The sequence below is a fragment of the Zootoca vivipara genome, chromosome 12 (genome assembly GCF_963506605.1).
Source record: "Zootoca vivipara chromosome 12, rZooViv1.1, whole genome shotgun sequence".
Taxonomy (NCBI): Eukaryota; Metazoa; Chordata; class Lepidosauria; order Squamata; family Lacertidae; genus Zootoca; species Zootoca vivipara.
In genome coordinates, this window is record NC_083287.1 from 55,814,136 (window position 1) to 56,100,863 (window position 286,728).

The window sequence follows — 286,728 nt, forward strand, 5'->3', positions numbered from 1 at the left end:
TCCCAGCAAAACTACTGGGCTCTACTGGGGTGGGGGGAGGCCCGCTTTCCCACTCCATCCCACCACCCCAGGCAGCAAAGGCCTAACACCCCCCCCCACTTCTCCTCTCCCCCAACCAGCTCCGGACTCCGAATCAACTTCTCGATCCGGATCGTGCCATCTCCCCCCCCCCCAGGCCCCCTTGCCCTCCATCCCTCCCCCTCTCCCGGCTCACCTGGGCAGGGGCCCATTCGGCCATGGCCCTCGGCTACTGGGGGGGCTGTGGGCGGGAGAAGGGCCCGATCGGGGCTCCAGGGCCGGGCTGGGGGGTCCCGGGGTGGGCGCGGGAGGGGAGCAGCCGGAGGATCGGGCGCAGGAGGCGGGCGGGCGCGCGGCTGGGCTGCTCACATCCGAGGGAAACATACAAGGCGCAATTGTAGCGATTTGGGGGGAAGGAAAAAAAGCAACACTCGCAACGGGGGCCTGGCCGGGAAGCGCGCCCCCTGCAGGGCCGAGGCGGAGCCGCTTCTCGCCCGCTTCTCCCGCCCCACAATTTATCCTGCCTACGTAAACGACTTGGGATTTACAAAAGGAGAAAGGCGTCCCCGAGCCTCGGAGGGACACGCGTCACGCCTTCGTTCACAGGTTACGCTCGCCCTGCCGCGCGGGAAAGACGCCGCCTTTACAAATCGCGGACGTGGCCGGTTCACACGTGCACCGGGTTGGGGTTGGGTTGTTGCTTTTTGCCTCCTCCCCCTCGCGCCCTCGTGGATTGGAAGCGCGCAGCCGGCGCGGCTAGGGGAAAACGGTCCCGCAGACACGTGTCTTTCGCCGGGGGGTTGTACATCGTGCGCGGGTTGCTCCAAGCTTCCAGGAATGGAGGGGAAAAGGGATTGCAACTACCTGCAGTTTCCCCCCCAAACTTGGTTCTCCAGCTGCAGTTGGACTACAATTCCCATCATCCCTGACCACTGGTCCTACTAGCTAAGGATGATGGGAGTTGTAGTCCAACTGCAGCTGGCGACCCAAGTTTGGGAAACACTTTCCTGGCGGCAACATTGACCTATTTTACTATATTAAAATGATATTTTAAAAGATGCTTAACTGTGTCCCCACCCCACCCCTTTCTCTTATTTTAAGGATATTTTTGTAATCACTGATGGGTTTCTTTTGAAGTTAATTAGTTAATAAATAAACAAACCCACACTCTCCTGCTTTTTGTCAACGACGCAGCTGGCTAAACCAGTGTTCCCCAACTTGGTGCCCTCCAAGGTACTGGGACTCAAACTCCCAATCGACTCCCCCAGCCAGACAGGCGATTGGGATTACGATTCCCACCAGCACCCAGCCAGCTGATGGGAGTTGTAGAGCAAAAAAACTGAGAGCAACACTTTCTAGTGTAGACACATTTGGCTTCAAGCGATCAAGCCAGATTATGATGCTTGGATATCAAGTGATGTACGATATCTCCCTTGTTCGCCAGCAAAGGCAAATTTCCAGAATTTGACACCCCAAATCAAGCCCTCCCCAACCCATGTGCTTAATTTTCTCTCTCGGTGCTTAAAAGTGCTTTGACTTTGGCCAGATTTTCCAACCGTGAGAAAGGTCTGATGGTAGATACTCAGTGTAGGAAAAACATTGCTATCTAAAGCATCTGAATGTGTTTTGCAGGGGTTGGGAAAAAGAAGGATTCATAAAGTCCAAGGTTGTGTTTTCAAAACAGAGGGCAGATGATGTAGAAAGAGAAGCAAAAGAAATCATGGGCTCATAAAACGGAAGCGTTGGAAGGGACCCCAAAGGTCATCTAGCCCAACCCCTTGCAATGCAGGAATCACAGCTGAAGAATCCCTGACAGGTGGCCATCCAAACTCCGTCCAAAAACTTCCAGCGAGAGTCCACCATCTTCTGAGTGGGTCCGTTCCCTTGTCAATCAGCCATCGCTGCCATAAAATTTTTCCTGGAACAATGGCCAAATTTCATGTTTTGGTGGGGGAAGAGGGGTTTTTATACATCTGAATTTTGACACGTAAGAAATAAAATCCCACCAAAGAGTATAGAAGTGTTCTGGGTTTCCCTTACCCTTAGAAATGTGAAATCTCTGCAGCAGTCAGCGCTCAAATGGGCCAAATAATTTCTTCTTGCAACCAGAAGCCATGTAATAAATTCCTTAGATCGGACAATTACTATTTGATTGTCCCACTTGTTCAAATTGGCAAATTATGCTCCTAGGTGTGTTTGCTTAGATTTTTGATTTTTTTTTTTAAGCCTGTACTTTTGATTTGACACTATTTTTTAAAAAAAAAATGGGCATCATCTGGCCCACGTACAAAATGGTGCCCTGATGCAGGAAACAGCTTGGCAAAACTCATAGGGGGCAAAGAGCGCGACGTCTCTCTGATTGAAATGAAATCAGAAGGCTGGGTTCTCAAGAACCAACAGGGACACAATTGAATAAATAGACACCTTTTTCACCGTTCAAAATATTTCCTGACCAGCGTTCACCATGAGCAATCCTGCGGAGCAATAAACACAGCTGAAACGATAACATCTATCGGTACAATAGAACAGGGGCGTAGGAAGCAGGAAATAAAAGTTTAAAAATTCATCAGTTATGGACATTGTCTTGCAACTGGCATCCTGCGATCTCCTGAGCGAAGACTCTTGTTTTCAGTTGGTGTCAAAGTAAGACAAGAACAAGTGCCAACTCGACCTCAAGAGTACTGTAGAGATAATTCCTTGACTGGGCTGTCAACTCAGAGAAGACCCAGCTCACTGTGTAATGCAAACCCCACAACATTCCTCAGATGTGAATAGGGACATTTCTCATTCCCCCCACAACTGATCCTCTTCGACCCCTCAAACACCGACTCCACCAACCTGAAAAAACTCCTTTATTCCAGTTTTATTTTATTCTTTGGTAGATTAACAAAAAGGGGGGGAAATACACACCAATAAATAACTTTTTACAAAGGGGCAAGATTAGATGTGGACACAAAGTTTTTTTTGTTTTGTTTTTTTAAATCAATAATCCTTGCGCTCCACCCTGCTCCTCCTTTCTTCCCACTCAGGGCGGTCATGCCCTCTGCCTGGTTCTCGGAGCCAGTCGTCAAGTGGGTCTCAGTGGCTGCCCAAGGGAGAGGCGACGGGATGTTCCCTTACTGGACAAGCACTGGTTCATCACCCCCCCCAAGCTCTACAGTGGCAGCACGGGTGGAAGAAATGGGGACCTTCTGGGATCAAATCAGATTTTCCAGAAAATTGAGACACTTGGAGGGTATGGATACAGCAGCCTGCCAGAAAGACCCCAATGCACTAGAAGGCAGATACCTGGTGGGGAGAACCCTCCTTTTCATATCTTTGTCCAAAGTTGGGTAGCCAGCACAGGCACCATGATTTGGGCCGGACAATATATAGTCTGGAGGGGGCTGGGGAATGCATGTGATTATTATATATTTATTTGGAGCAGGGTCTTCAGCCAAAAAGGCCCTAGTACAGATACAAAAAAAACCCCAACAAACAAGAATGTCCCTACCCACAGGCTTGCAATTTTTTAAAGAAGCCACACGACACACAAGGGGAACAGGACAAGGAGGTAGATTCAGGTAGGTAGCCATGTTGGTCTGACACAGTCGAAATATATATATATATAATAGTTCAGTAGCACCTTGGAGACTAAGTTTGTCCTTGGTATAAGCTTTCGTGTGCATGCACACTTTTTCATCTAAACAGTTGTCCCTATAATGACCGGCTGGCACAGTTCAAGGCAGGAGGTGTCTGGTGAAGGTGGGCCTTTAGCAAAGCTCTACCTCTCCTGCGAATCAGAACCAGTAAAGGCAGTGAACGTCCTGTGTGAGTGTCCAGAGGCGGCTGCAGGCTGGACGATGGTCAACGGAGGTCTATTCCTGGCAAGACAGAAGTACTATTTCCTGGGTGATGTTGTAAGAATTTTGAGGTCATATATATAATAAATGTTCATAAATGTACCAAGCAAACAGTACAGGAAGTCAGGCCTGAAAACCATTTTGATTCTCCCTAAACGACCAAATGTTTCTCTGCAAGGAGAGAAGGGGGGTGAAGGAACTTTCTCATTGTCTCAAGAATTAAAGTGATTTCCATCTCAAAGGAATGGCCGGGCTACCCAGGAAAAGGCAAACTAAGGACTTTGTTAAATTAATAAATTACATAGTAAACAGGACAGGATTTCATGCTAATGCCTCCTCACACCCAACCGCTTACCAACAATACTTGCATTTACATCTTGTCAAATTCAGGGACATCTCTGTAATCAAGCCATCTCCAGAATAATCAGGGTGCCATTTCCAGAAGATTCACAGATAAAGCTCACAAGTACTCTTGTTTACTTAAAATGTTAATCTCCCCTTCCCACTTTTTTTCTGCTCCATCCACTTACATGTACAGCCAAAGGTATATAAGGGAAAATGTTCTCTTGTTCAGGGTTCCTCTTGCCATCTCTGCATTGGGGGGGAACCTCTGTTATAACAGAACTCTATTTTTTTAAATAAAGATCATGCTTTGCTTTACAAGTTATGGGTTTTGGTCTTTGTCGTTTTATCCCGACCAAAAGGAGCCTAGGTCTATCTGCTCCTTAGAGGATTTCAGTCCTCCTTATGAGGCTGATCTCCCTTTAAGGAAACTTATTAATTTTTATATCAGTGACCTCCACCCCATCCCACCTGAAATGCACCCGCCATATTTGAAACACACACACCCTTTCACACCCAGAGTCACACAGAAAGACAGGATGAGAGACATGCAGACAGAAGGACAAACAAGCGCACCAGCTTCAGTCCATGAATATCCACGCAGCTTCTGTCAATGGGCTGCCAAAAGTGAATTTCAACCAGCTTGCATCCTTGATCAGTGCCTGGAGGATCTGTGCATCGTTGGTTGTCAAGTATTTATATGTGGATTTATTTTTCGGTTGTTCTTCCTTATTAATATTCTGCTCCCCAAACTCTGCAGCTTTCTCTTGTTTGTTGTTCCCCTGAGCAAACTTCAGACTCTTTCTCACTCACAAATTTCATTGAAATAAATAAATCAGTACACATGGCAACATCCTACAGCAGAGCTTTCCAAACTTTTCATGTTGGTGACACACTTTTCAGACTTGCATCATTTCACGACACAGTGATTCGGTTTTACTAGCAAACCAGAGGTTAAACTAACCCCTTTCTAGCCCCGGGAGGAATGTGGGGAACATACACACAACACACAACCCAAACAATAATGTATCGCAACACAATTTGGCAAGCTCTCTGTCCTACAGCTTAGCAGAACGCTTTTGAGTACCTGGGCGCGGAAAATCGACAAATTATAACACATTATTACAATACGCAATACAAATTGTAACAATTTTGTTTCAAAGCTTGTGTGGGGTTTTGTGTGTTTGTATGTGCTGGAACGGTTGCAAATCATGTTGATGTTTCATTTTATTAGTTGCATTTAAAAAACAATTATTATTACTATTACATGTAGGTAGCCGTGTTGGTCTGAGTCAAAACAAAATAAAACAATTCCTTCAGTAGCACCTTAAAGACCAACTAAGTTTTTATTTTGGTATGAGCTTTCATGTGCATGCACACTTCATCAGATACACTGAAACAGAAATTATTATTATTATTATTGAATTTATTTACCACCCTATGCCCGGGGTCACTTTAATAATGACAATATTTACCTTTTGAATAAATTGTTTTGAATAATTAATTAATTGAATAAATTAATTTTAATACATGATGAACTGCAATCTTTATTATTTTAATGAAACCTAGCAAACAAATACATCGGTGCCCTCTGAGCACCTGCCCACCCAGCCCAAACCTCCCAGGCTCCAAGATTTGCAAAGCAACCATGTTGTTTTGGGAACCCTCCCCTTCCTTTCCGAAGAAAGAGGCGGAAGTTTTCTGCTGGTCTGATCTCACATCCGGGTGTCCCGTTTTTTGTCAAGAGAGAGCGCTCTCCGTGTAACGGCGGCGACAGCGCCACCTGCGGGCGGGAGGGCAGAACAGCACCAAAGCAGCACAACTCCCTGCGGGCAGCGAGCCGATTGCGCCCGCCCGCCCGCGCACCTTCTTCGCCCCGCCCCGGGAGGAGAGCCGCAGAGCTGCTCCGGGCCGGGAATGCTTAAGGGTTACGCATGCGCACGCAGGCCGCGTCCGCCGCTGCTTATTCATCTGGTGGCCGTGTCGCCCGCGCGCCGTTCTTTTCTGAGGGATGGCTGGGCAGCGCCACCTGCCGGCAGGAGCGAGGAGAGCACAGGCTCTGACCACTGCAACCCACGCCAAGTTCTGGGATTTAGCAGAGCAGAGCGTAAAATAAAATAAAATAAAATACACGGTGGAGGAGCTAAGCGGTTTTTTTTGCAGCTCTTGCACGGTTGCAATTCCGGAGGAAAGGCATTCCGCTGCTGCAAAGCCCCGGTTGCAGGTCCCAGCCCTTTCCTGCCTGCAAGATTTGGAAGGAGAGAGGGAGAGAAAGCAAGGGAGATGCAATTCTCCCCGGGCAGGCAGCACTGGGAGATAGCAGGAGCAGGAAAAAGAGCTTGGCGAGATGCAAACTCTTGCAAAGGCAGAGTCAGGACTAGAAAAGCGCTATTGAAAGCTCTTCTGCTGCCTACAGCCACACCACCCTGAAAGCACCCGATCTCGGAAGTTAAGCAGGGTCGGGCCTGGTTAGTACTTGGATGGGATTACGCCTGGGAATACTGGGTGCGGTAGGCATTTTTTGCATTGCCCCTTTTGCAACTCAGACCGAGGAATCCCCTCCTCTTTATCAAACTTCACGGGCTTTAAGGCACATTTGATGCAGAAGTGGCTGGGAAATGCTCTCTCTTCCGTGTCACAATTTCCCCTGAAATTGCAGCCAGTGACACGCCACGACCCCAAGGGGAAATTCATGCGTGTGAAAAATCTGCACCAAATCTCCCTTTTAAGGTGTCAGAACAGTCTTTGGGTTTTGGAAAAAAGAGATGGTTTCTGAGCTCTGAGATGGGAAAGTCGAAGAAGTGACAATCAATGGGAGCAAAAGCAAGAATCCCACCATATATTCCAGGTGGTCTCCCATCCAGGCCTGATCCTGCTTAACTTCCAAAATTAGATGGCACCCAATGACATAACTCTAGATGCAGCCACTGTTTATAGGCTCACGGAATTGTCAAGTGGGAAGGGACCCCATGGGTCATCTAGTCCAACCTCCTACAATGCAGGAATCACCGCTAAAGAATCCCTGTTTAAAAAACCTCCAAGGAAGGAGAGGCCACCACCTTGCAAGGGAGTCCAGTGTCAAACTGCTCTTGCCGCCAGGAAGTTTTTCCTGATGTTTAGTCGCAGCCACCTTTCCTGCAATTAGAATCCATTGGTTCGGGTGCAGCAGAAAACAACCTTGCTCCCTCTTCCATGTGACAACTTGTTCTTCCTGCCTAAGTGCAGAATCTTACCTTTGCTATTTGTCAGTTTGGGCCCAGTTCTCCAATCTGTTAAGGTCAAAACAAAACAAAACTAAACAATTCCTTCCAGTAGCACCTGAGATACCAACTAAGTTTGTCATTGGTATGAGCTTTCGTGTGCAAGCACACTTCTTCAGATAAGGTCATTTTGAATTCCGATTCTGTCTTCTGCGGCATTCGCTGCCCCTCCCAGTTTGCAAATTTCATGAGCATCCCCTCAGTCACTTCCTTTGTCCAAGTCATTTATAAAGACACTAGCTGGCCCTGCACGTGTTGCTGTGCGTTAGTCTGTGAAATGGAGGGTAATAGCCCCTCTTCAGATCCCCCTGAGCCTCAGAGTCCCCCTGAGTTGAGGCGAGATACTGTGGAGAGGGCAGGTTTCATCCCTGTGTCTCCCCCCTCCCTGTTCTGACCCATTACGTATCCCTGCTCCCTATTGCCCTCCCCCCCCCGCATCCCCTCCAGGCAGGCCCCTACCTCCACTTGGCAACATTGGTTATTTGGTGGGGGCCTAGGGGTCTGATAATGGCCGCCTTGGTGGTTTCAGTTGCTTGGTTGATGATGTTATTTGGTTTGTGGGTGTGGCTTAGATTTCACAGGAAGGGAGGGGGTGGAGGAGGGTATTACGCCACTTGAGGGCGCTGTTTGACTTGGTGGAAAACCAGGTCTATACCTGCCCAGGTGTGTGATTTGAGGGATTTTTGTCCCCAGCAACGCTCTGGGAGTGGCCTGGATTGTTGTGTCAAAATTTCAGGACAATCGGTCAAGCGGTTACGGAGAAAAGTGGAAAACGCAGTTTCACGATTTTTACATTTTTATATATATAGATTGGGCCCACAACAGAACCCTGTGGCAGCACCCCACTTGTCACTTCCCCCCAGGATGATGAGGAACAATTTATGAATAGACTTCGGGCTTGGTCAGCCAACTCACTACAAACACCACCTAACAGTTATCTCACCCAGCCCACATTTTACTACCTTCCATGGGTGTAGCCAGACGGGGGCAATGTCCTGTCTATGGGGTATTATTCTTACCTGCAATTTCCCAAGAAAAGCTCAACAACTTTGAATGCCCCCCACCCTAACAAAATTCTGGCGATGCTCATGTCGCCTTTGCTACAAGAATATGTCATGGGGGGCTTTTGTCAAAAGACTTCCTGAAATCAAGATACACTAAACCAGGCACCCCCCCCAACCTTTGGCCCTCCAGATGTTTTGGACTACAATTCCCATCTTCCCCGACCACTGGTCCTGTTAGCTAGGAATCATGGTAGTTGTAGGCCAAAACATCTGGAGGGCCGCAGTTTGGGGATGCCTGCACTAAACAGTATGTCCACAGCATCCCCCTGATCCACCAAGCTTGTAACTCCATTAAAAAAGGGGGGGAATGAGATTCATCTGGCATGATTTGTTATCTGCGATTGCTCAGTCTGTAGAGCATGACTCTTAATCTCAGGTTCATGGGTTTGCCTTGGGCAAAAGATTTCTGCATTTCAGGACTAGATGACTATTGTGGTCCCTTCCAACTCTACAAGTCTATGATTTCCAAGACACGCAGATAGATACCCTGCCCTGCATTTGCAGAAAAGGAAACTTGAACGTGGCTTTTAAGGGGGCGGGTTAGCACCCCAGGGCTCTAGGGGGCGCTCGACGCTGTCCGGGGCAGTACCCTCTCCTGATTGTTCGTTGGCATTGCCGCTGGGAGGGGGCGTGTCTCTCCCTCCCCTTCTGGGATCTTCAGTCCTGCAGCGACACCTGCAGGCAGAACATGTTCACTACCCCCTCGGGTTCCAAATTCCGGGCGGCGTTGCAGGCAACTGCGCTGCAGCGTTGGCCAACCGGGCTCCCTCCAGATGCTTGCAAAGAGTGGACTGCAGTGTGAAGTGCGTCCTGCACACGGATGCGTGTCCGTGCCGTGCAACACCCTGGTTGTTGTTTTAAATGCAAGCGGATTTTGCATCTGGATTTTGGGGGGTAGATTTTGCATATGGATTTTGGGGGGTAGTTTTTGCAGCCGTGCGCTGCTGCCAGCTTTTTAGATCTCCGCACCATGCGCACACAAAGGACCCAGCTTTTATTTATTTGCACGTGGGAAAGCAGCGCAGCCTCCTCGCTCCCTGCTCAGGCGACGCTCCATAGATGGTGCTGTCGCCTCTTCCTCTACTTTCCCGCAGCCTCGACTCTCTCTTTTTCCTCGCCTTCCTGCCTCCCAGCAAACATCTCCAAGCTTCCCGGTTCCCTTTGCACCCATCCATCCATCCATCCATCCATCCTGTGCACTGCTGCTCCTCTGCAAGGATACACACACACCCCTTTCCCCACCCAGCGCCCAGCAAAGGCTCAGCACCATGGCTGAATGGCTCCCTCCTGCCCAGGTGAGGCTGGTTCTGCAGGGATGGGATGGTGCGCTCTTGCTGGGGGTGGGCGATAGCTGAGCTGCCCCTGGGAGAAGGGGTTTTTTGGGGGGGGGAATGATTCAGAATATCGCACTACCAGCGTGCAATTGGGGGGGGGGCTACAGAAAAAGGCAGCGACGTTTCAGGCGTCCCAGGCACCTGGCTAAGACTGCTCCGTTTGGAGACGCCTTTGCAACCCTGAATGCTTCCCGGATATTTTGCATTGTTGTTACTAATTTAGCACATAGCTTAGATGAAAGCAATAAAACACAATTTTTTTGGGGGGGGGTAGTGACTCACATTTTGATGGACAGTAGATAAAAATAATATAGCTGACTAGTGGACTAGTGTGTACTTTGCCGAAGGAATATGAACATAGAAAAGGAGCTAAAAAGAAGGAAAAACAGAGATTCAAATCACACAATTTTCACATGCTCCATATATCTGCAGAGGCTGCTGTCAAGGGAGTTGGTGGCGGCAGCTTTTCTCTGTTAGTATATTCAATAAGGTATCTCCAAGCTGTCCCAAATTTTGAGTCCTGGCTTAGTCCCACCAGATGAGTCTTACATGTGGGCTGTAAGCTTTCCCAGATGTTTCACATTCTTGCTTCCATTTGATTTTATCAGATAACGTAGAGAGTGCATATATTGCTTTGAGACCTAAAAAACGGGATACAGTGCAGTTTTTTCACAAACAGGTAAAAGCATATCTGGGTAGGACTGGGAACTTCCCCTGCCTGAAACCTGGGCAGCTGCTGCCAGTCAGTGCAGACACTACTGAGGCAGAAGGACCAACTGCATAAGGCAGTTTCCTGTGTTCCTATTGGCTACGTTGCCTGAGGCTGGTGGGAGCTGGTCCAGTGGCATCCAGAGGCCACCAGGGTGAGGGCAGCTGTTAGCCAGAGGTGCGAATGACAGGTTAGGGATGCAGAGGAAACATCAGAGCAGCCTGCAGGAACGCCCCTTCTAGTCCAGCAGCCTGTTCTTCCTGTGGCCGGCCAGATGCCTTTTTTTGGGAAACCCGCAAGCAGGATCTGAGCACAAGAGCAGCTCTCCCCTCCTGTGGTTTCCTATAACTGGCATTCAGAAGCATCTTGGACTCCAGCTGTGGCGGCAGGGCAGAGCCACCATGGCGAGTGGCTGTCAATAGCCCTCTCCTCTGTGAATTTGTCGAATCCTCTTTTAAAGAGACAAAACCATCTCTCTGCCTTGTTGGTTTCTACAGCCACAGCAGGCGCTGTAACTCTCCAACGGTTTGATTTCACCCTCTTCCAAAACAGACCGATGCCCATCGGTTTTTATTACGTATGTTGTGTTTCCATCCTGTATTTCTATGCTGCAGGGGCGTACCCAGGATCAAAACTGGGGGGAAGGGGCGGGGCCAAGGGGCAGGGCCAAGGCACGGGAGGGAAGGGAGGAAGCGCACACGGCGGGGGAGGAGCCAGAGCGCGATGGGTGCCGGGTGAGGGGGCCGCCGGCGGCAACAGCAGGAGCTGCTGAGTTCAATGGGACTTGCTCCCAGGGAACAGCGCACAAGAGGGCAAGCTTCTTAGCGCCCGCTCCGCCAAGCGGCACTAATGTGGTGGTCTTTTAAGGTGCCCCGCATGCCCAGAAGCACTCCTTTTTTTCTTTTCCCCTCCTCTGAACGCAGTTCAGCAGCAGGATCGGTGGCAGTGGGATCCTGCATTCAGAGTAGAATGAATGAATGAATAAATAATTAAATAATGCTTGTTTTGGGAACAGACTTCAAGGTGGAGTTCAGAAGTCCCGGCTGCTCCTGTCATGGATGCCACCTTCCCCAAAGAGGCACAGCTGCAGACGGCCACAATTTCTCTGTGGACGGTGGTCGGAGCTGTCCAGGCAGTGGAGAGGACGGTGGAGGCTCAGGCCCTGAGGCTCCTCAGCCTGGAGCAGAGGTCCAAGACAGCAGAGAAGAGATTTGGGGACTGCGAGAAGGCTGTGGCCGAGCTGGGGAGTCAGCTGGACAGTCGCTGGTCAGCCCTGGAGACTCTCCTGCAGGAGTACGGACAGCTGCAGAAGAGGCTGGAGACCATGGAGGACCTCCTGAAGAATGGGAGCTCAGAAGGACGTGCTCAGGAACCTCCGTCTGATTCCAAAGCAGGTATCAAATTTTAAATTGAGAATGACTTTCTGTGTATGGTTCACCTCTGTTCTTTCCAGAGCATCTCAGGGGAAATCCCTGTTCCCCTTTTGGGATCATAGAATCATAGAGTTGGAAGAGACCACAAGGGCCATCCAGTCCAACCCCCTGCCAAGCAGGAAACACCATCAAAGCATTCTTGACATATGCCTGTCAAGCCTCTGCTTAAAGACCTCCAAAGAAGGAGACTCCACCACACTCCTTGGTAGCAAATTCCACTGCCGAACAGCTCTTACTGTCAGGAAGTTCTTCCTAATGTTTAGGTGGAATCTTCCTTCTTGTAGTTTGAATCCATTGCTCCGTGTCCGCTTCTCTGGAGCATCAGAAAACAACCTTTCTCCCTCCTCCATATGACATCCTTTTATATATTTGAACATGGCTATCATATCACCCCTTAACCTTCTCTTCTCCAGGCTAAACATACCCAGCTCCCTAAGCTGTTCCTCATAAGGCATCATTTCCAGGCCTTTGACCATTTTGGTTGCCCTCCTCTGGACACGTTCCAGCTTGTCAGTATCCTTCTTGAACTGTGGTGCCCAGAACTGGTCACAGTACTCCAGGTGAGGTCTGACCAGAACAGAATACAGTGGATCTTCGCAAAAACTCCTGTAAGCAACCCTAAACTTTGAGTTAGTGCACCGAGCAGCCCTTGCCTGCCAACCAAGGCTACCCAGCGCAAAAAAGTGCTTTTGAGCGGTCCCTGGTTCTTGCTTGCACTGCGTTTTTGTTTTACTGTTGGGAGAAACGGAGATGACCAATATTTGCAACGCCATGCACTGAATGCATGGTGGAGCCGGCTCTCCTGTGCGCTTGGAAAAACCCGTTTGTTTTGCCCAGGAGGGAACAAGCAGGCTGCATTTTGAGATTTCAGATAAACCAGGAATACATAGGAAAGGTCAAGCTTCTCTCTCTCTCTCTCTCTCATCTCCCAGAAACAGCACCTTCTATTTCCAGGACGGATATTATTTCGTGGATTAAGCAGGAGGAGGAATTGTGTACCAAGGAGGGCAATGGCAAGGACCAGGACGGAGCCCTTTGCCAAAGTACCTGCAACTGTGAGTATGTTGAAAGCACCACAACAGCCATTCTCCCATGTCATCACAAGAGGCGTGTTCCGTTTTTAGGTTACCTGTATTGAGGTTTTGTTTCCTGGCTGCTGCGTAGCTCTCTCTCTCCACATATATTTATCTCGTAGAATTGTAGTGTTGGAAGGGACCCCGGCGGTCATCTAGTCCAACCCCCTGCAATGCAGCAACTTGCAGCTTCGAACCTGCAACCTTGGCGTTTGTCGGCACCATGCTCTAGCCGACTGAGGAAGGTGTCTCCATGTTGTGCATTAATGTGAAAATGTCTAGACCAAGTAAGGCGTCTTAGCTGAGATTCAGTACAGCCAAAGGAAAACTGGCTTTATGGGATACTCCATAAGTGGGTCTGAGAGCACAGGCATCCCATAGATATCCTATTTTTCCTCTAACTCTCCCACCTTGCCCAAAATGTCCATCCGAGAGAGACTGCTATAGGGACCACACAATACTCACTTTCCGCATCTGTAAAAAACTCAGATCTTTTAGTGTGGCAGCACCTAGACTTTGGAACTCCCTTGCCACTTGATCTCAGGCAGGCCCCTCTGGGAAGGGACTCTGCTATGTTTATGTTCCATAGAGCAGTTCTTCAGCCCGGGCTTCCCAGATGTCCTTGGACTGCAACTCCCAGGATTCTTGCTAACTTGTTCATAGACTAATCTAGAGATAGGTGTGAGCAGGGAGGTTTGCTCATGAGGCTAAATCGCCCAGCGTTATTAAAGAGATTAAGAAAGGACCTCTCCGAACTGAATGAATGGGCGGTAAAATAATAATAATTTCTGTGAAATGCCCTCCTTTCAGATACCAAGGAGATAAAAGAATTATACAACTTTTAGAAGACATCTGGAGGCAGCCCTCTATCGGGACGTTTTTAATGCTTGATGTGTTTATTATGTTTTTAGATAGGCTGTAAGCTGCCCAGAGTGGCTTGGGAAACAAAGCCAGATGGGTGGGATAATAATAATAATAATAATACAAAATGATTACAGTCGTACCTTGGAAGTCGAACGGAATCTGTTCCGGAAGTCCGTTCCAAAACATTTGAAAATCAAAGCGTGGCTTCCGATTGGCTGCAGGAAGCCGCGGAAGCCCCGCCGGACGTTCGGCTTCCAAAAATAGTTTGCAAACCAGAACACTCACTTCCGGGTTTGCGGCGTTCAGGAGCCAAAATGTTTGGGAAGCCGTTTGACTTCCAAGGTACGAGTGTACACAAAATACATAGTAAAACAAAAAATGTCCAATAATAACCCCCCTTCCATGAACATATGAAAAAGGCCACGTTTCTCAGCCAATTCAAAATAAAGAATTCTAAATTAATGCATTTTTCCCCCAGCAAAAATGATTAATTTCACACATACACTCATAGAGCCTCAACTGGCAGGAATGAGACCTTGGGGTCATAGCAGATGCCTGGTGGAGATGTTGCCCCCATGTTCGGCAGCTGAAGAAAATTCCTTCCCCGTGTGAAGGGATTGTGATTGAAACAACCCAAATTTGCATTTTGTGTGCATGTTTAATTTTACTTCCGTTGGATTGCCTTTCTTAATTTCTTTCTGCATTCTTGTATGTTATCGTGCTGTGTGTTCTTCCTTAACTAAATAAATTGAAAGGAATTGAAAACAGAACTGTGATATCACAATACCGATCTCGCCTCTGCTGCTCGGCTCCCCAACAGATTATACGGTTTCTGGACTGGATACTTTACCGAGCGACGGAGAAGGAGCCAACCCCTGCGAGTCGCTGCAGGGGGGCAACTTGGAAGCAGAAACTCACAAGGGCTCTACTTCAGACAACACAGGTGAGCGATGAGATTTCGGGGGGCGCACCTGAGATTCAAAGCAGCTCATGCAGCAGAAATGTAAGAGGGGGGGAGCATTGGTGCTCAGGCCAGGAATCCAGCACCTCTGGCAAATACCTTCCACCTTCCACACTCCAGGAAGTTTCAAGCAATTTACAAAAAAAACGTTTTGAGAACTACTGACCTGGGTGGGGCATTTCAGCCCCGTTTCAAGGCCGAACCATCGCAGCATTTTAATGTATATTGCGATGGCTCAAAGAAATCTTCCTGTTGCCTGTGGGCAGCCTTGTAACTGTATATTTGCATTGTATGGTGCATAATTTAAACATCAGATGTAAAAAAAGAAGGAAGCATCATGGACGTTTGGATTTCTTAGTTTGTGAAATCATTCAAAGTGTTGGTGCTGACCTTGAAAGCCCTAAACGGCCTCGGCCCTGTAGACCTGAAGGAGCGTCTCTACCCCCATCGTTCTGCCTGGATACTGAGGTCCAGCTCCGAGGGCCTTCTGGCGGTTCCCTCACTGTGAGAAATGAAGCTACAGGGAACCAGGCAGAGGGCCTTCTCAGTGGTGATGCCCGCCCTGTGGAACGCCCTCCCTTCATATGTTAAGGAGATAAACTACCTGACTTTTAGAAGACATCTGAAGGCAGCCCTGTTTAGGGAAGTTTTTAATGTTTGATGTCTTATCCTGTTTTTAATATTTTGTTGGAAGCTGCCCAGAGTGGCTGGGGAATAAATAAATTATTATTATTATTATTATTATTATTATTATTATTATTATTATTATTTACTGCAGTGCAGGGAGTTGGACTAGATGGCTGCTGGGGTTCCTTCCAACCCTACAATTCTGTTAAACTGGTGCCTTCTGGGGGGGGGGTTGGGGCTTTAGGGTGTCGGAACATGCCTGGGGGCACACGCAGCCCCCGGATCAAGACAAACCTCTCCGGACGTCTTCCTTATGAAGTGCAGACTGGGGCGTTCATGAATCTTCGGTCCCGGTGCGCACCAGCGACACATATCCAGAGATATGTGCACACTCACACAGCAGAGTATAGCAACAACAATGTGGAGCTTAGGTGTGGCATTCTAAGTAATTTATTAAGCAATATTATAGAATCATAGAGTTGGAAGAGACCACAAGGGCCATTCAATCCAACCCCCTGCCAAGCAGGAAACACCATCAAAGCATTCTTGACATATGCCTGTCAATCCTCTGCTTAAAGACCTCCAAAGAAGGAGACTCTACCACACTTCTTGGCAGCAAATTCCACTGTCGAACAGCTCTTACTGTCAGGAAGTTCTTCCTAATGTTTAGGTGGAATCTTCTTTCTTGTAGCTTGAATCCATTGCTCCGTGTCCGCTTCTCTGGAGCAGCAGAAAACAACCTTTCTCCCTCCTCTATATGACATCCTTTTATATATTTGAACATGGCTATCATATCACCCCTTAACCTTCTCTTCTCCAGGCTAAACATACCCAGCTCCCTAAGCCGTCCCTCATAAGGCATCGTTTCCAGGCCTTTGACCATTTTGCTTGCCCTCCTCTGGACACGTTCCAGCTTGTGTATATACAGGACAAAGCAATCATGGCGTCCTCTCACATCATCTTCTTCTTCAAGAGAGAAAAAGTACAAAAGTACAACATAGCGGAAGAGATAAGACTGACTTCCGTTCTCACACTTTCCAAGCCTGGAAAGTAAACACGGAAGTGTGATGTACATACCTGCCAAGTTGCTGTCAGAGAAATAAGGGACCGGGATGGAAATAGCAGACCGGAAGTAGCGCTACCGCCATTTTGGAACTGGGTGGAGCATGCTCAGAAGTGACTTTTGATGCTGCTTTGCCCAGTTCCAAAATGGCCGGCGTGCCAGAAGTCGCGCCAGAATAAACCAGGAAAAAACAAAAAAATCCGTTTTTTCAGCTAGGAACAGCTGGAAAAACGTGGATTTCCCGGGGAAAACGGGAGACTTGGCAGCTATGGTGATGTAACAATCACATATCCAGCAACGGGAGAATGAAAATGCTGACATAAGGGAGGGGTAGTACCACTGGTGGGGGACACAGCCATTGTGCTCCTTCTGGGGTAGTTTGCTCTCCTTTGGTGTCGTCCCCCCCCCGCACTCAGCTCTCACCTGGGGCTTCTAGAAGATGTCAGCATGCGACAGCGTAAACAACTTGGGAAATGACTTCAAATGTCTGGCTAAACCAGGTGAGGGGAGCCGATGGGTCTCAAGCCCTCGGTGAGTTAAGGGCTTACCCTGCATGCGAAGATGGGCTCCGGAATCCGGCGGATGGAGCGGACGAGACCAGGGTTGGGCCCAGTGGTCAAGAAGGCAGTAACCTGGCAGCTCAATGCGGAGGACTGCTTATTGATCTATTTGATCAGGGCAGAGCAATGGGGTAAGTTGGCATTCAAAGCAACTTAAATCTCCCCTTCCCCCTCCCTCTCGACAGGGTCACCGGCTTCCAGGTCGGATGCAGTTACGTGGGTCAAACAGGAGGAGCCTCCCACTGGGAGGGATGGAGGAAACGGCCCTCAAAGTGCTTGTAATGGTGAGTAGGAGACTTAAGCAGGGGCAGGGCAGCAAGGCCAAATACAGTAGCTACAAACCGCCAGCACATTTGCAATGCTAAGCAGAGTCCGGCATGGTTTCGAATTGGATGGAGAACCGTCTATTGAGATTCCTGTAATACACGGGGTTGGACTAGGTGACTCAGGGATCCTTACAATTCTGCAATTCCACTCATGCCTGGATGGGGTAACTGTGCCCCTGAAGGACCAGGTGCGCAGCCTGGGAGTCATTTTGGACTCACAGCTGTCCATGGAGGCACAGGTCAATTCTGTGTCCAGGGCAGCTGTCTATCAGCTCCATCTGGTACGCAGGCTGAGACCCTCCCTGCCTGCAGACTGTCTCACCAGAGTGGTGCATGCTCTGGTTATCTCCCGCTTGGACTACTGCAATGCGCTTTACGTGGGGCTACCTTTGAAGGTGACCCGGAAACTACAACTAATCCAGAATGCGGCAGCTAGACTGGTGACTGGGAGAGGCTGCTGGGACCACATAAGACCGGTCCTGAAAGACCTACATTGGCTCCCAGTACGTTTCCGAGCAAAATTCAAAGTGTTGGTGTTGACCTTTAAAGCCCTAAACGGCCTCAGTCCTGTATACCCGAAGGAGCGTCTCCACCTCCATCGCTCTGCCCGGACACTGAGGTCCAGCATCGAGGGCCTTCTGGCGGTTCCCTCGCTGCGAGAAGCCAAGTTACAGGGAACCAGGCAGAGGGCCTTCTCGGTAGTGGCACCCGCCCTGTGGAACGCCCTCCCATCAGATGTCAAAGAGAAAAACAACTTAACAGACTTCTAGAAAACATCTGAAGGCAGCCCTGTTTAGGGAAGCTTTTAATGTTTAATAGATTATTGTATTTTAATATTCTGTTGGAAGCCGCTCAGAGTGGGTGGGGAAGCCCAGCCAGGTGGGTGGGGTATAAATAATCAATTATTACTATTATTATGTTTATTATTTATTTATTTATATTTCAGTGTTTAATATGCTAAAAACCTTTCAATATGATTGCTACACCAAACCCTTTCCTCTCTCTCCCTTGCCACACAGCTAACGACAGAGCCCAGCCGCACCCGGAGGAAGGGCAGGGCCAGGAAGACCCCGCCAACCCGCCCCTCCTGCTCTTCTTCCCCGGGGGCTCGGTGGCGCCCATTTTCAACGGCGCCATCGGCGAGAGCTGCCCCCTCCCCGGCCTTCGCGGCGCCCGCAGCGGGAGGCACCCGGGCTCTCCCTCGGCCAGGGGGACCCCGGAAGCGGCGATGGAGCGTCCGCACCGCTGCCCGGACTGCGGCAAGACCTTCAGCCTGCTGCTGAGCCTCCAGATGCACCAAATGAACCACCAAATGAAACGGAAGCAGTACGAGTGCTCCTTCTGCGGGACGGCCTTCAGCTGCCCCTCGGAGCTGCTGCGGCACCGGATGATCCACACGGGCGAGAGGCCCTACCGGTGCTCGGTGTGCGGGAAGGGCTTCGTGCGCAAGCAGCACCTCGTCCCCCACCTGCGCCTGCACACCGGGGAGAGGCCCTACCACTGCGCCGAGTGCGGCAAGGACTTCATCTGCAAGCACCACCTGCAGGAGCACCAACGCACCCACACCGGGGAGCGGCCCTACGCCTGCGCCCAGTGCGGCAAGAGGTTCCGGAGGAAAAAGTCCCTGAAGGACCACTGGAGGGTTCACAGCGCCGAGGAGCAGCAGCAGGGACTGGCGGGCTCTGCCCGGGTGCCTGAGGGCACGGAGGTGGACGTCCGAGTGGAACATTAATTGGGCGGTGTCTGTGCTGGCTCAGATGTAGCTCAGTGCACAAGGCGCACAGTTCAGCGGCGTGTCTGTTTCTTTATTCAGGAAAACGGCAATGCGTCCCATCATGCGGTTGCTGGGAATGAAGGTCTCTGCCCTCTGCTTCCCACTCCCCAAGTCCCTTCCTCCCAGCCGGATGTTTTCCAAGCAGCCTACACCAGAGGGAAGGGGGGGGGGAATCTGAGCCCTTTGTTCTGCTACATACAGGTGAAACTCGGGAAATTAGAATATCGTCGAAAAGTGCATTTATTTCAGTAATGCAACTTATTCTTCTTTATTCTTCTTTTAATTTTTACAAATGCTTTCTCTCGGAAATTCCACAGTAATAAAACAAATAGTTGCAATAATACAATAATAAACAAAAATAAACATCGCTATTACATTTCATTAATTACATTCCATTTATAATTGACCCACCTAACGACAAATAATTACAACAAATAAAGGCTTGACATATCTTGCTTTGCATGTCATGCATCTATCTCATATATTGGTTTCACCTTTTAAGTTGCATTACTGAAATAAATGCACTTTTCGACGATATTCTAATTTTCCGAGTTTCACCTGTACATAGCCGTCCATGTCCTTGGAGACAAAGACAGGGAGCTTAGTACAGCAAGAGCGGCAAGCTTCTGGGATGCTTTTGCCCCCTCTTCCTCTGCTTCATCATCCAAGTCTGAACTGCTTTCTGCACCTGGCACATCTTGCTCGCTAAAGCCTGTTGCTGCTTCTGCCTCCAACCATTCCTCCCCTCCTTCCCCCTCTGACCTGTCCTATGTGCCCCTCCGCCACTCCCTGGGCTCTGACCCTTCCTCCTCTGAGGCCTCCCTGGTTGGTGTGTAGCCCACTTCTTGCCATCCTGCCAGTCCCTGACAAGACGGATGGTTGGGTGGGTGGGTGGCTCCTTCTTCCCAGAGTCTCTTTGGCATGGCCAAATGGCTCTGCAGCTTCCAAGCCTGGATGCAGATGTGCCTGTTAGCTCCATTCATTCTAGCCTTCTCCAGCGGTTCTGGACTACAACTCCCATCCGTAGGGGGTGCTGATGGGAATTGTTGTCTGAAACCACTGGAGAACCCCCGAGTTGGGGGAAGACCCTCTTATGCTGTTCAAGAGCCCCTTGAGTACGGCTACCCACCCTTATGAGCACCTCCACCAAACCCTTGGCCTCTGCTTGCCCCCCCCCCCCCGCAGTTCATTGCTTCCCTCCCTTGGCATATAAACATTTTCTCTTTCTCCCAGTGTTGCCTCTCTTGTCCGTCTGTCCAGTTCAGGTGCGCTGTTCTTTTCCGCATAACGGGTTTGCAATCCTTCCAGGATTTTTGCAGCAGCTTGTTTTTTAAGTTTATAAGCGTGTGGGGCAGGACCTGCTTGGTGCTCTGGTTTTTGTATGCAGTTTGAGGTGCTCCCTAAATAATAAACTACCCCTGGCTGCAAGTGTTGAGTTTTCTCCAGAGACAGTCTGTCACTTGCTTGAAACAAGTTCCGTTTTCTGCTTGCCTTGCAGCTTAAATACGTTCAAAGACACTGGCGTGTGCTTCGACTTACTGAGTCTTGGTAAGATACTGACGAAGGTGGAGCACTTAGCACAGAAAACTAGCACTTGGAATGAGGCAGAATAGCTCTCCAAACTTTTTATATTCCTTATGCAAAATACACCTAGCGTGTACCTTTAAAACTATTTGTATGGTGCCTTTAACCAACCCAAAGCTCAGTCTGGTGCTTATTGCAGGAGGGGGAGTTAGGCTCATCACACCAACCCAATTTTTTTGCAGCATCCTTGCAGAATTTTAACAAGGAGAATGAATTTTAACAGGGAGAAATGTAAAGTACTACACTTGGGCAAAAAAAAAATGAAAGGCACAAATACAGGATGGGAGACACCTGGCTTGAGAGCAGTACATGTGAAAAGGATCTAGGAGTCTTGGTAGACCACAGACTTGACATGAGTCAGCAGTGTGATGCAGCAGCTAAAAAAGCCAATGCAATTCTGGGCTGCATCAATAGGAGTATAGCATCTAGATCTAGGGAAGTAATAGTACCACTGTATTCTGCTCTGGTCAGACCTCACCTGGAGTACTGTGTCAAGTTCTGGGCACTGCAGTTCAAGAAGGATACTGACAAGCTGGAACGTGTCCAGAAGAGGGCAACCAAAATGGTCAAAGGCCGGGAAACGATGCCTTATGAGGAACGGCTTAGGGAGCTGGGTGTGTTTAGCCTGGAGAAGAGAAGGTTAAGGGGGGATATGATAGCCATGTTCAAATATATGAAAGGATGTCATATGGAGGAGGGAGAAAGATTGTTTTCTGCTGCTCCAGAGAAGCGGACACGGAGCAATGGATTCAAACTTCAAGAAAGAAGATCACCTAAACATTAGGAAGAACTTCCTGACAGTAAGAGCAGTTCGGCAGTGGAATTTGCTACCAAGGAGTGTGGTGGAGTCTCCTTCTTTGGAGGTCTTTAAGCAGAGGCTTGACAGGCATATGTCAAGAATGCTTTGATGGTGTTTCCTGCTCAGCAGGGGGTTGGACTGGATGGCCCTTGTGGTCTCTTCCAACTCTACAATTCTATGAATTGGAAGGGACCCCCAAGGGTCATCTAGTCTAACCTACTACAATATGGCATATGGCTATCCAGCCTGTTTAAAAACAGAGTCCATCACCTTCTGAGGGAGTCTGTTCCACTCTTACTGTCACAGTGCCCTTAATGCAAAAATGCAGCTTGTATTCCCCACCTGCTCACATTTAATATGGATTTTCCTTTATTGGGCACGATCCAATTGGGGGGGGGGCGGGACGGCGACGACAAACAAACCCTTTGCAATATTGACCCCCACATTTGGAAGGATCACCCCTAGTTCAAGACACTGTATTCCAGTCACCCCTTAACACGCCCAGCTCCGAGAAAGCCTCTCCGAGTATCCACAACCTCTTTCTCCCTTCCTGAACGCGTCTGGTCCCCCTTCCCGTGTCTTGTTTCGGCCACCTGCTGACCAACACCAAGTAGCTTCTCCTCCGTATTACTCTGTGGGTTTCTAAAAGTAAACAGTGGGACAACTTTACAGGAGCCTTGGCGAATCTGACACCACCCAGATGTTCTGGATGTCATCTCCCACAAGACTCGGCCTGCAATCCAAGATATCTGGAAGACACCAGGTTGGCTAAGGTGGTTCATGTGGTGTTTTTTTTTTGGGGGGGGGGGTTGTGGCATCAAGAGTGGAGGCCCTCAACCTCTGCAGGAAACAGGCCAGAGCCTTAGATCCCCCCTCTCTTAAGAGGCCACCGGCATTATTAATTCCTTATTCCGTTAGCTGGAACCCGGGATTATCCTTTCTGTGCGCAAATTCATTTTAACATCGGGGAGATTAGCAGCATGTAAATGCAGCCGATTTCAAGGGCTTTTCCTTTCTGTGGAATAGACGCATGTATTTTTTTTGGGGGGGGGCGAGGGAGCGTCACAGGAAGCTCAGAGGCAATGTTTTAAACTCCCTGCCATTTGCTGCGTTTTGAAATCCGTAGAGCACTCTGCTTTCATAGAATCGTAGAGTTGGAAGGGACCCGAGGGTCATCTAGTCCCACCCCCTGCAATGCAGGAATCTCGGCCGAAGCATCCATGACAGGTGGCCATCCAACCTCTGCTTAGAAACCTCCAAGGAAGGAGAGTCCACCACCTGCCGAGGGAACTATGGAACTCACCGCCACAGGAGACAGTGATGGCCACCACCTGCCAAGGGAACTATGGAACTCACCGCCACAGGAGACAGTGGTGGCCACCACCTGCCAAGGGAACTATGGAACTCACCGCCACAGGAGACAGTGATGGCCACCAACCCAGAATTATAGAACGGCAGTTGGAAAGCACCCTGAGGGGCATTTAGTCCAATCCCCTGCAAAGTGGGAATCTCGGCTAAAGCATCCATTTGGCGGGGAGGGAGGGAGGGAGGCGAGAGAAGAGCTATAGTTCAGTGGGAGAGCACCTCCTTTGCAGGTTCAAACCCAACTGCATCCCCAGGCAGGTAGGACTCGGGAGAGATGTTCTGCCTGAAGCCCTGTAGACTTGTTATCGGGTCAGTTTAGGCACCGCTGAACTAGATGAGCTAACAGCCACACTCTTGTCTCAAGACAGCTTCCTACGACAGAGAGAGAACCCAGAGCCACAAAAAACGAATTCAGACTAAAGCTGGCAGCCAAGGTTGAACATCTAGAAGCTTTATTTAAACCCTTTACAATAGGTAAGAATCACAACATCAAATCCGGAAACAGCTGCTTTTAAAAACGGAGACAGTCAGTAACTATTACAAGTCTGAGGACAGGAGAGGAAGGTAAACAGGTAGAAGCAAACGGGTTTTAAGAACCTGCCGTCGTGAGAGCAGGGCCCTCTGAGCTCCCACCCGGACAGGCTTGTCCAACCACCTCTCTCCTGCGTTCCAGGCGCCATCGCACCCATGCATTTTCTTAACACACCCCTTCCCTCCCTCCCTCGCCCCAGCACCACCCAGCTAGGCTATTGTGGGAACACCTGCGTAATTCTACCTCGCTGCACAGCCACGGCCAGGAGTGGCGCTCCCTTCTGGTTGCAAAGCTGCACTGGGAGAAGTTGTGCGAGATGGCTCTGGCGATTGGCCTTCACCAAGCAGGCGCCCCAGCAACAACTCCCAGCAGTCCACAAGCCAGCCTGGAGGGCACCAGATTGGCGAAGGTTGTCCTACGGCTACAGCAATGATTTTTGCACACGCGCGCGCACACACACAAGGCAGGCATTTTCGCCGAGGCTGCCCCAATCTCTCTGCCTCCCTTCATGAGGCCAATGCTTGTTCCCACTCAACCGAGATGGGCAAATCACCCGCTGCAATGGCACAGATAACCGGCTCCCTACCCGCTTCCATCTACCCTCTTGCCCTTTCTATACTGTCGCTGATGTAGACTGAGAATCGCCAAAGCTTGGGGAGAGGAAGGGGTGTTTCTTAATCTGGATGGTGCTCGTAAGGGGCTGCAGGGGAGGCAAGCTCGATTAATCTCCCGATCTTGTTCAGAGGCGGGAGATGCCTCCTGGAGCGATGGCACCTGCTCTCTTGAGTTCCTCCAAGCCCTCGTAGGAAACAGGCCAACAGGCGATAAAAGTATGAGAATCTTTACAAGCAAAGTGGAGAGATGAGACCAGTTCATGGCGTTTTACTCGCTTTAACCACTCGGCGTTGAGCTGCAGCCCCACCCTGCCCAAGTACAGCCACAAAGGAATCAGTACTTTTCATTTCCTAGAGCCTCCTTGGCGTATCTAAAGACCCCGGCATGCCAAAACTTCAGCCAGCGTTCTTCGTCCCTCTGGACCAGCCCTAACTACAGTTGGGCGTGGGCGTGGCTTTCCTGAGCCTGTCTGCCCCAAGACGGAAGGGAATCAGAAATGCCAGACGAATCAGAAAGGCCGCTTGCAAGCTACTCTGTCATACAGTAGCCCAAGTGGCAAAAAGTACATTCAGGGTAAAGACAGGTGTTCGTTTTAAGAGCGAGGGAGGCATATTGATGGTGCCCCCACTGCTCTGCAAATCAAAACAGTTTCTTTTTCCAGAGATGAACTCAGGGGTGGGGTGGGTCTGCGGGTTTTCCAAGTGGCTCTGCGTGAAAGAGCTGGGGAGGGGGAGGATAGACACCCACTTGTGCAGAGCACCTACTGGCTAGCTGCCGCAACATCAACAACCACTTCCACCCCGTCGTCATGTAGTTTTGCAACTGTTTTGAGAATGCTTGTAGATCATATTTTGGAGGAGGTAAGGCAAAGGATGGAAATTAACATGAGCATGCTGCTTTTAATAATAATAATAATAATAATAATAATAATAATAATAATAATAATAGTGGTGATGAGGCTGGCTTGATGTGCAAGGCTAGAGCAAGAAACAGATGGATGCTGAATGGGTGAAGGGCCCACTCTGACAGCTCTTAAAAGCCTACAGCTGTCTTTACCCTCAAGTCGTCTGCAAGGAAGGCGAAGAATTGCCCTGGGCTGGCAGAGAGGCCTCTTGATCCAGACTCACCTCTGCTTGGCAGCAGATAACCCAAATCCTGCTCTGTTTTGTGCGTACCACTGATATGTGACACTATGGCGCTATGGCGCTGAAACCCACTTCTGTGGCCACATTTCTGCCCAAGAGGATGCAGCCGCAAGCACATCACCCAAGATGGCAGGACCCACCCCCCATGCCAGCTGAAAGGCAACAAGCCCCTCGCCTCCGAGCATCTATGCCACACTGCTGGCCTTTCTTCACCAGCGTGTTCCACCCTGACCATTATCACAAGTGCAAAGGCTTCAAAACAAGGTGTTCCCTGGGCTAAGAGTGCCCCCCCCGGATGCCTCTTCCGAAGAGCAGAACCTCTCCTAATCCCCTGGGGACCAGCTGATGGCCAACTCAACCAGCCGCCTCCTAATCCACCACCGGACCAGCTGGCTAATCTCCTGGCTTCCTTCGGGAGGGCTTGGCTCGCTGCCCAAGCGAAGCGGCTGTCTTCGAGCTCCGCGAAGAGAAGCTTCCCTGATCATCAAGCAATTCCCTAAAAGCAAAGTGCACTTTCAAAACAGCAACTGCGCTTCCCTTCCCCTCGGTCCAACCAGGGCACCCTCACACAGAAAACGTGTTGTTGCAGAGCAGGCTCAGGCTGAGGGGAGCTGGGAGCTGGGAGCCAAACAAAACCTAGAGCGCCACGGGCTCCCCATCCCCAGTGGGGATGAGTCTGGGGTCACTGTTTAGTGTGCACTGGCCAGGCCTGTGGGCCTCACCATTGAAAGGAAAGCATGATCAATAACACACCCGATATTCTATGGCAACGGCATGGTGCAAGGGAAGAGGGACAGTCACGGAGAAGCTATCCCGCGAAGCTTCATCTTCTTTCTGAGGAACCCCAAGGAAGGCAAGAGGGAAAACCACCCCCTAAAAGGACGCCGCAAAACTACAATTCACCTCCATGTTAAAAAACCGCATACCCAAGTTGCATTCTTATATCCAACCAGTGCCACTGTTTGCTCCACCATCCAAGCTCAACTCAGCCTCATTTTCCAGGAAAGATGCCCAACTTGGACGACCTTGCCCAACAACACAAATCTTCCAAGGTTCTGCAGAACTCTGATCCCCGAAGAAAAGAACACAAACCTACGGTTTCTGTAAACCACAGGTGGAAAAGCGGTGCCCTCCAACTGCAGATGGACTCCAACTCCCACCGACCCTGCCCAGGCTGCATGGCCAATGGGAAAGGACGATGGGAGTTGGAGTCAAAGATCTGGAGGACCGTGGGGTTCTCAGCCTGGATGTCAACCGCCCAAAGCTCAAATAGGGATGAGTCACACAGCTACATGTGCACGGGTGTGTCTTGCTGCCTCCCCCTTCCTCAAGTCTGCCAAAATGGATCGCCTGGATCTTCCACCCTAAGCCAAACGCTGCCCTGCAAGCCATCCAGCTCACGAGGGAGGCTTGTTGTGATGTGCAGAGCTGCTGTTTCCACCTGCTGCCCTGGGAAGAAAAACCTAACCATGACATCCAAGGGCCTCCTTGCCTCCTAGGCAGAAAAACTGGGTGGCAGCTCCCTCTACAACACTAGCTAGCACGAGGCCACGATCCACGAGAGCGTTCTCCCAATGGGGATTCCGCAGGAGAATGTCCCGTCCCAATGGATTGTGGCCTCATGGTTCAGGTGCATCTTCCACTCTTACTGGTACCCAAATATCTATGGCCACATCTTTCAGCTGCACTGAAACCCGACGGTCGAACAGAGCCAAGATCTAAGCCAGGTTTCCAAACACAACCCTGGGAGGAAGGGCAGTTCATTTATTGCTTATGCTTCGTAGCCTAACAGCCACCGCCTCTAATACTTCTCATGATCCGTTTTGTAAAAAATACCTACCTACCCCCCCTCTATGAAATCTGCTCCTGCCCCTCCAAAACAAGAGGGAGGAAAAGGAGACCAGCGCTGGGCTACAGAAGCCCTTTCTGCCCCCCACCCTGCCCCGCCCCAGAATTGCAATATTTACAAGCTACTTTCAAATCTAAAATTGCATTGTTGTAAAAATCCTTATTAGAAACCAAAGCTGGGGGACTAAGAAAAACTTCCCCGTAGCAATCGTCTTTAAGCGTCTCTCTGGGTCTAAGGCTAAAAACACAGGCACGACACGTGTTAAGTGAGCGTGTTCTGCGGAAACGAGTGTGCGCACACCGCAGAATTGGGCGCAACCGGAACCTGCACATGTTCTCAAGACAGGCGGGTACTAATATCGACCACCCCAAAGTGATTCGGTTCAGGAACAAAGAAGGAATCAACAACCTTTTACAAGACACTTTTTTTTTTTTGCGCTATCACGGAAGATAAAGTGCAATGTTATTTGACTTCCCAACTGAGAGTCCTCAAGCAACAGATTGTAGGAGAAACACATCTGGGCATCGTTGCAAACAGGATAAGGACCCTCCAGCAAACAAAAGTCAATTGCTCCTCAACTTGGGGGTCAGAGGAAAGGGAAGCCAAGACAACGGGGCTTCCTGCCAAAGTATCTGAGCCCCCAAACACTTTTATGCAAAAGAAGCTGGGAGTCTCAGCCTCTTTTCATTCTTTTTTAAAAGCATGTGCCCCACAAGCTTCGTGCGGCAGGAGGTCGATGAGGCAACTGCTTGCCTTTCTATGGAAGCCCAGGAAGCTCCCATTTTGGAGCACACAGGCTGTCCTTATTGCTTCAAGAGACACGTTTCCCTGTCGGACAAGGGGGTCGCCCAAGCAAGCGCTCCCCTTCTGCCATCACCGCCCCCTTGGCCTGGCAGGGGGAGGTGAGCGGAGTGGAAAAACCAAAGCTGGTGTTTAGAGTTGGGCAAGAGACCGGGAGATGTCAACAGCCGCAGGGCAGGGATGTAGATCAGAGAGAAGGGAGCCATGCATGGCAGGTGGAACTGGAGATCTCTAAGGGTTGGAACACAAAAACGCACGCACACAAGCGGACTTGCTCCGCTAGGAAGATGCTGCCTCCCAGGGTTGCTGCTAAAGCAGTGCAAGGCAGCATATTGCTCCTGAGGTGAGCAGTTCCACTGTTTATAGGCCCCTCCGACCTAGGAAAAAGCCTCCCTGGAGGAGCTAGGAATCCAAACACACAAAATCTAACCCAGGGGAACCAGCTTGATGAGACGTTCACCTACGCAAACCTCGCCAGGGCAAGTGGGGAGGTACCACTGGGCTTTTGCAAAGCTACCCCTCCCATTTGAAGGAGGCTTTCCACGGGGCCTGACCCTCAAAGCAGAGAAGATTTGGGGGGTGTCTCCTATTACAGCCCCGTTTTCAGCTTCCACCTCCTGCATTGCCTGCTTGAAACAAAAGGTTGGAGTTGCCAAGACAAGGTCTCTTGGGGAAATGCCAGGACAGGAAGGAGGAGGAGGAGGACGAGGAGGTACCGGGGTGGCGGATGGGAATGTGCGAGGAAGCTGCACAGCAACGTGTAACAACGTGGGTGGGTGGGGCTTCCTGAGATCTGGAGGGCGGGAGAGCCGGTGGGCAAGTGCAGCAAGCTTTGCAACAGGCTGGCGCAGAGCCGGATTCGCGACAGACTTGGAAACAGCGCGGCTGAGATGGAGGGTGGGCAAGATGGATCACACGCACACATACATGTATCTCTGTACACAGACAGGCCCCTTTCTAGGTGCAAAATTTGCAACTTCCTCCTTAAAAGGTTCCTAGTATTCCAAGGAGGGGAAGGAAGATGCGACTCGTGAGATTTTAGCATACCGTTTTGATGCAAAAAAGGGGGAAGAAAAAAAAGCCCCGCTAAGGTTTTAAAAAGCCATTTTATTAGAAACCATGCAACCTTTAATATTTATATATATATTTATAGATATATATATATATAAAAACAACAACCACAAGTGCAATATGTCTTTTGTGTGTGGATGCAGACCCTGGTTTTGCTGTGTTGCTGAAAAGCACACTGTGGCCAGAGATGAAGGGGGAGAGAGCTGTGCTATCTTCGCCCCAACCCCTCCTTCCCACAGCCATCGTCCCTTGCCTGTTTCCCAGCAGAAGTCTGCCTACAAAACATTCCCCCCCCCCTCCCAAATACTTGTTCCCTCCGCTTTGGGTTCCCCCTTTCTTTCAGATTTTAAATCAGAATTCCCCCACGACTCTCACAACACACAATTTTCAAAGTTTTATTTACATTTCATTTTAGTGTCATTTGCAATGCAATGCAAAAAAACAAACCCCAAAGGAGCTCAACCTCTTGTTACCAACACCCCAGTCCTGTCCAACCCATACCCACCCCTAGAAGAAGAAGAAAGGGGCTTCTTCTTTCAAAGGAGAGCAATCTCTGCCTCTTTCTCTTCTTGGCACCTTCCGCTCACCTAGCCAGCCCCATGCAGACCCTGCGTCTCGTCAAACCCTCAACACTTTCCCATGACCCTCTTGGTATTTGGGGGGGGGGAGCGGCGCGGCCAAGCAGTCTGCCCACATCGCCCCTCCCCAACTCTGCCAGGATGCCTCACTGCCAGTGGCGAACTTCCTTATGAATCCCGGACTCCATCCCTCCAAGGTACACAGATCCTGGAGCCAAACCCATCGTGCCTTGAGGATTAAATCCTGCAAATATATTCCCCCGCTCTTTCTCCAGAGTGGGCAGCGGAGGATCGGGGCGCCCCCCCCCATGGGAACTAGATCCTATTGAGATGCGTGCAGCAGACCCTCAAAACAGCCGGGGCTTCTCTCTGCAGCAGTCAGTTAAAAAGGACCTCCATCCATGGCTTTTTTTGGGAGGGGAGCTGCGAACACCATCCCCCCCCCCAAGAACCTCCTCTCAATGCATCCTCAAGAACTTTTAACCAATGTGGCTTAATGCCTTTTTTTTTTTTGCTCCATCATTTCAAAGGTTTTTCTTTTTTTCTTTTTAAACACACACAAAAAATAAACACCACACACAAATGAAGAAAGAAAAATAAAAAAACGAAAGAAAAATAACACAGTTAAAATGGCTGGATATGTCGATAAGAAGCCAGCAGCACTGCAGCAGCGGTTAACGTGGTTTTTTTTTTTAATTCTCCTATGGCAAAGGGGGGGGGAAGGGTAACAGCGACAGAAATCAGCAAACACTTTATTGTACTTTTTTAAACACAATGAGGAGGAGGAGGAGGAGGGTTGGGGGCTGGGGGGAGAAGAAGGTTAAGGAGTTAAAAGAGTTCCAAAAGAGAGTGAAGTTATCATGTGTGAGAATAATAATATATAGACCAGCATTAAATAGTAGGCAGCGCGAAATGACGCAGGGCAAGGGGGCAGGGAGGGGGAAATGGGTTGCTGGAGGGGGAAAGAGGACAGCAAAGCTCCCGCCTGGGTCTCGGGCTCTGCCACGAGTGGGGCAGACCAGCATTCCCTCCCTAGTCCCCACACAGCAAGCCAAGAAGGACGGGACGAAACCAAAACAACTCCAACGCACACTCGGACACCCCCGGGGCGCCCATTTCTGCACCCAGAGAGACCGACCAACCACCAGAGGCCACGGAGGCTCTCGGGGGCAGGCCTGGCACACTCCAGAGAGGTCCCCCGCCGAGGGGCAGGGAGGCCAGCCCACCTTTCCAGGGCCAAAACAAAGCCAGGCTCCGGGTCAAGGGAGACGAGCTTCTCGCGAGCGGGAGGAGGACAGGAGGAGAGCGGGAAGGGGACAGAGTCACAAGCCTTGCTGAGGAAGAGCGGCCGCCATCTCTTCCGCGAGGGGAGCCTGCCGTGGCGTCGGCGGCAGCAGCAGCGTCGGCGGTGGCGGCGGCGGTGGCAGCGGCTGCAGAGAGGTGGAGGCGGCCGAGGCCAGGCTTTCGCTGACCGAGGTGCTGCGCCGTGGGGAGGTGCCGCCGGAGAAGACAGGGGGGTGGTTGGAGGCTGTGGGGTCCGCTCCGTGGTCCGTGCGGGCCTTGGCCTTCTCACGGAACATCAGCTTGTGGGACTCAATCTGCAGCGACACAAGGGGGAGCGGGGGGAAGACGGCATTGGGGGTGGGGAGGGAGGAAAAGGGGGCGGAAGGAAGGCGACACCAGAATGTCATCGTTAGATGCCTGGAAAATAAAAGGGCAGGTGGCTTCATTAACATGGCAGCCCGTCGGACGTTTCCTCTCCCCTTCCCTCCCGCTTCAGAAGTCGGTAACAGGGACGTGGGGGGGTGGGGGGGTTAAGCCACCCAGCCCCTCTGCACTCTGCCTCTCCTACTAGGGAGGAGGGCAATGACTTCTCCTGCCTTCGAGAAGGTTCCTTAGGGAAAGCTGCCTGGTGTCCCACCCCCAACTTCTGCCTCCCTGTCTCATCACCCCTCACCTCCCGCCTGCCCCCCATCACTGCAAAGCACCTTTGGGGAGGCACAGAAGAAGGCCTGGCACTTACTTGTTTCTTGTATGTGAGTGTCGAAGCACTGAATTTCCCTTTGTTCGCCGCCGCCGCCGCCACCCTGGGCGGGCGTGGGCAGCCCTACGCCATTCTCCTGCGTGGGGGGGCTGCCACCTGGCGGGGGGGCGGTCACAGCTCCGTTCTGCGGGGCTGCCTCCTCGCCCCCCTCGGTCTACAATGAAACAATGGGGTGGGGGAGGACAATGAGGCGTCAATACAAGGATGGGAATGGGATGCGGCGAGATGAAGGTGGAGGAGGCACACGCTAGCAGAGAGACGGACAGGCGGGAGGGGCTTCTTTTAAGTGGTTGCCCGCATCCCCTACACAGGTAAAATGTGTATGAGCCTCACCAGGGAGGGAACAAAGGCAACCGAGCCTCAACAGCCCTGAATCACTGCACCCTCCTCGCCTTGCTGGCCTCCTTCCCATTGCCGCTGTCACCTCCTCCTTTCTTCGATCCACACACAAGACGCTCACTGAAATCTGTACGTGATTTCAGGATCCTAATCCTTACTTTTTTGGACTGTCCCTGCATGTGAAGGTAGGCTCCAGCGGACTGATCGGACAAGACCCAGAGTGGGTCCGGCGGTCAAGAAGGCGGTTTCTGCACATGCAGTAGAGGGAAGTGAGGGGCAGACGGGGCTCGTCCACCTGGGAAGGAAGCCCATCTGGGAGAAGGAAAACTCTGATCCTAAACTTCCACTGCCTTAAAGGATAACTTCAGGAGAAGAAAAGGCTAAACCCTACATCTGGAGTCCCTAGGATGGCTGGATGGTTCCGTGTACGCCTCCTTCTGGCAACTCCTGAAGCCAAGCTGGTGCCAAATGTCTTGCTCTGCTTTCCTTTGGACCCCATTAGTGAGACCAAGAGGGGAGGTCTTATCATCTGGGCAGCCCAGGACCTCCAGACACACTACCCAGGCTTGCACCCCGGGGAGGTCACTTTGGTCTTGCTAATGCAGCGGTTTGGCTTCACCCCTGGAGGCACGCTCCATTGCCTCTCAAGACAAGATAGATGCTAACAACAAAAAAGTCCAGTTTTCCACCCCTTCTCCGGCCTGCCTCGTCTCCACACCAATCTCACCTTGCTCCACTCAGCCTGCTCTCTCTCTCTCTCTCCCACCCCCCACACTGGGTCTCTTCTCGCATTCCCATTTCTGCACCTTCTGCTCAAGGGTGACTTGAGCGGGCATGTGGGGAATGGTGACATTCCTCAGAAAACTGCCGCACAGTGCAAGAGATGGGACCCAGGGCCTCTTGCAACACTGTGGACTCAGCTACATTGCTCAGGAAACAGCGTTTTGAATGCGTTATAAACATGCAAGACCAGATGGTGCTGGAGAGCAATAATAATAATAATAATAGATCTAAGCGATTTTCCATAGTGTTTCCCCCCCTTTTGTTAGAACAATTTAATTTCTGACTTATTTATAGTGTGTGTCCCCCCCCAGGTGCATAGATCCACCAGGGTGCAACACTCTTAGGTAACATGGAGGGTGTGGGGGAGTTCAAAGTCACGACAAGATCAGGGGGTTCCAGGGAGCTTGTTTCCCATCATGCACTGCTGCCATATGCAGAGCCAAGATGGCTGTGATGGGCCCTCCTTCTACCTGTGTGTTGGGTACAGTTGTCAGGCTGCCTTCCTCTCCCCGCAACTTCGACCCAGATCCCTCCTCAAGAGTCGCAACGTTCCACCACAGCTCTGCCCTTGACGCACCTTTGACTTCACCTCCTCTTTCTCCCACCTGAACTGCTATTTGGCAACGCCCCTTCTGCCAATGCCCCAAGCCAGGCTGTGGAAGGGATTGTGAACACCCCCTTCTGGAGATGCACAGAAGGGACCCCACTTGGCCCAGTCGAGGACCCAACCAAGATATTTCACCGCCCACATGGACTACTCCACACAGGCTGAGAGGGGCACCCCAGGATCATGGAAGCTGCTAACGTGAGCCTAGCGTGCAACATGGAGGTTGGCTAAGGAAGCCTGCTAAGTCCTCCATCTTCATCCCAGGTGGACTACAACTCCTATCACCCCTGGCCAAGCTGGCTGCGGGTAATGGAGCCAATGTAGTTCAACATCTGGGGGCCCAAGGCTGAAGGACTCACCCCTGATGGGAGAAGAAGAAGAAGAAGAAGAAGAAGAAGAAGAAGAAGAAGAAGAAGAAGAAGAAGAAGAAGAAGAAGAAGAAGAAGAAGAAGAAGAAGAAGAAGAAGAAGAAGAAGAGGAGTAGTAGTAGTTTGGATTTGATATCCCACTTTATCACTACCCGAAGGAGTCTCAAAGCGGCTAACATTCTCCTTTCCATTCCTCCCCCACAACAAACACTCTGTGAGATGAGTGGGGCTGAGAGACTTCAGAGAAGTGTGACTAGCCCAAGGTCACCCAGCAGCTGCATGTGGAGGAGTAGAGAAGCGAACCCGGTTCCCCAGATTAGGAGTCTACCGCTCTTAACCACTACACCACACTGGCTCTCAAGAGCTGTGCTTCTGTTTATGCGCACAATGTACATGCGTGCACCAGGGAAGAAGGGAGTGGGTGTGCTCTCCACGCCACAGGAGTTGGTTGGTACCATAGGTGCCACGTATTATACAGGTGCCACGTAATACCCATAATGCATTTCTAAGAACTTCATCTTTCAGTGTGGCAGCACCTATACTCTGGAACTCCCCGCCTCTTGATGTCAGGCAGCTGCTTTCACTGTATGCTTTCCGGCGCCTGATAAAAACCCCATTCTTTAAAGGCAAGCCTGTCCAGATGCTTAGAAAGCTGATGCGAGTTTTAATATGTTGTTTGTTATTGTAAATGTTTCAAAAGTCTTAAAATTATTGCCGTGTGAATTCTTCTTCTTCTTTTTGTGAACCGCTGAGAGGCTGTTGCTGCTGTTTTTTAACAAGCGAATTTTATGAAACAAATGAATAGCCTCCGAAACGTATGAAGCCCTAAAAGGGGTGGGTGGGTGGAATGTCCTGGAGGGTCCGTTCAGCACCCTCCATCGGGTGGCACCGTGGAAATGAATGTGAGGTTGGCAGTGTGAGGATGGCAGGACGGACGGGTGGCCACACACAGGAGGGGGGACCACGGGGCGGGGGGGGTGGGGGACAAGGAGGGACCCATGCCTGGGTGCCGCCTGAAGCATACCTTCACGGTGCCCCCAGCCGGGATGTGGCCCACGTTGTCCAGAGAGCCCACTTTGGCCTGGGCTTTCTCCTTGAAGTTCAGCTTCTGGTTTTCAATCTTGACGTCTCCGCCCCCTGGAGCAAGGAAGGGAGAGTGTTACTCAAGGGAAGTTGGGCTGCTGCCAGGAGCCCGGCAGTTAAAAACACCCCACAGCTTGCTTCTTCTTGTACGAGAGCTGTAATGTTTTAACCAATTAAGGGGGGGGAAACACAAGTCCATCAAGAACACACACACACTTCTGCACATTTGAAAAGGTGCTTCCAGAAAGAGAAGAGGAAGGATGAGGTGCTCACCTGAGCCCAGGGCAACCGCCTCCCCCCCCATCCTCCCGCAGCCATTCCCCCCCCCCTCTCACCTGGCTTATGCTTGATGTTTGCCTTTGAGCCGCACTTTGAGGACACTTTGGACAAGTCAATCTTCTTGCTCAGGATCTGCACCTGCAGGACAGGTGGGGAGGAAAGAAGAAGGAAGGTCCTCAGGAACAAGGAACGCCAGGCCTGCTCTGTCAGCTCAGCAGAAGAGATCTCCACAGCTCGGCTGGTCCAGCACCCTCTCCCCCCTCCGCCCGGACTGGCCTGTTGGTTATGGGTGCAAGGCATGAGCCGCCGCTGCTGCTGCTGCTGTTCCGGGGACTCGCGAGGGGGTGGGGCAGAAGGTGATCATGCAGCAAAAGGGCGGGGTGTGTGTTCTCAAAGCCCCATCCCAAAAGCCGGCATTTTTTAAAAAAAAGTTAGTATACTGTGCCAAACCAGAGGCCGGTGAACGGGCAAAGAAGACAGCATCAGGCATTACACATTGCACCGGTCGGTGCTGGACTAATAATACTAATTAATGGTGCTAATTCACCTTAATACTGGTGCTGAGTGCACTAAAACCTCCAGAGCTCTCCCTCAGCTTTACTGAGATGCCGGCTTGCAATGCATAGTTTCTCATTTGGGGAGGGGGGTGGCTGGAGGGAGCACTGATAATAATTATAATATTATTTCCGTTTTTATCTGTCCGGTTTTTCCCTGTGGGTGCCCAGGGCGGGCGGCCGCCCTGCCTTGCAAGAAAGAAATCTTGGGCAAAGGAGTTCAAAATGTGCATGTGTGTCCAGAATGTATTACGCAAAGTCAGGTAAATTTGCATAATTCATCCCAACTTTTCAAAGCACTTGGGGAGGGAGGGAGAGGGGAGGAGACCATGTCCAGGGTGGGTGGAATGATGGAGGGGAAGGAGGGAGCATGTTTCAGGTTGCCTCTTGGAACAGAGGCAATAAGGGCGGGGTGGGGGGGTATGGTACAGGGCACGGAAGACCTTGCCCACTCCCCTTTTAGTACCTGCCTCTTTAGGTGCTCCTGGCATCCTTAAACATGGAGAGCCAATGGTGGTGTAACGGTTAAGACTGTCAGACTAGGACCTGGGAAAGCCCAGGCTTCTTATCCCACCTTCCAACTTGGCCCTGAAGCTCCCTGGGTCACCTTGGGCCACTCACCGCTTCTCAGCCTAACCTACCTTGCAGGGTTGTCGTGGGGATTCAATAGGGAGAAGCATGTATGCCGGCTTGAGATCTTTGGCAATTACTCTCCCCCGGCAACTGTGAGGAATAGGACTACTGCAATGTGCTCTATGTGGGGCTACCTTTGAAGGTGACCCGGAAACTACAACTAATCCAGAATGCAGCAGCTGGACTGGTGACTGGGAGTGGCCGCCGAGACCACATAACAGCGCTCCTGAAAGACCTCCATTGGCTCCCAGTTCGTTTCCGAGCACAATTCAAAGTGTTGGCGCTGACCTTTAAAGCCCTAAACAGCCTCGGTCCAGTATCCCTGAAGGAGCGTCTCCACCCCCATCGTCCTGTCAGATGCCAAGGAGATAAACAACTATCTGACTTTTAGAAAACATCTGAAGGCAGCCCTGTTTTTAATCTGAAGGCAGGCGTTTTTAATGTTTGATGTTTTGTTGTATTTTTAATATTTTCTTGGAAGCTGCCCAGAGTGGCTGGGGAAACCCAGCCAGATGGGCGGGATATAAATAATAAATTATTATTATTATTATTATTAAAATATGTGGACTGTACAACAAAGCCTTGGGATGAACAAAAAGGTCACAGCCAATGGCAACATTTTCTTTTTGTGACATGGCTAACTTTTTGTGGGGCGGGTAAAGGAAGAGGGGGTTTCTGGTTCATATAGTAAGCTGGGTGCTTTTTTTTTTTTGGAGGGGGTGGGGTTTGCTTTGTGAAACCATAAAACCCCAAAGCTATTCATATTCTACCATCGCCTCCTGTGGAAGTGAGTTCCGTAGTTTAACTGCCACAGGCTTGAGAGGCTCAGGAGCGACTACGGAAAACTCTGGGGTCCTGCGTTGGTGGGGCGGAGGCAGGGAATAATGCGCTGGTGGCTGGTCTCTGTGTCTCAGGGCACAGAAGGTATCACGAACCCAACAGGTGGAAAAGCCCGTCCCGTCCAAGGCCGAGTTGGCCAGCTGTGGTGGTTCTACTCACATGGGTACTGCCCTGGCTGGGCCTGGGGGCGGTGGCCGACTGGGAGTGGACGCCCGAAGACGGCCTTTGGGCATTTGGAACCTGAAAACAATATTGAGCACTTTACTCTCCGGACTAAGAGGATGGACAGCTTCGATTTTTGTGGATTGAGGAGATGGAGAATGGAAGTGGGCGACAGCGTGGGAAGGAAGGAAGGAAGGAAGGAAGGAAGGAAGGAAGGAAGGAAGGAAGGAAGGAAGGAAGGAAGGAATTAAAGGTGCCACGAGACAGAGAGACAGAGAGAGAGACAGAGAGAGAGAGAGAGACAGGCCAGAGCGGGCACAGTTCTTTCTTCTCAGAAGTTCTAGACAAGCCAGAGAAATAAGTTGGATTTGAAAAGGGACAGCTTTAGCAAATAAGGCTGGGAGCTCAGGTGTGATCCCTGCAGCTTTTTTTTGGTTCTGGAGTGATTTTTATTCACAGGGGGAAGAGGAACAGAAGCTACAGATAAAACCCAGTAACGGAAGAGGTAATAGCTGCAAAATCAACATAGGAAAAGGAGATGCAAGGAAGGTCATTTTCTAGACCTGCAAAGAGAGTCTAAATGCTTCTAGATTCAGGTAGAGTCAGAAATAGACTTGAAAGAGAAGTTGCTGAATTACAACTTATTACTAAATGGAAAACTATGGAGAGACCTGGTCTGAATAGAGATATTGGATTCTTGCCTCATTACACATGCTAAAGCTATTTTCGGTCATCTGCATACTTGCTTTTTCCTGTAGGACTAATTCAGTCATTAACAATCGTCAACAGATTTACCATACCCATTGAGTCAATCACCCATCTCCTACTACCCTCCTGAGAAAAAACCCACCTTCCCACTATACAGAAGGGTCTGGTGACTTCTGTTTCAGTGTATTTAAAGAGGTGTGCATGCACACAAAAGCTTATACCCAGAGCAAACTTAGTTGGTCTCTAAGGTGCTACTGGACAATTTTTAAAATTTTTTAAATTTATTTCTAAATGCTTTTGTTGCAACTGCCTGCCCCCTGGGATTACGGCTAGGGTACCGTCCTATGCCAGCCTTCTCCAACCTGCCCCCCCCCACCGTTGATTTGGACTAGCATCAGCATCGCATGGGAGTTGTAGTTCAATCGCCTGGAGGGAGCCAGGTTGAGTGAGGCTGTTCTGTGGGAACATGAGGTTCAAAGCACCAAGAATGCAGTGAAACCTGATTAGGGAAGGGGGGGGCAAGGCAGATGCAGCAGCCAGAAAAAAGGTTTGCATGGAAAAAGCAAATGTTACTTGCCCCCGACGCACTGATTCCACCCCCGCAAAATCATTTCCCCAGACAAAAATAAAATAAAATTGCAATTATCCACAGAAGAGTGCGATTCGACACATTTTTGGCTTTCAGAGGAAACCTAACCCATCCAAGGAGGATCAGCCGAGTCCATAGCAATTGCAGGCTTGTCTCAAATGACCCAAATCGCCCACGGAAGGCCAGAGAAAACATACCAGAGGAAGATGAGCTAATAATGTCCCCATGCAACAGGGGCGTTCGCCACCCCATGCCTAAGGTACGATTCTGCGTACTTATTTTGGATGGGGCGAAAGCAGAGGGACAGGGTAGACTTCAGTCTCAGGGGGGAGTGCCACAGTCCCCCTCGAACTGCCCCTACATGGAAGCCCCCATGTTATAATTTCTGAGAGAAGCTCTGTTCCTCAGGCCGCCTGAAGGCGACAGGGAAAAGATTTGTGTCTCTGACAACCAGCTGGTGTTTCAACACACACAGCGGCTTGTTAACACTGGGGGGTGCTGACTGGGCACACGAGTGCATGCAGAGTGCTATGCGTAGTATCGTTTCCCTTCCCTACCTACAAAGACACCGAGGGGTCTGGGATACACAAAGCTGTCTCTGTCTGCACTGCTGAAGGCCTTTCTCAAGCGTTCAAAGAAAGAAGCACACAAAAGGGATCTTGTCAGACATGCAGGTACGTTCCCAAGGCCTGCGATTAAAGCTTTGGTGGGTTAATTGCACCGCCCAACAGATTAAGGCTCCGTCCTCCTTCCCGAAGTGCCAGCGCGGAACGTCTTGTCACAAGTCGGTGTCACGGCACTTGGGGAGGGGGCGCTGCGAAGAGCACCCCTGGAGATTTGCCTTCTGCAGAACAAGTGACACGTGGAAAGCAGCGATCTGACAGCTTGCAAAGTATCAAGGAGCAGTGGGGCTTCCTAAGCATTGAGAGGAGTGTGATGGGAGAGCACCTAAAATAAATGAATGGGATGCACACACACTAAAGAGACGGGCTCTCTCCAAGACCACCCCCCATACACACAGTCCGTCCGCCCCCCCAAAATGTGTTCCAACTGCAGGATACTACACTGGGCACAGCACTCTTCTGTCTCCCGAGAAGCTCGGCTTTCGTTTTGAGAATGGTGCAAATTCTGATTTTACAAAAGTGCTTGCAAGTGTGTGGGGCTGTCAGAACCGCTAGAGAGAGACCGGCAGCGCGGAGGTCTCCTGGATAAGGCAAACCCAGAATCAAGCAAAACAGAAAAACACAGGATGAGGAATGCAAAATATGAAAAATTGTAAAAAAATCTGCACGATTTGTACAAGTTGCAGAATGTCAGCTTTTCATGGCACAGAATAAAATTCCGGCTTCCAGTTTGTATATATTGTTCAGCTCAGAATGACCTTGTTGTTGGTGGCACCTGTCTGTCTCGAGAGACAATGGAGTGCGTCTCCAGAGGTGAAGTCAAACCATTTGTTTAGCAGCACAGAAGTGACCTTCCCAGAGCACAAGGAGGTCTTGGGCTATCCCGGCAACGAGATCCCCTCTCGGCCTCACTGGTGTGGTCCAAAGGAAAGCAGAAGAATGGCCTAGTGTGGCTCAATTCCTACTTGTGGGAGGGGGGGTGTCCTGATCTGTGTCTGAGCTGTACCAATGGAAGACCAGAGGGGCAAAAGCGAGGTCATGTGACCGGCCGGGTCCCTCAAATTACAATTCGCCTCCCAAAGCGCCATTGCTCACCAGTGAATGCCTGCTTCTTACTGGGTTGCCTGCTCCTTCGACAGCAACCCTTTGAAGCTGCAACGGCCCCATAACTTCTGTGGTTTCCCTCCTGGAGGCTGAGGGAAGCTTCTGGCAGAATGCTTCCAATGGGGGTTCCTGCTCCTTTGTGGTGTTGGTGGAGGGGGAGGTTACACACGCACACAAACACACACACACACAGAGGACGGTCCAAAGCAGCACGAGAGAAAAGGAGTTAGTAGAGAGACGGGCGCCTGGAACCCTGCAATACTTACATTCCCACCTCCAGGGACATGCTTAATATTGTCCTTGGACCCACACTTGGACTGGACGTGGCTGTAGTTGGCTTTCTTGGAGACTATCTGGACCTGGAACGTCACAGAGATGGAGACACAAGGGAAGAGGGCTGGTTAGAACTCTCTCGAGGGAGCGGGACACTCTTGACGCCACATCAGAGGGGTGGGCAGACAGAGGACTCGTGTTAGAACCTGAACCCAGCTCCGAGGATTAAGCGTGAACAAACTTAAGACGGGGGGGGGAAGGGGTGGGAGGAAGAGGAAGCAAGCAGACGGCGACAAGGGAGCGAAGCAGACAGTGGTAAGTAGCGGCAAGAGCAGAGTGGCAGGCCCCTCTCTGCATGAGTGCAGAAGAGACTGCCAGGAAGCCTGGCCTTTATGAATGCGCCCTTGGGGGGAGGAGGAAGACTCTTTAATTGAGCCAAAGGGTAAATCCAGGTTAACTGGGGAGCAGGGAGTACAGGGCCGACATTTTGATGGCAAGGATGCTGTGTGGATGTAAGGGGGCGAAAAAAGCCTTGTGTGCATGAGGACAAAAAACACACCTATCTGGATGCTCCCCGTATTGGGGTGGGTTACATTGAGTCTGGTATGGTCCACTTTTCAACATGATAGACTGACGTGTTTTATATTTGCAAAGGAAGAACACAGAATTTGGGTTGCCATTGACATAGTTAAGGCTGCCACTGATCTGTGCTGCATGGCCTTTATAGTCTTGCTTCGGTAGAAGTGATTTAGCTGCGATTCCTCTGCATTGGGTGGCACTGGGCTGGATGACTTTTGGGGGTCCCTTCCAACTTTACGATTCTATGATTCCATGAAGTGCCTTATTGGTTCAGGCCAAGGTGTCTGCCCCGCCCATCATTCTGTGCAAGGATTCCAGTGACCAGCAGGCACTCGGGGGTCCCATAGCCTTCCCTCTGCCTGCCTCTGCACTGCATAATGCAAACGGATGCAAAAAACCCTGAAAAGCATCTCATCTCAGTTGGCATTATCGAGTACCTTGCAAGGACCAGGGCACATCAACCAGAGGTGCCTAGAGGAGAAGGCTTTGTATCATCTAGTGTCTATGTATTTGTTGATTGCAGGTGTGTCCAGAATCTTAACAGGGTATTGGGGAGGGCTGTGTGATTTCCCTGGACTTCTACTTTGCTTTCTGGAATAAATGAGATGTCTGGTGAAGAACAGAGGAGGAGCAGTTCTGGATCAGGTCAAAGGGGACGCGTCTCATCCAGCACTCTGTTCTCAGTGGCCAAACAGATGCCCCAGTGGGAAGCCTGAGAAGAACCAACAGCTCTCTCCCCATCTATGATTCCTGCATTGCATGGGGTCCCTTCCAACTCTACTTACAATTCTATTCCATGATGCCCAGATCTAGGCTAGTAGTCTCTGATCAGCCTTACCTCCATGCCTAATCCTCTTTTAAAGGCATTTAAGTGGGCACCTGCTGCCCCTTCTGCGACAGTGAGTTCCATAGTTTAAAGATGTGCTGTGTGAGGTAGTACTTTCTTTCGTCTCCCCTCACTTTTCCCACCTTCTGGGTGCCGCCCCTCATGGTCCTTCAAACAGGCCTGATGAGCTGTATGCCGGCAGCCCCTGTTAAAACCTCTCTGGTCTTTGGCTGAAATGTGTCTAAGGGGTTAACACTAGGCCTGTCTGTATTAAAGACCTGCTTTGTTGGGTTTCCTTTTCCATGCCCTTTCATTGTTTGTGCCTCAAGAGAAACAACAAAGAGTCCTTTGGTCTGGCCAAAAAAGGCTTATGACACAATGAAATTGGTTAGTCTTTAAAGTGCCACAGAACTGCTGTTCTTACTGCAGCCAACAAAGACCGTTATCCCCCTGGGCGTCATATGCAGAGAGGTGACCTATATCAAAGGCTTGTATTTCCAGAATTTTTCAACATTCTGGCCCTCTAAAAAGGGCAGGCAACTCAACTCACCTTGTGGTTTGTACTTCCAAGGGAAGCACTCTGGTTAACACCCAGCTAATCTTTTTCTATGGGGAATCACTAAGGGTACAGAAGAATGGATGCATTGCAACTGTAAATGCAGAATAGCACACATGAACTACATGAAACACGAATACCACTTCCTGCATAGGCTTTCCAGCTAAGAAAATGTTGAATGCAATGCACCCCAACATGAAACTACAGCTGGGCTGAATGGAGATGCGCTATTAGCTTGTGTGTGTGTGTGTGTGTGTGTGTGTGTCTGTCTGTCTGTCTGTCTAATCCAGGGTTTCCCAAACTTGGGGTCTCCAGCTGTTTTTGGACAACAATTCCCATCTTCCTTCCCAATTATTCTCACAGCAACCCTGTGAAGCAGGTGAGGCTGAGAGGCAGTGACTGGCCCAAGATCACCCAGTGAGCTTCAGGGCCCAGTGGGGATTTGAACCCTGGTCTCCCCGATCCTAGTAGTCTGATGCTCTAACCACTACGCCACACTGGCTCTCTATGTTCTACCTTCACTGCCTCTGAACACCAGTTCCTCGGAACGGCAGGGGGTGGGAGTGCTGTTGCTGCGCTCAGATGCTGCTTGTGTGCCTCTTGCAGGCATCTGGCTGGCCTCTGTGAGAACAGGACGCTGGATTGGATGGGCCACAGGCCTGGTGTCTTATGTTGTAGCCCTGGTGGGTGCCAGGTTGGCAAAGGCAGAGGCACACATTTTACAAGCATAAGCAGGAGCTTTTTACAAGATGGCAGCTGTGCAGTCCTGGTTTTGGAGAGGAACCCACCTGGGCTGCTTCTCCCAGAACAGTCACCCCCTCCCCTTTATCCTTCTGAGCCAAAGGCGCCTTGGCTTCCAAAAAAATCTTTCCCTGAGCCTGGCAGCTGCTTGCCCTTTCGAAACCAAGTGCTCCAGCTCTGTCGGAAGCAGAGAGAGCAGAGTCTTCCTGCTGGCAGAGGCCAGCCTTGGGGAGCTAGAGAGAGGCATCGCCACGTCCTGACAAATCACCCAAGTCCGACTTAATTGGGGTCAGGTTTGATGCCAGCCAGCCGGGGGCATTGTCCGTGTCCTGGACAAGCTGAAACACGTCCCAGAGGCCATTAAGAAGCTGGACAAAAAGGGCTGTGTTGGAAAGCCCAACCTGAGTGGACAAAAGCACAGAGGAACGTGCAGGCCCTGGTGGTGCCAAGCCAGAGCTGGTCACCCTGTTTATTATGCCCTTCTCCTGAGGCTAGTGGGTGCTGGAAACTCCAAGGCACCTGGCAGTCCAAGGTTTCCCGAGTGTGCTTTGGGGTGCATCTGGCTACAGCTGGTTTGCCAGCAGTGGTTTTCTACGCCAATGTGCCTTGTGTGTCAAAATAAACACATGTAAACTCCCACCAGCGGCGGCAAGCATAGCCAATGGGTAAGGAAGTTGGGAGCTGCAGTCACAGAATCAGGGAATCGTAGAGCTGGAAGGGGACCCCCAAGGGTCATCTAGTCCAACCCCCTGCAATGTAGGAATCTCAGCCAAAACATCCATGACAGATGGCCACCTAATCTCTGCTTACAAACCTCCAAGGAAGGAGAGAGGGAGACTGTTCCACGGTTGAACAGCTCTTACTGTCAGAAAGTTCTTCCTGATGTTGAGTTGGAATCTCCTTTCTTGTTGCTTGAAGAAATTGGATCATAGACTCATAGAGTTGGAAAGGACCCTATCATCTAGTTCAACCCCCCTGCAATGTAGGAATTGCAGCTCAAGAATCCCAGTCCAACAACACCTGGAAGGTCAGAGGTCAAACACCCCCCCCCCCCCCGGTGCATATAGAGAGATTGTGCATAAGCTATTTAGAAATATCATCCACCATGGAATCGGCAAATGTGGGAAGCTGGAAAGTCCTTGCAGCATTTGGAGCGAGATTTCTCTCCAAAATATTCTTGCTTTCCAACGCTGGGGATTTGACTAACCAGAGGACATCAGAAGCCTCTCCCCGGGAGATGTGTCTCCCTAGGTTCAGCAGAACTAAATCCCTGAGGCTCAGAGCCCTGCTTCTCTTTGAGGCGGCCAGCGTGTGCCTGGCCTGTTATCACTTGATACTGCAGGCGGGGACTCGAATCAGGGAGTGTTCCTCCACGCGAAGACATCCCCTCCACACAGAAAGCTAGCGGTCCAGGGGAAGGCGTAACCTGCAACTGCTTTCTTGTGGTGTGGAGGTGCATTCTGCGGTGATGGTTCCTCACTCATAAACATAAATTTGCCTCCCTAGTAAGAGGTGTTATCCTACAGCAAGCTACTACTACTAATGTGCATTAGATACCGTTCTCAGGCTCGTCACGGAGAGGACGCAGCAAGGAGCTGAAAGTTCTCAGGGATGGAGGGGGTGGCCATTTCTTGGGAACCTGCGGGTGCTGGTGGGAAGCGGCCCACCCTCCTTTCTCAGTCGGAAGGCCGAGCCAAGCAATTCCCCCCTCCATTGCAACCTTGAGGGTGGTCTCCGAGCACCCCCCTGCCATTAGAAACACATGGGGCTGGGACCTCAGCCTGTCCTTCACCAGTCCCCATTGGTCCCCCTTCCTACTTCCATCCAGTCCAGGGGCTCTCCAAGCTTCCTCCTCCATGTTGCCCTTGTAGGACTCGGCAGGGAGGAACAAGACTCTGTTAGCTCTGCCTGCCATTATCTCTGGCGCCACCTACTGTTGGCCTCCCAGACCCAACGAGCACCAGCCACCAGTGGGGTTGGTGCTCCGTGTCAAGACACATTCAGGAAGGTATTTGCGGGATGGCTCTCCGCGAAATCCACTGGCAGGAGGGTGGGATGTACAACAAGGAAGCTGCGTGCAAAGGAAAGGGGGATGGGAATCCGGGAAGAAGAGAGCGTCAATGGCAAGAGCGGGCAGACAGGAAACAAAGACGTGTAGAGAGCTAAGAGAGAAGGGAAAGTGACCCAAAACATGGGATGGGAGGGGGTGGAGCAGGAAATGAAAAGTGCAGCGTAGCAGAAGAGCTGCCGCTTGCCTCTCCCGAGTGATAGAAGTCTGAAATGGAACTCACTTTCCCATTGGGCTGCTTTGGGGCGCCCTCTTTTGAAACAGCCGTTTTAGTGAGGGCCGTTTTAGATACTGCATTGAGTTCGGGCTTTCGGGCAGCCCCGGCGGACTCTGCCTTTCTTTCTACTTTTGCCTAAATGGAGACAAATGGAGGGTGACTTTTTGCATCATGAAAGGAAAAAAATATATAACGAAACGAAAAGCAATGATGGGGGGGGGGGAAGGGCGGCTGGATGTCTAAAACAACATTCATGGGGATCCGACAGGCCAGGGAGGGACCCGCACACAGGTGGGAGGTGGTGGTCTGACAGGGCGGGAGAGGGGGAGAAGCTCAGGGCAATGGCTCAGGAAAGTAGCCTCCTTGCCTGGAGCTGGGAGACCTGGGTGGAAGCCCCCACACCTGAAATGCTAGCCAAGGTGTGTGTGTGTGTGTGTGTCTCCCTTTTGCAACTTAGGGACCCTTTCCCTGCTGTCCACGATGGTCATAGCAGCACCTGTGTGATGCTCCAGCCTGGAGAGAGTCTTCAAGAGCTGGCGCAGAATGGCACAAACTGGGATGGAGGTCACTGGGGAGTCTGGTAAATGGCTCTTCACCCCAAATTCTGGTCTGGGGCAAAATGTGGCAGTTGCTCAGTCAGGGGCAATGCAAATCTCAACTTCTAATCTAAGGATGTTGGACAGCTCTTCCAAGCTATGGGTCTCCCAAGACGGAACGCCTGTTTTTACTATCCACCAATATCCAATATCCAAAGTCTCTTGACCCAGACACCTCCACCCTGAAAACAGTCCCTGGTTGAAAGTTAGAATTAATTTCTGAAGAAGCCCATAAAACCACTTGTCTTCTGGGGTTCCCACTTTTTTTTAAAAAAAACAACACCGGGTAGTTGTTGTCATTGGGTAAGATTCCTGTGCCACTGTGAGCCTCTGGGGGGCCCTTTTATCCCCCAAATGTATTCTTGCAGTCAAAGCTGGGTTCTGTTAAGGCCGATTGCTTCAAGACCACCCTAGGGAACGACAAGACAATGGTGCAGATGGCACTGAGCAAGTTGAGGCCTGGAAACACAGGTCAGAGACTCAGCAGCCACTGCAGGAAACCAAAGCTCCCTGCTGGTGTCTGATGCTGGCGGACGTCTAAAGAACAGGCGCTGCTTTCCTGCTCTTTGAAGTAAAGGTACCTAAAGACAAGGCAACCTGCTCCATCACAAATTCTCCTAATGCATCACAAATAGAGGGAAGACTCAGGAAGGAGCAGCCAACTGGGAGAGAACAATTAGGCTGTGAACATGGATTCCATTAAAAGACACCTCTTGACTGTGGAAGCTCTAGAGTCAAAGGGGTGCCAGGATTCAAGGGTCTCCCCTCTGACCCTGGCTCCCAGCAGCAGCAAAAGCAGCTCAAGGCAGTCTTGCTCCCTCCTTTCTTCCCACTGGTCTTTCTTGTGGGACATGTCAAAATACTGTTTTGTTTCAGCTTCTCTTAAATGTGGCTAAGGGCTGGTTTGCACCAGCTTTAGGAAGGGCCAACAAAGGGGAATGTCGTCGTAACTCAGAGGTGGAGCATCTGCTTTGCATTCAGAACATCCCGGGTTCAGTGCCCAATGGAATCTCCAGGTATGTCTGGGAATGTCCCTGCCTAAAAACTTGCAGAGCTGATGCCAGCCAGCATAGTGAGTTGGGTGGACCAATGGCCTGGCTCAATTGCTGTTGTTGGCGCCCATCTGTCTCAAGAGACAATGAAGTGCGCCTCCAGGGGTGAAGTCAAACCGCTGTTAGCAGCACCAAAGCGACCAAGGCTGGGCAGTGTGTCTGGAGGTCCTGGGCTGGCTAAACAACAAGATCACCCTCTTAGCCTCACTGACGTGGTCCAAAGGAAAGCAGAGCAATGTATCCGGCACCAGGTGGGCTGATTTGTGTAGGGTTTACTCCTTAGCCCATTTCTTCTTCCAAACATATCCTACAAAGCAGTGGAGGTTTAGGATCAGAGTTTTCCTCCTCTTAGATGAGCTACCTTCCCAGGCAGACGAGCTCCACCTCCCCTTATGTCTCCATATAAGGCAGCTTTCTATGTATTTCTACATAGGCAAACCTCACGTTAATTTGTGTGCGCTGACCTCAAGTGGATGTTCTGTCTGAGGCTTCATAATGCTGGCCCTGATCCCCAGGAAGTACAGGACATTTCAACTACTGGAGAATCTTGCTGACAAGCCTTGGGTCATGCACGTATCAATGAAGCTCTGAAGGGAACTAGGGACTCTTTGGACACTGATACGGCCATTACCATTTCCTTCGGCACTGCTGAAGATGATGCAATTTCTGATCCTGGTTTGGAAGGGAGTTGAGAGCCAAGGACAGCCAACTCTCCCCCATGGGTGGGACCCAAAATCTCTTTTAGGGGTGCTGACGTTTCCATCCTTGCAGATGGGGCACACAAATCGCCCCGTCACTTTTCCACAGGGATAGATCTAAAGCCCCAATAATTCAACCCGTCTCTTCAACGTGTTAGCAGATTTAAGGCTGGGGAGAGTCCGTGGGTTGTTACTCAAGGGAAAGTGAATGCATTAATAAGCCCTTGGTTGCCCCAAGTAAACATTGGGTTTGAGGCCCAGCCAACCAGGGCAACAGAAGAACCCCAGCAGATTTAAGGCCCTGATTCCGCCCCCGCAAGAGGGATCTCAAAAAATTAATCCAAACAGAAAACTGTTCCACTGGTCTTTCATGCTGTCCATGAGAAACGGAGAGCAAGCAGAGGCTCAATAATTTGAGATGTGTTTGGCCACACAAAGATGACACCTCTACAGAGGGACCAATCTCTCACCCTGAAAATTTGGGGATTAGCCAAACCTGCAGAACACAGCAGTGGCCAAAAGGGGGCTCTGTAAGAGAGCCACATCAAAAAGCTCTTTGCCCATCCTACAAGCACTCTTCTGGCTGGACCATGCAGACAGGCTCAAATCCTTTCCTCCAAAAGTGACACACACACACACACACACACACACACACACACACACACACACGGCGGTCTGAGCTCTGCGTTTCCAGATCCAAAGCACCCGCTTCTCTGCTGCAAAAAGAACTAAGGCTGGCAGCTACAGCAAGTGTGAGGGGCTTGAGGACAGCAGCAGCTCCTTCTACAAGAAGGACTGTGGCTCTCTGGAGGTTTGCTGGACTACAACTCCCACGATCCTTAGCCATTCACCATGCTGGCTAAGGCTACTGGGAGTTGTAGTCTAGCAGGACCTGGAAAGCCACTGTTTCCCCACACTGTGCTAGGGTAGCACTCTGGATTTCAACTCCCATCCACCCCAGCCAGCATGGCCAACAGAAAGGGATCATGGGAGTTGTGATCCATCATCGTTGGGAAGAGTGTCATGTGAGCACAGGCAACCAATCGCCCAGAGAGATATGGGGCAGGGGGACTTACCCGTCCTCCGCCAGGCTGGTGCTTGATGTTGTCTGTGGAGCCGATCTTGGAGCGGACGTTCTTCAGGTCGGGGGCCGACACGCTACTGGTGGGGGGCCGGGGAGGCTTGGCAACGGGGCTGGTTTTTGGTGCGGCTTTGAGCGTGGACGCCTTCTTGGGCTCGGCGGCAGAGCTCCCGGTCCCCGAGAGCCTGGGTGTGGCTGGCTTGGGCCGGCTAGCAGCTGCTCCGGGTAGGCCGGGGGCAGCAGCGGTCGGGGTGGTGGCGCTGCTTTTGGCAGCGGTGGAGCCCGGGGCGCTCTTTGGACGGCTGAGGTCGGCTGCCAAAGGAGGAACACAAGGAGAAAAAAGAAGAAGAAGAAGAAGAAGAAGAAGAAGAAGAAGAAGAAGAAGAAGAAGAAGAAGAAGAAGAAGAAGAAGAAGAGAGGGCCGTCAGCAGGGGAAGCTGCAGAGCCACCCCCAAAAGCCCCATGTGGCCACCCAAAGAAGCAAGCAGGAAGCGAAGCAGGGAGAGCGGGTTACCTGATGGTGATTTTGCGATGGTCTTCTTGGCATCGGCAGGTTTTGCGTCTGTCTTGATGGCTGCACAACACACAAAGACAGCAGCCGAGCTGAACTTCTGCTCTGCCGGGCTCAGTCCATGGCAGGGCCTTGCTGGTGCCACAGCTAAGCGGGCTACCACCGCCAGTCAGGATTCCTAACGCCCTACTCTTCTCTCATGCCAGCGTGGTGTACTGGTTAGTGTGCTGGACTAGGGAGACCCAGGTTCAAATCCCCGCTCAGCTAAGGGAACTCACTGCATGACCTTGGGCCAATCACGCTGTCTCAGCCTAACCTACCTCTCTGGGTTGTTTTGAGGCTTAAAAATGGGGAGAACTGCATGCCACCTTGAGCTCCTTGGAGGAAAAGTGGGGGCATAAATGCAATAATATAAATAAATACTGAGGCCCTGTCTCCCCCACCACCCACATCATCTTGCCTCCTGGATCCTAAATGTGTACCGTCTACATAGCCATTTTGGGATGTAAGCAGCACATAAATGATTAAATGAATCAATAAAAAAAGCAAAGAAAGAGAGAATGTGCAATTGAAGCAGGCAACACAAATGCTAGGGGTGATACACAAACTATGTCATGTTCAGAGGAGACCTGATGAAATAAATGGATTTGTTACTTAAATCTATTTATTTCAATGGGTCTAACCTAGCCATTTTAAAATGCAATTCCTAGCGTTGTCACTGTTTTCCATCTCTTCTAAGCCCAAAATAGCCTCCAAGGCAGTTGGCCATTCTCTCCCTCTCCCTGATCTGAAGAGACACATTGCTCTTAAGAATTTCAACTTGCAGTGCGCTATGCTCCACACAAGGCAGGGGAAACTCATATATATTCAATGTCAGGATAGATCGAAACTGACTTGCTGGATTGGACAAAGGTCCTCCTGAGCCTAGGACTCAGGCAGTGGCCAGCCACTGGGAAACTCGTAAGACGAAAAAGAAATCCTCGACTGTGATGACCCAGTGCAAACACTGCAAGAATTGCTTGTTTTTCCTTGTTATGCTCACCGTGGGAAACGACAAGAAGTTCTGCATAGTGCTATTTATCAGGCAAACCAAACACAGAGCACGGTTGGTTTATGAGATTCAGTCTAATATGTCTCCACTGGTAGATTTAGAAATTTAAGCTTGAAGCAGTATACAGCCCAGAGCATACACAAGTTGGGCCAGCTAACAGCGAGGTCCTGTTCCTCAGTCCCTGGGGTTCACATTTAACACAAAAATACGTTAGAAGCTGCCTTAGATGGAGTCAAACATAGCAGCCTGCTGGATCAGGCCAATGGCCCTTCTAGTCCAGCATCTTGTTTTCCCAGTAGCCAACTTGATGCCTCTTTTGGGAAACCAGCAAGTAAGATTCAGGCACAAGGGACATTATTCTGCCTTAGGGTTTCCAGCAATTGGCATTCAGAAGCATTGTGGCCGCCAACTGTAGCCATCAATTTCCTTCACCTGCATGGATTTGTCTCATCCTCTCTTAAAGCCATCTAGTTTGGTGGTCATCACTGACTCCTGTGGGAGGGAGTTCCACAGTTTAACAATGAACCACATGGAGAAGTCCTTTCTTGCTGGGTCCATCTAGCTTGGCAATGTCTGCTACACTCACCAGCTGTGTCTCTCCAGGGTTTCAGAAAAGGGACACTTCCAGACCTACCTGAAGATGCGGCTGGGTACTGAACCCGGAACCTTTTGCATGCAAAGCAGAGGCTCTATCCACTCATCTACATGTCCCTATGTTGCCGAATTAGCAAAGCCGGAATGCAAGAGCGTGCAGCTTCCAAAACCAACATCCCTTTTCCTGGCAAGCTTGGGGCAGAGCAATACTCACTGGAGGGCCTCTTGGGTGGGGAAGTGGCTGTGTTCCGTGCACTCAGAGCATTCGTACTTGCTAGTGCCGTCGACGGCCTGGGGGTGGCTGGGCTTTTTGCGGCCGGCCGAGGAGCCGTAGCGGACGGGGGCTTCAAAGGGGAGGTCCGCTTATCGGGGCTCTTTGCGTCTGTCCCCTGGAAAGAAAGAAACAAAAAGGACCCAAGTCAAACAGAGCTTTCCCCCATTAAGACAACCTCTCATCCATCTGAGATGCCCATTCAGATTTTCCCTGGAAAAGGGCTGCATGCCTAACAGCACTACCTTCAGCTTTGCAACCTTGGGTGGGCTTCATGGAAAGAGATCTATAGCGAGTCGCAAAGTCTGCAGCTTTTCCCTGCAAGGGTCTCCCCACTCTTCCCATGACATGTGGGAAGATCATCAAAAGTCTGTCTTTTCAGGAGGAAATCAGAGCTTGGCTTAAATCAAGATATCCTGATCTAACGGGGCGGGGAGAACAGAATCGGTGGGCAGGCACATTCTGTATCAGCAGCCAATTGAAATGTCCCCAAATACTGAGCAAACTTGCAAGCTATTCTCCCATAAGCTGCATGTTCAGCAAAGGGATGGGCAAAGTTTGCTTGAGGCTAAGGCCATAAGGTCTCCATTTAGTGACCATCGTAAAGGTGGAGTGTGGAAGGAGATAGCAGACTTAGCTGGATCAGGCTCTCCTAAGGGCTATGTAGGTTTCAGGCTCAAAGGAACTACAACAACAAGTAACAACTGATACGGTAACCCCAACCCCATTTTTGAAAACATTTATCCTAAATCTATCTCCAACCTAAAGCAAAACACAACAGATTAAAGGTAAAGGTAAAGGTACCCCTGACCATTAGGTCCAGTCGTGCACGACTCTGGGGTTGCGGCACTCATCTCGCACTATAGGCCGAGGGAGCCGACGTTTGTCCGCAGACAGCTTCCAGGTCATGTGGCCAGCATGACAAAGCTGCTTCTGGCGAACCAGAGCAGTGCACAGAAACGCCGTTTACCTTCCCACTGTAGCGGTACCTATTTATCTACTTGTACCTGACGTGCTTTCGAACCGCTAGGAGGGCAGGAGCTGGGAACAAGCAACGGGAGCTCACCCCGTCGCGGGGATTAGAACCACCGACCTTCTGAATGGGAAGCCCTAGGCTCTGTAGTTTAACCCACAGCGTCACCTGCGTCCCATACACAACAGATTATCTGTGGTCAAATGAGTGATTTGACCTAGGTTTGGAATGCTGGCCAAATGGACAACCAAATGTTGCCTGCTTAGTATTTGACAGTGGTCAGGTCAAGGAGGCCTTTGCTTGTGTGTAAGGGGCAGAGAACTGAGGGATCACGAGGGTTTTGCCCCTGCAATGGGCAGGGGTGATGCCAACACTTTCCCCTACTTAGCAGGAGTCTGGACCATTTATATGTGTGTTGGCTTGCAAGGGTCTGAAGGTTTGAAGTTTCACCAGCTCTCTCCCCAGAATCTCCAGGGGCAGAAGTAAAATCTAAGACTGGAGGGGTGAGAAAGAAAACTCGGTTGTGCGGTGTGGCAGGGACAGGCTAATTTCTGCTCACGGAGGGCCTACACAGGAGCCGGTCCTTTACTAGACACTTGACCACTTCTATCTTTTATTGTGGCAGGACCTACACTTTGGAACACCCTGCCTATTGATATCAGTGCAGACAAGATTAACCAGGCATGTAGAATGTTGACGTATATTTTTAGTTTATCGATGATTTCATTTGTGGGATGTTTTAAATTCTTCTTGATGTTTCTACTGCTTTGTCTTTTTTGAGGATTGTTTCGGCAGTTTCCCTTTTACACAAGCAAGTGGTGTAAAAATATTATGCAATAAAATAAGTAAAGCGCTGCCTTTAATTAATTTATTTCTTAGTTCCCTGGCTCTTTTCCGCTCACTGGAATCACTCATGCTCCCCCTTCCTTTCCCTGGTCATCTGCCAAGAGGAAGCTCTTTTAATTACAGGCAGAAAAAGAAAATTGCTCCACAGGCTTAGATGGCGTTTGTCCGAGACCATCTGGGACTTCTGGGCAATGATCAATTTATCTATGAACAACTGATGCAGCAAAGAAACATTGGGGATTTTTGGTGGGGGGAACAGAAAGAGGAACCATTTCCCAAAAAGTGTGGGTCCTGGAAGACCTTAGAAGGGGGAGCGATGTTTATTTGTTTGACAGGTTTCCTTTCCCTGCACAAAACTTTAGAGTCGATTCTGACTGCTGAGCAGCAATTTAGAACCAGTGACATATTTTGGGATTAAACAACCCTTTCCTGGCAGAGATCCAGAGTGTTCTCCTATGCTTGCTGCCCTCTCTGGTTTCCAGGCACACTAAGTCAATTATAAAAAAGTGTCAGGATTTTGATGAGTGAGGCCTGGTAACTATGGGAACCGGGAACCGCAAGCTAAGGTTACTTTCACCTAAAGGGCCGCATTTCCATTAAAATATAAGCTCCGACGGCTCCTGCTCAGGGACAGCTCATCCCTTCATTTCAGCTTCTAACAGGGCTACAGAACCACCCACCCTCCCTCACCCAGAGAATGGAGGGGAGGCAGGGAGGGACCAGAAGCAGCTGGCAGGGCCAGCCCTGTGATGAGGTAGAGTGATGCAGCTGCCTCAGGCGGCAGATCCTGAGGGGCCACAAGGGGCCAGAGCTGTGAGTGCTCTGCATTCCCTACACTAGCCTGCTGCCGTCAAGTGCAGTGGAAGATGCATTCCTGTGATCAGTATTGGGGTAAGATGCTGGTCCAACTGGCTCCTCTAAGGGCCTTGGGGAAGGGCGCCATCTTGTCGTCCGCCTCAGGCAGCAAAATGTCTTGAGCCGGCCCTGGCAGCTGGCACCCACTGGGACTAGTAGGGCGGAAGGAAGGGAGCTCAACTGTAGGTGGCGCCAGAGGCACCGAATTCTAGTTTTGTCCTCATCCTCTTCCCTCCTGAGCTGTACAAGAGCAATGCAGAGGCTAACGAACCCCCCCCCCCTATTAACACGCAAACCCTCTCTGTGCAGAAAAGCAAAGGAGACCTGAATAGCTCCGTTGGTTAGAGCGTGATGCTGATAACGCCAAGGCTGCGGGTTCGATCCCCCTATGGGACAGCTGCATATTCCTGCATTGCAGGGTCCCTTCCAACTCTACGATTCTATGATCTTCCCTGACACGCTAGCTTTCTTCCTGGGTGGATTTTGGACCACCACTGAACGGGAGGACAAAGCAATGGCAATTTATCCAGGGACAGAGCAGGAAGATGCCAACAGCCTAGATGTGCTCAACAGGACAACCTGGCTCCAAGGCCACAAACCTCCCCCCTTGCACACAAGTGACTTACCTTCGGCTTGGGCTCTTTAGGAGTTAAGGAGGAGGGTCGTGCGGTGCTTGTTGCCAGGCGTTTAGGGGTGGTGGCTGCGGTGGGGCTGGTGGCTTTTTTATTTTGGCCTGGCATAGTGGTGGACGCCGGCCGCTTGGCAGGGGCAGGGGCAGCAGTGGGGGTGCCCTTGGTTTTCGCTGCTGCTGCTGCTGCTGCAGGCTTTGTTGCTGAAGTGGAGGCTGAAGGCTTGGTGTCAAAACACACACACAAAGAACACACACACAGGCAAAAAAATGGACGTAACAAAAAGAAAAGAAGCGCATGGTAAACAAAACGTCAGAGCAGCAAAAATGGGAGCAAAGAAACAAGTCGAAAAGAAAAGATGGCAGCATTCGATTCTCTGAGCCTAAGGAAAGAGCAGCCATGGGGAGGAGGGCTAAATGTTGCACTATATAGGGAAAGGAGACTGCTCAGTGGAAGGGCATCTGCCTGGCATGCAGAAGGTCCAGGTTCAGTCCCCAACAGAATCTCCACAAAGGCCCTGGAGAGCAGCTGCCAGTCAGTGCAGACAGTACAGAGCGAGGTGGGCCAGTGATCCATCTCGGAATTAAGGCAACTTCTTAGGTTCCTGTTTAGCGCACAATCCATGCTGGACTTTGCGGAGCCAACCTCTCTCTAAGAATCAGCCCCCCGAATGAGATCTTTGGTAGAGTCAAATATTACAACAGCCTTGTAACTACATCCAGAAAAGAACATGGTCGCCCCTGTGTCTGCACAGGCCTCTTAGTAAACTGAGAAACAGGGGTGAACTGTCAAGGGGCAGCAGAGAAGAGCCATCTCTCTTCAGCTGTATCTTAGGAGTAGAGTATCTTCTTTGCATGCAGGTTCAAATCCTGCTGGAATCTCCCGGTAGGGTTGGGAAAGGCTCATGTCTGAAATCCTGGAGAGCTGCTACCAGTCAGTCTAGACAACAGTGAGCTTGGGGGACCGGTGGTCTGACTCGGTATAAGGCAGATCCCCATATTATGGGTCCCAGGATCTGTTCCCAGCTTAGCCGGAGAAGAGAGTCAGGTGGCAGGTGAGAAGAACGACCCTTTCTCAGCTGCTGCCAATCAAACTATATACTGGGTGACATGGCCTGGTTGGACACAATGGTGGGAGGAACCAGCTGGGGGAACCCCCAGGGGAAGAAGGCTCAGAGCCCAGGGATTATTGGTGGGATGACAGTGTGGTCAGAGGGAGAAGATGGAGAAGAGGTGTTGGAAGCTGAAGAGGTACAAGGCTTAGTGAGCTGGGAAAGTCTGTGGCAGAGAGAAGTGTGAGTTTGCATTTCTTAGTGCAGAAAGTATTGATCTGATGTGTAGAGGTCTTTCCTATTCTACTTAATTCGAGAGGGTTCCGGAAGCTTCTCTGTGTGAAACAAACAAACAGGAGGTTCTTGATGTTTGGGTTATTCCTTCAGAGAAGCTGAGTACACCTGGCTTAAACTGGTTATAGTTACAGGTAGGTATCCGTGTTGGTCTGACGTAGTCGAAACAAAATAAAAAAAAAATCCTTCCAGCAGCACCTTAAAAACCACGAAAGCTCATACCAAAATAAAAAACTTAGTTGGTCTTTAAGGTGCTGCTGGAAGGAATTTTTTAAATTTGTTTAAACTGGTTATGTTATCTCTTCTGTCAAGGTCATGCTGACTATAATAATAAGGCCAGGAGGATGCAACTGGATTTCTGATGGACAGGGCCAATCCTGAATGTATTGGATTTGTGACCATTGGGCTCATTTGCCTTCAGTAGCAATAAAGCTCTGCTGGATGAAGTATTCATTGCCTCTGGTCAATTTTTTTGAGAATCTTGCAACGTGTTTAAGTTTTTACTCTGCTAACTATATGCTGAGTTCTGCTCTGGATCAATATGGAGTAGAATTCCATGAAAAGAAGTCCAGAATCAGAGGCAGAAGCTGAAGCAGGAGAGGAGGGAGGCCAGGAGGCATCCGGGCTGGTGAAGAAGCACAGATGTCTCCCCCTCCTGCTGCGACAAGCTCCTCTCTCCCCTTGTCTCCCTGAACCAGAAGAGGGCTGAAACCAGTGGAGAAGTGGCAGGCTGCATGCAGGCACAGTCTCCGACTGCTTGGAAAAAGCCCTGGAGATGAGGGGACTTAAGACAGCTGAGGCGGAGACTTTCAGTCTCGGCAACTATTTCATTGGGGCAAGACCTACAGAGGAAGAGTTGTTGCTGTGCTCATTAGGCCTGACACACCTGTGCAGTTTCTGGTCCCCCCCCCCTAATAATGTGTTAACACCACTGGCTCTCTGTGATTTACTGCTGGCTGGCTTGCTCCTGACCTAATTTCCAGAAAGGGCAACCTGTTCACATCGGGATAGCTGTCAGAACGCAGGGAGCTGCTTTATACAGAATTGGACCACTGGTTCATCTTGCTTAGGCACCCCCAAACTTCGGCCCTCCAGATGTTTTGGACTACAATTCCCATCTCCCCTGACCACTGGTCCTGTTAGCTAGGGATCATGGGAGTTGTAGGCCAAAACATCTGGAGGGCCGCAGTTTGGGGATGCCTGATCCTGCTCAGTACTGCCAGCGTCAGGGATGGAGGAACTGTGGCCGTCCGTGTGATGCTGGACTCCAGCTCCCATCATTCCTGAAAGGGAGTTGGAGTCCAACCACACCTGGAGGTTTCCTCATCCCTGGTCTACCTTCACTGGCATAGGGAAAAGATGGAGTGAACAGTTCAGCTGTTCTTCATTTCCAACTTGACGCAACACAATTCACTCCAGGCCTACTTACGTCTGAGGACTCCTTCAAGCAAGCAGAACAGGGCTGGGTACAGAGCAGACATTGGGAAGAAAACTGCTCAAGAACTGCTCAGCATTTGTTCCAGGACTGCTCTCACAGCCACCACGATTGGGTTAGAAATGAGGAGCTTAGGGATGGTGTTAACAGCCTTGTGTGCCATCAAACTGGGCTTGGTAGCCAGCTACTTTTCTTGGGAGCCCATCGGCTCAGAGTACAGAACTTATCGTTGGCTTAAGAAGTAGAAGGGGGAAAGCAGGGTGCCGAGAACCAAAACCCCCAGCGCTGGAAGCACAACACGGTTGACCCTCACCTTGGCTTTCTTCTCGGGGCTCGGTGGAAGCTCCTTGCTTGGAGGGGCCGCGATGTCGTTCGCTGTCGCGACCTCGGCGGCTGGTTTTATCTCTTCTGGTTTTGCTGACCAAAGCAAAGAAGGGAAAAGGGAAATTAATTAAAAAATGCACTCGGATTCCATGCATCAACAACAGGCCTTAGGCAGAGTCTGTATGACAGCACAAAAGGAAGAGAGGTGGAGGTTGGACAGAGCTCAAAGAACGCAGCTGAAGGGACAGGTATCGGTGCCTCTTTCACTACCGCAGGGTGCTGCAAAGCCTTCCCATCACACTGGGAGTGAACTTCTACACGCTGGTTAGAGGGATTTGCCATTTTTAGGCAGCAAACTTTGCTTTGCTAAGCTTAATCTGGAAATGGTGGTGCGCACGGCACGTAGATCTGTTTCCACCACCACCCCAAACCCCCATTTTCAGCCCATTAAGTGCAAACATCAGCCTGCCTTGACAACATGCTATGAGCTCAGTTTCTACTTTCCCCATGTTCATTGTGTGTGATGTTACTGTGCAACCCATTTTGAGTGGATACATACCAGCCAAGAAGCCACCCTAAAATATTTCTACTTCCCTATCTAAAAGGGATGCTATCCTGAAAAACTATCAAGAAACAGTAATCAACCTTTTAACTGGTGCTAAGATTATGTTGCCGGGATGCGGGTGGCGCTGTGGATTAAACCACAGAGCCTAGGGCTTGCCAATCAGAAGGTCGGCGGTTCGAATCCCAGCGACGGAGTGAGCTCCCGTTGCTCGGTCCCAGCTCCTGCCAACCTAGCAGTTCGAAAGCATGTCAAAGTGCAAGTAGATAGATAGGTACCGCTCCGGTGGGAAGGTAAACGGCGTTTCCGTGTGCTGCTCTGGTTCACCAGAAGTGGCTTTGTCATGCTGGCCACATGACCTGGAAGCTGTACGCCGGCTCCCTCGGCCAATAAACCGAGATGAGCGCCGCAACCCCAGAGTTGGTAACGACTGGACGTAATGATCAGGGGTCCCTTTACCTTTAAGATTATGCTAGCTAAAATTTGGGGAGGGGGGAGTATAGCTCCTACCATACGCAAATGGATTGGGTTGGGGGAATTGGTTGATAGTAACTGTGATTAAATGAACTTATTAAATCCAGACTAGCAGATTTTTTGAGAAATATGTATATACGGGTAATATTTTGGAATAACAACTTTAATGATGATATTCAGTAGTATGCTGCATTTCTTTATGGATATTCTTTAGTTTACCGTAATGAAATCTAAAGAAATAAGATTAAAAAAGCAGAAGCCACGGCTGCTGTAGGGTTTTTTGGAATGCCTCTTGTACTATGCCTACGCGGGGTTTCAAAAGTCGTCAGAAGCGCCATGATCTAGCCATGCCCATCTTCCAAGCCCCGATAAACATTGAGCTAAATGGCTTTTAATATTTGCATTCATTCAGAACACATTCGAAAATGTCAAGCTTTCACACTGCCATGCACCGAGGCTGAACACATTGGCACTCATTAACTCCCTTTCCATTGCTTGGTTCTAACCGCAACTGGCGTGCGGATGCAGAGAATTTGCTTGCACTTGCAGACCACAGGAGATCATTAGCAAGGGGTCTGGACTGAACCAGCAGCTCTGCTCTTACAAAGCGCATCTCAGCAATCCCAGGAGCCAGCAACACCGGCTAGGAGACTTCAAGGAAGGCGGCGCCGGGTGGTAACCAGGAAGAGAAGGATTTTGGAGGTATGCAACTGCTAGAAGTTAAATGCAGTTGAGGGGAAACGCAACAGGGGAGGGACAATGGATCTTCCTCCTGCCACATGCCCACTACAAAGAGGAGGGGAGTACAGGAACTGCTCCTGAAGCACAGCAAGTTCTTAATATCACAATACGGATCGCAGGAAGCAGCCTTATGCCCAGGACTACGTGATGTGGAAAAATGCTTCATCCTGCACAGGATGAAAAGCAGTCGCCAACACAGTATGCTCCCATCGACTCCAGCCAGCACCACCAATAATCAAGGATGATGGGAGCTGCATCCCATCATGCTGGCGTTCCTCTACATATTTTAAAGTCTAACTGGGGAAGAAGAGGATCCCTCTGAACATCCACCAGCCCACATGTCATGCTCCTTCAGAAGCATGGAGGTCTTTAAGCAGAGGCTTGACAGCCATCTGTCAAGAATGCTTTGATGGTGTTTCCTGCTTGGCAGGGGGTTGGACTGGATGGCCCTTGTGCTCTCTTCCAACTCTATGATTCTATGAAGCATCACTGCCTCCGACTGTGGAGGCATAGCAGAAGCATTGTGGTGAATAGCCCCTGAATAATAGAATCATAGAGTTGGAAGAGACCACAAGGGCCATCCAGTCCAACCCCCTGCCGAGCAGGAAACACCATCAAAGCATTCTTGACATATGCCTGTCAAGCCTCTGCTTAAAGACCTCCAAAGAAGGAGACTCCACCACACTCCTTGGTAGCAAATTCCACTGCCGAACAGCTCTTACTGTCAGGAAGTTCTTTCTTCCTAATGTTTAGGTGGAATCTTCTTTCCTGTTGTTTGAATCCATTGCTCCGTATCCGCTTCTCTGGAGCAGCAGAAAACAATCTTTCTCCCTCCTCTATATGACATCATTTCATATTTTTGAACATGGCTATCATATCACCCCTTAACCCTGAAAGTCCTCTCTTCCCACAAGTGTGTCAAATCCTCTTTTAAAGCCCTCTAAATTGGTTTGCGTCACTACCTCTTCTTCCGGGAGCGAATCCCATGGTTTTTAACAATGAGGTGTGTGGAGGAGGACCTCTGTAAGTCTGTCCTGAATCTCCCAGCAATGTTTGAATTTGGAAAGCGCTCAGTTGGCTGACTGCGACCGGGGGCTGGGGGGTGGGAAGGAGAGCACATTTCCCTCGGAGGAACACCCAAAACCCTTTGGCACGTGAGTTGGCAATATTGAAGCAGAAGGGAGCTGCTCTGCTGCAACGCAGGTTTCTTTCTGGGCCGAGAAGGTAATGCCCCAAAGAGCCCATGCCAAAGAAGCCGTGCACCTGGCGCTACCTGAGAGGGGCAGAAGGGAGCTGGCGTTGTAGCCACTTGGGCAATGCCAGGAGGCTTCAGACTTCCGTTCAATTCTCAGCGCTGGGAATGGCTAACTGAAATTCCTGCATTGTGGGGGGCTGGTCTAGATGACCCTCGGGACCCCTTCCAACTCAACAATCCTGTGATTCTATGGTTTTGGTGCAAGGAGTGGGCTGGGATGCCTTCAGAATCCTATGCTGGGGTGTGTGAGAGGGCATGGCTTTTTTTATTGGGTTGTTTCTTGACTCACTTCCCACAACAACCCTTATGGACCCACCTTGCTCCCCTCCCTCCAAATAACGTAGCCTAGTGGTTAGAGTGCAGGACTAGGATCTGGGAGAGTCCAGCGTTCAAATTGCCACTGGGTGACCTTGGGTGGGGGCCAGTCACTGTCTTCTGTCAAATTCACCCACCTCGCAGGGTGAGGAGAAAATGGAGAGGAAGAGAATCCTGTCCGCCACCTCGAGCTCCTCAGAGGAGAAAAAAAAGGTGGGATATAAATGCAAATTGAAAAATACTTAAATAAACAAACCAGCCTTGCGTAAACAGAGAGACCAGGGGCGGGAAATGAGGGGTGCGGTTGGGGTGTTTGTGTGTGTTGCTAGAAATGAACTTCATTCCCTGCCCCTAAACCAAGTTATTAATGTGTTTCAGAATTTTCATCCGCCACAGGCAGAAGCACATATAATTCAGTTTGTCACACGGCTGGATTTCACACCATGGAAAAAGAAACCTGCTGCGGGACTCAGCACCCCAGGGGCTCTGGCAGGATTAAATTAGCAGCCAGTTCACCGAGGCTTTTTGATGGCTCAGGGCTGTGTCTGCTGCCTTTTTAGGGACAGTCCATCTCCCCAAGTTCAAGGACACACAGACACGTCTTTAAACTCGCAGCCGCAGAGACCAGAAGTCACCTTTATGCAATAACTATTGATCTGCATTCCGACCCATTCAGCAGCCTCCATCTTGCCAGTTCTGTGTACGGTATGTCGCCGCAAAACTGCTTATCCAAGCACAGAACGGGAGCTCCGTGTGGCTCCTATTCGAGATGGCAATTTATTTATGATGTGCTTATCCTACCCTTCCTGTATGGCATGGAGAAAGAGGGTAGAGACAGTTTCTCTCTGGATGGATAAGAACTTCTTCACGCAGCACAGAGCTGAGCTGCAGAACTCGCAGTGGTGGCCTTCAACGTGGATGGCTTTAAAAGAGGATTAGACAAATTCATGGAGAAGGACCTGGGATAGCTCAGGCGGTAGAGCATGAGACTCTTCAACTCAGGGTTGTGAGTTCGAGCTTTGCACTCCCCTCCTCCCCGTCCGTTCGTCCGGTTAATTAACCACCCACCATGCTCATCAGCAAACATTTGCTTTCATTCAGCATTTAATTACGAGGCTATCCTCTCTGTAATGCTGCACGGAGCACCAGTGCATGAACATTTTGCCTTCCTCCTCCCCCTCCCCTCAGCCCGGGAATACCTCAGGGGGTAGGGGGGTGCGGGAGCTGCCAACTCTTAATCAGGTCTGTTCATTAGTTCATAAAGGCTGATGGGGGAGACCTTTCTGGCCGATGGAGCAGAAAGGAAGCCCGGATCCCCCTCCACAAATGGGTATTGCGAGGACATCTCGCACGTGGAGGGATGCAGCCCCTCCACCCAGTAATTTGTCTCGACTCATCGGCTCAGCTGCCCTGGCAGAGAACACGCCCCCCCCCAAAAAATTGCTCTATTCTGGGGTCTTCAAGGAGCCAGAGCCACATTAACTTGAGAATGATTCAACTCATCTTTCTAATGATCTTGCTAATCCACCTATTGATCCAAAAAGAAATCTTCACTTGGGGGCCAGGGAGTGCCTATGCCAGCCACTTTTGAAAGTTCAATTTGTTTGGGGTTGTTGTTTTTTTAAAAAATTGTATTGTATTTATCTGAAGTTTGATCTGTCGAGAGTGCACAAGTTAGGAAGGACTGTGCTTTTTCACCAACGGTCTTGTGCATGTTGTTGCCCCCTCGTAGAGGTCGCTTGTCTCATGTATAAAGAAGCATGTTTAAAAGGTCTGGGAAGAAGCCTGTAGGCGAGCTCAGTCAGTAAAGCGTGAGACTTTTAATCTCAAGATTCGGGGTTTGACCCTCACAGTGGGCAAAAATATTCCTGCATTGCAGGGGGTTGGACTAAATGACCCTTGTTGCTCCTCCCACCTCTATAATTCTATGATTCTATTCGACTAATTTTTACTCAGTGTGTCTGCTATGAGTAAAAGTAACCCAAGGTCTGTTCTAGCACCAAACCGGTGCAAGGAACAGGCAGCCTGGACCAGTTCAATTATAGAACTGTAGAGTCTAAAGGGTCATCCAGTCCAACCCCCTGCAATCCGAGGAAATATGCCCTATGTAGCTCTCAGGCCTGGCCGGCTGCCTTCATTTTGTCGAAACCAGAGCCAAAATCTGCTTACAGATTCTCATGCGAGGCAAGACTCAGCAGCCCTTTAGGGCTGTCCATGTCTCCCGCCCCTCAAAGCACAGTATCCACAAAGATTTCTCAAGGGCAAAGTCCCAATGACCACTTCAGGGGACCACTTCAGAATGGCATCGGAAACAGGGAAGTCAAGAACGTGCCTTGGAAGCGACACTCAAGTGCTGAGCACACTGGCTATTTCTCTAGTACAGCTCTAGGACCCTTCGCCAACATCAGATGATGTTGGACTACAAATCCCATCAGCCTCAGACAGCACAGTAGGGGGGGTGGGAATTGCACTCCATCGACAGAGAACCTGTGTGGTGCAACTGGACTAGGACCTGGGAGACCAGGGTTTGAATCCCCACTCAGCCACAAAGCTCTCACTGAGCGACCTTGGGCCAGTCGCTAGCGTACCTCGCTGGGTTGCTGTGAGGATTAAACAAGGACGGGGAGAACCATGTATGAAACCGTGAGCTCCATGGAGAAAAAGGTGGGATTGCTATGCAACAAATAAATAAAAATTTAACACATGGAGGGCCCAAGGTTGGCGAAGACTCTGATGAAGAACCGGCTATCTCCTACAAAAAGGATTCATGCCAAAATGCGTTAAGTGTCGAAGGACGTACCCCCAAGTAGCAAATCCCATTCAATTACAGAGCTTTAAATCTGGGTGCTGCAGCTGTGTTGCTGCCAGGCACATCCTTGGCACTCTGACAGCTTGACAACTTCAGCCAAGACACCCTCGGGTACCTGGCTGCGAGCAACGGGGAGGGGAAAGGCATGCGGGTCGCCAACATCCAGCATGAATAGCGTCCAGCAACCAAAGAGATCGGACGGACCTTCTGTAGATGCCCATCACTGGACGACAACACCCCCCCCACCGCCCCTGCTATGCAGTGGTTGCTGGGAGTTTGAGTCCAGGAAGAGCTGTTCAACAGTGGAAAGGACACCCTCGGGAGGTAGTGGACTCTCCTTCCTTGGAGGTTTTATGACCACCTGTCATGGACACTTTAGCTGAGATTCCTGCATTGCAGGGGGTTGGGCTAGATGACCCCTGGGATCCCTTCCAACTCTGCAATTCTATGATTCTATGATCATTTAGAGGGCACCATGTTGGCTTTCCCCTGACGTCAGGGTCACATTTTCTTCTGGGCAACCTTCCACATGCTAGCGATCAGCAGGGCCCAAGCCAAAAAACGAGGCAGAATATTGAATACAAACTTTGTCGTAGAATTGTGCAGGTGGAATGTACTCCAGGGGTCATTTAGTCCAATGCAAGAGTCACAGCCCGAGAATCCCCGACAACCTCTGCTTTAAAACCTCCAAAGAAGGAGAGTCCACCACCTTCCGCTTTCTCTACACATGCTCAGGTCCCCTTGGTTCTATCCTCCATCCAGGTAAGCAGGAAAACATTGTCAGAGTTCAAGAACACATTCCAGCCAGGCATAAAACACTCAAGGAGGGCGCAAAACAGGGATGGCTAAAGAATGGCGGAGTTGGGAGCGCGATGGCTGGGAAGAGTCCCGGTGGCCATGGAAGAGAGGCTGGTGGGGTGCATTTGGCGCCCAAGGCTGAGGGTCCCCACCCCTGATGCAGAAGCACAAATTAATTTAAGAGAAAGCCTTTTGTGCAGCATTACAAGGGAAGACCTAAGTGGCTGGCTGTCGGATATGAAAGTGAAGCTCTTGCGTGAGAGGAAAGAGGTGCCCTCATGTCACACTAGAAAGGGAAGGCAGGTATGAAACACATAAACAGACCATCACAGTCAGAGGAGTCTATGTTTAATTGATTATATAACTCCACGCAAACCATTTTTATATAAAGCCAAAATATCTCAGGCACTTATTTAAACATGTACTGAGGATGGCTTTGGGGATTTCTGCACAGTGAGAGATCATGTGTTATCTGCAGACCGGCCCAACAAATTCAGGATAGGTATTTGAGTATATGATATGATTTGGGTGTTTCCTCACCACTCAAACTAGAAGGCTAAGCCAATTTAGGGGAAGGTGAGGAGACAAAATGATGTGATTCAAAGAGGAAGCAAGTTTTAAGAACCAGAGATGCAAGGAGACACTTTGGACCAGCACCATGAATCCAGAATAAATATGTAGATATGATATGATTTGGATTCCCCCCCCCTCAAAAAAAAACGAGAGGGGTGGTCCAATCTGGGACCAGTGAGGATCCGTGGCAATGTGCTGCAAACGTTTAAGAGGAAGGAAGTTCTAAAAAGCCAGAGACGCAAGAAGAAATTCCAGTGCTTCCATAAACACCAAATGCTTGCAAAGTCTGAATCTCCAAATTCTGAGAAACTGGGCCAACGAAGGCATTGGGTCACCACAATCTGAAGCTGATCATTCGTTGAACTGGCAGCAGAAAAGCTCCCTGCTGGGTTCCAAGCCCTCTGGCCAGTAGGTAATACCAGAAAATTTAATAAAAATTGACTGCTTCCCACATTTAACTCCAGCTCTGCTAATCTGAAAACGGGGCTGTTTTGCATTAGTACCCGGGGGGGAGGGGGGGACACTCTAAGAGCAAGACACGCTTGGCAAATGCACACCATGATCAACTCCCGCCTGGAAACCAATGTCCCCACTGTGGAAGGACGTGTGGATCCAGAATTGGCCTCCACAGTCACTTATGGACTCACTGTTTAAACCGTGTTTATGGAAGACAATCTTACTCGGCTACGAGGGATCACCAAAGAAGAAGAAGAAGAGGTAGAAAGGTTTCGCCCCCCTTGCCTCCCTCCCCAACACACACTGGGGTTTTCTTCTTCTTGCCTTATAGACTAAGGTTGATTTTAAACCTGACCCTTCACAGCGAGGCAAGACATTTGCAATCCAATTAACACAGCTTCTGTTTCTGCTAGCAGCTTTCCTCTGGCTCAAAAGCTGCCTGCCCTGCTACATTCTTCACATTTAAAGTTCCTACTGTAAACACCCGAGGTCTGAAGAAGAGTCCTGTGTAATCCAAAAGCTCACACTTTCAGCCTCCTAAAATGTATGGTTAGTCCATGAAACGCTGCCAGGCTGTTCGAAGGCAAAGCCTCGCTTGAGCTACGTTTGTGGTAGTGTACAGCATTAATTCTTCAGCAGCTGGTGACTCCACCAAGACGAGAGACCGTCTTATCCTTTATATACACCCAGTGGGTCACTGTGGTCTGTGGGAGAGCTTCTGCCTTCTCCAAGACCCAAAAATATCACAAGCCCAGCTCCACAGTAACTTGGGAGCAGGGCTTTTGAGTGTGGCTGCCCCTGTTCTGTCGAGATACACCAGACACCCACTATCTGCACCGAAGTTTTACTCCCCCCCCCCAATGAACTGAATGACTAGGTGTCTAACCACTGTTAACCATTGTTAAATTTAACCTGCTTTTATTTTTTGCGTGGTTTTAAACTTTTTTAAAGCGGCTTTTATTGCATTACCATTACTTAAACAAATTGCATTCATTGTTCAGACGAATTTATTGTAGTTTATATGTTATAGTCCCATGGACTGCAAGAAGATCAAACCTATCCATTCTTAAGGAAATCAGCCCTGAGTGCTCACTGGAAGGACAGATCGTGAAGCTGAGGCTCCAATACTTTGGCCACCTCATGAGAAGAGAAGAATCCTTGGAAAAGACTCTGATGTTGGGAAAGATTGAGGGCACTAGGAGATGGGGACGACAGAGGACGAAATGGTTGGACAGTGTTCTCGAAGCTACGAACATGAGTTTGACCAAACTGCGGGAGGCAGTGGAAGACAGGAGTGCCTGGCGTGCTTTGGTCCATGGGGTCATGAAGAGTCGGACACGACTAAACGACTAAACAACAACAACACAACAACATGTTACAGTATTTGATATTATAGTGTTTGCAATGTTTCCCTCTCCCCGATGCTGTTGTGATTCTTGTGAGCTGCTCACAAGATAAAAGGAAGCCCTTCTTCTTGCAGCACATAGTTAAAACTGCGGAACTCCCTTCCACAGGAGACGGTGCTGGCCGCCAATTTGGATGGCTTTAGAAAAGGATTAGACCAGGCTTCCTCAAACTCGACACTCCAGATGTTTTGAGACTACAATTCCCATCACCCCTGACCACTGGTCCTGCTAGCTAGGGATCATGGGAGTTGTAGGCCCAAAACATCTGGAGGGCCGAGGTTGAGGAAACCTGGATTAGACCAATTCATGGAGAAGAGGGCTATCGATGGCTACTAGCCAGGACAGCTATGCTGTGCCTCCATGGTCAGAGGCAGCCATGCTTCTGAAAGCCAGTTGCTGGAAACCACAGGAGGGGAAAGTGTTGTTTTGCTCAGATCCTGCTTGCTGGTTTCCCAAAGGCATTTGGTTGGCCATTGTGATACTGGATTAGATGAGTCCTTGGCCTGATCCAGCAGGTTCTTCTTATGTTCTTAGTGTACATCACCTTGAGATATGTGTGGAAGCCAATGAACAAATAAATAAAAACTAGCAATGCCAAGACCTGGAGTAACTTTTGAGCTACTACCACTCTGGCATTAGGAGAGAAAGGCCCTCAGACTTGGAAGAGTGTCTCAGACTGGATGTTCTAACGCTTGCCTCTCGTTTCTGTGCTGACCCATCCACAAGGAGCATCTCAGTTGCTTAGCCGGGCTTAAATCCTGTCCTCCTACTCACTCTGTTCATCCTCTAGGTGCGCACAGAAGGGACCTGGGATTCACCTTCTTGCTCCAGGTTCCTTCCACCTGCCCGGGCACCAGCTCAACCACTTTTGGCTCGTCCCCATCTGCCATGGAAAAGGGCAGGAAAGCCATGCTCGAAAACAGGTGCTTGTGAATGGGCCCCAGCTCTGCTCAAGCTGCCTAAGCCGGACCAAACCCATCCTTCATTGAAATAGCTCCATAATTCTCATAATGGATTTTCTGCCGATGACGCTAATCCTTTAGAGGGCAACGGATTAAGCTGTGCGGGGTGGGGAAGGGGCATCTTTATTCTTTCAAACAGAACGATGAGAGGCACAAAAAGGGGGGTGGGTGGGGGAGAAAAGGAAGCCATTCAGAAGGGAGAGGGAAGCAAAGGCTGCGTCAGCAAAGGAATTTGCTTAACCTGGAATGGTGCGCATAGACCAGCTGCCAGGCATCACTGCCCAGAGGCCTTGGAAGCAGCAAAAGCTCTGGAGGCTGCAACAGGCAAGGACGTTTAGATGCAAAAAGGAATCCACTTTGACTCTCCACATCCCCGCCCCCCCCCCAAGACCCACTCTCAACAACAGTCTTAAGAGGAACTGCACTCTTTTTTGCTTGACCCAAATAAAGAAACGCCAAGCGCTTTATATAAAGCAGCAAAGATGCCAGACAGATTCACGTCCCTCCTCCGGATTCTGTGCATTCTGCCTGGCTGCCTTTGGCTGGGTTTGCGCACCTTATGCAACTGGCAGGGGCAGCGGGTGGGAGGAGTGACTCTAACGCCTTACCGGGGAGCTGAGATGGAAATGTCACCCCATGCTCCTGGGAGTGAGAGGCCCGCAGCAGCAGACTGTCACTAGGACCGGAGAACGAAGCTGTCAGGTAGCAGCACAAGAGGACAACCTGCCCCACACTCCCAGCCCTACACCGGAAGAGCTGCTGTGGCCCCTCCTATGGGGTGATGGATCAGAGGGAAGACCTGAACCACACATGATCCTTGCCCTGCTTCCCCTCCACCTCTATGTGGGGCTGTTTTTGAAGGTGACTCAGAAACTACAACCAGTCCAGAATGCAGTTGCCAGGCTGGGGACTGGCAGAAGCCGCCAGGAAAACATAAAACTGGTCCTAAAAGATCTACACTGGCTCCCAGTACATTTCCGAGCACAATTCAAAATGCTGGTGCTGACCTTAAGAGCCCTAAATGGCCTTGGCCCTGTAGACCTGAAGAAGCGTCTCCACCCCCATCGTTCAGCCCGGACACTGAGGTCTGGCTCTGAGGGCCTTCTGGCGGTTCCCTCCCTGCGAGAAGTGAGGATACAGGGAACCAGGCGGAGGGCCTTCTCGGTGGTGGCGCCCGCCCTGTGGAACGCCCTCCCATCAGACATCAAGGAAATAAACAACTACCTGACTTTTAGAAGACATCTGAAGGCAGCTCTGTTTAGGGAAGTTTTTAATGTTTGATATATTAAGAAGATATATACAAGAAAGAAGATTCCACCTAAACATTAGGAAGATCTTCCTGACAGTAAGAGCTGTTCGGCAGTGGAATTTGCTCCCAAGGAGTGTGGTGGAGTCTCCTTCTTTGGAGGTCTTTAAGCAGAGGCTTGACAGGCATATGTCAAGAATGCTTTGATGGTGTTTCCTGCTCGGCATCCAGTCCATCCAGTCCAACCCCCTGCCGAGCAGGAAACACCATCAAAGCATTCTTGACATATGGCTGTCAAGCCTCTGCTTAAAGACCTCCAAAGAAGGAGACTCCACCACACTCCTTGGTAGCAAATTCCACTGCCGAACAGCTCTTACTGTCAGGAAGTTCTTCCTAATGTTGAGGTGGAATCTTCTTTCTTGTAGTTTGAATCCATTGCTCCGTGTCCGCTTCTCTGGAGCAGCAGAAAACAACCTTTCTCCCTCCTCTATATGACATCCTTTTATATATTTGAACATGGCTATCATATCACCCCTTAACCTTCTCTTCTCCAGGCTTCTTTTTGACCACACAACTCTGTGCTAGTTGCCTGCTTCCAAACTTGGGTGCTACAAAAAGTGCTTTCACTTTTCCGAAACAGTTTGAAATCCAGGGTGCTTCCAGATAACGTGCTTCTTTCACAGAACTGCAGAGTTCGACAGGACCCGCAAGGTTCATCTAGTCGACCCCCCCCCCCCGACAGATGGCTGCCCCAAGCTCTGCTGGAAAACCTCCAAGGAAGGAGAGCCCATTGCCTTCTGAGGTCATCTGTTCCACTGCCAAACAGCTCTTACTGTCAGAAAATTCTGCCCAATGTTTTGACTCCACTGGTTTGGGTTCTACCCTCTCTTTGAGGGAGATCAGTGTTCCTCATGCAGGGCTTTTTGGTAGCATCTACTCCAGGGGTCAGCAAACTTTTTCAGGGGGCCGGTTCACTGTCCCTCAGACCTTGTGGGGGGCCAGACTATATTTTGAAAAAAATATATGAATGAATTCCTATGCCCCACAAATGCATTTTAAATAAAAGGACACATTCTACTAATGTAAAAACATGCTGATTCCCGGACCGTCCGCGGGCCGGATTTAGAAGGCAATTGGGCCACATCTGGCCCCCGGGCCTTAGTTTGGGGACCCCTGATCTACTCTGTGCCTTTGGCATCAACATGCCAGCCCATATTCTCTCTCCCCACTGTCTAGATTTACACTTTCTGGGGAGCATCTGGTAAATTAAACAAGCCTGTTGCCAATGACCCATTTCTGATATGTGATGAACTGGTTTGCAATATTAAAGTCTCCTTATCTGGAAGCAAAGCTACTGTCCTTATTTGTCTGTGTTTAAGGGGATTTTGAATGGGTACATAGAACAGCATTTAAATATTTCCAGTTACTAGAAGGACGCCCGGGGGAAGTTGGGGGGGAGGATTCTTAGCATTAAGTCCATCCGGCCTTCTATTCATTCGCTTGTTGCTCAGCAGCTTGTTAGCAGAAGCCCCTGAAAGCTGCTCCTAATGAGCTCCAAATACAGCAGGTTCCTTCGTCAGGGTGCTCAGGAGGGGCTGCCTCTGTGCCACAGCAAGGCAGACTGAGACTGAACAAAAGCAATTCCTAGCAGCCAAGAACACATACGCTGATCTGCTGGAAGTTCTTGCTCATAATGCCATGCAGAGCTAGCTCAGGGATCACTTGGTGGGACTCTTAATCTCAGGGTTGTGGGTTTGAGCCCCACATTGGCAAAAGATTCCTGCATTGCTGGGGGTTGGACTAGATGATCTTGGTTGCTCTTGTGCTCGAATCCTGCTTGTGGGTTTCCCATAATGGGCATCTGGTTGGCCACTGAGAGAACAGGATGCTGGACCACATGGGCCATGGGCCTGATCCAGCAGGCTCTTCTTATGTTCTTAAGATGGGGGTGGTAGCAACACTAGCTTAAGATGCCCTGAAGGAGTGTCCCCCATCGTTCAGCCCAGACACGGAGGTCCAGCTCCGAGGGCCTTCTGGCGGTTCCCTCCCTGTGAGAAGTGAGGTTACAGGGAACCAGGCAGAGGGCGTTCTCGCCCGCCCTGTGGAATGCCCTCCCATCAGATGTCAAGGAGATATAAAACTTTTAGAAGACACCTGTACAGGCAGCCCTGTACAGGGAAGTTTTTAATGTTTGATGTTATATTATGTTATATCATGCTTTTGCATATGATACAAGCCACCCAGAGAGATGGGTGGGGGCATTATTATTATTATTATTATTATTATTAAAAAGTTGGGCCGATTTAGGAGCATAGGTCTACAAGACCTATCAACAATATGTGGAGCTGTCCTTGGTCCTGGGTCCAGAAGCTGATTGGAGTGGCTAGGATGCTGATGAGGTCAAATCACTGAGAACATGCAATATCATTGTTAAAACATATGCACTGGCTACCCATCTGCTACCTGAACAACCTTGGTCCAGTGTAACACAGAGATTGCCTGAACCCTTATAACCCAGCTTGAGCACAGAAGAAACCTGTAAGAGCATTGTTGGTTGTCTGCTGGTGAGGCTCATCTACATGAAACCGGGCCTCCAGTCTTGCACAGTGCTCTACCAACAGACAAGCAGAAATGTTTGCTGAAAAAGTTTCTACGCCACCAGGCTTTTGCAGACAATTACAGGAAAAAATATTTGGGTTACTGTTGGCCAGTGATCTCTGATTTGGTGTGTGTGTGTGTGTGTGTGTGTGTGTGTGTGTAGATTGATCAACTGATAGATTGATCAATAAATATACTAGCAGCTAAAGATTCCCTGATATATGTTCATCCAAGCTCTGTTTAAAAACCTCCAATGAAGGATTGTTCACTACTTTCCAAAGCAGTCTGCTCCAGTGTCAAACAGTGCAATTCATAAAATCATTTATCCTTTTTATGAAGTTGTGGTACAAGTATTATAAATAACCAAGTGCTATTAGGCAGGTGTGGTGGCAGTCTCCTTCTATCCAAATACCAAGCACTGGAGGCAAACAGGGGAGTGTGGCACTCTCATGCCATTCTCTGAGCTTCCAGGAATCAGCTGGCTGCCCGCCTTGCTCTTGGAAGCAGGATACTGGGCTAGACACTTACTAATAAGCTGCCATGTAAAAGAACCTGGACTGTGACCGAGGAAGTCCATCTGCAGCTCCTTCTGCCCCTCCTGTCTGCAAGGAAGAGCCTAGAACCAGGACTACGCCATTGACAGCCAGGGACAGAAGACTCTGCCATACGGACCCTCCCCGTGTATCCTTGTCATACTTATACAGGCACAAACGGAATCAAAATATTGCAGCGTATCCTCCCTCCAAAAAGAACCCTTCCAGCTGGGCGTTCCACAATTCTCTCTCCCTCACCCCTTTCCCACATTACCATTTTCCTTTTCCCAACTGACACTGAAAAGAAGTGTCAGAGGATGAACAGGGAGCAGAATGGTTAGATGCTGAACAAGCAGCAGGCTTGAGAGAGAGGGAGGAAGAAAAGGCAGAAAGCCCTGCAGATTCAGGACAGGCAGCTGAGGAAGAGATGGGGCTGAGGCTGCAACAGATTCCCAATTCCCTGCCGGCCCTACTGTATTCTGCTCCCTTCTTCTCTTGTCTCCAAGGGCATGGAGGGCTTTGCATGTAGCAGAGAGCAGAGAGAGTGCAGGGCCCCCTTCTGTGACAGAGTTTAAGACTGCTGGGAAAACATCTGGATGGGGAGGGGACTTAGGGGGAAGTGGGAGGCACAGATAATCAGCTCTGGCAACTGCTTTACTGGGGCCAGTCTTGCCCAAAGGTTTCTCTGTTTGTATTCTGTTTCCCTGAATAAAGAATCAACTTTACTGCTCATCTCTGTGTCTCTCCATGCTGACCTGCAGCTGAACCAGCCTTGACAATATTGTTTCTGGCAAGTGGCCACCCAGGTTTCGCTGGAAAGCCTTATAAAGTCCTGGTGTTCAAAGATAGACTGCCTCTGAGCCCAGAGGTTCTGTTTAGTTCTCCCAGCGAACAGCTGTTACAAGTCCTAAACTTCTGTGGGTGAGCATAAACCTCTGTGTCATGCTTTGTAGGGGGGCTCTTTCCGGGGCAGGGCTTTCTTCACCCCAGAAACAAACCACTAACAGGGGGGGGGGCAGACATTACAAAACGTAAAAATATTCCCAATATCCCCTATCCTTACTGGTGAAATAAATTCCATTCATCGTAACAACGAACATACACAGCCGTTGTATCCTTTGCATTGCAAACTACAGCGACCCCAACAAATAATGCAGATTTTAAAGGTTTATTTATTGGGCGGGGGGGGGGAGAATAAAGTGCACAATGGCGCTTGCTTTCAGGTTGCGATCTCCTGCCTGCAAAAGCCGAATTCATAGGCCCTAATCTGCTCAAAAGCTTAACATTTTCTATGCTGAAAGACGCAGAGGCAACAGGAGATTAGGAGCCACAGCCCATTCTGGACACCTACACAGCCGCAGGCAGGGTATGGGATAACCACACACCCTGGAGAAGCAAACGGGTTGAAAGAAATTTAGGAGCGGCACTAAGCTGCCCTCGCTTGTTACTGGAGGTGGGGCAAAATAAGGCTTATGAACAACCCGCCAATTTTGCACAGCAGGTAGGAAAGGTATTATTACGCGTGGAATAGGTCAAAATCCTTTTGCATTGTGGGCTCGGATAAAACAGTACAAAGCACCCACGAGATTAAGCTACAGAGTCCGTTCCCACACGAGGCTACGATGGGCACCAGTTTGGACAGCTTGAAAAGAGAATTCAACAAATTCGCAGGAGGAGAAGAAAGCTACCAATGGCCCACGGTGTTCTGCCTCCAGCGATGGAGGAATTTTGCTTCCGAATGCAATGCCAGCTGCTGGGAATGGCAAGTGGGAGGGGGTTGCTGTTGCCCTCGGGTCCCGCCTGGGAGTTCCGCACGGGCACATCTGGTTGGCCACTGTGAGAACAGGATGCTGGCCAGAGCCACTGCAGAGTGGCTGGGGGAACCCGGCCAGATGGGCGGGGTATAAATAATAAATTGTTGTTGTTGTTGTTGTTGTTGTTGTTGTTGTTGTTGTTGTTGTTATTATTATTATTATGGCAAGTTGCAAAGGCCCAGTGATCAGCCTATGCCTGGGCTGAGCCACTTCAGATGCAGGGAGGGAACTCCTGCAACTGCCATTGCTTGCCTTCTGTGGAAATCTCCCCAGATGCAATCTGAAGTGGCACAAACCAGGCATATCTCGACACACACACACATACACACTGCCAATGTTTCCCCCCCTCTTTTAGACTGTGAACCTGTAGGCGGGGGCTGTCTTTTAAAATATATTCTGATTTATATCAGGAAGAATTCAGCATAGCACTATGGCAATCACTGGATCAGTGCAAGCGTTTCAGCTTGCCAGAAGGAACAATCTCCTCTCTCTTCCCCTCCATGGGGGGTTCTGGGGGTTCTCCTGACTCATCTGCCAAGCCAAATTTGGGGGGGGGCGGTGGGAGAAAGTGCTTTTGCACTAAAGGAAGCCTTTCTGCAGGTTTCCACTTGCAGAGTTTGGTGGTTTAATGGCTGTTAATCAATGCATTGATTTTATGACATCATTTTACAATACAGTGATGCTTCGCAAGACGAAATTAATTCGTTCCGCGAGTCGCTTTGTCTTGCGATAATTTCATCTTGCAAAGCGCGGTTTGCTGCGGCAAAAAAACAAAAACCTGCAAAAATTCGTGTTGCGAGTCACCAAAAACATCGCAAAACGCTTTCGTCTTGGGAGTTTTTCGTTGCACGAGGCATTCGTCTTGCGAGGTACCACTGTACTAAATTATTTTGGTAGTTTACTAAAGTTATTAGTCCCCCAAATTTGGGGAAGGGCCACAGCTCAGTGGCACAGTATCTGCTTTGTGCAGAGAAGTTCCCAGGTTCAATCCACGACATCTCTGGGTAGGGCGGAGAGAGAGACCCCTGCCTGCACCCTGGGATGGTGTTGCCAGTCAGTGTAGGTCAGTGTTTCCCAACCTGGTGTCTCCAGCTGTTTTCAGACTACAATTCCCATCATCCCTGACTACTGGTCTTGCTAGCTAGGGATGATGGAAGTTGTAGTCCAAAAACAGCTGGAGTCCCAAGGTTGGGAAACACTGGTGTAGGTAATACTAAGGTAGATGGAGCAAAGGTCAGACTTGGTATAAGCAGCTTCCTAGGTTCCTATCATCACGACTTACATAGGCAAATAACCTTGTCCCCTGTAAATAATGCTGTATAAATATTAATCACGATCGCTCTGATGTCTCCAAACCCAGGCACCTGTGATAATCTCTTAAGCAGCTCAATGCACACATTACGTAAGCATAGCTCAATAAGAGATTTTCAGTGACATTTGTGAAAACAAAACATCCTAAATTGAGGATTGGGGGGGGGGGGTAGTTCCACAGAGCACACTGCCCAACCATTCATAAGTTTATACCAGCTTATACCATTAGTTTATACCAGCCCTTGAGGCATTTTTTGACGGCCCTTGGCAACTTTTGGCACCCCAGCCCTTGCACTGCCTTCCCAAAGTCAGGTAAAGACGGCACTGGACTTTGAGGAGGAGGTGTGAGGCCCAGACAGGGTTCTAGAGTCCTCCCGTCTTCTTCCCAAAGCCTAGTTAGCTCTTTCCCAGCTTTGGGGAGGGGATGGGAGAGGTCTAGGACCCTGCCAGAGCCTCTCGCCTCCTACCCAAAGCCCAGCACATCCTCCCCAGTCTTTGGGAAGGCAGCATGAGGGATGGGTGTGTGAGTGCCAAATTTTAGTGTCAAATCAGGCTCCGTGCTGATGTATGGGTGGTATGAAAAGTTGGACCGCCCAGGTTTATACAGTTACGAATGGCGAAGCCATTGCCAGCAGCTTCAAGGGCTGCAAACTGGAGGAGATGTCCTTGAGTCAGAGCCATTCCCCATTTTGATGCCAATGGATCGCATTAAGAGCAGGTCGAGTGGGACCCTAACCTGCCCTGAAGGTCATTCTTGTAAGAGGGGAGGTGTTTTTAAAATGTACATGGCAGATGTAAAATTGTCCAGAGTCCCCTACAAATCTTTCTATCACCCAGTCTGAGATTCGAAGCTTTTAACTGTTAAGCAATGGAGGAAGGGTTTCTTAACCTTGGGCCTACAGCTGTTTTTGGACCACAACTCCCATCATGGCTAGCTAGCAGGAACGGTGGTCACGGATGATGGGAGTTGTAGTCCCAAAAGAGCCGGAGGCCCAAGAGTGAGAAACACTGGGTTAATGGACCTGAAAACCAGCTCAATAGGGTTTGCTATATTTCAAAAAGTAAAAATCAGCTTTTTAAATTAAAAACACACACAAAAACATGGTGTTTTGATCGACTTGCCTAAGATCCAGGACAAAGCGCTGCCTTTTGTTAATTCCCCCCCCCCCATGTCAATTCTGCCTCTGAATGGTGGCCCTAAATTCTGGGGGCAGGAAGCACACTGTGACCATCATGCTTTCAGTTATTTCTCGGGCAAATTACTGTTCCAGTGTCTTGCTGTGGTAGGAATGCAAAGAATCTGAAGGATCTTCTTTGCCCACCTTGGATGCCCCCCTCTCACTGTTGTGGATGGTGACAATCCAGAGTCCCTGTCCTTAGCAAGTTATATGTTTATTATTGATTAAAACAAACTTTGCAGGCTGGTGAAGTGCTTTGTGCCTTCATCTTGTATTTTTATGTTGTGAACTGCCCTGAGATTTATGGATGAAGGGCACTATACAAACAAGCCACACAGAACGGTACTATTTCTATTTGTACAAATGAGGAACAAGGGCAAAGAGGCAAAAATGAGCCCAAGTACTCCACATCCACCCTAATAATAATAATAATAATAATAATAATAATAATAATAATGCCCAAGAACAAGAGGCTGGTAGGAACGTAGACTTTACTCTCAGGGATCCTTCCATCATTTCCAGTCCAGCCATAGTCAAACAAGTGACCCTGGGGGAGGCGGCTCATGACTCTCATTCATCTCCAATAATTATCCTTACAAGCTGTACAAACAGCCCCAAGGGTCATAAGAACGCAAGATGGGGCTGCTGGATCATGCCCTCAGTCCAGCCAGTCCAGCATCCTGTTCTCGCACTAGCCAAAATGATGCCTGTGGAAAACCAGCAAGCAGGATTCGAACCTAAGAGCCCTCTCCCCTCTCGGTGGCTTACAGTGGTATTCAGAAGCTTTGCAGCTTCCGATTGTGGAGGCAGGGCAGAGCCATCCCGGCTAGTGGTAGCCATCAATAGCGCATGAATTTGTCTGATCCTCTTCTAAAGCCATTCAAATTGGGCGCCATCACTGTGTCCTGCAGAAGCGAGTTCCACAGTTTAGCTATGTGGGTGTAGTTTTCCTTTCCTGTGATGTGCTTGGTGGTGGTTCTAGAGATCTGGAATGGGGAAGGGGCAACGAAGAATGGGGAGGGGGTGTCCAGCGAAGATTCCCACAGAATGCAAGTGGCACTGTACTACCCATAAACCGAGCAGTTCTTCCTAATGGTTGGAGGTGGCATGCACCCTAACACAAGAGAACAATATCCACTGGGTGTCACCAGAAGAGCGAAATAAAGGTCAAATATATATATATATCTCTACAGTCCTGGCCGTCAAAATAAGCACACACCCCAAGCTTCGCTTACGGGAGTCTATCACATTGAAGGTTATCGGGAGGTTAGCGTAATTGAATTTGCTGCCTAGACGCTCCTTTGTTCTCAGCACATGGCCGATAGCTTGCTTTGGAAAGGCAAGACCCTCTTTTCTGCACTTTATTAGCTTCTCTTTGAATATCGAGGGCCAAAGACCCTCCTCACTGGAGGTGCAATAGCCTGAAGCACCTTTTGGCCCAATTAAGTATCAGTGAGTGTATTTATTTGTGTGTATGTATATCAATCTATCTATATATCTATACTGTAGTATACAGTACTCCCCTTTGGTGAGGATTTGGCAACTATCAGCTTCCAATGGATCAATGTGGATTTGATTGGGGCTGGTTTTGCTTTCCCACTTAATTGGCTCATCTTGTTCTTGCCCCCCCCCCCCCAAACCCCCTGCTAGAACCTGGGTGCAGAGTTTGTTGCAGCTGAGAAACAATAGGAGCAGTCGCCAAGAGAGGCAAGGAAAAAGATTTTTAAGGGGTGGGAATGTTCGTATCGGCGGGGGTAGGAGCAATACCATACAGCTGAAGGGGTGGGGTGAAGACAGGAGGCATTTTAGTAAAAGTTCCCCCCAAAGCCATTCCTTGTTCAGAAATTCAAGCGACCTGATCATTCGTATCAGGGCAAGAGATTGAACTGGAACCCCAGTCTCTGTGAAGCTGCAGTTCAAACTGGCTAAGAAGCAACCCTTAATATTTGCAATCTTACGGATTTAACAAGCTAGGTAAGGCACACACACACACTGCTGCTCATTAGTAATTATTTTGTGCAATTCTTTTAACTTTTTATTCTCTCCCACTGCTATCTCAACCGGCGTTTGGAGATGCTTGATACTGAGGTTTCAGTAGAAACCTGCCACCACAGTCCCCATGACTTCCAAGCAAGCAGCAGCTACACAGAAAGGCAGATCTGCTGGAATCAGAGAGAGAAAGAAGAGAGAGAGAGAGAGAGAGAGAGAGAGAGAGAGAGAGAGAGAGAGAGAGAGAGAGAGAGAGATTCTCTCCTCTTTTCACACCACAAAAGATTGCCTGTGCTTGTCCCAATTTTCCCTCAGCTCAGACCAGCAGACTGACCTCAAAGCATTGTGCCGGCACACTAAGAAATAAAACAAGCCCCTATTGAGAGAAAGGCGGGGTGGGAGGAGAGAGAGAAGCACGGCTGTCCCTGGCGAGCTGAAAGGCTTTTCACCCCCATTAAAGGGGCAGGTGCTTCTACATGGGACAGGGTCTGTGCCAATACTTGGAGCCACAAAAGGGACGAATTGATTGTCCCCTTCTTGGTGCGCTCCCCCTTCCAGGAAAGAGAAGCCGACATCCCTAAAAGGAGGACCCAAATTTGTGCCACATCCCTCCTTGCAGTTTTGTGGACATGCAGGACCTTGGCTGACTTTCACCCTACAACTAAGCAGCCTGATCCCACAAAATCACCAGGCATCTTTAAAAGCAGGGCATAGTTAATCCCATTATTTTATTCATGCATCTTATGTTTTATTTTCCCTGGCACCTGCAAGCAATCTGTTCTATCGGCGGCCAACGGAACTGCCCCCTCCCCTCTTCTCCCCAGTCACCCCAGATTTTCCACACACCCCCTTCCCATTGTTCTGCCTGCTACGCAGCAAGCTGTGTCCATCTCAGGAGAGGCTGGCGGAGTGGTCCGCTCCCCTACCCACAATCTGTCAAGTCGCTTTCCTTCATCTCTAGTCTGCCTGCTTCCCAGAGGGGGGGAAAGAAAATTTAGCAACATACCGTCACGTGGCCCATCGCCTTGCTGGGGAGACGGAGCACTCAGCACACCGCTGACCTCGATTTCTCTACTCCCCGGCACGGAAGCAGCTCGGCTCGGCTCCATCTCCTGGATCCTGCCGCTTCTCGGGGAGCCGAGGCAACTGGGCTCATTGACAACATGGCTCTTCTCGGCCTTTGCTGCTGCTGCTGCTGCCGCCTCCTCCTCCACCCTGCCTCCCTTGCCATGGCCGCCTATCTCGGGGATTTGCTCCAGTTTGCTGTGGTACAGCCCGGGGCTGACCAGCTCCCTCTTGACGGCGCTGTCGCTGGCGTCCCACTCCTCTCGCTTCCTGGCAGATGGCTCCTCCATGGGGAGGGACGGGTGCTCCTGGTTCACAATGAGGCTGGGAGGCTCAGCATTGTTCTGCGCGGAGCCCAGGCTGCGGGCAGATGTTTGCTCTTCCGAGACAGTGGCCGACCTTTTCATTGGCGCGCTCGGCTTTCGGGTCATGGGGCTTGTGTTTTGGGAGAGGCTGCCACTAGGCGACACCAGGCTGCCGAGGAGGTCCTCCCGAGCCAGGGGCTCAGGGTATTTGTCCGCCAGGTTCAGGGCTGGGGGGACGGACAGGTGGGAGCTCTCCGACATGGCACGCCGCATGGCCTTCCTCTGGTGGGCCCCTCGGTTGAGGAAGCCGCAATCGCTGTCAGAGCCCTGCTTCTCCCCCACCTCTGTGGAAAACCTCTCGTCTTCCATGTCGTGGAGGTTGTTGAAGCAGCTGCTCCTGAAGTCGTCCTGGGCCAGTTCGACGGTGGTGGTCGGGGGTCCCAGCTTGGGTAGGGCAGGGGAAGGTGCAAACCTGCTCTGCACATAGCTGTCGTTGACCACGCCAATCATGCTGTAGGCAGGGGGCCCCTCTGTCTTCCTGGTCGCCTCTGGGCAACCTAAATTGCTGGTCAGGACGGGGCTGAAACTGGGATTCCACACGCTGGTCTCCGGCTCGCCTGCGTATTTCTTGGGGTCACTCCCGGGCTGACCCTGGTGGCATTTGGCTTCTGCCACCTTCTTACCTGCTGCCTTCTCCTGGTCGGTGATGGCTTCGTGCTGCCCCATCCTGGCAGGTGACCTTGTGGACTCTGCCTGCCCAGAGTGGGAGCCTGCGGCACCGACGCCCCCCAAGCCCCCTTCTGCGGGAGGGAACGCTTCCGAGATGAGAGCCCAGCTCTCAAGGTGACCCAGGGGGGCCATCGGGCATTTCTTGCCTTGCAGAGTCTCCGTTTCGCCTCTTTTGTCCTTCGGGGCTGCCTTGAGCTCTTTGTCCAGTTTCCCCTCGAAGAAACACAGCTTGTCCTCGTCGGTGAAGCCCTGGCTGCTCTTGACCAGCCCATCCTTCAGCTGCCCGCCAGAGTTTACGTTCAGTCCGATCTCATTCAGCTTGCCCTCTGTCCTCTGCCACGCAAACTCGGTCTTCCCGAAGTCCTTCTGCGCCTCCATGCAGTGGAAGCCTTCCGAAATTCCCTCTGTGCTCTTGCCTTTGCACAGCTGGCTGTATTCAGAGAGGGGTGCGGAGGGCTGGTTGGAGAGAGACATTTTCGCCTGCTCCTCTCGCTTCTCGTCTCCTGAGCTGTAACACCACCCAGCAAGTGAGCCGGGCTTGCAGGCAGCCTGATGTGGTGACGACACACCATGCCCCCCTGTGCTCGTAGATAAAAAAAATAAAAAAATAACCCCCTCTGTCCCCAAGGGAACACAGCTTACTCAAATGTAGCTTTTTAAGCAAGACCCTTTTCTTTTTTAACGTTACAGGGCACATGGGTTTTCAGCCATCTCCTGAACATAAAACGGAAATCTAATTTGCAGCTGCACTTCGAAGTGCCTATTGAGATACTTCGTTGCCGTCGCTTTAAAGCAGCACAATGAGAAAGCCAGAGGGGGTGAAATTTGTCCGCTCCTTTATCCAAGCTTCGATAGTCGAGGGAGACAAAACACAATCGAAAGCAAACGTTCCAGAGCAATGTGTTGTTGTTGTTTTTTTTAAAAAAGGTAAGATATCTGGCGAAAGTGTTTGAGGAAACAGACATCTCCTTCCAGATATGCAAAAGCATTTGCTGACTCACAATAAAGCCATCAGTTGGAACGGCATAAAACCATCACAGAGGTTCTTTTCGCTAGACCAAATGAAAGTCGTGCCCGTCATGAGATGTGTCCAAAAAGCACACTCGCCAAGAGAGGCTTGAGGTGCTCAGTTCCATTGTCTTGAATCTGCGACACAAACAGGTATGCTGAGTGTTTGCAAACAGCAAAATGTCCACTTCCTTTGAGGGAGAGGAGAAGCAGTAGCTCAGTGGTAGAGAACAGGAGCTGCGTTCAGAAGGTCCTGGGTTCAAGGAACAGGTAGGTGGTGATGTGGAAAGACCTTGCTTTCCCCGAGATCTTGGGAGAGCCAGGCAGAGTAGACCAACCTCCCCTAAACTTGGTTCACCCTCGAGATGTTTCAGATTACAACAGCCATGCAGGCTGAGGCTGATGATCCAAAAGATCTGGAGGGCACCAGGTTGGGGAAGGCTGGAGTAGACAACACCTGCCTGGATGGGCCAGCAGCCTGACCTGGCCTAAGGCAGCTGCCCTGCTCTCCATTCACAAATAGATCAAGCCGCACCAGTCGACAAATGGCCCTCGTCTCACCCTGTTCGTTTCAATGGAGTCTGCCCAGGAGACCACCTGAAAGAGTGGCTGGTGTATCAGCCAAGGAAGCATCTGCTTTGCACACAGAAAGCCGCAGGTTCAATCCCTGGCATCTCCAGGTCGGGCTAGGAGGGGCCTCCTACCTGAAACCCCAGAGAACTATTACTACCGGTCTGCGTAGACAATATTGAGCAAGATGGACCAATGGTACGTATAAGGCCGCTTCCTGTGTTGACATGGTTTTACGAGGACAAGAGCTTCCAGCGTTGCATGCTGCCATCTCTTATAAGCTCACGCCACAACCATTTCCAAGTTGCCACAAGACCCTGGGCTTTGATGCGAAGGCCCTTTTGCTTGCAGAAACGGCCGATGCCGGTTCTGCCCACCCCTCCCATCTGCATCCATGTCAAACGGCACCCGTTCAGCAATTCCCCCAATCCTCTGGAGCCGCGTTGTGGGCAGGCAAGACAGGCTTCTATAGGAATTGCATGTGTGGAATTGCATGTGTGGTTCCTGCGATCAAAGCCACACCCTTCCCTGCTGTATCAGTCCAAACGTGGCTGCCGGAAAACCTGCCGTCGTTCCAACCGCTAACACTTCTATTTAGCAGCTTTGGAGCTCACTCGTTAAACCATTTTCACTGGTACATCAGCTCTCTGAGTCGCAGGTCTTTTCTGCAGAAGGGAAAAGCACTCTGCACCTATCATGTTATGCACAAAGGCCAAACAACGTAGGTCAGTGTGCAGTACTTATGCAGCAGAGCAATGCCGACGTTGTGAGTTGTGAGCACCTCATCTGGAGTACCATGTCTTTGAGAGCCAATGTGGTGTACCGGTAAGAGTGTCAGACTAGGACTTGGGAGACCAGGGTTTGAATCCCCGCTCAGCCACAATGCTGACCTACTTTGCAGGATTGATGTGGGGATTAAACAAGGAAGGGAGAACCATGTACGAAGCTGCCTTGAGCTCTATGAGGTGGGATATAAATGCAATTTTTTAAAAATAGCCATCAAGGCTCCTGCTGTGGCCACTCGCTTGCCTGCCAACAAGGATGAGCAACTGTTTTGGGGGGACTGCAACACACCTGGACTGAACGAGACCCTCCTTTCAGCCGGGAGAGCAGCCCCTGCAAGCAAAGCTCATCATCGCAGGCGAGGCGGCGTGCAGCAGTGACAGCTCCCACTTATTAACTCGCTAGGAGTATTTTTAGACTCTGAGCTCCAGCACGCCCCCTGAATTTATCCTGCTGCACACAAAAATAATTTTTTTTAAAAAAAAAACAGCCTCCCTGATCTAAACGTTTGCTACGTTGCATTTAAGTGCCGGGTGGAAGTCGTGTTGGAACTATGAATAAAGTAGGGCAAAGTCATATTCGCCTTTGTTTCCTGACACTCCCCAATTACCGCCCACCCAGCTCCGCTGATTGCAAAGAGACGAGAGCTCGTGCATGCGATCTTGCATCTCACACACACCCAGACAAGGCTTAAAAACTGGCTGTCACCAGTCAGGCTCCCCTAGCCAATGGCAGAGCTGCTGTGATGTCACGGAATGTTCACAACCGTTCCAACATCTCGGTGAGAAATAGGATGGAACTATATAGCATCGGGAAATGGAAAGGAAGGCTTTGTTTGTTTGGGGGTGGGGGGAAATCAGAGAGAGCAGAGAGGGCAGATAGAGCTGTGCAATGCTGTCAGAAAAGGGTGGGGGGGCATACAGAAACATCAAAGCAGGACATACCATGGGAGGGGAGAAGATGCAATGAGAAGCCTTTATCCTCTGCCCTAGAGCTTTAATCTTTTCCGATATTTCAACTAGCACTTTGGAAATTTGACTAAATACGGGTAGCGGCAGCTATCACATGTTGCAGAAAGGCAACTTTCATGTTTGAAGGAGGATTTCTTTTCTCTATATATATGATAAACACTACCACCAGCACTGGAGCATTGATTATACCTTTACCTCTTTCTGCTCCTCCCTTGCTCCCTGTTCCGCTCTTCCGAAGGCTCAACTGAGATGCAGCTGCCAGCCTGCTTTCCAAGACCTCTGCCTCTTCCCCACCTCCTTGCATGCATAACTGCTATGGAATTTGCTGGCACAAGATGTAGCAGTGGCCAGAGGCTTGGATGGGTTTAAAAGGGGACTACAGGGGGGGGGAGCGGGGAATAGGCTTAGCGGTTAGCTATGACACCTAGATGGTCCCTCTAGTTTCAGAGGCAGTATACCTTTGACTATAGCTGTTTCGAGATGAGTGGCCCTTGCTTGTGCTACCTAGCTACTGCCTCTCTGTTGCAAGCTGCAAGCAGAATTGCAACAGAGACTTTGCACACTCTAGGAGCCTGGTGTCGTCGTCGTCGTCGTCCCCCCAGTGTACACCCCCCATGTTCTACCCACACAAGGGTCTACAGGTGTGGAAGGTCCAATTCACACAAGCAGCTATTTGAAGCTCAGGTTCGACTCACTATAACCTTTGTGGTGGACGCCATTTTACGGCTCCTCTTAGCAAAGGTTAATACATCTTTTAATCAGTGCTAAAACTCATTTCTAGCTATGAAATCCAAGTGTAATAGCACCATGACGCTATAATGCTATGTGAATTTGTATTAATAAAGAGTGCTAAAACCCCTCTCCAATCATCACCATTAACCACAACAATATAGTTTATAACGCTAAATATGGAACTGTAATACTATGATACCATGGGTGATATTCCACGTGAGTTGGACAAGGTTCAGAAATGAGTGAGCAAAAGGTCGGAGCATTTGGGCTTTTTAAGCCGAGAGAAAAGGCAAGAGGTAACATTATTCAAGTGCATAAAATCATTATGGCACAAAGAGATTGGACAGAGAAAAAAATTTCACCCTCTCTCAAAACACTTGAACTCATGGGCATCCAATGAAGCTGAATGTTGGAAGATCCAGGACAGAATAAAAGAAAGCCCTCCTTCACGCAGCACATGGTTAAACTATGGAACTCCCTGCCACAAGAGGCAGTGCCGGCCACCAACCTAGAGAACTCTAAAAGAGGGCTATCGATGGCTACTAGTCATGATGGCGGTGGTCTGCCTTCCCAGTTTGAGGCACCAATGCGTCTAAATACCAGTTGCTGGAAACTACAGGAGGGGAGGGGTGCCCCTGTGCACGGATCCTGTTTGCAGGTTCTCCACAGGCACCTATTCTAGTTGGCCACTGTGGGAATAGCATGTTGGAACAGATGAGCCATTGGCCTGATCCAGCAGGCTCCTATGTTCATAACTGCAGGCACAGATACACACCCCTCCCTCCCAATGAGTTCCCAGGCTCAGAAAAAGTAACACACCCTCACCCAGTTGTGAATTTTAGAGCAAACTCTCAAGGTGAACCATTGTTTGGTTTTGCTCAAGATACATGGTGTGCGTGACAACAGAGCATGCACACAACCCAACAGCACGCCAGAGCTAATTGCTGCATCAGCACACCAGGACTCAAGTCCCAAGCTGCCAGCTCCCACCTACAGCAACCTTTCTATTTTCAATTTGCTCCTCAAGCTAGTACTTATCCTGTTCAATGCCTTTTTTTAAAAGAAGAAGAAAATCCAACCAAACTGTTTCAGGCGAGGACCCCTTTGCACTGGTTTCCAAGGCAACGGGCACCTTCCGGGGTAATGAAGTGCCCCCCTGATATCCCCTCCCAGAGTCATGTGCAATTGCTAATTAAGTGTTGTCGCCAACCAGAGTCAACCATCGGACCAACTGGGTCAGCTGAAGTTGTGCATGCTGGGGAGAAGAATATGCCAGAGTTTCGGTGGGGGGATTCTACATCAAGAGGTTTCTTACCTCGCTCACACGCACATGGGTGGATTAAACAGAAAGAAACAGGGAAGCCGACCCTGTTCCAGCAAACTTCAAACACATAAAGATAGGGACCCACGGGCTTGCTCCCCTTGTTCCGTTTCATTAGGCATCAGATAAACCAGGGAAAGGCAGAGACTGGTTCTTCTAATGCAGGGGTCCCCAGACTACGGCCCCCGGGCCGGATGCGGCCCAATTAGCCGCCCAATCCGGCCCGCGCCGACCCCCACCGCCCGCTGCCGCCGCCCGCTCTTACGGCGCGCGGTGCGGCGGCGATCTTCAAAATCGGCAAATAATCGCCGAAAATTTTTTGTGCGCATGCGCATGGGCCTCTCCCGACCCGGAAGAGGTCATTTCCGATGCACTTCCGGGTCGGGGGAGGCCCATACGCATGCGCACAAGCGATTTTTGGCGATTTTTCCCCCGACCGTGTGCGTGTGCACATGCGCACACTCCCCCGCCCTCCGGCCCGCTGCGCGCACACTCCCCTGCTCTCCGGCCCGCCGCGCGGTCGGCGCGGCGGGCACCGGCCCGAAGCCCGGTAAGTCTGGGGGCCCCTGTTCTAATGGTTCACCGGGAGATTTAACAGATCCACACCCAGCTCTTAAAGTGATGTGCGGAACCATCTCAGCAGACCTTGGTCTAGCTTCTGCCCAACCCAAACTAAACCAGTAGGGAAGAAGACTATGCCAAAACTTGTCATTTGTGTGATAATTTATTTTAAGCAGGGAACACCTGTGTGTGTGTTTATGTGTGTGTGCAGCTAAAGGTTCAAGTGGTACAGCCTAAAATTCTACCACTCCTTTGCTGTGCAGTGTTTGACTAACTGACCAGGACCATGCAGTCGTCATTTGACTCTTCTCCATGTGCCTCCTCCATGAGAGGTCCACAGGGTGGCAACGAGGGAACGGGCCCTTTTCTGCAGTGGCTCCCTGTTTGTGAGATGCTCTCCCCATCGAGACTCGCCTGATGCCTTCACTACATAGCTTTAGGCACCAAGAGAAAACATCCCTCTTTTCCAAAGCCTTTGGCTGATTAAACAATATAGCCTTTTAAATGTATTTGTGTTATTGTGTTGTTTTAACTACTGTACTTATTTTGTACTTCTATTCTGTATTTTTATATTGTGAACGGCCCTGAGATCTCCGGATGAAGGGCAGTATATAAATTTAATAAATAATAATAAATAATAATTAAATACAATTCCACCACCCCACGCTACACAGGAAGCTCCGAGGTCCCAATCCACTGCAAAGCTGATGGGTGGCTGTGAAAAGGCACTGTCTTTCCACCTAAGCCGCCCCTCACAGGGTTGGCAACCAGTGCTTTAAACCAGCCTGCAAGCCCAAAACTGAAACAATGGGCTCGGTATTTTCGGGTGACGGGTACATAATTCTAACCTCCTCGTGGTACCAAAATAAGCACTCTCGCTACATGCAAGAAAGCTGTGCCTTGGCAACAGCAGTGATGGGCAGAAGAGGCAATGAGCCGTAGAAAGACAAGGAGCTGCCCCACCTTGCAGAGTTTTCTAGTCTCTGCCACCAGAGCTGTAATAGCACACAGCTGGAGGCAGTTCTGCATGGGGGAAGAGGCACCAAGGGGATTATCAGAATGCAAACTCACAAGCCTCTCCATCTTTAAGGAGGAATGGGTCCCCACACCTCAAATGAGCAGCAACACAGAATAATTTGAAAGCAAACAGCCTTCCAACTTTCCACCGCGATACATTTTGACTGAGAGACAATCCTTGCAAAGTATTTTTAGTCAAGAGTCGTGTGCCAAGACAACCAACATCTGCTGTCAAAAATAAAACAAAGTAGGAGCACAGCAGCTGAACTCTGTGAATAGGAGAAACCCAAATGTTGCATTTATTTACGTGGTTTTAATTCCTTTCGGGGTGGGGTGAGACTAGTCCACAAGCGCCGCTCGAGTCCACCTGAACAAAGAATTTTAAACATGTATTTCCACTCTTTACGTGGTTTTCCACCCACCCCAAATAAACTAGCCAGGTCTACGTTAGGCTTAGCTTTAGCAATACTGCAAGATGCTCTATACATGCCCCATAGCTGGAGGGAGCTCTTGGAAGAGGGAGAGATCAGGACAGACTTTATAATTCCAATGAACCCAAAGCTCTGGACTGCTCACGAAGCCCTGTTGCCTCTTCAGCTTCCAACACCTCCTCTTCCCAGTCTTCTCCTTCTGACCACCCATTGTAGTCCCATCACCAACCCCCGGGCTCTGAGCTTTCTTCCCTTGGGGGTTCCCTAGTTGGTGCCTCTCACCACTCCTCTGCATTCGACCAGTCCATGACAGGCTGCTTCCTGTGCTCCTATCTTAAAGGAAGTCAAGGTGACAAGCCTCTTGGTTTGCAAGCACCCCAGGCCTTTGTTGACAATGAGAATAGGGTTGTTCTTGCCTGGTGGCTGAGTGCTCTTCCCTCATCCCTGCCTAACGTCCAGTTTGCAATAGATTCAGGGATCTGCCGTTGTCAGAGGCAAAATAACAGGCTGGAAACTGCCCCTGTGGCTTGCTAGAGCAACAGAGATCTGTAGCAGGAACCAAAGCTGCTCCTCAGTCCCTCTCACACGCTCAGGACACCATGAAGACAGGATTACGAGTTCCTTTGGAATTGGCGACTGGCAATTAGGGCTGACAAAATTCACTCTAGGGAGCTGTCCAGTTGCTAAACATCTTCCACCCTCCTTTTGCAGTCAACACTGGGGGCAGTGGGCCTTCCGGCCTCGCCAGAGGGCTGCTAGCACCCCTCAAGTCCTCTTGTCAATCCCACGCTGACAGCGCCGACATTCTAACTGCAATGTCACCCTCCCCACCAGCCAGCCTGCTTTCAATTTGGGGTACATGCCTCGGGGGAAGAGAGGAGAGGGACAGCTCCTCCTGCCATTAAGGCAAGCTTCAATCCTTCCCAGCTCTGCAGCAAGTGAACAGGGCCCACGTAGGCAAGTTGACTCACACAGAGGGGATCCTGCAAAACAGGTGGGTGTCTTAAGGCATGCTGTGCGGCTTGCAGTCCAATTACCTGCGGACGTTCATTCGTTTAGGGCCAACCTTTCTGTTTGTCAACGGCTCCCAAGGTTTGCCCTTTTGAAATATGGCCGTGTGCAAGGAACACACACACACAAAGGAAAAGGCTTCCAGCAATTCTATTTTCCTTTTTTAAAAGAAGGCACCACCTCTATAAACACCCTCCATTTTCTACCCCCATGCAAGAAACACGCCCCGCCCCCCCGCACTCTAGAGGCATAAATTCATGCAAGGAACAGCACTTCCACCAAAATAGAAGTACTTTATGTGTTATGCAACCGTCATTAAATATACAAAACCTCTCAGGAACCACAGCAAAACATTAAGGCCAGCATGGCTCAATCTTATACTAAGTTTTTTTTAAAAAAAAGCTTTTCCATGCAAGCAGATGTTATGATATTCCGTCAAACAGCATTAACACTTCTTGCTTAGTGACAACAGGAGACCAGTGTTTGTTAGGGAAAGCCGATCGTTCTCATGTTCATTCAGCACTCATGGGGAAATCTACCCTTCTGATGGAGATCTGAAGCTATCTGATAATCTAACAAGGTCTGCGGTAAAGCCATGTGGACACGTAAAGGTGGGGAGGGGCTGTTGCTCAGAGACGGAGTACACACTTTCCACAGAGGAAGTCTGAAGTTCAAACCCAGTTAAAGAACTCCAGGTTGCAGGATTCAATGCAGGTGCTGGCTGGAGATGCCTTTTCAAGGTGGATCAAAATGGGTGGTTGAAAATAACTAAAACTGGAACTTAAAAAACCCACTAAGCTTGTCTTCAGAATAATAGCTTGTATGATATTAAAGCAAGCTGCATAATGCATAAAAGTGATCTATTGAGCAGTGCATTCAGAAACATGTTCTAAAATAATTGTTAAATACACATATATACAAAGCACCCCACTACTGCATGGAAAATAAAGGTGGGTTAGCAGTTGGGAGCTGCACCAAAATTTAGGAAACATATGAAGTACTATCATGAGAAACTTGATTTAAATCCTAACTGCTTGCTGATTTAAACCATTGCTTCAGATTTCCTTGATTGAACTGATACAACTTACTATTTTGTTACGTTTTATTTTTTGCCGTTTATCCCATTTGTTCACGCCTGAGAAACAGGAACCAAACGCCACTCTGCTTGCCCATTAGCAATAATGGGTGTGTGAGAGGCAGACTGGACATTTAAATATATGCAGGGGATTTCATTTCCATTGCAAGACCAGACCGTTTCCTCAACTCAAGATGTACTGCTTTCTTTTCAGAGGGGCACTCTGCACATTCATGAATTACTCATGCCCCCCTCCCAACATTCAGGGGCCTTGGAAACAGCTTCCCACAGCTGTGTTGCACACAGTTGAGAAATGACGTTTGTCGTGGGCTGACCACGTGAGCCAACCATCATATGACCATCTCCATGCCAGCGAGGGGGACATTCAAGACCAGCATAAAGTTATTAAATGGACTAGTTTTCAAAAGAGGGTGAGGAATCATTACTAATAGTCTGTCAGGCTTCAACCTGCGAGCATTGGGGGGGGGGATGAGACTTGAGAAATGAATGCACCAAGACCTGAACCTCAGGTAAGGGGAAACCTCCAAGCAATGTGGTGTCAAGAAGCTATTTTGCTAGACGACGCAATGCTTTTTCAACATTAGTGAGGAGGAGTACAAAAATACTGAAGCGAGAACAAGCACATAAAGATAAGCTTAGGGAGCTTGGTTTATACATTTGTCAGTTCTTCAAAAAATTTTGGCCATTAGCACCCTGGTGAAAACAGGCAAGCAGACTCAAAACAGGCTCTTAACGGGAACAGCCAAGACACAAGTCATGCCAGGTGCATCGGACGCAGGATTAACAGTTAGGTGCTCATGCCAAGGAGCAAGTTCTCACACACAAGCTGTAGTATATGCATTAGCTTCCGACGAGCCACAGTTGCAAAGACACACCTTTCTCTTGCCTTTGTAGATTTGGGCCGTCCGCTTTCACCAGCCTTCTCTTCCCTTGCTCTTGCACAGCCGCGACTCTCGATGGCGGCGGCGGGAGAGGAAGCCCTCTTGACTTTGTGGGTCTCATGTAGCCTTTCATTTGCTCGCTGGCTCGGGCTCTCCTCTCCTCTTTCTTCATCGCTCTCACTCCTTGGTCACCACCGTCAGCCACCGCCTGCGGGATCAGCTCGCCGGCTTCAGAGCCAGAACTCTGTGTGCCCTTTGGTTCGGCTGCCTGGCTTTGCAGATGTGCCTCTTCCTCTTTGCTGGCCACCTTCGCTGGGAGGCTGATCTCTGGCTCCTTCACATCATCCAGCTTCAGAGGTTTGAATGGGTCTTTTGGTTTAGGAGCAGAAGCAGCTTCCTCCCCATCAACATCCTCTGGGACCTTATCTGCCCCTGCCTTACTTCCTAAACTATCCGGACGTTCAGCTCCTTGGCTTTTTACATCTGGCTCTTCGCTGCCACCAATGAGTGCAGTTGTCAGTGCCTGGAGTGGTTCTGCTTCTCTCTTGTTCTCCCAAAGAGGTGGCAATTCCCCAGAAGGGGTGCTGGTTTCTTTTCCGACAGATCCATTACTTTCCATCCCAGCAACCGGCAGGGCAGTCTCCTTGGGCACCTCTTCTGCTGACAGTTCCGAGTGGCCAAGTCCAGAGCCTTGTGTTTTCTCCACCAAGCTTTCCCTTCCATCTTCATCCAGGATGGAGCTGATCGCCTTGTCCTTTCCTGCTGTTAGTTCCTGCTTGGCATGGGGTCTCTTGCTTTTCTTCCGTTTCTCCCTCGTTTCGTCGCCCGCTTTCAGCAAAAGGGAAGCCTCTATCGCGGCCTCATGGCCTCCCAACTTGGCCACGTTCTCCTTCGGCTCATGCTGATCCTCCCGGTCGCTTTTACCGGCATCCTTCAGCATTTCGGAAAGAAAAAGCTGCTCCTTGCTCAGCTCGCTCATGAACTTGCCTGGGTCTTCTAGAAAGGGGCACCCCAGCCCTGGGCTTTTGGAAGGGGCTTCATCAATCCCACCAGAACTGGGGGGAGCAAAGGGGCCAAACAAGCTCATCCTGTTCTCTTCCCAGTGTATCTGATGCCCTGGGGGAAGGCTTTTGATATTCCTGTTCTCGTCTACAAACTCCATTTCCTCCACGCCTCGGAGGAACCCAGCCAATTTGGGATGCTGCCCTTGGTTTGTGGGATCCACCTTTGCTTGCAAGGTGGGTTGGTCAGGGCCACTCGCTGCCTTCTTGCTTTTCCTGTCATTGCCCCTCTTTGCAGCTTTTGCAGCAGGGTCTGGCTTACTGGCAGGAGCAGACCCGCCACCGCTTCCCTCCTTGCTGCTTCGAGGAGAAGGGGGCTCTTTCTGTTCATCTTCTCTTTGGTCCCCCAAAAGTGTGCCTGCCTCCCCTTTGCCTTCCCCCCAAAGAAAGGGACATTCCAAACTCAGCTCGTCTCTTCTATTCTTGGCCGCGTCTGGTCCTCTGGATGTTTTGCCCACCTCAGGATCTTGCCCTGCATCCCTTGACTCCTTCAAGGGACGGTCTTTCTCTTTGGCTTTACTTGGGGATGGAGCCTCCTCTGTTTTAGCCACCTCCCCGTGTTCAGCAGCTAGCCTGACAGGTTCAGGCTTTGCTTCCCAGGCTTGGACACAAACCTGGTGGCTCTGCCCTCCTACATCCCCTTTCCTCGGTTCTTCTGCTGCAGGCTCCGCAAAGGGATGGGGGGATTTTGGCAATTCTGTCCTGTCTCTAGGCTCTAGACTGGCTCCCTGACCTTTCTCTGTGTCTTTAGAGAAGAGTTCCTTCCTTGCGGTGCTTGTTTTTGGATCAGAAGCGACCGGCTGCTCAAAGCCACTTTTCTTCGGTGTTGTATCCAAACTCCCCTCCTCCTCCTTTCTCTCAGATTTCCCCACCGGTTTTGCAGCAGGAACCTGCGCTTCACTGCTCTCTGGCTGTTCAAGCAGAGGGGCGCCATCCTTGCCCGCAGCGCCTGATTCTTTGGTGGTACCGTCAGCCTTCTCAGAAGCCTTGCTCAAGTCAGAGGCCGTCTCCGGCAGAAATGGCTGCTCTGGCGGAGTCTTCCCGGACTTTTTGCTCCTCCCATCGCTGGTCCTCTTTTTGGGCTTGCTCCCCGGCAGGGCTGAAGTGGGGCTCTCCAAAATGGCGAAGCTGGGCCCTTTGCTCTCACCAGGCACGGGGGCTCCCTTGGCTTCAGGAGGACCTGCCATGGCTGGCGTCTCCAAGATGAAAGGGTATGCCGAGGAAGGGAAATCGACCCATTCGCTTCTGCCGGTTGGAGCCCCTTGCATCTTCTCCATCAAGGAGGTCGCAGCAGGAGCTTGGAGCTCTGCTGTATCTGCAGCAGAAGCTTCCGTCAGTTGGCTTGCAGCTAAGAGGTCGGCTCCTTTGCTGGAATCGTTCTTTTCTTTACTCTGATCAGCTCTGCTTGCTTCAGTAGGCGAGGGGCCAGTACCACTCTCTGCCGCTGGAGGAAACGATGCCCCCAGTGAGCTTCTCTTCATGGCTTTCCTGCTCTTCCCCTCACTGCTCCTCTTTGGTTTCTCTTGCAACACCGCAGGTGCAAGAGCTGCTTTGCTGTCCGCTGAGCTGGAGAAGCCAGCTGCCTCGGGGCTTCTGGCTGCCATGCTGCTTTCAGGAGGGGTCACAGCTTCCTCTGCCCCTGGCACTTTGCCCACATCGGCCCGGTCCTCCAATAGGGAGAGCCGCGGCGCCGGAGGATTCTTAACTCGCTTGCTTCTGCCATCGCTGCCCCTCTTCTTAGCCTGTGCCCCCGTCGGCTGTTCTGATGTGCCGGAGCTGGCTCCCTTGCCCATCTCAGTGGAAGGTGCTTGAGCACAGCCAGGTGTCTTGGTGGGAGCGAAGGGCTTGCCCAGATCAGTCTTGCTTTCCAAGGAAAAGGGGGTTTCTGCCGAACCAAAATCAAGAGCGGCACTTTTTGCAGGGCTGCTCCCCTGTGCATCGCCTGGAGAACACTCCCTGAGGGGGCTTGACTCTGGCACAACAGGAAATTTATCCTTGCTCTTATCAGGAGAACTCATTTCTGTGGCTGGCTCCATGGCCTTTGCTTCAGCGGGAGATTTGGCAGCTCCTTCGCCAGGACCTCTGCCCTTCCTACCCTTCTCCTCCTTCTTGGGCTCCTCCACCAGCACCTCCTGCAAAGGAGCCAGGCCCTCTGGGGCGACCTTCTCACCTGCAGATGCTGGTTTCGTAAGCAGGACTTCAACTTCCTTGCTCACTGCAGGTTTGGCCTCCAAAGTGGGCACAATGGGGACCGAGTCCTTGTGAGTTGAGCCTTCCTCCAATGTCCTGCTTCTCCCAAAGGGTGTCATTTCCACAGGACTGGCCTGTGGCCAGGTGGGGCTGCCTGGCTGATTCTCCTGGACACAGCGCTTCAGCTGCTCCTCAGTAGGCTCCCTGCTTTTAGATGGCGATTTCAAGCTGCCATCCCTCATCTCTTCCACTTGGCCAAATCCTCTTGATGTTGCATCCAACGCAACATTATCAGCCTGAAGGGCCAGCTCTCGCTTTGCAGAAACCGGGGCAAGGCTGTCCAGAATTTGGCCCTCTCTTTCAAGCGCTGAAGGATCCTTCCCGGTGACTTCCGCAGGGGCTCTTGAGACCTCTTTAGCGCTCTTCCGGGGCTCAGGAAAGGGGACCTCGGGCTTTTGGAGTTCAGGAGCACACAGGGGAGCTTGCGGCCTTTCGGAGCTGTCCTCCCACATCTCTGCCCCCCTTGGCTGCTGGACCCTCTTCTGCTTCTGCTTTTTCTTCTTCTTCTTCAGTGCCGCGGAAGCTTCCAGGTCCCAACTCTCCTTCGCGCCCTCTGCAAACTCAAACGCCTGGCCGGCTGCCTTCCTGTAAGGAGCTCTGCTCCGGGGGGACGTCCCAGCAACAAAGCCACTGCACTCTGTCACCGAAAAGGGGTCGCCTCCTTGGTTGTGGCTCCTGGGTGCAGCTGGGAGACCTACAAGAAGCTCCTCCGGGGCATCCGCCGCAGGCAGCCAGGCAGGTTTCGCTCTGCCAACCCTGCGGTGGTGGTCGCTGGGTTTGTTAGCGTGTCTTCCTTGGGCAGGAAGCGCACCTGGAATACAGGAAGGTTGCTCGAGTACCAGAGGGATTACTCACCAAAAGCGGCTTTCAGCCAGGCTCCCAGTGCCTACAGTCAACGCTAGTATTGACTCCCACTTTAGTGCAGTTTTGCAGGCAAGGTAAGGGGTTGTGGGGTACCGATCTCCCCTACTTTTTACATTTCTCTCCGCCAAACGTTATCTCATAACGTGGACAAAGTCTCTAGAAGTGTCATCGCTTCTACATTACAGGGAAATGTGAGAATTGCTTTTGTGCTTAGAGATCCCATAAGGCCTTCCTAGGATGGATTTTAGGGCCTACCTTCCCTCTTTTTCTGGGGTGTGGGGAAGGCCAGGTGCACGCAGGCAAGAGCTCTGGAAACAGGGAACTCTCCCAGCAGGAAACAAGCTCTGTTGACAAGTTGGGGGCATGACAGCATGGAGGCACATGGCTAGAAGGAGAAGGCAGGGACAGCTCAGTGATGAGAAAGAGTGTCATTTGCTGTGGCTGGAGAACACAGGGTGTTTTTCTTGCTCACAGCAGAGCCCGCAAAGCCAACTTTGCACTGCTGGGGCCCCAAGTCACCCCCAGTTGGGCAGTGGGAGGGCAGACTTTAAGGGAAAAGAACCCCACACCCCAAAAAGCAACAGACCAGCATTGTTATGAGGTCCGTGACCAAAATGGTTCTCCTAAATGTCAGATCAGAAATGAGACTTATATGGTAACCAGAAGGGGACAATGTTGCATAGAAGACTCAGCAATGGGGGAGAGTTGCCTGTATTTAACCTAGCTCCCAGTATGGGGGTGGAAGGGGGGGATGGAGATTCCCAGTTTTGGGACTGGGGAGCAAGTAGAAATAAGAAACAAGAAATAAAGCTGAGGCCATTTCCTAACCACACAGGAGAAGGAAGAGGTTTGCCTCTTTGGCTGCAAAGGGATAGGCAATTTGCGACACACAGAGAGAAAGATAAGGGTATGGTGGAGATGGAAAACAAGAACTGGAGGCGGAGCTCAGCTGCTCCTCTGCTGCTGCCACTGCCTACCTGCAGGTTCCAGGGAGGCCTTTCCCTGAGGCAGCTCCGCAGGGTGGTCAGGGCGAGGTTCAGGTGCTTCCTTTGGCTTGGCCACTTCCACAAGAGCAGCCAAGGGCTCCTTAGCGTCTGCTTTGCACTCTCCTGGGGGTACCGGTTCTTTCGATTCTGCTAGAAATAAAAGCATAAAAGGCATCAGTGTTTGTTTTTTTAAAGCAAGAAGACAAGACTGGCACGTGCTAGGATAGTTGTATACAAACACAGACTTGCCATGGACAAATTGAATGATATCTGGAATTCATTTTTTTATAAATATTGTATCAGTTTGCTTGGTTAAGGACAATAACTCTTCCCCCCCCCCCCTCTTTGGGTAATGGTACACGATATCTTCGTTGTTGTTCTGTTTTGCTTACTACATGGGTACACTTTCTTGTTTCTTCTTTTTTTGTGTGTCTTATCTTACTCTATGCACTTGCAATTTTGTACCTTTTATTTCTCAATAAGGAATATAAAATAAATAAATAAGAAACAAATGAGTGGTCAAGACAGGATAGCCATCTCCAACTATCTAAAGGGCTGCCACGTGGAAGGTGGAGCTAACTTGATTTCTGCTGCTCCAGAGGAGAGAGGCTCCGGCTAAACTTTAGGAAGAACTTTCCGGCTGTAAGAGCCGTTTGACAGCGGAAGAGACTTTGTCTGAAGGTGGTGGGCTCTCCTTCGCTGGAGGTTTTCAGACAGAGGTTAGGTGGCCATCTGCCAGGGATTCTTTAGCTGTGACACCTGCTTTGCAGGGGGTTGGACTAGTTGATGCCTGAGGGTGCCAAACCTACCATTCAATGATTCCATGAGAGTCACACACACCCCCGCCCCCACCAGCTTGCTCCCATGACCAAAAACACATTCTCTAGGTACAGGTCAAAACCAGCTGCCCAAGAGTGCAGAGGACAGATAAAGATGTCAGCCTCACCAAGATCCTGGGCTGAGTGATATATAGACCATTGGCCTGCCCGATGCAGCCACCAGGACAGTATTGCCTGTTTCAAGAGCTCTGCCTGCCAATATCCTCAGTGTGCAGCTCTCCATCCACCCACCCTGTTTCTTCCAAACTTCCCAATCCCCAGATCAGCCCCCACCTCTATTGCACTAGGGGGGGGGCACCGCTGGTGGGCCTCCCTGCTGCTGCCTCCCTGCCATGAGAGAATCAGGCTCAATCTCCTGATAGGAGGAGGGTGTGGCTTCAATTGGCGCTGGCAGAAGGAAGGAAAGCGGCTTTCCCCGTAGGGAGTGACATCTTTTCCCCACATCTTTCTTACCTGCAGGCTCCGGATGAGGCGCCACAGGTGAAACTGACAGCGGCTGCTTGTTCTCCTCCAGCTTCTCGGTAGGCTTGCTGGGGGGCTGTTTGTCCTTCTCCCCAAGCTTCTCCAGAGCAGGGAAGGTCTCCCAGGGCTGGAGGGGTGAAGAAGGCGTCTTAGCCCCTTCTTGGCTCGCAGCGGGCTGGTTGGGAGACATCTTGCTCTCTTCCGGTTTCTTCTCTAAGTGCTGGCTGGGAGAAGCTTTGGGCTCTTCTGCTTTCGGGGCTGGAGCAGCTTTACTCGCCCCCTCCTGCACATGCTGGTCCTTGTCGACCTTCTCTGTGTGCTGGGCGGGAGGAGCCTTTGGCTCTTCAACTTTCGGGCTTGGGGGCTGCCTCTCCTTTTCCTCCATGGGGAGGATGAGAGAGGGCTTGGTTTCCTCCATTTTCTGGGCGGGAGGCTTGGTTGCCTCCTCCTTTTCTCCCCACTGGCTGAAGAAAGGCTGGCTGTCGTCCACTTTCTGGCTGGGAGGAGTCTTTCTTGTGAGCTCCTCTGCCTTCTGGCTGGGAGACTGGCTGGTCTCTTCCTTCTCCTTGTGCTGGATGAGGGAAGGCCAGCTCTCCTCCTGTTTCCCCAGCACAGGAAAACTGCCAGTACCTGGAGCGGTTGTAGTGTCCGCGGCCTTTGCTTTCTGTTCCTTCGCCACTTCAGCTTCTGGAGAGCCTATACATAGCAAAAGAAGGAAGATGTGCCTTTTTTCATCTGCACTACCCAACTGCCAATGATTCCCCTCTAGGATCAGTGATTCCCTGTCCACTAGCCTGTCCTCAACCAACACCTCTCCAAAAGAAGCAAGTGGCCGTATGGCAGGTGCTGGGGACATATGGACAGTGACCATCCCATTCCTGCCCTGCCTGTGAGCTTCCTCCCAGGGTGTGGGGAGACCAATTGTCCTACATGGTGCTGCACTACCTAGGAAGGAGCAGATCTGTAGCTTGGGGGTGCTCCTGTATTTGTCATGTTTGGCTCAGGTGGCCTCAGTGGTTGGAGTACCTTTTTCTAGCTCTGTCTGTTTCATCGGCTTTTGGACAGGAAGGACTGCATTGCAAGGGGCTGGACCAGATTTTTACTTTATTCACTATATTTATATGCTGCCCTCCATCAAAAGATCTCAGGGCAGTTCACAAGGGAAAAACGAGATGACCCTTCCAACTCTACAATTCTATGACTTGGCCATTGCAATCCATGAGCTGGGGACTTCTGTGCTAGATTACTGCACAATGCAATACCTGGGGCTGCCCCTGAAGACAACTCGCAAACTTTAACTGGTCCAAAACGAAGAGTTGCTCTTGTACTCGAATCCTGCTAGCTGGTTTCCCACAGGTATCTGTTGGGCCACTGGCCTGATCCAGCAGGATCTTCTTATGTTTTTACGGTCAAAGGCCTAAATTAAATACCTGAAACCACCCCACCCCCCCACCCCTAAAGAACCTCCCAGGTGTCAAGATCAGCAAAGGGACTCCTCTTCGTGGTTCCAGCACCCTCAAAAGCGTGCGGAGCGGGGCAGACCTTAGGGTGGGGGATGTCTCACCCACAGAGGTACGGTCTTCGTCCTATGCTGAAGACACACTTCTTTACCCCAGCATTTGACACATTAGAGCATGACAACAACGGTTGTGCTCTGCCTCCACAGTTGGAGGCTGCAAATGCTTCTGAATACCAGTTACTGGAAACCGCAGGAGACAGAGCTCTTGTGCGCAGATTCTGCTTCTGCTCAGATTCCCATTGGGGCACCTGGTTGGCCACTGTGAGAACAGGATGCTGGTCTAGATGGGCCATTGGATGCCATGGACTGGCTGGACACAGAGGAATGGCAGGTGGTACCAGCTGGGGAACCCCCAAGGGAAGAAGCCTCAGAGCCTGGGGATTGGTAGTGACATGACAAGGAGTGGTCAGAGGGAACAGAGGGAGGAGGAGGTGTTGGAAGCCAAACAGGGTTTAGTGAGCAGGGAGAGGCTATGGCAGAGAGAAATCCAGACTCAGAGGCAGAAGCGGAAGCTGGAGAGCAGGGAAGCTAAAAGGCAGAGATGAGGTAGGCTGGTGAGGAAGCCAGGGGTTCTCCTTTCTCCTGCTGTGACCAGCTCCCCTCTCCCCTGGTCTGCCAGAACCAAAAGAGGCATGAAGAGAGCGGAGCAAAGACAAACAAGATGAAACAGCCTCAGATTGCTTGGGAAGGACTGGGTGGGGTGGGGTGGAGGAGACTTAGGGAGTGGTGGGAAGGCAGGAACCTTCAGTCCTCGCAACTGCCTCAATGGGGCAAGAGGAAGACTTGCTGTGCTGACTAGGCCTGAGCTTCTATTTTTTTGAATAAAGAGTTAACTTCACTGACACCTTGTGAGTTATTGCTGATCTGCACAGGGCTCCTATGTTCTTACTAGATTTATATTTTAGGACCCACCCTATTCTTGTTGTTGTGATTTGGTTTGAACTGTTTTCAACGCATTTTCAATTGCTGCAGCCCTCCCTGGGACCTCAGGGTAATGGCTGGGCAGTAATCAAAATATGCTGGGGGAAGCCTGCTCTAGAGAGGACTCCAAATGGCAGCTTTATTTGGAACTCTAGCATGTTGGAATACTGCTGGCTGAGGTCTGCTGCGTTTGCAGGAAATCTGGTGCCATCTTTCCAACTGTGGGAGCTCCAGCAGAGTACGAGGTCATGGAAGAGCAAAGCAGGACAGGATGCGGGCATCAGGAGGGCCATTGATGGGGATGATGGTGTGAGACAGAGAAGGAGGGGGTGAAGGTTTGGGGACAAAGGGGGCAGGGGGAGAAGTGTCTACCCCAGACCCATTTCTTGTGGGTTCCTGCTTGCGGGACCAATTGGCACTTGACTGAAGAGCGTTTCCTGTGCAAATCCAGAACCCACCTCATTTTCAAGCAGCAGTATTGCAAGCAAGCCAAGAAACAAATGCATGCTTTGACATCTTGAGAGCAAGCTCACCTGCCAAGAATTCTTTAAGAGGAAGAGATTTCTGGTCAAATGATGGTTCAAACCCCATCAGCTCTTCCACTGCAGGGGCAGGTCCAGGACCTCCGATCGCAGGAGAAGCTGGAAAAGAAAAGGAAAGAAACAACTTAAGTGGAAGATTTAAAGGTGTGTGTTCTTCCTGCTGCCGATGCCACCATTTGGAAACAGATGGGCAAATGGCCCAGAAAGAAAGGGGGGGTCATCTTTGCTGCCTTTGGGATGGCAGGGTGAGTTCGGAGCAAGTTCAGAGCCAAATCAGTAACCGGTTGCCCCACCACACAGAAGTCAGGAGTACAAATAAATTACATGACAATAATTATATTATATTTATTTATAACTTGCCTCATCCCAAGACTGTGAAGCTCAATTATAAATCATCCCAAATGTCGTGAGTTGGGGAAGAAAGCCTGACACCCCTTGCCCAAGAAACTCCATAGCCCCAGGGGGCAAGAACCACAACCCATGTTTTTCCTCTGCTCGGTTCACAGGTTGCTTGGGGTGAACAGGACACCAGAAATGCCACTTTGGGGTGGGGCAGTCCTGTCCCCACCTCACTCAGCCTATCCATCCCACACTGCCACAGCTGGTCCATGAAGCAGCTCTGGGAATGATGCACTGGAGCCTATCGCTGCAAGCAATCATCCAGCAAGGGTAGTATCCAGATCTCAAACGCGAGCCAGCTTTCCACGGAGCTCTTCCTTCTCACCTGCTGGCGTGGACTGCTTTGACTCTGGTGGATTGGGCTCTGTGACGTCTACCAGACCTGTGTCGGAGCATCCTGGAAAGTTCGTCAGGATCTTGCCGGGTGCTGGGCACAAAGAGAGGGTGGGGGTGGGGGTAGGGGTAAGCTTTTCACACAGAAACTGAGCTGGAGCCACCAGCCAGTCTGAACGGCTTTTGGGCAGGCGCTCTGCGTGACACGACAGCAAATAGGCAGCATCCACATAGCATGTAGTTGAGAGAAAGCCTTGAATGGGGGGGTCATTCAAAGTGCTAAGGTGCACGGGGCAAGTGTAGATGCCACAGACCTGCCCCCCTCCCCAGGTAAAAGCTTTTTTCACCAGATTCTCTCCATTCATCTCTCTTTCCTGCTCATCGCCCTTTCAAGAGGACCTGACCTGCTTCCACCTGTGGAGCAAGAAGACGAAGGGAGTTGGGGGGCACCAGAATGGGTAGGTCATGCATCTCTCTCTGCCTCCAGCTTCAGCCAGGATGCATGAAGACAGGGGTGGGGAGGCAGGACCTAGAAGGGAGTGGGAATGGCAGAACCTCCAAAGCTGGGAAGCAAAGGATTCTGGGAACCGTCTCGTGATGTTTTGCTGCTCTTTCCCCACTTTGTGCCACCAAAACTCTGCCTTCCTCTCTGAGAATCAAGGTGTTGTTTGGAAACAGCAGGTGTGTCCATGCCAATGCCTGACTGAAGAGCCACAAAAGAACACACACCTCCTCTCTGGAGATGCTTCTGCCTTTTTTACCTGGCGGCTCAAAGAAAGGTGTTCCTTGTCCCTCTGCTAAGTGCTGAGGCCTCAACCAGAAATCTTCAGGAAGTCCCGTCTCTCCTGCAGGTGCTACGGGAAACAATGAGCAGATACACAGGCTCTCGTGAAAGCCCACCCAAAAGGTGGCTTCACGACAGGTTACCTTTGCAGACCCCAAGTCAAACTGCCCCAGGTTTTTTGTTTCACCGGAAGAGAGGGGGAGTTAAGAGGACCACCAGCAGATCTTCTAGGTGGTATTTACTGAGCAGCTGTGGCTAACTCGGGATTGCTCCAATTCGCACCGGGGCTCACCTGGAACACCCACACAGGTCAGCTACACAGCTGGCAGCCCCAGAGCCTACTGCAGACCTGGGTGCTGTCTTGTGGCAGCCACGTATTAGCCCTTGAGTGCAGATGTGCTCCTGCTTTTCTCTTCTTCCTAAAATGCAGCTTGCAGTCCCATCCATACTCGCCTCACATCCTAGTTTACTAGCTGCAGCTTCCCTCTCTTCCCCCCACCCCCATTCGACCCCAGGACTGCTGTTGTTCCTGGCAGAGGCAACAGATCAGCATGGGCTCACCTGCTTCATTCTGGTTCATCAGAGACTCTGCCCTGGAATCGAGGAAGGCCATGGGGTCAAAAATGTTTGCAGGAGGATGTTGGGGTCCCAGAGGGGGCTGCTCAGGCACCCCTGCAACTCCGTAAGGTGCTGTAAAAAACAAGGCAGGTTTTTTGCACCACCAGCTCCCACATTTTCCCTGCCACCCACAATGTGGGAGGGGGTGTTCACGCTTAGACTGAACCAAGATGAGGCTGATTCGGTCTCTCAAGTGGGAAGCAATGCATTTTCACCAACTAACAAACCAATACAAACCTTGCAGGAAATGAAGCCCCGGTAGCTAATTGAGTCAGGATTTCCTTTCCAGGTAGCATTTTGCACTGAGAAAAACACACTTCCAGATGAGGAAGAAAATGTTCATTTCCTCTTGCTGCTACCAGCACTCCCAAGTCCTAATCTTGAGCTTATTACTTTCCTGATGTTTTGTGACAGGAGGAGGAAGGAAAACTATGAAGTGCCTTTTTAATAGATTTCCCCAACCTTGCGTCCCGAAATGATTTGGACCCCGTCATCCCCAGCTAGCATCCGGGGGTTTCTCTAAAACCAGGGGTGGAGAGACTTGGTGGCAGCACAATCACAGCATCTGCCTGGTAACTGCTTGCCAGCTCCAGTTTACAAAGCCTCTGGTCCTGCAGCAGTCGCCTGCACCTAAGGGACCACCTGGCACCCCAGTCCTAAGCCTTGCAAAACTGAACAAGCAGAGCATCATGAGACAGGTGGGTGCGGCAATGGCAACCAGTGGAAGAAGCAGAGGGGGTGAAAGAGGATTAATAAAGTGGGGAGGTAGCAACAAGGCCCCATCACACCCAATAGTAGAGTGCCTTTTGGGAGTGCCTTTTGGGAAGGGGAGTTTCCATTTGGCCCAGGCTTCATCTTACCCTTGTGGTGCAGACTTCAGAGGCGGCCTGCCCACCAGTCAGGGTGGATAAAAATCAATGATTTTTTTAAAAAAATCAAAAAAATCGGATTTTTTTGATTTAAATCGGATTTTTTTGATTTAAATCGATTTTTTTGATTTAAATTGGATTTTTTAAAATAAAATGCTTTTTGAGGAAAATATATTACCATCCAAAGGTTATTCCATCATGAAATAAAGATTAGTTTTTTAATTATGTAGAATAAGGTTGTATATGTTTAATTTTTTTGGTAAATAAATTCCATTAATCCATTCACAATGTCATGCTCTTCCAGAGGTTTTTGTAAGATTATTGGGCATTTTCTAACCCTAACCCTAACCCTACAAGATATTATCACAGATGCTTGGTTTACTTTTGCAGTTCTCAAAACTGAATTTGACTCAACAGAGATCACATGCCTCTTCTTCACAGCAAAAATGTTATAACATGAACAGAGTTGAGAAAAAGACCTTAATCCTATTGTTCTACAAACCTATGAATACAGAAACAACCCCTTCAGTGCTAAGTTTCAAGAAGTTCAGTGAATAGAATAGAAACAATATTTTTCTGATTGTTTGGAGTGGACAGTATTTAAGTTTTTCATGTGTAGGCTGGGCTGACAGTCTTAAGTTTCTTAAAATATATTATTTTGTTTAGCCAAATTAGTTAAAAACATGGATGTTTGTTTAAGCAAATAACATATGCTGTAATGTTATTGTTTCAGTTGAATAAATTTATTTAAATTGTTATTATTAAGGTAATGATTATTTTTAAGTTGTCCAAATATGAATAACCCATTAAACTGGGGATAAAAAACTAATATGAAAAGTTGTTATTCTAAAAATCTTCATCTACTTGCATATTAAAGTTATACCAGGAATAATTAGTCTTTATGTAGAAAACTATGATTTAAATCAAGCCTTACTGACTAGTGATTTAAATCGTGATTTAAATCGTGATTTAAATCAGATTGATTTAAATCAAATCCACCCTGCCACCAGTCTTAGGCCAACATTCAGCAAGGCTGTACAGTAATATCAATGCGGACTGGCCTTTGGCCTCGGATATATTCTACTGGGGGTCAGAGCAAGCAGAGGGGAGGGAAGCAGAAAGTGAGGAAGGAGGACAGGTTAAACAACTTCCCAGAGAAGCAGGAGGGCTACACAGAAGCCCCAAATGTTGCACTTCTGATGCCATTCAATTCTGGCTGCAGAGGATTGGGATTTTTTTTAGTTTCCACCAGCCACAGGGAGAAAGGAGGGCTGGGAGACTGGCGGATCAACAGGAGCAAAACGTTGGTGAAGTGGTGGTATTCAATTCCCTCACCGCCACCCTGGATAATGGGACACTTTGCGCAGGAATTAAAGTTTTCAAATCAACATGGTCTTCTTCACACTTACAAGATTTCCTCCAGACACCAAAACGCCAGTCTATAATTTCAAAAAAAGATCTAAGGGAGGCATGAAGGAGCCCAGCCTCACGACCGACGGCATGCAGATTTTTCAAGACCCACTGGCAGATTAGAAGTCTACTGAGAAAACAGATTATGTCCCTCAGTGCTCTCCATAATTAACACGAGTTTCAAAGCACACTGGAGGAGGAGGAGGAGGAGGAGGAGGAAAGATGTCAGCCATGCAGAAGAATTCCTTAGTGGCACTTGAAGCGGGGAGAGTTACGCAACCGGCAAGCACGGCGGAGAGAATTGTACCATGGACTTCTTGCGAAGCTCCCAAATACTCCCCGAAAGGTGGCACATTCGTCATTTCCTGGGGAAGCAGCAGAAGGTCGGACAGGACGTCTTCGCGGTGCATCTTAAAAGGCTCTATGGGACAATCAGCAGATAGTTGGTGTCTTTCTCCAGGGTCTCGAGCCGTGGCCCAGTTCAGGACAGCTTCCACCTTGACTCAGCAGCCCAGGACACCCCCCATGCCCCTTGCTTCTGCCACCTGCAGTGCCAGCCCTGCCTGCTGTGCAACAGACATGTCAATCGGCGAGAGAGGGGTGCAGGGGGCCATGGCAATGGGGTGCAAAGGAGCTGAGACTAGCTGAGCCTCATCTGGCTTACAGGCTACCTACTGAGAACAGGGTCCAAGGGGATGGAGGGCTTAGGAAGATGAATATCCCTCTCTCCCCCACCACCATAAAAAAACCCAACCCTTGGAAAAATGTGTCTAAGGGCTTGCTATAGGGAAATTTTGGCCACTCAGCAGTCAAAAAGGAGACTGAGCTTGAGCTTCAGTTCTGTGCTAGGCAGGAAGCACGGCACTTTTTAATGATGAGCCAAAGCCAGACAAGTAGCTCAGTTGACAGAGCATGAGGCTCTTAATCTCAGGGTCATGGGTTCGAGCCCCACATTGGGCAAAAGATTCCTGCATTGCACAGGGTTGGACTAGATGACCCTCGTGGTCCCCTCCAACTTTGTGATTCTATGATTCCACATCTATCAAGGGAACAAGAAGTGTGCTCTGTAAAGTCCAGCAGATGTCGAATTCTAGGCTCACTGCTGTGGGATCTTCAACCGAGCTAACTTTGTTCCAGGTATAGCTTTAAGATGCTACTGTCACTAAACTTTGCGTCAGGGACGTGAGGCACTCAAAATGTTGCTGGACCACAATTATCACATGGCACAGGGCAAACCACAGTCAAACCCGTTTCCCTGCCTCTACTTGTATGATGATAAGCAAGACTCATCAATACCCACCCCAGACACCCACTTCAGGGCAGGACTGGGAGGCAGCCAACCTAAATCATGGTTTTACTGCACATTTTGAACCCTAACCAGGGCCTCTTGACATGAGAAAAGAAATAAAATGCATCTCTGTGCAGTTAAAGACATAATAACTGGGCTTGCAAGGTGTATAATATTTTGTTTTATTTAAAAAATGCCTCAGGTGTACCTGCTCAAATTGTTGAGGCATCTTACTGGAAGTGAAAATGGACTTTCAGTCGATGGGTACCTGCTCAGACACAACAAGCCCAAAGCCTAGGTGCAGAAGGGACAGGTTTGCATGTGTGTCGGGTGATCCCAATGGCCTGCCACTTCCACACAGTATTCAAACCCAGCGACCACCTACAATCCATCTTGTTAGCTTGTGCCAGGAATCCTATTACACCCTTGACTGGACAGAGGCAGCCAAGCAAGAGAGGAGCCTCGGTGACCTCTTTGCAGGCAAAGCGGCTTTTCCAAAACGAGCCTCTACCTGGCAGCTGGGCGGCATTACAGGAAGCGGAAGCTTCTAAGAGAGGCAGGGCAAAGAGAGCCTTCCACGTTTCACTGGAAACAAAGATGTAGGTTTTCCCAGACCAACACTGAGATACTGCAGAACTAAGGCAGGTGGGGATGTTGGACGAGAGGTTTCAAGCATGATCCAGTCTTATCCTTCCTTGTCCCTGGGGCAGCCATGACTTGCGTGTGCAAAAAGAAGCTGCATCGATGCTAATTCGTCCATTCCTCTCTCCTTCAGTGCCAGCTCTTTAATCAATTGGTTTTAGTGCATGGATAGCTCAGTTGGTTAGAGCATGGTGCTGATAATGCCAAGGTTGCCGGTTCAATCCCCGTACGGGACAGCTGCATATTTCTGCATTGCAGGGGATTGGAGTGGATGATCCTCAGGGTCCCTTCCATTTGCAAAACAGAGAAACTGTCCCAGGCACCAAACACACACCCCACAGACATGAACACAAAATGCCCACTCTATTTATCATCTACAACAGTATTGTTCTTTCAAGCCTGATTTCAGCTAGGAGTGAGGACCCTTTGAGTACATGTGCACCCATGGGTGCTGCGTTGGCAAATGAACTGAAAGCACGCCAAGAGCCTCACTCATCCTGCTAGGTGTTCCATGTTCCTGAAACTCTTAATAAGCACCTTCAACATGTAAACACGTTGGAGGATGGAAGGAGCTCAAGTATTATTCCAAAAACATCCCCTGTGACAACAGTCCCTACGGTGTCCTCAGAAACCAGCAAGTCCAAATTCCACACTTGCTAAAAAATTATGAAATTTCAGCAAGCCTACTCACTTAGAGGTTGTTAGGTTTTTCTATTTGAGTGGGTTTATACGTTTCCCCATATGTATATGTTACTGTGATTAACAAAAGGGTGTTGTTGTTTTTTAATGTGGCAAAACGTGTAGGTTTCTGCTTTCATCAGCTGCTTTGATAAAGAAGAAGTGATGCTGTTTCCAAGGTAAAAAGAAAGGAAGATGAATATAAATAAGACAGCGTCGTTTCATTTCTACCAGAGCAGCTGATGAAGGCAGAAGCCTAAATGTTGTGTCACATGAGAGAGAGAAAAGCCCTCTGCTTTATCAATCACAGTAACATACATATTCTTTTAGTGATTATCCAAATCCTAAAGGGGGATCCATAATAGGTTTGTGTGGTATGCTGTTTGATGCAGGGGTGGGTGGGTGTGTAGATCCCTGCTGGTCAAGCCAAAGACCCATCTAATCTAGGATCCAGCTCTCACAGTGGCCATGAGAAGCCTGAAATATCATTCTGTGTGTAAATATAAAATCTCTCAGCTCCTACAGCCAGTGATACTGAATCACACCCAAAAGTCAGACTGTGTAGGCTTCAGTAGAGCATATTCTTGCACATCAGCTACCAACTTCTACCCAAAAGCCTATTTTCACATGTCAGAATAATGGCTACTGAGCCCTCATTGCAATATATTATAGGGTTTTCCAAAGGGCCCCCCCTCATTTCCCCATTTTTCAGGATTGATGGCCTATTTGAGGCAGCTTTAAAAACAGCACAGATAGGAGATATATCAGTTTAACTGATGCAATTTGTATGCCCTCCACACTAATCTCTCTGCCCCAGCCTTGTAGGCCAGCACCCAAGAGCCATTCCAAGCCAACCCCTGTGTGAAATTGAATTTTGAAGGATTTGAGGAGTCCAGAGAGCACCTGCTCATGCAGGCAGCCGCACAAAGAAGATGCAAAGTGCTTCAGCACAGAGGGAGCCCCGTCAGCCTGGAATATCAGGTTGGTGGGGAGCGGCAGAGAACAACCAGACCAATTGTTTCATGCTCCAGAACACACAAATTATCACTGTGGCATTAAGCGCCGCACACAGAGCTAAATCATGCAAACGCTCCCACAGCAGACAAGGAAGCTTTACTATCCATGACAGCTACGCAGCTCCAGGTGACTTATTAATGGAATTAAACTTACTGAGCAGAGGTATGAGAAGGGAGCCCCATGTCGCTGCCTGAGGGTGATGGACACCTGAGCAAAGGATGCCTCTCCGCTGACCCATTTTGCAGATATGACCCTGCAGCATGCCCACTTTCCCATCTCTGCTTGTCCAAAGCTAGGACGTGGGAATGGGGTTTCCATTTTAGGATCCTTACACACACATTCCCACCACGGAGAAGGTCTCGGCATTGGGGAATGGGAGGGATGGTCTGTTCCCTGTCCCTGCAGCCTGGGGTACTGGCAGCTGAAAACATTTAAAGAGCCAGGACAGCAGATGGGATCGGAACGTTACTCGGGTGAGCTTTTCTGCATGCCAGCTTTTAGAACTTGGTTGGATACAAGCAACAAGAATAAGAGGCTTACAGACAGAGGAAACAACATGAATCTACTTTCAGAATATTGTAAGGGTTCTTTGGGCAAGGGGCAGTCAGGAGAAGATGTTGGAAGTGAATGCTCAGGACAGTAATATAAAGCACGGCACATGGTTAAACAGTGGAACTCCCTCCCATAGGAGGCAGTGATGGCCACCAACCTGTTTGCCTTTAAAGAAGATTAGGCAAATTCAAGGAGGACCAATGATGGCAGCTGTGTTCTACCTCCACTGTGAGAGCCATCATTCCTCTGAATATCAGTTTTTGGACACCACAAGGGGAGAGAGTGCTCTGGTGCTTGACTCCTGCTTACTGGCTTCCCATATGCAGCTGTTTGGCCACTGTGAGAACAGGATGCTGCACTAGATGGGCCACTGACCTGTTCTGGCAGGCTCGTCTCATGTACCTAGCTCCACAGGTATGTTCACGGGGTCTAAACTGGTTGTGACCACACCCAAAGAAACAGATCTTTGAGTCACGTTGGAGTATGCACTGAAAAAGTTACAGAATCATAGCATAGAATCATAGAATTGTAGAGCTGGAAGGGACCCTCAACAGTCATCTAGTCCAACCGCCTGCAATGTAGGAATCTCAGTTAAGGCACTCAGGACCAAAAAAATATTGGCTGTCTGTGTGTGAGCCTCTGTGGAATCATGGTTGAAGTGTTTTTCCGTTTCTCTCATACAGCAGATAGTCAACCTATGGAATGTTCTGAGCACATGCAAGCCACCCCTGACAACCCCACCAGCAGAAAGATGCTTTAGGCCAAGGATAGTCCATGCGGTGCCTCCAAATGTCATTGGAATCCACTTCCCATCAGCCCCAGTCAGCATGGCCAAAGAAGAGGGATGATGGGAGCTGTAGTCCAATGACATCTATAGGTCACCACATTGGCTAGCCCCTCGTTTAGGCAATGAAGCAGAAGCAGGCATTGTTCCTGGAATGGTGTTCAGGTTTGAAATTTCAGGCGGATTTCAATAAAAACACAGGCTTTCGTGCTTCTGTTCTCAGCGAAGCTGCAGCTGCGGCTACTTCTTACCTGTCACATCCATGGGCTTAAATGCTGGCTGTGGCTCAAAGCAATGGGCCCTGTCATCCATTGTCCACGAGTCATTGCGGTCCAGAAACTCCTTGTAGGACATCTTTTCATCCATGATCTTTCCTGGGGACACTGGGAAGAGAAAAAGGAAAGCATCGATGATAACCAGCAAGTCAAGCCGAGCCCTTGGTTGTGCTAGAGAAGAACTTCCGTTGGACCTACAACCTACAGCCCACTAAACTAAGGACAATTTTCACAATGGAGAGAAGCAAGCAGTGGTCATCCCCCTTCTCTCAAGCAAATCCATGTCTCCAGTCAATCCTCCGCCGTACAACGACCTATGGGCGAACCTTTTCCAAGTCAAGCCAAGTAGTGCCTTAGCATTCCAAAGTTTCTTTTACAAGTTCCCAGAAGTATTACAGTAGTGATTTCCTTCTCCTGCCCACCTGCTCATTCCTCATCGGTATAGAATCACACAATTGTAGACTTGGAAGGGACTCCAAGGGTCATCCAGTCCAACCCCCTGCAATGTAGGAATTACAGCTGAAGAATCCCAGATAGCCATCGAACCTCTGCTTAAAATTTTCCAAGGAAGGAGAGCCCACCACCTTTTGAGGGAGTCTGCTCCCCTTTCAAACGGTGCATAGTATCAGCAACTTCTTCCTAATGTTGAGTTGAAATCTCCTTTCTTGTCATTTGAATCCATTGGTTCAGCCCTAGCCTTAGGAGCAGGAGAGAACAAGCCTGTTCCATCTTCCACATGACAGCCCTTCAGATATCTGAAAATGGCTCTAATACCTCCTCCCTGTCTCCTCTTTTCCAGGCTAAACATCTCCAACTCCCTCAGCCATTCCCCACAAGGCTTGGTTGCCAGCCCTTGATGATCCTGGTCACCCTCCTCTGCATATGTTACAGCTTGTCAATTTGCTTCTTAAACTGGGGTGCCCACAACTGGACTGAGGACTCCAGGTGGGATCTGATCAAGGCAGAATCGAGCAGTACCACGACTTCCCTCGATCCTGACGCTATACTTCTGTTGATGCAGCCTAGACTAGCAAACATGTTTAAATAATTGTTTATATAATCACTGCCATAAACACAGACATGTTCACTGTCAGTTGCTTCTGTGTGTACAAATCTCTACACAGATAAACACCTTTCCCCCACCTGCCTACTGACCTGCGCACAGCCCCTCAGTCCTACCTTGGTGAACAATTTGCAATACTAGCTGGTCTTAATATTGTGCTGTCACACAGAACCAGCAGCTTTCTCAGCTGTCCTCCATCACCCCAAGTCGATGCATCATTTGCAACTTAACCCTCATTTCCCTTTTACTCTCCTCCCCGTCACCAGACAAGAGGGTTTCGTGCCAAAGGCCATGTTATCGCAAGCGCCTCAATGCACGGTAGCAGGTAACCTCTGGCCACAGACACTCTCCCTGTGCACTTCAGTGATAGCTACGACCAATGACAGAATGAGCCACAAGGCTTACTCATGTAAATAAGTCCAAGAGAAGCGAACAAAGAGGATTGTGTTCGAGTAAAAAGCTGGTATGTAAAATGCTCCACCATTGGCAACCGTTTGCATTGGGTTTGTTTGTTTCTTAAACTTCTGGGAGGGCTGCAGCTGCTTGACTTCATGAGAAGCAGGAAGTCAGAAGCCGTCAGCCATCCCTTTATACCCAAATGAGCTGCATTGTTTCCACTGGATCCCCGTTGGAGCGACACAGGGGGTTGCTACCCGTGCAGTGCTCTGCAGAGAGAGCCAACACCAACATCCTGTGTTTCAGGGTCACATCGCTGGGTGCTAACATGTGCCTCGAAAGCAGCAAAACCTTTTCAGATAGCTATTCTCAGAAAATAAGGCAGACTGCTTATTGCATCTGCATCTCACACTTCTTTTTCAAAACTGACTTTTATTGCAGCTTTGTTAAAGAAGAAAGGAAGTTAACGAAAAGGAGATTTAAAAAATAATCAGCTTGCATTCACAAAATGATAAACATCCAACCAATGTTGGTGTCCATGCAAAGTATGTTCAAATATAGCAAGGGAATTGTGATCTGCAGACCACTGCACAATAGATATTTATTTATCCTTCCATACTCAAAGTAGAAGTCTCTTAGCGACCACACACTTCTTCCAAAGGACAAATGTATCCGAATGAAAATATTTGATCAGGAAGGGAAAATAAAGCACATTTAACATGATTTAAATTGGGGAATACATTTTCACAGAATGATAAAGCATTTGTGCATATTTTCTTACAAGATTTCCACCCCACCCCTTGTACACCAAACCTTATTATTTTTAAAGAAAGTGGTGACTCTCTCTTCCAGTCTGCACCCCAAGGATCATTTATGGTTACCATGCTACAGTTAAGAACCACAGGAACTGGCGCAGATAAGCATCCTCTTAGATCAAGCACTTAGCTTTTTCCAGTTCTAGATTGTCCACAATACTGGTGGGTCTTACTAATTTATCTCTGCCCCCTTCTCTCAAAATTTTAGCTCCCTCAGTGATGATGCTACATGAAAGATGTTGTTGCCATCATTTTCTTCTCGCGTAGTGGTACCCTGTTTACCGAATTGCAAGTTCTTAATACCGGTGCGTAAGCATTCTCACCCTCCCAGAAAGGCTCTTTCATTCGGTGTTTTGCAATGTGTCTATTTGTTTAACATATCCATGATTATACAGCTGATTAATTTTTTAAATCCCTTAAGCGCCCCAAAGCCCTTCTAGCACTTGCCATGCACAGGCCCCAAACTTGGCAAAGGGCAGAGTGGCTTCCTTCCAAGGCCTCCTGCCTATTGCACAGCTAGGGGGGAGGGTGACGTGGTTGACTATGGCAAGGAGCGCACAGCCCAAAGATTTAAGGCTGCCCCATGCGCTGCACCGGGAAGATCAGGTTGCACAGGAAGGGCAGTGTGGGAATCAGTAATCCATGTGTCGTGCATGCTGTTAAAAATCTAATCCATAGTGGGTGAGAAACTCCTCTGAAGCTAGCAAGGTGGAAAGAAGGAATGCCAAGTCAGACCAATGGTTCACCTAGCTAAGTAATGTCCACACTAGCAGCTCTCCAGAGCTTCAAAGAGGAAGCTATCTCCAGCCCTACCTTCTGCATGCGAACAAATATGCCACCACTGAGCTATGACCCTCCCAAAGCAGAATCTCAGAGCAGTGTTCTCGTGAAACAAGCAAGGAATCATCAAGGGCACGAAGACCCAAAGAGCTTGGCGCACAGGCCAAACGGAGCCCTCACTTGCTGCAACTTGGATCATGTCATACAAAGGAAAGAATTTCTCTGAGATGTTGGAAGATGGGCTTTCCTCCAGGGTGAAGAAGCATCCCTAGGAGCCAAAGCTACTGAAGCCTTTGTCTTTAAACAGTGGGAGGGGAAATGTCCCTGGAAACACAAGGCATTCTGGGAACAGGGGGGAAATGGCAGGGAGAGAAGTACCACAGGAACTCTTGTTATGAGCTGCTAAATATAAAACAGCTTCTCTCCAATGCTCTGCAGGCCTCTGGATTCAAAGGTGGATTTATAACCCTTTTTTAGCAAAAGCAAAAGCACCAGGGGAGGAAGAGACAGACAGCAGCGACGATGCCAACTCGTTTCTGCAGACTGATATTGCTAAGCAAACCCAAGGCCAACTAAGTGCTACCTGATCTCATGCTGCAATTTTAGCTGATCCAACTGTGCTGTGTCACATTTAGTTGGTGCAAGTGCTCCTCTCTGCATCACTTTTACACTTCTCTTCCTTTTGAGCAAGCTTCGTGATGCTATGCCTAAGGGAGATTCACAACAGCAGGCTTCATAAACTTGCCTGCGGCCCCAAAATGACTCATTTGGACAGAAAGCAGGAGCTGCTGCAAGATCCAAGGAACCTGCAGCCTTGTGCCTAAGCAACAGAGCACCCTTTTCAGTGGGGCTGACGCTAGAGAATCTGCTGGTGCCCTCCTTAGCTTGCACTTCTCTTCAATCACCGCTTCCAGTTACTTGTTGGTACTATCCTGCCAACCACCATCTATACACAAGAGGGAAGCATCAGCAGAATTGGGGGAAACCCAAAGTTTGCTGATATTAAATAAGAAAAACGAGGGACCCTAAAACAGGTTGGAAACCCAGAATTGCTAAATAACGGTATGCTCACGAGACATGAAATGCATTTAATAAATTTGCTGCAGGTCCCACTTCTTTGTGCCTACTACAGGGAACGGTCTTCTCACCCTGGTTCTCTTGCTTACCAGCATGTACCAAATTCTGCATGCTAACAATCAGGAGATAGTTTTATAAGATTGGTGTTGGGCAGGGGGAGAGAAAGAGCACATGACAACAGAAGAAGAGCACAGCAGGATCAGGCCAGCAGCCCATCTAATTCAACATTCTGGTCCCTGAGGGAAAGCTCACAAGCAGGAGCTGAGTGCACAATTCCCAGGTACCGGGTAAATGTTTGAGCTTAAATTGATTCTTATCAACATGTTTTAGATGTGTTGGTTGCTGGCAGTTCCTGTTCAAGCAGCTTCTGTCCTTGGGAAAATTGTTAAGTCTATCCCTGTAGAGCAGAACTAATAGCTCAAAAGCTTCTTGTATTATGGGTTTTCCCAGTAGTGATGTATGGAAGTGAGAGCTGGACCATAAAGAAGGCTGATTGCCGAAGAATGGATGCTTTTGAATTTTGGTGCTGGAGGAGACTCTTGAGAGTCCCATGGACTGCAAGAAGATCAAACCTATCCATTCTGAAGGAAATCAGCCCCGAGTGCTCACTGGAAGGACAGATCCTGAAGCCGAGGCTCCAATACTTTGGCTACCTCATGAGAAGAGAAGACTCCCTGGAAAAGACCCTGATGTTGGGAAAGATGGAGGGCACAAGGAGAAGGGGACGACAGAGGATGAGATGGTTGGACAGGGTTCTCGAAGCTACGAACATGAGTTTGACCAAACTGCGGGAGGCAGCGCAAGACAGGAGTGCCTGGCGTGCTCTGGTCCATGGGGTCACGAAGAGTCGGACACGACTAAACGACTAAACAACAACAACATTTATGACTTTGTGAGTATGAGTTCCACCCGCCCGCTGGGGCTGATGGGAGTTGTAGTCCAAAACAGAGGCACCAGATTGGAAGAGAAGCTGACTTAAAGGCTTCATTCCTCAGAGACATCAAGACCTAAAAGCAAAAGGCTAGAAAGCTCTTTCTGAGCTTCAGAGGCTTCCAAGCTGCTTCTCTGCACCAGGTCAATCCCATCTGCATGACTGCACGCAGGCAAGGAAGATGGAGAGCACCTTCTTCTGCAGCTAAGGCCATTTAAACAGCCAAACAGAAGGTGAAGGAGAAGATTTGGTCAAGGACTTTTAAACCATTGAATTCATTAAAGCAAAAATAGTAATCATAACCAGGTATATTTGTAGTAAGTACAACCACCTCCCCCCAGGTTAGCTAACTGTTATGGGGGGGGGGACATTAAAAAAGGACTTTTAACAATGCGAGGTCAGGTTTTTATGAATGTGAGTAAGGCACTGCAACATTCTTCACCATGGAGGGCTATTGATAGCTACTAGCCATGATGGCTGTGCACTGCCTCCACAGTCAGAGGCAGCAATGCTTCTAAATACCAGTTGCCGGAAACCACAGGAGGGGAGAGGACCCTTGTGTTCAAATCCTGCTTGCGGGTTTCCCATAATAGGCATCTGGTTGTCCAAGGTGAGAACAGGATGCTGGACTAGATGTGTCATTGGCCTGATCCAGGAGGGTTCTCCATACGTTCTTATGATCACGGAGACCTGGATTCAAATCACTGCTCAGACCTAGAGGTCACTGAGTAACACCAGGCCAGTTACCTGCTCTGTCTAATCTCCCTCCCAGGACAAAGCCGGACGCCTCTTGGATGCAAGAGTCCTCGGAGGAAATGCACGACGCAGAAGTAAATCAATAAAATACAATCAGGGAATAAATTCAACAAACAGAGGCAGAATGCAACCAAGCCAAGCAACATGCCATACAACAAATACAGGCTAAAAATGCAGTTGCTGCTTTGCCCCTAAGCCATTAGCCAGCTGTGAAACTGTGGAGCACACACAGCTCTTACAGGCCGAAGAGAGAAAGCCAGCCACAGGATGCTGACCAACCGCCCAGCTTCTCTCAGGGGAGGAAGTTTGGTTTGGCTGGGGCAAAGACCACAGATGTGGCTCATGGCCAGGCCTGGCTGTGTGAGCTGCTGGCAGTTACTGGGACGGAGACCGCAGAGGTCCAATGGGTGAGAACAAGAGCAGGGAAGAGGAAGGCAGGATCTCTTGTACCCCACTGGAAATCTGCCCTATGCAGTCTAATGAAGCTGTGGCTTCAAAGGAAAAGAAGGAATAGCCTGAGATTAAACATTATAGGTGATCTGCTATTGCCTGCCTAACATCCTGGAGAGAAGAGGAGCAATCGAGTCCCAGTCACATTTCGCCTTAACATGTTTCCCCTGCCCCTTCCGCCTCTCTGCAGGACACCTTATTATAGAATCATAGAATTATAGAGTTGGAAGGAACCTCGAGAGCCATCTAGTCCAACCCCCTACAATGCAGGAATCTTTCGCCCAACATGGGGCTCAAACCCATGACCCTGCCCACCTTCTGCCCACAGAAGCACAGAATTGTGCTTGCTAAATGTGTGCCATTCAAAAGCAATCGACGGAAAAAGCGTCCTCTCGGTTCCAGCACAAAGGCTCCTGCAACTATCTGTTTGCTCTGTGCTGAGCGCTGGCAATCACGGAGACGAGAGCGCTTAAAATAGCAAACCCCCCGCAGCCCTTACAGTCGGGTTTGTTTAATGCTGAGATTATAGCCCGTTTCTCTGCCTATATCCGCACACGCACAAGTGCCGCTGACCTAGTTTCGTCTTCCCAAGTCCCACCGGCAAAGAGCTGCAAATTCACATGCTGCACGAGCAGCGGCGGCGGCGAGAAACAGATCTCCCCAATCCGTCATGCACTGCTCAGGCAAGGCCATTAATTCCAGAGGGCATCCAAATAAAATGAAATGAAAGACATCAAAGCTCGGCGGTTATTTGCATAAGGAGAGAAGAGTCTTGGGGACTTGCAGCTCCGAGACTTAGCAACTTAAAGCCAGGAAACCTCCATTTAAGTGTGTGTGTGTGTGTGTGTGTGTGTGTGTCACCCCCAATGACCAACTAGCTGTTTTTCCAGCTGCTAATTCAAGACTTGGGAGGTGGGGCATGGGAGGGAGAAGATGGCACAAGAGGAGAATATTAATCTTCAGCAGAAGAAAACTGTGAAGATCCATCAGTCCTCGTTCAATAAAGTTTACATTACATGAAGGACTGATTTCAAAAGGTTGGTTCACACTCTCGAAACTGGGAGATGCCCTCTTTTTCTATATTCAAAATAATAACATGAAGGTAAAGCTGAGGAACACTTTTTTAAGAGTAAACATCAACATCCAAAAGTACAGAAGAGTATTTTTTTATTTTTTTTAAAAAAGGTTCCAAAAGAATTCTAAAATGGCATAACTAGTCAGTGTGCTCATTATGCTCAACAGGTATTGAGAAAAATGTATGTTCACTATATTCAATAAATATATTGCTTTCACTAGCATCCAGATGAATATGTCTTAAATACTCATCATTCCAGCAGCTGCTATGATAAAAAAAACTGTTCACTGTTTTTGTGCAACTACAGAAAATCCTACAGCTCTGAATGCAACACCTCCCTTCCTCTTTCAGCTAGACAGTAGCTGCATTGTCATAAATTCACCAAAATTAGCCAAGCTATGCTCTCCTTTGTTCGATATTTGTATCAGAATATGGTTTGACACCTTGCCGACAAAGGTCCGTATAGTTAAAGCTATGGTTTTCCCAGTAGTGATGTATGGAAGTGAGAGCTGGACCGTGAAGAAGGCTGATCACCAAAGAATGGATGCTTTTGAATTATGGTGCTGGAGGAGACTCTTGAGAGTCCCACGGACTGCAAGAAGATCAAACCTATCCATTCTGAAGGAAATCAGCCCCGAGTGCTTACTGGAAGGACAGATCCTGAAGCTGAGGCTCCAATACTTTGGCCACCTCATGAGAAGACTCCCTGGAAAAGACCCTGATGTTGGGAAAGGTGGAGGGCACAAGGAGAAGGGGACGACAGAGGACGAGATGTTTGGACAGTGTTCTTGAAGCTACAAACATGAGTTTGACCAAACTGTGGGAGGCAGTGGAAGACAGGAGTGCCTGGCGTGCTCTGGTCCATGGGGTCACGAAGAGTCGGATACGGCTAAACAGCAACAACAAATGGTTTGACAGCAGCATCACAAATGCTGTACGAAATGTCAAATGTTCTCAGTCACCCAAGCTCCACGGATATGATGCTCCGATTCTGAGAGAATATTTCAATGCTCTACCAGTCGACAAAGACAGGAGAAGAACAAGTAGGTCAAGTCTATTGGTGAGGTAGACTCTTTAAACCTTGACCAATTCGGAGCAGTTGATGCATCTTTCCACTTTTATCAATATCCCAGCCTCTCCACTACATCAAAGGCTGCCAGTCACAATGGCTATGTTACAACTCCACTGGTGGAGGCAGCATGCCTCTGAATGCCAGATCAGGAAGTGGGGAGGCTGCTGTTGCATACCGGTCCTGCCTGTGGCCTTCCCATTGGTTAGCCAAGGCAAGAACAGTATGCTGGACTAGACTAGCCATTGGCCAGATCCAACAGGCCCTTCTTATCATGACCAGAAGTTCTTCTGCTTCCTCCTATGACCATCCTGTCTCCCTTGCTGCCCCAAGTCTTGTACTGAGGCACAGCTACACAGTGTCTGGCCTCCTGAAATCCCTACCCACCAACTGCAGTCTTCTCCAACCTGGCTCCCTCCAGACGATTTGGGCTATCACTACGCCACAGAACTGATAGAATTATAGTCCAAAATGTCTGGAGAGCACCAGGTTGGAGAAGGCTGCCCTACTGAAACCAAGCCTAAATAGACTGGGATGAAATTTGCCCATATTGCTCCCATCTTACTCTTGCCTCTCCACCTCTCTCCTCCTTTTGTCATCTACTTTCTGGATAGCTCAGTTGGTTGCAGCATGGTGCCGATAACGGCAAGGCTGCAGGTTCAATCCCTGTATGAGACAGCTGCATATTCTTGCATTGCAGGGCTAAGGACTAGATGATCCTTAGATCCCCTTCCAAGTCTATGATTCTAATATTAAGATTCTAAGCCTTTCCAGAGAAGGCTTTCCAGATGATCCTTAGATCCCCTTCCAAGTCTATGATTCTAAGATTAAGATTCTAAGCCTTTCCAGAGAAGGACCTGTGTCTATTTCTTGTTACATTCCAATGAAGCACCGCATACCATGACGGTGCATTACTGAAAAATAGAAAATATCTCATCTCCTAGAGAGTTTCAAGAAAAGGTTGGACAGCTTCTGTGAGCCAGGCTTCTCACACTTCTCCAGATATATTTTTAGAACTTGAAAATTGAAAGCAAGGCCAAAAAAAGCCCAGGATACAGAGTCTCTGCCACCCCCCATTCTCACCACCTTTCCTTAATTGATGCTAAGCAGACATGACGTTTCTCGAGTTGTCAGAAGACTTTCATGGACAAGGCAGCTCTGCCTACATGAAAAATGGCCGTGGTTGTGCTGGAGGGTGTCTGCCAAGCCTGGGCCAGAGAGTCTTCAATTTTGCAGTTTTTGAAAGGGCAGGGTTTATGCAGCACTGGGTATTTGACCTTGGGACACTGTTGTGCATCAGAAGCAGAGCTGTGGCCTCTTGAAGAGCAGTGAACGGGCCGTGACCCTGTGAAGGCGGAATATGGGGTCTGGAAATCCAACATGGAGGACGCCAGGTAGGCAAAGACAGAAATGCAGCGCCAGGAAAGCCTCAAGACTCACTTCACCAACCACTGACCAATCTGTGACTACCACTTAGAACAGTGTTTCCCAACCTTGTGCCTCCAGATGTTTTGGGACTACAACTCCCATCATCCCTAGCTAGCAAGACCAGTGGTCAGGAATTATGGGAATTGTAGTCCGAAAACATCTGGACGCACAAGGTTGGGAAACACTGACTTAGAATAATAGTGCTTCATAGAATTGGAAGGGACCCAAGGGTCATCTAGTCCAACCTCCTGGAATGCAGGAATCTCAGCTAACACATCCATGGCAGATGGCCAGCCAACCTCTCCTTAAAAACCTCCAAGGAAGAAGAGTCCACCACTTTCCCAAGAGTTTCACTGTCGAACACTGTCAGAAAGTTTTTTTGTATGTTTATTTGGAATCTGCTTTCTTGTAACTTGAAGCCATTGCCTCGAGTCCTACCCTCCATAGCAGGAGAAAACAAGCTTGCTCCATCTCCCATGTGACATCTCTTTAGATATTTGAAGATGGCTCTCATATCTCCTCAGTCTCCTCTTTTCCAGACTAAACTTACCCAGCTCCTTCAAGCCTTCCTCGTAAGGCTTATTTTTCAGACCCTTGATCATCTTGGTTGCCCTCCTCTGCGCACCTTCCAGCTGCTCAACATCCTTCTTAAATTGTGGTTATTGTAGTAAATTAACTCCTCCTTCTTCCACCTCTTAGGTTAGCCCAGTATACATGATACCCAGCCAGAAAACTGCCCTCTTTCAATCTGTTGGCTGTCTGCCCCCAGCAGCAGACCCCAGACTCCACAAAAGCTGTCCAGTGTGGGGATTTCTGTATATCAGCCACTTAGCCCTGCACTTCAGTTGCACTCCAAATGCGACCGGCCACCCTCGAGTCTTCATCCAGTGAGATGCTCCCCAGAACTTTGTTTACTTTCCCCGCATGTGTTGCCCACTTCATCCATCTGATGAAGCTGGAGGTTGCCAGGTTCTTCTTAATGTGTGGCAAGGTAAAGAGCTCAATACTACCGGTACATATTCCCCACTGAGACAACCAAACTGAAGGCTCATCAGCCCTGCATCAGCAAATGCTCCCTTCACTAAGAGCCAGCAGACTCTGGAACTCCCTCCCTAGGGAAGCAAGACTTCTCCTTATTGTTCTTTGCCAGCAAGTGAAGGGTGTTTCATTCCAACAGGCTTTTGGGGAAAGGGCTTTAAAATAGTGCTGTGCTGTTTTCACGATCTGTATTTTAATAGCTCTTGTTTCTATATTAAATAGCTTAAAAGGTAAAGGTAAAGGGGCCCCTGACCATCAGGTCCAGTCATGTCCGACTCTGGGGTTGCGGCGCTCATCTCGCTCTATAGGCCGAGGGAGCCGGTGTTTGTCCGCAGACAGCTTCCGGGTCATGTGGCCAGCATGACAAAGCTGCTTCTGGCGAACCAGAGCAGCGCACGGAAACGCCGTTTACCTTCCCGCCGGAGCGGTCCCTATTTATCTACTTGCACTTTGATGTGCTTTCGAACTGCTAGGTGGGCAGGAGCTGGAGCCGAGCAACGGGAGCCCACCCCGTCACAGGGATTTGAACCGCCGACCTTCTGATCAGCAAGCCCTAGACTCTGTGGTTCAACCCACAGCGCCACCTGGGTCCCTATTAAATAGCTTAATTACTTTATATATACACACTGCATTTTATCTGTTTTGCTTTTAAATTTGTTTTAAAATTATTATTCATCAAGAGACCACAGGGCAGTTTATAACATAAAACACAAAATACATAATATAATATTAGTAAAAGGGAGAGAAAGACAATATCTCCCACCCCACTTTAGAAGGTCACAGGTTGATTAACTACCACTCCCCCTTCTCTCCTGATATCCCTTCTTTTCCTGTCTCGCTTGGATCTTTTCTCTTACTTGCTTTTGTTGTTATAATTGCTTTTAGTGTATTGGAAAAGTGAAAATGAAAATTACAGAGAGAGAGAGAGAGAGAGAGAGAGAGAGAGAGAGAGAGAGAGAGAGAGAGAGAGAGAGATTTTCATTTATAAACTTCATTCACTTTGCAGCTGGAATGTCAACTTTTGATTGTGTGTGTAAGCAACAAAAACACAACTTAGCCCTATATTGGACAATTTGCAGTGATGCCACAATAACTGTCTGGAAGGTTGAAGATGCTGCAGACCTGGCATGCAGAAGGTGCCACATTACATAATGTCTCTCTCCTGCTCAACCCTCCCCACCAACCTTTAGGTATCTGAAATCCATGCAAAGCATAAAGATGCATAAATCAATAAAGAGGGGGAGCAGATATCAATACCAGCTTTTGGCTGCAGTCATTACAAGAAATAATGGCTGCAAAGCTGGGAAGATGACTGGATGAAGGAAGCTGGATAAATTAAACTGTCTTCATTTAACTGGGGGGGCAGGGGGAGTGTACTGTAAGCTACTACATTCCTTTAGGTGAGCAATGCAAAGACTGGCTCCTTTCTCCCAGAGGAGGTGAAAACAAAGCAGCAGCCCCATCAAGGGATTGCCCTCAATAGATCACTCATTTCCCCCTGGTGCATTATTGATGCAAAGCACGCCAGCATCACAGGGAATTCGCAGCTTTGCTTATCTTGTTTGAAATAGCACTCCACACCACAGCGCCTGCCTGCCTGCCTGCCTGCTTTTAATAATCAAGTTATCTCTCAAAAAGATAAACCTGGAAGCCAGGGACCTCACACCCTCTTCAAAGCACTAGGGCAGCCCTTATTTATTTCCAGCATTTTTACTGGGGGGGGGGGGAAAGGCTCGCAATTTCTTGAGCGTTTGTTCTGATGTGCTTGCACAAAAGCTTACGTGGTGGTTAGACTATGACTGGTCTTTAGCGAGCATCCCTTCTCATTTGTTTGCAGGGTGGCTATGCAACAAGGAGAATTCATCCTGATTTTCTCATGGGTGTGTTTTCCAGTTAATTCTTTGCCCATTGCACACTTCTTCCGTGCATTTCTCCACCACTTTCCTAACTGCAAAAAGTGAGTGGTTTTTTTTGTTTGTTTTAAGTGGCTTTGTTGCACAAAAGCAGCAGAGCGATTTAATCCACATTAGTTGTATGAGCCTAAACTTACAGTAGGACATCCAAAGAAGCAGGATGTTGGAAGATTCAGGACAAGGGCGAGCTCCGGCATCCCACAACGGCCTCAGAACAAAGGTCTGAACCGCAGCCATGCTGTGCCACAAACCCAGCTCTCCTACCTTCACATTACAGCTCAGCATCCCTTCCTTCTGCCATACTAATTATAGTTGGCACCAGCCACCACAGAGGGAAAGGGATGAATGGTGTGTGTGATCAAACGGGCAGTAGTTCCCAATTTCAGAGTTTTTATGACAACCACCTGAAATGGAAAGAGTTCAAGAAAGAAGGGTCCCAATGCTGGTGGTCTCTTAGCTGTATCAGCGGAAGGGCCTGGAACCCCACCCTCTTCCCCTGCCTCCCTGAAAAGCTACTCACCAAACTTCACAATGCCAGTTACCAGCGCACCTGCATCCCTCTAGATGGCAGACTATAACCTTTGCAGTGAGATCTGCTTTCTCTTGTGCTCCCTGGGCACTGTGGCCAAACAGTTACTGACATACTGAACGGCTATACCCCAGAAAGAGTTTGGCTCCTCTGCAGGTTAACAGAAGAACTGACATGAAGTTAAGAGCTGTATGAACCTTGCAAGCAGAAAAGGACTGTGTATCCCACCCTTGCATTTTGGCATTGAGAAGTACGGGCAATACATGCTGCCATTTTTAATTTTTTTTAATGTCAAATGTGATCAATGACTCCAAATGACTAGGAATCAGAGCTAATTTTCCTGGCTCAGCTTTTAGCAAGTATCAAGAATAAGAATCAAAAATATTGCTCCTTCTGGATTTTCAAGAAAGTCAGAACAATGCTTGATGTGAGTCTAGCCAAAAGACGACATTCATGACCTGAGCAAAACCTTAGGAACCTACTCTGAATGTTTTGGACTTCAACTTGCATCAGCTCCTGCCAGCAATGCCACATGCTTTTTTTAAATGCATATGTACAATCATTTTGAACTAAGATCCACCGGATGGTGCATGGCGGAATGCCCTGGAGACCCTAATACACTTACTTTCAGGTGTTATTTTCAAGGATGCATGCATTCAGTATGTTTGAAGGCATCCCAGGCAGAGTGAAATGTAGCAAAATACATTTTTGCTGCTAGCTACAATGGCCAGCTCCCAACTTCACTATCAGAGATATTGTGCCTCTGAATACCAGTTGCTGGGAAGGGAAAGGTGCTGTTGTGCTCAGGTCCTGGGCTGCATGCTTCACACAAGCACCTGGCTGGCCACCATGAGAACAGGATGCTGTGTACTAGGTGTGCCACTGGCCTGATCCATGTGGGCTCTTTATATGTTCTTAAAATAGCTGCTTTCCCAATCATTTCAGTTGGCATTGATATAGTGGGTGCGTCAAATCACAGAATGGTAGAGTTGGAAGGGACCCCGAGGGTCATGTAGTCCAATCCCCAGCAATGCAGGAATCTCAGCTAAAGCATCCAGCACAGATGGCCATCCACCCTCTGCTTAAAAAGCCCCAAGGAAGGAGGGTCCATAACCCCCCGAGGGAGACCATTCAAACAGCTCTTACTGCCAGGAAGTTTTTCCGTATGTTTAGTCGGAATCTCCTTTCTTGTACAGTGGTGCCTCGCTAGACGAAATTAATTCGTTCCAGGACTCAATTCGTCCTACGAAAATTTCGTGTAGCGAGCCACCGTTTCCCATAGGAACGCATTAAAAGTCAATTAATGCGTTCCTATGGGCTCCGGGGGCCTGGCGGCGGCAGCGGTACTTCCTCTTTTGGCTCGGGGAAGGCAGGCAGGCGCTTGTTCTCTTGCCTGCCTGCCTTCCCCGAGCCAAGAGAGGTGTGTGCCACCGCCTCGCCCGACAGAGCCGGCATTTTACAGGGCTTCCGAACCCCCGTCAGATGCGGGCTCTGTTTGGGGGGGGGGGGGAACGAAGGAAGAGAAAGCAGCCCGACACAGACGGGCTGAGGGGAAAGCGGGGCTTTCGGCAGCCAGCAAAAGCGTCCCCGCACCGGCGCGCTTTGGCTCTGGGTGATGGGGCCAAAGCGCGCCGATGTGGGAGGTGTTTTGCTGGCTGCCTTCCCCTTGAATTGGGGAAGGCTTCGCAAGACGAAGTGGCGGCCATAGAAAAACTCGTCGTCTTGCGAGGCAACCTCCGATCGCAAAATCCATTCGTCTAGCGAAAAATTCGTCTTGCAGGGCATTCGTTAAGCGAGGCACCACTGTAGCTTGAAGCCATTGGTTCAGGTCCCACCCTCTAGAGCAGGAGAAAACAAGCTTGCTCCATCTCCCACATGACAGCCCTTTAGATATTTGAAGATGGCTATCATATATCCAGCTCCTTCAACCATTCCTCATAAGGCTTGATTTCCAGACCCTTGATAATCTTGGTCACCCTCCTCTGCACATGTTCCAGCTTGTTGATATCCTTCTTAAATTGTGGTGCCCAGGAGTCGACACAGTATTCCAGGTGTGGTCTGACCAAGGCAACTATTATTTCCCTTGATCATGTCTTGAGAAAGTCTTGCACTAGAGAGGGACAGCTCAACCTCAGGTCCCCAGATGTTGTTGGGCTACAACACCCATCATCCCTGGCCAGCTTAGCCAATGGTCAGGGATGATGGGGGTCCAAGAACATGTGGAGAAGCAAGCTTGAAGCAGCCTGGACACAGCAGGTGAAGTTGCCTTCTAGAGAGACAGACAAATTATCTCCTGTGTGTTTAGCAAACAACTGACTGGAAGAAGCTCTCCAAGGTCTCGGGAAAGACAGTACAGTATTACCTTCCAATACTGCAAACTGACACAATTTAATCCTGACTGAACATGCGATCGCGGGGGGGGGGGTGTTTCTCTGGCCTGCAGGACTAATGGGTTCCACCAGACCTGGCCTACGAGGCGGTTTGGGGCAAGCCACACCTGCCTGCCTTACACGTAGTGTCTTGCATGACATCATAGATGACATCAGGCAGGGTCAGGTAAAAAGACTTGATCAGCAGTGGTTGCAAAGTCCCTTGTACAGTGCTTCCCCAGAGCCAACTATTAGCTCAATGTCTGAGCTCTGAAAATGCTACACACACTTTTTTTTGCACCTGCTGTTGTTGTGGCACCAGGTGACTGGCAGGTAGGCTGCCTCGCCCACCTGTCAAACTTGGTCTCTGCGGCAGGGTAGAGATTAGGATCCGGGTGGTCCACTGGTCAGATCCAGTTCCCCACTACTGTTCTACAGCAAGGCACCCGCCCCAGCACAGAGATATGGCTCCATCCTTATTCACACTCACACACATGCAAAGAGGCAATCTGTCACCAGCAGCACGTTTTGAGGTGCCTCTAAAGCAGTGGTTCCCAGAGGGGGTAGCACAACCCCCTGGGTGGGTGGTGGCATTACCTTGGGGTATCTAAGAGGCAAAGGGGTGCAAGGGGGCACTGGAGGTCTAAATGACTTTCAGGATATGAAAGGCTGGTATCGCTAGATCAAGTTAATCATTTATGTTGAATTAATTAAATTAAATAGTGTTAACCGGATTTTGAATAAATGTTCAATTAATTGTTACTGTTTTGAATTTTGCTGTGCTGTGTTATTTTACATACTGGGCCATGCAAACTGCTATTCCGAATAATGCTTTTTCTGGAGTAGGATAGCGGGCACTGGGGATCAATTTATGGTCCCCCAAAAGTTGCCCCCAAAGGTTTGGGAACCACTGCTCTACAGGGAAAAAATATAGTTAAGTATTTGAAGTATAATGATCAGTCACCACAATGGACATCATCTAGGCTGTTTCGCACAATAGCTGAAGTGACCATGGGCCGTCTGTGGCTATCTCAGCAGTCCCTCCTTACCCTACGCAACAAATAATATGCAACACACACATGCACCCTTACCTGTCAAACACCCTGATCAGAAATTAGACAAAAGCTTCCAAAATGCTTCACCATAGATTAGCCTTCTTGGTTCAGCACACACTCCATATTACAATCAAAATATATTGGTGGCAAACTGCCATCTATTCACTTCCGAAATTATCACACAAAAACACACATTTGCCACCATAGTGTTCACTGCTTGGTCAGCAAGTAGCTGAATGTTCAATCCAGCAGAGGTTTAGAGCATCGTAGAGAGAGCAGCTGCTGATAATGTTTCTCCTGGACAGAAGCAATAGAGCTAAGAACTCTTACCATCTCCCTTCTTCCTTATTCAGACCCAGAGAAGACAAACTACTCACTATTATATGCTCAGCACAGGGTCAAAAATTTAGAGAAGCACTAAATCTGCACAGAAGCAAAGCATTTTCTGCTGCTAAAATTAATTAAAGCAGGCTAAGAGAGAGGAGAACACACACCTTTTAAGTAGGGGGGAAATATTTACAAAATGCATCCTCTCTGGGCAGAAAGGATCACTCCTAGGTTGTATAGACATCTCCTAGCACACTCGAAGTTGCTTTATGAAACGATGGGATGGATAACTGACACTCTGCAAGGCCACAGACACAAATCCCCAACAAATCTTAGTTTCCAAGTTTTGGCTAGCAGCCTCTCCACGAGAAATTACAGCAATATGGCATGTTGTGCAATGCAGCCTTACCTTCCTGCGCGAGTAAAGGAAGAAGAGACACCCATGCAAAGACCCAGACGGAACATGCAGCCTCAGAAGTGAAGGGAAGCTTAAAAAGATTAGCACCAGACAGAACTGTTGTATCAGCCGGGACCCGGCTGTCCCCGAGACTCCACAGCAAATGAAATATTTATTCTCCGTTCAGACAGAGCCTAGAACTCTCTCCCGCCTTTGACAAAATGCAACCCTCCAGCAGCCTTGCTTTAAAGCAACCAGAACACACACACACACCAAGAGAGAGAGGGAGCTCTGGAAGACAGAATCCCGGGTACCAATTAAGAAATAGATGGCATCGTATCAAAAGCAAAATTCAGGCACCAAGCACCTTTGCCCCTCTGACGTCCCACTCAACGCTCATTAACACAGGGGAGGGCTTGGACAACTCTTCCAGACCAATGAACAAGGAGCCCAAGGTTACTATTTGCTGGCAAATGGCAATGCCTCTCCCCCCCCCCCTTTTTAAGGACTCAGATTGAAAAATTGGCAACTGCAAATGAAAACCAGCTGGAATGGGTTTAATTGGCATGGATGGGTCCTGAGCAAGCAAAGTAGTGCTACAAAAGGCAAAGGGGTTTCCTAAGATGAACAGCAACCTCAAGAAACAACCAATCTAGCAGGGGATGTGTGGTGGTTATGAGTGTTGGACCAAGACCTGGGAGCCCTGGGTTCAAATCCCCACTTGGCCATGAAGCTCACTGGATGATATTGGGCTAGTCACTGCCTCTTAGCCTAACCTACCTCGCAGGGTTGTTCTTGAAGGTAAAATGTGGAGACAGAGACCCACATACGCCACCTTGAGTTTCTTGGAGGTAAGATGGGGGCAATATATAAATAAATACCGTAATAAAATGCTACCTAAGCAGATGTATCTTAAGTTTTTTTGCCATCTGGAAACTAGAGGGGAACTACTGTATCTAGGTTGAATCCCAAAAACACAAGTGTTGCCATTCTTGCGAAGCTGGTGGCACTCTCTAGATGCAGAAATGCACCGTGAATTCGAATGCTGCATATGTTAAAGTATATGCACAGGAATTATAACACTCGGGTGCTGCAGTGGCCTAACAATAAAGACCTCATAAAGCACATTTTGAATGAAAGAAAACCCATCTCCTTAATTCCAATAAAATAAAACCCGATGAAATATTTTCTAACCGTTCCCCAAATTTTTGCATTTTCTGTTTGAAATATGAATAAAGCGTAGAACGAGAAAACAAGGGCTCTCCAAACCCAAGCAAGAATCCACATCTCCCCTCTATTACCCTTTTATTCCAGATTCTGGGCTACCCCCTCTATTCTCCCACAGCTCTCTATTCTCCTTTCAGCTTATGGGCGAAGCCCCAAACCATCAACCACCCTTGCAGGCACCCAGCTTCAGTGATAAGCAATGTGAAGATGCTCAAGGGCTGTGCTCAGAGAAGCAGTGCTTAGACCGCCTCGCCCACCTCCTTGGGAGACAGAGAGACTTCTCCATGTTGCACAGGAACATTTCAACACCGCCTTGCTACACTGTTGTGACACAGTGGCCATGGTGGACTTTGAAGGCATCTCCAAATATGTGCTGCAGTGCAGCAGCCACTAGCAGCAAAGAATTGTTGCATGGGAAGGGACCCCGAGAGTCATCTAGTCCAACCCCCTGCAATGCAGGAATCTCAACATGTGATTCCCCACCCATACCCAACACTGCTTAGCTTTGCAAATGTGCTAAGGGTTTTATTGCTGCTGGTTAGGAAGAATACTAGGAAGCTCCAGGAAGCGTTTACAAGTTCAGAAAAATTCAGAAAAATATGGTGTCCCAATAGCATGTACAGGTTGAGCAGCCATTCCAGGGTAAATCACATGCAGAGTGCTGGTCCTGCAGCAAGCATCATTCAGCCTCCATCCTCCAGAGACCAATTCCAACCACAAAATCCTCCAAACTGCACCTGCACATCATTTCTTAAGAAGTCTTATTTTGCAATTCCGGGCAAGTTGTCTCTGCCTGTGTTGTTACACATGACTGTGTAAAATGGTCTCTTGCAGCAAACTGCCCCTAAGCAAACTTCTATAGACCCCGTCCTCCTGAACAGCTGTCTGCATATTCCATTTCATTTTAGAGGAGGGTATTTTTAAACTTTTAAGAGAACAGCCTGCTAGATCAGGCCAATGGCCCATCTAGTCCAGCATCCTGTTCTCACAGCGGCACAAGAAGATACCTGTGGGAAACTGGCAAGGAGGAATCCGAGCAAAAGATCACTCTCCCCTCCTGAGATTCCTGCGTTGCAGGGGTTTGAAATAGATGACCCTCGGGATCCTTTCCAACTCTACAGTTCTATGATCCTGTGGTTTCCAGCAACTGTTATTCAGAAGCATTGCTGCCTCCCGACTGTGGAGGCAGAGCACAGCCACCATGACTGACAGTCATCAATAGCCCTCTCCTCTTCTTCACAAGAAAACTTGTGGATCATAAACCAAAGTTTTATTTCCTTAAAAACAACAACAACCTGGAAGTGCACAAGGGACTTGTTTGTAAGAGGACAGGAGTGAAACAGGGGGAGGAAGGGAAAAACCTGGGGGAAAGTACAGATGGGAAGAGTTTGCCTTTGCTTATGCAAAAGCTAAGGAAGTCTCCTGGCCAAAGCAAAGCGCCCTTCCAGACCACTTCTCTTCCTGAAAGGGTCATGACGTATTCGGCTCCCAAATATTCTCATGTCACTTTTCTTGCTGGCTCACTAACTCCGTTCTAATTGTGCATCTGCCTGCAGCCTCAACTGTCCGTGAAGGAGAATGGTCCCTGCCCCCCCCCCCTGAGATGAACTGTGGCTCCTAAGGGGCAATGGGTGAGTTTTTGCAGAGGGTTATATTCAAATGACTGGATGCAAAGAGCCAGCACATATGCAAAGGCAGCGGTTTCTGTCTCTGCTGCTCTTTCCTCTCTCTCTCTTTCTCTCTCTCTTTCCCCGTCCTCCCTTCCCAACCTCTGAGGAGACATGTCACAGTGTTATTTCTGAAAGGAACAGACAGAGGCACTGAAGCGGTCCAAGGTTAAAACAGCAACCCCTTCCTGAAACAATGACTTGGCATTCCTTGCTAAAAGCAAAAGTGGGATGGAATTAACATGGGAGCAACAAACACCTGAAATTCAGTTTATAGCACGCTGGGCAGATCACTATCCCACTATTCTAAGGGTGGCAGGGAGAACAGATTGGAAACGTTCAGGTGGATAGCCATGTTGCTTTGTCACAGTCATAATAAATAACAAGTTGAGAAATTTTTTAAAAATAATTCCAGTGGCACCTTTAAGATCAACTAAATATAAGCTTTCAAGGTATGAGCTTTCGTGTGTAACACACACTTCGTCAGACTGGAAAGGATCTGTTTCTGAAACGGCCGCCTTGGAAAGTTTAGAAAGATCTCTGCAACATAACAGCAATGCAAAAGAACAGGCAAGATAGGTTAAAGTAACCATCTTGAATTGGGTTTTTGGAGACTGTCTAGGTCTAAACTCTAAGCACGAGGATCCTACCAGCTTCTAGTTTAGGGATGGGGAACCTTTAGATGTTGCTGATCTACAATTTGCCCAGGCTGGTTGGAGTAGAGTCCATCAACATCTTGGAGAGACACAAATCTCCCCCCCTCAAAAAGGAAAAACATGTCCACCACCAAGATTTGCCTCCTTCTCTTTTCTCCTCTACAATCAGTCTAACGCTACAAAGCTAAAGTTCAAAAGCAAGACCCAGGAATTCTGATGACTCCCATCAGCCCCAACCAGCACAGTTGTTGGAGAAAGCTAGTACAAGGTGACTGACTACTGGAAATGGAAAATAAGCAAATGTTGAGAGGCAGGAGAGTGGTGGTTCAAAACAGAGAGCACCAGGTTGGGGAAGGCTAGTATAGGGTGTCACAAGGCTCTGTCATTAGCTTATTCTCACCCCTAAATTGCTTCCCAAGGGGTCCATGGCACCATTCACGTAACAAAAACAACCATAGAAGTATCAAAATTTTCAAAAGTAGGAGCCTATGGCTTGGCTTTTGAAAAACTGGGGGTGCACAGTACTTAGGTAATTGGGAACCACTGGTATAGATGTTAAATAGAATTGGAGACAGCATGGTACTCTGTGGTGGCATCCCACAAGTGCCCGGAGGTGGAGAAGAGGGTAAGATAAACAAATAATTACTGTAGTGACAGTACCAGTAAGCTAGTAGCTAAGAAATTGTTTGAGACCCATTCATATAAGAAATTAATTATTTTAAGGTCAACAGATGAGCATTAGGCCACCCAGAAGGCTGGCTGGCTGGCTGACAGGTCTCATTTTGATCTGTGCCACAGGCTGGAACCCAGAAATTCATTTTGTTAGCAAGCCCCACCAAAGGCATTGTGGTTACTGGGCAAAAAAAACCCTGCCCCATTGATTGTCTACACCCAGATCTTTGGAAGTGTGGATTAATGTGGTTATTATGCTCTCCTTCTGGTCGACTGGCTGGATGCCTCAGCTGGTTCAAGGAACCTTCTACTGGTTAACCCACAGCGTTCATATCCTCAATGGAGAAACAGTGTTGTGCTTTCTTCTGTGCCCAGGACATGGGTGACAATCTGTCGGACGTTAGCTCCCAACCAAGAGCTCAACCACAGTGTGTCAGACCAAAGTTGAGCAAAGAGATCTCCCACCATCAGGAGACACCTGAGCACAGACTGAATGTGTGCTGTATACATAGCAATGCATACATATAATAAATATTTAAAATGACTAGGCGGCCAGAGCCACATGGGATCCAACTCCATTCTTTTCAGCTGCTCTGCGCAAGCTCATCTGCTCCCTGCGATCCAGCCTCCAGTTTATAGAATCGTAGAGTTGGAAGGGACCCTGGGGAACCTCTAGTCTAACTCCTTGCAATGCAGAGATAAGCAGCTGTCCCATACGGGGATTGAACCTGCAGCCTTGGCGTCATTGGCACCATGCTCTAACCAACTGAGCTATACAGGCACAACTCAGAGAGTCATCATCTCCAAAGTGCAAAGTGCCTGGCAAGAGAGCCTCACCTTCAAGAAAGGGACGAGGAGCCTCAGGCCCACCCCTCTTTATCTGTCCACTAAGGAATCCTGTGACTGCAAAGTGAATTAACGGGGCAGGTTTCAGCCCTCTGCATCTGTTTCAAACAACCTGCTGAAGAGGAGGCACAGATGTACTGCTTACAAACTTACCTGAAATAGCATTTTCTTATTCTGCTTTTCTTCTATTATAGAGCTCAACTGTGTTCAAGACATCCCCAGGCTGCCAGGCACTGCCCATACCCTGGTCTGCTTAGCTTCAGCGAGGGCAATGGCCTCATGCACCTCTTTCAGACCATGTTGTTGTTTAGTCGTTTAGTCGTGTCCGACTCTTCGTGACCCCATGGACCAGAGCACGCCAGGCACTCCTGTCTTGCACTGCCTCCCGCAGTTTGGTCAAACTCATGTTCGTAGCTTCGAGAACACTGTCCAACCATCTTGTCCTCTGTCGTCCCCTTCTCCTAGTGCCCTCAATCTTTCCCAACATCAGGGTCTTTTCTTTCAGACCATACCCTGGGATTAACCCGAATGACAGCCATCTTCAAATATCTCAAGGGCTGTCACATGGAAGATGGAGCAAGCTTTGTTTTCTCTTGCTTTAGAGGGTAAGATTCAAACCAATGGCTTCAAGTTACAAGAAAAGAGATTCCAACTTAACATCAGGAAGAACTTGGTCTGCCTCAGGAGGTTGTGGACTCTCCATCCATGGAGGTCTTTAAGCAGAGGCTGGATGGTCATCTGGCACGGACGCTTTAGCTGAGATTCCTGCATTGCAGGGGGTTGGACTAGATGACCCATGGGTCCCTTCCAAAGCACAGGATCTGTATGGGGAGGCCGGACTGATTAAAACTCACACAAGAGAATGAATATATGGGAAATCTCGTTTGATACTTATTTCAGCAGCGGTGGAAAAATTGGATGAAAGAAGAAAACATTTCAGTGATTGCAGTCGAAAGATCGGGATTATCATGGACTTTGAGTGACTATTTGGACTTTAGAACAAAGACGGCAGTAGACAGTTGCGAGAAAACCCCAATTTTTGAAGCATGGGAACTCCAAAATTTTATATGATTTGGCATAATATTCGGTTTATGGATGTGATATAATTGTGTTTTAATTGGAAAATTAATAAAAATAGATTATAAAAAAAAAACAAAGCACAGGATCTGAACTTGCCAATCTCATTAACAGGCAAGCTGAAAGACAATGCACTCTAGGGAAATTTGTTGTTGTTGCCACCCAACTGCCTCGAGAAACAATGGAGTGCACCTCCAGGGGTGAAGTCAAACCGCTGTTAACATCACTGATGTGACCTCCCCGCAGCACAAGCCTGGGCAGTGTGTCTGGATGTCCTGGGCTGCCTAAACAACAAGACCACCCCCCTCTTGGCCTCCCTGATGTGGCCCAAAGGAAAGCAGAGCAAGATGTCTGGCACCAGCTTGGCTGCAGGAGTTGCTGGAAGGAGGCATACAAGGCATCATCCAACCTCCACTCCAGATCTGTGTAGGATTTACTCCCGAGCTTTTTCTTCTCCCAAAGATATCCCCAAAGGCAGCGGAGGTTTAGGACCAGAGTTTTCCTTCTCCTAGATGGGCTCCCTTCCCAGGTGGACAAGCCCCATCTTCCCCTTCTGATTCAATATAAGGCAGTTTTCTATGCATTTCTACACAGACAAATCTCATGTTAATTAGTGTGCAATAACACCAAGTGGATGTTCTGTCTGAGGCCTCAAAATGCTGGACCTGATGCCCGTGAAGTACAGGAAGTTTCAACTACAGCAGAATCTTGCCAACAAGCCTTGGGTCATGCACATATCAATGAGGCTCTGAAGGGAACTAGGGATTGCACAGGATCTAGCCATTACCATTCCCTTCGGCACTGCTGAAGCTGATTACTGATCCTGGGATGTTGAGAGCCAAGGACAGTCAACTCTCCCTTTATGGGTGGGACTCTGTAGGTTCTGCCCATGCCCAAAGTTGCACTCTATGGAAAGGTCAACTAGTACCTTCTCATTAAGCATTCTGCATTACTTGGGCTGATTTGCACATGTTCAGAGATAAGCATGGTGCTGAGTAAGGGTTATGGGGTGGGCTTGCAAGCTAAATCTCCCACAGAAGGCACGGCTGAACAAATTGGACCAGGGCCTTGGTTCTCAACCTGACTGAATCAATCTAGCATGGCCTCCATTAACCCAGAACTCTCCAGATGTTTTGGGCTACAACTCCTATGGCTGGCTGGGACTGATGGGAGCTTTAGCCCAAAACCTCCGGAGGGCACCAGGTTGCTGAAGGCTGATCTACAATTGCATACAATTTAGCAAACCCACTGAAAAACAGCACCACCAAACTGTAAAGGAGAGTGATGTTCACACTGGAAGATGCAGCGCAGCTGAAGCAAAGGAAGGGTGCTCATTTAAAACAACACTGATACATCCCTGCCACAAACCAGGAATCAGCCTCCTATTAAGAGGCTCCCTGCTGCTCACTGGAAGAGATGAAAGCCTGCCTGCTCCTGGTCCCCTTCCCTCCATTCACGCTGGCAGATGCGCTTCCTTCTTTGGTGTTATCATAACAAACTACCTGCTTTGGGTCTGTGGCAAGATTTCTCTAGCTGCTTAATCTGAGGCAACTCTCTCCCTGCTTGTTTTGTGAGCCAAACACTTGGCCTCTGAAGCCTGGCCAAAAGTTGCCTTTCAAGATGCCAAAGAAACATTTGCATCTATTAATCTCATCCTCCCCTCCTAAGAGCTCAGAGTGGGGATCACAGGGCTCTGCCCCTCTTTTTTTGTTCTCTCAGCTGCACCAGGGTCCAAAGGAAGGGTAAGGTGTGAAGTGTACATGCACATACACACGTACGTACGTACGTACACACACACACACACACACACACACACACACACACACACAAAGATTCCATGGGGAAGAGAGATAGCTCAGAGGTAGAGCAGATCCCCAGAGTGGCTGCGGCAACCCAGTCAGATGGGTGGGGTAAAATAAAATTACTATTAAATTATTATTGCATGTAAAATGTTTCTAGTTCAATCCCAGGTATCAGCAGAAATGGCTGGGAGAGGCCCCTGGAGAGCAGCAGCAAGTCAGAGTGGACCAGGCATCCCCAAACTTCGGCCCTCCAGATTTTTTAGAATACAATTCCCATCATCCCTGACCACTGGTCCTCTTAGCTAGGGATCATGGGAGTTGTAGTCCCAAGACATCTGGAGGGCCAAGTTTGCCTATGCCTGCTCTTGAGTGTGCATGAGTTTTCAAAGAGGGCACTGGGAAATGAGCAAAGGGCTGTGGAGGTGTAAAAACTTCTGCAAAACACTTGTGCCCTGAGCAAACAAGGCAACAGTGTGCCGACCCATCTTAGCACAACCAGGAAGAGAGAATCACAGAATTGTAGAGTTGGAAGGGACCCCAAGGATTATATAGTACAACCCTCTGCAATGCAGGAATAAAATTACATTATATTAGCTAGGGAAGTCAACATTCACTGGGGGAAACAGCTAACTTTGTATTGTCCTACACACAAGTTTCCTAAATCAAGAAGTGTTCCTGTCAAAATCTTGTCGCCTCTGTGTTGCCTGCTTTAAGTTTTGCTTTCCTTTGAGAGTAAGGAAAATGCCTTTGTACAGTGAGGTTCAGTAGACCCACATTTCAGAGGCCCTGACCTTAATCATCTATCCAATACTACCAACAAAAAGTGTCAGAACACATTTAAACCCAAGATTTGCCCGAGTACTACAATCAAGAGAAATCTGGAAGAATTTGAAACTAAATAGAAGTTTTTTTTTAAATCCATGACAAGAACATTTCCACCAAGCGAGAGAGACGGGTAAGAGGTTAGCACACAAGCTTTATTAGTAGTTTATTCAGCAAAGAGGTACAGGATCAGTATACAGGATTGCATACAAGACTTGAGAGACATGAGTTGACTTAGGAAATATTTCTAGAAGCTTCCTATAATTATTGCAGGCAACCGAGCAACAAATCATGAGGGCCTGTTTTTAAAATAAAGAAACAGGCCTGGAGATTTGAGAAGTGCACTTGGGCGTGTTCTATTAATGATTGGAGCATATGCAGAAAGGCAGAGGAATTAAAAAGCCCAGGCTCAAGCATTCGGATTTTCTCAGTCCAACATACGTGTTACATTACTACAACAGAAGCACATAAAAATCTTTGTTCCTCAGCAGAATCACCCAACCACCCACCAGTGGTGAAAATCATGCACTGCACTCTATGCCAAAGTATCGGCTTTACCCGAGCAAATTTGGCAAACTGAAAAGAGGAGAGATGAACCGAAATATGCACAGAAACTGAATATAAAACAAGCATAAAAAGAAAGGAAGGGTGGGAGGTGGAATCACGGAGAAAGAAGAAACTCAAGGAGTTTCACTTTGGTCCTGCTAAGAAGTGAGTAGAATGGCTTGTGATGGAGTCACCAGTCTAGCTGCTTGATGTTTGCAGGAATGGTTGCCCCAGTTACCCTCAGCCTCGTGGTGGCTGGTTGGCCACGATAGGTGCCAATCCTGCTTTGGCGAAAAACCTGGACTGCCTGCTTTGGCAAAATGTGTTTGTTAGGCCAATGCACCACTGGCTAAAAAAGACAGAGCTGAAAAATGCTTCTGGTTTATTTGGAAGATCTTTAAAAGTATTTGTAGGGGCCTAGGTTGCAGACGTTGCCCAATTATGAGTCCAGGCACATCTTTCCTGCATCAAGGGAAGGAGAAAGCTTGCATGGCCCTAACCCTTGAACTACTGTACTCTAATGGGCCTCCTCCAGTCAGCAGCTCCCAAAAGGAGGCCCAGAGAGCCACTCAACTGGAGCGCAAGTGGCTTCTTGCAGCCCCAAGTCTCCATTTTCACCTCAAGTTCCATTTGCTCCAAGTGCATTTTCTTTCACACTTCGCTGGAAATATTTCTTTTTGCCAAGGGGAAAATGGAAAGTCACAGTATCCAAGAGTTTTGTAAGTGCCTGCAAGACTTCTCTGCTCGTCAGCCACAAAGCCAGATTTTCACTCTAGGGGCCAAAATCCTTAGGACAGATTCGTCATGATTAACCACTTAGGAGAGTGAAATGAGTGAAGATGAGAGAGGCCTCCGTGGGCAGTGATCACTGCTTCTTCCTGGGCGTGATTGATCCCTGCCTGTTTCCTGACTCCCAAATACCACCTCCTCTAACAAATCCACAGAACCAAAAGAACTACATTAATTCAGCTTTTAGCACCTCCTGAATACAGAGACCAGATTCTCCCCACCCCACCCCAATCTACAGAGGATGCTACAGGTATACCGGGAGGAGAGGCTGGATGATCTAGTGGGACCCCATGGAGTTCTACGGGAGAGACCATCTTACAGGTAAGGGGAGAGATGCGATTGCAAAGGGCCTCAGCATGCCGACACTCCCTAAGGCAAGGCTAACAAAGAGCAGTGAGTGTTTGGATGCTCAGAACGAGCTGGCACCGTGGAATAGCTAGCTTCCAACTAATGAGGCTGTGAGTGAATGTCAGGTCAAAGCAACACACTCCCGTTTCCTTAAACAAACTAAGCAAGGAGGATGAAAGGCCCCTTCATTCCAACATGCTTCCCCTCTTGGTGGGATATTCTCTTGGAAAAGTTCAAAAGCAACCCTCTTTGGGATGCATGCCCAGAGTATGCAGGGATCACACCAGGTCCTAAGCTATGCTGCACGACGGACGGGGGGGGGGGGGTTTGGAGATCTCCTGGGGACTTCAATTAGCAGTGCAAGGATGTTAAATTGGAACGACGTGAGGGGGGAATGTGGGGTGGGCTGCATTGGACCACCTGTGAAGGGATGAGCCTTTCTTGGCTGGTCTATCATCATCAGTAGCACGACTAGCCTACCCCAGTGGGCTATACTTGGGCAGGCATCCCTATTGCACTCTTCTAAGACGACTCGCCCAGCGACAGCCACCAAGACAATGAAGGGAATGCTCCTATGAAGGCATGACAATGAGCAGAGAACCATATGGGGTTCAATGCAACCAACTGGGAATTGCACATGGGGGCTGCTGCTGACTGCGGACTTCCCCACTAGGCAATTGGCTTGCCACTGTGAGAACAGAAAGCTGGATTTGCTTGGGCCGCGTATATCTGTACACACATAAATAAAACATGTTGGGTCAAGGGCAACATTGGCAGCCCAGCCAAGTGAAAGACTCTCAACTGGCCAGGGGTGCAGGCTGGAATTTGCCCCATCTTGAAACACCATCTTAGCTACAACTGAAAGCCTTGGGCAAAGTCACTCGCTCTTCTACAGTGTGGTGTAGTGGTTAGGAGCGGTAGACTCGTAATCTGGGGAACCGGGTTTGCGTCTCCGCTCCTCCCCATGCAGCTGCTGGGTGACCTTGGGCTAGTCACACTTCTTTGAAGTCTCTCAGCCCCACTCACCTCACAGAGTGTTTGTTGTGGGGGAGGAAGGGAAAGGAGAATGTTGGCCGCTTTGAGACTCCTTCGGGTAGTGATAAAGTGGGATATCAAATCCAAACTCTTCTTCTAATGTCAGCCACTATCCTCCTTTCCCAGAGCTCTCTAAATGTTGTCTACCAAAGTAATGCACCTCTTGCACAGAAACTCTGGACCTTTCTGGCCCTCTGCATATGGTTAATTGTGAGTTGGGTGTTGGCAATATGCTCTGTATTTCAAACAGAGTCTCTGCTTTGCTCACTATTTTTTCATGCTTACTCTATTTCATGCATCTCTAATACGGACACAAGCCGGTTTGGAGCCAGGGTATTCTTCAGCATCCAGATGCATGCAGGGGCATCACAGCTGGGCTCAATGGTGCTCAGGAACGTATACGGTACATCAATTTTTAAGTAGCCAATAAGGCAGCAAGAACATAAGTCAGCTATGCTTAAGGAAAGTTTTATCCATCTGCTAGCCTGGAGGCATAAAGGGAGCCCAAATTTAGGCCTTGTTACAAATTTTGTTACTGCTTTCTCCATGCAAAGGGGCCAATTTATATCCGAGAGGGGACAGCCAGGGAGATTGCAAGTGACAAGCTAAACCTACAGACAGATCAGGAGGAGTTCAAAGAGACAACAGCTCCTTCCCACTCTGGCTGCGGCCTTGTCAGATAATTATTTCATTAGCGGTTTTGACATGTCTGATGTCTGGCTCCGTGGTGCTTGCTCCATCGTCCCCTCCCCTCCTGTCAGTCTATGCCTACCTTGGTTTTCTGACAGGGAAGGCAAACAAGAATTTGCATCCGAGCAAAGTCTTAGCGCAAAGGTAAGACTTCAACACGCATTAAACTTTCATGAAAGCAGAACCCGTCTGCCGGCTCCGAGTTTGATGTGAACAGCAGAATGCGATCAAGGTTACTCAAGCTCTGAGAGTAGACGTGCGACAGCTCCACTCTTGAAAAAATTATTTAGCAATGTTTATTTCTTCTGTGTGTGTTTTAAGGTCTCATCCAATGCGATTTTTTGGGCATAATTCCTGTTCAAAGTCATTTTAAAAGTAGGGGGAGGGGGAACCCTGCTGATTTCAAATCAAAGAAAGTTTTTTTTGGGGGGGGGAGACAACAGTAAAATCAAATTCCTTATATGGAAAGGCACCAGGGAACTTGGGAGGAGGGGGATGAAGGGGTGGAGCAAGTGAAGGGCAAAGAAATGCGGCTGTCAATCTAAGCTAAAGACCCTAAGCCCTGCAATACTGTGGATGAACTCTGGAAGGCAAGCCCTGCTGGTTGTAAGAAGAAAAGAAAAGAAACACATACATGGGTGGGGGCTTGGGGGGGGTAGCAAAAGGAAAAAGAACCAATGATTAAATTTAAAGAATGTGAAATCATAAAAAGAGAAAATCAAAGTTAATAAAGTGCCCTTTCAACAGCTGCCATGCACCACCTGTGCTTACAACAAAGGAAGGTCTCAATGAGCGCTGCTGAGCAGAGATAGGGGGGAGGAGGAGGAGGAGGAGAGGAGGAAGAAGAGGAGGAGGACCAGGGTGCCGCTGGCATATGGCAGGACAGCAGCCGATCTACACCCCGCGTTGTTTCTTCAGCCTCAAAGAACTCCGCATAGGTAAACGAAGAGCTCTGCAAAATGTGGAGAGTGTTTGGGTGGCAGCTTTTTTGTAATTTTTTAAAAAAGAAGTGTAAATGACGGGAAGAAAAGCACGCACTGGTCTCCTGTTGGTGGTAGTGCCCAGGGTCTAGGCTTCTAGGAAGGAAAAAGAAAGATAGAAAGGGGAGGGAGGAACGTGATGGGGGAGAAGGAAAATGGGGGGGGGGCATAAAAGCATTAAGTCATTAGTAAACATGAACATTAATGCAGTAAACTGCACATCAAGCAATATAATACTGAGAGCAGCCAGACTGGAGACAAGCAGGGGAGCTTTCTTTTGCAAGAGAGAGACAGAGAGAGAGTCATGCTTGTTGTGTGGAAAGGAAGCAGCCAGTCAAAAGTACGAAACATCATGCAGCAGTAAGTTGGGAGCCCCTCTCTGGTCATGTCACAGGGCAGGGCAGGGGGAGATTCCTAAAAATACTGCTGGGAGTCGATGAGTTTGGGTATGGCTCTGTCTATGCATTAAGGCTGCAGACCCTGCGACCTTGAGCAGAAAAGTTTGCCTTTGAAGGGAGCCTGGGTTTGCAAGGGACCTATGCAGCTAATAGGACCTTGCTAGGATGCAAAGAACAGCACTATTCATAGAATTGTAGAATTGGAAGGTACGCCAAGGATCATCTAGTCCAACCCCCTGCAATAGCAGGAATATGCAGCTGTCCCGTAGGGGGAGCAAACCTGCAAGCTTGGCATTATCAGCACCACTGCTCTGGCCAACTGAGCTAGCCACGTCAAGCAAAAATAAGAAATAAAAAAATCAGGCCTGACTGAATATGCAGCACCCATTCACTTATTTCAATAGGTCTTGTGCTGGAACAGTCAGCACCCAGTCTTCACTCCCACCCAACCACCAAACACTGCTTCATGTGCACAAAGGAAACCGAGGCAGCAGCACTTTCAAGAGACCCGGAAACACAAGCAATGCCCAGCATTTTCCGAGTCTCAGGACATTCAATCATCTTGTGTTCTGGAACTGAACCTGGATGTTTGCAGTTAAGAAACCTGGTCGTCCCTACCACCAGCACCCAAGACAACGTGCCGGGAATCATTCCTGAAGGCCACATAAGACAAACGATTGGAAGAGTGTCCCTACAGCAATGTCACAACTCAACACACACACAGTCCACAGCTGGCATGCTCCACAGGGTGCTGGAGCTCCTCTTGCCCTTCCTAGACTGGGTTTCTTCCACTGAGCCTGAACCCCACGCTGCAAACACACCCTCACAGACACACTGCGTTCCTCGCATTGTAGGGGGTTGGAGTAGATGGTCATCAGGGTCCCTTCCAACTCCATGAGTCTATGATTCTTCTACCATAATGCATGGTAAAAAGGTAAAGGGACCCTTGACCATTAGGTGCAGTCGTGACCGACTCTGGGGTTGCGGCGCTCATCTCGTGTTATTGGCTGAGGGAGCCAGCGTACAGCTTCCGAGTGACTCATGTGGCCAGCATGACAAAGCCGCTTCTGGCGAAACCAGAGCAGCGCATGGAAACGCCGTTTACCTTCCCGCTGTAGCGGTACCTATTTATCTACTTTCACTTTGACGTGCTTTCCAACTGCTAGGTTGACAGGAGCTGGGACCGAGCAACGGGAGCTCACCCCCTTGCGGGGATTCGAACCGGCGACCTTCTGATCGGCAAGCCCTAGGCTCTGTGGTTTAACCCACAGCGCCACCTGTGTCCCATAATGCATGATACCAAAAGGGGTTTAAAATTGTGTTTTTAAAATGGGCTTTCTGCAGTTCTATAAAGTGGTCTTTGCCAACTTGGTGCCCTCCAGAAGTTTGGGGATTCCAGCTCCTACCATCCCTAACCATTGGGCATGTTGGCTAGGACTAATGGGAATTGGGAATCCAGCAACATTTGGAGATCTCCAGCTTGGCAAAGGCTGATTTAAGACATGATCCTGCCATCCCAAAGGGGTCTTGAGTCCCAGGTGGCTTGACCTACTCTATTTCTCCACAAGCCACCCATTTTGGGCCCTGAGCCAATTTATGCAGCTAGACAAACCATGCAGCCTAGTTACTCCTGATTCCTGTGTGGGTAGTCTCAATGCATCAGTTCCGACATGATGAGGGCAACTGCAAACATCTGTCTCCCTCCCCTTATTTCTGCTGTAGACTAACACAGACAGCAAATACGACTGCAGAAAGGGGAGCCACGCCTATACCATCTTCTGAACGATCTTGGTCCCTTAAGATGCCCCAGGCAGATATTTGCCTCAAGAAAAATATCTCCCTTTTCACTACTCACCTCCAACCTCTGCAGCCATTCCCTCCAATCTGCAGAGAATGATTTATGTAGCGCATGCCAAGCCATTGTAAGGCTGCAAAAGCAACCCAGCAGGCTGCCAGGATTTTAAAAATATTTACTCAAAGCCAAAGAAAAGCTGTATTTTCCTTATTTTTACTCTTAAGCGCCTGTGCATCTTTCCCTGCGCATGCAACCTTGAAAGCTCTGCAATCACCTTTCCTAAAATTAGGATGGCGCCAACAATCTGTTATTTTAGGCACCTCCTTAAGATGTTTTCTTTTCATTCAAGGCAAGCTTTTCCAAGGTAGCCTTGTTAGATACTGCTACCTTGCTAGCTCTGCAGATAGATTTAATGTGTTTTAATTTTTGTTTCTTTTTGTGTGTTTTCAAACGGTGGGTATTGTGCAAACCGTTAAAATAAACAAACTGTAAATTAATATCTCTCCTTGCCTGAACTTCTCAATGCTTGGGTCTCTGCCCTGCTGTGCAAGGCGGGAAAAGAATCCAGAGCTTGCAAGGGGGGCCTTCCATCAGCACCACACACAATACATCCAGGAGCTCTCACTGTGCTTGGAATAATGCAGCTTTGCAGGACTGAGATGCTACCACCCACCATCAGCAGGTACACGGGACACCATAAGCAGCCCTCCCTCAACACACACAGAGACATACAAAATGTGAGGCCCATGATTTATAGCCACACCTCAACACCCCTATGAAGCAAGGAAGCACAAATCAGGGATTGGAAACCTGTGGTCCTCCAGATGTTTCTAGACTACAACTTCCATCATCCTTAATCACTGGCTGGGGATGATGGGAACTAGAGTCCAACAGCATCTCTGGAAGGCCACAGGTTGCCCATCAACTGCTGGAGATGGGCAGGGGGCACACGGGACGCTCTGTAGACTGGGGTGGGTTGGAGAGAAGACTTTTAGGCAGCTGTGTGCATGAATTATATGAGCAGAACAAGGGCAGCAGCTGGTAAACAGGGGATGGACAGTTTGCACCAGCCGGACCTTCATCCTTGCATTTATCGCCAGTTCAGCTTTACCCTTCTTGTTCCTGCCTGAAGAGTTCAATGTGATCGGAAGTGGGTCGCTCACCCAACCCCTCAAGGTACTCCTCGGTCCAGTCACACACTATGGGCTCCTACTTGGCTTTGAGACCAGCTCAGGCGCTGTTCATATAAGCGAGTGCAAAAGGCTTCCATGAAAAAGTTGACGGTGTGAAAAATTGGGGAAACAGAGGAAAGCCACAGAGACTACAAGGATTTCATCACAATGTATAATTACAAGTCTGTGAAGTCAAGAGATATGAATGCATTGCAGAGGGAAGTTGCTATTCTGGGTAGCCAATAGTGGAAGGTTCATAGGCAACAATGATCCTCAGGGTCCAATGTTTCTGCATGTAATGTATCAGGTGGGCATGAAGTAGATGGTTTTCCCCTAGTAGGCCACTAGCCAATTTTCCAATGGGCAATCTAGCGCAGCCTTCCCCAGCCCGATGGCCTCCTGATATTGCTAGTCTATAACTTCCATCGGTGCTGGCTGGAGTTGATGCGAGTGGTTAAAAACATATGGAGGGCACCAGGCTGGGAAAGCCCAATAGGAATGTGAGAGGCGCCCTGCAGCCGGAACAAGCCAACAGCCCACCTAGTCCAGAATCCTGTTCTCACAGTGACCGGCCAGATGCCTACAGGAAGCCCTCAAGGAGGAATCAGGCTCTCCTCACTTGCAAATCCCAGCTACAGATATTCAGAGACATAGTGCCTCTGACACTGGAGGTAGAAACATAAGCCATAGAATCGCAGAATTGTAGAGTTGGAAGGGATCCCAAGGGTCATCTAGTCCAACCACTGTAATGCTAAGTAAGCCATTGTTAGCGTTTTCCTCCATGCCTCTCTCTGCCTTTGAAGTCATCTAGTTGTCATCCACAACTAGTTGGTGGAAGACTAGAGAGGTAGCTGATATGCCCGTGAGATGTTGCTGGGCTACAATTCTTATCAGCTCCAGCCAGCATCACTAGATCTGAACCCGCAAGATACTTGAGTTCTGAAGCAGGAGTGCACACCTGGAATAAACTGGGCCTAATCTTGTCTTTTAAACAGCTGCTTTTTCATTTTTAGAACTGGATTGCACTACATATATTTAAAGAATGGTGCTCTGTTTTAACTGTCTTGTGTGACCCACATTGGCAGGGCTTTGCGCTGTGAGGCAGCATAAATATGTTGGAATAAATCAATCCTTAAAATAAATAATGGAAAAAAGAACCACTAGACAAGCCAAAATGTTAAAGAGGGCATGGATGTGCACGTTGCCTGAATACCCATCTTCCAGATCACAAACATATTTAAGAGGCCATAATCACACCCAGGTGAACAGCATCTGCTGTTTCTAAGGGAGGCCCTTCCTTGCACACTGAAGAGGCACTCTCCCAATTTGCAGCGGAGTGGGGGCAGAGATGGAAGTGACCCAACAGCACAGAAGCAACCCTGAGTTCAGCCTGAGTTACATTTTAAAAGCATCCTTCTTAATGGGGCACTAGAAGCCAGTTTGAACCCAACACCTCTCAGCGATCGGAGGCAGTGAGGCCCACAAGATGCCTCCTGGAAACATCTTCATGCTCAATGGCATTTTCTAAAATGATTTACAAAAGTTGTTCTGAAGCAGAACAGCAGTTTGGTGGGAGGGGAAGAGGAAGAACTTAATGGATGGTGGGGCTCCTATTAGGGTCAGAAATGTCTTTCACAAAATGCTAGCAACAGGACAAGACAAACACAACATTTTGCAGCAAAAGGAAAAGGTTACATCAAGTAATGAGCTCCTGGAAAGATATAATCCTGTGCTTAAAAAACACAAAAAAGCCCTAATCTTAGGTCCCTGGGCAATGACTAGGAGGGAAGACCTCAAACCAAAAAGAGAGAGACCCTCTTCACTGACTACTAAACAAAAGCACAAGAAGTGAAGCGGCAAGTGAACTTTTTAATATAACTAATGAATAAGGTATATATCTCACTCACTTCCAAAGATAGGAGCTGCAGGTTTCAGGAAAAAATAAGGCTTGAGATTGTATATAATTGGACTCTTTTATGCCGCTACAATCTTGGAGATATGGCTCAACAAACAGATCAATTTAGATTATTGTGTCTGAAAAGGCTACTGCAGCATTAATGCATTAACTGCCACTGCTCTCCGGGACTCATGCAGAAAGCATTGCTTCTTTTGGAAAGAATGCCACTGAAGACTGCTCAAGCCAAAACACATTTGGCACCATCAGGATTCACCTAGATTATATTGATAACAACTTTTGAACTGTGCAGGGGTGTGACATATGGGGGCAACATTAACCTCTATGCAGAATTTGGTTCATGTACCTTACAGTTCCAAATGTTTTAATTCTTGGGATATAATCTAGGTTCCCCTTAGATGTTTGATGGTGCCATACATTTTTGTGAGATACCTGTTCGTATTAAAGGTTGCCTTGTGTACTGTTCAGCAGCTATGGCTAACAGACTGGGGGTTTTTTGATAGGAGGGAAGAAGCCCATGTGGTTCCAATATTTCCCTTACATCATCAAGGGCCATTAAAATCTTACCTTTCCTGGTGCCTTCTATTCCATGGTCGCCATTCTCGACCACAGCAGCTGGGCCGGTCGCTGACGTACCTAAAAAGACAGAGACAGTCTCATCAATTGGGAGGAATCTCGCTGCCTTCATTTTCACTCTTCACGAGGTTTTAACATTCAGGCTGCATAAGCCTCTTCAAGTGCACTTCCCTGTAAAGGGGTGGGGAATTCTCTGCAACTTTTGACTGAGTTTGGTAGCCAACTGTTTTTACCAGTAGCCAGCCATGCCATTCTTGCACCCAGTTCCATAGGGGCAGGCTGTATTCACTGCCCAGCAAAGTAGTTTGCAAGGAAGGAGCAAGGGAGAAAGAGCAGCACGTTCTGTAGCAGCCTGCAGTGTTAGAAACTCAGATATATAATCTTATCACCAAATGGCAGCTTAAACCTGGGTTACTGTTGCCACAATGGAATGCCTAGGCACCTTCTTTGCAGTGGGATTTGTTGTTGTTGTTGTTGTTGTTGTTGTTGTTATTCATTTAGTTTTGTTTTTATAGCGCTATATTTTAAAGGACAAATCTGAAAGTGGCTTACAAGACATTAAAACATCAAATAAAACAAAATCAAGCTTCAAGGAAAGTATTTCAGATCCTTCTCTAAGTGATATTTTGCTTTCCCCAGTCGCCAACCTGGCATCCGGAAGTCTCCATGTGGTCACAATTGGACCTGCGTGAGTAGCAAAATGCACCTGGCTGGTTTATAACACTGGCAGCCTGTGAGCCTAAATATGGGAATTTGTGAAGGTCAATCCCACCTCAGCACCGTGACTGGCTTGCAAATGGCTTGTAATTCATATTTAAAGAGCAAAAATACAATGATTAAAATAAAGCCTGAAAAGAAGTTTAAAATACAAGGAAAAGCAGCATAGTACTTGCTTAAGTACATCTTGCCTTTCTGAGCAAAAGTAATATCAAGGTGGCGTACTGTTTAAAAACAAATGAAAACAATTCAAAATACAGCAAAGCGGTAAACACAGATAATTTAGAATGGGGAGGGGGCTGTGGCCTTCCAAGTGTAGCTGGACTCCTGACTGGTCCAGAGAGCATGGCACAATGGCCAGGGGTGATGGGAGTGGTCGTCCAACAACTACATATAGGGAAACAGGTTCCTGCACTAGAATTCTACAGGATGGGGTATTAGTGTGTGAAAACAGATGATGGCGATGTTAGGCGCCATCCTGGCATTTTCACTTGGGTCGCAAGTGGTCAAAGGCCAGGAGCAAAATGTGCCTGGCTCCTGGCTAATTTCAAACACTGCTTATTGGTGGCAGATCTTCCTGCTGCAAGACCAAAGCAGGAGCTTACGCCACTATGGCACATATGCAACATTAATCTCTCTTGGCCCAGCTTTCCCTATGAAGCTAGGGAACAGATGGCAGTGTGGTACTAGTCAGGTTTACACACCTGACAAAGGAAACTCAAGGGAGACAGATTTGTTAAAACCTTCCTCTGATGTGCACCTTTTGGAAGGTGCCCTTATTTGGCTGCCTCTCGACATGGCCCCCACAAAGGCAGCCAGTGTTCAAAAGGGCTGCGGCTTCCGATAAGAGGCTGTCGCCTCCAGCATTCTCAGGTGGCCCCAACGGCGCATTTTGCAAAGTGGGTTGGTCGCATTCCAGCCGCCTCTTTTCCAGCAGTGTAGCTAGGCAGGAGAGACACTTGGCTTGGGCATGCTGCAGGCCCTGCGGTAAGTGCCACCCCCACAGTGTGCCACCCAGTGCCCCCCGCCCCGCCCCCCCAGCTACACCTCTGCCTCTTTCTCAGGGACATCAAGCAGTTGAATTTACAAGGTGGCAAAGCGAGCTCTCCGCTGGTGCCACACGGCACTGCCATTTCAAGGGCTTTAAAGAGCTGGATTCGCATAAATTAGACGCTTTTACACACACTGAAAACAGGCTTTGCGGAGATCTAATCCAGCTATTCCAATGGGAAAGAAGACTCCATTCTGAATGACAGCATCTGGGAACAGGGATGCTTGCATAAATCAAAACAGCTTATCTGCAGAACAGGGCTGAGGAAACCCCATCAAAGGACCCAACTGTCTTCAAAAAGCAGCCCCAGCTGCACAGACAAGAGCTAAATAAAAAACAGGCCCCAAGAAAGGCAGCTTGCTCCATCCCATCTCCCAGAGGGGTGTGGGGCTTCCCTTCGCTCTTCTCGCTTACAATTCCCCCTCAAGCTAACGGAGAGGAGTGAGGCTCCCTGCACAAAAGGATTCAGCTCATGGATAAATGGAAATCAACCGGGCCATTACCAATGTCCACGAGGCCAGATGTGGCTCAGCACAGCTGCCCACAGCTCTCCCCGCCCGCAACTTTGCAGCACTTGAGCCAGAGGTGGTGGTGATTGCCTTTGTGTCTCTGCAATTTGGAGTACTGGCTCCCTGCACATTGCGCAGCAGTTAAACATTTTAGCTTTCCTTCCCCTCCCCTCCCCTCCCAACACCCACACCCCTTCCAACTATTTAAAAACTCCTTTTATTTTAAGAACCTGGTTTTTAAGAGCCCCAAAACAAACCAAGATGTCCAAAGTCCGTAATCCTGGCCCAAATGATTAGATGGTACTTACATCTGGCTAAAGGATCAAAGGATTGGGTTTTGTTTTTATATATTTTTTTTTTTAAAATAATTTTTTATTCAATTTCCAATTTATCCAATTAAAATAATAAAAAACATTCTTTTATACACAACATTATAAATTTTCATCTAACATTTTGCTCTGCCGAGCTACGACTTCCCCCCCTCCCTTCCTGCGGGTTTCTTGTTTACTACATTTTTGCAGTTCCTTTTTGACTGTTTGGTCAATTCATAGGATTTATTTCAATCCTGCAAGTGTTTTTAAAGATCTACAGTTTTTCTCCATATAATCCACATATTTACTCCAGTCTTTTTGAAACCTTGTCTCCCCCTGGTCGCGGATCTTGCAAGTCATCCTTGCGAGTTCAGCATAGTCCATCATTTTAATCTGCCACTCCTCAATCGTTGGAATTTCTTGTAATTTCCATTTTTGGGCTAACAAAGTCCTAGCCGCGGTTGTCGCATACATAAACAATACTTGATCTTCTTTTCTAATCTCTCCTCCCATTATTCCTAGTAAAAATGCTTCGGGTTTTTTTGGGAAAGTATATCTAAACATCTTTTTCAACTCATTATATAACATCTCCCAAAATCTTTTTACCTTATCGCATGTCCACCACATATGATAAAATTCACCATCTCTCTCTTTACATTTCCAGCAAGTTTTGTCACTCATTCTATACATTTTGGCTAATTTAACTGGTGTTAAATACCATCTGTACATCATCTTATACACATTTTCTTTCAAAGCAGTGCATGCTGTAAAACTCAACGTTTGAGTCCATAATTTCAACCACGCGTCATAATCAATATTGTGCCCAAAATCTTTTGCCCACTTGATCATCACATCTTTTGTCAACTCATCCTTCGTATACCATTCTAATAACAAATTATACATTTTTGACAGAAGCTTTGTTTTGCCTTCTAGCACTTCTATTTGGAATTTGGACCTTTTATCCTCAAAACCTATTTTCCTATCTTCCCTAAGAACATCATTTATTTGATGGTATTGAATCCATCCTGTTAAAACTCCTTTAATTTCTTCATAGGGTTTAAGTCTCCATCCTTTATCAGTTCTTATCAAAATTTCCTCATAAGTGGCCCACCTCCCCTCCATATTTACTTTCTTCACTGTTAATACCTCTGCTGGTGAAACCCACCATGGTTTTTTGGTCTCTAACAGCATTTTATTTCTTTCCCACACCTCGTACAGAGATCTTCTTATCACATGGTTGGTAAACCCAGTATGAGACTTCTTTTTGTCATAACATAAATATGCATGCCACCCAAATCTATTGTTAAAACCTTCCAAATCTAGCAGGTCAGTATTTTTCAACGTTATCCACTCTTTAATCCAACACATACAAGACGCTTCATAATAAAGTCTTAAGTCTGGCAGGGAGAAACCACCTCTTTCTTTTCTGTCTACCAAGATTTTATGTTTTATTCTAGGTTTTTTCCCCTGCCAGAGAAATCTTGACAAAATCTTTTGCCATTCTTGAAATTGTCTTGTACCCTTCACCACAGGTATAGTTTGAAATAAGAATAACATTTTAGGTAAGAGATTCATCTTAATTGCTGCTATTCTTCCTAAGAATGACATGTTCATATTAGTCCATCTTTCCAGGTCTTTCTTTATTTCTCTCCATACTGGTTCATAATTATCACTATATAAATTAATGTTCTTTGCTGTCATCCATATTCCAAGGTATTTTACTTTTTTTGCCACATCAAACCCATATTTTAGATGTAACTCTTGCTTTTCCTCTTTCGTCATATTCATTGCCATCACCTTTGTTTTCTGTCTATTTAATTTAAATCCTGCTAATTGTCCAAATTTCTCAATTTCTTCTATAGCCGCTGCAACACTTTCATTAGGATTTTCTAGAGTTAAGACCAAATCATCCGCGAAGGCTTTCACTTTAAATTGCTTTGCACCTACTTTAATTCCTCTAATAGTTGGAAGATCTCTTAATCTATTCAATAGTACTTCCAGGACCATGATGAATAATAAAGGGGATAAGGGACACCCCTGTCTAGTTCCTTTTGTGATGTCAAAATATTCCGTTAATGTGTTATTAATTATCAATCTTGCTTTTTGTTCTGAATATATTGCCTCAATCCCATTCAAAAAAGAATCTTTGCCAACCATTGATTCCAGATTTTTCTTCATAAACTGCCAAGATATATTGTCAAATGCTTTCTCTGCATCCACAAACATTAATACTGCTGGCTTATCTATCTTGGTTTCCAGATATTCTATTACATCTATTATATGTCTGACGTTGTCCTTTAACTGTCTACCAGGAAGAAAACCAGCTTGATCCTTATATATCATTTCCTTCAAAACTTCTTTCAATCTCTTGGACATAATGTCTGCAAACAGCTTATAATCGTTGTTCAATAAAGAAATTGGTCTATAATTTCTGACTTCTAATCCATCCGCTCCTGGTTTTGGAATCAATGTAATATACGCTTCCTTCCATGTATTTGGGATCTTTCCTCCTGCAAGAATATCATTCATCACTTCTTCTAAAATCGGTATCAGCTGTCCGTTTAAAACTTTATAATATTTTGCTGATAATCCATCTGGTCCTGGGGCTTTTCCTACTTTCATTCTCGATATTGCCTGGTGTACTTCTTGCCTTGTTATCCTGTTATTGAGTTTCTTTCTTTCCTCTTCTGGGATTTGTTTCAATCCATGTTTGCTTAAATAATCACTGATCTTCTTCTCCTCTTCTTTCTTTTTGCAATACAACTCTTTGTAAAACTTTTGAAAGGCTTTCTTTATTTCCTTTGGCTCCTCAGTCACTTTTCCTTCCATATTTATCTTCACTATCATATTTTGATTTTGACGTTTCCTTAATTGCCATGCCAATAATTTTCCTGTTTTATTCGCTGATTCAAAATTTTTTTGTCTCATCTGCTTTATTTTCCATTCTATCTCCTGACTGATCAACATAGAGAATTGTGTCTGTAACATCTTTATGTTATATTTGATTTGTTGATTCTCTGGTTTATCTATCAGGTTTTTCTCATTTTCCATGAGGCACTTCAGGATTTCCTCCTTCTTCTTTTCTTTCTTTCGTTTCAGGAAACTGTTTTGCTGTATTAGAAAGCCTCTCATTACTGCTTTACTTGCATCCCATACCATATCAAGTCCAGTGTCTTTATGTAGATTCCAATGAAAATAATCTTTCAGGATATTCTTAGCTTTTTCTACCACCTCTTTATCTTCGAAAAGCTCCTCATTCATTCTCCACCTAAAGGAATTCTGATCTTTGCTTTTCATTTCCATAAATATTGAATTGTGATCTGATAATGTTCGTGGTATTATCTCTATTTTACTCACCCTGGGTACTAGTTCCTTGGAGATCCATATATGATCTATTCTTCCAGAACTTTGATTTGGTTCTGAAAAGAATGTAAACTGTTTAAGCGTAGGATGCTTTAACCTCCAAATATCCACTAGGCCCAGGTTTTCTACCAATTCAAAGAAGGATTTTGGTAACTTGCCTTCATTCTTCCTTTTCTTTGTCCTGTCCAATTCTGGTACTGTCACTCCATTGAAATCACCCATAAGCACTATCTTTTGGTCCATATACTCTGCTAACCTTTCTTCCAAATTCTTGTAAAATTCCGCTTTGTTTTCATTCGGTGCATAAATTCCCACCACCAACATTTTTTCTCCTTGGGTCGATATTTGGACCGCTATCACTCTTCCTTCTTCATCTTTAAACATCAGATTTGGGTCCAATTTGTCTTTTATGTACAAAACCACTCCTCTCTTTTTATTTTCTACTGAATTTATAAATTCTTTACCCAACCTTTTATTTCTAAGAATATAGTTGTGTTTTTTCGCCACATGTGTTTCCTGAAGACAGATTATATCCAAATTTTTCTTCTTCAAAATATGATCAATTTTATTTCTTTTCACTTTATTATTCAATCCATGTACATTCCAAGTATGTATCTTCAATGATGCCATTTTACTTCCTAATATCAGGAAGATAGGATTTTACCTAGTCTTGGTCGGGTTCTTTACTTAAATCTTTATCTTCTTCCTCTTCTTCACTCTCTGACTCTTTATCCTCTTCCTCTTTTTCCTATTCTTCTTCTGATTTCTCTTCCTCTCCTTCTTTTTTCTTTCTTCTCCTTCTTTGTGGTTTTGGTTCTTCTTCCTCTTCTGCAGTCGCTTCAGCTAGGATAACCAGGTCTGGGCTCAGCTCTCCCAAGAATTTTTCGTACTTTCTCAAGAATTTCCCAATATCATGCATACTTCTCAGCACATGTCTTTTCTCTTTATAAAAAAACATTATTCCTTCGGGGTATTCCCATCTATGCTGGATTCCATTTTTCCTAAGCAGGGCCACCATTGCTTTATAATTGTCGCGTTTTTTCAAAAATCTTCCAGGAATTTCTTTAAACACGATTATAGGCTTGCCTCCGATGATTAGCTTGTTGGTGAAGCTCAAACTTAAAATCTCATTTTTCATCTCCATTGTATTGAGAACCACCACGCAATCACCAGGTGCTTTCCTTGCCTTGGCCTTTGCTGATTTTACCTTAATTCTGAATACATTCACAATTGTCTGGCTCACTTCTTCATCCGTCTTTCCCATCCATTTCGCCAATTCGGCAATTATCCTTGACTTAATATCTTCTCCCGATTCTTCAGGGATACCCCTTAATTTCAAATTCAATTGCCTTTGCTTCATTTCAATTAATGCCAAATTATCAAGCATTTGTTCATGTGCCCGGTCCATTTTCTTCATACTATCTTTCACTTTGTCAGTCTCTTTTTTAACCTCCTTTACCTCCTTTTGGGTCTTCTTGATTGTTTCTTCCATTGTTTTGGATCTCACCGACAAATCTTTTATTTGAGTTGATAATTCTCCCACAGCTCCTTCAATCTTCTTATCGATCTCTCCCAATTTTTTATCCATTCGTTGTTCATTGTGTTTAAATTCATCTTTAATTTTTTGCCATAGAGCTTCTAAATCCTTGACTTCTTCTTGCTTTGAACCTCTTCTATCTTTTGGTGTGCTTGCTGCCTTCCTTTCTTCTTTACCAGCCATTCTTCTACAAAAAACAGGAAAGAGGGGAAATTCCCCTCTTCACCACTAGGGGGACCAGTATTAATAAATTCCTACAGTTAACCTGCAATAACCCAACCACCCCCAGATGGCGCTGTAATAAATTCCAATACCTAGAATCAACAGTTATTCCGTCTGCCACTGGGTGGATTACTCTGAAACCTCAAGTCTTTCCAGTACTTTTCCACTCCCAGAGACAGAGAACCAGCAGTTTCTAGTTACATTAAATCAAACCCTTCTAGCAAGTTCCTTCTTTATCCCTCCAGCAGTCAAAGCACCCTTGAAACCTGAAACAAAGAAACCAAGTCTCGCAACTCTTCAGCCACTTATAGGCTTAATCCACAGTTCGCTCCAAAAACCCAAAAAAAGAGAGAGAAAAGAAGCCAAATACTTCAGCCACTTGTAGGCTTAATCCAAATAAGGGAGAATCCCAGATCCGCAGTTCCCCAGCAATAAACCCCTCTTCAGCCACTTGCTGGCTTAATCCAAAGGCTACTGCAGCATTAATGCATTAACTGCCACTGCTCTCCGGGACTCATGCAGAAAGCATTGCTTCTTTTGGAAAGAATGCCACTGAAGACTGCTCAAGCCAAAACACATTTGGCACCATCAGGATTCACCTAGATTATATTGATAACAACTTTTGAACTGTGCAGGGGTGTGACATATGGGGGCAACATTAACCTCTATGCAGAATTTGGTTCATGTACCTTACAGTTCCAAATGTTTTAATTCTTGGGATATAATCTAGGTTCCCCTTAGATGTTTGATGGTGCCATACATTTTTGTGAGATACCTGTTCGTATTAAAGGTTGCCTTGTGTACTGTTCAGCAGCTATGGCTAACAGACTGGGGGTTTTTTGATAGGAGGGAAGAAGCCCATGTGGTTCCAATATTTCCCTTACATCATCAAGGGCCATTAAAATCTTACCTTTCCTGGTGCCTTCTATTCCATGGTCGCCATTCTCGACCACAGCAGCTGGGCCGGTCGCTGACGTACCTAAAAAGACAGAGACAGTCTCATCAATTGGGAGGAATCTCGCTGCCTTCATTTTCACTCTTCACGAGGTTTTAACATTCAGGCTGCATAAGCCTCTTCAAGTGCACTTCCCTGTAAAGGGGTGGGGAATTCTCTGCAACTTTTGACTGAGTTTGGTAGCCAACTGTTTTTACCAGTAGCCAGCCATGCCATTCTTGCACCCAGTTCCATAGGGGCAGGCTGTATTCACTGCCCAGCAAAGTAGTTTGCAAGGAAGGAGCAAGGGAGAAAGAGCAGCACGTTCTGTAGCAGCCTGCAGTGTTAGAAACTCAGATATATAATCTTATCACCAAATGGCAGCTTAAACCTGGGTTACTGTTGCCACAATGGAATGCCTAGGCACCTTCTTTGCAGTGGGATTTGTTGTTGTTGTTGTTGTTGTTGTTGTTGTTATTCATTTAGTTTTGTTTTTATAGCGCTATATTTTAAAGGACAAATCTGAAAGTGGCTTACAAGACATTAAAACATCAAATAAAACAAAATCAAGCTTCAAGGAAAGTATTTCAGATCCTTCTCTAAGTGATATTTTGCTTTCCCCAGTCGCCAACCTGGCATCCGGAAGTCTCCATGTGGTCACAATTGGACCTGCGTGAGTAGCAAAATGCACCTGGCTGGTTTATAACACTGGCAGCCTGTGAGCCTAAATATGGGAATTTGTGAAGGTCAATCCCACCTCAGCACCGTGACTGGCTTGCAAATGGCTTGTAATTCATATTTAAAGAGCAAAAATACAATGATTAAAATAAAGCCTGAAAAGAAGTTTAAAATACAAGGAAAAGCAGCATAGTACTTGCTTAAGTACATCTTGCCTTTCTGAGCAAAAGTAATATCAAGGTGGCGTACTGTTTAAAAACAAATGAAAACAATTCAAAATACAGCAAAGCGGTAAACACAGATAATTTAGAATGGGGAGGGGGCTGTGGCCTTCCAAGTGTAGCTGGACTCCTGACTGGTCCAGAGAGCATGGCACAATGGCCAGGGGTGATGGGAGTGGTCGTCCAACAACTACATATAGGGAAACAGGTTCCTGCACTAGAATTCTACAGGATGGGGTATTAGTGTGTGAAAACAGATGATGGCGATGTTAGGCGCCATCCTGGCATTTTCACTTGGGTCGCAAGTGGTCAAAGGCCAGGAGCAAAATGTGCCTGGCTCCTGGCTAATTTCAAACACTGCTTATTGGTGGCAGATCTTCCTGCTGCAAGACCAAAGCAGGAGCTTACGCCACTATGGCACATATGCAACATTAATCTCTCTTGGCCCAGCTTTCCCTATGAAGCTAGGGAACAGATGGCAGTGTGGTACTAGTCAGGTTTACACACCTGACAAAGGAAACTCAAGGGAGACAGATTTGTTAAAACCTTCCTCTGATGTGCACCTTTTGGAAGGTGCCCTTATTTGGCTGCCTCTCGACATGGCCCCCACAAAGGCAGCCAGTGTTCAAAAGGGCTGCGGCTTCCGATAAGAGGCTGTCGCCTCCAGCATTCTCAGGTGGCCCCAACGGCGCATTTTGCAAAGTGGGTTGGTCGCATTCCAGCCGCCTCTTTTCCAGCAGTGTAGCTAGGCAGGAGAGACACTTGGCTTGGGCATGCTGCAGGCCCTGCGGTAAGTGCCACCCCCACAGTGTGCCACCCAGTGCCCCCCGCCCCGCCCCCCCAGCTACACCTCTGCCTCTTTCTCAGGGACATCAAGCAGTTGAATTTACAAGGTGGCAAAGCGAGCTCTCCGCTGGTGCCACACGGCACTGCCATTTCAAGGGCTTTAAAGAGCTGGATTCGCATAAATTAGACGCTTTTACACACACTGAAAACAGGCTTTGCGGAGATCTAATCCAGCTATTCCAATGGGAAAGAAGACTCCATTCTGAATGACAGCATCTGGGAACAGGGATGCTTGCATAAATCAAAACAGCTTATCTGCAGAACAGGGCTGAGGAAACCCCATCAAAGGACCCAACTGTCTTCAAAAAGCAGCCCCAGCTGCACAGACAAGAGCTAAATAAAAAACAGGCCCCAAGAAAGGCAGCTTGCTCCATCCCATCTCCCAGAGGGGTGTGGGGCTTCCCTTCGCTCTTCTCGCTTACAATTCCCCCTCAAGCTAACGGAGAGGAGTGAGGCTCCCTGCACAAAAGGATTCAGCTCATGGATAAATGGAAATCAACCGGGCCATTACCAATGTCCACGAGGCCAGATGTGGCTCAGCACAGCTGCCCACAGCTCTCCCCGCCCGCAACTTTGCAGCACTTGAGCCAGAGGTGGTGGTGATTGCCTTTGTGTCTCTGCAATTTGGAGTACTGGCTCCCTGCACATTGCGCAGCAGTTAAACATTTTAGCTTTCCTTCCCCTCCCCTCCCCTCCCAACACCCACACCCCTTCCAACTATTTAAAAACTCCTTTTATTTTAAGAACCTGGTTTTTAAGAGCCCCAAAACAAACCAAGATGTCCAAAGTCCGTAATCCTGGCCCAAATGATTAGATGGTACTTACATCTGGCTAAAGGATCAAAGGATTGGGTTTTGTTTTTATATAAACAACCCTTGGAGCCGCAGCATGCCCTAAAACAGATAATCTCGAGCAAGGAAGATGGGGCCAATATATTAAGCCTAATCACTTTCCCCCCCAAAGGCATGCCTCAGAAACGTGCAGTCGCATGATTTCACGCGTAAGGGCACACCGATAAAGGCCGCCAGAGGAGGGTTGGACAGATGGTTCGGCCTGCTCAGCGCCCCATCTCTTGCTGCTGCAAAAGAAAATGCCTCAAGGAGGCAGCAGAACCAAGGCAGTGCAGCGTACAGATCTGTCTTGCTGCAGCCAGACCTCTAAAGAAAGGCTGGTTACTTGAGGATGAGGCTGTGTCCTTCAATACTCTGATCCAATAGCCACTGATTAGGATTTTTAAAATTATTTTTTAAAAGTCATGCCTCAGTCCCAGGACCCACATCCCAACACCAGGGACAAGCTGCAGAATATGTTACTCTGGGAATGGGCTGAGCGAAAGAGGAATAAAATGGAAAACCCAGCAGGCACAGGAGATGGGTGTATTAATTCAAATCATAACGTTCCAATTCCAACAGGTTTCAAAGCACAGGGCTGTTCATCAGGAGATGAGGGAAACCAAACATCTATGATCGTTCCCAACAGGTTTGAAGCAGCCTGGGAGCTGGGTCAGGCCAATGGACCACCTAGTCCAGCATCCTGTTCACACAGGGCCCACCTAGATGTCCATGGGAAGACTTGGTCCAAGGCAGCTTCTATGTAACCAATGGACCCCTTACATTCTTACTGGTAGGATTTAAAAGGGGGATTATATAAATTCAGAGATAATAAAGCTATCAATGGCTGCTAGATGGGATGACTATATGCTACCTTCAGGATCTGAGCAGCATGTGCCTTTGAATGATGGCGATTTTACCAATTTCAGTCTCAAGCACTAGAGTAACCTATGTGCCAGTTCTTTGAGAGTGCCATGAAAATTTCATTTCATTTTCAATTTGTGTACCGCCTTTCTCTATTACTATACACAAGGCAGCTTACAAGATGAAGAGACAGCAAAATAAGACAGCAAAGATCAGACACGTAATAACAATCTGATCCAATACAAAAAAGTGACAATAACTTTAAAATAAACAACTTATATCAAATAAAGCAACATTCAATTATCCATTAGAATGTAATAGTAAACATTGTGTGTATCTGAAGAAGTGTGCATGCACACGAAAGCTTATACCCAGAACAAACTTAGTTGGTCTCTAAGGTGCTACTGGACAATTTTTTTATTTATTTCAACTGCATCAGACCAACACGGCTACCTACCTGAAGGTAAAATAATACCAGCAAATAATAAACAGTTTGCACTTATCAATTACAATAAAGAATTGCTAAACTATAATCAATAAAAATAATGGCAAGCTACAATGCATAAAATACCACAAAACCTAGAAGACCATGTAAAAGGATCAGATGGAGAAACAAAGACACACAACTTATAAAACTGTTCTTTAAAAATATCCCTGAACTCCCCTTCTCCCTTGCTTCTGCTATTCTCAAAGTCATGGTCTGGGAAAGACTCCCAGGGATTTGGGGGGGGGAGGGCGGGGGTGCCAAGGCAGGTGGAAAAGCCATGGCCTGGTGGGCAGCAGAAAGTCTCTCTCCCATCCTGAGGTTAGAGTGCACTTTGTTAGACACCCACCATCTTTCATCTCAAGCATGCAAATGCTTCTCTCTATCAAACTTCCAGCCCCAAAATCTGCGAGGAAAAATAAATGTTGGCTGCATGAGATTCATATTACTGCACGGAGACGGGGGAAAGGAGATGCAAGGAGACATTTCAGGCACTTCTGCTCAGTTCTTCCAATCTCTTGTGAAGCTGTTGTCCTCATTCTGCTATGGGGATTTGGATACATTCACCAAGAGAATATAACCAGCACCCTCTGCTGGGCACTGGAGAAATTTAAATGTTCAAGCCGAGTTAGATCAGAAATTTGGAATAAGGAAATTTATACAAATGAGACCCTAACAAAAGGGTCTGTGTTGGAAGAAAAGGATAATATTCCTGCTTAAGAGTAAGGAATGTTTGGCTTCTGAAGCTGCAACTCCAGTTGCTTCTCGTTGGGTCGCGGGGTGAAGAAATATTACGGCTTGCAATTTCTTCTCTTCAATTCCTTCTCCCGTCATGCACAGCCTTATCATTTTATGCAATAAATTGGATATCCCTCCACGACAACTGCCTTACTTTATCTGGTCAGTGCAGAGTTCAAACGCCATCTTTATTGGGACGGACTGTTAATCTCTTGTTGCCCCGTCAAAAGTTAGGGGCAGCACATATCAAGAACCAACCCAAGGCCAAACTTTCTGAGGTTAAAGCAAGCACAGCTTCCAGGAAGGGGGGGGGGAGATATAAGGCTTCGCCTGCTCCCCAAGCAATCCCCTGGCATTACATAAAGGATGGAGTAAGAGGATTAGCCGGCACATGTCAAATTATGACGTTCAGCCACTTGGAAAGACCAACTTGCTGGCTATTATCCCCGTGGGAGGGGAAAAAATAATGTCGTCCCAATGATGTGTTAATGGGGAAGGGAAGAGATGCACAGCGGCCCCCAAACGCTTTTGTGCAAGATGAAATCCTGGCTGGTTTCTGTTTGGTTTGGCAGCCCCTCCTCTCCAAGCCCAAGCCCTGCGGGTCCAGGTGGGACTCCATCTGACCGCTCCGTAAGCCTTGTCTAATCTGGCTGAAGGATTTCAGTTAGACACAACCCCCTTCTGAGTGGAGATTGAAGGGTTGTTTACAGCCCCGCCAGGATTGCGTGCAGGAAAATGGAAGGGGGCGCCTGCACAAGTTCTTTTCCCACAGGTCATGGTCCAACAGCAGAAAGTCTATATTCAAATGCCCCAGAGTCCTGCTTTGCTAAGGATCGAGACAGCGGGACAACACAATCGTCCCACTGCAGGCTGCACAAATGGTTAGGGAAGTGTCTTTGCAGTGGATTATTCCGGCATTGAGGCTAGATGGCCCTTGTGGACCCTTGCAACTCTACAATTCTATGATTCTACATGTAGCTGCCTCATAGGAGTTAGGCCACCAGCCCATCTGGTTAGAAGAATCAACTCTAACTGGAAGTGGTTCTCCAAGGTCTCAGATCAGAAGCGTCCCCTCACTTGTTATCAAAGATGCTTCAAGATGAGATGTCACACATGGAACCTGGGTTGCTTCTGCATGCAAAAGAAGTACTCTTCCTGCCCGGGGGGGGGGGGGGTTCTGCTTGGTTCCTGCTTTGCCCAGATGCAGCTCCAAGTTTTAAAGGATCCTGACAATACATCTTGGAATGGAGCTGGAAATAGAGTGCTGGGCTCTTGCGATGGCCGGCTGAGTTCAAGTGCTGCCTCTTCCAAGATCATTGGGCAGTCTTAGGCAATGTCGCGGAATGAGCTACTTAGCCCAACATCAGTAAAAAATACTAAGCTTGCAAGATCTCCACAAAGGCACAAGAAGATTGCAGACTTAAAATGGGCTCCAGAAGCCAACACTGCTTCACTCTTATGCAAAAGCGAATATGGGGCACTGGTCCACAGCTGGTGCCAGCATTGCTTCTGAATGCTAACTGTTGGAAGCCACAGGAGGAGAGAGGAGAGGGCTCCTGTGCTCAGATCCTGCTTGCTGGTTTCCCACAGACATCTGGTTGGCTACTCTGAGAACTGGATGGTGGGCTAGATGGGGCCATTGGCCTGATCCAGCAGGGCCTCCTTATGTTCAGGTAAGGCACCTTTTGAGAGTCGTGGACCAAATTCCTTCAGGGGTAACCAGCCTACAGGATCAGAGCCAGCAGTGTAGAGAACCATTCCACAGACACACACACTCTCACTCTCTCTCTCTCTTTCTTTCCCACACACCTCTTATTTCTAGAGAACTGATCCCTTCCAGCCCCCAAACACAGGAAAACAGATGCCTGCTAGCCTCCATTAGAGTAAGCCCCTGCAAGGACCAGCCCTCCTACTTCCCAGGTTCACACTGCACTTCCTTCTTGACTTCTGGGCTCCAACAACTCATGGCTCCCTGCAAGATAATTGGGTTCTTTTTACCTCTCCCCTACCCCTTTTTTCACCTTGCTAATCCCTCCCAAAAAATTTCAGCTTTCCCCTGCATTTCTCTCTTTATTGTCATCTCTCTCACTTCCTTCTCTGATCCTTCTCATCCAAGCCAGCAGCAGACCTGATAACTAAGAGAAGGCATGTGGCATTTGGAGAGCTGGACGGTGCTGGGGGCCGCATTAAATCAGCTTGAGGGCCACACATGCAGGCTATGAGTTCTCCACCCCAGACCATCTGATTCACAATGAAGAATATTCTAACACAAGTTTACGTTCCCAGACAAGGCAGCCAGGTACCTGGAAGAATGCAGGCCCCAAGCAATGTGTCTGTGGCAACCCCTTCTCCCCTGAAAAGTAACATCTCAACATCTATTAGGTCCATACACCAGGTATTTCCGCAAAGATCCACCCAGCAGTAAGTCTGATGAAACAGAGGTGTCTCATTAAGATCCAGAGGCAAAAGTACCTAGCTAAATAGCTACACCCACGGATGTAATATTTTCCTCTCCTCCAGGACTGATCTCATTTTGCCTCAAGAAAGGAGGAAATTAGTAAGAAGGAAGAGAGCGGACCGCAAGAGGTATTCCCAAAATTCTAGAACCAGCAGGCCGAGAAAGAATGAGATCACCCCAGTCCAACCCTTGACCCACCCAGGATCCTTCACACCAGATCCCTCAGATGAACACACTTCCTCCTCTTTTCTCTGACAGCATTAATCTACTAAAGGGTTCAGTAAAGGTAAAGGGTAAAGGGACCCCTGACCGTTAGGTCCAGTCGCGGACGATTCTGGGGTTGCGGCGCTCATCTTGCTTTACTGGCCGAGGGAGCTAGCATACAGCTTCCGGGTCATGTGGCCAGCATGACTAAGCCTCTTCTGGCGAACCAGAGCAGCACCTGGAAACACTGTTTACCTTCCCGCTGGAACGGTACCTATTTATCTACTTGTACTTTGATGTGCTTTCAAACTGCTAGGTTGGCAGGAGCAGGGACAGAGCAATGGGAGCTCACCCCGTCGCGGGGATTCGAACCGCCGACCTTCTGATCGGCAAACCCTAGGCTCTGTGGTTTAACCCACAGCGCCACCCGCGTCCCTTAAAGGGTTCAGTATCAAGTAGTAAAATAATCCAGAGTGAAGCAAGCAAGGGACCAGATAAACCTTATTTTGGTCTGTCCAAGTCTCAAAATGGGGTATCTTATCAACCAAAAGCTATCCCCTTAGCCTTTCAAAGGTAACATTTTCTCCTATTGCTTTATACCTGCTGATACTACTCTGGTGGCTGAGAGAGAGAAAAGAAGAAGAAAATGTCAGGAAGCCACCAGTTTAAAGATCATGAAAGACTGTACCTTTCAAAATACTTTTTTCCAATTGTCATAGGCACAAAGACTGCAACTTAAGCATTAGAGAAACCCCAAGCATGTCCGTAGATAATAAGTAGGTGCATATCAGCCCATCTGCCCATTACTAGGACAGACACGCAATACATTTGGAATGCATTGACTGGGTTCAGCTACTCCGTAAAATATACTATATACTCTACTAACTCATTTCATTCGGTTCACATTTATTTTCTCTCTGCAGCCCATTCCACTATCCCATGTTGGGGACACAGGCAAATCATGTAGCCTAAGAACTAACAAGAACTGGCCTCTCCTGGTTAGTGTCCCACAACAACTGCAGAGACCAGGAAACTGTGAACCAGGAAACCCCCAGCTCAGACCTCCCCTCTGCCATGATCATACAGCTTGGCCTTAGGCATGCCGCCGCCATCATCACCACCAGTCTGTTTAACAAGGGGATCATACCACTGGCCTACCTTGTAGGGTTGTTGTAAGAACTGCAGGGTACATACCTGAAGATGTCTCAAGTGCTACATAAAAAGCTGGCATTGTAAGCAGCCACATCTGCCTTGTTGCGCCTCCCACAGCAGCCCAAAATGGGCATGCAGAAATGCAGTCCAGCTTTCGCACCCTGAATATGCGTTTCAGCTGACGACAGTTCCTAGCAGCTTGCAAAATCTTTAGACGCAATTGTGAGCCTCTCTCACCTGAGGCCCTCCACCTTGTACCACTTACTCTGCGCAATGGCAAACCTTTCGGTTTGGGCCCAGTAAGCTGGTTAGATTCTCACCTGTCAGACACAAGCAGGGAGACAGTGCAAACAAAATCTACACTGCAAACACCGGAGTTCCCTTCAGAAAGAGATCAAGGCAAGAGCTTTGCTATGGAGCCTGCAATATTTCACTTCCCTTGAAGTTCCCCACTGCCCTCTCCCCACTCCGAGCCCCCCTCCCCCGGCCGCCTTCCCCAAGGGCTCACCAACCTGTTTTGGTTTTGGAAGCTAATATTAGGTATTTTCCCTCACGGGCAACACAATTCAGGCGCTCTCGGGCGAGACATGGCTAGGCTCACCAGAAGAGACAAGTTATACATCCTGACACAAGATGTATGTTTACTTTTAAAGAAAGGTTATATAAATAAGGGTTCTCTAAAGACAGGGCCTTGAGCATTATTGCGTAAGCCGAAAAAGAGGGAAGAAACAGGAGACGGGGAAGTTAGGAATTATTATTTACTGTACTCAACTTAGGAAAGAGGGGAAAGGGTGGGCAAAGGATTTATGAGCTTAAGTTTATAAACTTGCATGGAATGGAGCAAAGCATCATGGGGCTGGGCTAGCTGACCCTTGTGGTCCCTTTCAATGCTACAACTCTATGATTCTAGCCTTCTTCAACCTGGCGCCCCCCAGATATTTTGGACTATAACTCCTGCCAACCACCCCATGCTGGCTGGAGCCGGTGGGAGTTGTAGTCCAGAACACCTGGAGGGCACCAGGGGTGGGAGGGCTGGTGTAAAGCATGCTGTGGTCTCAGTTTAAGGACATAAAAGGCATGGTAAGCACAGGGCGCACACATGCGGAGCCACGGAAAGAAAAGAGTTCAGCAAAAGCATCCTCAATTGACTGGAGAGCGGAAGCCAGACAGGAAACAGTGACAGTCCAGACAACAGGCAATGACAGGAGGGTGCCCAAAGAATTTCATGCAACGAGCGGAGAGAGGAAACAGACCTTGGATGGCACCAGCTGGGGTACTGGGAGGAAGGAGAAAGGGGAGGGGACAGCGAGGCAAGGCCTGAGAAGGGAGATGATGCAATGGAAGAAAATGCTACTGCTTCCTTTCAAAGAATGTGTTGTGATGCATAATAAGGGTGTGTGAAGGTAATATTATGAAGGGAGCAACCACTTCATCCATCATTTTGTAATTTTATGTTGTGAACCGCACTGAGATCTACAGATGAAGAGTGGTATACAAATTTAATTAATAAATAATAATAATAAGTAGAAGACAACAGATGTGGAAGACAGGAGTGGAAGGCAGTGGAAGACAGGAGTGCCTGGCGTGCTCTGGTCCATGGGGTCACGAAGAGTCGGACACGACTAAACGACTAAACAACAACAACAACAACAGATGTGTTGATGGACGAGGACCTCTCAGCCATGAAGCTCAATGGGTGGCCTCAATGGGTGTCACTGCCCCTCAGCCGCACCTACCTCACAGGGCTGTTGTGGGGATTAAATGAGGAGTGGGGAGAAGCATGTATGCCCCTTTGAGCTCCTTGGAGAAAAAGCTGGGATATAAATGCAGTAAAGGATGACTCCAAAGCAACCTCGACCCCAGAATCCCCCAAACTTTCCAGGAAACTGGGTTCTGCCCAGTAACTCACCATTCCCACTGGATAAACAAAAAATCCACACGTTTTTTGCCGACATCATACTCATGGCCAGGCATAGGCAAACTTGACCCTCCGGGTGTTTTGAGACTATAGTTCCCATCATTCCTGACCACTGGTCCTGTTAGCTAGGGATCATGGGAGTTGTAGTCCCAAAACAACTGGAGGGCCAAGTTTACCCTCACCTGAACAGGATATAGTGACAGTTGCAGGGGTTCTGGGCTTGAGGGCATTAACCTTTGTCTTGACAAATCCCATCTCTCCTCTACTCTCCTCGTCCTGCCTTGCAGCATTTAGCAATACGCGGCACACACACAGAAGGTACCACAGTCAGACCAAGCAAAGACATTGCCAACAACACACCTGCCCACTCATCGCCTCACCCTTGCTTTCCTGAGCAGCGGAAGAAAGGGCAAGAAAAGCACCCCCACCCACCCTCAGAGGATGCTACAGCAAAAGTGCTGTGCCCTTCCCAGGGGGTGTGGCAGTGTTGGAAGACATTGCACCGTTGACAAAGCATTCACAGTCAAACTTCACTTACACTCCGCAGGGACATTGTCAGTATGGGGTTTGGTTTTCACTTCCTGGTTCCCAGGCTTCGGGTCGTCGTCGTCGAGAAGAGGGACATAGTTTGTTTTGCCAACTGTTTCCCCAACCTTGTCGTCAAATTTCTCCGCCTCCAGGGTGGCAATGAAATCCCGCTTCACTTCCTCCTCGATCTGCGGCTGCGGCTCCGTCAGGGCGTCCGCCAGACTCAGGTTGTGGTCAAAGTCAGCCATGGTTCACACTTTGCGGACTAAAAAAACTGGAAAAGAAAAGGAGAGGAGCTGTTAGAAATTTTTGTCTGTCACAGTGAAGTTGATTGGGAGGTTTCGGACAAGCCACTCTCTCTACCAACGTAATCAGTCTGAAAAGTACAGTGGAAAAGACTCAACAGACTAAGTCATTTGCCAAACTGGTGCGCTCCAGCTGTTTTGGACTACAACTACCATCTGGCTAAGGTTTATGGGAGTTGTAGTCCAAAACAGCTGGAGGGCGTGATGTTGGCAATGGTTGTTCTGACACAACGTGGCTGATGATCAAATCATGCCTTTGTCCTACTTACATGAGTTAACCATTTTCTGCAGCAATTTGGCTTTTCTGCCACATTCTGTCCACTTATACACAAGAAGGGAGAAAGGCTGACAAGCACTGGTTTCTGTTCCTTTCGCTCGGAACATGTGCAAGGACACTAAGCAAGACCATTTAACTGCAAAATGAAAACCTGGTGCAGGCAAAATGCTGCCTGATTACACCACTCTGATCAAGAAATATATATATGCATGCATTGGACTAAAGTGCCAGAATTTTCCAAAAGCACAAAATAAAAGAGGCAAGCGTTTGTCTGTGGGGTAGAAAACCCATGGTGCTTGCCTATCTGGGCAGCCATGTGGGAGTGTGCAACCACGTGAATGTGTTTACTAGATTATTCTGGTGAGAGACAGGAGTGCAATGTCTAGAGCCAGAGTAGATCCCCCAACCTCTGTGCTGGCTTGACAACCCTTGGCTCCCAATATCAGGCCCCAAAGCTCCACTGTGCCATCTTCATAACATCCAGCTATTTAAGGACCATTCGCTGCTGCCGCCACTGCATGGCTCTTCCATTATATATGAAAGTGGCTTTCAACTGCATGTCTTTGAGAGAGCGCTGCAAATTTAGCTGAGAGATGAAACAGGCGTATTGAGTTCAGATTTTGCTTTAAACCAGTCTTTTTTATATGTATAAAAGCATCATAATTGAAAATAGAATTTTAAATATTGATTTAAATTCGTTGCTGTTGTCTGAAAGGGCCAAGACACCAAAATGAAATTTGCTCAACACAAAAAAATACAAGCTCTGCATCACCTGGCAAAAAAAAGTCTCTATTCAGAATTTTACACACTGATCAAGCTGCCAGAACTGCCATCTATGAGGGCTCAAGTAAGACTATCTGAATAAGGAATTAGGTTCTCAGGAATTATGCGGGAAAGGCAGAGGAGATGGCGGCACAGAAAGCCATCACCTATCATTGCAGAGAACACACTTCAGGCTTCTCTGCAAACATATGGAGGCTGCCGGATACTAATAATTCTATCTTCATTCTGACTGGTTGGGGTCTCTTCGAGAGCTGCTGCTCTAATTTTTTAATTGGAAATGATGGGGTATGTGATCTGCAGTCCCACACCAATAAATATAGCCACGAACTCCCTACTCTTGCTCCTATCCCATGAAAGCAAATATTCCAGAGAAGCAACAGTTCGTTTTATTTATTACAATAATTTATGCTTTACTTTACAATCAAGTTACTTCCAAGCAGGGTTAGAAATTCTGATATGTAAGCTAGGCGCCAAATGGCTCCTAGAACCAGAGTTACAGTTGCCAAAACAGCATGCCTAGTTGCCATTTTGGGGCCGGGTGGATACGTTTTGGTTCTTGAAATTTGTTCTGATTGCGCAGATAAAATATCATGGATAGAATTCTACAGGATGTGTTGCTAGTGTGTGAAAACAGCCCAGATCCAAGGATCCCCAGGCACACATCTCCAGATGGTAGAGCTCTCAGGCGCCATCTTGCTGCCCAGGCATCTTCACTTGTTTGCAAGTGGCCGATAGTGCAGCTGGTGAATTTTGAAAGCTGCCACCAAGGTAGCTTACAACAGCGGGCATTGCAGTCAACAGCTCACAGAGAAGTCAGGCCAGGACTAACTTCCATGTGAACCCAGTACAGAGATTCAAATGGCTCTCTAATAAAAGGATGAGCATCTTTTTTCCCCCATTTGGAAGAAGTGGAAAAACCTTCTGCGACAGTATTTTGAGACTAGATCATGGAGTTGGTTGGTGCGTTAAAAGTGAAAAAGGTGCTTTTGAGATGCGGTGGCATTTTTATTTGGGGGGGGAAGGCCACCTGAAAACACTGTGGACGAGGTGGGGAATTTCATTATTTTAATAAAATAATCCCTCTCCCCAACCTAAAAAAAGAAAAAACCCAGGTCATTAAAGTTCAGTCTATTTCAAGAGCAAAGGGCAAGCGGGGGGGGGGGGGAGCTCCAGCATCTTGTCCGCCTACTGAATTCCAACCTCCCGTATGGAGATTACTCTTTACATAATGAGTGAGGTATATCCTTCAAAATCGCAGCAAGGCCCATTTATCCCTTCCATAGAGGAGAGCCTGCAGCAGGTTTCTGTCCTCAGATGACTCAGCTCATGTCAATAACCTCTTTTTTTTTAAGCCACTGTTACTTACATTGGAAGGAAAGCTTCCCCCAGTCCTCGCCCTCCATTACCTCCTCACCAGCAGCCCAAGAGTTAACTAAGCCACTCCATTCAGCGCAACAGGACCAAAGCCATTTTTCGAACTAGGAGATTCATTTATAGCCAGAACTCCACCCATCATTTCTATACCTCCTCGGGTGAAACTGATGTGATAAACCCATTTGCCCAGCTGATCGGTTATTTCCTAAGTTCTGCCTTTAGACACTACATGTGCCACAGAGATTAGCGCACTTTCAAGATGTGGTACTAGCATGGACAGGAGACGGCTAGATTTCAGAAGCTGCCTCCATCCAGCTCAGGGTTGTCAGGGTTGGAGACCAGGATCTCCCCTGGCCATATCTGGAGATGCCACCAGGGACGGAAACTTCTGCATGCAAAGGACCCTTCGACAATTGTTTGGGTGCCTCTACATTTAAAGGCTATGCAGACGAGAGGATTTAAGTGCCTCCGAGCCAAGGCAGTGCAAATATGAGAAAACCTGCCAAAATATTCTCATCTCTGAAGCTATTAAAGCAGGCTGGGGTAGGGAGGAAGCTCTAATGGAGAAGAGCTGGTAAGGCTCTGTAACCAAGACCATTTAGCTCCTCTTGATGGTTCTTGTGCATCTTTGTAGGAGAGGATGCTGAAGAATGCAATAAATATGATAAAGGATGGAGTGGCAGCATGTACCCAAAGGGAAGAAACTGGGCCAGTTTCCATTAAGCTTACAGAAAAGAATTGCAGATGAGGGAAACTAACTCCCCAATCTCCAAAACCCTCTCACACAGAGGCAAGTCCAGAAAAAGACTAATGTCCATGCGCTTCAACTGCAGCAGATTCAGGCTGGGTCCCTGGAAAGGCTTTGGTAATGCAGCGAGTCCCCCCAGAGGTACTGCAGAAGCTCCCTCCATGGCTTCTTGTTTCTTCAATGAACATACCAGGTGGGTGTTCAAAAAATGGTTTAAAGGTCAGGCTATGCCCAAGATTCAACACATAGTTCTGCGTTGCAAACTCAACAGCCACAGGCTCAGGGCATGAAACACAGGTGCTGTGGTCGCCATGAAAATCCACACACAGAGAAACTTTCTGTTTCGTATATGTAGATCCTAGTCAACAGCAACACTTGGGGAAGGGCTTGTTATGGTTACCATGGGGTGAGAGCAAATGGTCAAATCCACTGATCTCCTCCCCACAAGCGGTGCCATTTGTGTTTAGTCTTAACAAGGCGCTAAAGTTTGCAGAATCCCACCACCATGAAGTTTCTGAAGGGGAGACGTTTAATAACCAACTCCAAAGATATGGACTGTTTACACCACACAGCCAGGAACAACAGCAAACATCTCCGGGAGCAGCCTTGACTCAACAGGAGGAAATCCAGATGCACAAACTGCACAACCCACACACGATCAGTTAGGCAGGGCAGGGGGCCCATGGGGTCTATAGGCCATGCATTTCCTGTGAGCCCATTCCAGTGCTTAAAACAGGCACCCTCAACCTCGGCCCTCCAGATGTTTTGAGACTACAATTCCCATCATCCCTGACCCAGTGGGTCATGCTAGCTAGGGATCATGGGAGTTGTAGTCCCAAAACTTCTGGAGGGCTAAGGTTGAGGAAGCCTGGCTTAAAACCACACAGGAGAAAGCACACAATGTCTTGACTTCACCTGACAAAATCGATTTCTGCTGGGGAGTGGGTGAAGCAATGTTCTCCCTCCACCATTGGAGGCAGTACAGCTGGGAATCACAACGGGGGAGAGTGCAGATCCACTCAGGTCCTGCTCGCAGGATTTCCATGGGCATCTGGTTGGCCACTATGAGAAAACAATGCTATAAGATATATGGCATTGGCCAGATCAAGCTGCTGGGCTTTGAACTGTTGCAACTTGAGCACTTATTCCAGCAAAGGGATATGGGGATCCATTCACCAAGTGGGTGGGTATCTTTTGGAAAGTGTCCTGGACACCCAACACTAAGGGAAAGTTGCAAGAATATTTCAGCGCTACCAGAAAACGCGGAGCACTATTCTGTAATGGCATATTAACTGCTGTGCTACGTCAGCATCGCTAACTGAAAGGATTCACAAGATGTGTTCATTAATGTTGTATTATGCTGCATCTTTTAAGCGGACGTCTCTGATGGTGTACCAAACTGGCAGGCAGGGCAAGTGTGCGTGGCATAAACGGTAACCTGGGAAAGGGAAATCCTGAAACGATTTAGGAAAGACTATCTTGGGTACTTCTTGGGAGTTTATGTCATTGTGCTGGAAGTAAAGATGCTGTCTTGGCTTCCTTTCTTTGCAGAGCAACAAGGGTAAGGACCCCACGCAGTCCAAAACCAAGACATCCAACCAAGCTTAAAAGGGTGATGCTCAGCAGCAGCTATCTGTTTCAACTCAAATGAGGCATAATCATCCTAAAGCCCCCCCCCCCTATTTATTTTTGCATCTGTGAAGGCAAAAGCCCATAAGTGTTTGCAGGGTAGTCAGGCAACTGCCCAGGACCTCAAGACCGACCAGAGACTCCATAGGCTTCCCCTATCCTAAACCAGATTCCTATTACACTTATACCTCAGAAGTTCATGCATTGCTATAAGGACAGTGCTGTGTCCACTTCTGGGCACCACAATTTAAGAAGGATGTTGACAAGCTGGAACGTGTGCAGAGGAGGGTAACCATGATGATCAAGGGTCTGGAAACCAAGCCTTATGAGGAACAGTTGAGAGAGCTGGGTATGCTTAACCTGGATAAGTAGAGACTGAGAGGACATATGACAGCCATCTTCAAGTACCTGAAGGGCTGCCACGTGAAAGATGGAGCAAGCTTGCTTTCTCCTGCTCTGGAGGCTAGCACCCAAATCAATGGATTCAAATTACAAGAAAGGCGATTCCGACAGTATGAGCTTCTCGACAGTGGGATGGACTCTTTCCTTGAAGCACTTTAAGCAGAGGTTGGTTGGCCAATTGTAATGGATGCCTTAGTTGAGATTCCTGTATTGCTGGGGGTTGGACTAGATGACCCTTGGGGTTCCTTCCAACTCTACAATTCTATAAACTCAGGAAAGCAATGGATAATGCCTGGCACCATCTACTCGTTTAATTTCACTTTAACTTAACTTTAAATAAACAAACCGAATACAACCTTTCAGTTTGTCCCCTTTTTCCAGGTCTGTGCAGTGCCATCTTTTTTTGTCTTCCTTTCCCATATTCCAAACCCACCACTTATCGTGCCCACTGTTTCTCTTCCCACATTCTTGCCCTCTCCAGGGTGAACTGCCACCCTCTTCCCCCTTTGCATCAAGCCACTTCTCTCCTCAAAACAAAACACTTGATTCCTCTTGCAAAACAGTTCATGTCTCCATTGCTTCGCTTACCCTGCACCGCCTGTACTCATCAAATCTCCCTCATTCCCTTGGCTTCTCCACAAAGATCAGGGGCAGCGATGCTCCACTGCGATGCTAAGCAACTGTGAAGCTATTAGCATCACCTCATGCAAGCTACTGGGAATAGAAAGCTTAGCTATGATGAGATGCAAAGAGGTCCACGGAAAACCAAAGCCATCACTCGGAGGCATGATGAGAGGGGAGCTTCCTAAAGAGCTGCCCTCTGCTCCATGCAGTCTGGGTTATGGACTTTAATGCCTGCAAACATCAGGCACTTCTGGGAAGGCCGCATCCCTGAGCCAAGGCTGGCCAGGGAGTCCCCAAACCAGGCTAGCCGCCAGGAGGATGGGAAGGTCTAAACAGTATGCCTCCACACTGGAATTTCTCCACTTTGCCTCAAAATATGTTAGGCTATTGTTCAGCTGCCTGGAGGCAGCAAGGCAGGCTGAAATGTCCCAAGTTAGAACTATGGGGGATCTCTTGCCTTAAAGAACTCTGTGTGTTTGATAGAGTATAGTGTATAGATATTATATACTCAATTCAGTATATAATAGACCCTAAAAGATTCTCAAGTATATTTTTCACTTTAAATGAGGTTAGTGCTTACAGAAGAGTGTTTATTATAACCAAGATATAAAAATGCCTCTTCCCCCCCCCAAAAATACCGTATATTCTGTTTCCCTCTGGAGGCAATCAGCAGTTCAGGTGAAAATTTCCATGGCATCTTGTAACCTTGGGCAGCCGAAAATGGCATGCACTGAGAAAAAAAATTGTCTATTGGAAACTCCTTAGACTTTTTGCTTGAAAAAGTAAATGAACTTATGGTATCTGGATTTGAAGATTAAAGAATTGGTTTCTAGAAAGTGGAATTTTGGGGTGTTAATCTTGGCGTGTGGATGCTTTGAACAATTTTCTATGTACAGCTGACAGAAGAAGAAATTCTCTTATTTTCCTTTCCTCTTTCTTTCTTTCTTTCTTTCCCTCTCTTTCATTCCTTTCGGTTTGTGTTTTTATTTAGATTAGTGTTTTTATCTTTGATAGAAAGATATTGGATACTAACATGTGTATTTTAAAAAACGTTAATAAAATCCATTCAAAACAAAAAACAAAAATGCCATGTAACTTAATACAACTAGTGCACACCAATTCCATCTTCAAAACAGTATTTCTAGTATCATAGTATAGAAGACTTAAAATGTGCTGAACTGTGGAAACGTGGGCTCCATTCTTCTTTAGTATAGAGCATGAAACCCTAAATTAATGCCAACAAAAAAGAATGTTTGCTGATCAATGCTAAAACCTACACACACATCAAGAGGGAGTTAAGTGCCATGTCAGCTTGAGTGTGGCTTTTAAGGAACCCAATTAATTATCCACCTATTTCCCAGAATATTGGTACCGATCTACACAGCTAGCCCCACAAAGGACTAAGGGGGAGTTGCCAGAGATTCTAGTCTGTCAAAATGAAACAGAACATTTCGCCCAAGGAGACAGAGGTGAGAAGTTTACTGCTGATTAAAAAAAATGCTTCAGACTCTTGGAAAAAGTGATGGTTCTTCCCACTCTATCTGTCTGCTCACTAATGCATTGGGAGATAAAATGGTTTAATGAAGTCTGTCTGAATGCTGAGACTTCTTCTTGTTAATCAAGAGACGGAAAGGCATTCAAGGCCAAGCGTTTTGTTTTGTTTCAACTCATTTCTAGAGCTGAAGATTCCCAGACGCCCAATTAATGATTCTTTATATATAAACTCCCAATTTCCTCTGTTTGACAAAAAGACAGGGAGGGAAGGATATTCCATTAGCATTTTTTAAACTCTGTTTGCCAAAGCGAATATCAGCTTAAGAGAATGTCTCCTTTGTTATTTTGGAAAGCATAAAGACTCTTACCTTTTTATACGACTAAACTATTAAGATCTTATAAAAAGGCAGGAAGCAGTTAAGATGGTAACATGCCAAGCTCATTATACTAGAAGCAGGACTTGCAATTTCCAAGCAGTAATAATCAGTTATCATTCATGGCACTTGCGGGGAAAATGGAAAACTATCAAGTTATACTAAGTTAACCACCCGGCTGGGTCTTGAGCTGCTTTTGTTGCTGCCGATACACCCTCAAATATCACATTATTTTAGAACTTAAATGCCCTTGCTGAAAGGCATTTCATGGACGAGACCACAAGGATCATCTAGATTCTAGTCCAACCCCCTGCAATGCAGGAATATGCAGCTGTCCCATACGGGGACTGAACCTGCAACCTTGGTGCTATCAGCACCACATTCTAGAGATAACAGCAGAGAATGAAACTCTTTCATAAGAACATAGGACCAGTCCTGCTGGAGCGGATCAATGGTTTACCCAGGCCACCATCCAATTCCTCACAACAGTCAGCAAGCTGAAGAAGAGCAGTAGCATCTCCTGGTACGGCTGGCAGAGTTCCTTGTCTGAAACCCTGCAGAGCTGATGCATGCAGTGTAGACAGTACAGAATTAGATGGACCAACAGTCTGACTCGGTATGGAGGCAGCTTCCTATATCCACATTGTGGTGGTGGGACACTAGGGGGAGCCAGAGAGGCGCTCAGCAATGCTCCCGCCGCCTCCTCTCCTTGACTGTGTTCCGCTGCTCTCTCACAGGTCTGGTACCCGTAAGCTCAGCGGCAGAGCATGTGTCTTGCATGCAGAAGGTCCCAGGTTCAATCCCCGACATCTCCAGGAAGAACTGAGAGAAGCCCCCACCTTGCAGAGCCGCTGCCCATCAGAGTGCAGATGATGCCAACCTAGATGGACTACTCGCCTGCCTCAGGATATGGCGGCACAGTACGTTCCTAAATTGCTCCCAGAAAGCCCACAAACTGTCCAGAGGCAGAGTAAGGTGTACACCATCAATTAAAAAATGCACGTGTCAGTGAAGTTAGCTCTTTATTCAAAGGAAACAATAGAGTTCAAGTCTAGTGATCTCAGCAACTCTTCCCAGGTCTTGCCCTAGTGCAACAGTTGCGAGGACTGAAGGCCCCCGCTTTCCCACAGCTGCCTAAATCCCCTCCTCTCTGGTGTTTGTTCCAAGCAAACAGAGACTGCGTCTGCACACAACCCATCTGTCCTCTGCTCTTTTCATTTTTGAGCGTGTTCTGGAGACCAGGGGGGAGAGAAACTGGCCGCAGCAGGAGGAGGAGACTCCCTGAACTTGTCAGCAGTTGGCCTCATCTCTGTTTCTTACACACACTCTCTCTCTCCTCTCCAGCCTCTGCTTCTGGGCTGCTCTCTGCCACAGACTCTTCCTGCTCACTGAACCCTGTTGCCTCTTCAGTTTCCAACACCTCCTTCTCTGCTCAGTCTGTTCCTTCGTCTCCTTCTGTCCACTCATTGTCGTCTCGCCACCAACACCCTGCTTCTGAGTCTTCTTCCCTTGGGGGTCCACCATCTGGTTCCTTCCACCAGTCATCTGAATCCAGCCAGTCCATGAAATAAACAGAGTGAAAGGACAGTAGCCCTCTCCTCCCACTGGTGTCCCCGCTCCCCCAAAAAACCTGGTGCACTGTGGCCTACTTTCTTGCATATGAAGGCTCCATTGAGCTATCACAGGTAATACCTGCTGACGGACCTATCCCTCCAGCAGGGCAAACTAAGAATGAAGACCCTCAGAGAGCAGTCCTTTCTAAGCATTTGACAGCAGCTACCCAAAAGAGGGAGATGCTTCCTCCTCTAGTCTATTGGCAGCACCTTGGAGAGAATTAGGGACTTGTTGACAGGCCTGCCAGCCGGCACAATAACAGCCAAATATGAGTACAAAGAGCACCATTAGCAAACACCTTGAATGCAAGTGGATGCACTCACCTCTCAAGGAGACGGAGATGGAGGCAGGCTGGCTGGCTGGCCGAAAACCTTAATCCACCTTGACAGTCCTCCAGCACTAAAGAGCTTCTGCTGTACAATGCAGGTACTTGTATGGCAACAAAACAAAGGGCTCCCAGAGGTTAAGGGGTGCTCAACAAAAGAGGCTTGCTTTGCAAGGTTTGCTTGTTTGCAGCAGGCCTATCAACAAGCAGAAACTTGGTGTCTCTGCAGGCAAGTCCTCCAGCTATGGAATTAAGACATGCTTGGATGAAGCCATACCCACAACTGAAAGAGCTTCATTGCAGAAAAAGCCTTTAAGAAATAAAACACATATTGAGGGCTTGTTGTTGTTGCTTAGTTGTTTAGTCGTGTCCGACTCTTCGTGACCCCATGGACCAGAGCACGCCAGGCACTCCTGTCTTCCACTGCCTCCCGCAGTTTGGTCAGACTTGTGTTGGTGGCTTCGAGAACACTATCTATTGAGGGGTTAGGGGTTGGAAAGTTGTTTATCAGCAACTGTTCACCATGCCTATCATTCAGGGGCTCCCATGCTTCTTCTGTAATGTTTGTAAGCAAAACTAAGTGGGAAAATTAATCTGATTATCCTTCCAGCTCAACATTACTATTTGCTTCTGCCTTTTGGATCAGCAACAGGGAGGAAGGAGATGGCCCTTTGAGAGTCCCAAGTCCTATGGGTCTTAGTTTGCCATGTGTTTTACTTTAAAATTTACAAACGGCACAAACTGTAATTGTGTGTTTCAGTTCTGCAGGAGTGCAGAACACGGGGTCAGGTGCAGATTTCATCTTCATGACAATGTCAGCTTCCAACTTACGTTCAAGGAGGTTTCTATCCCTCTTTATGATTGAAGAAAGTATGTGGAGTAACACTTGAAGTCTAGGAAGACTGAGAGGTTAGGGCTGTAGCTCAGTGGTAGAGCATCGGCTTTGCATGCAGAAGGTCTCAGGTTCAATCCTCAACAGCATCTCCGGGTAGATTTGGGAAAGACTACTGGTCTAAAACCCTGGAGAGCCACTGCCAATCGGTGTAAACCAGGCATCCCCAAACTCGGCCCTCTAGATGTTTTGGGACTACAATTCCCATCATCCCTGACCACTGGTCCTGTTAGCTAGGGATCATGGGAGTTGTAGTCCCAAAACATCTGGAGGGCTGAGTTTGGGGATGCCTGGTGTAAACAATACTGAGCTAGATTGGCCTAATTCAGTAAAATTGGCTTCCCATGGTCCTAAGTGCCTTTAACTTTGAGCCAACTTGGATGCAAACCTATGTGAGATCTACAGCAGGCATCCCCAAACTGCGGCCCTCCAGATGTTTTGGCCTACAACTCCCATGATCCATAGCTAACAGGACCAGTGGTCAGGGCAGATGGGAATTGTAGTCCAAAACATCTGGAGGGCCGAAGTTTGGGGATGCCTGATCTACAGGGTTTGAGGACAGCCTTAAGGCCCGTTGTTTGTTTGTTTGTTTGTTTGTGGACCAAACTTCGTCAAAATGAATTCCAGGGCAGTGCACAAGCGGCACGAATAAAAACATTCATGCCAGATATAAATTCAATCAAACAGCAAAGCAAGGCTTGGCTAATCTGTGACCAGTCAAATGTTGCTGGACCAGAAAAACTCCCATTAGCTGCAGCCAGCACTGCCAATGGTCAGGGATGATGGGAGCTGTAGTCCAACATCATCAATATTCACAATGACTTAGCAAAACAAGGCAGTAACAGAACTTCAAAATATAAGGCAAACAAAATAGACATTAAAATGCCAGGTAAGATAAAACAGTTTAAACCTGATGCTGAGAAGCTTGTAATGTATAAATGTGTGTGTATATTATTATTATTAAAAAATTATATACCACCCTTCATCAAAAGATCTCAAGGACAGTTCACAGAATAAAATACAATATAAAACACAAGTAAAAAGTTAAACCAAAAGAGCAAAACAATAACCCACCTTCCCACAGACACATTTAAGACTGTAGAAAAGGCATCCCCAAACTGCGGCCCTCCAGATGTTTTGGCCTACAACTCCCATGATCCCTAGCTAACAGGACCAGTGGCCAGGGATGATGGGAATTATAGTCCAAAACATCTGGAGGGCCGAAGTCTGGGGATGCCTGCTGTAGAATATTAATCAGCAGGAGGCCTGCTTGAAGAGGACAGGTGACCCTCTCCAAGGATAGGTCCTTATGCCGCCCCTATGACCATGAATCAGGATTTTGCAAGTTAGCTCAGTTTGCATTTTTTATTCCTGCCACAATTTACTATTCTTGCTGGGAAATTTTATTTATTTATTTAAGTGCAGAGCCCCTGGTGAAAACTTGCGGACTTTTTCTGAGCACATGAAACTCTTCAAAACCAGGAGTTTTCACTACATGCAAGGACAGACCAGAATCCCCACGCAAGACACCCCCCTCCCCCAACAAGGGCTTATTGTTAAAAGAAATATGTTTTTTCATTTAATGCAGCTGCAGTTTTAAGCCCATAGGGAGAAGCTTTTGACAGAGCTACAGCTGGAAATGCTATTGTTTCCTCATGCCACCAAGGCTCAGAACCATTTCCTCTGTTCCAGATGCCTGGGAAGGCACCCCTTCCGCTTCCTACTAGGGCTTTTATTAATGACCCTGAAATACTTTGACTCAGTCCAGTCTTTTTAAAAGTGCTCCACCCCTAGAGCCAGGCTTCCTCAACCCAGCACCCTCGGGATGCTTCAGACTACAGCTCCAATCGACCCCAGACAGCATGAAATAGAAACACCTGGAGAGGATGAGGTTGGCAATGGCAAACCATCCCCAGTACAAATCTTGTGTGTCAAAAGACAAGTTCCCCTTGACTGCAGGAAACCTGCCCATGTTGTTTCCAGAACATACACGTGGCTGCTTTGGTAGCTGTCACAAGCAGATTTTACCATTATTTCTGCAATGTGGTTTTGAATATTGTGTTTCCAAGGAAGTCAGCACACACACACACATTTTTAAGATAGATGAGGCTTTCAAAGAGCACTCTCATCAAGATGCAATATGAACCTCCTGACTGGCACTAGACAACAAAGCAAGCCTGTCCAAGCTAAAAGGGGGTACATCTATTTCACATTTTAGGTTTTGTGAAACAACCAGCAAAATGTTTTCGTGAACATGCCAGTTGCAAGGAGTACAGTCTGGAAATTGCTTCTAGAAATGGCATGCTATAGCACCTAGAAATCTGATGTTTTTACACAGCTCTGTGTGAAGCTGGCATGTTTCCCACCCCCCTCCAATAAAGCTGGCACAGAAGAATTTGGAAAAAGAAAAGCCCTGAGTTCAGGGTTTTGTTTGACACTTTAAAAAAGCCATGAAAGGAGAAAAAGCTGAATGGAAATTAACTTTTAACTTACTTGACTCTTGCTATAAAAAAAAAATAGCTGGCTGTGTCACCCCTAAAGCTTCACGTTGTCAGCAAGCCATTCACATGGACACAGTACCAGCTGTTTAGAGCCTAGCAAGACAGGAGTGCCTGGCGTGCTCTGGTCCATGGGGTCACGAAGAGTCGGACACGACTAAACGACTAAACAACAACAACAAATCCCCCACTCACCCAAAAGAGTTCAGCGAGAATGAGCGCTTTTGTCCTTCCTCCACATTCCTGTGCCAGAGTAACCCCACCTCAACCACCATTTTGAACTCTCTAGAAAAGGGGATTCTACTATAAAAGTGGCTTATCTGGAGGCCTCCAAGCAAGCAGTCCTCAACGTCCTCTAAGTTTCTTCTTCCTCTACTACTTCCTATCAAGGCAAAAGCACTCAAGTCTTTCTTTGGGTGGCTGTATAGATATTCCAGTAAATATTTCACTGCACCAAGAACCAGCTGCTAAGTTTGCATTCTGCAGATCAATGCAACCTTCCCAAAATATGAAGAAACTTTGTAAAAGAGGACTTAATGCTTTGGTGTAGGATGTTGTCTTCCCTTGTTTTTCTTTTCACTTTCTGGTAAGGCTATTCTCTAGGGGAGAGAGACTAATGGGGATTTTCCTCTCTTTTTACAAACAACACACACACACACACACACACACACACACACACACACACACACACAACCCTTGATGTTAATAAAGCACTTTCATTCTGTTCCGTAGATAGCCTGCTAAGCCACGGACCGAAAAGGGGTGGTCAGCAGCTGTTCCCATCAGCTGCTTTCCTTTAATAGTACAGGCATCAAAAAGGAAAGCAGCTTCCATTGAACTAAAAGCAAAGCCAGGGAATAGCGTATTAGCCAAAAGCCATTTCCGTAATGGGACTACGGTTTTTATCATCAATCAGAGGGACCCAGATTAAACTTCTGCCTCCTCTCATTCTGCCCTCCCTGTATGTGGCTGGAATAGAAAAACAGCAGCAGACTCCATATTTTAGGAGTGTCCTGGAAAGCAGCCCCACCCAACAAGATTTCAGGGGCTTTTGGCATGGTGGTGTGAAAACACACACACACACACACACACACAGGGTGCTCCTTTTCATTTCAGCATGGTCAACTAGGACAGCTGCGCTAAGCAGATGGAGGGGGTTCACATGGGCCCCCCTCTGTTTTCAAAAGGGATTATTTGCAAGGAGCAAAAGCTCTGATCCACTCCTTTACATGTGAAATAAAACCGGGAGATCTCATCACAAGGTGGACGGAAGTACCTGCCACTCATGCTACCCTGCCAGCTTTCGATTGCCAGGAATCCGAGTTGGAAATTATTTCTTAACACACAAGTTATGGATAACTCAGTCAGTGCAGCAGGAAACTCTTAATCTCAGGGTTGTGGGTTGAAGCCCCATATTGGGCAGAAGATTCCTACATTGCAGGGGGTTGGACTAGATGACCCTATGGACTCCTTCCCCCACAGAGGTGTGTCTGACACCTGCATTATACAGTTTTCATTGTATGCTGAAGATGCACCTCTCTACCTTAGCTTTTGACAATTCAGACACATATTCTAAGCGCCCAGCCTATTCTTGTGACTGCAGTTTGCTTTAAACTGTTTTTAATACTGTGTGTCACACTGTTACAAACCACCCTAGAATAGTAAGGTGAAGGGTGGGTCATTAGTTAAATGAAACTTCCATGTCCGGAGGCAGCATACTTCTGAATAACAGTTCCTCAAGGACAGACAGTGGGGAAGAGCAATTGCCTTCTTCATCTGCCCTGTGGGCTGGTCACTGTGGGAACTTGACAGAAGGCTCCTGCCCTGTTCTTTTGACACTTTAGGTATATGTTTTTAGGATCCACCTTACTTCTACAACTGCAAGTTGCTTTAAACAGTATTTGATCTTTTGTTTTAATTCTGTGACCCACACCCTGGGACCTTAGGGTGAAGGTCAGGTTAAAGTAATAATAAATGATGGTGATGATGATGCAATTTTATAATTATAACAGCTTTCCTTTTCATCCATCCAAATGACGGATCCCTGACATGGTGCCAACATGTGGGGAGTAAACTAAAGTGGGCTTTACCCACTCACAGAGGTCTCCTATGAGCCCCCATACACTTTTGCGCAGACCAAGGAGTTATAATGCAAAGAGTTGTGATTCTTGCTTTTTTCTGTGTATGTTCTGTTTTAATTCCTTCTTTAGCTAGCGAAGGGGTGGAGGCATGAGGAGGCTCCAAATAGTCACACAATCTTGATTCTTAAGAGAGGATCCTAGGAGGATTTTCAGTGATCTAAATCCTAGGTCATGGGCAGGGTCATAAGGCAAGGAGCCCTCCCTTCTCTCAAAGGGGCCGTAGAAGGTGAGTGTGCAGGTAAGCATTGCTCCTCTTGCAGAGAAGGCTCTCGTCAGCATGTTGCTTTGGCGTCTCCCCAATCATTCAAGAGACAGCAATCCTTAAAAGGAGGATTGCTCTGTGTGTTATGGCTACTATGTCCTGCGTCAGAAATCGGCCAGTTTCACTGAAATATCATTGGGGGGTGGGTTAACGTGGGGCTGCACTTTGCTCTGACTGATTGAGAGAGGGTACAAAATGTCTTAATAACCACGGAATATTCACACAGGGGCAGATCTACTGTGAAACTAATGAAGCTTAAACTTCAGAGCCTCTGATCCTGGAGGGGCCCCACAAGCCACATCTAGCGGACCCAATTTGTTTCACAACAAAAAATGGATTTGTTGTTGTTATTGTATATATTTCAACAATACCAAATAAATTATTATTATTTTTTAATTGTCCAGTAGCACCTTAGAGACCAACTAAGTTTGCTCTGGGTATAAGCTTTCGAGTGCTGTGGCACTGTGGTCTAAACCATTGAGCCTCTTGGGCTTGCTGACTGGAAAGTCGGCGGTTCGAATCACCACAACAGGGTGAGCTCCCATTGCTCGGTCCCTGTTCCTGCCAACCTAGCAGTTCGAAAGCACGTCAAAATGCAAGTAGATAAATAGGTAGCGCTCCAGCGGGAAGGTAAACAGCATTTCCATGCGCTGCTCTGGTTTCGCCAGAAGCGTCTTAGTCATGCTGGCCACATGACCCGGAAAAACTGTCTGCGGACAAACGTTGGCTCCCTTGGCCAGTAAAGCGAGATGAGCGTCGCAACCCCAGAGTCGTTCGCAACCAGACTTAACTGTCAGGGGTCCTTTACCTAAGGTGCTACTGGGCACTTATTTATTTATTTATTTATTTTGACTACGTCAGACCAACACGGCTACCTACCTGAATCAACAATACCAAAGTTTGACATTCAGTAGCACAGGTGTTATAAAGGAGGTGTGTTGCAGTAAATTGGCTGTTCTGCTGTGGCTAATGTAACCCACCCCCCTTTTAACAGAGGTCAAGATCCTAGAGGAATAACAGTGAGTTCATGAAAGTACTTAAGTGGATACCAAAAATGCAAACTCACATAACATTTGTGGTGATCTGTCATGCAACAACCCCACTGAAGCAGTTAACTTCTCTTTGAAAGCCTCATTGCTGCTGCTAACTACAGGGCCCCACGATGCAGCGAAACTCCTGCTTACAATTTCCCACAATGCTGTTTCCTTATGCTACTCTCTGCAGGTATAATAATGCGTCATCACAGTCAGGAAAACATATTCCAGCTATGCGCACAAAAATTAGTCATCTGGGGAGTTGCAGCTTTCACTTAGAAATCAAGTTTCTAGTCCCTCAGTCTTCAAAGCACCTGGGCCAACACTTGGTGGGATTTCAGGTGACAGCAGAGTTGCCTGAGTAGTTTCCAGTAAAGTCAAGGGCATCAGCAACTTACAGAATTATCACAGGCAATTCTGCATAACAAGCCATTTGTGGTACCTTCTGGGGTGGGGTGAATAACATGCTGTGGGATTCTGCACAGCAGATATTGCAGTGAAATGGATTTGGTTAAACAGCAACAACTACATACACAGCCTTTTATAGAACAGCATAAGCGAAAGGAAAGGAAATACAGCTTTTTCATCAGACACTCCTCTTAGATGGAGGTGTTAAGTGCGGCTGCCCTGCGATCTGCAAGAGGACCCTGTTCTACCAAGAGGTTTTCTCCTACTAATTAGATTCCATGTGGACTCGCTCAGCAACATTTTCATTTCCGGCAAGCAATGCCTGCAAGAGGCATCATTAACAGATGTGCTGTGCCCTATCTGGCTCTTCTGCTTTGCTTTGAACATATGTGGCACAGATGTCCCTCCTATCTATACTGCACCAAGGTGACAAAACTATTAACTGCGCAAGTAAATTTCTACACCAAGGACCAAAGCAAGCAAACTGCTTAACACAAACATGGATTTGCTTCCGATACTGCTCAGGAGGCCCTTAGGTAGAACAGATCCAAAGCGACAGAAAGCCCCAAAGACAACTCAAGGCAAACGAACCCTGAAAGGGTGAGGTAGCGGCATATTTCATTGGCAAAGATTCCCCCAAGGGACTCCTACACACGCCAAGTCAGCACTTGAAATGCTGTAGCAAAATGACCTCATCTTTGTCTATTCCTGTGATGGCCAGATGAGCCCCGTAAAGCTACACTGCTAAGTCTCCAGCTCCAGTACACTCTGGTCTTTGCTACTGAAATCTGAATGGTTCTGCACCAATTGTACGTACAGTCCAGCTACCTATAAGGCAAGTAAAACATTTCTTCTAGGTGACCAAGCAGGGAGCTTTGTTTAGTGGGCTAGGTTCAACGGTCTTGCATTAATTTCCAAGGCCCTTAAAATGGGTCCAGAATATCTTAGGGTTCCCCTGGTTCCCAGCTTGATCAGTGAGATATTCGGTGACCCCCCTCATGGCCCAGATACATGGCTTGCAGCCACTAGAAGCCATGCAGTCAGTGTGATGAACATCCCACCCAACTGAGATTAGACAGGCCCCCTCCTTGCCAAACTTCAGACCCACGACTAAGACTTCCTTGTTCCAGCAGGAAATTTATGGTGTATTTTTTACAGTTTCATTACGCCATTTTACTGTGGGTTGCTGTGTCTGTACACCTCTCAGAAATGGGAATATTTAAGCAGTATATAAATGTGTCGGTGTCAGCTAATAAACAAACAAATAAACAAACAACTTCTGCAAAACAGAGGAGCAAGATGGGCTAGCAACCTTCGGGCTAGTCTGCAAGTGCTGGAACAGCCTGCAGATACTGAAATAGGCAATGCAGTGCCTATAACGAAAAGCAGCTCTTACCTTAAGCAGATAATCCCGTAGTGTGTCCTGGATCTCACAAACCGCTTATCTGCAAAATAAAATATTTAAAAGAAACAGTTGCAGAGTTTCCAATAATTTGATCTTGTTTCAGAATACACATAACCCTGCTAATTTGTTTGTCAGAGGAGCCTAAAGTGCTTTTCTTTATCATCCGTGTCACTGCATTGTCTAGGATTGTCCTAGCCACGTAGCCTCCACTCTCTCGAGAGACAAGAGAGTCATTAGGATACTAATCCAGATCTAGGAGGCTTCTTGCGCACCATTCAATATAAACTTCAATTAAGGTAATAGCCTAGATAGCATCCCATTAAGGAAGGCCGAGGCAATGAAACGCACCAGACTTTGCAGCAGCGTGGAGCTCCTCATCGCACAGAAGTGAAACCCGGCTAGAGCGAGCGCACACCCCTTTAATTAGTTGCACAATTATTTCTAATCAAGTAAACAATGATGTAATCAGAGAGAAGGTTTAGCACTTCGCACAGCAGTCAGATGTCTCTAACTCAACTACACAACAGGTAAAACCATGCTTAACCAGACTAAAAGAAAGTTCGAATTTAGCAACTTTGAAGACCCACCCGCTGCTGCAAACTGCGCTTCCCAATGCAAAGCCATATGGATGGGATGGCCAAGGGTTCAACAGAAGCAGCTCTAGACCCATTTAACCCAAGTTGTGCCTGGATAACTCAGCTATGAGTGGCCACTACCTACAGTCAACACTCAGCAAGGAATGAAACAAATGGGTTTTTTCGGGGGGGGGGTTATTTTGATTATGTATTTTGTGATTTCATCTTGTGATTTTATCTTGTGAGCCACCTTGAGATCTACAGGTATAGGGTGGTATAGAAATCTAATGAATGAACAAACAAACAAACAAATGTTCTGCCAACCTTGCTATCTACATGGGCTCCGTGGATGGTAACACCAGACACAGCCCCACCCAACACACCCTGCCACCTCCATCCACATTTATGTAACGCCAAATGGAGGTGCAGCACAGAGCCCTGCCCACGCTGTATGTCAGCAGACATGCAGAAGCAACAGCCAAGGCTAGAATGCGCTCACACCACGAGCAGAATATTTTTCAGCAAGGGCCCAGCGTTGCGACACTGAGGGCGGGTCACAGAAGCAATTAAATGTTAATCAAGCACGTTGGAGGTTGTAAGTGAAGCCATGCTCGGGGCAAATGCCAGTGTTAGAAATCCGCCAGGTGTCGTGAGTGTTTTGTGACTGGCAAAACTGTGACCACTGGTCCAATTGTGACCAGGTGGAGATCTCTGGATGCCAGGCTGGCGGCTAACATCTCTACCTGGCTGGTCCCTACAGCTTTCTTAAGCGGGTTGGCAGAAAAGCTAATTTATTGCATTTATCTCCCACCTTTTTATCCAAGGAGTCCATGGTTCACACACACACCCCACCTCATCTAATCTGTACACCGACCCTGTGAGGCAGGTGAAGAGGCTGCGACTGACTCCAAGGTCACCTAGTGAACTTCAGGACTGAGTGGGGAATTGAACCCTGATCTCCCAGGTCCTTGTCCGACACTCTAACCACTTGACCACACTTCCCTCCTAGAGTCCTTCTGCTATGGGGCAGCACTATAAATTAAGTACGTTAAATAAATATGAGGAAAGCCTAATGTAACTTAGAGAAGGATCTGAAATATTTTCCTTGAAGCTTGAAGTTGTTTTATTGGATATTTTAATGTGTTGTTAACTGCTCTCAGGTTTTTCCTTTAAAAAATAAAGCAGTATAGAAATTAAATTAATAACAATGATAAATTCCAGGGGGGGGGGGTAAATGGCACCTAGACATTCTGTTGTGGCCACCATAACCTAGGTTTAAGGTAGCATTTGGTGATTAGCTTATATATACGAGTTTCAAACACTCAAAGATACCGTACTAGCTGAAAAACTGGTTGAAGAACATAGCATTGGCAGCATCTGGTGGCTTTGAAGCATCCTGCTCTATCCTCTCCGCACCCTTTCTGCACAAACCACTCCGTGGGCACGCTGTTAGCCAGCATTGGCTGCCAGACAGGCCCAGTTGAGCCCCACACCCAATATTCTCTCTGTGCTGACTTTCACATGCATATACACTTTGGCAGCCCTTACCGATTTTCATTATCGATAAACCCCAGGGATTCCAGGACTGATGTCTGAAAACCACCAGCTCAGAAAATAAGAGCAGCACTAAGTAGAGCTTCTGGAGCGTACAGTTTTGCGCCACCTCCCCAAAAGCTATGGCTCCCTCAACCCAAGCACCCCACTGTCCTTCATTGCACTTTGCAGGAAAATGCTAGTTACAATTCACGTAATGTGCACTTTTAATCCCAATCACAAAATTCAGCTGCCCGGAGGGTAAAATTTGGATTTTTGTTGGCAGGGATTCAACTAACTTTTTTTTTTTTTTTGCATAGGACAAACGTGCTGGTGTGATTTCTACTGTGTAGTTGATTCCTTCCAACTTGTCATTCTTCTCTGTCTGTCTGTCTGTCTGTCTCTTTCTCTCTCTTGCATGCACACACAGCTCTCTTGATAGAAAATTTCCTAACATGCTTGCTCTACTTTCAGCAGCTTAAGCAAAGTTTTTTTTAAGAAGAGACAGAGAAAACAGAGGGCAGAGCAGGGACGGCACACTCTCAATGAGTGAGGAGCAGGGAACCACTCGAGACTTGGCCTTCCACCCTGACATCACAGCTCATCTGCTTCTGTCAACAGAGATCAGAGGACACAAACTACATTCTGCATGACTCAGTGGAACTGGTGCTTCTTCACCTTGGCCAAATCATTCCCAATATTGAGCAAGGAGAGCAGAAAAGGGCAGAGACCTCCACAGGTATACAGGAAAATCAAAGTCAGTTGAAATGAACCTTTGTTTGCTCCCCCCCCCAACATACACACAGAGAGCACCCCATAACCCAGCTGGAACAGAGGGTTTCTGCACACAGCTTCTGAATAGAATAGACAGCTTCTTGTGCCAATAAAGGCTAGCAGAAAGTAGTAGAAAGTAGAATAGACAGCATGACTGAACTAAGCTGAAAGGTGCTCACTATCGCAGCACATATACTAAAATTGGAACAATACAGAGAAGATTAGCAGGCCCACCTCCAAAAAAACTAACCTGGACGGACGGAAGCAAGCAACTTGCCACTTGCTTCCCTTCAGCCTGGGATTTTGACAGGTGCAAGCTCTCAACTTTAATCTGTACGAACCACCATTCTAGAGAAATGGTGGTAAAGGTCAATAATGCCCCTTAATAATGTCTACCAACTTCACCAAGTTCATTTATACCAGTTCCTGAGAATCACCAGTTGTGAAACTTGCTGTTGCACTCACATTCTTATTATCATTATTAAAATTTGTATACAGCCCTTCATCTGAAGATCACAGGGCAGTTCACAACATAAAATTACAAAATGAGAACACAAGATACATAATAAAACAAAAACAAACCAGTAACTCCCTCCCACAAACCTATTTATAAGGCTACATAGAATGTTAATCAACTAGAGGACTGGTTATAGAGAAACACTTTCACCTGGCGCCTAAAGAAATGTAATGAAGGCGCCAAACAAGCCTCCCTAGGGAGGGCATTCCACAAGTGGGGAGCCACCACAGAAAAGGCTCATGTTGCTGTCCTCCAAACCTCCCCCATGGAGGAAGCACATGAAGGACCTCAGATGATGATTGCAAGGGCCGAATCTGTTAATATGCTTGCAGACTTCCCACAGGCATCTGGTTAGCCATGTTGAAAAGTGGGTGCTGATTCAGCCACCAAGCTCTTCTAACATTACGATCTGTCCACGAATGCACCGTGAGCCTCTGATTAGTCAGACTTGGATGTATTAAAATCACAAGGTGTGATTTTCCACACCTCTTGGTTTCTGGAACAAAGCTGTCTAGGGTGAACACTAAGTAACCCCTCATGAAACCTTCCGCAACTTGATGTCATCCAGATGTTTCGCCCACAATCCCCAGGCAACACAGTCATCTATGCTGGCCAGGGCAGATGTGAATAGCCCAAACACATCTGGAGGGCACAAGGTTGGGGAAGTCTGCCTTAGGTCTCTTTTGGCAGAGGAGGAACGTTTGTTCCTCTTAATAGTAATCCTAGCTTGTCAAAAGATGGAACCAAATACAATTCACCTCTTGGATAACTACTATCTTCTACCTGGGCTTTCTGCCAGCATCTAGACTTGCCACGGTCTTAAATCAAGCATTTAAGCTGGGGCTATGGCAGGCTCACTTTCCACAGAGCAGCCAAGTTTTAGACACATCCCTGCTCCGAATCAAGTTACTGCCTCACAGAATCAGTCGAGTTTGTATATACAGTAAAAAGAGAGCAAAAAGGCCCGTAGCCTTCAAACAGTCTCCTTTTGTAAGCTAGTCAATAAATACTTATAGATGGGCAGCTATAAATATTAATATTGTCATGACTTCTGCACTCCAAAGATCTGTGTGCCCCAAAGTTCTCTTGCGCTCCCAACAAGCCAAACTGGGAGAAATAACTGGTAAGCACTGTTTGCAGAGAATTCAAATCCACGAGTTGGGCTTCTTCACTAAATAAAGCACAAAATTCCCTTCAAAGCACAAACAAGACTTGGGAAGCCAATGTACACAGGGGTCTTTGACTTTATTTCCTTTAAAATAAGGCTTGGCCGTTTTCCCGCAAAACCATCCAAGCAGTGAACGATAATTCAGTCTAACAGCCAGCCTCCTCTGCCCTGCCCGCAGAAAGGAGAGACCCATCGCATCTGGCCTGGCATCCTGAATGAACCCTTATTATCCCAATGCCCTCCAGAGGAGGTTTTCTGCCTTGTCAGCATCAAGTTCCACAGGGATGCAGAGAGGCAGAACAGTATCTTGTGTCATATTGTTTACCAACACATGAGGATGGATTTTTGCAGCCCGCAACCTTCAGCTGAACCTGGAACGCTTACCCTGCAGACAAAAAAAATAACCAAAAAAAAAGGGCTCTGCCACAGGCAAGTTACAAAGTGCAGAACAAAAAAGAAGCAGCCATTGCGGGGGGGGGGGGAGAGAACACAGTCTGAGAGGCAGCCAATCCAGCATTTATATCGCAAGCTCCAACTCTGCCAAAGCCACTGCCAAAGGAGGGTGTTTGGGGTGGGGAGGAGGCGTCTGTAGCCCAAGGCTTGGCAAGCAAGATGGTTCCTTAAGAACAGAGTCCAGCCACTTTGGACAGATGCCCCAAGAACCTCCTCCCTTAACTGCTAATTTGGTAAAATTAAACGACCCCTTGCTGCCGAAGAGGTAAATCACAGCATTGGTTTATAACTGCTATAGGCGTCTCCTGCCAGGCGGACTGAACGATGTCCAGTGATGACTTCAGGGGAATTGTTTCTGGGGAAAGACTGAGACGTCCCCTCCATCAGCCGAGGTTCTCCTCAACTGGGGAGTTTTGTTAAGGAAGAAAAGAACTACACGTCAACTTCCTCAAAGGAGGTTAAGAGCAGCGAGGAACTTGGGAGTGCAAGTCTCCAATTCACGACTGGCTCCACTGCAAGAATATTTCCATGACAGGATCCTCCCCGTCACCTTCCTAGTGTCCTGTTCACATTAAGCATTAGGGCTCCTGCTTCAAGGAGCAGGCAAGAAGTGGGGGTGGATGGGTTCATTATTATTTCTTTACAGTACATTAAGCCCACAACGTGAGCAATGGTTACGTTCTGAGGGTCACGCCTAAACGCAAAATCGTGTATAGTCAAAACACACTGGGTAGGTAAGACTGCCAAAGTCTTTTTCTGCTGGACACTCACCCCCTTCCCCCCCTTTTTCAATTGCATAAAGCTGAATGCGCACAAGTTAAATGTGCGTAAGTCACAGTCTTACTGTACTGCATTTTCATATCTTCATTAAGTTTACGTTTTTTAAAAAAGGAACCAGCAGGTGTGTCCCAGCAGCCTTCACCAATCTCGTGCCCTCCAGATGTTCCGGACCAGAACTCTCCTGGCAATGGAAATCTCCTCACACGGGGTTGACTCCTCCTATTTACAAAAGGCTCTTTGATGCTGGGGAGGCTTCTGCAGAAAGGAAAGGGTAACAAGGTGGCTTTTGCAAATCTCCCTTCCTCTCTGAAGCCCTTGAAACTCTGACCCAGAGGGTTGGGGGAACCCTGCAGAACGAAGGAGGGATCTGAGAAGCTGCAGAAGGGGGAATTGTTTCTTCCCCCTTGCTGTCATAGAAGCCTCTGCTGAATCAAAGGACCTTCCATGGAAGGGTGAACAGATCTGGATACAATCCATTTTTATTTTTTACTCAAATGCAGCTGGGAATTTGACTGTACTGTTCTGTAGTAGTGGGGGGGGGGAGTGTGGAAGAGGGTGCTTAACCCTTGCCCTGCAGGCTATTTTTCATCGCTGCTATCAAGCTAGCAGCCTCCACCCAGCCCCCTACAAACCTGCATAGCATTAAAAGTGGGGGTGGGATAATGACATCTCAATCACAGAACATACAATTTGGCCCTCACTTCTAAAAAATAACACTCTGATTTGCAGAAAGAGGACTATACATCAATAAACTATTCTACAGCAGGCAGGGAAGAACATATCCCTTCTTTAAAATGATGCCAGACCACAGCTGCCATTTTCTTCTAACAACCAGAACCAGCACCCATCAGAACATAAACTTTTAGATTATCTTTCAGAATCCAGACTTCTGCTCTCCATCAGATTTGGTTTCCGCGACCAGTTTGACAGACCACACCAATGACATGCATTACTTAATGCTTCTTTCCTTAGGGCAGGAAAAGTCCCTGCATATTATCAGTATTGTGCATTTTACCCAACAGGCTTCCCACAGAAATAATTGTCACCCTTGCAAAGAGATTTACTTAAAGCTAGTCTAAAGATTATCCAACGGGTCTCCTGCCTCCTGTGGCCATGTGATAGGGTGGGATTTTTTTTAATGTATTACCTTAATGGGTGAATGGATCTATGTAGGGTTTTGTTTGTTTGGCCATAAATTGCTTTGAGTTGCCTTTGGCAAGTGACCAATAAACTTAATTAATCATCTTCATCTCTGTCTCGCTACTCACTGTTTGAAGGAAGAAGCCCCAACTTCTTCCTTCAAACTTGGTCACGGTTTACCTTGGAATGGCCCCTGGAGAAAGGGTCCCTAACTCATGCTGGTCCTAAAGGACCCTCTTTCTCTCTGCTCTGCTCAGACACTACAGGCAATTATTATGCAGCGGCCAAGAATTAGGGAAAGCTGTCTCAGTAAGTCCCTAAAATCTGGGTCTCAGCTGCCACCGCTGATCCCTTCTTTATTACTGAAGACAAATCAGAGGCCTTAAGCGCCACCTTTTGCTATGCAAACCTGCTTGAGAAATAAGATCTGCATCAGGCGCTCTTCTCCAAGTGTCCCTGCCTGCAGAGCAGAGACCACCGAAAGGGCCTTTTAGTGGTGGCGACTCATTCACAGAAAATACTCTCCCCCCAGGGAGACTCACCTGACATCCTCACTATTAGGTTTTGTGTGCCAAGTCCATTTGCCTCGACATTTTGGGTGGTTCTGCATTCCTCTGTTTTACCAACCATTGGGCTTTTCTGTTGCTGCTGGGGTCTTAGATTTCTTAGCCTGTCTCATTCTGCTGCTTTTATGATGTCATTTGAAGTATTTTTAAAGGTGTTTTTAAAAAACTAGGTGCCTTTACTTTTTGTTACCCATTCTGGGATTATTTAAAAAATTGAGAAACAAGCTAATTATATCCTGAATAAGTATTTTATCTTTTTAAGGATGAAAAGAAACAACTAGGTGGTGTGGTCAGGCCAGCTGTTTCAAAATAATCACAGTATGAGCAATATTGTTAATTAAAGCAAGGCCAAAAGAAAATGTTTGCCAAACATACAAGTCAGACATATACATACTTTGACCTTTAGCTTTGCCTATTTATTCAACTTATGCTTCTACCTGCATTTTATATTTTAAACACCATATTATTTGCATTGATTGATTACTTTATTAATTGGGAGACAGTGCGGTATCGAGCTTGAGTGTTAGAACAGGACCTGAGAGACCAGGGTTCCAATCCCAACTCTGCCACAAAGCTCACTGGGTGACACTGGGCCAGTCACTGCCTCTTAACCTACCTCACAGGTTAACTGAGGAGAGGGGTGAACCACATACTCCTTGGAGAAAAAGCTGGGGTAGAAATGCCATAAATAAATATAAAATTGTTCTGTAAAGTGCAGTGTGACCATCTATGAGATCTTTTGATGAAGGGCAGTATATAAATTTAATTAATAGTAATAATAATAATAATAATAATAATAATGGTAATAATAAATAATATGGTGAAAAGTGGTCCATAAGTATTGGGAACAAATAAGTAAAACTGAGTCATTTTATTCCTTTGACTGCAATCTAACTTAGGCCCAACTAGGCTTAGTTTGACTGAATAACTGTCACTGGCAGTTCTTTCATTCTAAAGAACTGAATTTCAAGCTCTGCCTTTTTCGCGGTGAATGCTAACCCCATTAGTCTAATCCAGGGGTCAGCAACCTTTTTCAGCCATGGGCCGGTCCACTGTCCCTCAGACCTTGTGGTGGGGCAGACTATATTTTTGGGAGGGGAAATGAACAAATTCCTATGCCCCACAAATAGCCCAGAGATGCATTTTCAATAAAAACACACATTCTACTAATGTAAAAACACCAGGCAGGCCCCACAAATAACCCAGATATGCATTTTAAATAAAAGAACACATTCTACTCATGTAAAAACACGCTGATTCCCGGACCGTCCGTGGGCCGGATTGAGAAGGCGACTGGGCCGCATCTGGCCCACAGGCCTTAGGTTGCCTCCCCCTGGTCTAATCTGCAGCAGCCCTTTCCCAACTGCACCAAGTCAAGGAGACTGAAGTCATCCAAGCCCTGTCATTCCCCCAGGACTGGCAAGGCCATTGCACCAGAGGGCTTTGCTGTAACTCAACCCAAAGCCAAAAATAGAAACCCATGTGGCTGCATGAGCCCTACTACAATTCAGATCAAGCTCCCCTAACTGAATAAAGTGACAAACGTCTAAGCAAGTGTTCAAAAGCTGCTTCTAACACTGAAGCTGAGCCACTGTAACAGGGAGGCATATTTGCTTTGGAACAAAATATGGAAGACAAGGTGTTCTTCTCCCATTTCTGGCAAAATCTGAATGAAGATGGCCCATTAAAAAAACCCCATCAAGATTAAGGTGCACAAAAGCCCTGCTCACCATTCCCTCTCGTGTGATTCCAGCTGCACTGGAGGAGAAAAGAGGGGCTGCATTTGCTGGGTCCACCCCATCCATCGTGATCCCGACATAGCCCTCTGTGGGTTTAAGAAGAGCTTCTGCAGTTGGGACCCTGCTCTACTTGCACTGGGTGGAATTCAGTATAGAGCTAAGTGGGGCTTGCATGTATAAAACAAAGGTATCTTGTGCAACAAGACTTTTCTCCACTCTCCTCTCCCATCTACCCCCCAAAATTTCTTTTGCAGGTTCCCCCAAACCTCCAGAGCAGATTTCAGGGGCGTGGGAGAGGAGAGAAAGGATAGTCCCATTGTGCGAACAGATGTCAATCCGTGCACAGAACAACTTAGTTGAATCCTGCCCACCAGCTCCCTGATCTTGCAGGGTTCCAAAACTGTACGGGAAGCCACCATGAGCTCAGCAGGAAGCAGGTGAAGTGAGAAGAACACAACAGAGGGGTCAGAGCTAGCAAGCACATATCTGCTCTTATTCTCATCGCAAAAGGAGAAGAACACCAGAAAGGGGCTCAGTATCATTGCATGAAAATACAACTTTGGCTTAATGCACCAAACTGGCACCCCATTTGCTTGCTTTATATCTAACTTCATTCGACCATAATAATGAAATTCTGTACACTTGTTCAGGACACAATTCTACATTCAGTCTCTGCACCCATTTTTAGTGGCAAAGGATATATCTCCCTGGAGTATCAAGACAGCCTGACGACATTTCATTAATACCAGTAATTTGGGGGGCAAGCCTGTAGTTCAATGGTAGGAAACCAGTTTTGCATTCAGAGGGTCCCAAGTTCAATCCTTGTTATCTCACAGTAGGGCTACGAATCTTCCCTGTCTGAAACCCCTGAGAGCTGCTGCCAGTCCTTGTAAACAATACCAAGGTATTGTAAAAAGCAGCTTCCTTTGTAAAAGCTGCAGACTTGTGTCTTTGTACTTTGTTTACAATTGTCTGTTATACCTCAATAAAAAGTATTTTAAAAGTACAAGGTAGTTTCTATGTTCTAAAGCAACAAAGCCTATATTGACACCAGGGATAGCTCACTTGGTAGAGCATGAGACTCTTAATCCCGGGGTTGTGGGTTTGAGCCCCACATCGGGTAAAAGATTCCTGCATTGCAGGGGGTTGGACCAGATGACCCTTGTGGTCCCTTCCAACTCTACAATTCTCTATCACTAAGGTGGGTAGAAACATTATTCTGAGTCTTTGGGGAAATGCAGACACCCTGCTAGTTTTATGGACCCAGTCACACTACCCTGATGCCAGCAACAACCTCAGCTGCTCAGTTCTGATCAAACCTCGTCTCCAGAGGCCGCCTCCTCCTCCTCTTCCTACGGATGAAATCTGAACCAGCTTGAAAGCAGCAGCTCCTGAGCCACAGAGGCAGCCTGCCCACTGGAGCTCCATGTCACCTCTGCCTACTTGAATTTCAAGCTTTACGGCCTGCTGGTACTTTTGTTTCTCCATTAAGGTAACTGGACTCTGGAAATCACCACCATTGGCTCTCAGAGTGCTGCAGGAAACAAAAGAGCTATCACTCCCGGAGCAGAAGATTACAGCCTATTATAGCCATCTAATGCTCTCCATTTGTCAGGGAGGTCAGAGGACACCTCCCTCACTAGGGTCTCACCCAACGCCAAGGAAAAGAACAGCTTCCATCTTCATACCCAGGTGCTGCACAGAAGGAAATTACCGTAGTCTTGCCTACAAGGGTGGCAATTACAGGGTTATCTCTGCAGTGATTGACCTGCCCCATAAGGTGTATGGACGAAGAAAGAGCTGAGGTTGTGCTAGCCCAATTTCAAAGACAGTGTGACATATAGCACTGTGTGCCATTTGGAGGGGAAACTCCCCTTTTGCTCACAGCACAGCTTCCACAGTGCATGATGGGATCCCATCTCTTAGAAAAAGTTGGCCAGGAAACTCCAAACTGATTTTGGTTTTGCTTGTTGCAAGGATGCTTCTCAATGCAGGCTGTTGAGATACCTTTACACTGCAGGTGTATTCTATTTTATTCCCAAAGAAATTTAGGGATTCTAACATTGTGAGGTTGCTGAAAGATCACCTAGCATTCCCTCATCTGGTCAAGAACTACAGTACTGAATTCTTTCAACATGACCCTTAGACTGCCTTTCAAACTAATGACTTTTCTGGGTGTGTGTATAAGATCTATTCATATGTGTGTATTACATATTAGCCATCAATATGTGCTATTCTAATACAAATCAGTTGTCCAAACCACTCTTCAGAATATCAAACCCACCAGTAAGGAATGGACGATCCCCTCCCCAAATACTATACTTAAGAGTCAACAAGCAATGCCCTTCCTTTTAAGAGTTACCTTGCATCAAATACCGTGTTTCCCCTTTTTTAAGACACCGTCTTATAACTTTTTTTCCTCAAAAAAACACAGGGTGGCTTAGTTTCGGTGGGGTGTCTTATTTTTTTATTGCCGGTATGGTATTTATGGCTCAGGGCGCCGCTGGGCTCTCTTGAGTGCTCGGTGCTGCAGCAACCACTGGTTCCGGGTGGCGGGGCGGCAGGCGTCTTTGACCAGGCCAGGCGGAGGCCGCTGGCTCAGGCGCTCCGCCCGCTGCTGCAGGGCGCTCCAAGCTCCTTGGCTGGGCCAGGCAAGGAAGAAGCAGTGAGCCCAGCGGTGGCAGCAAGCACGGAAGCAGTAGGGACGCTCTTGGAGCGCCGCTTCACAGCTGATCGCGCTCCTGCAGTGCCGGCCGCATGGAGTGACTCTGTGAGTGGAGGTGCCTGTGGGGGTTGGTTTCCGCGGCGTGGAAGTATGGCTTATTTTCGGGGTATGTCTTATATTTCTCAAATCCTTAAAAACCCTGCCATGGCTTACTTTATGACTATGTATTAAAAAAGGGGAAACAGGGTAGAAGAGGAGGAGTAGACACTTTAAGCCAAACCTTCCTGTCTAGCCAGATTCCAACTCTCCATAGCTTGGCACCAAAGGAGATGAGGGAGGAACAGAGGAAAGCATACTTTAAAAATCTATAAAGGTAAGGTTTCCTCCGCCCATATTTCAGGTATAGGCACTCCAAGCATCCAGCCACACTTCTGTTATTTAGCAACAACCATCCACATCACAAGAGACAAAAAGTGTGGCCATTCTTATATTTATGGAGGAAAGGGTTATTGACAGCTGCTGGCCAGGATGTCTATGGTGCTCAGATCCTGCTTCTGGGTTTCCCATTACTATACTGTAGAGGACTATGGTCAGCCACTGTGAGAACAGGATGCTGGACCAGATGGGCCATCGGCCTGATCCAGCAGGCTCTTCTTAGGTTCAAGATGAAGCTGTCAATGAACACCTATGCACTGGGGGAACTAGGACCCAAAAGGCCGTGCAACAGGACAGTTGGACATAACTAAATGCCATTTTACAGAAGTCTGTTACTTGAGGGAAGCTGTGCTCAATCCAAGGAACACAAAAGCACAGTACCAGGACATAATGTGCTACCCAATGAATCGTACAGCTTCCACCCCAATATTTTCTATTTTTTAGAGATGAGCAAAATCCTTTCAGGTTGGGAGAAGAGTTAGGGAAGAGGCGAGAAAGAACTGATGCTGTGCAAGTTGCATAGAAACCAAAGACCATTTGCTACAGACCACAGTTACTCAGCTATCACTATTAGGGACCTGGTACCAAAAATGTGCTTTGCTGCCATCCTCTCAATTTACAGAGGTGCTATATGCAAATATGAGGACACCAAATATCTACCTTAAAGGGCTGTTGTAAAATATCACCATTAAATCATTATGTGAAAGTAGCATTAGTTATTATGCTATATGCCAGAGCAGCAGCTATGTTTGCCTGTGGCTACGAAGACAACACTTTAAATCAGGCTTCCCCAAACTTTGGTCCTCCAGATGTTTGGGACTACAATTCCCATCATCCCTGACCACTGGTCCTGTTAGCTGGGGATCATGGGAGTTGTAGGCCAAAACATCTGGAGGGCCGCAGTTTGGGGGTGCCTGCTTTAAACACTAGCAAATTAATTGTGGCTTCCATGGGCCAGAGTCCAGCTCTCCAAAAATTCATCAAGCTGGTAGCCCGTATATATACACCCAGAGTACGAAGCGAGGCCCAAAAGCGGAGCAACGCAAGAGATAGCAATAGGTGCGTCACAGTGCTATGCGAAGCGCATGACTGCAGAATCCAATCAAATGCATCCACGATCTAAGGAACTGAACACAAGATCCAATCAGCAAGTTTAAGAGATTATAAGAAAGAGCCAAAGTTATTTTTCTTTACTTTGAAATATAACCCAAGGTGCCTGGTGCCATTTGATAGTTTCTAGGTGCTGGGTCACACCAAGTTTCCTGGGATGCTAGTCTCAGTCCTTGGGTGTACTTCACAAACCTTCAATATCTGAATATGCTCAAGCATCAGTTAAGTATTGGACCTAATCAGATAGCTGAGTGACCTGGTTTACCTTACAGAAGGAATGTGGAGGGAGTACATCTGGCTAAAATGTCATCACGTTTTGATTTTTTTTAAAGGTTCCATAAGATGCAGCTCGCAAGTTTCAAGCAGATTCTGCTCTGACCTTCCTTGATCCATAATTTAGTGAATTTAAGTCTTTTCAACACAGACATGGATGACTTCATGGTCCTCATGATTTATGTTTGCATGCTTTCCATTTTTAAATCTAACTTGAATTGCTTTGTAGTGATAATGCTTTTTGAAAGCCTAAAGAATAACATGGGCCCATTTTTTTTCTCCTTGTGCAGAATATGCTTTTCTTTCACTCCAATTATGCATTCAGTTTTTGACACCACCAGCCAGGTACTTAACCTGGAGATGACCCACCTGGCTTGGGTCACACCTTGGAGAAAGGAAAATGTGCTCTCCCATGACATCCCATAAAACTACAAGCAATCAAGGATTTTATGGTTAGTCATTTCAACGTTTAGGGAACGTTTCTAACCCTCAAGGCTGAAAGAGAAAACCCTGAAAGTGTGTTACTAGTTTCCAAGTTAAACAAGAAGCAAAATAATGTAAACAGGGTTTGCAGGAATCAAGGACTTTCTCAGCATAGATACTGGATACTTCACCCATTCTCAGGAGCTCTGATATTACTTTACCAGTTAAGAGAAAAGGAAAATCAGGCACAATTTTAAAACTCTTAACATACACACAAGTTGTTGTTGTTGTTGCCGCCTGCCCTTCAGACTAAGGTCCCAGAGCCAATTAGTTAAAACCAGTTTATAACAACTTACAATCACAGAAATCACCTGGGTCCCAAAAGTATATATGTCAAATGTCAAAATCCAGGGTAAAGGGGTGTGTCTTCAGTGTAATTCAATATAAGTAATATTTAACACATTATCTACAACTGTGATTGCAGCGGTTGGCTGTTCTAGGCATGCTCCAAATGCATCAGGAAAGCTCTGGATTTCATAGAGAAACATTTAACCCTCCTAACCAGGAAATCCTGTTCACCACACAATCTAGCCAGGGTTATCTGCTGGTATCTGCCCTTCCTCTGCAGCCCCAGTGCTGCTATCGAGACAGCCCTCGATCCAGCAGGCTGGACTCTCTGTGGTTAGGCAGCTCAGCAGGCCTTTGTCTTAGCAAATAGCTGGAGCATTGCACATTGCTCAGATTGGTCACCGAGATGAGATCACCCTTAACGGCCAACTCCATCAAAATGTTTTTTGTTAGGAACTGCAGCAGCAGCAGCAGCAGTTATGCCTCTCCTCAGGAAGCAGGCTCCATTTTCTAGTCTTATAAAGCCACAAGAAGAAATACTTCGGAAAGAATTTTTGCCACCCAAAAAAAAGACAGCGTTCTCAGGCTTCATTCCCTCCCTGACCTTGAAGTGCTTTAAAATACTGGCAAACTTGCCAACCTTGTTCTACTCAACAGCACTATCTGAGAAGACAGAAAATTCAGGGTTTCAATATAACGTAGACAGCGGCCTTACTATAAAGGCATCTGCTAGCAACATTAAACATCTAAGCTTTCCTGAATGGCTCTCGCCTGACAGCTCCACCATCTGGATGTGGTGCCTGGGGATCCTTGGATTCACACACTAATACTACAGCCTGTAGAATTTTATCCGTTGTATTTTATCTGTACAATCAGAATGATTTTCAGGAAACAAAATGCTTTTTTTGTGCAGTATGAGCAGGAGCAAGGAACAATGTTATACCGTAGTTAAATGTTCTCGCTTGTCTTCTCTTACTCCACCTCACTGCCCTGCTCACAGCTGTGAAGAATATCCCTACATTATGAACTGGCTGTACCTGGCCACGTGTTCCTGTGGCTCCGTCAGGGCCCCTGTTTCCCAGGACAGACGCATGACGTAACGACACCCCTCCTTCTGTTGCCCCGGCGGGTGACGTCATATTCCCCCTGCATGATGCGTCACCCTCCACCCCAAGCCCTCTCTCTCTCCCCCTCACATACCGCATGGACATGTTGGGGAGGGTCTGCCCGGTTCCCCCAGCGGATTCCGGCGGGCGAGGGGGAGGCGGTCCAGCTGCAGGTCCTTAGGGAAGGCGGACATGTCAAGGGAGGCGGGGAGAGCCGAGGCACCGGTGGCAGAGAGGATCCCGCCCCTGCTCTCCCAGAAGGAGCCGCCGGCCACCCGCTCCCAGTACCCTCTGCACGCCCGCGTCGGAATGACGCCACCGTGTTCCCCGCGGCGTCCTATGAGTAAAGAATGTACTATAGCGTCTGTTGATTTGATGTCCAACAGATGGTGTGTTTTTCCACAAAATCATGTTTTTACCTGTCACAGGTGTGATGTCTATATAATCTAAGTATATGCAAACACTCGCAAATTCGCATACAACGTTGTGTCAAAATTTCAAGGCAATCGTTCAAGCACTTTTGGAGATTTTTGGTTATGTACAAACGGAAATTCATATATATATATATATATATATATATATATATATATATATATGGTCACCATTAAGAAAAAGAGGCAGGAATAGGCCAATATATATGTGATCAAGTGACTTTTCTTCTTTAATCTAGCTCAAGATGTAGCTCAACTGACATAACTAGCCAGATGTTTAACTGACAATCAATCACAGTCTGTACATCATTTGAAAAATAAGACTTTAGAGCCATCTTGCCCCAAAACAGGAACTAGACATTCCATTTTGGCAACTGCAACCTTGGTTTACAGAGCCATTTGGCTTCTGACTTATATTTCTGAGTTTCTAGCACTGGTCCATGTGTGTGTTTTACATTCTAATGCAAATACTAGGCTGTAGATACAGATCTGAGCAGGGATTTAAAATTAATAAAAGCTACGTAGCAGGCATCTCAATGCCCAGCCACATTAAACACCCTAACTTTAAGAGGGTAAAACTAACTTAAGCTAGGAGCAGCACACCTTAAGCAGGTAGCAATGCTGTTTTGTAGAAACAGTCCACCCTGCTGCTCTCTTTGTCCGTGACTCAGCAGAGCACATAGTCTCATTATAGGCAAAGTGCAAAGGGGCGGCTGTCATTATCAATGTCTTTTTCAACATGTACAGTAGCATAGTGGCCAAGAACATTATCTCTGAGTAATCTAACCTCTGCTACAGATTCACAGATCAGCCCCTATCCTGACCACCTTAGATCCTTTGAGCCTCTCTCGCTGGAAGAATTACTGAAAATCTGCATGAAGAACTTAAGAGCTATTAGAAGCCCCTAGTGATCCTTTTCTTCTCGCTATTAAGATCACATTATTTAAATATTACAATGGGGTTGCTTTTTCCTACAGAACCAGGAAACAGACAAAATGGACATTTTATTAGCTTAGCTAGCTGGACTGCACAACTGCATTCTTCACACCTGCAGATCTGACCCAACCAGCCAAAAATATCAGTCTCTAAGGATTATTGCAAAATGGAAGGATATCGTTGCAAAGCCATCTGCTCTCCCTATTTACACATCACCCAGATTAGCAACTGGAAGTCATTTTCACATTTATTTAGTCCTTTCTGAGCTCGGCTCACCACCGCTGCCGAAGGATTAAGGTTTTTAGAGTTCAGAAGTTGCTAAGTTTGCAAAAGGCAGTTTGCATCCTGGGAACGTTTATTTTCAGTGGGTCATCAGAATGGGATGGGGGTCGAAGAAGTACCTGGTGCTGATTATGTAGTTAGGAAAGAAAGACCTTGTTCTCATACAGGGTAAACGCATCTTTCAGTGTTTGATACTTTTTAGTGTTTGATGTTGTATTGTGTTAGTTTTTACTATTTTTTATTGGGAGCCGCCCAGAGTGGCTGGGGCAACCCAGTCAGATGGGTGGCATATGAATGAATAATAATCTTAACCAGATGCAACTGACATACTCAACCTGAAACACGCAAAGCTATTCCACCCATCCATACATTTCACAGGATTTCATCCACAGTCATATGTGGGAAACAAAATATACACAGCTATGAAGCTTCTGAATTGGGAAGTTAAAAGTCTTCAGTCAGCATATCAAGCTGCAAAAATAGTTCCGTATTAGAACAAACTGGGTTTGCAGGGGAGCGGGGGGCAAGAAAGCCAGCTAAGCCTCAGATCCAAAGTTTAGCAGACAAAAGAGATTCCGTATAGGTCAGAGCCTGTGAGGCAGAACGGTTAACTGGCATGAAGACAATGTCAAATTGTGTACATGACTGTATGCCACCAAGTGCTACAGCAGAGTGTCTCATGTTCAGGCTACAGCATAAATAGAACTAATTTGATCTAATCGAGACGTTCCATCTGCCAAAAGGTATTACAGAAGGCAGGGCTCACAGTGGCGGTGGGGGCAGCTGGTAAAAATGTGCTTTCGTTTTTTGTCTCTCAAAAGAAAGGGGACAAGTACTGTATGTCTAGAAATTCTTTGGCATGCGCAATGTAAGGACTCTAGTACACAGAAACGCAGAGGAACTTTACCGTCATGGATGAGAATCAAAACGGAATGTAGGAAACATCCTATCAGCTGAACTGTCCCATTAAAAGAATGTACAATCCGTAAGAACTGAGGAGTAAGCAGCTACCCAGTTGAAAGACTGAGCAAGCTGCACCTCACACATGCGAATGCTTGAGTGCTCATTCACAAGCAGAAAGCCTGAATAGTATTTAGTCTGCGTTCATTCAATGAGATGCCGGTCTATGGCTCATTCCTGCAGCTGCCTCCTTCATCTGTCAGCACCTACTCACTTGACTCAAAACAGAATGGGCACTCACAAAAATTGAATCCTAATACAAAACAGTCAGATGGGGCAATGCAAACGATATCCCTCTTATGTAGCCACATCCTAACAAGCTCTTATGCACCTAAGAATGAAACAGAAAGCAAACTGTCAAGATTCAGTTCCCCTATGAAATGTCGTCTGCACAAAACGTCCATATCTTCCGGGAAAGACTCGCCTAAATAGGTTTTCAGTAAGCCCTTCCAGTGGTAATAAAGTGGTGCTTTATTGATTAGGAAAATGCATAATGACACAAAAATGTCCTGACAGGTCATTTGACTGATAATAAAAAAAAAAAAACCAAACCACCTTGGTCAATTTATCAGTCAAATAATTGTATAAACAAGTAAAGCATTAATCAGTACGACAAACCAAGGCACACCAATAACAAAAGCAACTGGGTCCCTGTAAGACTTTGGTGCCACCTGATATCAGCATAGCACAACAGCTTCACCTGAAAGCTCCTCATTAAATTGCAAGGCTGTGACCAAACATAGACTTCGTCGGCTAATTCCCATCCCTTATTCCCACTGTATTGCACTGTTTACTATAGCCTGATGAGGAGTTCTGGTGAACTCGGAAGCCTGCACACTATTTTGGAATGTTTTGGTTGGCCTAATAAAGATTATTTGCCTACTATGGATTTTGGAGTTCTCTTATGGGCAAGCACAGTCCATCTTGCTGCTTGTGCATGTGTGCGTTTTCAGGAAACTTTACAGACCACTATTGGGACACCCCGCCTGGAGGTCCCTCCTTTTCCCACATCAAATGCCACTGACTCAATGGTAGCCTCAACTCCTGGGCCTTTGTCAACTGCCATAACTGCCTCCAACACTTACAGAAGTCCTGTCACTCAAAGAAAAAAGCAGTGTCCCCCCCCTCCCCAAAAAATGTTCCTGAGTATGCAAGTCAACAATTTCGCAGGTCCACTCTGCTTACATGACCCTTTCACTTGGTCCAGGTTAAGAGGCTAAGAGACCCCTTATCTTGCCAGCGGTTGTCAAGCTTATCAGGTCGCTTTAACTTTTGGCTCACCTCTTGGACAAGTTTGACAAGTCAGAGGATCAAGAGTTGTGAAGAAAGGAGGCTCAGCCTAAAATTTAGGGGAGGAGGAAAGCCACCTCTCACTTAATTGGGTTCAACTTTAAAAGGCAAGTCTGTGCTCCTTCTGCAAATGAAGCACAGATAGGGACAAACACACACACCCCGAAATCAATTCATTGACAACTTGTGGTGGGAAAGGGTCCCCAGCACCCCACCATAAGGAAGAAATGTCACCATCTCATTTTGTGCTCTGGACAGCTTAAAAACCATACTAAATAAAGGGGAAAGAAGTGTATGAAAGACTCTGTGATTTGAAAACAACAGAGGCTGTATGTACTTTTGTTACCAAAGAAAAATCTTTTTTTTAAACGTAGTTTTTTTTTAAAAAAAATCCAGAGTCAAGTTTGTTAAAACTGCAGCAGTTAATACCCACTGTGAATTACATCTGTCAGAATTATTCACATGCTGGTAGAGACTCTGCCCTGCTGCTGAAAAGCACTCACTGTGCAGTAAATGGCTTGCAACCCAACTGGGACTTGCTTCCATGTTTGTCAGACTTAACACACACAAACACACACAAACAGAGGAAGGAGTGATAAGTGATGTCTAAGAACAAGTGATACGAGGAAGTCTTGCAGCAGACAATGGTTTGCAACTCAAAAACAGAGCTTCCATTTACCTAGTCAGCTGCCTCTTCTCCAGCAACAGCCAATATCAAATGCAGAGGGTGATGTAAGAATTCTAGTAATGGACAACTGGGGAATAGCATGTACACATAGAAGAAGTTCCTGCATAATCCTCTGAGAGATGGAGGCAGATTCTGGGCATCCAGTAAGTCAAGCACAAATAGCGGGTTGCCGGGACAGCATTGGACCAGTGCTTCTGCCTCTGGCATTCTTCAGAGCAAAATTCATGGTGCCGTTACTGCTTAGAGCGAACCTATGGAAGAAACCGGTACTTCCCAGTTCATCCGGCATTAAGCCAAAGGATAGGCATTGTTCCATTTTTAAAGGTTATACTCTGCCTTATCCTTGAGTCAGCTGACATGCCACTTTGTAGAAGCAGAGATAGCTAAGGTGGCACACCTAGCAGATATTGTCACTCTCCTGGCAGCCCAGGACAGCCAATGCTCAGGAGTGATGGAGACATTTTGGTCCAGCAGGGCCTCCCCCCTGCTGTAAATTATCACTCAAAGCAAAGCATGGAGAAGATATAAAAATTACTCAGACCCCAACACCAATATCTGAAGAGTAACACCAGTTATAATTTATCTCCTGCCATTCTAGTGTCCATGCTGCCCTAATGAGCTGGTGAATTCTGTAAACTTGCTGCACAAAGTGGAATTTGTTCCATTTCCCCCCGCATGGCACTAACAGAGAAGGGCCACAGCTCTGTCGCAGAGCATGTGCCCTGTGTGAACTATGCCCGGGATTCAGTCCCTGGTATCTCCAGGTAGGGCTGTCAAAAACCCTGCCAGTGAGTGTACGTCAGTGGTGGCCAAACTTGGCCCTCCAGCTGTTTTGAGACTACAACTCCCATCATCCCTAGCTAACAGGACTAGTGGTCAGGGATGATGGGAAATGTAGTCCCAAAACAGCTGGAGGTTATACTAAGATAGATGGACAGATGGTCTGACTCAGCATAAAGCAGCTTCCCATGTTCCTGGAAGCATTCTCGGGCACTCCAGCTGGAGCCCATGTCCATCCAAAAGACCTTTCCCCCTTCCGGCAGCCATGGCTCATTTTAGCCCAAAATCGTAAGTTTAGAACTATGAGGCTGGGGATTCAAATCCCAGGTGCCTCAGATAAAGTTCTGGACTCTGCATTATGATTATGGTCACTAGTCCAAATGCTGTGGCAATGTCTGCCCAGGTGGCTGCACCTCTGGGGAGGGTCCATAGCACAGAACATGGATAATGGCAATATCCAATTCTTGCCATTCTCCAGGCATCCTCCAGTGGTGCTTATTTTTAGTACATTTATATAGCACTTCAATGTTGGGATTGCCAAGATATATCTATAAGTAGCAAAGAGCCCCATAAGGTAGGCCAGTATTTTGGAATGTTTGTGACTGGACTATCACCACACGCAGGGCTTCACAACAAAAGCACGATGGAAAAGGAAATTGCGAAATCCCATTAAGTCGTTTTTGCTGTATTCTTCATTGTAAAAATTGGTGCTTGACAGCTGAATGATATCACTTCCTCAGAACAATCCTGAGAGGCAGGTTAATAATCAGCAGCGCAGCAAGCTTGCTCCCCAAGAGCCCTTGGGCTTTGTATCCGCATCTTCCAACATCCAGCACCAGCCTTCTTCCTCAGTCTCCCACAGGTTAAATTGAGCTTCCTTCTGCTATCATATCGGAGGAACTCCCTTTTCCCTTCAGGATTTGGGCGTTCAGCTGCACACAAGCTGTCATTGTAAGGCTTACAAAAGAAGGTTAACCAACGGCATTCCACAGCGCTTGCAAAACTACACATTCTTTCCAAATGGATGCATACTGAAAATCTGCAGAGCAATGACATAATGCAAGATTGCAGGTCCATTTTAATTGACCCGCCAATGCCACACTCTCAGTTGATGCGGAACAATTATGTACAAGTGGCTTGTTTATTCAAAGCACCCCAGAGGCTGCATTCAGGGCACACACACCTCTAGGATGATCAGGCCTGGAAATTAAATCCCACCACCATCACAGGAGGAGTTTATTATGCAAAACTTTGCCAGGAGCTCACACCACGGTGTGTGTAGGCCTGTCCTTAAGCGAATTCCAGAAATTTGAAACTTGAAATTAAGTTGGAGGGAGAAGCAAGTAAGCCAGCCTTTGAAAATGCTCTTAGTGCAGATATCAAAGCTGGCAAATCCAGTCATTTATCAATTGCACCAATGCAAGCTACTAACAGGGTCACCCCAGGACAAAACATGTAATCCCCGCTCCCCACTCTGCCACATGACCCTGCTCGGCCTGCAGGTTGGCTGCACCCGATTCCAAGGAGTTTTACACAAGAGGATTCCCCTTTTCAACAAGGAACAGCCAGATGCTTCTGTGGATGAAGTCAACAGCCTTCCCTGTTACCTGTTCCCAAGCACCTAGTGGTCTCTGCATATGGAAATGCATTTCATTGTTGTTACTGTTATTATATTTATTTAAATTCCACCTTCTTCCCAGCACACCTGCACCTGAAAGTACCCAACATATGACCAGAGGATGCTCGCGAAAGCCTTGAAGGTCAGGGCAAAAAAGAGAGAAATGCCTAGTTTCTATTGGAAGCCTCAGACCTCACAAACTTTGTTTCCTCCACCTTTAAAATGGTAACATGACATGGTTGTTGTATTTTGCACATCACCCTTGCAGGGCACTTCACAGGAGTTATTAGCTGTCAGCCACCTTCTTTACGACAGTCACCTACAGATTATAACAAAAAAAAAAAAAACAGCAAAATGTACCTGACTGCATGCCTAGAGGCAACAGTTCAATATAGACAACCAGGAAAATTACTCCTGACAAATGAATTGTGCATTTAAACAAACAGAAGCCCAGCTCACATGCTGTGGTAAACCACAATTCAGGGGCAGGCATGTTACTCTCCAAATGTTGCTGCGATACAACAGCCGCATGCAAACAGAGCCTGCAAATCGAAGGATTCAATACTATGAAAGAAAAACTGAAGAAATCATCACTCCTGCTTAAAAGGGGCAAATTAAGTCTGTATTACTAAGATTACTGCACTTCAGGGGTGAGGAAACCTCAGGTCAGGGGAAGAATGTGCCTCCCCCAGTCCCCTCTCATTCTCCCCAGGCCACACCTCCCACCAGTCCTACCCCACACCTTTCTTGCATGCTTTTACCAGGTTGTAATGCATCCTGGAACTGAGATGCTGACTCTTCCTTGCCTGGAGAAGGGAGAGATTTGGGGTGTGGAGGGTGCAGAGGAAACATCTGGCTTCTGTGTGGCTGGGATTTAGTCTAGGCGAAAGTCATTCCGCTCCGCCCCCCCCCCCGCCCCTGTCCGTGTCCCTTGGCTGAAAAAGGTTTCCCAGCCCCATTGTAACAAGCAGCGTTTTTTATTTTTTTAAAAAAACACATAACACATAGAATGAATCAAACTATTCCACATTAAACAACTTAAAAAGAAAGTTCTCCTTTAAAAAAAAAGCTTCACATATACTGCACCAGATTTTTGGTCTTGTTAAATTGCAGGATCAACAACTTCCATTTAGCTGAACGAGCTGCTTTGCAAAATGAGGCAGCTCCAGTCGATTCCACGGCACAAACAGTGCTTCATCCCTCCCAGACAATACAAAAACTGTCTTGGAAATATGACCTAATCCTATGCCAGAAAGGACAGCCTGCCCTTCCACCCACCAAGATCCCACTCCAGATGAATAATGCATCTTATTACAGCAGCCACAGCACAGAAAGCAGCATTTAAGACTAACAGATATCATTAAAACCTTTTCCTAAATTCAGTTTCTGGCTCTGGCTGGCCAGCTTTGCGATTGCAGCCCTAATGCACTCTGTCTGAAACTAGAAATCTCCAGAGATGCCCAATGACTCCTCAGCCTAGACCCACCCAATTCAGCAGGGCCCAGCTAGCGATGGCCTTCCCAGCACTGAAATGCCATACTGGCTTCACCCAAGTGACTATTGTGGGCGTCAAAATATTCAAGGCACCAACCATCAGCTGATTCCATATCCCAGTGTGCCACAAGTAGCCTCTGGCTTCACAAGCCCCAAAGAGAATCAAAGGGCCATTGATGGGAGCTGAGCAGTCTGCTGAAAGTGCTGTAATTTCTGTATATATCGCATAAGCAGACAACAATCCTATTTAAAAACAACAGTCTCGTATTCTTCGCATTTTAAAATGTAATTAAGGCAAGACCAAGAAGAACAGGCAACCTGTAATAATTAAATATGCCTGTAGGCAGCTCCATGGTGGTTTGGTTTTTTGCAGCTGGGTTGGTCCTCATTTTCTTCCCCCTGGATGCATTTTCCATGGAGAAAATGCAACCAGGTACTTGAATATGAATACCATGCAAACAACGTGAGACAAGCAAGTACCAACAGCGTTGGGGAAATCCCAGGAGTCACGAGCATGCAGCCATTTAATTACTGAAAGCTGGTGCCCAGGAGTTTGGGCTGGGGAAGATGGAAGCTGAAGACTAAAGTATGTGGAGTGCAGCAGAGTCCATTTTATGCCCAGGTGAAAATGTGTCCCACCTTCCTAAGTTCTGAGCAGGATATACGTACTATGGAACTGCTTTGTATATGCTTTGTGTACTCTTAATCTGTTTTTTATTATGCGGTCTTTGCCATTTTCTGGTTCTCACCGATTTTAGCTGTTTTCATCCTGTATTGGATGGCATCCAACGTTAGCCTTGCTCAGAGTAGACACACTGAAATTGATGGACATTGGCTACCTTGGGTACATTCATTTCAGCTGGATCTACTCGACAAATCTAGTCAGATACAGCTGTCTATTTTGAAACTGTTTTAGCATTTTAGTAAACAACAACACCAGGTGGAAGTTAACTCCACACCCTAATTCAAGGCCGCACCTGAGCTACGCCCTTTATGCCACCTACTCTATGTATACTTCAAACTCAGCCAGTAATCAGCTGTTTTCATTTTTAAAAATATTACAATGATTCTTTGCTGCCTCCAACCAAGGGTACACCTAACTGCATCTGTATTCATATAAGGGTACATAAAAATCAATGATTTTTTAAAAAAAATAAATAAATCTGATTTTATTTTAATTGATTTTTTTATTTAAATTGGATTTTTAAAATAAAATGCTTTTGGAGGAAAAATCTTTCTAAAGATAGTTTTCTATTAAGTTACATTATAGTCCAAAGGCTGTTCATCATGAAATAAAGATTTGTTTTAAGTTTTTCATGTGTGTTAAAACATTTTTTAAAAATGTTTAACCACATCAGTTAACAAACATAGATGCATATGGCATAATGTTATTGTTTTAGTTAAATAGTTTAAATTGTTATTAAGGAAATGATTATTTTTCTCCTTCCAATAAAGTACAGCAGAAAAGTTGTCCAAATATAAAGTTATTAAACCTCACAATAATGTCATAATTATCTGTCTATGTATTTCTAATAGTGTAACCAAATCAGTAATTTTTGATATAACTGTAAAAACTATTCTGAAATTTTACTATTCCAAAAATGAAACCTTCCTCTAGTTGTAATTGCAGTATTAAGATGATACCAGCAAGAATGAGTCTTTCTGTAAAAAAATGATTTAAATCAAGTCTTACTGACTAGTGATTTAAATCGTGATTTAAATTGATTTGATTTAAATTAAATCCACCCTGATTCATATGGCATTTAGCTTGATCCCGTGCAGAATGCAGCCATTTTGGAGGAAGGGCTTGAAGTTCTTTTACGGACATTTTCTTTAAATAAGGTACTTTCGGAGCTGCAAAGGGCCAGGAATGAATTCCTCCCATGACTGCAGACTTTGCTGTTCATTTTGCTGACCTTTCCTACCCACAGACACATCCTACCCCATTAGCAAACCTACGGGAAGCCTGAAAGCTTTCTTGCGTGACAGGATGACAGGAACAAGATGACGGTAAGAGCTCTGAAGGCCACACAGAGTTGAGGTCTTCACAATTTATTTCCTTCGCCTGCACAAATTTCTGGATCCACCTATCCAAGCAAGGAAGAATCCAGGCCAGTAGTGTAGAGTCCTGGTTAAGAGGACAGAGTTCTAGGTCACAAGGGCCTGATTCAAGCATCACTCAAAGCCAGTGTTCGAAATTAGCCAGGCGCCAGGCGCATTTTGCAACTGGCACAGGTCCAATTTCAACCACAAGGAGATCTCTGGGTACCAGGTTAGTGACAGACATTTCCACTTGGCTGGCCCCTCCAACTTTCTTAAGCAGGTAATCAGAGCTTGTTTATTGCATTTATATCCCAACTTTTTCTCCAAGGAGTACATGGTTCACTTCCCTCTTCGATTTATCATGTTTTTAATATTCTATTGGAAGCCGCCCAGAGTGGCTGGGGAAACCCAGTCAGATGGGCAGGGTATGAATAATAAATTTTATTTATTTATCTATTAATCAATCCCTACAATGACCCTGTGAGGTAGGTTAAGAGACTAGGACTGACTCCATGGTCACCCAAAGAGCTTCAGGACTGAGTGGGGATTTGAACCCTCATCTACCAAGTCATAGTATGACACTCTAACCACTACACTACACTGGCTTTCGAGAGAACTTCTGCTATGGAGCAGCTCTATAAATTAAGTAAGCACATCGATATGGGGAAAGCAAAATGCCGCTTAAGAGAAGGATCTGAAATATTTTCCTTGAAGTTTGAATGTGTTTTATTCTGGATTGTTTTATTAGATGTTCTAATGTGTTGTAAACAGCTTTGAGATTTTTTTTCCCTTTAAAATATAAAGCGGTATAGAAATGAAATGAATAAAAATAAATCCCACCTCAGGGGGGGGGGGTGGCGCCTAGACATTCTGTTGTGGCGACCATAGTCCAGGTTTGAGGTCGCATTTGGTGATTAGCTTATATACCTGAGCTTCTAACACTGCCTAAAGCATGAAGCTGAGTCTTAGGTGAGCTAAAGGTTACAGATAATGTAGGGAAAGCAATCTGAGCACTTTTCTGAAGTGCTGTATAGGTAGTAGAATTTGTATTTAACTTTTGCTTATCTCCCAACTAAAGGCCAGAGTTCCACCCTGTCATTCCGCTGAGGAGCATCCCCTGGCGTCTGCTGAAGCCCTGCATGCTCTCCATGGCAGGCTGGCTTTGAGTAGCAACAACAGATGCAGCCTGCCCTTCACAGCGAGGGACCTTTAAGAAGCCCAAGCTGTTCTGTCCAGCCAAGCTGCTCCACAAGACCCCCCAAGCATACTTCACTTTACTGCTCTGCATGCCAATCTTTTACCATGGTATGATCCTTGCATCAGCCACCCCGACATCAAATCCCAAGTCTACCACCGAAAGTCTGGAGGAATTTCTCCCAACGTGCATACAGAAGAGCAGGCACAGCACCATATATGCAGCACAAACTTTGGGGCACAGATCACCCCTGTGACTCCAAGCTGCAGGCTGGCAAAGCTGAGAAAAATGTGTCGAAAGGCCTTGCCCTGCCCAGCACGGGGTGGCTGGGAGCCAAAACCTCCCTCCTGCCATGTGCCAGCAGCTGGGGAGCAAGCCAGTTCAAGGGAAAGGGCCTACCTTTTAATTTATTTAAAATATTTGTACCCCACCTCTTACCTGCAAGGGTTTCCAAGGTCGCTCACCAGTATAACAACAGAACACTCTGTAAAACACAGGGCGCCAGCAAATAATACTTCAGATTTCCAACTGAACCTTCCAGGTTATAGAAGCAACATCACGCCACACTCAACAGAGTGTTAGAAACTTAAGTTATAGAAGCTAGGTGCCCAATGGCTCCTTAAACCAAGGTTGCAGTTGGCAAAGCGGAATGTCTAGTTGCCATTTTGGAGCAAGACGGCTCAAGTGTCATATTTTGTCAAATGATGGACTGTGTTTGTTTGTCAGTTAAACATCTGGCTAGTTCAGAGGACAACCTATGCGGCTTGGGACCCTCGTACCTACGGGACCGCCTCTCCTGGTATGCCCCACGGAGGACCTTAAGGTCCACAAACAACAATACTCTGGAGATCCCGAGCCATAAGGTGGCTAGATTGGCCTCTACTAGAGCCAGGGCCTTTTCAGTATTGGCCCCAACTTGGTGGAATGCTCTTTCCCAGGAGACCAGGGCCCTGCGGGATTTGTCATCTTTCCGCAGGGCCTGCCAGACAGAGCTGTTCCGCCTGGCCTTTGGGTTGGACTTAGTCTGACCCCTGTGTTTTCCTCCCTCATGGCCTGGATTTATGGACTACTTGAAATGAGGCTGCAGTTTAAATTTTAAATTTTAATACTGTATTTTAATCTGTATTTTAATTAATTGTTTTTATGTTTTATTGTGGTTTTGTTGGTGTGAGCCGCCCTGAGCCCGGTTTTTGACTGAGGAGGGCGAGGTATAAATAAATTATTATTATTATTATTATTATTATTATTATTATTATTATTATTATTATTATTATTACCTTGAGCTAGGTTAAAGAAGAAAAGTCACTTGATTCAGTCCACATCTATACTGGCCTATTCCGAACTCTCTTAATGGTGACTGCTCCTGCTCATATATTATTCTCATAGAGCAGCATGGCAACAAATACGTACACTTTCACCTCATCATTTCTTGGAATTTAAATTTACATATTTTCATTTATTTATCTTTGTAGCTGCTACAAATATGGACAGGCTAATCTCCATACCTAAAAGCAAAAAAACCGGGGGTGTTTATTTCTTCCAGCAATGATCATCTGAAACCCTACAAAAAATCAGCAAGAGCAACAGATTGTTACAAAACATGATAGTTATTTCAAAAGTATTCTATGACAACATGCTGACACATTTGGGTATCCAGGCTATGACTGGTCAGATCAACATATGAAGGAAAAGTCCAAGTCAGAGTTCCCATCTGGACTCCCAAGTTTGATATCCAGCAATTAATTATTCATCCCTGGCTTTTGATTAAAGCTATAAAAAGCCAAACTCAATGCACCAACATCCCGTAAAAAGCCATTAGGTTTCTTGTAATGCAAAGAGCTGTGCCAACTGTGCCTGATTAAATGTGCCTTGACAGATTTACTCACAGGCTGATTGGTGGTTTCGCTTAAATCATAAAATCTGTCATATTCCTATCAGGAGTTTAGAATTTTACTGTACTGCACTCGAAGGATAGCTCTTCACTGGGCCTTCCACCTTGGCCTTGCTCTGGTGCTGTGAATGCAGCTCAAACGTAGATCATGTGCAGAAATTTCAGAACAGCTTTCTTCTCATTAGGATGGACAAAGGCAATTTGGGATGTGTGGGATACTAAAGAGCAGGGATAGGGACCCTGTAGCCCTCCAGATGTTGCTGGACTCCTTGATCATGCTGGCTGAGGCTGATCATCATTTGCAAAGCCACATGTTCCCCATTCCTGCTGGAGAGTTTGGGCTTCAGGCCCATCTGCTTTCTTATAGGAAAAAGGTAACCACCAAAATAACCACAATATTTGAGACTTCAGCTATTAAGTACAGGGTTGATCACAGAAATGAAAGCTGTCAGCATTCTCCACTGTGCCAGAAGCATTATTAAACCCATCTGTTTAAACCAGTGTTTGAAAAGAGATTGGTAATAAATGAGTAGGGAGTTACTTTGGGCAAGTGAGACTTTGATCCAGGACCCAATAAAACCATCGGATTCCGAAAAGCTGCATTTAACTCAGCTGAAGCTGTGCCACCATGAGGCGTGACTTCCTGCAACAGAGTGGAAGGGCTGGATGTGAAGGCTACAATTTGCCTGCTTTCAGCACATAAACTGCATCTTGCCTATGTTTGCTCCTAATAGAATCTCAAGAGCTCTCACTGAACGGCTATGTACTGTAAAATGAAAACAAATAGCTATCCTAGAACATGGGTAGGCAAGCTAAGGCCCAGGGGCCGGATCCAGCCCAATCACCTTCTAAATCCAGCCCGCGGACAGACTGGGAATCAGTGAGTTTTTGCATGAGTAGAATGTTCCCTTTTATTTAAAATGCTTCTCTGGGTCATTTGTGGGACATGGGAATTTGTTCATTTTTATATATATTTTTCAAAATATAGTTGCCTCCCCCCAAAGTCTGAGGGACAGTGGACCAGCCCACTGCTGAAAAAGTGGACCAGCCCCCTGCCAAAAAAGTTTGCTGACCCCTGTCCTAGAACTCCTACATGCTTGCCATCATCCCCCAAAGCAAAAGTATATCACTAAAAGTACTAAAAGTATGTCACTACTATACTTTGCAAAGTGTTCCGATTCAGCCTAGGCAATCTCCAAACCAGCTTTTCCCCAACTCTGCACTCTCCACATGTTTTCGACGACAACTCCCATCAAGCTGGGAAAGGCTGCTGCAGCAGAAACAAGGATGCCTTCTTGCCTGGCTGTAGGCCAGATACACGCTATGCCCGATGAAGCACAACTCGAAAGAGTGCACACCTTTAAACTACTGGTCCTACGCATCTTTTTCTGTGGTATGAAGCAGTTGCCAAGAGAAGTTGCCCAGGGGCAGCAAGCGTTCTGACTTCCTTCTGAAAAACCACCACCATCCATGTGGGAGGCAGCATCCAAATATTAGGATTATATCAATTCATCTGTTTAGCAGCAATAGTCAGATTCCCAGTATGGATTGAATAATTTCTGCCTTTGGTTTGCTGCCAAGGTAAACACAGGAGCAGTGACAGTCCCGCCTGGCTAACCAAAACTTAATTATGGTTGTTTCAGATTGAAGGCGCCCATCTGCTTGAATATCAACAGACCACAGAGATCTATCAAGGCCTCCATTGCATATCTGATGCCATGCAGCTGATTAACCTCTGAAATTAGAGGGTTGTTGCCACCCTGCTCTGTTAATCGGGTTCGGCTGATTGGAGTAGTTTCAAAAAAAGAAGTCCTGAATAGACTCGCTGGGTTGGAACTGGGTGGTGGCAATGGAGGAGGAGGAGGAGGACAGATATACCGACAATACAATGACATGAATCGGAAGAGAGTCCATAAATCACAAACTAAATTGGATCTGGATTCTGCAAGTCATGGGGCATAAATAACACTGGACAATAAAAGCAAAGGCAGGAGCCCAAGACGGGATCTGCCAAGGAGTGCCAAAAAGAAGCAATAAACAGAACATTCACGAGCCATAATGGCCAGTGTAGACATTTAACAATGGTTGTAAAATCCTTCAAGCCACCAGCAAAAGGCTTGCCAACTGTTTACTAGCAGAGAATACAAAGGGCCCAAACATACAATGACAGCAACAGCAGAACAGCAATTGCAACAGGTCCCTTGTAGGTCTACAAATGCCTCGTGTACGTAAACACTTCTGACAATGGCTGGCATGCCATGTGCCACATCAACATAGGCTACAGATATCACTGTTTCGAGTTGTTTCTCCGCAGCAGGAGATCAAGGTGTCTTAGAGCCCAGCACTGCATGCCCAGGACAAGCAAGAATCCTTCCAAGGTCTGGAAGAGACTTCTGTTACCCAATATCCTTTACCTCAGGCTTATGAAGAGCCACTGATCACCTATGGCGAGTAAGAATAGTCTCCAGGTAAACTTTCATAAACAGGAATAGAACCTCTTTTCTTTTCACTCTGAGGCCACGAATGTGCGGCAAGTTATTAGCAGAGATACGAGGGGGCAATCTGATTTTGTATGATCTACAAACCTGGTGCAATCTATTCACAAGGCAATTTTAACTAGAGATACCAGAAATCCAGGACCTTCTACAACTTCTGTGCAATACTATGGTTGTGCTGAAGAGGCAGCCCAATGTTTGGTGGGATTATGGGGAGAGGGGGCCACATAGGTTGACTAATCTAGCCAGGAGCTGCCCAAGAATGTAAGGAGAGCTTGACACCAGCATATTTTGACTTAAATCAAACCACATCCAGAAGCAAAACCACAACTACACCACACATAGCACAAAAGCAGTGCAGGGGAATGAACAGAAAGCTGCAACTGGACCAACACAACCTGAATGAGACCTCAAAGGTCATCTAGTCAAAACTCTCTGCCAATGCTGGAAATTCATTGCTACAGCATCCCCAATATCGGGTCAAGCATCGAAAAACCTCTCATGAAGCACGGCACAGCACCTTCAAAGATTGTCTACTCTGCCATCAAATAATTCATGCAACAGGACGTTCTTTGGTGGAAATCCTTTTTCTTGTAATCTGAACCTGCTGGTCCAGACCCTCTGCTCTAGAGCAACAGAAAACAAATTTATCCCACCATGCATGTGACTATGAATATGCACATATTTGAAAATGGTCATCATGTCACACCTTAAATCATCCCCATATCCGGGCTAACCCAACTCTTTCTCATTGGATTTGCTCTCCAAGCCCTCACCATTTTTGCCACCCTCTTCTAGACATTCCAGACAGCAGAGTGACTTACTCTTCCTGACCACCTTGTTTCTCCTCCCTGTGTGAGCACAAGTGGCTTTTGAGATGACAAACTGCATAGCTAATTCAGTAAGAGCCACATACCTGCCCTGCAAGGTAAGCTACACCCTGATTTAAAAATATCCTAGAATTTCAATCTGCAGACTGATCTGTGACAATCTTCCATGATTCTCGGTTGCAGAAGCCTTTTTAGGTCTGCATAGGTCTCTCCCTTTGTTCCTCTTTCACTTACTCTATCAGTGGTTCCCAACAGGTGGTCCGGGGACCCCCAGGGGTCCGCGAGCTATGCCAGAGGGGTCCGCAAGATGCTCTTAGAATAAATAATATATTAAATATATTTCGTATGATAACAGATTTTTTGTTTTGGCCGCTTCCTGCATGAGCAGAGTCTAGCGCAAAACTAGAATTAGATAGAGGCAGTAGTTCTGCTGTATGCCGTTAGGTGGCGCTTTACAAACACTACTGTTTTGCAAAGAGGCAGCGCGCACATTCTACTAACGCTCACCTCCCCAAGATGCTTTGCGCGCGTCAGCTTCATTTGTGCGCTACTGCGCAGGTACCCTGTCTTCTCCATTCCCCTCCCTCCTCCCTGGCGCGCGCTGCCTCTTTGCAAAATAGTGTTTGTAAACAAAGCGTTGTTTTTCGCGGAAGCTACAGTTCGCGTAGTTAAAAATGGACCGTTGGTTAAAAAGTGGTTCGTTAAAATGACAAAGGCCTACAGATGAAGAGGAAGAACTGTAAAAAACGTATAAATATAAAATATCAAAAGACTCTTAATTTGGCTCTCACTTTTTAATTTTAGGATTAGTAATTAATGGGGGTCCTTGTCACAATAGCGGCTCGATGAGGGGTCCTCGAGAAAATTTTGTTGAGAACCCCTGCTCTATGTAACTGTCATCTAAATAATCTTTTCTCGTTTCCCTTCAACCATATCATGAACTAGTCCCTCTCCCATTGTATTGACATACACCTGAGATAATATTTTCTTTTCTTTTTCTCTTAAGTGATCAGAGGAGGAATTTGACTGTTGTGAAGAACACAGAAAGAAGAAACGCCATGGCACACCTGTAGCAGAAAAAACAGGCACATTCCTCTGCCCCAGCTGCAGCAAAACATGCCTCTCCCGCATCAGTCTCTGCAGCCACAGCAGACACTAGAACGTTCCAATGTTTTGATTTTATCCCCAACGGTGCACTCTTCCATTGTCTTCCAAGTCAGACAGATACAAACAACTGAAAAGACAACCACTTGAAGCACATTTTAACTTGTGCTTAACACTCCCCGAGCCACTGAGGTGAGACAGGCTATGAAATAAATAAATAAAAACAAATAACCAAGATGACTCTATATCCAACACTGATGTTTTTAAAAAGTGCTTTTAATGCTTCACTGCAGAGAAAATAAAGAGCAAAGGGATGCTTTGCATCCGTGGCCCAGAACAAATTATAAGTCTTTATAACAAACCTTGCTATAAACAAAAGTTTGTCTCGGTAGGTTTTGGTGCTTCTCACTCACTACAAACTCTGGCTTTTAAGCAATCCTGCAAAATGGAGAGCTCTGTGTCATGCACTGAGGAGGCAGAGTTGGGAAAGCAATGTAAGCAAGAGGACAGCTGGGGGGGGTAGTGGGGGGAAACCACGAGGCAGAAGAGTTAGAGAGTACGGAAGTTTCAGGGTCCAGGACCCCAAGTGCTGCAGTGCCTTGAAGACCATTAAGCCTTGGGGGTACCACAGCTCTCTGCCCTTTCACTGCTTCAGACAAACACAGCTACCCTTCTGGAATTTTAATTTTAAGAGGCTCTCTAGCGAAAAGTGAATGTGGCAATGACAAAGCAGGCAGGCAGGCTTGGTATGCACTTGAAGGCGGGGGGGGGGGGTGTGGATTCGTTCAGCAAGAGGCCCCTTCCTACCCAAGAACAGCAGGGCCCTATGTCTAAACTTACCCGAGGCAGCGTCGCACTCATACCACACTCATTTAATACTTAAAATATGACAACTGTTCCTTCTAAATCGGTGCACCCAGCTTGAAGCTAGGCCCGATTTATAAAAATAGCTTGCCGCTCAGATCCCTTGTGCCGATGACTGGGCAGAGTTACTGTATAGGCCGGCCGTGCCTCTGCTGCTGCATCCACGCAGCTCACCACACCCATCCCCTCGAGCAGCGGTTCTGCGATCGCTTATCCTGGCTGCGTTGCTGGATTACAGCACAAAATATCCCCTGATGCAATGCTAGAACCATCCCTGTAAAAGCTGGGAAGGAGACCAGCCAGTCATAGCTGCAGAAAGGCAACAGCAGATGAGGAACCACGTAACCAGGAAGGGGGAGACGGAGAAGAGGGAGAAATAGAGGCAGAAGTCTCCGTTCAGAAGCCAAGATGCAAAGGAGACAAAGGATTTCACTTAAAATCCAGGTCTTTGCAGACTTGCTACAGTTGAGAAGGAGGCAAGGGGGAGAAGAAAACCAGGAATTCTTTGCAGCACGCTGCACTACAGAGCTGCCACCCTCCAACCTGGCACTTTTAGACGTTAGCAGAACATGTCCTTGCCAGCACAGTTGTGGTGCCTGGAGATGATGGGAATTGTAGTCCAAATCATATTGAGGGCACCAGGTTGGGGACAAATGCTCTAGACCTTCAAACTTTATGCCTTTCCCCCGCCCAGTTTTCACTTCCTCTGGGATGACATAACTCAGGCATCTTCCCAAAACAGATGTCCTCCTAATTTAGTAAAGATGTTCCTCCCACCGCCCCTTTCTGCAAGTTTGCTGTTGTTTCTATTGCCAGCTATCATTATTGCAGCCCATCCCTGCCTTCCACCACTTAGAAGGCTGTTAATTAGCTGGCAGATCAACACCCCCTCCAAATGTTCCTGCTCTGTGAAGTTTTGCAAAATGCCTCCACCTTACAGGACTGCACCCAAAACAAAATAAATGGCATGCTGTTAGCATGCAAGCCAACATTCTGGAATATGGGAAGATGAAATGTTTGTGGAGTGGCCTAAACGGCAATTCTGAACACATGCCAAAGAAATGAAGTCGGTATGTTTTGGAGGAGGGACTTGAAAAAGGAAAACACTTGGAAGAGTAAAATGCAAAGTTTCTAGCTATGCCACCAAGAATTGCAACACACATTTAATGCAGCTACTGTATACACTCCAGACTCTCACAGATTACCTACATTATACACACTGGGTGGGATTCAGGCCTGACGCCCAGGATGAGGGAAAGGGCAAGAGAAAGGACTGACGATGTTATCAAGTTTCCAAGAGCTGCTGTCGCTTGGGAGGAAGCAGTAAACAGGAATTCCCCCCACTCCACCTTTCCCCAAAATGCTTGTGTTCTGCAACAGGGAGGGCTTTTGTTTGTTTGGAAAAAATGGGGAAGATGCATGATGCCCAAGACGCCCCCCCCCCCGACTGTCACCCACCGTTACTCCCACCACATTGGAAATGCTCCCTCTCGCAGCGATCGCTCCCATGCGCGCGCGCACAAATCCTGGGTACTTTCCAACTAGCACTGCAGACAGTCCACACCCACCCCGAGCGAGCGAGCGAGCGAGCGAGCGAGCAAGCCAGCCGCCTGCCGGACAACCCCGTCCCCGCGGCGGAGCCCCAGCCTCTCCACCCACCCACTCACCCTGCTTCCTCCCTTCCCTGCCTCCCAGCACGCGGCGGGGAGTCCCAGGGCCCCACTATGTGCACCCCGCACATACACCCCGGTTTCCTGCGCCCCACCCGCAAGGAGCGCCTCCCGGCTCCCCCTCCTCGGATCTGCCCGCCCACCCCTCCCCACATTCCGGCTCTCCGGGCTGAAGTCCGCCGCCCGCCACGCCGCAGATTCCTGGCAAACCCTCGCCCCGGCGCGCACATGCCCAGCCCTTGCTTAGCTCTCCGTGGCCTGGCAGCTGCAGACCTCAGAGTCAGGGGCCCAGGAAGGGAGGGATGGCGCGACCCCCAACACACCCTGACCCAGAACTGCACCCCCAAAGTTGCACGGAATTAACTGCCCAGTTGGCAATGCAAGGAGACCCCCCCACCTCGCGCGCGCCCTCCACTCCCCGTCCCTGAAAAGTGCCCGCCCCCCGGGGGGAACCACTCCTGGCCACCCCACTACCAACCCCACCCCACCCAAGGGACCCCCCATTGGCCCCGCCCTGTCCTCCCAAACCCTCCCCCTCTCCATGCTCCCCCCTCCTTGAAGGCACCCCAACTTAGCCCCTTCCTGCTTCCCTCCCCCCGCTTAACCCCTTCCTCTCCCCCCTTCCTCCCCACGGCCCCCCACCATTATACCCTTGCTGCTCCGCCCAAGCCCCGACCTCTCCTCTCCCCAAATTGCCCCCTCCCTAAGGAAACACCCCCACAACTTAACCCCTTCCTTCCTAGTGCACGGCGCCCCCCCCAAAGTCCAAGCACCCCTGCTGCCCCCCGGGGGGAACTCTCCCCAATTAACCCCTTCCTCCCCACTCCCAAGCCCTGACCCTCCCTCTCAAGGAGACCCTCAACCGACTGACCCCCTCCAGCCACTCGCGCCCCTTACCGAGCCAGGGGTGGGGTGGGGTGTCCGCCACCCGGCGAATGCGGTCCCTCCTGCGTCTGCCTTCGCCCGCCCGTCCCCTTCAGCGAGCCCGGCCGGGAGGAGGAGGAGGAAGGCAGGAAGAAGGCGGAGCGTGTGCACGAGCGAGAGAGCGAGAACGCGCGGGGCCGGGAAGGAGGAGGAGTGGCGGCCTCGGGGTGGGCGCCGCCTCAGCCGCCTCAGGACTCGCCCCACGCGCCTCCCTAGCTTGCTGGCGGGACGGAAGGCGGGAAGGCGGGATCCTCTTTCGTAGTCGGCCAATGGCGGCCCGCCTGCGCCCGCCCCGCAGCCAATGGCGCCGAGCGCGCGGCGGGAGGGGCGGGGACGGAGCAGGCGCGCGCGGCGGCAAAATGGAAAGGGAGCAAGTTTGGGAGGCGCGCGGGACAGTTGTTGTGAGGGGGGGGAGGGCGGGGCCGGCGCGAAGAAATTCGTGTGGGGTTTTCTTAATTTCTTTCCTCCAAGGAGCTCGAGCTCTTGCGTTTAATCTCAGCAACAACAACCCTGTGAGGTAGGCCAGCCTGAGGGGCAGAGTCTGGCCTAGGGCCGCCCAGTTGAGTTTCAAGGCACGTCTACTTTGGAGCAAGGCCCCGCAGGCTTCAGGTAATGGCGTAAAGCAAGGGATCAGAAGCTTAAAGTGGGAGAGGGGGGCACTTGCAATAACCTTTGGGACAGCTCAGTCCCTAGAGCGTGAGGTTCTTTAAATCTCAAGGTCGTGGGTTCGAGCCCCACGCTGGGCAAAAAGATTCCTGCGTCGCAAGGGGTTGGACTAGATGACCCTCAGGGGCGCTTCCAACTGTACAATCCAGGCTTCTCCCGTGTCTACGGCCACCTGCGAGTCACATGATGTTCCAATTACATCACGTGAATGGCAGGTGGGCAACTCTGTCCCACCTGTCAAAATTGCCTGTGGGTCATTCCTAATAATAATAATATTTTATTTGTACCCCGCCCGCCCTGGCCAGGCTCATAAACCTAACACAGTATACAAAGAACATAAAAACAGGTAATAAATTAATTAAAATACATCTTAAAAGTAAATCCTACTAAGGATCTAGCCCAGTGGTCGCCAACCTTTTTTTGGCCATGCCCCACCTATGCATCTCTAAAATCCTGATTCCAACCCCACCCCACCCCAAATATAATAATGATTATTTAAAAAGTGAACTCCTATTCACATGGAGGAAGCCTAAAAGGCCATTCACTGTTAATGACTCATTCTCAAATTGTCCCCCTTAAAAGTCAAATTGCCCCTCTGTGGGTGGGGTGCCCCACGTTGGGAACCACGGATCTAGCCTGTGGAGCCAAAAGAGTCCCCAACCCCATCCTGGACCCAGCACCTCCCAGATTGAGTGTGGAAGTGGATTTCCTTCTCTACATACGACCTGAGCTTAGGCCTCAGAACCTATTTTCAGTGTTTCGGGTCCCCACAGTCTGTGCAATAATTTACTTTTTTTTAATTGGCGCTTTTAAGCCTTGTCTTCACCACTGAAAAGAAGCACAGCTTATCACTATGCCTCTGGAATAAGGGGAAAGCCCTTCCAAACACCTTAGATCCCAAACTTTTTCAGGTTGTCTATAAACTCATCCTCACTGCTCCCTACCCTATAAAAAAGGATTATTCAAAACAGCCAGTCACACAACCTACTAAGGAAGATAATAACACAATAAAACTCACAATCAGTTGTACATTTATTCAAAATCCCATTGAAATTTAGTTTAATCAATTCAACAAAGTGGATGCACTTGATCCAGTGATACCAGCTTTTCAAAATCCAACAGTCATCTGCACCTCCAACCGCCCCATTACCTCTTGCAGACACACACACACACACACACACACACACACACGCTAATCCCAACACCCACTTTCGGAACCACTGCCTTAGGTGGTGTGGCTCACAGGCAACTGCAGCCCCCCCCCCCAAAAAAACCTTTTTGAGACATTACACACCATCTGAGGCCCGCAATGATACAGCGGATGAAGCCAGTGCTAGATTCGGAGCCTGACAAGAGGGGCTGTAGCTGGGCAGCCTCGAGTCACCCTTTATAAATACGGCAACAGCTGATTAAATAAGGAACAGGATAGACAGTGCCATGCCCTGCCCTGTAGGATATTCTCTGTCCTTTAGCTGGGGCTCTGTTCAGCTGATTTGTATCTGGAGAAGATTAAGGGATTTGCCTTTCCATTAAAGCTATTCTCCTCCGTGAACCAAACGGTGGAGACAAAGAAGACCGAGCGAGTGCGTGTTTGTTTGTGCCCTGAAACCAGCGGGCACAGTTGGTCCTTCCCTGCCACCCTGCTTGTCACGATTCCAGGAGACACATCAGAAACACCTGGCTGGGTTCCCTTGCCGTTCCAGAGCTGCCACTTGGCTACCATGTTGGGCGCCCTGGAGGCAAATGATGTCCAGGGCCTAGTTTCTAGGATCAAGTACCATGTAAATATTGTCAAGTTTTAAGCTGCCTTGAGTGTTGTTTTAATTATGGAAAGGCGGCATACAAATGCGATGATGATGATGACAATGATGCTTGCTCTGTGCTGGAGCCAGAGCTATGACAAATGGAGAATCAAGTTATGTGAGGATGTTAGAGCTGTGAGCCCCCCCCCCCAACCTTATCATCAGGGTGTATATATGCATAAATAAAACCTAAGGCAGGGGTCAGCAACCTTTTCCAGCTGTGGGCCGGTCTACCATCCCTCAGACCATGTGGTGGGCTGGACTATATTTTGAAAAAAAAAAATGAACGAATTCCTATGCCCCACAAATAAACCAGAGATGCATTTTAAATTACAGGACACAATCTACTCATGTAAAAACATGCTGATTCCCGGACCGTCCGCGGGCCAGATTGAGAAGTGATTGGGCCGCATCCGGCCCCCGGGCCTTAAGTTGCCTCCCTCTGTCCTAAGGGCACCACAGTCTCCACTGACCTTCATTCCAAGGAAACCAAACCCTGGGTATATGCCTGGAACCCCTTAAGCCTCTCACAACTCAGACACTGAGGTGGCGTGTAACAATACTGCATTAAGCAATTTATTGTTGTTGTTTACTCGTGTCCGACTCTTCGTGACCCCATGGACCAGAGCACGCCAGGCACTCCTGTCTTCCACTGCCTCCCGCAGTTTGGTCAAACTCATGTTTGTAGCTTCGAGAACACTGTCCAACCATCTCGCCCTCTGTCTTCCCCTTCTCCCTGTGCCCTCCATCTTTCCCAACATCAGAGTCTTTTCCAGGGAGTCTTCTCTTCTCATGAGGTGGCCAAAGTATTGGAGTGAGCACTCAGGGCTGATTTCCTTCAGAATGGAGAGGTTTGATCTTCTTGCAGTCCATGGGACTCTCAAGAGTCTCCTCCAGCACCATCATTCAAAAGCATCAATTCTTCGGCGATCAGCCTTCTTTATGGTCCAGCTCTCACTTCCATACATCACTATGGCGAAGGGGCTTAAATAACTTAGAGAAGTTATGTTTTGACCAAACGTGATCCACCTGGAGAAGGAACCGGCAAGCCACTCCAGTATCCCTGCCAAAAAAACTCCATGGGCAAAGACAACAGGCATATAAGCAATTTATACATGCTTTTAAATAAATAAAAAATACTGGGTTAGGTGGACAAATGTTGATATAAGGCCACCTTCTATATTCCCTCAGCAAGACTGGGCTGGCAGAAACGTTTTTAAAGCATGTGCCAGGAAATGTTGGCCATTCATCATCACCCAGGGCAAGCTTCCCTGAAAGGCACCTTGCCCAATCACACGCACCAAGCAAAAGCGATATTTCCCCCTCTCTTCACAGTCATAGACCTCAAGGATCTCTCAGCACACACACATTCCAAGCAGGCTCCAGTCGGCAGATCCAAGTAGCCACCCTTCGAATTTCTCACCAGGCCACCCCATGCCCATCACCCAAGGGCATTGTGGGAAATTACAGCAGTGGCCTCCCCGTGCTGGGCACCTGGGGAAAGTGTGGCCTGGGGGGCAGGTAGGAATGGGCTCAGCAGGTGATGCTGTCAAGGGAGTGGAACTGTCCTGTAAGCGGCAATTGTGGCTGAGGGTATTTTCTCAATTCACACGCTGAGTTTAGACTCTGAAGCAGGGGTGGGGAACCTGTGACCCTCCAAATGCTGCTGGGCTCCCAACTTCCATCATTCCTGGCCATTGGTAGCCATAACAGCAAGAGATGATGGGAGTTGTAGGCCTATAACAATATCTGGAGGGCCCCAAGCCCTCCACCCCAGTTTTTTTTAGCCTCCCTGGAGGAGAAGCCTCGGCTAGCTTCCATCTCTTGCACTTCCAAAGCAGCAGCAGCAGCACTGTCCTAAGCAAGCTTCCTCAACTTTGGCCCTCCAGATGTTTTGAGACTACAATTCCCATCATCCCTGACCACTGTTCCTGCTAGCTAGGGATCACGGGAGTTGAAGGCCAAAAAACATCTGGAGGGCCGAGGTTGAGGAAGCCTGGTCCTAAGCCTGTTTTCTCCCTAGAGTGGCGTTCCCCAACTTGCTGCCCTCCAGCTGTTTGGGATGCCCATCAATCTCAGCCACTGGCTGGGGTTGATGGGAGTTGTAGTCCAACACTGCTGGAAGGCACCAGGTTGAGAGGGGCTACTTCAGTAAATGTGCTCAGAACCGCAGCACTAACCTACCTGTAGCTGAGTGTCCCCCTTTGACATAACATTTGACATAACATTTCCCAATTCTGCCATCAACCTAACAGGGAATAAAGGAAGCTGCTGTACGACCCATGAAGGCACCAATACCTTTTGCCCCCTAGCAGGGTCCTCTTCAGTCACATGCAGAGCCTGGGCATCTGGAAGGTAATGTTAGTCTGCATTCAAGGAACAGGCCCTTTCAACATGCATTTCAGCAGGCACCAAAGCCACATCCCCTGGGCAGCGGCACAGTATTCTCAGACTCAAGAGAGACATTTCCCTGCTTTCTGCTTCCCTCCTCCTCCTCCTCCTCCCTGCTCTCAGGCCCCATTGAGATGCTTTGCAGCTGATGCTCTCCATAAACCTGATACCATGACTCAGCTTCTGAGCTCCCTCCCTCGATGAGCAGGCTAGTCGTGCCAAGATCCGGTAGGGAGAGACAATACCAATCGCTCGCTGCCCCTTCTTGGAAGCAGCTCAAAACCTGCTACGATAATCTGGTTCTGCAGCGACTGCGAAGGGCCAAAAGGCATCTTGCGGAGTGAGAGCAAAAAATGAGCCACCCAGGAGAGAGGATGCTGCAAAACCACAGCTTGTCTCTGGTGAACAAGAGGAGGAAGTGCGAGAAAAGGCTCAAGCAGCTTCAGGGTCGCTTTGCGGTTCTGGCTGAACAGGAATCGGAGCAATTTTTGTTTTGTTTTAAAATTAAAACCAGTAGGGCAGTTAGATAATTGTAGACTCTGGTCTAGGGATGGGCAAATATCTCAATGCGGGTTTCTCTTAGTTTCTCATTTATCTAATCTTTACGTTTGGTTCTGTACATTTCCATAACATTTTTTAAAAATTGTGATGAAAATTCGTTTGCGCTTTTGTGCAATATTCTCCTAATAAACACAGTTTTGTATGCAACGAGGCGTAAGTCATACACTTCTGAAAGGCAATTCCCCCTACTAGAATGCATTTTGGGTGTTATTTCCACATTTCAAGCATTTAGTTGCACACTTCAGCGTATACATTTTCAAACAGATGACTTAGCTAGAGAACTGCCTTGCAAAATTTTGATCAGTGCAAATTTTGAAGGGTAGCTGTCCCTTTTTTATTTTTTATTTTTGTTGAGAAACATTTGTTTCAGAAAGTGCCAATTGGGCAAGTTTTCCTTTAAATGCGAACTAAACCAAATTTCTGCTCCGCCCATGCTCTGGTCGAATGCTTTTGGAACGGGGACCCCCCCCCCTCTTTAGATGATACCACTGTGCATTGCTTCACTTGCCACAAAATACTTTGGGGGAAAATAAGGCTATGTTTATAGGCCCTTCTGCATATTGTGCCCCAAAGTCTAGCTATATATTTACATTTTCAAAAATATTACAAAAGTAAAAGTATATACAACATGGAGGTGAATTCCCATCATCCCTCCCCCCCCCAAAAAAAAAACCCTGGAAATGACTTTTGGGATGATGCACAACTCTTTTCCAGGAGAAGAGGCACGAAAATAAGGAGACAAAGTAGGAACTTATCTGGAGAGATTAGGTTGCACCGTTGACACATTTTTTAAAAATAAGGTTTATTTTTCAGCCTTTAATCCATAATGTGGGTGAGCTTCATTACACAACTAATTTATGTTTCTTGTTGGGGGTTTTTTCAAATAATTCTGGGAGTTTTTGTGAGAGTCCTGAAGTTTCTCGGCTAGATGTCCTGAGCTACCCACCGCCTTCTGAGAACTATCCTTCCCAGGGTTCCCTGGAGGAAAGCAATGCAAAGCTTTGGAGCAATACTCCATTGTTTATGCACAATAGCTCGATAAAGCTAGTTCCCAGTTGTATAAAGATCAAGGGTTACAGCTATCTGCTCTTTTAACAGATAAGGTTCTTAGGGCCTGGAGGAGAGAAAGGGAAACCGAAGAAAGCCAGACCCAATCTGAGCTATTCTTTACACTGGAAGGAAGCCAGTCTTTCATTTGCACAAAACCCTTATTCAGGAGGAGGTGTTGGAAGCAGTGTGTCGCCTTGGCCCTGCTGGCTTCTGCTCTGCTTTGCCAGGAAGAGATGGGGCCAGACGTTGCATTAATTAGTTGTCAGGTAGATTGGTCTTGCTCAGAGGATCTGAGCTAGAGACGCAGCAGGGTGCTGATGAACGGGGTGGAGAGGGGTTCAAAGTGGAGATAATTTATGAATCATCTTTTGCTGTGATGGGGTGTGACGGCGGCAGGGGCTTGCCCTTGGTCCTGAGGGCTGCAAGTGCAGGACAAGAGCCTTGGCACTGTGAATCAGCTCTGCGGAAGAAGGCAGAATGTTATCCCCAAAGCTATTGGTGGGAAGAGTTTGGTCATGGTCCATCCTGTTTGAACATAAGATGAGCCTGCTGGATCAAGCCAATGGCCCATCTAGTCCAGCATCCTGTTCTCACAATGGCCAGCCTGTGAGAAACCAGCAAGTAGGATCCGAGCATAAGAGGCCTCTCCCCTCCTGTTCTTTCCAGCAACTAGTATTCAGAAACATTGCTGCCTCCAACTGTAAAGGCAGGGCATAGCTATCCCAGGTAAAGGTAAGGTAATGGGACCCCTGACCATTAGGTCCAGTCGTGACCGACTCTGGGGTTGCGCTCATCTCGCATTATTGGCCGAGGGAGCCGGCGTATAGCTTCCAGGTCATGTGGCCAGCATGACAAAGCCGCTTCTGGCAAACCAGAGCAGCACATGGAAACGCCGTTTACCTTCCCGCTGTAGCGGTTCCTATTTATCTACTTGCATTTTGACGTGCTTTCGAACTGCTAGGTTGGCAGGAGCTGGGACCGAGCAACGGGAGCTCACCCCGTGACAGGGATTCGAACCGCTGACCTTCTGATCAGCAAGCCCTAGGCTCAGTGGTTTAACCACAGCGCCACCTGGGTCCCTAGCTATCCCGGGTAGCAGCCATCAATAGCTCTGTCCTCCATGAAGCTAAGATCCTTCAAAAAAAAAGGAACATAGGAAGCTGCCTTATCTGAATTACGGTTTGCAAAGCACATAACACTCTTCCAAACGGAACAGAACAGTGCAGGATGAGAACATGGCAACGATTCTGCTTTTAGCCTTGTACTGGCCTTGGCCTAGTGAATCAGTCTTAGGTGACAGACACAACACATAAATATGATTCTTACATGGGGCTGGAAGATTTGCATGGCCACAAGCATGAGATTCAGAATGGGGACTGTTTGCTTTAAAAAAAACGTATAACCAGCTTTTGCAATATGATTGACAGAGCTAGAACAAAGGACTTTCTGATGTAAATCGTGGGGAAACGCCGACTTTCTATAAACACAAAAATAAGAGAAAATTGCTGCAAGATAATGGCTAGGTGGCAGGCCACCCCAGTGGATAGGAATAGAATGAGTAGCAGTTGCTCAAGTAAACATGTGAAAAAGGAGAGGGGTGACTACTACCACATGGGGTGGGTATGTTAAGTTGTAAAGGAGCATTGGGGGGAAATCAACAAATCTGATTTAAATCTTGCATTTCTGTGAAAAACCTTATATGGAAGGTTCAGTGAGAAAAGATAGGGAGCTAATTTCATAAATTGTAACTTGCAGTGAGGCTGATGTACTGTATTCCTTTATTTGTTTATTGAATCTACATCTCGCCTTTTTCTTCAAGGAGCTCAACGAGGCAGACATGATGGTTCTCCCGCTTCCTCCTTTAATCCCAACAACAACCCAGTGAGGCTGAGAGGCAGGGACTGGCCCAAGGTCGCCCAGGGAGCTTCAGGGCCGAGTGGGGATTTGATCCCTGGGTCCAGGTCCAAAACTAACCACTACTGTGTGACAAAGTGGTGTTTATGTATTGTACCATTGATAAATATGGACAGGGAAAAATTGGGCATTCACTTTAATGACAGTGACTTAGTACTTAAGACTGGAGGAAAATGGATGATCAGGCAAGCAGTAACTCTTGACTATGCAGGAAACAGTTCCCCCAAATCTTCCTTTTCTGCTGTTAATTGTCACATTTTGGTTTTCTCTTCTAAGGAAGTGCACAAAATTATTAAACGTTACAGGCCAAATGCAACTAAGTTGGTGCACTAGTGCAATGGGACTTTCCCCCCTATTTCGTCCCCTGTGACTCCCCCAAAATGGTTTTGGGGGTCTGGAGAACCCCCAGGGCAGATTATTCTGTCAGGTAAGCTGAAATGCTTACACCAACAGAACAAGAACATTGGATTTCTCCCCATTTTTTCTCTAATAGCATTTAGATACTGCTTAGTATTTCAAAAGCGGTGCAAAAGGGTGGTAAAAAGATGAACATTAAGTTTGCCTAGTATAGGAGTCTAAAACGATGTTAGTGAGTCCAAGAATGGCAGCAGGAGATGCTAAATTCGGTCAGAAGATGTGATCCTGCTGCCAGGAAGCCAATCAAAACAAAACCAGTCTAGTAATTGATGTTTGCATCTCTGATCTCTGCTCTGCACCGCTACAATGCTGAGCCCCCCCCCCCCCAAATCTCTGCAGTACAATAAATGTGCCTGCAAAAGCCAAGAGACTTCCTGACTTTTGGAACCCGGGCCCATCTGAGCAAGCAAGCAAGCAGTGCTTGGCCATCAGGCCTCAGGGACAGAAGCATTTCAGAAGATTAATGGGGTTGACAGATCAGAAGGCAGACATGTTTTCCAGGAATATTGCCGGCGTCTGCTGCATTGGAGCAAAAACAACCGATCCATATGTGCAAAATACAGTGGCTGCGAAGGGAAAAAGAAAGAGCAGGCCTGTGTGGCTGGGAAGACACAGGATTAGGTGGGAGGAAGCCAGGCTGCAGCATTCCCCATAAGGCTATGCAATTGTCTTGCAGAGAGATGTTGTGCTGTTGGGGTAGTTGCTGCTTTTTGTTCCCCTTTCCATTCAAAGGAAATAATTTTATTATTAGTACCCCGCCCATCCGACTGGGTTACCCCAGCCACTCATGGCAGCTTCCAGCATATATAAAAACATATCAAACATTACGCAATAGAACATTAAACAAAAATCTTTATATAGCTGCCTTGCATTGAGTTGGGTCCCAGTAGTGTCTCCTCCAGGGATGGGAACCTGTGATCCTCCGTGTGATGGAATCAAAGAACTGTAGAGTTGGAAGGGACCCTGAGGTTTCCAGGGTAGAGCTACAATATCCTACGTAGCAGCTCTGGCGGGTAACTGCTTGCAATGCAGTTGCAGAGGCCAAACTTATTAGAAGCCACTTGCTGTTGTGTTTTCATGAGATGCAAACACGCCAGCCCCTGCTGGCATGCTCATTTAAATCTGGGATCTGCCACGGCCACAACTGAATCTTGTCATCTCAGGGCATGCATTAGCCTTAATCTAAGCGCACGTGACATGGTTGTAGCTCAGCTCTGCTAAGGAGTAATCTTCCTTTAGCCAGGATTTCAATCTGTAGATTTGGAACAGCAGTGACACATCCCACATGATCCGGTGCACAGGACCTTCTAGGCTTGAAGGGGAAATCATATAATTGTAGAGTTAGAAGGGACCTTGAGGTCTTCTAGCCCAACCCACAGTGATGCAAGAATCTGAGCCGAAGCATCCCTGACAGATGGCCATCCAACCTCTGCTTAGAATCCTCCAAGGAAGGAGAGTCCCCCACCTGCTGAGGGAGATTGTTCCACTGTTGAACAGCTCTTATTTTATTATCCCTTTGGAGCTGTGCTGCTATCCTTCTGGTTTACCTTTTGATTGTTTGCATGTGTGTTATATTTGCACTTTTGTTGTTCTAACAAATCAATAAAAAGTTTTTTAAAAGAAACCAAGCTTGCTCCACCTTCCATGTGACAGCCCTTGAGATATTTGAAGGTGACTATCATATCCATCATCCAGGCTAAACATACCCAGCTCCTTCAACTGTTCCTCAAAAGGCTTGGTTTCTAAACCCTTGACCATCTGGGTTGCCCTCTTCTGCACACCTTACAGCTTGTCAATATATCAATAATGCTTTTGTGATACTATATAGCAAAACTTACCTTCTTAAACAGGACTCAGGTGGCGCTGTGGGTTAAACCACAGAGCCTAGGGCCTGCTGATCAGAAGGTTGGCGGTTTGAATCCCTGCAACGGGGTGAGCTCCCGTTGTTTGGTCCCAGCTCCTGCCAACCTAGCAGTTCGAAAGCACGTCAAAGTTCAAGTAAATAAATAGGTACCGCTCTGGCGGGAAGGTAAACGGTGTTTCCGTGTGCTGCTCTGGTTTGCCAGAAGGGGCTTAGTCATGCTGGCTACATGACCTGGAAGCTGTACGCTGGCTCCCTTGGCCTATAGAGCGAGATGAGCGCCGCAACCCCAGAGTCGGTCACGACTGGACCTAATGGTCAGGGGTCCCTGTACCTTTACCTTCTTAAACAGAGTCACCACCCAGGAAGTTAAGTAAGGAGGAATTTTATGCAGCAACTGGGCTGCTTGGAGGAAGCCCATTTAGCTGGTGGCAGCAGCCTTCCCTTGCTGTCAGAGACTCCAGCATTTGTCCATTGATAAACCTACCATTTTGTACATTTTAATATCTGGAGTGCTCCTGTTGCAGGTTTCAGCCAGCCTCTTCCCCTTTCCCAGGATACTCCATTCCAATACCCTCTGTTTTCTTTCACAGCTGCCTGTAGCAGCCGACCCCAAGCTCACTGGGAATACTTAGTCCTCACCATGTTGTTTTATGGCCTCTCCCCGCCCACCCCAACATTTTTTGAACTTCTGGAAACTGTTTCCTGAACTGCTGGCTGATACATCCAGCTTGTGCCTGGGTTTTGGCTACATGAGGAGTCCACACTTGGAATCAATTCACTAGTGATATGAAAAGCGATACAAGCCCATCATTACAAAATTGGGCTGCCTCTTTCCCAAGCTGAGAAGATCTGTATATCACCAGTAACATGACTCAAAGTACATTAGGCCAGGGATAGCTATCTTAAAAAATCGAAAAAAACCCTTGCTTTGGCCAATGCTCCAAGAACCAGTGGTGGATGTAACTATCCCACATGTGTGACTCACTCTTACTTCAGCTGATCCATGCAGATCAGCAAAGGGAGGTTAGCACCTCCTCTCCTCTCACCAAATGATCAAGTGTGGGGACCAAGGAGGGGGCAATTTGCATCGCTATAAGGATGCTCTGGGTGGGGTGTAGTCAACCATCCATTGGAGGTAAGGGTGAGCCAGGGTTAGCAATCCCTGCATAGCCTCGGACAAGAACTTTAAAAATAATTTTCAGAACACGAGAATGCCTACTTGGGCTAGTCTACCACCAGCAAGGTCAAAAAAATTAACTGGGTTTTGGTGCGGGAACCTTTCATCATGCACTCTCTGAAAAGTAGAATGTCCAACCCCCTTTCGAAGCTTTCTATGCAGTGCCAGGGGCTGTGTGCCCCCACCCAAACATACAGATGCCAGCCCTTACAACTGGAGGGGCACACGAGTGAGTGCAGATGGCACCAGGCAGATGGTCAAGTCCACCCTAGGGCACACCTTGGGGTTATGAGCCTAGAGCAGAACAATCGCCGTGCTTCATGGGGCTGCCGCAAGTTCCATTTGCTTTCAAGGTCACCTTGATCTCTTTGCTGACCGTAGTAAATTCATTCCGGATGCATTCTCACAGCTGTTACAAGGCAGCCTCTTTGAAGGCAGACTTCTCCCAGAGCAACCTCCCATCATCATAAAATGCTAATGCCAATCTTGTGGGGGACGATTATTGCTGCTCATCTCATCAAAACAGCATGATGAAGATGCAAGAGGGAGCAGCACGGTTGAGGACAACCCACTGGCTGCAGAAATACTCAAGACAATGTAAAACCCCCACCACCACCACCACCCTGTAAGTCTATCCATGCTCATCTACCACAAAATCCAGGGTATGAAGGGGGAGGAAGTGTTTGGCTTCTTCGACATGCCCCCAAGATTAGCAAAATTCCTGCCAGGACTGGGGCAGGGGGAGAACGTACAAAGAAGTATAACATTGGTGACTTTGGGTTATCTCTATAGAGATTCTATAGAGATTCACATTTGCTTCCAAGGCCTGCGAAGGAGTCTATGGGCATTTACAGCACAGGGGTGAGGAGCCCGTGACCATCCAGATTCTGTAGACTCCAATTCCCATCAGCCTCAGCGAGCATGCCTAATGGTCAGGGCTGATGGGAGCTAGAACCCAGGAACATGTGGGAAGGTCACAGGTTCCCCACATGTGGCTTAGCATTATGCTAATCAACTACTGGATGGCCTTGGACTGGATGGCCCTTGTGGTCTCTGCCAACTCTATGATTCTATACTAGGTGAGCAAAGAGGATAGAGTGGAGGCGATGTCATTTTACCAAAGACACCGCTGGCTCTCCATCAAGGTAGAAGGGGCATTTAGGAGCCTCTTTCCAAGGTGCAAGACTACAATTCCCCAAGCACAGAAACTCCCTTTCGCACAACCAAAGGGGCAAGCAGGGCCACACCGTCAGCCCCAACCACCCACACATTAGGATCCTGCAGGATCCAACTGAGGGTGCACAGGCTGGTCCTCTACGATAACTGTGGCATCCTAGAATTGCAGGAAGCAATGCAGGAATCTTTTGCCCAACGTGTGGCTCAAACCCACAACCCTGAGATTAAGAGTCTCATGCTCTACTGCATGAGCTATCCTCCAGATGGGAGCAGTTCTGCAGCCCATTTACTTCGGCGAGGCATCAGGAGATATATTCTGACACTTACACAAACTGCTAGTTTAATTGCCTTGATATACCTTTAAAAAAAATCCAAATTTCTGTTATTCTATATGTAAGCCACTTTGGATATGAAGCATACGCAGAAACTGATATTAATGTCATTGTCAGGCTGGGTAACACTTTATGGTGTGTCAGGGAAACAAGACTTTTAATGTTTGAAGCAGCCAATCAAGAGGCCAGGGTTTGCAAGCCTTTATCCCCTGCTTATCAGTTTTATCATATGCCACAGCTCACTCAGAAGCAACTCCACATTTGTCTGTGAGCATCCTCAGAGTCCTTGTGTTTGGGAAGAGAGATGGAGGAGCACTGGAGAGGGGGAAACACTAAACCCACACAGCAGCATCTGACTAGGAAGATTTCAGTGGAAACCAGGAAGCATAATCATTAATAGATGAAAGCTACCATACAATTTTAAATAGGAAGGAGAAGAGTTGAGTACAGCAGCTTAGCTGCTGGGCTGAAATTGGAGACACACACATAGAATCATAGAGTTGGAAGAGACCACAAGGACCATCCAGTCCAACCCCGCCAAGCAGGAAACACCATCAAAGCATTCTTGACATATGCCTGTCAAGCCTCTGTTTAAAGGCCTCCAAAGAAGGAGACTCCACCACACTCCTTGGCAGCAAATGTGTCACCCATCCTGTATTTCTGCCTTTCTTTCTTTTTTGCGTGCACGCGCGCGCATACACACACACACGAGACCATGAACTATTGAGTAGTCTTGTGTAAAATGGAAGAGCCACACCATGCCTGATGGAGCAACCTTAGTGCTGTCAATTCAGTTTTCCAATAACTGTTTCCTGCAACACTGAGATTGCACTTCCAACACAGAGAGAAATGCTTGATCTTTATCTCATTCTGCATCTGATTAATGAAATCAAAGAGCTAAAGAGGCCTGCATGTTATAATCCTCCTTTCTTCTGACACTGTGCAATAGTCGAGGTTCTCATTTTAGACATCCTTATAGAATTTATTAGGTTAAAAAAAGTAAGTTTAAATCCTCTGTCAACAACACGCATCACGGATTGCCCTGAACAAATCACCTTCTGTAAATACAGGAACCATGGTGAACAGCCACAAGGCCACTGTGAGAAGGAAACAATGAACAAGTGTACAACTCCTTTTCTAGCCCATAGAGCTGAAGCACACAAGATTTTTAGAGCTTGGAACAGCAGCACCACCAAGTGGGGACTTGGATGCACACAGCATAAACCCATAGCATCACTGAAAATGGAAGCATCAACCAGCTCCTTAGGGGGAACTGTTAGCAGTGTTTTGCCCCTGGCATCTCTTCCCCCTCACCATTAAGTCATCTCCATCAGCAAAACTAAACACATGTGGGATCAGAAAACAGGTAGTTAAAAGTGGAAGGTTCAATGTACTGACAAGCTGAAGTTTGCACATGCTCCAGCAAACCCAAAGTAGGGCCTTCTACCACCCACCAGCCCCTCCTAAATCCACATGCAAATCGGGGGGGGGGAATACTTAAAACCGAGCCGAGGGGAAGGCAAACCTTTCATTCCATGAAGAAACAAACCACTGCTCCTCAGGAAGATGTAAATAAAGTTGTGATTTAATCCCAACAAAATGTCATACAAATTTTGTAGGGTCACATCAGGTGTTTTTGACAGGCCTCCCTCGTTAGACCATATCTAGTACCAGCTGCTCAACAGGCAAAAGAAACAGAGTTTGTGTATTGGGCATTTTATTTCCCGAGGCCACAGAAGCAGGTGGTTTCAGCCAAGGCCCTTATTCGGACCAGTGTCATTTAAAATGTCCCCGGCGCCCTTCCAAAAAAATTCACAATACATTAAAAAGCACACTGTTTTCCCTACCCTTAAATGAATTATGTGCAAATGACAAATTAAAAAGACAAACAGCAACTTGAACAAACAATACATATCCAAATACCAGGAAGTGTGTTTTGGGGGAGGTGGAATAAACACTTTAGGGAATGTTCACAGGAAGCAGCCAGCAAGGAAACAGTAGAATGGTGCTGGTCCCTGTCGCAGAAAGGGCAAAAGCCTGGATTTCCGCTACGGCAATTCACCCCATTCAAACACCACCTCTGATTGAAGACCACAGCCTTCCTCACCACTGAATGGAAGGACTGGCTTGCATTGAAGTGAGCCGCCTAATCCCACCCCGGTTTGGAGGTACCTGCTGATCACCTGCACAGAGGCCAAGTAACAACAGAGTGAACAAACTAGGGGGTGGTATTTTAGATCTGATGCAGACACGGAATTGCATCACAGCTCAAAGGGTTTGAGCATATGGAACAACATCGCCAAAAACCAAACATCTGCACAAATAGGAAGCAGAAAACGCCCCAGCCTCATGGCTGAGTTTAGCCACTGACTGATTTCTTGTAATATTTGAAGGCTTGTTTCAAAGACCAAAACACAATTACGGAAAAGTATAGCTTGCAATACTAATTCTCCCTAAAAAAAACCCCACTTGTTCTACCCCAAATGTTTAGAAGTAAGCTGGCTTGTAATACTTTCTGGCCAGGCACAACATAGTCTCTGAGCTACTCCAGCTCCTTCTGCCCCCAGGGTTTACACTGGTAACAATTTAAAGCAGCTTGGAATTTGATTTGGGCAACACTCCTCAAACAGCCATGTAACTTGCACACTTTAAAAGAAGAAAACCATTGATTCCTCACTGCCATCCTACCTCCCACCACCCTTCCAATAAGTCATGAGGGAGTGACCTTGTCCATGATGGGAGCCAAATTCTTTAAAAGGGTTAGCAAACCTCTGTTGGGGATAGGTGGGGGAAGGAGAAACACACAGCATGATCTATCCAGGCCAGATTTACCTTCTATGTCAGCTTTAGCCCACCTGGTGCCCACCAGATGTTCACAGTGACCTGTCCCAGCCTGAATTGCCACCCAAAATATCTGGAGGGCATGAGGTTGAGGCTGCCCTAGAAATATGCCGGGGACGGTCGTTTGCATTTGAACACTGGCAACCTGTTTTGGCACCAGGGTCACTCCAGGCGTCGCCCATGTAAAATGTCACATCTACGCATTAAAAAGCAACTAACTTTCAGGTGACGGCAAGGTTGAAGAGTAAGTTAGAACATGATAAAAACAGCTTCCTCTTGGGCAGCAGATAAATACTTCATTACAGGAAGCCTGTGTAAGTTCCACGAAAATACTTCCAACACCCCTCCGCCACATGTACTCCTGTGTGGCAAGAGAATGCTGGCAAGATCAGAGCTGCGGCCCAGAGGGTGGGGGTCAGGTCTCAAAAGAACCCTCCCTGCTCATTGCCCCTCGTACAAAATTAGGGCCATGACACAACCCGGGAAACCCAGTCACAGGTAAATTAGCTTCATCTGGCTGTACTAACATAAAAAGGCACAATTTTTAAAATTGACATTAAAACCTCATGATTAACACTCCGCTTGGCAGTTATATGCTACCCTGATTCCCGTACACACACTGTTTAAATGGATTGTCTTCAGAAGCATACGGGGAAACCCTGGATTCACAGACAGAATGCAAACGCTTGACGGGTTCATGCCTGCAATATGGCAGTCCAATGACTCTGCTTGGTCTTGCATGAAGTGATTCAGTAGACAGTGAAGCAAAGCCCATGCAAGGAGTGAACAACTCCTGCAAGGCACATGGAGAAGTTAATGTGTCCCCGCTTTCACCCACAGGGCAGGCAGGTGGATGGAAGGGCAGGCAGGCAGGCAAAATCTGGCTGTCCTTCTTGCGGCTCTCAGAGCTTCTTCAGCCGACTGTAGTGTTCCCTTTTGCTCTTCTCACCAGCCCAGGTCCTGCTCTTTGTGCGGCATTTGCGCAGGTCTTCCTTGAAGTCTTCGTGGTGCATCGGGCGATAGGCTTGGGGCTCACAGTAGCTCTGAAAGGAAAAAGGGGATTGTGCAAGACCTGTAAAATCTCTGGAGCCACTTCTGATTCATTGACAGCCCTTGTATGAGTGTATTCCACACTGATCTTTGGGGTACGGAAGTCCTACTTAGCATCCTTTTGTCACCTTAAAAAGCCATCACTTTTCCTTTCTACATAGGTTGACACAGGAAGGGGGAAATCAAGAAGCACTCAATCTAACTATTTTATACATAGTCAATAACTCTGGTTTTCCTAGCACAGAACTGCCTTTCACCCTACACAAAGAACACCTGCACACAGCAACAGCTAGGTTGTTAAATTCCCACCTAGCCATTAAGTGAAGTGTCTGGGGTTTGGGGACAATCACTCCCTCTCTCACACACCAATGTTTTGTGGACAGAGAGAGAAACCATCTACACCACCTTGAGCTTCAGGAAGGTCATGGAACTCATGCAATAAAGACACGACACAAGAAAAAGAAACGGAAGCTGGGTAAACTGACACTTACCTTGCACTTTAAGAAGAAATCCTTGTAGCCCCCCTTTAGAACATACAGTTCAGGATAATGCAGAGTGGGGTAGCTGTTGCCAAGTCGGTCTCTCTCCCTCACAAATCGGCACCTGCAATAGATGGGAAAGAGCCTCAAAACTCTCCATAAATGATATACATGGATGTCATGGGGGATTGTGATGCCAAGCATCAAAATGCTGTGCGAAAGAATTATTAAAGAAACTCTTAGAGCACACAGGAACGCCAGCGCCTACTTCTTAAAACCCTTCCATTCCTGTACCTGCCTAGTCTCATTATCTTCTTGGGCTATCAATTCTCACCTACCCTATTCCACTATTAAACATCAATTATTGCCCACCCAATCACATCTGCACATAACACCACAAGTCCTCAAAGTTCCCAACCTATGCAAAAGTGAGCATTCATGTACTCACATCCGTGGGGCCCGCTCTGAAGAGAACTCGCAGTGGAAAATGACGATGACTCGTTTGCCGTCCGATGACACGATGGGCTTCTTCAGCAAAAAGTCCTCCACGTCCTCCTCCATGTGAAGGTTTACAGCACCCTGAGAAGGAAGAGACACTGGTGAGAGAAGGCAGGTTCGACTGCGGGTGTGAGTGTTATGGCACAGCACCCAACAGGACATGTTGCCCCAAACACTGCATTAGAACAGTATCCATATTCACTCGAGATCTGTCACGATAACTTAGTTTTAGAAGATGAAAAGGGCAGGCATATCCAAAGTTTGTTTCAGGGGCCAAACTGGCCCGCCCGTCATTTTAATCTGGCCCCTGTGGCAGTTTATTTCCTAGGGTAAAATCCTAAAAAAAAAAACACCTCAACAACTCCAATCCTATAAAAAGGCCAACAACTTTGGTTGGTCCTTACGGCCCTTCACTTTATCAAATCTGGCCCTCTTTGAAAAAGGTTTCGACACCACTGATGTGGCCCATCTTCCCCTCCCTAGCCAAAGTTAAAAATAGGACTTCTGGAAGCAGAGGACACCAAACAGATGCTTCGTAATATGCTATTCAGTTTTCTCCAGCATCACTGCATCCTCTCAGACGTCACTACAACAGCTCTGTATAATAGCTTTCTGTATAATAGCAGTTATTTTTTGTTCAGCCTCCCACCAGAAAGTAGCTCTATTCCAATACAGTGGAACCTCGGTTTATGAACACCTCGGTTTATGAATTTTCGGTTTATGAACGCCGCAGACCCATCTGGAACGGATTAATTCATTTTCCATTACTTTCAATGGGAAAGTTCGCTTCAGTTTATGAACGCTTCAGTTTAAGTACTCCGCGGACCTGTCTGGAACGGATTAATCCACTTTCCATTACTTTCAATGGGAAAGTTCGCTTCAGTTTATGAACAGACTTCCAGAACCAATTGTGTTCATAAACCGAGGTACCACTGTATACAGTCTTACCTCGGCTCCTGAATGCCTTGGGAGTCGAACGTTTCAGCTCTGGAACGACTGAAAACTGGAAGTGAGTGTTCCAGTTTTCGAAGGTTCTTTCAGAAGCTGAACGTCCGGCAGGGCTTCCATGGCTTCCAATTGGCTCAGAAGCCACGTTTTGGAAGGCAAACATACTTCCAGAACAGATTCTGTTCAACTTCTGAGGTAAGACTGTATATATTCTGGCCCCTGACTTTATCGCTCTCCCCTGCCCTGCCATAAAGACACCTTCCTCCCCCGTTTTAGGAAAATTAGTCAAGGGGATCTTTCCCTGCAAAGGCGGCCAAAAACCCTTACCTTTGAAGTGAGTCTTTTTCGGGATCCCGTGAAAGGGTCCAGCACAAGTTGAAACTTAGTCAGAAGTGACAATGCCTAGTATTTGGGACATGCCTAGCTTTGGGATCACTCTAGCACTTGTAAAATGGTTTCTGCTTATGCCCAAATTATTCAGGATGCCAGTCTTCAGCGGGTGCCTCCGAACTCCCCCATACCTTGATGTGGCCTCCTTCATATTCATAGGGATAACGACAGTCAATTATCACGCACTCCTTAATGAAGTTTGAAAACTTGCCATTCAACACGTCAACAATCTGCAGGGGAGGAAAAGGTCAAGCATTAGACCTTGAGGACGTTGCCCCATTACTTTAAAAACATACTTGTTTTAACTGAAAGAACAGTCTAGCTGCATTGATAAATGCCCCACCCCTCTGCCTTCTTTGGGCCCTGCAGGTGGCCTGCAGACAAACTAAGTTTGCCTTCCATGTGAAGCAAGCATTTCTTTTTGCGAAAAGAGCCTGCCTGTGCTACTTACCATTTCTGGGTCAATATACTTCAGATCTTGATGCTTCCCGTCTACAGTATGGAAAAGGTAACCCTAAGGTGACAAAACGGAGGCTTGGTTCAGAGTGAGGAAAACTTATCCCACTCTGCACTTATCCCACTCAAGCCACAGAATGGCAAAAGAGGAAAGGTTCATCGGCATTACCTTTGAAAAATCTCCAATGAGATCCCTTGCGTCATTGTCCAAAATGCTCTCTATTTCCGTTGAGGACAACAATGAGTTTGGGTCAATCAGCACCAGGCTCTAAAGAAACAAGATGTGAGATGATGAAGACCAAGTTCATGGAAAGCTTCCAGCAACGGAAGCATCCTTTCCACAACTGCTTCTGCTTCCGCTGATCAGCTAATAAGGTTTGCAGAACTTCAAGAATGAAGAATGTAAAGGCAATTAGGAAGGAAGGGTGGAGGAGTGCGTGTTGAAAACCTGCATTGAGAAAAAGAGGAAAGAAGTGCAGAGGGAGGCTCTTGGGAGACCAGTTCCTCTGAAGGGGTGGGTTTGGTGAGAAGGGAACTTTGAAACCCCTGGATTAAGGGGGAAAGGGGAAAGCGTGGGAAGTACAGGGAGATACAGTGGCAGTTTTCTATTACAGTGGTGCCTCGCTTAATGAATTAGTTTTATGAAAAATTCGTCTAGCGAATCGCGGTTTCCCATAGGAATGCATTGAAATTCAATTAATGCGTTGCTATGGGCAAAAAAAAAATCCAAAAAAAATCAATGCATTCCTATGGGATTCGCTAGACGAATTTTTCGTTATAAGAAAAGACCCGTGGAACGAATTAAATTCGTCTAGCGAGGCACCACTGTACTGTTTTCTATTACTATTACAGTTTTCTATTTTCTATTTCTATTAGGTATGCTAGAAGGAACAAGCAGAACGGGTGGGAAGGACTTTAAACTAGAGGAAGGTAAACCTCAAGCAAAACATTATTATTGCCTTATCTAAGAGAATCACAAAGGAATACAATGAACTCCATGAAAAGTCAGCAGGAAAAGGCCGGAAAGGAAATAAGCTGGATTTTTTCCAAACACATTAAGGGCCTTCCCTCAGACCTCCAAGTCACCCCTGCACCTGCTTGGTTCGGCAACCAAATCCCTAAGGATCTTTGCATTTATTCCCACATTAAGTCCCTTTCCTCCTCAAGATTTAGAAGAGTGCCGGCTGATCAGGGGTTCCCACCCCCTTCAGAGAACAGCACACCATGCCAGAGGGAAGGCCTCTCACATCCAGTACCAAAGGCAAATAGGCTTTGCTTGAAGTTAAGAGTCCAATATGAACACAAACAAATTCAGCAGGCTGGAGTCAAGTGTATGGTGCTCAGCCACCAACCGTTAGTTCTTCAGAAGATGCCTTGCAGACGTTTCTTTTCCTCTTGATGAAATACGGCGAGTTCTCTTCTGGGGATCGCCCTGTTCTCTTCAGGACAGTTTTGGCCATGCTGTATGGCTCACTTTCCACGCCCAGCAACCTGCACTGTTTATTCTGCACAAAAAACCAAAGCGGCATTAGGACTGCCAGGCAGCCAAAGGCATCAACAAAAAGCAACCGACCACTAGTAATTACTTATACCTCATGCACCCACTCTGAAAATGCTGAGGGAACAGCTGCCTCCATTGCAGGAGCAATGCAACATTTCCCACCAGAGTTAAGCTCCCTGGCGAGGTGAGGCACCAAGTGAATCCAAATGGACTGGCATGGCCGTGGAAGTGGAAGAGAGCTCTACTTCCATCTTGTATCTTGGCCAAAACACACAACCACACATTTCAGTAAGGAAACACAAGCTCCAAAGACACAGATAAATGACAAACTTACATGGGCATCCTCCCCTTTCTTCATGACTAGAGGAGCTGTCCAAAGGCTGGCCATGTCAGAGGGCATCTCGCCATCGTTCTAAAACAAAATTTAAAGGTCAGTTATTAAGCAGGGAAAACACCATTAGTAGTAAGTGAAATGGTGACTCTTCTTGGACAGGGGGGACCCTGCCACTTATCAAGATTAAATTATTATAGTAAGTTATATGTGGAGTGCATTTGCAGACTACTCAGAAATGTCCACTGGTCCATAATACAGTGTTGAGTTTGCTGTGTGGGTCAAATCTCAATGAATACATCACACCCAGCTTGCAAAATGTGCATGGGGCTTCAGTATTGTTTCCTAGAGTAGACAGAACTGCTGGTATTCATCTTTAAATTCTAAGTCAGGGTAGGGGTGAGAAATTCCCCTGATAATGTTGGGACTCCAAAACTCTTCAGCCAGTCAGAATGGCCATTGGTCAGGGATGAAGTAAGTGGAAGCCTAGCAACACATGGTGGGCCAAAAGTCGCTGGCCTAAACTATTTGCAGTGTTGCTCCTTCCCATTTTGAGTTTGCTTTCCCACAGATGTGCTCCAAAAGCGCTTTTCTGTGTTCCACCTGCTCCTAAGGTGAAAAGGGTCTGACTAAGGACACACTTCTCCCACAGCACATCTTTGGAATTTCCTTCCCCTGGTGAGCTATTCAGTATCATCACTTTTTGCATTTACGCAGCAAGGCAAGAGCCTTTTAGCTTTGTTTAATTATGTGTTACTGTTGAAAGCTGCTTTGAACTCATCTGCTGGAAACCCAACCAACCAATGAATATACTTTTTTTTAAAAAAGGAGGTTACTGCTCAAGTCCTCTTATGTCCATATTTTCACCCAAAATAGGCAAATCAAGGAATTTGAAAAAGCCTACTTATATCAATTATCAAGTGCAGTATCTACGGTGCCGCCCATCTTTAGACAGGCTGAAAATGGCTGTACCCAACACAAACCACCTAGCTGGGGAACTTTTAGTTTTTAAAGTGCTGTAAGGGTGCTGTTGCGGCTACTCTTGAGTAATAACGTCTGAGTCTGCTCTGTCTTTGAAAGTTTTATTGTGCATACGGTAGTATTTACAGTGCAAAGATGGTAAAGAACACGACCTCTCAGTCACTCGCAGAATCCAGGAGTGAATGCCTCCTGTTACGCGTCCAGCGTAAGAGCTTGGGAACCCCAATAACTTCCTCATTTCCCCCACCTGACCACTGGTCGAGGTGCTGGTGTGAAGGATGGGCAGAGGCTCCCTGTACTGAAGTCCCCTGACAGCATTTAATACAGAGGTGTTTTCATCATCACTTACACAGACATCTGGACCGTCCATTATCTCTAAGAATCCATCATCATCGTCATCTTCCTCAGTTTCTGAGGCCCCTCGAGACAGCGGCCTCAGAAATGCTGGACTGAAGCTTTCTTGATAGTTGTCAACTTTTCCACTATGAAACTAAAACAAATGATATTTCATTGGGCGACATTCATTCAGTCTTCCCTCATAGGGTTATGGCTTCACTTTGAGGCGAAGATCAGGAGGGGAATAAAGAGCAGTTCACAGACAGGGCATTCTCCTGGCTTGCTTGGGTAGCTCTCATCTAGAATCACAACTCTGTCAACCCAAATACAGTGGTACCTCGGGTTACAGACGCTTCAAGTTACAGACTCTGCTAACCCAGAAATAGTACCTCGGATTAAGTACTTTGCTTCAGGATGAGAACAGAAATCGGACGGCGGCAGCGGGAGGCCCCATTAGCTAAAGTGGTACCTCAGGTTAAGAACGGACCTCCAGAACGAATTAAGTTCTTAACTAGAGGTACCACTGTACACTAAATGCATAGACCCAACTGCCTAAAAATCAGCTTAATCTGCTTGCAAAACCAAGATGCAGAAAGATGTGGCCTCCTACAATCAGATCTTGCCAAATGTTACCTGAGGGCTCCACGACAGCTGTCCAATGTCCTCATGGCATGCAAATAATGAAGACTCACTTGGTTTGTGTACCTCCAAGTTGTACTCTTCAGCACATTGTCTCATTCCAAATCTTGACTTCTAACAGTATTTCTGCCTTTTGAGGCTCTCCTGCGATTTCGGACTGAGTTGGTCTCAGGTTTGGGCATAGCAGTTAGCAACACAACATTCTGGGACAGGAAGGTCTATCTCAAGCCTGAACACAGAGACTACACTAGTAGTACATACCAAAAGTGTTGTGGCGGGCTCCTGCCTCAACCCTTCATCTTCAAGGGAAGAGGTACGCAGACAGGTACGAGAAGCAGGATTTGTTGGCTTTTTGAATTCAAATTGTTCCTTAGGGAAAGGGAAGAAGACAGCCATTTTACCAATTCATTATAGCTCAAAGGGCCAGGAAATAAACGTGCAATTTTGGAGACTTTGATCTAGAGCAGGGGTCAGCAAACTTTTTCAGCAGGGGGCTGGTCCACTGTCCCTCAGACCTTGTGGGGGGGCCGGACTATTTTTTGGGGGGGGATGAACGAATTCCTATGCCCCACAAATAACTCAGAGATGCATTTTAAATAAAAGCACATATTCTACTCATGTAAAAACACCAGGCAGGCCCCATGAATAACCCAGAGATGCATTTTAAATAAAAGGACACATTCTACTCATGTCAAAACACGCTGATTCCCAGACCGTCTGCGGGCCGGATTTAGAAGGCGACTGGGCTGGATCTGGCCCCCGGGCCTTAGTTTGCCTACCCATGGTCTATAGTCCCACAGCGTTCAAGAAAATCTAATCTTGATCAGCTCTTTTGTTCTACCACACCCATAACCTTTTACGCCCCTACCCACTCATCTTCCTATAATGAAATTAAGTTCAGCCCATAGTAGAGACTGGATATGCATCTTGGATGGAACACCTAAGCAAAGCTTAAAATATATGCCTATTCACATTTAAATGAAGCACCACATGCAGCTATTTATCATGGCTCTAAATCCTCCATGAATACATCAGTGCAATGAAAAGCTGCCTTGGCTAAAAGGTTTCGCCCATTCAGGCAAAGAAAAATTACCACACCCTGGGACAAACAGCATCAGATTCAAACACAAAAACTAATTGGGACACTTCTCCAGCAACCTTAGGAAGGAAACAGAAGGAGCAAAATGGCTGAAGCAATTCAGTATGATTTTCAACACACCGGCTGAAGTTACTCTTATCACACGGAAAGTGCTCCTGTAAATATCCAAGTGAATACTCAACGTAGTCTACCAATAACATTCCATCAAGTACCGTGTTTCCCCTTTTTTAAGGCGTAGTCATAAAGTAAGCCATGGCAGCATTTTTAAGCAGTTGCGAAAGATAAGACATACCCCGAAAATAAGACATACCTCCATGCCGTGTATGAAAACTAACACCCTCCTTATGGCCACTACTGGCAGTAAGATGTTGCTGAATTAGACTGAGATCCTATTTAAGTGACTGGATTTTAAAAGCGTGACCGCCGAGCGCACCAGCCAGCCAGCGAGACCCAGCCAGCCAGTGGGGCCTGGAAGCGGCTGCTGTTGTACCGTAGTGGTGAGCGCGCGGAGCGCCCGGCCGAGGAGGTCTGCCGCCCCGACGCCCGGAACCGGCTGCTGCAGAGCGGAGCACACTGCAGCGCCAAGCAAAGTGACAGAGCCAGCAGTCTCGCCTCCGCCCGGCTGAGGAGGTCTGCCGCCCCGACGCCCGGAACCAGCTGCTGCAGAGCGGAGCGCTCTGCAGCGCCGAGCAAAGTGACAGAGCCAGCAGTCTCGCCTCCGCCCGGCTGAGGAGGTCTGCCGCCCCGACGCCCGGAACCGGCTGCTGCAGAGCGGAGCGCTCTGCAGCGCCGAGCAAAGTGACAGAGCCAGCAGTCTCGCCTCCGCCCGGCTGAGGAGGTCTGCCGCCCCGACGCCCGGAACCGGCTGCTGCAGAGCGGAGCGCTCTGCAGCGCCGAGCAAAGTGACAGAGCCAGCAGTCTCGCCTCCGCCCGGCTGAGGAGGTCTGCCGCCCCGACGCCCGGAACCGGCTGCTGCAGAGCGGAGCGCTCTGCAGCGCCGAGCAAAGTGACAGAGCCAGCAGTCTCGCCTCCGCCCGGCTGAGGAGGTCTGCCGCCCCGACGCCCGGAACCGGCTGCTGCAGAGCGGAGCGCTCTGCAGCGCCGAGCGAAGTGACAGAGCCAGCAGTCTCGCCTCCGCCCGGCTGAGGAGGCCTGCCGCCCTGCCGCCCGGAACCGGCTGCTGCAGAGCGGAGCGCTCCGCAGCGCCGAGTGCTCGGAGCGCCCAGCAGCACCGGGCGGAGCGACAGAGCCAGTAGCCTCACCTCCGCTCGGCAGAGCGCTCAGCAGTTTAGAGCACCCGGCAGCGCCGGACGGAGTGCCGGAGCCAGCGGCCTCGCCTCTGCCCGGCCAAGGAGGAGGCTTGCCGTCCCGCTGCCCAGAACCAGCTGCTGGAGCGCGCGGAGCGCTCAGCAGCTCGGAGCACCCAGCAGAGCCCTTGCCCCTTTCTTCTTCCGTCAGGCTTGTCTTAAAAGGGGCGCAGTGGAGAAAACGCCTTTAAAGGGCGATCGGAGGGGGATGCGGTGGGAAGACGGGAGCGCGCACCCGATGGGGGCTTTCTATTTCATTATTTCATTATTTATTTATTTTTTAATTTTTTTTTGAAAAACCTTTATTGCTTATTAAAATTACAAAAGAAAATACATGTATTTTCTATTTCATTATTTAATAGGGTTGCCATATTTTGCAAAAGCAAAAAAGAGGACGCATTTGGCAACTCCTGTTTTTAATTATGGATCGCTATGACGACTCTGCCTGTGATAAAGAGGACGTGTCCTGGAAAAAATAGGAGACATGGCAACCCTATTTATATCTATATTTGCTCCATTGGTTAGAGCATGGTGCTGATTATTCTTCATTGCAGAGGGTTGGACTAGATGATCCTTGGGGTCCCTTCCAACTCTTCGATTCTATGATCATCTGGAGGGACACAGGTTTTCCCGTCACCGATGGAGAAGACCTGTGAACCTGAACACCTGGGAATATAGTGCTGTACAGCTGGAAGGGGTCCCCCAAGGGCCATCCAGTCCCACCCTCTGCAATAATGCAGGAATCACAGCTAAAATAATCCCCATCAGATGGCAGTCACAGCTGGAGAAGCCTTGGCCATCCAAACCTGGGTTTAAAAACCTCCCATGTAGGAGAGTCCAAGCTCAATAGCACCTCAGAGCGCTGAAATCTTTGTGCATGCATTGTATTGTTCTAATACATACAACAGCCTTGTCAGGTAGGACAGAGCTCAGCAGCGCTGCGCGTAGCGCCCAGCAGCACCCTGAGCCAGCGGCCTGGCCCGGCCGAGGAGACCATAAGACACCCCACCAAAAATAAGCCACCCTGTGTTTTTTTAAGGAAAAAAAGTTATAAAACGGTGTCTTAAAAAAGGGGAAACACGGTATCTCACACCTAGAAGTTTACAACAGCAAAAAGCACTTAAGCTGGAACACAGTGCCTGCAACAACACTCGTTTACAACTCTAACCCTGTTACACTTCCCTCTTACATGTGGAAGTCAGTTCTAGCCCTTGGGGCACAGCCATGGCCATCTGCCCCAGATTAGGAACTTAATAAAATAAACTTACATTCTCTTTGTTCTCCTCAGGGCCACATTCCTGGAAGACATCACAACTGAGCAAATCTACATGGCTCCTCTTCAGAGCAGGACTGCATCCCAAAAGGCTCTGCTGCAAAGGTGAGAGAAGCAAATGCAGAGTCAGGTTCCAGCTCTCCTCTTTTGTCACGAGGAGCAACCGACAGAACAGCAGGGCCCAATTCAATTAAAAAACAAAATCTGGGCCAATGACGACTGAGTGTTCTTAGCAGCCATGGACCACAGCATGCTAGCTGAAAAAGAAAACGGGAGGATTGGAATTGGGAGGTGGGCAGAGCCCGCTAGGACCCGGAACAAGAGCCAGTGATGTAGGGAAGAAGAAATTCTAAAACTGAACATTTTCCAGGGCTTTGTTTTTCAATTGGGGGGGGGGTGTCACAATTTCTATGCATTTGTTGTTTCATAAAATTCATCATTTAAAATTAATGGGTGCAGATGCAATATTAAGGAAGCTTGGAAGTTTCAAGGCTGTAATTTTTTCAGGTGATCGTACCTAAGGATGAGAGAGAGTACATACGTATTCTACATTGGCTCCCAGTGTTTCCGAGCACAGTTCAAAGTGTTGGTGCTGATTTTTAAAGCCCTAAACGACCTTGGCCCAGTATACTTGAAGGAGCATCTCCACCCTCATTGTTCAGCCAGGACCCTGAGGTCCAGCTCTGAGGGTCTTCAGGCAGCTCCCACACTGCAAGAAGTTAAGCTACAGGGAACCAGGCAGATGGCCTTCTCGGTAGCGGAGCCCACCCTGTGGAATGCCCTCCCATCAGATGTTAAGGAGATGAGTAATTACTGTATATTCCTGCGTATGACTACTTTTTAACCCAGGAAAATCTTCTCAAAAGTTGGGGGTTGTCTTATATGCCGGGTCGTATTTATTATACGGTGAGTATATCCCAAACTCTATATTTTAACTGGAAAAGTTGGGGGTTGTCTTATACGCCGGAATATACGGTATATAACATTTTGGAAACAGCTGAAGGAAACATCTGTATAGGGAAGCTTTTTAAGGTTCAATGTTTTATTATGTTGCTGGAAGCCGCCCAGATTGGCTGGAGCAACACAGTCAGATAGGTGGGGTACAAATAATAATAATTATTAATAATCAGTCAGTCATTAAATTAGGTGTGTGTGAAATTAAACCAAAAAAACACTAAGAATCCACCTCTGTATAAGATATTCAAATCCCTAAATGTCAACATTGAGATTTCCAGGCGCCTGACAGACAACATGCAGGACTTTTCAAGCTTTATTCATTAAGTTTACATAATCTGATAGTTCTGCATAGTGTGAAATTCAGCTGAGAAAGCAACAAAGGAAGGTTTCCTTCCTAAGCTTCACTTACCGGGAGGGAGTGCATTCTTCGCATGGGCACTCTAAACCTGCAAGAACAAAAAGATGCACATAGATTTACAATTTCAACATTCAAGCTAAAATGATAGACTACCTAATAATGACTCATTTAGCTAACATATCACACTGGGTACATCAACAGTGCCAACAGTGACCCAACATTCTGGCAAGCATGACATGTTCCCAAGTGTGAGAGTACATACACATCCCTCTCCTGTGCCTTGGTGAGTGAGTACTAAAGTCTAAGAATAAGACATTCCCATAAAAATTGTGCCAGGAACTAGAGGGGAACCTATCATGCAGCCTTAGCTACAGAGCTACAATCAAAGAAGTTTTACTGTACACCAGTCTTGCTAATTTGAAGTACCAGGGTTCTCAAATACTCATCATCTAGTCAATACTCCCACACCTTCTAAATACATTTTTGCTTAACTGCTTCTCCAAAGCAGACTCTTTTAGGATGCCCTGAACCAGTTTCACACAAAACTCCAAGCAAAAAATAATAATAGTATATTTCTACATACATTTCATCAAGGTTTTTCATGCCGAGCTGGGTAGGAGAATCCATACAGCAACCTGTGAATGAAATAACCTTACAACTTGCACAGATTCTTGTAGAAAGTGACAAAACATGCAGACAAAGATATTAGTTCTGTTCCCATTACGTACATGGACTGCTGACATATTGAAGCTTATTGTTCACATATAACAGCCATCTTATGGTTTGGCAGTTCATACTAAGACTTGGATCTTAGTGCTCCCCTTTCTCCCAATCAGAAAAACAACGATGTTACATCTCAACTGGGTAATCAATCACTGTTAGAACTGGGCTTCCAGTCCTGATCTGTAGGCCATCATTGCCCTGGCTCAGGGAAATTATGGTGGAATCAAACCAGGAAACCAAGGAAAGAACTGGAAGTGCTGGCTTACAACATGCTCCCAATCCTCTAAATCATTTGGAGTAAGAAAGTTACATCTGGGCCAACCAAGTAAGCTCCTAGCTCAGATGCTAGTTTAACTTCCCAACTAAAACTACAGAGAAGTTTATTGTCAAGCCCAATGGGTTTTGGATTATAGCTGAAGGCAGACAAACCTGAATCTGTAGATTCAGAAGATGACGTCCTTTGCAGATTGACATTCTTTTCTTCCGACGTTTGTACACAATTTTCACTTGAGCTTCAAATAATCAGATACACTACTGTTAGAATATCCCACATCATTGTGAAGAAGTCTTCTCATGGCAGCCAAATGGAACATAATGCCACTTTACATAAACACAAATGAAAGTTCTGTACATAAATAAAAAATGCAGCATAAAAGTGGTTCCATGCTGAGATCAGTTACTTAAGAAAACCAGGGTGGCAAAGTGGCTACCATAAACCGGAAATACTAGCATTCAAATCCCCACTCAGCTCACTGGGTGACCCTGGGCTATGTCACTTGGCCTAGCCTAATCTACCCTCAAAGGCTGAGAGGAAAAATGGAGGGAGTTGGGAGAGGAAGCATGTAAGCCACCTTGAACTCCCTGAAGAAATATTGTAATATTGACATATCAAATAAATAAAGCAGCAAAATAAACAATTATTATTATTATATCCAATTCTAAAAAAGGAGGATGAGGCTCAAACTTGTATAGTGCTCAAGAGTGTTGGGCCAGTCGCTCTCTCTCAGCTTAACGTGCCTCACAGGGCAGTTGTGTGTGTAGATAAAGGGGGGAGAACCATCTACGCCACCTTGCGCGGCATAAAGTAATAATAATTAACATAACAGCCCTATTTGGATTATTTACTTAGTCCCACCAAGGTAGCTCGATGGAGAGACGAAGGCGCTTCGAAAGCCAGGTGTGCGGCGTCGCCGAACTCCAACTCCCATCAGCCCCAGCGAGCGTGGCCGACGGCAAAGCATGATGGGAGTTGGAGTTCTGCGGCGTCGAGCGGGAGATAGGGCCCCCCCCCACATCACTACACAGCGAGGCGGGAGACGCTGAAGTCGAGGGCGGCCGCCTGCCTTACCCTCCGCAGCCCAGGCTCCTACGGCGGTCTGCGGCGCGAGCGGGGCCGGCGGGTTGGGGGAGGCCTCCGAGACCCTGCGGAGCGGGCAAGCGCGGCTGGTCCTGCAGGAGGAGGCGGCGGCGGTGAGAGAGTCTCGGCGGGGCTAGGCCGCCGGGCTCCATGAGGCGAGGCTGGAGGGAGTCAGTCAGTCCGGCGGCGGCGAAGACCCCTACAGCTTGCCGTCTCAACGCTGTGAGGCGGAATGAGCCTCGCTGTCGACAGCGCCTCGGCCTGGAACGCGGAGGAAACCGAAACAGCGCGCGCGCAAGAGCGACTGGGAGAAAGAGCGGCAAGGCCCCGCCCCTTCCTCCGGGAGACGCCTACTTCGCGCGCGCGGCGGCGATTCGCGCCCTCCCGCCAAAAGTGAGAGCGGCCAATAGCAGGGCAGCAGCCTAGCGCATGCCCCGCTTCGCTTTGCTTCCCACCCCACACGCCCTCGTCTTCCTGGAAGCGAGCGGCCAATGGAAAGAGGGGACTCGATAGCAAGGTAACCAATGAGGAAGCGCGACAACGTCCTTCGCTTCGCGGGCTCCGGGTCACGCCCCTTTGAAGGGGCGGGAAAGACGGGAGGACGAATAGGGAAGCCCTCCCTCTCGAACCGCCAATGGCAGAGAGGGGGCGAGCGCTGGAGGATGACGCAACAAAATGAACCGCGTGTTTTTAAGGCTGCTCTTCCCGCCCCCGGCTTTAAGGCGGAACACCGAAGGGAAATGCCGCCCTCAGCCAGGAAGGCGCAGAGCCAAGTGCGACCGTAGAGATAGCCAAGGCTCCGCCCAGGAAAGAAAGCGTGAGGAGTCGGGAGGGGCGGGCTGCGATTGGTGCGTCTCCGGCGGCGGCGCTGCGTGATTGGTCGGTGCTGAGTGTGCCCGGGAAGAAGCCACCTGCCGCTTCTTAGCTGTGGCTGATCTCTTCGACCGGGTCACCCTGCACTCCAACAGGATCTACAGGCTCTCCACAGTCCCTCTACTTAGATCTGGTGGTGATTTTCTTGGCTTCTGCCAATTCCCTCTCCCGGTCGCCCCCTCTCCAGTCTCCAGCTGCGGTGGGTGCTTTTAAAATGTGTGCATTAAACTAAAACATTTAAAATTTGATTTTGAATAAATGTGCAAATAATTGTCAAGGCTAACATCCAAGTCCTTATGGGCCAAATTGAGTTGGGGATTTTAATTAATAACTAAGAGCAATCCTACACACTTCTGCTCAGTCAGGTAGCATCGCCCTCCACAGAGCTTATTCCCAGTTAAGTTGCATGTGGGTGTGTTGTGTGTAGAACGCTGGAAAATTTAGAACACAAGAAAGAAGTACTTTACGAAGCACAGAGTTGAACTATGGAACTCCCTGCCAGAAGAGGCAGTGGTAGTCACCAAATTGCAACTTCTGTTCAGGATTTTCCCCAGGCTAAGCCTGGCTTCACCCAGCGTACTCTGCTCCCTCCTCAAATGCTTTTGCCTGACTGGGGAGTTTCCATGAACAGTGAATCTGCATCTTCCAATGCAATTGTTCACGATAAAAATCTATTCTGGAAAGAGAAGAAATGAGCACTGAACCACTGATATAGTACAAGTGAATTCTTTATTTACTGCGTTTGCGAGTGTTAAAGATAAAACCTATTTGGGAAAATAGATAAAACTTATTTGAGAGGGTAAAGAAATGTGGAAAGAACAGACTGCAATGGTGACAGACGGGAATTGCTCCATCATTTCCAATCCAGCAGAAGTCCTCTTGCAGTCTCCCTTCAAAGTGCCTTCCTTCAGGTAGGGCCGTGGCCTTCTCCAACGCTTACTGCCAGTATTTCGCATTCGCATAGCCTCCAACATTTCTCTGATGAAAATAGGGACGTCCTAAGGAAAAGTAGGACATTCTGGGGTCAAATCAGAAACTGGGGCAACAGTCCCTGGAAAATAGCACTTGGAGGGTTTGCTTTCACTGTGGGGTCATTTTACATTACTGTACATTTCCCTCTGAATTCACACCCCTTATCTCCAGCCACCTATAAGTGGTGGGGGTGACAAAAGCAGCTGTGATTTCATTTTATTTTATTGGAGATGAGCTCAGGAGCCCAGAGGGCACATGATGTTGTCAACTAGTTTCCATTTCCCCAGCTGGCCTGCTTCCCCCCTCCAGAAATGGCCTCTTTCCCCTCATTTGCCATGTCTGCTTATGACATCTATGGCATCATAGCGAGTCTGTAGCCAACGGCCACAGCTGGGGAAACATCTGCACAGGCCGTCCCTAGCCTCACAATGGTGGGGCACCTCAGCAGTTATTTTATTTAAAATGAGGGCCCCACCCATTGTGAGGCCTGCGAGGGCTGTGCAGATGTTTCCCCAGCTGTGGCCGTTGGCTACAGACTCATTGTGATGTCACAAGGCGATGCAGCCCTCTCCTCCTGTGATGTCACTACCAAGGAGGGGCATCTATGATCCTAGAGATTTCCCATATAAAAAACATGGCACAAAACAGATTTGTTTTCAGAAAAACGTTTATTTAAAAAAAAAATTAGGAAGCCATTTATTTAGAAAACAGGAGCTGTCTGGCTTAGTACTGTGGTTCTCTTCATGACTCTCATGGCTGGTCTCAGGCGAAACCTCGCCAGCTCCGGACGTTCCTGAAAAACATGGCACAAAACGGATTTGTTTTCAGAAAAACATTCTTCTGTTTAGAAAAAAACCAGGCATTTATTTAGAAAACATTTAAAAGGCGACCTGCTTCTCACATATAAAACAGCCTTATTTGCAAAAGCCTCTAGAAGTATTTGTGCTAATCACATAAAACACTGTAGATAGTGCAGGGGATTCATTAATTTGATTTATTGTAAATGGATGCTTGTTTCTGGATCTTTCTTAATAGGTTTTATTGGATTAGTTGCATTTGGAAGTGGATATTTAATGGCTTTTAGTCAAATACAAGTAATGATTGATGAAAAAGTGCTTTTCCCCCCCTGAGATGCCAACGTTCTCCCTGCATGTCACTCCCTGAAAAGCTTCCTATGCAAAGGGTCACTTTGATTGCTGTGTTCCTTTTTTTGTTTGCCCCCCCCCTGCCAGTGTTGCGTGGAAGGAAATGCAACCACTGGGCTGAAAAATGCCCCCCCCCCCGTGTTTCCAGTGTGGCCTTCACAGATATGGGCACAAATTGGGGAGGGGGGTGTTATATATCTCCTTGGTCAAAAGCCAAGGAGCCAATGGCTGCTGAGCTGCGCCCATCATTGTGAGGTCCGAAGGGTGATGGTGATGCCTCCCCAGATGATGCCATTGTGATGCCACAAAAACATTTGGCAGCTGAGAGAGTATAAATGCTGGCCAAGTCAAAAGCCAAGGCAGTTGCAGCAGTGGAGGCACTCAGCTCGGGTGGTCTCCTGCCCTGTGGAGGCAAGGTGGCCGGCAGAAGGAGGCGATCGCCTGGCGCTGGGATGCTGCGGAGCAAGGAGTAGGCAAGTTCAAGTTTACTTGCTGGTGGGATCGCACTTGAAGGTGGCTGAAATTCAGCTCTGAAGCAGGTGGATGTCTGGCAATGGACCTGGCGCGGCTGTTGGGGGTGGACGGATGCCGGAAGGTTTGCATTCAGTGCCTGGTTGATGCCGCAAGGCTACTATACTGGCCGAGGGGATGCAAACGGGTTTGGAAGCCTAGTTCGTTTTTAACAGGCAGCCAAACCGAGGAGGGAAGCTGCCCATAGGCGGCGGGTGAATGTCCCTAGGCGGCTCTGTTAGGAGGGAGTTGCCCATCGGCTTCTAGTGGTGGCGCCTAGGTGAAGCCAGGTTCACATTTGGATGTCAGTGGAGGCTGAGAGGCCCATGAAGCTGGCGGATATTTGTGAACGCTATCTGGTGACATTCACCTGTGCTTTGGCCCATCAAATTAATGTCAACAGGCCTACCATTTGAGAATGTCAGCTTGCTGACATTCGTAGACCTCTTGACATTAAGCGGATGGTCAAAGCGAGGAGGGAAACTGCCCGGCACAGCCCTAGAGGTGGAAGCCAGGGAAACCAGCGGAGTCCACTTGTGGATGTTGATCCTGGTGGCCCTCCACTTCTGCAACCTGCCAAACGGCAGGCCAGTCAGGGATGAAGTTGTCAGACAGAAGCCAGTGGAAGGGTCTGGGTGGACGCTGTTGGATAGTCGCCATCTCATCATTATTTTGCCTTTGCCTTTCAGGGACATCCAATGCCGGTGAGGTTTTCCCCAAGACCAGCCGGTGGCCGCAAGCTGGCAGGCGGCAGGAGGCAATCGCCTAGCGTTGGGATGCTGTGGAGCAAGAAGGCAAGTTCAAGTTTACTTGCTGGTGGGATCGCACTTGAAGGTGGCTGAAATTCAGCTCTGAAGCAGGTGGACGTCTGGCAATGGACCTGGCGCGGCTGTTGGGGGTGGATGGATGCCGGAAGGTTTGCATTCAGTGCTGGTTGATGCCGCAAGGCTATATACCATCCGAGGGGATGCAAACGGGTTTGGAAGCCTAGTTCGTTTTTAACAGGCAGACAAACCGAGGAGGGAAGCTGCCCCTTTGGCAGCGGTGAGTGTCCCTAGGCGGAATGATGTGAGGAGGGAGAGTTGCCCATCGGCAGCTAGCGGTGGCGCCTACGGTGAAGCCAGGTTCGCATTTGGATGTCAGTGGAGGCTGAGAGGCCCATGAAGCTGGCAGAGATTTGTGAACGCTATCTGGTGACATTCACTTTAGTCTTTTGCCCTCAACAGAATGTCAACAAGCCTACCAATTGAGAACGTCAGCTAGCTGGCATCCGTAGAGTTCTTGACATTACCTCGATGGCCAAAGCGAGGAGGGAAACTGCCCGGCGCAGCCCTAGAGGTGGAAGCCAGGGAAACCAGTGAAATTCGTCGATCCTGGTGGCCCTCCACTTCTGCAACCTGCCTAACGGCAGGCCAGTCAGGGATGAAGTTGTCAGAAAGAAGCCAGTGGAAGGGTCTGGGTGGACGCTGTTGGATAGTCGTCATCCCATCAACATTTTGCCTTTGCCTTTCAGGGATGTCCTGAGCTGGCGAGGTTTCCCCCAAGACCAGCCGTGAAAGTCATGAAGAGAATCGCAGGACGTCCATATTTTCATCGAAGAAATGAATGCGAAATACTGGCAGTGAGCAATGGACAAGGCCATGGCCAGACCTGAGAAGGAGCTTTGAAGGGAGACTGCAGGCGGACATCTGCTGGATTGCAAGTGATGGAGCGACCGTTGAATGCCTTTTAAATGTTTTCTAAATAAATGCCTGTTTTTTCCCTAAATAAACAGAAAAATGTTTTTCTGTAAACAAATCCGTTTTGTGCCATGTTTTTCAGGAACGTCCGGAGCCGGCGAGGTTTCGCCCGAGACCAGCCATGAGAGTCATGAAGAGAACCACAGGACTAAGCCAGACAGCTCCTGTTTTCTAAATAAATGGCTTCCTAATTTTTTTTCAAAATAAACGTTTTTCTGAAAACAAATCTGTTTTGTGCCATGTTTTTTATATGGGAAATCTCTAGGATCATAGATGCCCCTCCCTGGTAGTGACATCACAGGAAGAGAGGGCTGCATCGCCTTGTGACATCACAATGAGTCTGTAGCCAATGGCCACAGCTGGGGCTACATCTGCACAGCCCTCCCAGGTCTCACAATGGGGGGTCACCTCATTTTAATAACTACTGAGGTGCCCCTCCATTGTGAGGTCAGGGAGGGCTGTGCAGATGTTTCCCCAGCTGTGGCTGTTGGCTACGTACTCCCTATGATGTCATAGACATCTACCAACTCCCTGTGATGTTACAAACCGACATGGCAAATGAGGGGAAAGAGGCAGTTTCTGGAGGGGGGAGCAGCCCCTGGAGTTTGGGGGCAGGCAGGGCCAGCTGGGGACACAGAATCAAGTTGCCAACATTTTGTGCCCCTGGGCTCCTCTCGCCTACACAACTGTTTTTGTCACCCCCACCACTTATAGGTGGCTGGAGATAAGGGGTGTGAATTCGGAGGGAAATATAATGTAAAAATGACCCCACAGTGAAAGCAAACCCCAAAAGTGCTCCTATTTTTCCAGGGACTGTTGCCCCAGTTTCTGATTTGATCCAGGAATGTCCTACTTTTCCTTAGGACGTCCCTATTTCCATCGCATAAAAGTTGGAGGCTATGTGAACGCGAAGTACTGGCAGTGAGCAATGGACATGGCCATGGCCCTACCTGAAGGAAGGTACTTTGAAGGGAGACTGCAGGCAGACCTGCTGGATTGCAAATGATGGAGCAATTCTGTCTTCCTCATTTCTTTCCCCTCTCCACCAAAATGAGGGGAGGAAACATCAGGACACATTCACACTCCATTGGAAGTGCTAAGATGCCGCTTTAAACAATAAAACAATGATCAGGGTGGCAATACAGCAATCAACACAAGATAATATCACCAAGGCAACTACCGTATCTGTAAACAAACAATAAAGGTCCACTGAAAAGGCAAATATAGTTTCTTTCCCAAATAGGTTTTATCTTTAACACTCGCAAACACAGTAAATAAAGAATTCACTTGTACTATATCAGTGGTTCAGTGTTCATTTCTTCTCTTCCCAGAACAGATTTCATCTTGAACAATTGCATTGGACAATGCAGATTCACTGTTCAAGGAAACTCCCCAGCCAGGCAAAAGCATTTGAGGAGGGTGCAGAGTACACTGGGTGAAGCCAGGCTTAGCCTAGGGAAACTCCTGAGCGGAAGTTGCAAGTTGGTGGCCACCACTGCCTCTTGTGGCAGGGAGTTCCATAGTTCAACCCTGCTATATAAAACTATGTGCACCTTAACTGGGAATAAGCTCCGTGGAAGACAATACTACTATATTCTGAGCAGAAGTGTGTAGGATCGCTGTTAGTTACTAATTACCTGTTTTTAAAAATGAAAACGATCCAGTTAATATACTAACCAAAAACACCAGAAAATCCTTTGTAGGAAAACTGAAAACAAGACATGTTTTTATGAGTTGCATATACACTTCATGGGGTCCCCCGCCACATTCAGATAACAAGCCTTATGCAACTTAAAACATGGTATTTTAGAGCTCTTTGTGTCATCCAGGAAAGATTGTGAATCAGTACACCAGAGATCCAGGAGGCCCAAATCATATGGTTTTGCTTGTTGGGGTTGGTGGGCATGATTTAATATGTTTGCAAACCTTGATTAATCACACCAGTTAATCATTTGCAAATTACAGACCTATTTTTTTACAGAGCTTAAAATCTTGTTTTTCACAGTCACTGATATTCATCACACTGATACAGGGGTTTATTTTATTTTATTTAACATAAAGGGGCAGAAAGGCTGGTTTCTTAAGAGGTGGGCATGTCTGAAGGGCAGAAAACAAGTTGTCAAATACACTCATGTTCCTCTGAATCCTTGGCAAATTCCTACAACTCTCCTGCAAAGACTGAACGCCAAGCACCACAACAGGGTGAGAGTTTTGAACTGACAAATCAAAAACTGGGTCAAGCCTTTCAAAGGAAATGTCCACATAGTGTAGCAGTTATGGCAGCCAGGAAGACACTTTTAGATTCCCTATAAAGACAGCTGCACATAATTCATAATCTTAATTTTACGCTGGCAAAATATCACTCACTCTCTTACCAAGTAGCTTATTAAATGATCACCAAAGATAAATGATTTCTTTAGAAGCTCGAACACTGAATGTTAAAGAATTTTAAGAAATTCAGCAGCTTAGAATGGCAATATTCAATAGCTGAAACTGTACAAGGGAAAATCTCTTCTTTTAACATGACACACAGAGAAAATGCTATAATTAAAGGTTATAATAAAACCACACAAATATTAACACTCTCATCCACATTAAGCTGGTTTGAATTTTCAGGTAGACATTAAAAATAGACCCAAACTTTTGCTTTTCCCATTTCAAATTGCACCCAAGATTAGACAATTGTCCGAGGAAGATGCTCCGGCCTTCTTGGAACTTTTATCCCAAAGGGATGAAGAAGACCTATCCACTGATTTCAAGTGACCCACAGCCAATCTTTTCTTTTGTCACACAATACAAAGAATACTATAACAGAACGTGGGTGTTTTCCAGAACCAGACCTGTAACATGCTTGTGCTCTTCCAAGCATATCTGGCCTTGCGTAATGGACACAAAACAGTCTCAAAAATTAAAAGGTTGGTGTTGAGGCGTAAGGAGACCAAGTCCCAGTAACCTTGCTTCTGAACGCTGCCAGGGTCTATGCAGTTTTCCGAAAGGATGTTCCTCTGCCATCTTCCAAAGGCCAAGTGCACATTTCCCCACCTCTAAAGGACCATTTGCAGGCTCCAGAAACACGAGTTGACTTGGTCACTTCGGAATTTAGCTCTGAGACGCTTTGTCTAATGCAGGGAGCTTTTCAACCAGTGCTCTGTGGTCTATATTGATACTAGCTATGAGCCCGCCTTCGTTGCCATCGGAACCCGTGTAACTGATTTCCTCCCCAGCCAGTGTAGTCATTTGACCCCCTAATGCCTTCAGCACTGCATTGCCAGCACAGATGTCCCACTTTTTGATGTACGTTACATGAATGTACACATCGGCTTTTTCCTGCTCCTTCTCAGGCACATCCAGGAGCGAGAGAACTTTGTATCCTGGGTAGGAAATAATTGAGAGCTCATTACGTATATTTTACAAGCAGGTGTGTGTGTGTTTGAGCTACTCATTGTAAGCCGCCCGTGCAAAACTATGCTTATTTACACAAAGAAAATTCTTAAAGCTTTGGGATTGAGTTCAAAAGCTCGATCAGAACTTGAACAAACTACAGCCTCTCTCATGGGTTATGTAATGACATACATACGCCCATGGTCACCATCACCAGTGTGGAGATTTGGGCAGAGAACACTGTTCACTGCAAGTGTGTGACTAAGGAAGTGGTTTGCTCTTACCCAGGACTCCCTGCCTGCAAAAGAAAGCACAAGAGACACCTGTTGATTCAAGGTAAACAGAAGTATTTGCTTCTGCAGGACACACCCTTTGTCCTGGCAAGTACAGTGCATCCTGGAGGACTCCAGGAACTGATATAAAGACTGAGGAATTGTGAATGCTAGACCCCCCCCAACAGTGTTTTGGAGTCTCCTAACTCTATGATTTACTAATGACCCCATATTTATCAAATTCCAAAAGCTGCTGGTATTCTTAGAAAATATTAGAATATACAATGGCAGATTTTTTTTAAAAAAGTATGTATTTTACTACATATTGATTTTGATATTTTTTATTTGTAGTATTTTTGATAGTTCTTCTTTACTGCTTTTATTTTGTTGCGTGGGAACTTTGGCAATTGTACAGCCAAAGAGAAGCATGTGAAGAGAAATACAGTGGTGCCTCGCAAGATGAATTTAATTCGTTCCGCGAGTCAATTCGTTTTGCGAAAAATTCGTCTTGTGAATCACGGTTTCCCATAGGAATGCATTGAAATTTCTTTTTTTGTCCATAGGAACACATTAATTAAATTTCAATGCATTCCTATGGGAAACCGCGATTCGCAAGATGCATTTTTCGCAAAACGAATTCATCAGATCGCAAGACACATTCGTCTTGCAAGGTACCACTGTAACTGGGCAGCCTTGCAAGGCAAACCTGACACAGGACCATTTTGCAACCTACTTTCATTTGGTAGCTACAGAGTACCATAATCTCAGAAAAAAAACTTAAAGTTTAACTCCCATCAGATACGGCAACATTTTTACTGCTCACCAACCATAAACAGTGTCCTGAGAGAGATTATATATTTCTAAATTAACTATTTGATCACTCTGTTGCCTGGAGAACCGTAATCATTTCACACTGCAACCATGTACATTTCCAGTGTACTGTACTAGCTATTTCTACATTAATAAAATGAGGGACAATAGATTCAAGAGAACAAACCTGCTCCTCCAGCTTTAATGATTGCAGTTTTATTTCCAAAGGTCTGCCAAGCAAGCTGCCTGACTTTCCCTTCATGGGAACGGGAGACAATGATTGTTGGTGTCTGCTCATTGTAGGAAGAACGAGGCTTAATATTTGATCCTCCGCCAACCATCGCCCAGGCTGCAAAACAGGCATGTCATTAGTGGCCGGTGGGTGGGTGGGTAGCTGGGTCTTCCAATTGCTCAGCAGAAGCTTAAGGGTCTTCAGGGCTACCCAGCTGTATTTGGCAAAAACAAACAAACCCTTATGCTTCTGTATTCCTATTTCTTCCTGAATTTCAGGAAGAGCCACCAAGCCCAGTTCCAGGTTTCAGCATTGCAGGGATTCAACTAGATGATCCTTGGGGTCCCTTTCCAATTCTACAGTTCTGTGATTCTATGTCTTTTGGTATCTAGTATGCATACATGCCATTCCTTTGGCCAGCACATCTCACATGGAATCATAGAATGGTAGAGTTGGAAGGGGCCCTGAGGATCATCTAGTCCAATGCCCCAGAATGTAGTAATATGCAGCTGTCACATACAGGAATCGAACCTGCAACCTTGTCGTTATCACCAACACACTAGGCCTGGGCGATATATCGATATATCGCCAAGGACCAGTATGAGAAGCAGTTCACAATGTTGGTTTCACTCAGTGGTACGTATATCGCTCGTGAAACTGCTGTGCTCCCGAGTCCCTCTGCTATCAGCGCAACTTCATCCAGGGGGTGCTGCTAGTAGAGGGACTCAGAACCACGGCAGTTTCACCAGCGATATACCACTCAGTGAAACCAACATCACGGTCTGCCCTCATAGGGAGAAACAAGCTGCATCGGCGAGGCACCAATACAGCTTGTTCTTCCCTCCGCATCTTTAAACTGCTCGGCTGAGGGGTGCCCGGTTGCTGATCCCTTCAGACAAGCATTTAACGGAGCCCTCAAACGGCTGCTATGGTGTCGGTTCGCTCAGAAGCCTCCCCCCACCCTGTCTGAGCGATCCAATGGGGTGGGGTGGGAGTCGTCTTCTACAGTGTTTCTCATATTATAAGACACGTCTTATATTTATTTTTTCCTCAAAAAAACACACTATGGCTTATTTTCAAGGGATGTCTTATTTTTTTCCTCCTCCTCCTGCCGCGGCCGGCATTGCTGCTGCGCCTATCACTATGACTTATTTTCGGGGTATGTCTTATATTCCTTGAATGCTTAAAAATCCTGCTATGGCTTATTTTATGGGTATGACTTAAAATATGAGAAACAGGGTATGCCACAGCTAAGCAAAGCCCAATGCTGACGCGGTATCAGGGGCCGCTCAGCTGGGTTAGGGGGGAAGCCCCCTGTCCCCATCCCCTAGCTGAGCAGTGGCCTGGGCAAGCTGCATTGGCCCTAACCTGCAAGGCGCTGGGGTGAAAGGGCCCCAGCTCCAGCGGTGAGAGCTGTGGCAGTTTCAACCTGTGTCTAGCCAGCTGGGGCCAATGCAGCTTGTTTCAACATCGCGATACATCGCCAAACCGCGAGGTCGCAATGTTGAAAATCTAACATCACCCAGCCCTGCACCAGACTCTAAGCTATAAGGTGTCACAGCATCAACCATAAAACCTGCTGAGGATTAGGAATCATACGTCACTATTCACACCATTGTGAATGGAAATAAAATTATGTCACATACCTGTGTATCCAGAAAATGGCTTGTGTATTACTCCTATTACTGGCTTGCCATTTACAGCTGCACAGACCATAGTAGTAACATACTGTCGAAGGTTCTCTGAAGGGAGGATAGGAAGAACGTCAACACTTCTCATTTGTAGAGCGCAAAGCACAACACTAAACTAACTTTTAAACCCGATGTGACAAGGCAAGAAACCAACCTGAAAGGTGTAAAATTAGAAAGTAAATCCAACTTTGGGTATTTGTATATTGTATCATTTTGATTGAACAGTATTTCTGTAAGAACACAGCCCTACTCTGCTCTTCCCCCTTTCGATTCTAAGCTCAGACATTGTATTCACTTAACCTATGCACAAGAGCCAACACAAAACACAGCCTGGATTTAATATTCAGCAGAAGTTTCAACATAAATCAGAAAGCACTTAAGACAGCAATAACTGAACACCAATTATTCTCTCGTGTTCAACAGCTTAACTGTCTTTGCATATTTGAGTTCTTAAACTGTTCCCCTTTTACTCCAAGTCCATGAAGAAATTATGCTAATGAAATATTTAAAATATGGCTTTGTTTCATTACTCAAAGAGCTGGTTCAGTGTAATGATTTGGTGTTAAAGGAAAAAGCCTTCTGCCTTCTGTTAAGGAAAAAGGACCTCTCCTCTGCTCACATCCATTCCTTCAACTTAATTACTGCTTCTTTTGCAGAAACCATTGTGTGCTTTGGATGTAATGGCAAACTATGGTTGGTGACGGATATGAACCCAAGTAATTGAGCAGAAGGAGAAACAGGGAGTATGCAAGCACAAGGCTTGCTCCAACGGGGCCAAATCAAAACAATAGCTTGGAGTTAACATCTGAACCTTGCCTTAATGACAACAAAACCCAGCATGGTGCCCCCTAGATGTTTTTGGGTTCCAGTTCCCAACAGCCCCAGACAGCATGGCCAATGGTCAGGAATGCTGAGAGCTGTAGTCCAACAACATTTGGAGGCCACCATGTAGGCTGCTATTGTTCAGTTGTCATGTTAAGTAGCTTGGACAGCATCCTGCAACTTCTGGCAGTTTATGGAGCTATCCAAAAATATGTCATGTCACACACACCCAAATCCCCATTTCAAGCAGAAGCCTGCAAGATTTTTGTTCAAGCATGACACAGATCCATAAACAAGTCCACACATTAAGTAAAGAAAGAAAAGGAAAGCCACACCCAGCATCACTACCCAAAAAAACCCTACTGTCATCTAATTCCAACCTGATTCATGCTGCAAACCACAAAGGTCTCACTCCAGAAGCCCATGGAACCATTAAAAGGTGCGAAGTAGTTTCCCACAGGCAGCACTATCCCATGATAAGACAAATGCCTTCCATTTTTGTATAAGAGAAAGGCTTTGTAAAATTAAAGTATATGAGCCACAGCATACAAGCACAATGTTAAAGTTATATCCCGCCCAAGTCATGATAGGGAGCTGCTCTTGTGAGATGCCATTGTAAGGGGTGGGGAGCTATACAGAGTAGCAGTAAATCAAAAGTAGCTTGGTGCTGTTACCTGTATATTCCTGAGTTGCATCCAACGGATCAATCCACACAGTCACGCTGTCTGCTTGGACCAATTTGGGCTGAATTTGGTTCTTTATAGCTTCAGGAATAGTTCGGTCCCAAGAAATTATCTCCTGGTCATCTGCATCTACATGTTCCTCTGTGTTTATCTAATGACAAAGAGAGTGTGTGTAATTAAATAAGCATGTAACAGTTGCAACACTTCCATTCCTTCCCTGGAACTTTCACTTCTAAAAAAGCATGCATACAATATTTTCATGGTTACAGATGACTGCTCAAAAACTCCACTAAATTTCAGTATGCCAATTCAATTCTCCTCCCAAACAATTTTGTTTCACAGTGTGCAATTTGTTTTTTCATACAGTATGTAAGACATCAAGAGGAGGTGGCAAGAATACACACAGGAATTATCCCAGAAAGATAGGGATGTCTTGTATACCCCAGGCAGTGCGGTTACTGACCTTGAGCCAGACATCCTGGAGAGTGAAGTCAAATGGGCCCTAGAAAGCATTGCTAATAACAAGTCTAGTGGAAGTGATGACATTCCAGCTGAACTATTTAAAAGTTTAAAAGATGGTGCTGTTAAGGTGCTACACTCTATATGCCAGCAAGTTTGGAAAACTCAGTAGTGGCCAGAGGATTGGAGAAGATCAGTCTACATCCCAATCCCAAATAAGTGCAGTGCCAAAGAATGCTCCAACTACTGCACAATTGCGCTCATTTCACACGCTAGCAAGGTTATGCTCAATATTCTACAAGGCAGGCTTAAGCAGTGTATGGACCGAGAACTCCCAGAAGTGCAAGCCGGATTTCGAAGGGGCAGAGGAATCAGAAAGCAAATTGCAAGCATGCACTGGATTATGGAGAAACCTAGAGAGGTCCAGAAAAACATCTACTTCTGCTTCACTGAGTACGCAAAAGCTATGGTTTTCCCAGTAGTGATGTATGGAAGTGAGAGCTGGACCATAAAGAAGGCTGATCCCTGAAGAATGGATGCTTTTCAATTATGGTGCTGGAGGAGACTCTTGAGAGTCCCATGGACTGCAAGAAGACCAAACCTATCCATTCTTAAGGAGCCCTGAGTGCTCACTGGAAGGACAGATCCTGAAGCTGAGGTTCCAGTACTTTGGCCACCTCATGAGAAGAGAAGACTCCCTGGGAAAGATGGAGGGCACAAGGAGAAGGGGATGACAGAGGACGAGGTGGTTGGACAGTGTTCTCGAAGCTACTAACATGAGTCTGACCAAACTGCGGGAGGCAGTGGAAGACAGGAGTGCCTGGCGTGCTCTGGTCCATGGGGTCACGAAGAGTTGGACACAACTAAACAACAACCATGTATCCAGAAACTTAACCCATTAAAAATTAGAACACCTATGAAATGCAGTAAAAGCATGTACATCTACTCATACAAATTTTGTGAAATGCAAATTGTAATACAAAAAAACACCATCTAAAAATTAAAGGAACCAATTAAAATGAAATTAAAATCATCCTGCATCAAACACTGCACATTACAGTTGCTACAACAGGCAAAACAATCACTAAGCCAAGACTAGCAGCAATTTTCAAGTGGCCTGTGGGGGGGGGAACAGTTTGGGATCTATTAATCCCAAATACACCTTATTTTTTATTTTCCTTTGAACAAATATGTCAAAGCGAGTTCAGATTAATTCAGATTAGGTAATCCAGTGAAAGGGAATTTCTCCACAGTGAAACAACACACACACACACACACACACACACACACACACTTCATCTGTTACGCAGTCAGGATATATTTACCAACTTCCACAACCGCCAAACTGCCATGCTTAAGATTCCCAGAGAAGGAGATTGCATTCACTTGAGACAGTTGAGAATGTGAAACTCCCATGTAGCAACATTATTTACCCAGTAGCAACATTATTTACCAAACGGTTTAAACCCAAATCCAATGAAATAAGGATTGGATTTGAGCATGCTTAACAAAATGCAAGAATCAACGCTTTAATGTTTATGGTATTTGTTCATAATACAGTCATACCTTGGTTTTAGTACGCTTCAGGTTAAGTACACTTCAGTTTAAGTACTCCACGGACCTGTCTGGAACGGATTAATCCACTTTCCATTACTTTCAATGGGAAAGTTCGCTTCAGTTTATGAACGCTTCAGTTTATGAACAGACTTCCGGAACCAATTGTGTACTTAGACCGAGGTACCACTGTAATTCAAGAATTACAAGAAAATTTCCTTTTCCCCAGTTCATACGTGTGTGTGTGTGTGTCTGCTGTAACTGTTAGCTTTCTTATTGCACCTGTTAAATGAGTATCTTAATGGATTCTTCCATGTTCACACACAAGGAGCAACAGTAGGAATGAACGACTTAAGGCCCACTCTTTGAAGAGAGAAACCTCCAGTCTTTGTGGATTTTAAGCGTTCTAAACAGGCAGGGAGTCCAGGAGGCTCAAAGTTTCAGAGGTTTGCCCTCCAACAAATGCAGGGGCACAGCTAGCCCATTCATCCCCACCCATGCATTCTTCAGTGTTAACAATGCCTGAAGAGGATTACCGGTAATATATTTTCCCAACGTGGGGCTTAAAGCAGCAAGGCCGTGCTAAAGGCAGGGGGTTGGACTGGATGGCCCTTGTGGTCTCTTCCAACTCTATGATTCTAAGTCAGAACTGAAAAGATACAGGGTGTAGGTGTCACATCACATGTAATACACAGATGTTTTGATAACTGGATTCTTTCACAACTCAGACCCCTGAGCAGTCCCTATTGTATAACTAAGTTCTTCTACCTGTCATACACAACACTGAAATGGAAAGAGAGAGGTGGGGAATGGGAAGCAGTAGCAGTGGAGGTTGAAAGTATGAGAATAGGACATACACAGATGAAGAGCCATAGCTCTTTGTAGGCAAAAGGTCTAAGGTCCAATCCAACAACTTCGGTTAGGGTTGAGAGAGAACACAGGTTCAAATCCTGGAGAGCTGCCACCAGTGAGTATAGACCAGGCACCCCCAAACTTGGCCCTCCAGATGTTTTGGGACTACAATTCCCATCATCCCTGACCACTGGTCCTGTTAGCTAGGGGTGATGGGAGTTGTAGTCCCAAAACATCTGGAGGGCCGAGTTTGGGCGTGCCTGGTATAGACTGCATTGGGCATAAATACAGAAGAAACAGGGTGCAACTAACCATCGTCAACGTGGCAGAAACTGTTAAGTAATACACCAAACAAGAAGGCTCTTGTGCACCACTGTACCATGCAAGCCTAGTCTCTTCAAGAGAAGGAGACAGTGTAAATAGAACCCTTTGCTACAGAGCTTCCACTGGTCACAGCACAAAAGCAGTGTCTGTAGAAGAGCAAAACTATCCAGTTATTGATGTTGCAGCTGTTACATGTGTAGATGGAGGAAAGCTGAATGTATCTATCAGGTCATCACAGAGTGAAGTCAGGAACCTTACTAGAGAAAACCTGTTCTGCAGCTTTATGTCCACATCATCTCTCGTTACAGCCTGCCAACAAGTAGAATCAGCTAGCTATAAAATGTAAGAAGCACATAGCGTACTAAAAAGAACTCATGGATTATACCCAAATGGCCAGAGAAATACATTCTGTTCAGAAGCCTGCAAATCAGGAGGTTCTTATATGAGCATAATGCCCCATTATCAAAAAGAGAAACACCTTGATATTGACTCTTGACTCCTCCAAGTGCTCTGCTTATCAAAATATCAGAGAAATGCATTAAAAAACATGGGGATTTTAAAGTGTTCTTTAAAGGTAAAAGGGACCCCTGACCATTAGGTCCAGTTGTGGACACCTCTGGGGTTGCGGAGCTCATCTCGCTTTAATGGCCAAGGAAGCCGGCGTACAGCTTCTGCGTCATGTGGCCAGCATGACTAAGCCGCTTCTGGCAAACCAGAGCAGCGCACGGAAATGCCGTTTACCTTCCCGCCTATTTATCTACTTGCACTTTGACGCACTTTCGAACTGCTGGGTTAGCAGGAGCAGGGATTGAGCAATGGGAGCTCACCCCATCATGGGGATTCGAACCGCCGACCTTCTGATCGGCAAGCCCTAGGCTCAGTGGTTTAACCCACGGCGCCACCCGCGTCCCTCTTTAGGAGGGCTCAATAAAGCTTTAAGTAAGCCTAGGCAAAATTATGGCACACATATATTCCTAGAGAATGTGATATCATAGAATCATAGAGTTGAGAGGGACCACTAGGGTCATCTAGTCCAACCCCCTGCAATGAATAAATCTTTTGCCCAAGGTGGGGCTTGAACCCATGACCCCGAGATTAAGAGTCTCATGTTCTACTGACAGCTACCCCAGCTAAGGCATTTGGCTGAGGTGACCCAAGGCACTTCCCTCTAGTTACCTGCATGTTTTTTGAGATGGACAGAAGTATCAACTTTCTGAAATACAAATAAACTTCGGAGGATTAGGTAAGTCCTTCTTTAACTCTGTAATACTGGTCTACCCCCAAGAGCCATCCTAAAGATTTTGGAGATAATGTATGTTAAATACTTTAAATGAAAAGGCTCTTAATAAATGCTATTACTATTACTATTGCTAACACTGCTTAGCCTTACAGGTGAGAGTCACCACCTTTCTTGTAAAGCTAAATGGGTGAGCACACTTCCTGTACACTTCTTTTGACTATTCATGGCTACCACCCCCCACCCCCAATGTATACAGTCCCTGCTGAAGCACACAATTTATTTTGGATAAGCAAACAGAAAATGGAAAGCAAGGGAAGCAAGTGAGATCTATGCCAGGGGTCAGCAGGAAGGTAGATTGGAGATCTACTGGCCGGTCTCGGGGCTGTTAGATTGGCAAGGGTTTCTGGTTCTCAGTTAACAATAACAAAAATGCCTTCCCTGTCGAAACTAGGTTGGTGAAATGGGGAGCGGGGAGAACAGATTTTTGAGCACACGGACTTTGAGCTCAGTGCAGTTCTGGTTCAGAAAACAAATTTCCTTGGCTCAGAATGTGCTCAGAAGCAACACCACACTTTCATTCTAATTACCTTTTTTTTGTGTGTGTATAAGACATTTTTTGCAAAAAAAATTAGTAAAAAATTGGGGTCGCCTTATATAGGGATGATGAATGCACACAACAGTGGTACCTCGGGTTACAGACCAAGGCGTGGCTTCCGATTGGCTGCAGGAGCTTCCTGCACTCAAGCGGAAGCCGCGTCAGATGTTTGGCTTCCGAAAAATGTTCGAAAACTGGAACAATTACTTCCAGGTTTTCGGCGTTTGGGAGCCAAAATAAAGTACGGGTCGCCTTATACATGGGGGCATCTCACACACAGAAAAATGTGGTACCTCTTTTGCACCCAACTCTGGCTGATAGACCTTGCAATTCTAGGGATGAGGGGAGCTGTAGTCCCACAACAGCTGGGGACCCAGGCTTGTGAAACACTGGGCTTGAGCAGGGCCGGATTTAGGTTTGATGAGGCCCTAAGCTACTGAAGGTATTGGGGCCCTTTCTATGTCCAGCTGTCCTTTGCCAACAACAAATTGTGACTGTTTTTTTGTGTTGAATATATGCTATGTGGTAATTTATGTACCTCATAGGTATCTAAAGCCATTTGCACACGTTGTCATGCAACCAGTCCATGCAGAATGTAGGCACCCTATATATAGAAATGAGCAAACCAGTGATGTTTTAGGGAGCATGCTAGCAGGCAGGGCCCATGACTTACATCCTAGGAGCCTACACAAAACAAAACACTGTTGCTGTACATATGTAGGTTTTATTTTATTTGTTTTTTATCTTATATTTTGGAAATGTACGTCCAGGTTGTTGTTTTCCTTTAAAAAAAATTGGGGCCCCCAAGAGAGTGGGGCCCTAAGCTGTATAGCTTGTTTAAGGTAAAGGTAAAGGGCCCCCTGACCATCAGGTCCAGTCGTGTCCGACTCTGGGGTTGCGGCGCTCATCTCGCTCTATAGGCCGAGGGAGCCGGCGTTTGTCCGCAGACAGCTTCCGGGTCATGTGGCCAGCATGACAAAACTGCTTCTGGCGAACCAGAGCAGCGCACGGAAACGCCGTTTACCTTCCCGCCGGAGCGGTGCCTATTTATCTACTTGCACTTTGATATGCTTTCGAACTGTTAGGTTGGCAGGAGCAGGGATTCGAACTGCAGACCTTCTGATCAGCAAGCCCTAGATTCTGTGGTTTAACCCACAGCACCACCTAAATCCGCTTGAGTGTCAGACTGGGACTTGGGAGAGCAGAGTTCGAATCCCTGCTCGGCCGTGAAGCTCAGGGGGCAGCCGCCATCTCTTAGCCTAAGCTTCCTCGCAGGATGGTTGTGGTGGGGATTAAGAGAGGAGGGGGAGGAGAACCTTGTGCGCCGCCTTGAGCCCCTTGGGAGAGGAAAGGCGGCCTACGCCCTTTCCCGCGCCTCTTCCTCACCTGCACCCCCGGGAAGGCGGCCTTGAGCAGGTAGTACATCTTCCTGTTGGAGAGGACGTCCCCGCTGGTCATCTTCTCGTCGGCCCCTTCGCGGGTCTTGCCCTTGGCCTTCTCGTTGAGGACGTTGCTGTCGCGGACCCGCCTCACCTCGGCGCCGCCTTTCGCCGCCGCCGCCACCGAAGCCGCCAGCAGCTCCCGCAGGTCCACGGTGCCCGAGGCCGGCAGCCCCCCTCCTACTCCTCCGTCCGCCGCCTCGGAGCCCCCCGCCGACCCCCCTTCTCCTCCGCCTAGCATGAAGAAGGCGAAGCGGCCGGCCAGGATCCCCGAGTAGAGGTGGTAGAGGACGCCCAGGCCCAACAGGCACACGACGGCCATCCCCAGAGGGGACAGCCGGATCCCCATGGGCGCCATGGCCGGAGAAGGAGGCAGAGAGGCCGGTCACCGGCAGCCCATCGCGGCCTCCTCACGTCCTCGCGCTACCCGGTCCCCGCCGCTTCCGCCGCCTCTCCCTGCGCATTCGCCTCAGGCGGACGGACGCGGCCTACACATCCGCGCCGGCCGAGGAACGGGCCTTCTGCCGTTGCTAGGCGCCGCTCCGCTGCCGACGGCGCCTCTTCTGAGGGGGAGAACTGCAACTCCCGTCGTCCTCTGCCGTTGGCCCGGCCGGGAGGCGCTGATGGGAGTTGGAGTCCACTGTAGCATCCGGGTTACTTCCGGGGCGGGCGGGTTTGACTCAGGGAGTGCGTGGCTGTTGTTGCGGACCACAAGTCCCGTCGTCTCCGGCCGTCGGCCACGCTGGCTGGGGGTTGATGGGAGTTGGAGTCCTGTCAGCCGGGATAAGTGAGAGGCGGGGCTGTCTTAAAGCGAGTGGCCCTCCCTCGCAGAGACTCCCTCCCCGTCTGCGTGTTAGCAGGTATGTCAAAGGTGGGGAAATTGCGCCCCTTAGCGGCGGGGTTTGGGAGGACTACAGCTCCCAGCAACTTTTACCGTCGCTTACGGTGGCTGGGGTTGATGGGAGTTGGAGTCCAGCGCCGTTACGGTTTGCGGAAAGCGAACCTCGGGAACTCAGTGAGGCGTAGAGATAATAAAAGTGAAGAGTTTCCCCCATCATGGACATTGCAAGTCTGCGCAGCGGCATGGGATGTGCTCTCATCAGAGATGCCCAGTGGGAGCAAATGAAGCCATGCGCCCTTTCTTCCTTTCCCCCTCCTAACCCCCCACCTGCGATGCACAAAGGGAGGAAAGTCTTTTTGCCTTCGCATCCATGGGAGCAAAAAAGAGAGGCAAATCAGAAACATTCCGCAACAATTCACGCCCGTTATTATCTCTCTGCCTCCTAAACTGTGAACACCGAATGCTGTGAACCGCCCTGCAATCTACGAATGAAGGGTGGTATACAAATTTAATAAATAATAACAATAAACTAAGGGAATTCGCTCCAGCCAGTTTTGACACAGAAGTCTGAATCTTTGCAGAGGCTCGATCTGTTCTGAAATCTCCTGCATCAAAAACTAAGAGTAGTGATTCCGCTCTCCAAGACATTTTGCCGCAAAACATAAAATCTTCAATTGCAGACAGCCAGGAGAAGCCCTGATGAACTGAAAGCAGCGGAAGAGGAAGAAAGGAAGACAGAGGAGTGGTGACAGGAGCAGACCTGCTCTTCCCAGGTGGCATGCAGGCCACAAGCGCAGGAGTGGCATACTCTTGGGGTGGGGCACAGATATGCCACCCCTCCCAGTTGTACCCAGCCTGCCGCCCGAGACTGTCTCACAAAGCCAATGCGAGGGCCGGCCCTGCTGCCATCTGTAATGCAGGAAACTAGTCAGAACACATTGGCGGGGGAATATAGCACATGGATGAAGCCAACTACTGTGGTTTAGTTACAGGTAGGTAGCCGTGTTGGTCTGAGTCGAAGCAAAATAAAAAAATTCCTTCAGTAGCACCTTAAAGACCAACTAAGTTTATATTTTGGTATGAGCTTTCGTGTGCATGCATTTCGTGTGCATTTCGTGTGTATCTGAAGAAGTGTGCATGCACACGAAAGCTCATACCAAAATATAAACTTAGTTGGTCTTTAAGGTGCTACTGAAGGAATTTTTTTATTTTACTGTGGTTTAGAATAAGAAGCTGTTGTTTTTTGCTGCTGTTTGACTGGAGTCTGAACTGTCAGAGGAAGAGGCAGCACATGTTGTTGTTTTTTGGCTTCTACAGAGAGCAGAGGAAATCTTAAGATCTAGTTTATCATTCTGCACCGGAACATTCAAAATTCTTTCTACTCATGTATTTTGTGGTTTTTTATACTGCATTTTTATGTTGTGAACCACCCTGAGATATACGAATGAAGGATGGTATATAAATTTAGTGAATAATAATAATAATTACTTTCTACTCAGATAAAAAAAATTAAGCAGATAAACTTGCAAGTGCAACCCATTTATGCATACCTACTCCGGCAATGTAGCCGTGACATCGCGGATATTCCATGCAGAGCTTCAGCCTCAAAGCCTTGACGTTATTTGTTTTACAGGAAGTAGCCTGCTTACAATATGAATATTCCATTCATTCAATGAAAACACAGAGTCTGGGGACCCTGTCAGAGGTGCCAAGGAAGGCCTTTGAGGGTACCAGAGCATCTGCAGGAGACATTGTGTTGGCAACCTCAGCTATAGGGAAGCTTACCAGACTAGGAAGAAAGCCAGTCACACACACCCCAGAATGGATCACTGCTGAACTCCAAGTCAAGCTTTGTCACAGACTGCTTTTTTTTTTTACCCTCTTTGCTTTGACTGTACCTGTATATGAATGCGGCAGCTAGACTGGTGACTGGGAGCGGCTGCCGAGACCACATAACACCGGTCTTGAAAGACCTACACTGGCGCCCAGTACGTTTCCGAGCACAATTCTGTGACCTTTAAAGCCCTAAATGGCCTAGGCCCAGTATACCTGAAGGGGCGTCTCCACCCCCATCTACCCAGACACTGAGGTCCAGCTCCCAGGGCCTTCTGGCGGTTCCCTCCCTGTGAGAAGCAAAGCTACAGGGAACCAGGCAGAGGGCCTTCTCGGTAGCAGCACCCGCCCTGTGGAATGCCCTCCCATCAGATGTCAAGGAAATAAACCAGTGTTTCTCAACCTTTTTTGGGCCACGGCACACTTGTTCTATGAAAAAAAATCCCGCGGCACACCAACTCTGTGCCGCCCTATATTTAGTTTAGTTTGGAGGGGAGACGTAATCATTACACACACAGGTGCAAAAAGTGCATGGTGTAAAAGTTGGAGTTTAATAGCAAAAGACTGTTGAGGGGTTCCTTTGCGGGTCTGTTCTGCATTATGTCCTTGGCGGAGCCACTCGCCGCCTTCTCCCCGTGCGCGCAGCCCCGGCGGCGTAGTTTCTGCAGCGGAAGGGAACAAACGACGGACCGACCTCCGATCGGTCCCTGTCTGTGTGGGCTGGGGCTTCTTGGTGAGGCTCCCTTTTGAGGCTCTTACATGCGGCTCCGGAGCCGCGGGTTGCCGACCCCTGGGCTAGCAAGAAGAGCACCTCACCTTCTGCAGGACTCCTTGCCGAAGAGGCCGCTCACTCCCGCGCCGACCAAAAAACTCCCGGGCGCCGCCAGCAAGAGGAGCGAGAGCGAGACAAACAGCCGCGGTGGCGGCTGTTGAGAGCTGCGCTCGCCCCGCCCCCGTCGTGACCCGGCCGGCTTCCTTTCCGGCGGGTCAGCGCCCCTAATGGCGGCCGCCAGTCACGTGACAGGGCAGCAAATCGCCCTTCTCGTCGCCAGCGTCTCCCGGCACACTGAAATAAACAACTATTTGATGTTTAGAAGTCATCTGAAGGCTGGTGTTTTAATGTATTTTTAATCTCTTGTTGGAAACCGCCCAGAGTGGCTGGGGAAACCCAGCCAGATGGATGGGGTATAAGTAATTTATTTATTTATTTATTATTATTATTATTATTATTATTAATTAATTAATTATTATTATTATTGCTGCTGTCACAAGAATTTAATAGGTACTTCAACAGTAAACACAAAGCATTTCTATTTTCAGCCACAAAACCCCATTCTAAATTACATTTCTCCTTTTATTTTTATATTAACAAAGTAATAATAAATAAAAAAATAAAAATGTGCACCCCCACCCCAGACCATTCCATTTTAACTATCCAACATCCCAAAATTTCGACACCTTTTGTGATCGTTTGACCCCTTTCTGTTTTAACAGTACAAATTCTGCAAATACCCTCCATATCTCCTCAAAATAATTTCTTCTGCATATTCCCTGTCCTGCCTTAGTAGCACATGTTAATTTATCATTAATAGCCATATCCCACACCTCTTTATACCATTCTTCCATTTTATATTCACCTTGCCCTTTCCACTTCCTAGCTATAATAACTCGTGCAGCTGTAAATTACATTTCTGATACTAAGGCCGCTTAATGAAAGTGTGCAAAGACTGGTATAAATGGAGTAAGTTCCATTAGTACAGAGAGGCCAATTCGAGATTTAAATTGAAAATTGTTTATTTCTGCCTTTTCAAGGAGCTTTTAATCACGTCTACGCATTGTGAAGTTATTTGTTTCCCTAAAAACAGACACTGTAAATCAGTAGTTCAAATCCCTCACAGTAAAATTTCCTCAATTTCACAATTCATTCAAGAACTGAAGTATAATTAAAATGCATACCTTCATTTTCCAGATATCAAATATTTCAGAAGCCTGTAAACAGTATTACCTTTCTGAACTGAACTTAGCTACAGCTAAGATTGCCAATGCAAATTCTTAGTATAAAAATATTTATATATCTTAATTTACACACCACACACAATTATATTCTTTTCTTTGTACTTTTCATACAGCGATGGAATACTAATTTAGTTTTGCTTTTTCCCTCCGCGTGAGTTATTAACAGTGCAATCCTGTAAATGTTTACCCTGATATGAGTCCCACAAAGTTAAAGACAACCTCTTAATCTCTAGCAAATGGGTTCAGGATTGCCGTCCCAAGAGAATTGTACACCACATTAGGCATAAAAACAGTCCTCCGTAAGAAAATACAAGTTCTTTTCCCTGAACCTACAAAAAAGAAATAAGGCATATAGGTGGATAAAATTGCATAGCTCACACAAGCTTGTAGTGAGATAGTGCTTGGCACAGAGCTCAGTGTAGATCCAGCTTCGGAGTGCATAGAAAAGGGGGAAAACATTTTTAGAAAAACCTTTACAAGGTCACTTGTGGTTAAGACACTTTACACCTTAGTCCCACCATACAATTTAACAATGCTAAATCGTCACAATACTAAAGTGTCATAGAAACACCTCGGCATATTATGTGCACAGTGGAATCTTACACAGAGCCTGCAGGACAATGACCTTTCCATAACTGTTAGTTCTGTTAATAGTCATCATTCTGAAACCGCAAGGGTGGTTTCAGACCAGTGATTTTGCACTAATGCGGTCATCATATGACTGTAACACTAAAGTCCCTTTTCACCAACCAATGGAGCTGTAGTACAAAACATCTGGGGGGTAAGGTAAAGGTAAAGAGACCCCTGACCATTAGGTCCAGTCACGGATGACTCTGGGGTTGTGGCGCTCATCTCGCTTTACTGGCCAAGGGAGCCGGTGTACGGTTTCTGGGTCATGTGGCCAGCATGACTAAGCTGCTTCTGGCGAACCAGAGCAGCACATGGAAACGCCGTTTACCTTCCCGCCACAGTGGTACCTATTTATCTACTTGCACTTCATGCTTTCAAACTGCTAGGTTGGCAGGAGCAGGGACCAAACAATGGGAGCTCATCCTGGGGATTCGAACCGCTGACCTTCTGATTGGCAAGCCCTAGGCTCAGTGGTTTAACCCAGAGCGCCACCCGCGTCCTTACATCTGGGGGGTTGGCAAAGGCAGCTCTGGCATGTCAGAAATTCAATACAGCTTCAAGAAGCGGGGGTGGGCACGTTCCGCAGAGTCCAATGCAAGCAGGACCATTTCAGATGGCCCTCTTCCACAGAGATATCGCTATGCAGCAAGCGCAACATTCACCACCACACTGCAGGTGAAAACTGGCCATCCAAACCTGACCTAAGACACTTGTTTCCATGTGCTGTAGCAGCTATTCTGGGCAGCTAACTCAGCACCTCTGGATGGCCTGAGAAGACGAGTTCATTTCTTATTGGCTACAGAACGGACATAGATTTGTTCGCTCCGGTGTGCTGTTTTGGCCTGCACCTGTGCTTCAAGGTCATAGGTCTTCCTGACACTAAAGAGTCAGGCCACATCTGCACCCTGCATTAGCAGCAGTCTTGTGGCTTCCCCCCTGGGAATCCTGGAACGTTGTAATTAAGGGCGCAGAGAGTTGTTAGGCCGGCCGACTCCATTCCCCCCCACAGCTACAGTTCTCAAAGGGGATTAACAATCAATGCCTTTTCCCAGAGAAGTTGGGGGATCGTGCAGGGTCTGCTCTAACAATGCCCAGCACCTGTACCAAACTACAGATCCCAGGATGCTTTGAGGTAGCCATGACTGTTAAAAGTGGTATCGTGGTGCTTTCAATTTATAATGCGGCACATTCTCTCCCTCCCCAGATTGGCGTCTGTCCCCCTTCAAATATCAAGAAGAGGTGGCAGGGAATGTGAACAGACATCTCCAGCACCTCGGAAATCCATATTCTTTGCACATAGTACTTCATACATAATGCGTTCTGTCCCCTGATACCATGGATTGGAGCTTGCAAAGTAACCTGCAATTCTTGGCAAACCCTGGATTGTCCCAGGGATGAAATTACAAGAGGCAACGGCAATGAGAAGTAGAAACAGGAGGAATAGTAGCTTTGGAAGAAGAGCAGGGAAGTTTTTAGGCACGTCACCTCTTCCCCCCTTGACCACCTCTAAAAATGAAGGCAGTCAACAAAAGAGTTAAACGATGGTGGCAATAGAGGCACCGCTGCTCTGTACTGTTCACACCCATTAATATCCTGTCCTGCCTTCACTGCTGTTCAAACAAGTTTATCAGGTTTTAAAAAATCCTACAGTGACCTGTAAGAGGAGCAGTAACAGGTGCAAAATGAGCAAAACACAGGAGAATTTTCTCCCCCATCACCTTCAACTCTGTGTGGTGGTGATCATTTCCTCAGCCCCACCCAAATCCACAATTCAAGTTTGCCCCATCAAGCATAAGGATAAGGTGTGCCCAGTCTCAGTTTTTAAGACCAAAGGCTGGAATGGCTAACCAAGGTGGGCACGTGGCTAGTTCTGAAACAGAAACAAGGTTCTCTACATATAAGAGACAGAGAGAGAGAGACTACCAGCTTCAAGTGACAGGTTGTCAACAGTGATGTTGAGGACTGCTGGCCTTGATAACTCGAGGACTGCTGGCCTTGATAACTCGAGGCTCTGTTGGGAGTTAATTCTGCTACAATTTCAAGCCTGGCTGGTGCTATGGGTCATGCCCAATTATCAAATGCAGCTTACCGGTAGTTAAAATAAAGAGAGAGATAGCTAAAGCTTTGTCGCTTTTCCTGCCAAGAGGCAAGTTACAGAGGTCTCAAAACCATTACCTTCAGAAGGGAACAGTCTTCTTTAAGAAGACTTTGCCTATGTCAGCCTTGCTGGCTGGGGCTGGTAGCTGTCGTTGGCCAGAACATCTGGAAAGCACCAGGTTAGCAAAGCCTGATCTACATCCTGTCAACAGTCAGGTGCTTATGACAATCAAACTTCCGATGCAGTTTACTCCCTGAACCTCTGCCAGACTAGCTACAATACTGAGTAGTTGATTTAACCGACGCAGAGAGTTAAGAGGCAAGTATCACACTGATTTGTTGAAACTGCTTCTCTGCATACCCTGCCAGCTTCCTGTCACTTCGTAGCCACAGGGGCACAGCCTCTGAGTTCAAGGTACAGACTGGGAATGCAGCACTTAGATAATATTGGCTATGCCACGTTTGAGGAAGTGTGACAACACCTTTACCTAAAGATATAGCCCTTGGGGAAATCTGAATTCCATCTGAAGTGCATTAGGAACCATCCAAAAAGCAATTTCTCTCATTCTCTGACCCATCAGTGTATTTTAAAGCACTACACGTAACTGATTATGTAAACAGTGATAAGGCAGAGATCATAAATAGCTGCTGTCAGGAATTGCAAATGCTGATATAGAGCAGTATTTCCCAAACATGGGTCTCCAGCTGTTTCTGGACTACAATTCCCATCATCTGTGACTACTGGTCCTCCTAGCTAGGGATGATGGGAGTTATAGTTTAACAAAATCTGTAGACTCAAGTTTGGGAAACATTGATAAAGAGCCTTTAAATCAGGTGAGAGAAATCTTTGGCCCTCCAGGTGTCAGTGAACTACAATACCCTGGCCATTGGATGTGCTTGCTAAATACCCCCACGTCTGCTCTATATATTAAAGCAGGTTTTTCCGATACAAGAAACAAGTCAGGTTTCCCACCCTTTTGACATTTTTCAGCGTCATCAAAAACAATGCCTCTTATTTGCAACTAATACTGTTAACCTCAGCTAAGTTAACCTCCTCCCTAAGTTAACAAATGATTGCTTTCACCACTTGCCTCGGGGGGGGGGGCACAACTATTATTTAGAATGGAGTGCAAGAGGTGGGGGGGGGGAAGGAATTTTGGCACAGGTCCACTGCTAACCTGGTGTCTTCCAGTTTGGCTACAACTCCCATCAACCACAGCCAACACACTGATGGGAGTTGAGAAGCTCCCCTAAAAGCTAAGCAGTATTTTCTCCCAACACACTCAACGAGACTCCTGTGTGCAACACGCAGACAGCACTCAGACAGGGTGGTGTTTCTCCCACTTCTTGGCCAAACCACCTCATTCGCCACGAATTATGCTTATAGTTAACTCAGGCATGGGGGGAACATGTGGCCGTCCTGTTGTCACTGGATCAAAACTCCCAGCAACCCAAGGCAACATGGCAAGGGTTGATGGGAGCTTTGATCTATCCAACACCTGGAGAACCACAGCTTCCCTTTCGCTGGAGTAACTCGTATTAATGTTATTATCTGTACCGTGGCTGCGTTTGTATGGATTTCAGTTTTTCCCGCATTTTTACAGTAACACGTAACATAAACGTTCAGTAATCTGCAGTTCTAATCAAGGCTACCTTGTTCCCAAAGTATTACAACCACACACAAAAAAAAACCTATAGTTGTTCCCTTATAAGTGAACGCCTTCGGATCAACCTGTCCAGATATTGGACAATGACTCTCATCAGCCCCCGCCAATGGGAGTTTAGAATAAAAGGCACTTCAGATAGCAAGTTCCCAACACCCTGCCTCTTCATAGTCAATCACTGCCATTCCCAAACCTGTTAAAAATCCTTTTAGAAGCTACCTAAATCTGGCATTAACAGTTAATGGGAATACATGCTTAGCCATACTTAGTGGGAATACACACTAAGTCAGCTGGAAGTAGTCTTGCACAGAGACTCCCAGACCAACAGGCCCATTTCTATTTTTCGAACTTCCATAACTGGTTTTTATCCTCTGCATTGCATGTCCTCATCTGCACATCAGCCCGGCCCTCGGGAGTGCGGTAAGCGCTAAGGCATTTTGCCGAATGAGGGTGATAAATGGTCCCGTCTTCTCTAAAATTCCATATGATGTTTTCTGGGATAGCGGAGCCGTCTTTCGGGCAGTTCCTCATGCCTACAAAATCCTTCTGGTCGGGAACTTCGGCGCAGAGCTCCGTCACGGAGTTGAACCTGATTTCCTTATTTGACGTGTACTCAAAGAACTGGTTCCCTCCTTGCCCGTGGCACCCAAAGAGGTTGACGTGTGCGCCAGTCGGGTTGTGCTCGGGAGAATTGTAGTCTAGGCACTCGGAAGAGATGCCCACGCTGCGGATGGCTCCGTGCCAACCGGGGCGGTCCTCCGGCACGTGCAAGTTCGGAAATATGTTTTTCAGGTACCAGTCGAAGTTCTGGCACTTCAGGCGCTGCCTCAAGAGCTTCCTTTCCGAGAGGTCTCCGTAGTTCTCCTTCCGTGCCGGGGGATTCCTGTTGTAGAAATGCTCTTTATACCCATCCATCCACACTTCTGCCGCCCGCGCCGTGTTCTGGAGGAAGTTCGGCCTGGCGTACGGGGCGCGCTTGGGAAACACATGTCCCACGTGCGAACAGGGGTGGATCTCCAAGATGCCCCCACATTGCCACACCCTAAAGGAGAGTTCCAGGTTCTCTCCTCCCCAGACGTCCATCCCCATGTCGTAGGTGCCCAGGTATTCGAAGTACTTTTTGCTCACGGCAAAGAGGCCCCCGGCCATCGTGGGCGACCTGATTGGATCGATCTTGGACTTCCGCCTCTGGCGCTCGTAGTCGGGGACCGAGTGCCACTGGAACGTCAGCCGCCAGTCGAAGCCCCCGATCATGGGCTCGGCCGACTGCATGTAGAACTCGAAGGTGTTCCAGTCGATGGTGTCGATCACGGGGCAAATGACGGTGCTCATGTTCTCGGCGATCCTCTCCAGCAGCGGCTCCAGCCAGCCGGGGACGCACTCGCAGTGGCAGTCAAGGAACGTGAGGACGTCCCCGGTGGCAAAGGTGGCCCCGATCAGGCGCGCCCGGACGAGCCCTTCGCGCTTGTTGGTGCGGATCAGGCGCACCCTCTCCAGGCCGCTGACGTACTTCTCCAGCTGGCCCTTGAGGTACGCCTTGTCGCTCAGGTCGTCCACCAGGATGACCTCCTTCAGCAGGACGGCGGGAGACGTCTCCAGCACGCTGTGGACCGTGCGCAGCAAGGTGGACCAGGCCTCGATGACCACCGAGGTGGTGGGCAGCTGGCGGTAGCGGTAGGCCTTGGCTTTGCACTCCGCCATGCGCCCGTCCTGGATGTGGCGGTGCAGCGAGATCTTCTGGCTGAGGTAGACATTGATGGCGTACTGCTCCACCAGCTCTTCCTCCTCCTTCTTCTCCTCGGCGCTCAGCTGCAGGTGGGCAGGCTTGCCCCACTCCCCGGGGGCCGAGGGGTCCGGCGGCGCCTTCTCGTAGACGGGGCGGGCCAGGTCTTGGGGCCGCTCCGCCCCGTCGGAGAAGAAGCGCCTCTCCCCGCGCGGAGAGAGCCTCTCCCCGGCCGGGGGCGCCTGCAGGCTGGCCAGAGACAGCGCCACGGCGAAGAAGGCCACGGCGGCCAGCAGCGCCAGCACCACCGCGCAGCCCCTGCCCGGACACGGCCCCCTCCGGGCCAGCCGGAGCCGCCTCATGGCGCGCGCGCGGGAAGGCGCCGCCTGAGGTAAATTAAAGCAGGCGAAGTTCGAGGGCGGCGGCGGCGTCTCCTCAGGGGTGCAGTTCCGGGCTCGCTCCTTCCCGGATACGGAGCCCAAACTCCGAGGAGGCGGAGAAAGCGACCCACCCCCGCCGGCCGCCTGTTCCTCCGCCTTCGCCGCGGCTCCTTGCGCCTCCCCGGCGGGGCCAAGGCGCCCAGCGGTTCGCTCGCAAAGTTGTCCTTTAAGGGGAGGGAGGGAGAGGAGCTTCCTTCCCTTCTCGCCCGCCTTTTTGGCCGTCCCACCCCCCGGGCAACCGGCCACCTCCGTTCGCCTCAGCCGGAGGGGGAACGCGGGGGACAGCCGTCGTCGGGCTCCGGCTGGGGAAGAAGAAGGGGCAGTTGAGGGAGGGGAGAGCGGCGGCGGGGCGGCTGGGGGCGACTGAGGGGAGAGAGCCCCGGTTTGGGCAGGGCGCCCGACGGCGGAGCGTGAGGGAAAGGCGCCCAGCCGCGTCGGCGGCCCTCGTGAGGTGGGCGCTTGGGGAAAGGGGCTCTTTCTCTGCCCTACCTGCCGCGGTGGGCGGGGCCAGAGGGGGAGGGGGCGGGGCCAGAGCGCGACCCTCACCTTTGCACGCTGCTAGCACCACCGCGGAGATGGAAAGGGACCCCCGTGGGTTATCTAGTCCAACCCCTCGCCGTGTAGGAATCTCAACCTTGGACTACCTAGCGCCCTTGCCATAGGAACTAACTCCGGGGGGGGGCAGGTCCCCAATAAAATATTTGAGGCAGCTGGGGGGGGGCTCCTAAAGTTGATGCGCACTGCCATTCAGAGAGTGAGTGTGTGTGTGTGTCACGTCATGTGATTGATTATGTTGGGAGGGGCTTCCCTGCCCGGTCCCCATATTTTATTTAAGTTGGCACCCCTGGTCCCAGCTTAGTCCTTGCAAAATGCTTTTGGTTATTGTGGTTTTGCGTGTTGCGCTCTGCCCTGCACTTTGAGAGGAAGGGTGCTGTTGTTGTTGTATTAGAGACGTACTTGCCAGGCAAGAGAACTTGAGCCGGCAACGCGGACTTTCTTTAAATGCAATTTTTCAATGGAGTTAATATCTGTCCAGTGAAAAGTCGTCTCGCCATCTAGAGCTCAGAGATGCTATTGCACAAGGATTAAGGCACAAAGTTTGCAAGAGATGCCTGTGGCAGCGTAGTTTGCCCTCCAGGTGTGTTACACTGCAGTTCCCAACAGTGGCTCTTGGAAGCTGCAGGCCAGAACATCTGTTGGTTTGCAGCTTATGGGAGTTGTTGTCCAAAGCATTGTTATTATAATAATTAACCAATTAATGTACTGTTTACATGCCAAGCTGGCTTTGAGGCAGTTTACAAGCACAAAACAGTTATAAAGCCCAGTGTGTAATAAAACGGTACACAATAAAACAATTTCTTCAAAATGTTAGAAACACACATATTTAAAATACGCAACAAAGCAAGCCCACTAGAAAGTGTAGCAATTAAAAGAGCCATTAAAATGTCTGGAGGGCCCTAGCTTGAGAAGCTGCATGTTTGAGAGGAGCTAAAAGATTCAGGACAGATAAAGGTTTGTCCTCATTCATGCAGCTCATAGTTAAACTATGGAACTCATTGCTACAGGAAGCAGTGATGGCCACCAACCTCTTCTTCTTCTTTGGCGATCACTCATAGTCAAGTAAGATTGTCTTCCATAAACATGGTTTTAACAGTGAGTCTATAAGTGACTGTGGAGGCCAATTCTGGATCCACACGTCCTTCCATAGTGGGGACATTGGTTTCCGGGCGGGAGTTGATCACGGTGTGGATTTGCCAAGCGTGCCTTCCACTTAGCACGTTTCTCCCTTGCCTCCTGAGTTCGAGTGTCTTCAAAGCCCATGACACCTTTGGTAAAGGCTGTTCTCCAATTGGAGCGCTCACAAGCCAGTGTTTTCCAGTTGTTGGTGTTTATACTACATTTTTTTAGATTTGCCTTGAGACAGTCTTTAAACCTCTTTTGTCGACCACCAGCATTACGTTTTCTATTTTTAAGTTGGCAATAGAGTAATTGCTTTGGGAGACAGACGATAATCGGGCATCCAGGCAACATGACTAGTCCAATGAAGTTGATGTTGAAGAATCATTGCTTCAACACTTGTGATCTTTGCTTCTTCCAGTACACTGGTATTAGTTCGTCTTCGCCTTTCTTCCCAAGTAGGCCACCAATCTAGATGGCTTTAAAAGAGGATTAGACAAATTGATGGAGGAGAGAGCTATCAATGGCTACTAGCAAGGATGGCTATGCTCTGCCTTCGTGGTCAGAGATTGTCATGCTTCTGAATACTAGTCACAGGAGGAAAGCGGGCTCTGGTGCTCAGATCCTGCTTGCGGGTTTTCCCATTTGGGCATCTGGTTTTCTGCTGTGAGACCGGCTAGACTAGAGGGGCCATTGGCCTAATCCAGCAATCTGTTCTTATGAGAAAAGGATGCCTTGAACTCACTTTGCATCATCATTTTTATCACTACTCTTTACAAACCAAAGCAGCTGACTAGGCATGTCTGTGGTTACTAATCGTCTTTTTTATTTTTACTTTTAAAATAAAGTGGTGTTTATTCCCGAGCTAATGTGTCCATAGCAAAAGACTGAAACCTATTCCTATACTCATAATAGTGCAAGGATTTAAGTCAGTGTTTAAAATCCAAAATGCTTCTAGAATCATTTCTAAACCATTCAATATTAAAAAATCTCTAAGTGGTATACAGAAATACAACATAAAAACAACGTGTTGCCAAAATTCCACGATTCTATATAACTGGAGATTAAACACCATAAAACAGCATGATAAAAACAGGAATTCGGTAATAACGGGCCAATCTTAAGAGTCAAGGAAGGCCTGGGCAATAAGATAATGCTGCTATTTGTAGCATGACAGATAATGTT

At 47.7% G+C, this 286,728-nt stretch overlaps 7 protein-coding genes and 2 pseudogenes across 20 annotated transcripts in view; 3 read left to right on the plus strand and 6 right to left on the minus strand.

Moving 5' to 3' along the window:
• The window catches only part of LOC118092376 (zinc finger protein 282), an 18,340-nt gene extending 17,892 nt beyond the window's left edge, over positions 1–448 (minus strand). The window contains exon 1 of the mRNA XM_060281011.1: positions 215–448. Coding sequence (XP_060136994.1) covers positions 215–238 — 24 coding nt within the window. The 5' untranslated portion in view covers positions 239–448. The remainder of the gene's footprint in view (positions 1–214) is intronic.
• A 6,162-nt stretch (positions 449–6,610) lies between these two features.
• On the plus strand, positions 6,611–6,719 carry LOC118092406 (5S ribosomal RNA; annotated as a pseudogene).
• Positions 6,720–9,137: 2,418 nt separating this feature from the next.
• LOC118092070 (zinc finger protein 282) lies at positions 9,138–19,409 on the plus strand. The gene is made up of 6 exons (XM_060281070.1): positions 9,138–9,821; positions 11,585–11,963; positions 12,935–13,057; positions 14,760–14,882; positions 17,336–17,434; positions 18,496–19,409. Exons 1-6 carry the CDS (start codon positions 9,795–9,797, stop codon positions 19,206–19,208), a joined length of 1,464 nt encoding a protein of 487 aa, XP_060137053.1. The 5' UTR covers positions 9,138–9,794; the 3' UTR covers positions 19,209–19,409.
• A 4,019-nt stretch (positions 19,410–23,428) lies between these two features.
• LOC118091751 (serine/arginine repetitive matrix protein 2) lies at positions 23,429–222,339 on the minus strand. 14 transcript variants are annotated; one of them, XM_060281014.1, is made up of 25 exons: positions 222,129–222,337; positions 185,047–185,095; positions 166,477–166,740; positions 155,522–155,590; positions 110,397–110,519; positions 105,492–105,605; positions 102,849–102,977; positions 102,265–102,357; positions 101,496–101,597; positions 100,763–100,870; positions 97,781–98,485; positions 96,480–96,638; positions 91,322–95,449; positions 57,816–57,919; positions 54,720–54,944; positions 51,363–51,537; positions 49,507–49,566; positions 48,988–49,304; positions 45,572–45,700; positions 40,572–40,664; positions 37,279–37,359; positions 35,149–35,230; positions 34,755–34,867; positions 31,613–31,787; positions 23,429–31,187 (listed from the first exon to the last, which is right to left on the minus strand). In XM_060281014.1, exons 3-25 carry the CDS (start codon positions 166,712–166,714, stop codon positions 31,183–31,185), a joined length of 7,527 nt encoding a protein of 2,508 aa, XP_060136997.1. In that variant the 5' UTR covers positions 166,715–166,740; positions 185,047–185,095; positions 222,129–222,337; the 3' UTR covers positions 23,429–31,182. The 14 variants fall into 14 exon arrangements, with proteins under 14 accessions (XP_060136997.1, XP_060136996.1, XP_034984939.2 ...); XM_060281013.1 differs by having other exon boundaries at positions 96,480–96,635; positions 110,397–110,528; XM_035129048.2 differs by having other exon boundaries at positions 110,397–110,528.
• Positions 69,834–83,669, minus strand: LOC132592872 (uncharacterized). Its single transcript, XM_060281025.1, has one exon. The coding sequence runs from the start codon at positions 81,417–81,419 to the stop codon at positions 79,671–79,673; it is 1,749 nt and encodes a 582-aa protein (XP_060137008.1). The 5' UTR covers positions 81,420–83,669; the 3' UTR covers positions 69,834–79,670.
• Positions 188,109–188,169, plus strand: LOC118092403 (U6 spliceosomal RNA; annotated as a pseudogene).
• A 14,690-nt stretch (positions 222,340–237,029) lies between the features above and the next one.
• On the minus strand, positions 237,030–253,342 carry CDC25A (cell division cycle 25A). Its single transcript, XM_035130010.2, has 15 exons — positions 253,021–253,342; positions 252,102–252,184; positions 251,533–251,584; positions 251,001–251,037; positions 249,630–249,731; positions 246,217–246,324; positions 245,330–245,470; positions 244,003–244,080; positions 243,520–243,672; positions 242,337–242,435; positions 242,163–242,225; positions 241,843–241,941; positions 240,324–240,454; positions 239,888–239,999; positions 237,030–239,389 (listed from the first exon to the last, which is right to left on the minus strand). The coding sequence occupies exons 1-15, from the start codon at positions 253,179–253,181 to the stop codon at positions 239,249–239,251; spliced, it is 1,560 nt and encodes a 519-aa protein (XP_034985901.2). The 5' UTR covers positions 253,182–253,342; the 3' UTR covers positions 237,030–239,248.
• Positions 253,343–259,340: 5,998 nt separating this feature from the next.
• BPNT2 (3'(2'), 5'-bisphosphate nucleotidase 2) lies at positions 259,341–273,234 on the minus strand. The gene is made up of 5 exons (XM_035129036.2): positions 272,570–273,234; positions 266,151–266,310; positions 264,610–264,705; positions 262,919–263,080; positions 259,341–261,639 (listed from the first exon to the last, which is right to left on the minus strand). Exons 1-5 carry the CDS (start codon positions 272,978–272,980, stop codon positions 261,368–261,370), a joined length of 1,101 nt encoding a protein of 366 aa, XP_034984927.2. The 5' UTR covers positions 272,981–273,234; the 3' UTR covers positions 259,341–261,367.
• A 3,838-nt stretch (positions 273,235–277,072) lies between these two features.
• GALNT4 (polypeptide N-acetylgalactosaminyltransferase 4) lies at positions 277,073–283,944 on the minus strand. The gene has a single exon (XM_035129809.2). The coding sequence runs from the start codon at positions 283,786–283,788 to the stop codon at positions 282,040–282,042; it is 1,749 nt and encodes a 582-aa protein (XP_034985700.2). The 5' UTR covers positions 283,789–283,944; the 3' UTR covers positions 277,073–282,039.
• Positions 283,945–286,728: the final 2,784 nt, after the last annotated feature.

Excerpts from the sequence above, each read along its gene's own strand:
- LOC132592872 (XM_060281025.1), bottom strand. The coding sequence starts at position 81,419 with ATGTCTCTCTCCAACCAGCCCTCCGCACCCCTCTCTGAATACAGCCAG.
- LOC118091751 (XM_035129048.2), bottom strand. The coding sequence starts at position 166,714 with ATGGCTGACTTTGACCACAACCTGAGTCTGGCGGACGCCCTGACGGAG. Across the intron at positions 100,871-101,495 it reads AAAGCAGTCCACGCCAGCAG|CTTCTCCTGCGATCGGAGGT; the intron begins GTGAGAAGGAAG and ends TTTCTTTTCCAG. Across the intron at positions 54,945-57,815 it reads GCCCCGAGAAGAAAGCCAAG|CCTTCAGCCTCCACTTCAGC; the intron begins GTGAGGGTCAAC and ends TTTGACACCAAG.
- CDC25A (XM_035130010.2), bottom strand. The coding sequence starts at position 253,181 with ATGGAGCCCGGCGGCCTAGCCCCGCCGAGACTCTCTCACCGCCGCCGC. Across the intron at positions 246,325-249,629 it reads CTGAGGAGAACAAAGAGAAT|GAACAATTTGAATTCAAAAA; the intron begins GTAAGTTTATTT and ends CCTTTCCCTAAG. Across the intron at positions 242,436-243,519 it reads CATCTTCTGAAGAACTAACG|AGCCTGGTGCTGATTGACCC; the intron begins GTTGGTGGCTGA and ends TTGTTTCTTTAG.
- LOC118092070 (XM_060281070.1), top strand. The coding sequence starts at position 9,795 with ATGGCTGAATGGCTCCCTCCTGCCCAG. Across the intron at positions 9,822-11,584 it reads AATGGCTCCCTCCTGCCCAG|ACTTCAAGGTGGAGTTCAGA; the intron begins GTGAGGCTGGTT and ends TTTTGGGAACAG. Across the intron at positions 11,964-12,934 it reads TCCGTCTGATTCCAAAGCAG|AAACAGCACCTTCTATTTCC; the intron begins GTATCAAATTTT and ends CTCATCTCCCAG.
- BPNT2 (XM_035129036.2), bottom strand. The coding sequence starts at position 272,980 with ATGGCGCCCATGGGGATCCGGCTGTCCCCTCTGGGGATGGCCGTCGTG. Across the intron at positions 264,706-266,150 it reads TGCAACTCAGGAATATACAG|AGAACCTTCGACAGTATGTT; the intron begins GTAACAGCACCA and ends TCCTCCCTTCAG. Across the intron at positions 261,640-262,918 it reads CATTAAAGCTGGAGGAGCAG|GATACAAAGTTCTCTCGCTC; the intron begins GTTTGTTCTCTT and ends TTTCCTACCCAG.
- GALNT4 (XM_035129809.2), bottom strand. The coding sequence starts at position 283,788 with ATGAGGCGGCTCCGGCTGGCCCGGAGGGGGCCGTGTCCGGGCAGGGGC.